This window comes from Rhinopithecus roxellana, chromosome 18 (genome assembly GCF_007565055.1).
Source record: "Rhinopithecus roxellana isolate Shanxi Qingling chromosome 18, ASM756505v1, whole genome shotgun sequence".
In the NCBI taxonomy this organism is placed as follows: domain Eukaryota; kingdom Metazoa; phylum Chordata; class Mammalia; order Primates; family Cercopithecidae; genus Rhinopithecus; species Rhinopithecus roxellana.
Genome location: NC_044566.1, coordinates 47343981 through 47603222, shown reverse-complemented (window position 1 = coordinate 47603222; position 259242 = coordinate 47343981). Strand labels below are relative to the sequence as shown.

The following is a 259242-nucleotide window of genomic DNA, read 5'->3' as shown; positions in this document are numbered from 1 at the left end:
AGATATATACTTTGTCTGTATATAGCCCAGTTCATATACATTATCTGTCCTAGCAGCTTTAATGCTCAGGCAAATCCTGAATAAAAGGGTCCATTTATCACAAGTCTTCTTTACCAGAATCTGTCAGAATTTGGGTTTGTGGTTTCAGTAAGTGAGATGAGAACTAGTCTTCTTTCATTCTGAAGGAAATGTTCGTTATTCCAATGTCATAGAAGTCCTTCACAAAGTCTGACCATTCTCTCTGTCCCACTTATTTTCTTCTTTCCCTGTGTGCATTACAACCCCATCACTCCTCCAGCAACCACAGGTTCAAAGGCCTTGATGACAGTTTGTCGGGGGAACTGCTTTGTTGTGTGTTTTGAACACCAGTGTGGTGAAAAGGTAGAGTGCAGTGTCAAATCACCTGTGCCTGCCACTGAACCGTGTGTTACCCTAAACAAGCTATTAAACCTTCCTAAGCCTCAAGTTTCCTCATCTATAAAGGAGAAATAAAACCAATCTCTTTAGGTTATTCAGTGACAACTTCACACAACTGTGAAACTTTAGACTGCTACAGAGTTTTATCTTCTGGTTTTATCTTTGCTTCCCAATATCACTCAGCAGTCTTCCGTGTTCTTAGCCCTTTCTCCTAGTTTACTCAACAGGTGGTCTAAATGTGTACAGCTTCCAACAATGCATTCAAAACCAGCTGAGCATGGCGGCTCATGGGTGTAATCCCAGCACTTTGGGCGGCCAAGGTGGGAGGATCACTCAAGCCTAGGAATTTGAGAATGGCCTGGGTGAGACCTACTGAGAACCCATCTCTACAAAACAAATTTTAAAATTAGCTGAGTGTGCCTGTAATCCCAGCTACTCAGGAGGCTGAGGTGGGAGGAGCACTTGAGCCTGGGAGGTGGAGGTTGCAGTGAGCCAGGATTGCACCTCTGCACTCCAGCCTGGGTGACAGAGCAAGATCCTATCTCAAAAAGACAACAAAACAAACAACCATCTGTCTCAGCAGAAAATGATGGAGACAATGATGACAACCACAGTTGTTATATGAGGCCTATTTTATACTAGACACTGTTCTAAGCACTTCACATATTTTAACTCACTTAATTCTTACAACAGTCCATTGAGGATTATTGTCATCTCCATTTTACAGATGAGGAAACTGAGGCACATGGTGTTTAGGGAAATTTCCCAAGGTCATAAGCTACCGAATGGCAGAAAAAGTATTTGAACCGTAGTAATGCCTCCAAAGTCTGCCCTTTCAGCCACTGTTCAATAGTCAGGCTTTCTCCAGTGATATTGTTCATTGTGAATAAAGAGTCCAATGGGTATGAAAGAACTCCGTCAGATGTCTCCTGTTCAACGTCAACATCTGCCTGCACTGACCAGCATCTTCATCAGCCCCTAGTCCACGTTTCAGAAGAGAAAAACAGCCTTCCTCTAATCCTCCCACGTCAACTTCAAGTTCCTTGCTCCCTCAGTTACCCCTTTGTTTCTGATCCCTAATCCTTCCTCTCACTTGACACCTTCCTCTCAGTATGTCAGCAGGTGCAAGCCCATCCTGCCTTGTATATTTTTTCCCCATTCTTGAACTTGGCTGAAATGTCCTGTCTTACTTTTTAAATTGTATTTTATTTATGTATTTTATTTATTCATTTATTTATTTTGAGACAGAGTCTCACTCTGTCGCTCAGGCTAGAGTGCAGCTCACTGCAACTTCTGCTTCCCGGGTTCAAGCGATTCTCGTGCCTCAGCCTCTCCCAAGTAGCTAGGATTACAGACACCTGCCACCATGACGGCTAATTTTTGTATTTTTAGAAGAGACGGAGTTTCACCATGTGAAACCTGGTCTTGAACACCTGACCTCAAGTGATCTGCCCACCTCGGCCTCCCAAAGTTCTGGGATTACAGGTGTGAGCCACCACACCCAGCGCCTACCTTACTTTTTTCAACACCACTTGAATCTCTCTGCTTGTTATCCTCTCTCCTCTCCCCAGCCAAGCTCCTGGCTCAAGTTGTCTATGCTTGTCTCCACCCATTCATCTCCCATGGGTGCTGCACCCTCTGAGGTCTGGCTTCCTCACTTCACTGCAGTTGCTCTCCCGGTGGCCCCCAAAGTTGCTAAAATAAACGGCTTTTTAAAAGTCTCAGTCCCACTACTTTCTGTAGCATTTAACTCTATTAATCACTTTCTCCCCTTTAAAACTTTCACCTCCCTTGGCCTGACCTTCTTCTGTGCTTCCACTCTGGATTTTCCTTCTCTGTCTCCTTTACTGGCTCCTCCCTCATGGCCTATCATTACCTTGGGGTAACCTTCTGGACCCTTAACCTGCTCTTCCTCTCTCTGGGCACTGTCAGTATCATGTCTGTATCTTCAGCTAAACCTCCATTCTGAATTCACATCAATAGATAAAAATGGCAATTGACTTATCTCAGCTGGATGATCTGTGAGCTCCCCATTCTCAGCTCAACACTGCATCTACCCAGAAGCCCAAGTCACAATACCTGAAGTCAAGTCATTCTCCAGCCCTTCATCCCTCTGACAGGCATCTCCACGACCCCTTATGTGTAGCTTTCTGTTCCTTGTCCTGACCCCTCCACCACTGCCTTAGTCACCCTTTCTCTCCTAAAATATTAAAATCACCTTCTTACCAGTCTCCCTTCTCCTTAAGCCTCAACCATAAGGATACCAGTGAGGTCTTTCTAATATACATCTCAATCCATTCCACAAAATTGCCAGAGATCCCTAATGCCAATATAATGGAAACCAATTCCTTTGCATATGACCTGACTCCCACCTCTCTCTCCAGCCTCACCAGTTGTCTGGCCACCTCCCTAACCCCTGCCTTTCTAGCACTGTGGCTACAGTACTGGGCCAGATGGAATGGCCCCAAGCATGTCTCTCACACCTCCCCACTTGGCACATCCATTCCTTCTCTCTGGAACTATTTCCTAGGGTGTTCATCCAGCAGACTCCTCCCCCATATTCTCTACTTCCTCTTTGCCACTGCCCATTCCCTCACAGGCCTGGCTTTCCTTGTGCCTTTTACAAACTCTCACCCAACAATTCTCTGCTTGTACTATAATTGTTGGACTCATCTATTTTCCTTCTTAGACTTACTAGTTCTTCAAGGACAAGTACTACTTATTTGTTGTCCTTGTATTTTTTGTCCCATCAGTACTCCACAAAATTTCTTGACAACAGTAGACGTTTAATAAATATTATATATTAATATTGTTATCAAGGAGACAAGAGTGAAACTGCCTTGGCAGCTAACACCTTCCATCATCATCACCACCATCAACATCAGAAAGCACACACCAAATGCCTGTGTAACTGAACAGAGACCTGACCATGTCGTAACTTAGACCAAGTTAGTAGAGATAGTATCCCCAGGTGTGTGATGTACACTCATTGGTACAGCCTCCCGAGTCGCTGGGATTACAGGTGCATACCACCATGCCCAGGTGATTTTTGTATTTTTAGGAGAGATGGGGTTTCACATGGTGGCCAGGCTGGTCTTGAACTCCTGACCTCAGGTGAACCACCCGCCTCGGCCTCCCAAAGTGCTGGGATTACAGGCATGAGCCACAGTGCCCGGCTAGTACTAGATGACTTCTAAGGTGTCTTCAAAGCCACATCCTGTGAATGAAGGCATTAAACCAAGACATCCAATTAAATCAACCACCATGTGCACACTTATGACGCACAAGCTATTGCGCTAAATGCTGTAATAAATGGATAGGAACGAACACTTACCAATATTTAGATCAAAGACAAATACAATTAAAGGCCATTTCAATATGAGACTGTGTAGGTAAATAGGAGAAGACAAAGGAGAGTACTCATTCAATTAGTTCAGCTGACATTTGTCAGGGACCAGCTCTTTGCTGTCTATGTCGGAAGCTGGGTGGAACAATGAAAACCATGTGGTCTCTGCCCTCCATATGCTCCTGGCCCAGCAAGGCAGACAGCCACGCAGCCTTCAAATGCAAAGGGCAAGGAAAGAGGGCTGCAATGAATTCTGTCTAGAAAGGGAACGCAGGTCTTAAGAAATTTCTCAGTCGTGACATTCGGTCTGGCTCTTGAGGGACTAATGGGTTTTTTCAAGTGTAGAAGAGAGAGTTCCACAGCGAGGCAACAGAATGAAAAGGAGGACATAGGCTCCGATGCTGAGGCACCTTGGAAACCATTGATTTTCCCAGGTCACAAGCAGCAGCAGCTGAGCCACTACCCCAAATTCCACATGAGAACATCGGCTTCGTGAGCCCTACAGGCGACATGTTCAGGGTCTGGAGAATGATGGCTGGGGCAAAAGATATGGGTTCGCAAGTGGAGAAAGCAGGGTTACCAAGGTTAATACATGTCATTATTCAGGTGTGCAAAAAGAAAACTTTTTTTTTTCTTTTCTTTTTTTGAGACAGGGTCTTGCTCTGTCACCTGGGCTGGAGTGTAGTGTTTTGATCATAGCTCACTGCAGCCTCAAACTGCTGGGCTTAATGAATCCTCCCACTTCAGCGTCCCAAACAGCTGCACCACAAGCATGTGCCACCACACCCAGCTAATTAGTTTTGAAATTTTGTAGAGACAGAGGTCTCATTATGTGACCTAGGCTGGTCTTGAACTCCTAGCCTCCAGAAATCCTCCCACTTCACCCTCCCAAAGTATTGAGATTACAGGCATGGGCCACAGAAGTGACTAAATATCTAATACAATAATTTGGCCATCCATGTAGGTCACCTACGTCCATGTATGTGTCTTACACCCACCTTGCCCTCTGCTTCTCTCCCTAAGGGATCATGGAAGATTATGGTTTTTAAAACTTCATGATGGCCAAAAAGAATTGGGGACTTCAGGAACATAGGCAGCATCTCTTTCCTCCAGAGTAATGCTGGCCGTGCTGGCATTTGAGGCTGAAAGTCCATGGCTATCCTAGTCTAACTTAGCTTGACCCGGCCCAGGGGCGCTGCCTGGACTATGAACCCTTACAGGGCCCCCTACCACAGTGAAGTCTGTCTGTGTTCCCCATTCAAGCCTGGCTTGAGTGCTGTTCACTGCACCGTTCTTTGCTGTGGAACTACCTCTCCTCCACCATGTCAAACTCCTCAAGCTAAACTCTAGATTTTATCTGTAACATACTGGCATCAAGGGAGGCTTTAGACAACTAACTCTCAGAGACTCTCCAAGATGAAATGTGTGCACCCAGGAGTCATTAGAAATACTTAAAATCCAGTAAAGTACAAGCACCATACAACCAGCATGGAAACTGGTCCTTATGAATCAAAAGTGGCTGCAACCTCCCCAAGTGGCTCTGTGAGTGAAGAATGGTACAGGGGCATCCTATAAGAAGGCCCCTATCCTCCCCTGATTTACTGTATACCACCTGCTCTCCAGGCACTTTTCTGCCCACTCTGTGCTCCCATCTCACTCCTCTTGTTATCTCCACAGTTCCTCACTCCTCAAAAGGCTTTTATTTCATTTATCACTCAGTTTTTAGGTGCAAGGAACAGAACCAACACTGCTGGACTTAAGGAGCAAAGGAATTTATCCAAAGGATATTGGATGGTTTGCAGAGAACCTGAGACACCCAGAGCCAGGCACTGAGGCTCTGCAGCCAGGAACAATTGCCCACGAGAAGGATTTAGAAACACTTCTGTTGCTACGGGTGCTGGACCCCACAGGTTCCACCACTGACAACGCGTGACGAATAATGCAGCTACGGTCACTGCCGTCTTCTGCTCTGCACTGCACCTGCTTCTTCAAACCCCTGATTTCTTATCAATCAGGGTTAGGGAAGATGTCCCTGACTGACATGTACCTTCAGTTGTGCTCAAGGAGCTGGAAAAGCAAGATCTGGTACTTTCTGATTCTCTAGTGGGAATGGGTTCTGCTCAAATAGAGAAAGGGGCTTTCAAGGCTGGCCTGCCAGTGTGACTAGCACACTCTACTCTTCCCTCCTGGTTTATTTTCCCACTATAGATAGAGTGGTACCTATCTAGCTGTCCTACACCTTAGGGGTGGGATTGCCAGGTTTACAAATAAAAATACAGGTCAGGCACAGTGGCTCATGTCTGTAATCCCAGCACTTTGGGAGGCCAAGGCAGGCAGGTTCCTCGAGCTCAGGAGTTCAAGACAAACCTAGCCAATGTGGTGAAACCCCGTCTCTACTAAAAATACAAAAAATTAGCCAGGCGTGGTGGCACACACCTGTGGTCCCAGCTACTCGGGAGGCTAAGGCATGAGAATTGCTTGAACCCAGGAGGTGGAAGTTGCAGTGAGCTGAGATCACGCCACCGCACTCCAGCCTCAGTGACAGAGTGAGACTCTCTATCAAAAAAAAAAGTACAAGATGCCCAGTTATATTTAAATAAACAGCAAATTTTTTAGTGTAATTATGTTCCATGCAATATTTGGAACATATTTATTCTAACAAATTATTCATTGTTTATCTAAAATTCACATATAACTGGGCATTCTGCATCTTCTCTGGCAGCTCGCCTTAGGAGTATCTTCTCTACGCTGCACTGCCCTTTCCTAAACTGAGCCAGGCCCTGGTTTCTGGGTGTGATAAAGATGCTGAAGTGAAAAATCCACCTTCAAGATGAAAGCCAGCTGCCTGATCCTGGTTTTGAGTGCCAAAAATTCGAAATTACCCAGTCTTTCTCTCGGCTTTCCTCCCATAACAGATGTTCATCTTCTCCAATCAGACAGATGCCTGGAGCCAGCTAAAGTAGAGGTTGTATCCTTGGGAAAGCGAAGGAGAAGCACATTAAAATTAAAAAAAACAATTACCCAGTTGCAATAAGTAAAGGTAGAGTAAGTGTTGCAGAAAGATTTCATGAATTTTTATACTGGGCTCTCTCAAATTCTAGTACCTCAAGTTTCCTGTGACTCACACTTTACAGGGTTTTAATAGGAGGTGAAGCTATAAAGTAATGAAACTGATTTTCATGTGTTACCACACATACATGGAGATGAGTCAACAACTACTTTTGCTCTCACCTCCCACGTCCCAGGGTGGATCCATTACTCAATTGCCGATCTGTTCCTTTAATTCAAAAAGGCAAATGATTTTCAAAGCCGCTGCATTTCAATATATTATAGACAAGATGCTAAGACTGTTTCCTAAGCTTTCTTAAAATTATAAATAACACAAACGAGGCACACAACTTTGCCAACTTCTTCTAAAGCAACCCACACAAAGACTTTACTCATTTACCCAAGTCTTACACGAGGAATAATTAGACCTTCTCAAACCAATGTCAGCTTTCTCTGGGCTGCCAGACAAACCACCGTGGGATGTTTCCAAGCCACAGAAAACAAATGGTATCTGTGAGAGCTGGTGCTCACGCTGGAATATCTTTCACTAGCCATTCCTTGGGAAGAAACCCCATCTATGCTTCTTCTTAAATTAAACCTTTTTTCAATTCCTCAAACACGCCCTGTCTTTCCCATTTTGGGGTCTTTGTGCAGTGTTCCTCCTTCTGGAACCCTCGTCTTTGCTTCATTCAGTGACCTCCATCAGATCTCCGCTCAAAATCATTTCCTCTGGAAAAAGTCAGTTCCCTAAACCTCCTCACCCCCACCCCTATGGCTGAATCAGCGCTCCCTGTTACATGCTTTCAGAGTTCATGCTGCCACTCCTTCTTAGGCTTATAAGGCTATTGTGGTGTGATTTTGGGATTAAGTCCTATCTCCTGTCTTACTCAGTCATGGAAGTTTTGGCTGGGTGGCTGCTTGTCCGAAACCCCATCCCCCAGCCTTCTTTGCAGCTAGGTGTGGCCTTGTGACTGGTATCTGGCCAATGACATGCATTCGACTTCTGAGTGTAGCAGTTAGGAGGAAAGGAGGGGAGCCTCCTCTTTTCTGTTTCTCCCTTCAACAGCCTGAAGGCAAATGTAATGGTGAACTGCTAAGGGACAGGAGAGCAGAGGGAAAAAGGGAGCCTGGGTGTCCATCACCATCAAGCCACCAGAACAGCTCCACTCACTGTCTGGATTGTGAACCTGAGAACTGCACGACTTTCCTGGTTTGGTGGTGGTGGTTGTTGTTGTTTGAAGATGGAGTCTCTGTCGCCCAGGCTGCAGTGCAGTGGTGTGATCTCAGCTCACTGCAACCTCTGCCTCCCGGATTCAAGTGATTCTCCTGCCTCAGCCTCCCAAGTAGCTGGGATTACAGGCGCGTGCCACCATGCCAGACTGTTTTGTTTTTTGAAATGGAGTTTCTCATCACCCAGGCTGGAGTGCAATGGCGTGATCTCGATTCACTGCAACCTCCACCTCCTGGGTTCAAATGATTCTCCTGCCTCAGCCTCCTGAGTAGCTGGGATTACAGGCACCTGCCACCACACAGGCTAATTTTTCATATTTTTAGTAGAGACGGGGTTTTACCATGTTGGCCAAGCTGGTCTTGAACTCCTGACCTCAGGCAATCCACCCACCTCGGCCTCCCAAAGTTCTGGGATTACAGGCGTGAGCCACTGCACCCGGCCTAAGTTTTGTATTTCTAGTAGAGACAGGGTTTTGCCATGTTGGCCAGACTGCTCTCAAACTCCTGGTCTCAAGTGATCCACCTGCCTCAGCATCCCAAAATGCTGGGATTACAGGCGTGAGCCACCATGCCTGGCCATGACTTTCCCGTTTAAGCCACCATACTGAGTCTCATGAAAGTAGCCTATATCTAGAAATGCAGATTGGAACCCAGAGCCACTTGATCTCAGAATCCAAGCTCGGAATGACCACCACAGGATGTTTTCCACACCATGGGCCTCTTCTCTATTATACATGTTACATAAACATCTTACATTTCGCAGATCATGTCGCAGACCCCTTTGATGAAGGTGGGCTCACTTCCTGCATCTGTCCTAGATTCCAGAGTGAATATGGCACCCTCCAAAAGTTGTTTGCTGTACTTTTTCCTTCTCACTCAATTTCCATCTATGTTTTTAGCCCTGAGAGCCTCTGATAAGGTCCTCAGGACCACCTTTGTTTCTATTATTATTAATAAGTAACTTGGTTCCCAGTACGCCCTCACCCCTACCCCATCACACCCAGGAGAAAGGAAAGCTGACCATGATAGAGAGTCCTGGTCTCTCTTGGAGGCCAGCATCACTCAAGGCTGTTCCACCCCGCTGCTATAAGTTCTACAAATGGTGGAACCAAAGCTAAAGAGAAGCCTCCTGATATCAGGAAGCAAGTAGTTAGCTTTTTCTGCATAATTTTTTCTTTTTCTGTTTCACATATAATTTTATTTGTTTTTTGTTTTGTTTTGTTTTTTTGAGACGGAATCTCGCTCTATCACCCAGGCTGGAGTGCAGTGGCATAATCCCGGTTCACTGCAACCTCCACCTCCCGGGTTCAAGCAATTCTCCTGCCTCAGCCTCCCGAGTAGCTGGGAATACAAGCATGCACCACCATGCCCGGCTAATTCTTGTATTTTTAATGGAGATGGGGTTTTGCCATGTTGGCCAGGCTGGTATCAAACTCCTGATCTTAAGTGATCCACCTGCTTCGGCCTCCCAAAGTGCTGGGATTACATGTGTGAACCACCACGCCTGGCCACATATAATTTTACGTAGATGCACATCATTGGCTATTTGGGCTCAATGCTTTCTCTCTCTCTTTTTTTTTTTTTTTCCTGCTTGATTTCCCCCTTCTCTTCTACTTCTCCTTTCTCACCTCCAGCACCAGCCATTGCTCCACTAACACACACAACAAGCCAGATCACCAACCAAGTATGCACACTCCTGTATTTTTCTCCATGCTTACAAAATCTTGTGTAGAAATTGGGAGTTTGGACATTTTCTTCTTTATAAAAGTGAGAACGTGGCTGGGTACGGTGGCTCACACCCGTAATCTCAGCACTTTGGAAGGCCAAGATGGGTGGATCACTTGAGGTTAGGAGTTCAAGACCAGCCTGGCCGACATGGTGAAACCCTGTCTCTACTAAAAGTACAAAAAATTAGCCAGATGTGGTGGTGCATGCCTGTAATCCCAGCTACTTGGAAGGCTGAGGCAGAAGAATTGCATGAACCCAGAAGGCGGATGTTGCAGTGAGCAAAGTTTGTGCCACTGCACTCCATCCTGGGCATCAGAGTGAACTCCATTTAAAAAAAAAAAAAGTGAGAACATAATATATACAGTTTTCTGCATCTTCCTTTTCTCATTCAACTGTACCTCATGAACATCTGTTTAAATCCATTGGTTTAGATTTATTTCGTTATTTTTAATGGCTGAATAATAATTCATTATATTGATATGCCATAAATTATTCAGCCATGGGCTTTGTTTTGTGCTTTTTGTCACAACAAATAATGCTGCAATAGCATCCATGTCCATATGTCTTTATGAACTAGTGGTTTTATCTCTGTGGGATAGATTCCCAAGCACGAGCTTGCTGAGTCAAAAGCAATATGAATGTTTAATTTTAATCAATGTTATCTTCAATTGCAATGGCTTGATTCCCTCACATCATCCTTTTTTTCTCCCTAGCTTCCTACAATTCTCCATTTCCCCCTCTTCCTTGCTACATCCTTTCTTGCTTCTATTTTCCATAATTAAATTAAAAGGCTGAAATGTTTTATTTTACGTCAACTTACAGGCTAAAATGTAAGACATTTGTGCTACTATATAAAAATACAATAAATGTTATATAATAAAGAAATCCCCATTGTTTTAAAAGGCTTAAAGAAAGAAGCCCTTTTCTGCATGAGACCAAGTAATTACCAATGTGACTACAGGTTTGTAATATGATACCTATTTTTCCTCTCTTTCTGTAGTTAATCAAAATATGTGTTCACAAATTCTCAAACTATGGTAACTGAATATTATCAGTAGCAAATTATTCCCCTGCCAAAGTTTCCAAGGTAATTAATTATGTGAGATATTGCTTTTCTGGAGCATCCTCTGCCCCCAAATCCCACTCCTAGGATGATTTATTCATTTGGCAAATATCTATTGAGCTATTGCTATGTGCTAGGCACTGTACTAGATGTGGGGCACATACCAGGGAATAAGGTGGACAAGATCCCATTCTCACAGAACGCCTAGTAGAAGGAAAAAATAGTGAACAACGAACTACGCATGCTTTTGGATAATATTATTATTATTATTTTATTTATTTATTTTTTTTGAGATAGAGTCTCGCTCTGCTGCCCGGGCTGGAGTGCAGTGGCCGGATCTCAGCTCACTTCAGCTCACTGCAAGCTCCGCCTCCCGGGTTCACGCCATTCTCCTGCCTCAGCCTCCCGAGTAGCTGGGACTACAGGCGCCCGCCACCACGCCCGGCTAGTTTTTTGTATTTTTTAGTAGAGACGGGGTTTCATCGTGTTAGCCAGGATAGTCTCGATCTCCTGACCTCGTGATCCACCCGTCTCGGCCTCCCAAAGTGCTGGGATTACAGGCTTGAGCCACCGCGCCCGGCCGGATAATATTATTTAGTTGGGGTAAAATACACATAAAATATACCATCTTTTTTTTTTTTTTTTTTTTTTTTTGAGACGGAGTCTCGCTCTGTCGCCCAGGCTGGAGTGCAGTGGCCGGATCTCAGCTCACTGCAAGCTCCGCCTCCCGGGTTTACGCCATTTTCCTGCCTCAGCCTCCCGAGTAGCTGGGACTACAGGCGCCACCACCTCGCCCGGCTAGTTTTTGTATTTTTTAGTAGAGACGGGGTTTCACCGTGTTCGCCAGGATGGTCTCGAACTCCTGACCTCGTGATCTGCCCGTCTCGGCCTCCCAAAGTGCTGGGATTACAGGCTTGAGCCACCGCGCCCGGCCAAAAATATACCACCTTAATCATTTGTAGGTGTACAGTTCAGAGGTATTAAGCACATTCACACTGTTGTACAGCTGTCACCACCATCCATCTGCAGAGCTCTTTTCATCTAGCAAAACTGAAACTCTGTACCCATTAAATGATAACTTACTGCCCTCTCCCTCCACCTGCTAGTAATCACCAGTCTTTCCCATCCCTATGAACCTGACTACTCTAGGTACCTCATACAAGTGGAGTCACAGTATTTGCCTTCTTGTGTTATGTCACCTAGCATAATGTCCTCAAGGTTCGTTCATGTGTGTCACAATAACTTTCCTCTAGAAGGCTGAATAAAATCCCATTGTAGGTATACACCATATTTTGTCTATCCATTCAACTGTCAATGGACACTTGGGTCGCCTCTACTTTTTGGATAATATCTTAAAGCTATTTTTGGCAGGGCACGGTGGCTCACAGCTGTAATCCCAGTATGTTGAGAGGCTGAGGTGGGCGGATCTCTTGAGTGCAGGAGTTTGAGACGAGCTTGGCAACATATGGAGACCCCGTCTCTACAAAAAATACCAAAAATAAATTAGCTGGCCCAGTCTCTACAAAAAATACAAAAAAAAAAGGATGTAAGGGCTATCTGGCTGCAACATCTGTCACCCCACTGATCGCCAGGGTTGGCTAGGAGGGTGTCCCCTTCCTCCCTCACCGCTCCATGTGCGTCCCTCCCGAAGCTGTGCGCTTGGTCAAAGAGGACGACCATTCCCGACAGAGGAGGACTGGTCTTCGGTCAAGTGTATACAAGTAACTGCACTCCCCTGCTAGAACCTCCATTCAAGCTCTCAAAAAATAGGAAAAAAAAATTAGCGGCTTGGGAGGCTGAGGTGGGAGCCTGAGCCCAGAGAGGTCGAGTGAGCCATGATTGTGTCACTGCACTCCAGCCTGGGAAACAGAGTGAGACCTTGTCTCACAAGAGAAAGAGGTATTTAAAAAATTTTTAAAAAGAGGTTTGAGTTTCCACACTAGATTTATAGAACCAGTAAACACTGGGAAATTATTCCTCTCACGTAACTTTAACTACACATTCCCAGACAAAGTAAATATATATTTGAACTACTATTTTTAAAATATTAACCACTGTTTTTTCTCTCTAGCTATTTCCTTCCTCTCCCTGTGTTCTCCCTATTTAAATAGCGAGGCTGGCCAGGCACAGTGGCTCACACCTGTAATTGCATCAATTTGGGAGGCCGAGGCAGGAAGCTCACTTGAGCCCAGGAGTTTGAGACCAGCCTGGGCCACATAGTGAGACTCTTATCTCTTACCAAAAAACAGCTTGGGCAACATGCAAAACCCTGTCTCTACAAAAAATATGAAAAATTAGCTAGGCATGGTGGCATACACCTGTGGTCCTGGCTAGAAGGGAGACTGAGATGGGAGGATCACTGGAACCTGGGAGGTGGAGGTCACAGTGAGCCAACATCATGCCACTGCACTCCAGCCTATGCCACAGAGCGAGTCTGTCTCAAAAAAAAAAAAAAAAAAAAAAAAGTGAGGCCGTGTTTACTGCTCAGAGGAGGTGTTAGCAGCAAAAAGCCTTTTCCAATGGTCTCTCTGGCTGTGGCGTCCAATAGCCAGGTACTTAAGTAGAACCATATAGGACTTTAAATTATCTTAACAGACAGCTTCATAGACAAGTAACACTGAAGATAAGGGGGGCACCCCCAACACCTTCCTTTCTTCTCTTCACTCCAACTATAGAGGCTTAGTCCTATGTAGCTATAGAACCTTTTGGGGCTAGGCAGGGTGGCTCATGCCTGTCATCCCAGCACTTTGAGAGGCTGAGGTAGGCATATCCCTTGAGGTCAGGAGTTCAAAACCAGCCTGACCAACATGGTGAAACCCCATCTCTACTAAAAATACAAAAGTTATCCGTGTGTGGTGGCACGCACCTGTATTCCCAGCTACTCGGGAGGCTGAGGTGAGAATCGCTTGAACCCGGGAGGTGGAGGTTGCAGTGAGCAGAGATCATGCCACTGAACTCTAGCCTGGGTGACAGAGTGAGACTCTGTCTCAAAAAAAAAAAAAAAAAAAAAAAACTTTTGGGACGCCCAGATTGACTGAAATTCTCTTTCTATCACCATGGTTGAATGGGATCTCAAAGTATAAATTAAGTTTTATTTCTTGCTCACCTGAGGTGAACTGAAATCCCTACTCCTACACGCAGTTAATGAGTCTATTACAATGGTATTATGCTCTGTGAAAGGACTGGGGTTCATGAGAGCCTATAATGGGTGTCTGATCTTGTTGGGAGAAAAGGGGGCAGCAGGCGATTGGGTTAGGCTTCCTTGAATTTGAGCTCAGATCTCAAAAATGAATATGAAGTAACTTGACGAAGGATGTTGTCCAAGCAGTTATGTCTCATCTCCACTGCTTTCAGCTCCAACATTCTCATATCCTTTTCCCCCACCAAAAATATTCCCACCGTTACTTTGTTACCAGGAAAACTTGTCCAGCCACATCTCCTTTCAATAGCCTTAGTTTCTCGATTCTTAGATGCCAAAGCATCTTATGGATGTTATCATTTTCTAAGAGTTTTAAATGGAAAATTTTCTTTCTTCTTTATTATTTATTTATTTTATTCTTTTATTTATTTATTTTGAGTCAGGATCTCGCTCTGTCACCTAGGCTGGAGTGCAGCTCACTGCAGCCTTGACATCCCAAGTCTCAAATGATCCTCTCACCTCAGCCCCTCAAGTAGCTGGGACCTCAGGTGCTCACAACCACACCTGGATATGTTTTTGTATTTTTTGCAGAGACAAGGTCTCACATTGCTGCCTAGGCTGGTCTCGAACTCCTGGACTCAAGTGATTCTCCAGCCTCAGCCTCCATAAGTGCTGGGATTACAGGCATGAGTCACCACGCCTAGCCTATATTGAGAATTCTCTAGATGTTTTAAGATGCCATCTTGATTTTTGCAGCATATCTGTGACACATCTAAACATTTTCATGCAACTCAGGCATATCAACTCACATATTTTCCCCTCATAGTATTCATATGGAACCGTAATACTCCATCTTTTGCCATACAAATCTACCATGTTGAGTAGCAAATGAAGGAAAAATATTTTCCCACATCATTAATTACTCCACTTTTAAGCAAATACTTTTCCTCTTTGGCTTTAGAACAGCTATTATGGCTGCCAGCTGGGATTCCCAGGAGGTGTAAGAGCATTAATCACTAGAATATGCTTTGTTCTTTTTCAGGGAAAATAAGACTAAATTAAGCTGGGCATGACGGCTCATGCCTGTAATCTGAGAGACTCAGGAGGCTGATGTGAGAGGATCGCTTGAGGCCAGGAGTTCAATACCAGCCTGGGCAGCATAGTGAGACCCCCATCTAAAAGACTAAATTAAAGACACTCAGATATTTTTCCCCTGGTTAGAAGAGGCACAAAATTTGGTTATTAACTTCTTAATACCCACTAGTGATTTTTTTCAGTTACTATAATTTTAGTAATTCTTTTTTTTTTTTTTGAGACGGAGTCTCACTCTGTCGCCTGGGCTGGAGTGCAGTGGCCGGATCTCAGCTCACTGCAAGCTCCGCCTCCCGGGTTCACGCCATTCTCCTGCCTCAGCCTCCCGAGTAGCTGGGACTACAGGCACCTGCCACCTCGCCCGGCTAGTTTTTTGTATTTTTTTTTAGTAGAGACAGGGTTTCACCGGGTTAGCCAGGATGGTCTCGATCTCCTGACCTCGTGATCCACCTGTCTCGGCCTCCCAACAACGAAATAGCAAGAACAGGCAAGGTGTGGTGACACATGCCTATAATCCCAGCACTTTGGGAGACCAAGGCACGTGGATCACTTGAGGTCAGGTGTTCGAGACCAGCCTGGCCAACATGGTGAAACCCCATCTCTACTAAAAATACAAACATTAGCTGAGAGTGGTGGTGGGTGCCTTTAGTCCCAGCTACTCAGGAGGCTGAGGCAGGAGAATCACTTGAACCCGAGAGGCAGAGGTTGCAGTGAGCCGAGATCACACTCCTGCACTCCAACCTGGGTGATAGAGTGAGACTCAGTCTTAAAAATAAATAAATAAAATTAGCAAGAACCAACTCAAGCCAGCTATCTTAGTTCAGGCTGCTATAACACAAATACCACAGGCTGGATGGCTTAAACAGCATTTAATTCTCATAGGTCTGGAGGCAGAGAAGCCAAAGATGAAGGTTGTGGCAGGTCCAGTATCTGGTGAGGGCTTGCCTCCTGATCTGCAGATGGCTGTCCTCTTGCTGTGTCCTTACATAGTGGAGAGCAGAGAAAGACAAGCAAGCTCTTTTGTGTCTTTTTTTTTTTTTTTCCTGAGACAGAGTTTTGCTCTTATTGCCCAGGCTGGAGCGCAATGGCGCCATCTCAGCTCACTGCAACCTCTGCCTCCTGGGTTCAAGCGATTCTCCTGCCTCAGTTGCCAGAGTAGCTGGGATTACACGTGGCCGCCATCATGCCTGGCTAACTTTTTGTATTTTGAGTAGAGATGGGGTTTTGCCCTGTTGGCCAGGCTGGTCTTGAATTCCTGAACTCAGGTGATCCACCTGCCTAGGCCTCCCAAAGTGCTGGGATCACAGGCATGAGCCACTGTGCCCAGCCTCTTCATCATCATTATTATTTGTTTGTTTGTTTGTTTTTTATATTCCTGGATGTGAGTATAACATCTAAATTTTTTTTTTTTTTTTTTTTTTTGAGACTGGTTCTCACTCTGTCACCCAGCCTGGAGTGCAATGGTGACATCATGGCTCCCTGCAGCCTCAACTTCTCGGGCTCAATCTCCCGAGGAACTGAGACCACAGGCACTTGGCACCATAACTGGCTTTTTTTTTTTTTTTTTTTTTTTTTTTTTTTCAGTAGAGATGAGCTACCGCTACATTGCCCAGGCTGTTCTCAAACTCCTGGACTTAAGCAATTCTCTCACCTTGGCCTCTGAAAGTGCTGTGATTATAGGAGAATATAGGAGCGAGCCACCATTTCAGCCTCGTATATCTCTTCTTTTAAGGGCACTGATCCTATCACAAGGGCTCCACCCTCATGACCTAATCACCTCCCACAGGCTCCATCTCCAAATACCATTGTATTAGGGATTAGAGTTTTGAAGTATGAATTTGGGGGAAACGTAAACATGCAGACCATAACAATAGCCCAAGCAGAAAGATGGAACTTTAGAAGTTGGCAAACTAGCAACGGCTGCTGGCTCCCCTCTCCCAGCCCAGCCCTGCCCCGGGAAAACTGGATTATGATTGAACAATTCTATATATTTTTAACACCTATGTTCTAGTAGGGAAATACAGATAATAAATAAATAAAATATATAAGATGGCTGATGGTAATAAATGCTACAGAGGAAAAGTGTATGGACCTAGGAGACTACAAAGGCTGCAAGAATTCTTCTCCCCTTCCTCCAAGGGAGAAAGAGAGAGTGGTTGGGATTTGGTGCTGGGGACAGGCTGGGGGAGGGTGCTGTTCTGTCTCCAGATGATTACAATTCAGAACTAAAGTTAGATGGTACCAGCATGTTGGGGAAGGGAAGCAGGGTTGGTTGGAGACAGAGGGAATGCTATTAGATTTGTCATATATGCAGAGAAGATAAATATTTTAATCCATTTAAGAAAGTGATAGGGAAAAATAAACAAAATTAAAGGTCCTAATTCAATCTATCCAGGGAAAGCTGGAAGGAAGAGATAAATCCAAAAAATTCGAGTATAAAAAACATAAAATAAGGCAAGGCCAGTGGCTCACACCTGTAATCCCAGCACTTTGAGAGGCCAAGGCGGGTGGATCACCTGAGGTCAGGAGTTCAAGGCCAGCCTGGCCAACAAGGCGAAACCCCATCTCTACTAAAATTACAAAAATTTGCCAGGTGTGGTGGCATGCGCCTGTAGTCCCAGCTATTCAGGAGGCTGAGACAGGAGAATCACTTGAACCTGGGAGGCGGAGGTTGAAGTGAGCCAACATCACGCCACTGCACTCCAGCCTATACAACACAGCCAGACTTCACCTCAAAAAAAAAAAAAAAAAAAAAATATATATATATATATATATATATGTATATATACACACACACACAAATATATAAGATAAGTGGCAAAAATGAATGGCAAAACAGAGAAATAAAAGTTGAATTCATCAATCTGAAGATAAAGACTTTCATAGTTTTTTAAAATGAATAAGATCTAGTAACGTGTAAACTACATAACAATAGACACACTTAAAACAAAAAGGATATAGACAGGTGAAACATAAAAAGGTAGAAAAAGATGAAGGCATAGAAACGCCAAGATAACACAGACCACAACTTCAATATTGGAAAAAATAGGATTCAAAGTTCAAGTATCATAAAGAGGACATTAAATATTGAAAAACGGAACAATACATCAGGAAGATTTCAAGATCATGAATATATTACATATAGCAACTGTATTAGTTCTTGCACTGCTATAAATACCTAAGACTGAGTAATTTATAAAGAAAAGAGGTTCTGCAGGCTGTACAGGAAGCATGGCTGGGGAGGCCTCAGGAAACTTACAATCATGATGGAAGGTGAAAGGGAAGCAGGCACGTCTTACATGGCTTGAGCAGGAGGAAATGGGGGGCGGGGAGGTGCCACACACTTTTAAACAACCAGATCTTGTGAGAACTCTGTCACAAGTCAGCACTAGGGGAATGGGGGTAAACCATTAGAAACCACCCCCATGATCCAATCACCTCCCAGCAGGCCCCACTTCCAACACTGGGGATTACAATTCAACATGAAATTTAGGCAGGGGCACCAATCCAAACCATATCAGCAACAACAGCTCCAAAATATATAAAGCATCCATGTGCAGAATCACAAAGATAAACAGATGGGTAATTTTTTTTTTTTTTTCCTGAGACAGAGTTTTGCTCTTGTTGCCCAGGCTGGAGTGCAATGGCGTGATCTTGGCTCACTGCAACCTCTGCCTCCCAGGTTCAAGCAATTCTCCTGCCTCAGCCTCCTGAGTAGCTGGGATTACAGGCGCCTGCCACCATGCCCAGCTAATTTTTTGTATTTTTACTAGAGATGGAGTTTCACTACGTTAGCCCAGCTGAACTTGCCTTATGATCCACCCCCGCAGGCCTCCCAAAGTGCTGGGATTACAGGCATGAGCCATGGAGCCTGGCAGGTAAAGAAATACGTTTAACACATCTTTAGAAACCAATAGATCACACAGGCAAAAAAAGAAAAAAAAAAAAGATTATTTGAAGTAATCACTTAAATATTTATTGATTACATATTATGTGCCAGATACATTCTAGATATTGGGCGTACAGAAGTGAACAAAGCCGTCAAAATTCCTATCTCCCAAATTTATAGAGACAGATGCAGATCTGTGGTTGCCTAGGACTGGAGTAGAACAGAAATTAATGGTAAAGGGACACAGGAAAGTGTTTGGGGTGATGAAAATGTTCTAGACACGATCATGATTGAACAATTCCATAAATTTACTGAAATTAAAAGAACTTGCATTCTACTGGGAGGAAATAGACAATAAATAGTAAGTAAAATGCACACACAAATGCTATAGAGAAAATAACCCAGGGAAGGGGCATGGAGAGGGAGGAGGAGGGGCAAGTTTAAATAGAGCGGGCAGGGAAGGCAGGGCTGAGAGGGTGTCATTCAAATGGCATCTGGAAGGAGGGAAAGAACATTTGTGAAGCTGCCTGGAGGACAGTGATTCCAAGCAGAAAAATAAGAACACAAAGAAACAAGCAAAAACCAAATCCTGAAAACAAATGAACATAAGAAATCAGAAAACAAGGCCAGGCGCGGTGGCTCACGCCTGTAATCCCAACACTTTGGGAGGCTGAGGTGGGCAGATCACGAGGTTAGGGGGTTGAGACCAGCCTGGCCAACATGATGAAACTCATCTCTACCAAAAATACAAAAATTAGCTTAGCATGGTGGTGCGCGCCTGTAATCCCAGCTACTCAGGAGGCTGAGGCAGGAGAATTGCTTGAACCTGAGAGGCAGAGATTGCAGTGAGCCGAGATCACACCATTGCACTCCAGCCAGACAATAGAGTGAGACTCCATGTCAAAAAAAAAAAAAAAAAAAAAAAGGAAAAAGTAAATAAATCGGAAAGAACAAGTCACACCCAAATAAACAGAAGAAAAAAAATCCATAAAAATAAAGGCAGAAATTAAAGGGACCCAAAACAATTACACAATAGAGAACATCAACAAAATTAAAGCTGTTTTATAAAAAAAAACTGACAAAACTAATAAAGAAAACAGCAGACCGGAAGTCACCAAATCACAAAATGGAAAAATAAATACTACACAAACACAACAGAGTTTAACATCACAATGAAAAAATAAAATGAGGCCAGGCACAGTGGCTCACGCCTGTAATCACAGCACTTTGGAAGGCGGAGGCGGACGGATCACGAGGTCAAGAGATCAAGACCATCCTGGCCAACATGGTGAAACCCGTCTCTACTACAACTACAAAAAAATTAGCCGGGCATGGTGCCGGGCATCTGTAATCCCAGATACTCGAGAGGCTGAGGCACGAGACTCGCTTGAACCCAGGAGGTGGAGGTTGCAGTGAGCTGTGATTGCACCATTGCACTCCAGCCTGGGCAACAGAGCAAAAACACTGTCTCAAAAAAAAAAAAAAAAGAAAAGGTAAAAGATGAAAGTGAAAAATTTGTTAAAACCAAGAGAAGTGATTTGCATGTCAAATGAGATAGTATACTATACTCTGCAAGTGAGAAGGAAAATTCAAAGACAAGATTTATCATAAGGATATATTGTTATTTCATAGACTCCAAAGACAGTGATGTAGCCAAGGAACTAAAGTTAACACCTAGGAAGCTTCTAGGTCTCTTTCTCCATCTCTCATCTCTACTTCTCCATATGAATTTGTTACACTTTTCTCTCTCCATAAACTTATTTCCTCTGTATCTTCTGCAGGTTCACAGTCAGGACAACTGCTTCACACTTGTTAAATGTGTTAAGTGTGGTTCTAACCATGTAATGAGTATGACCTAATTCTTCCTAGGCCCCAGTTTAAAATTTCCAGAAAAAAGAATTCTACAGAGTGTCAAGCAGTTGCCCCCCAAACTGTGGATCATACGGAACAAATGCAGCTGCCAGAGGTCTACTCCTGTAACCTATGGATCCAGGTGGCAACTCTCAAAAGAGGGAATCCTGATAGCTGGTCAGGTACCTATTTGCAAATGACCCATGCAAGTATCAAACTGACACTCATGTACAGATCAAAGGACAAGGATCTCGACTCACGCCCTAAATCTGGGATTCCAAGTGCAGTCATTTTGTCTACACCCCCAACCTACTTGTCATTTGGAATGATTCTTAAAAGGCTCAGGAGAGTGATCCACGTGAAGTGGCAGGGCAGTCTAGACAGAGGAAGCACCACAGTTAGAAACAAGGAAGAAAAAAATGTGCATCAAAACAGGAGTGGCTGGACCGAGCACAGTGGCTCACGCCTGTAATCCCCAGCACTTTGGGAGGCCGAGGTGGGCCTCCCACTTGAGGTCAGGAGTTCGAGGCCAGCTTGCCCAACATGGTGAAACCCTATCTCTACTAAAAATACAAAAAAAGTAGCTGGGCATGGTGGTGCACCCCTCTAGTCCCAGCTACTCAGGAGGCTGAGGCAGGAGAATCACTTGAATCCAGGAGGCTGAGATTGCAGTGAGCTGACCACTGCACTCCAGCCTGGGGGAAAAAAAATAAAATAAAAACACAAACAGGAATGGCTGGACCCCTGTTGTGACTACTGCACAGATTCCATATTGGGATCCCAAATGGAGGAAAGAAATGCAGATTTGATAGAGTCAGATTGTGAAAGGGTTTGTATGTCAGCCATTTTGAACTTCAGTTTGAAAAATAGGAAAGGTTTGAAAAGCGAAGCTTCTGGAGCATAGATATGTCATGATATCATGTACAGTTTACAGAAATAAATCCAACAGCAATGTGGAGGACAAAGCATTAGTGTAACCACCAATGTTAAATGACTAAAACCTATAATCGCCACTGATGAAAATTATTTCTTGGATTTAATCTAGTCTGCAACTTAGTTTGTATTTATTGGCAAATATCTCCCACACAAATCAGAGAAGTTGTTAAGCAGTCATTGCCCTTGGCCAGTAAATATGTAGTTTATTCACAGAATCCTCCTCTTCACCACCTGCAGAACAGAAGGAGAACATGCACCTTCACCCCAGCTTAGTTGGAGGACACTATAAACAAAGAGTCCACGAAGAAGCTTCATCACACCCCGTGGGAAAAGTTAGCACATTGCCAATACCATGCAGTCTGTTTATGGACCTTGAGTAGGAGACGCTCTGAAAGTAAGTGATACGAACAAGCCATCCTTTAAGCAAGATGCTCTCAATGTGCTGTACTTCTATATGAATACCGGCATTTCATTCTCATCCACTTATGAAGGTACCATGTTCTCTGTATGTGCTCATTTTTCCAAACTTAGGTAATTTACCAACATCTGGTTTCAATTAAGTTTCACAGCCCATTACTTTTGACTAGCCAGTAATATCCCTATGGTGATAATAGCACCTATGCATTTGTGAACTCTTCTTATAGTCCATCTTTGTTTAAACTAATGCCACAGCAGTTCATGTGCAGACAGTTGCTGGAGGAGAATTTTATTTCATTATGCAGTTCTAAGTAGCTGAGGCATAATCAAGGTTCATAAAAGGGAAAATGGCAGAGCAAGAGCGATACATCGGTGGTGGGCAGGAGCACAAGGCAGTTGAGATCCTTCACGCACAGCTTTGGCCCTTCTGCACATAGAAGGCCAGAAAGCATCTCTTCATTTCTTTTTCCGCTGGGATTTCCTCCTGGCAGAAGGGCAGTTTTTGTCCCCTTACGTAATGAGGAAAGTCAAGAAATACAAAATGTATTTTTATTTTCTTTATTTATTTTTACGTTTTTGTGACAGAGCTGTGCTCTTGTTGCCCAGGCTGGAGTGCAATCGTGTGATCTCGGCTCACTGCAACCTCTGCCTCCTGGGTTCAAGCGATTCTCCTGCCTCAGCCTCCCGAGTAGCTAGGATTACAGGCACCCGCCACCACACACAGCTAATTTTTCGTATTTTTAGTAGAGACGCGGGTTCACCATGTTGGCCAGGCTGGTCTCGAACGCCTGACCTCAGGTGATCCACCTGCCTCAGCCTCCCAAAGTGCTAGGATTACAGGTGTGAGCCACCACACCTGGTTGAGAATGTATTTTTAGAATGGAAATAATAACAGCCTTCCTTCCTTCCTATTATGAAGATCTGATGAGAAGCATTTGAGATTCCTTTGCAAGCTGTAAAGGGAAAACGTGCTGCTGTCACAGCCTTGCCTAAAGCCCGCCGATGTCTCCCATAGGACCTGGGAATGAAGTCCAGAGTCCATGCCTTAAAGATTCTTCCTACCTGGACTTGCCTCTGCAGACATCTTTCTCTCAGGCACATCCCACCCTAGGCTGCACCCATCCAGTGCCCTTCACAGGCCCTGGGTACCCCCATGGGCTCAGGTCCATTCCCTCTGTCTACACCCTTTCTTCCCTGTTCCTCCCATTCACCCGCCTCTAGCTGGATGTTCCTCCGAAATGCCTCCTGGGTAACTTGTGTTTTGCTCTAAGGCAGAATCTCTCAACAGCAGCACCACTAACATGTTGGGCATGACAGTTTTTTGTTTGTTTTTTGTGGAGGGTTGTCCTGTGCACTGTAGGGTGTTCAGCAGTATCAATGACTTCTACCCACTAGGTGCCAACAGCACACCGCTCCAGTTGTGACAAACAAATATGTCTCCAGACATTGCCAGCGTCCTCTGGGAAGCAAAATTGTGTCCGCTGAGAATCACTACACTCAAGTACTGCTTATATTAGGGTCAACTGTAATTCAGCTATGTTCAGATGTTTAAAAAATGAATAAATAAAAATGCATGGCCGGGCACGGTGGTTCATGCCTGTAATCCCAGAACTTTGGGGTGCTGAGGCAGGCGGATCACGTGAGGTCAGGAGTTTGAGACCAGCCAGGCTAACAAGGTGAATCCCTGTCTCTACTAAAAATACAAAAATTAGCCAGTGTGGTGGCAGGCGCCTGTAGTCCCAGCTACTCGAGAGGCTGAGTCGGGAGAATTGCTTGAACCTGGGAGGTGGAGGTTGTGGTGAGCCGAGATCATGCCACTGCACTCCAGCCTGGGCGACAGAGCGAGACTCTGTCTCAAAAAATAAAAATTGAAAATAAAAATAAAATTTAAAATGCAGTGTTCTTCGTTTGTTTGTAGTAGTCATCTGATCTTGCTTTCAAGCCACAAAGCTGCCATCCTACTGGTGAGAAAAAATACTTTGTCTTGCTAATTAGAGGTACCATGTTCTTTTCTGCTTTAAATTTTGTGTGTGTGTGAAATGTGAAAAGCTCCTCTCTGAAATTTGATTTCATATGTACTCATGAATAGTAGCTGCTCTCAAAACTTATGCATTCCAGAGTAAGTAATAAGTTTGCCTCTGAGTACATAAATATCCTAAAGGTTTGTTTTGTTTTGTGTCTCTGAAGTGGGACAGAATGAGCTGGACATGCATAGGGTTCTTGATTAAAGGTCTGGGCAGTTAGGGCGGGGGCATCAAGGGGACTTTCATTCTGGCCTTCTCTCTGTCTAGATCCATTTGTAGCTTACTACCCAAGCAGGGGCGTATTGGATTCAGCTCCTCTCTAAAGATTCTTGGGATTTTCCTAGTATTTACCCAAAGAAGAGAAGACAAATATCCCCTATTCTGAGATCTCCCCAAAACTTTTCTGGTTATTAAAACATCCCCACTCCCCCAAATTTGAGGAGGAAGAAGGTAGAAGACATGTCCAAGTGGGTTACCTCCTCTGTCCTCTTCCGCCTCTGCCTCTCTTCTTAGAACCAGATGGGCTCTGTTTCTCCTTCTCTGCCTGCCTAGAAGGGATTTCTCCTAATGCCACATCCTCATCCTTTTCTAGAAATGGCATTCTCTGTTCCCCTTAGGTGCAGCCATTATGGCAGAAGGGCTGCAGTGAAAGGCTCATTGAAGAACAGTTAATTCAAAGGTACTATTTCTTGACACATTGATCAGACAATATTTAGTCATCTACTTCCTTGTCTGTGGACCTAGTGGGGCAGGATTGTGCTTGCCATGAGAACCATTGTACCCCCAGCTCTTAGCATAATGCTATGTAACAAATTACCAGGAGGGTAGTGGCTTAGAACATGTTTATTATCTCACAGTTTCCATGGATCAGGAGTCCAAGCATGGTGTAACTGAGTCCTTGGCTCAGTCTCACAAAGTTGATGTCACAATCAGATATCAGCCACTATAAGATAGTGTCTCATCTGAGACTCAAGGTCCCCTTTTAAGGTTGTTGGCCAACTTCACTTCCTTGCAGTTACAGAACTCATGATCTGTCCAGAACTCAAGGCCAGCAGGAGACTCCTTCTGATACTTCTAAGACTTTCATCTGATTTAGACCCACCCAGGATAATTTCCTTTTTGATCAACTCAAAATTGACTGATTTGCAAAATCCCTTAACCTGGATGCAGTGGCTCACACCTGTAATCCCAGCACTTTGGGAGGCTGAGGCGGGTGGATCACTTGAGGTCAGGAGTTCCAGACCAGCCTGGCCAACATGCTGAAACCCTATCTCTGCTAAAAATACAAAAATTAGTCAGGCATGGTGACAGGCACCTGTAGTTCCAGCTACTTGGGAGGCTGAGGCAGGAGAATCCCTTGAACCCAGGAGGAAGAGGTTGCAGTGAGCCGAGATTGCACCATTGCACCCTAGGCTGGGCAACAGAGAGACTCCATCTCAAAAAAAAAAAAAAAAAAAAAAAAAAAGCCCTTAACCTTTTCCATAATACAAACCCTAACCACAGGAATGGCACCCATCATATTGGTAGGTCCTGCTTGTCTTCAAAGGAAGGAAACCATACAAGGGCCTGGGTCACTGGGAGGTCATCTTAGAGATCTGCCTGGCACAGGACCCCAAAACATGTGTTGGCTGAAAGAAGGAGTGAAGGCACGTGTCCTATTTGTCTTCACACTCTGTAAGTAGTATTATCTTAACTTATAGAAAAACATATTCGATTTGAGAGAGCAGAAAATGATTTGTCTTTGTTCAAAGAGGTAGAAATTATAGGACAAGCCTCCAGACTGAAGTCTGTCTGAGTCCTTAGCCCTTTATCCAGTGAAATGTTCCCTCTGGAACCTCATGCCTGCCAGGCTGTCTCAGGCCAGAGCCCCGACACAAGCTGGTTCAGCCTCTTTCCTCCCACTCACCAGGCTAGAGCTACAGGGTCGGATCACTTTTCGTCCTCCCACAGATGAAACCCCAGGCACCAGGCTGCCCCACAAACCCCAGAGGCCAGTTCAGGGCATACCAGGGCTTCTGGACACTGAGGGAGGACAAGGATCAGCTTGTCCCTGCCCCGAGGTTTCGCCTGACAGCCCATCTCGAGACCAGTTGGCACCTGTCGGTTCTCTCTCCGGGTGGAGAAGAGAAAGCTGGTGAGCCATTTCTTCTCTCTGCTCTTCCTGCCCTTCAGATGCTTCATAAGTGGGGCCCTCGCTAGTGGGAATGAGGGTGGACAATGGTCCCTAGACTACAGAAAGGCAGGCATCCTGGGAAGCCCTTGGAGAAGGTCTGGAGCCAGGTTGGACAGCAATGAGAGAGTTTTACACACGTAAAAATAGAACTTGTGAGAGAAGAGTGACAGACTAGGGTCCTCCTTTGATCTGCTTCCCAGTCACTCCTTCACCACGTCCCTTTGATTATGCACTGGATATTCTACATCTTCTATGTGTCTGGCACATGATGGCTTCTATTTCTTTTCTACCCCTTAATTTCTCCTAGTCTATTAGTGTTTTGTTTTTTTGCAGAGATGGGGTCTTGCTGTGTTTCCCAAGATGCTTTCCAACTCCTGGGCTCAAGCAATCTTCCCACCTCTGCCTCCCAAAGCGCTGGGATTTTATAGGTGTGAGCCACCACACCCAGATTTGCTTAAGATCTTTAATAAACAATAATCTTTATGTCTGCCTTTGTGTTGACAGACTTACATTTTTATCACGTGGAAACTCCATTACATATTACAGTCCCTCCATTATAGTAAAATCTATATAATGTTAACCATATCCCACCACAACTTCATAGCATGCCAGGAGGAAATCCACAGTGGAAGATACTTGTTTGTATATTTTCATAATCTACTTTAGGCTTTAATTGCAATGAGGCAATAACAGAGGGATATGAATACATTAATCTGTGGCTGACTCTTTGTCATTCACTTCATGTTGACTACTCCCATTGAAATTCAAGCATCTCTCTTCATCAACTGCTGCTCCTCAGTCTACTGAGAGCATCCAAAACAAGTTATCCGCAACCTCATGAATATCCAGCTCATTTTGTTCCTCTTCCTTCTCTTGAGACACAAAATGAAATAAACCTTTAGGATATTTATGTGCTCAGAGGCAAACTTATCATTTACTCAAAAAGTGAACAACTTTTGAGAGCAGCTGCTATTCATGAGTAAACAGGAAATCAAATTTCAGAGACGAACTTTTCACATGTCACACAAATAAACCCTCTAACTGCTACTTACATAAAGTCAGGCAAAATAGTGAAAGGACCTCCAGAGCTTAGATAAATTGCCCAAAAGAAGCTTTTATTGTTGAGATATGAACATTTGGAACCAGAAAGTCTGCTCCCATTCTGCAAACCTGCTCCCAACAACCCCTCCATCCTGTTGATTTCCCTGCCAGCATCTGACTGGATTAACTAAAACTGAAAGGGAAACTGCATGGAAGCATAGAGACATGAAAACAAAAACAAAAAACAAAACAAAACAAAAAAACCTTTCATTTGTAGAAAGAAAAGAATTAATCACACCTTGAAGTCAGAGAAGATGGGGATGATGGGATTTGAAAGACAGTGATCATCAAAGACCTGTTCATCAAAGGCCTTTTGTTAAGAAGAGTGGGTTCTGTCCCAAAGACCCTCAGGATGGAGCATCTTCTGTAGCAGATGGAATGGTGATCACCCAGAAGATGTGTTCACACCCCAACCCCTGCAACCTGTGAATGTGACTATTTGGAAAGCAGATCTTCCCTGGTGGAATTAATTTAAGGGTCTTGACATGAGATCGTCCTGAGTTACCTAGGCGGACCCTAAATCCAATGACAGATGTCATTAAAGAGACAGAAGAGAAGACAAGGCCAGATGCAGTGGCTCATGCCTGTAAAATCAGCACTTTGGGAGGCCGAGACGGGTGAATCACCTGAGGTCAGGAGTCAAAGACCAGCCTGGCCAACATGGTGAAGTCCAGTCTCTACTAAAAATACAAAAAATTTGCCAGGCATGGTGGCTGGCACCTGTAATCTCAGCTTTTCTGGAGGCTGAGAAAGGAGAATTGCTTGAACCCAGGAGGCGGAGATTGCAGTAAGCTGAGATAGCGCCTTCACACTCCAGCCTGGGCAACACAGCAAGACTCCATCTGAAAAAAAAAAAAAAAGAGAGAGAGAGAAAGACAGTCAGGCGCAGTGGTTCAGGCCAGGCACATGGCTCACACCTGTAATCCCAGTACTTTGGCAGGCCAAGGCGGGTGGATCACCTGAGTTCAGGAGTTCAAGACCAGCCTGGCCACCACGGTGAAACCCCGTCTCTACAAAAATACAAAAAGTAGCTAGGCGTGACGGCGGGTGCCTGTAATCCCAGCTACTTGGGAGCCTGAGGTGGGAGAATGGCTTGATCCCGGGAGGCAGAAGTTGCAGTGAGCTGAGATCGCACCATTGCACTCCAGCCTTGGCAACTGAGCAAGACTCCGTCTCAAAAAAAAAAAAAAAAAAAAAAAAAAGAAGAAGGAGAAGGAGAAAACAGACATAGAGGAGAAGAGGAGAAGGCCGTGTGAAGATGGAGGCAGAGGGGGCCACAGCCACGGAAGCCAGCAACCACTGGAAGCTGAACCAGGCAAGGAATGGAGTCTCTTCTAGAGGGACTGTGGCCCTGCCACGATTTTGACTTAAAGCCTCCAGAAGAGTAAGAGAGTAAGTTTCTGCTGCTGTGACCCACCCAGTTTGTTACTGCAGCCGTAGGAAACCAATCCACCCTCCCACACTCTGTCCTCCCAGTGATCTGCTATTCATCTTTCAGTCTTCGCTCAGGTGTTACGTTCTCCCTGAGGACCCCCTCATCACCTCAGGCAGAGTGGGGCCCTTCTTGCTCTCAACTTGCCCAGGGTCTTTCGCAGTGGTTCTTACTTGCCATGTGGTTTCTCCCATTGTTCTTGTTTCATTTTCTGGTGACACCCACCTGCCCTTGGTCTTCTCTTTGGCCCAATGCCTAAGCCCTGCAGGGACTGTCTTCAAGGATTCCCAGGTCCCTTCCCAAAGGTGTGGCTAAAAGTTGTGACTCAGCCTCACATCTAAGGGATCCTCCTCCCCCTTACACTTGCTCCCTTGAACTTTGACAGGAGGGTAAAAACAGACTTAGAGATTTGTTACCTAAAACAGTACCTAGAGCAAGTCTTCGGACACGCAGCATTATCTGTCAGCAGCAACCTCTCCTTACCTTCTTCAACACTTGCTGTCAGAAATTGGCTCTCCTGGCTTCTTCTCGCTCTGTTGAAACAACTCATGAAAGCCGTACAGCTGCCTTCCTGGGAGGAAGGCCAGAATTAATCATCTCACATAATCTCTAATAAAAGGTTAAATACATATTTGAGGCATAATTGACACAAAAAGAATGGAATTTAAAAATGAACTCTAGGAACTGGTGTGTTGGCTTCCAAAATCTCTTTCTAGGCCGGGCATGGTGACTCACACCTGTAATCCCAGCACTTTGGGAGCCTGAGGCTGGCGGATCACCTGAGGTCAGGAGTTCGAGACTAGCCTGGCCAACATAGTAAAACCCTGTCTCTACTAGAAATACAAAATTTAGCCGGTCGTGATGGTGCAAGCCTGTAATCCCAGCTACTTGGGAGGCTGAGGCAGGAGAATCACTTGAACCTGGGAGGTGGAGGTCGCAGTGAGCTGAGATCATGCCACTGCACTCCAGCCTGGGTGACAGAGCAAGACTCCATCTCAAAAGAAAAAGAAAAAGAAAAAAAAAATCCCTTTCTATTCCTCTGTGTCTAGGATTTACCTCTCGGTCCTTTCCCTTCCCAGGTTCGGTGACACAGGCTTCTGGAGCCCTCTTCTCAGAGACCTCACCCCACCTGCCAACTTCAAATTTTCCCCTCTGTAACGGGGGAGATTCGGTTGTGTCTCAGGGCTTATCCTGAAATGCAAGCTCAGCAAGGCAAGAAGCCCATTCTCCTTGGAGAGCTATTCACTGAAACATTCCCAGGTAAGAATTCTCTCTCACCACAAGCAGCTTCTCTAGGTATTTCATTCAAACTCCTACGGTGCTTTCCTTGATAGGCCAAGGGAAATAAATTTTCCCCATTTCCTGAAACATATAGCTTTTATAATCAGAAAAATAAACTTTAAAAAATTAAATAATATGTGAAATGTTATCTCATGTGTACCATACCCAGACAGAAACAAGTTTTGTTAATATACAGCCTGACTATTGATATAGTTACATATCAGAAGAATTTTTTAGGAAGTTGATTTGCCAGCATCTGTCAGTGTTTAAATATGCTTTCTCTTAGACCTGGAAATCCTCCTATTAAGACTCCATTCTGGCCAGGCGCGGTGGTTCATGCCTGTAATCCTAGCACTTTGGGAGGCCAAGGTGGGCGGATCACGAGGTCAGGAGATCAAGACCATCCTAGCTAACACGGTGAAACCCCGTCTCTACTAAAAATACAAAAGAATTAACCAGGCGTGGTGGCGGACGCCTGTAGTCCCAGCTACTCGGGAGGCTGAGGCGGGAGAATGGTGTGAACCCGGAAGGCAGCGGAGCTTGCCGTGAGCAGAGATTGCGCCACTGCACTCCAGCCTGGGCGACAGAGTGAGACTCCGTCTCAAAAAAAAAAAGAGAGACTCCATTCTGGCCAGGCACAGTGGCTCATACCTGTAATTCTGGCACTTTGGGAGGCGAAGGAAGGAGGATCGCTTGAAGCCAGGAGTTTAAAACCAGCCTGGGCAACAGAGTAAGACCCTGTCTCTACAAAAAAATAAAAAATTAGCCGGGCGTGATGGCATCCACCTGTGGTCCCAGCTACTTGGGAGGCTGAGATGGGAGGATCACTTGAGCCAAGGAGGTTGAGGCTGTAGTGAGCTGTGACCACACCACTGCACTCACTGCCTGGGCAACAGAGCAAGGCTCTGTCTCAAAAAAATTTTTTTTGAGACTCTATTCCTAAACATACATTCAGAAGTGTACATGGATATATGTGCAATGTGCTGGTGTAATCTAGCAAAATACCAGAGACAGACTGCTTACCAATTAAAAAGAAAATAGTTAAATAATAGGACATGAGTGCAAGGAGAACTGCAGCCATTTCAAAGAATGCCTTAGGTGAGTATATTCTGACCTGAAAGCATGTTTATAATACATTGTTGAGTGTTTATTATACACTCCTCACACTGTACTCAGGTGTATAAATAGAATCTTACTCCATTATATCCTATTACAGATTGCATCTTATGAACTCTCATCTTTTGAGGCGGAAGCCAGAGTAAAGTTAGTCCAATATCACAATCTTAAACCAATCCAATGATCTCAATACCATTTTAGTTACTCTTTCTCTGCTTGGCTATTTCAGGCAAATATTCAGCTCTAGTTCTCTCAAAGAAGAGGTCTGGGTCTATGGTGAGGGATGTGGCTTGGAGGACCTCCTGGCACTGGGAAAAGGGAGCTTAGCCTCCAGCTGGCTGTTGCAGGTGATAGGGGATAGCAGTGTCTCCTGGGGTGTGGTGTATTCACTCATAATCCCTGGGCCTTCGGCTGGCATCAGACTCTCCCTCTCCCTTCAATTTGTAGTCTGCATTGCAGCCAGAGCGATGCTTTCAAAACTGCATATCTAGGCCGGGTGCAGTGACTCACGCCTGTAATCCCAGCATTTTAGTAGGCCGAGGCAAGCGGATCACTTCAGGTCAGGAGTTCAAGACCAGCCTGACCAGCATGGTGAAACCCTGTCCCTACTAAAAATACAAACAATTTAGCCAGGCATGGTGGTGCACTCTTGTAGTCCCAGCGACTTGGGAGGCTGAGGCAGGAGAATCGCTTGAACCTGGGGGTTGGAGGTTGCAGTGAGCCGAGATCAAACCACTGCACTCTAGCCTGGGCAACAGAATGAGACTCTGTCTCAAAACAGTAAATAAATAAAAAGAAACAAAACTGCAAATCTAATCATGTCACTCCTTTGTAGAGTAAAATTTAAAGCCTCCTAACTGTCCTTAGGAGAAAGACACAAACCTTAATGCCATCTAGGAGGCCTTGCATGTGTTACCCTAACTTTCTCTCCTCCCTCACCTGGTACAACCTCACCCCGTTCCTTGATGCACCTGGCCCCTTCTTTCAGTTCCTTGGATGTGTATGGCTTCTGGACCTGCCGTCCGCCACCTGCTCCCACACGGTGTCCCATTCATTTTCTTAATTTCTGTTATTCTTCCAAATCCATTCCCCACAGTCCTCATCCTTTATCTCCTTGACATTCCAATTTCCCTCGATTATATGCCACAATATATCTCCCTTCAAATCTCTTATAACAGTTGTAATTTTATATGTACTTTTGACACATACGGTACTTGAAATATATCAGATGTTTGATAAATACTAGTTCCTCCTTCCTTCTCATTTATAATTTAGGCCTGTCAACCAGGTTGGTGTTCGCTGAGGGAATGCCTATTATCCTGCCAGCTATTTCCCACTATAGATTAATAAACTGAATTCAAGATTATAAAGCAGCTGGAGAGTTCTGGTTACAATGAGTCAGTTCTCCAAAGCCCAGTTGCATGTGACATTGCAATGTTTTTTCAGTTTCCGGGGCCACTGTAACAAATCATCATAAACTCGTATGGCTTAAAACAATAGAAATGTATTTCTCCACAGTTCTGGAGGCCAGAAATTCCAGTCAAGGGGTCAGCAGCAGGGCCAGGCACGGTGGCTCACACGTGTAATCCCAGAACTCTGGGAGGCCAAGGCGGGTGGATTACGAGGTCAGGAGTTTGAGACCAGCCTGGCCAATATGGTGAAACCCCGTTTCTACTAAAAATACAAAAATTAGCCAGATGTGTTGGCATGTGCCTGTAGTCCCAGCTACTCAAGAGGCTGAGGCACGAGAATTACTTGAACCTGGGAGGTGGAGGTTGCAGTGAGCTTAGATCGCGCCACTGCACTCCAGCCTGGGCAACAGAGTGAGAATCAGCCTCAAAAAAAAAAAAAAAGTGTCAACAGGGCTGTGCTTCTCCGAAGGCTCTAAGGGGGGATGTTTCGTTGCCTCTTCCTAACTTCTTGTGGTTACTGGCAACCCCTGGCATTCCTCGACTTGAAGATACCTCATTCCAGTCTCTGCCTCCATCAGCACACAGCCTTCTCCCAACGTGTCTGTGTCCAGATTTCCCTCTTCTTACAAAGACATCATTCATTGGATTAGGACCCATCCTCATCCAGTATGACCTCACTTTAACTTAACTAGTTACATTGGTAAAGATCTTATTTCCAAGTAAGGTCACATTCTGAGGTTTAGGGTAAACATGAATTTTGGAGGGATGCTATTTGACCCAGTACAAATGTTCATTAGTTACCGTTAAATACAACTTATTGATAGCCTTATTAACATACTTGTTAATAACACGCACTCACCACCTCCTGGGTTCAAGTGGTTCTCCTGCCTCAGCCTCCCAAGTAGCTGGGATTACAAACATGCACCATCACGCCCAGCTAATTTTTGTATTTTTTGTAGAGACGAGGTTTCACCATGTGGGCCAGGCTGGTCTCGAACTCCTGACCTCAACCAATCCGTCCCCGCCTCAGCCTCCCTAAGCACCAGATTACAGGCTGAGCCACCACGCCCGGCTGAACTTTTTAGAAGTAATAGCCAGGGCATTTTACTGACATGAAAGAATGCTGTGTTCATCCATTTGGGCTGCTATAACAGAATACTTTAGACTGGGTAATTTATACACAATAGAAATATATTTCTGGCCAGGCATAGTGGTTCACACCTGTAATCCCAGCACTTTGAGAGGCCAAGATGGGTGGATCAGTTGAGGACAAGAGTTCAAGACCAGCCTGGCCAACATGGTGAAATTGCGTCTCTACTAAAAATGCAAAAATTGGCCAGATTCGGTGGCTCTCACCTGTAATCCCAGCACTTTTGAAGCCCGAGGCAGGCGGATCACGACGTCAGGAATTCGAGACCAGCCTGACCAACATGGTGAAACCCTGTCTCTACTAAAAACAAAAACAAAAACAAAAATTATCCAGGTGTGGTGGCACGCGCCTGTAATCCCAGCTACTCAGGAGGCTGAGGCAGAAGAATCACTTGAACCTGGGAAGCAGAGGTTGTAGTGAGCCGAGATCGTGCCACTGCACTCCAGCCCAGGCAATAAATCAAGACTCCATCTCCAAAAAAAAAAAAAAAAAAAGTTCTGCAGGCTGGGAAGTTCAAGATCGAAGCACCAGTTTATTTGGGGTCTGGTGAGGGCTTGCCCTCTACCTCAAGGACAATGCCCGCTTCCTTCATCCTCACATGGGAGAAAAGGTGAACAAGCTCCTTCAGGCCTGTTGTATAAGTGCACTAATCTCAGTCATGAGAGCTCTGCCACCCAAAGACCCAACCTCCCAACACCACTGCACTGGGGATTAGGCTTCAAGATAGGAAGGGGCCACAAACATTCAGACCATAGCTAATGTTTATGCAATATTGTTTAGTGTTTGTTTTCCTGTATCATAGCTGGAGATTCATTCCCACTCCACTCAGATCTATAAATATAATGTTATTCCATTGCTTCCAATTAAAGTATCTAATTTAATGAATTCTCACCTTCTTACTGCCATTTATATAGAAAACATTGAAAGAAAAAAATTGAAAAACAAATCAAAACATCTTCAGACTACAGACTTATCTTTCTTTGTGTGAATAGAGCATTCATTATCCAATTCCTTGTGGCTTGAATTTTTCTTCTTGTTTGCTTTTCGACATTTTTTTGTGGCAAGTATATTTGTATTAATACATTATATATGATAAATGATGAGCATTTTCTTTTCTTTCTTTCATTTTTTCTTTTTTTGAGATAGGATCTTTCATCCAGACTGGAGTGTAGTGGCGGAACACAGCTCACTGCAGCCTCAGCCTGCTGGGCTTAAGCAATCCTCCCACCTCAGCCTCTCAAGTAGCTCAGGCCACAGGTACCCCCACATCCAGCTTTTTATTCATTTATTGAGAAAGAGTCTTGCTCTGTCACCTAGGCTGGAGTGCAATGGCATGATCTCAGCTCACTGCAACCTCCAACTCCCAGGTTCAAGCAATTCTCATACCTCCTCCCAAGTAGCTGACATTGGGTACCCACCACCATGTCCAGATAATATTTTGTATTTTTAGTAGAAATGAGGTTTCACCATGTTGGCCAGGCTGGTCTCGAACTCCTGACCTCAGGTGATCTACCTACCTCGGCCTCCCAAAGTGCTGGGATTACAGGCGTGGGCCACTGCACCCAGCCCCAGCTAAGTTTTTCAAAACATTTTTGTAGAGATGGGGGTCTTGCTATGTTGCCCAGACTGGTCTCAAACTCCTAGGCTCAAGCGATCTTCCTGCCTCAGCCTCTGAAAAGGCTGGGATTATAGGCCTGAGCCAATGTACCTGGCCATGATGAGCTTTGTCTTAGAAACTGCTGGGGCTAGGTACTTTCTTATTGGCATTGCAAAAAGAAAACCAGAGCTCAGAGAGTTGAGTCTTGGCTATAGTTCATGAGGCAGAAGCTGAGGACCTAGGGTAACTAGACAAGGCCACAGAGAATTGCTCAGAGAGCCAGGTTCTGATTCAACTGAAATCCTGTCCTGATCTACAGTGGTGAGGGCTCTCACTCCTGGCATGAGAATGACTTCTGGAACCTTGGAACCTCAGCCAAACATTTCTGTTTCTTCTTCTTCCTTCTTCCTTCCTCTTTCCTCCTCTTCTTCCTCTTCCTCCTCCTCCTCCTCCCCTCCTCCTTCTCCTTCTCCTTCTCCTTCTCCTTCTTCTTCTTCTTCTTCATTTATTTGAGATGGAGTCTCAGTCTGCTGCCCAGGCTAGAGTACAGTGGCACGATCTCGGCTTACTGCAACCTCTGCCTCTCAGGTTCACACAGTTCTCCTGCCTCAGCCTCCCAAGTAGCTGGGATTACAGATCACACCAACACGCCCGGCTAATTTTTGTATTTTTGGTAGAGATGAGGTTTCGCCATGTTGGCCAGGCTGACCTCAAGTGATCCACCCACCTTGGCCTCCCAAATTGGTGGGATTACAGGTGTGAGCCACTGCACCCGGCCACAATTCTTTAATATTATCTAATACCTCAGTCCACATTCAATTTCTTTCCATTGTTCCAGAAATGTCTTCTATGGTTCATTTGTCCAAACCAGGATTCAATCCACAGTTGGACATTTGTAACTGATTGCTATGTCCTCTAAACCTCTTCTGTCCCAGAATCTATGTTGAACAGTGAGAAACAGTAAGGAAGGAAGCAAGAGTAAGGAAGGAAGAGTTCGAGACCAGCTTGACCAACATGGAGAAACCTTGTCTCCACTTAAAAAAAAAAATACAAAATTAGCCAGGCATGGTGGCACCTGCCTGTAATCCCAGCTACTCGAGAGGCTGAGGCAAGATAATCTCCTGAACCCGGAAGGCAGAGGTTACGGTGAGCCGAGATCGCGCCATTGCACTCCAGCCTGGGCAATAAGAACGAAATTCCGTCTCAAAAAAAAAAAAAAAAAAAAAAAAAAAAAAAAAAAAAAAAAAAAAAACAAGGATTGTGATCAATTTTAAGGTGATACATTGTCTCAGCCATGTTCTTAAACTTTCAGCTATACAAACGAACAATTATTTATTTATTTTTGGGGATAAAGTCTCACTCTGTCACCCAGGCTGGAGTGCAGTGGCACAATCTCAGCTCACTGCAACCTCTGCCTCCTGGGATCAAGTGATTCTCATGCCTCAGCCCCCGGAGTAGCTGGGACTACAGGCGCTGACCACCACGCCAGGCTAATGTTTGTATTTTTAGTAGAGGCGGGGTTTTGCCATGTTGGCCAAAGTTGTCTCGAACTCCTGACCTCAAGTGATCTGCCTGCCTCAGCATCCCAAAGTGCTGGAATGTATTTATTTATTTATTTTAAAGTGAAAGCAAGTTTATTAAGAAAGTAAAGAAATAAAGAATGGCTACTCCATAGGCGGAGCAGCCCAAAAAGTGCATTTTTAAGCAACATTTTGAAATTCTAAATTTTTTTTTGTTTTGTAGAGACAGGGCCTCATTGTATTGCCCAGGCTGGTCTCAAACTCCTAACTCAAATGATCCTCCCACCTCAGCCTCCCAAAGTGCTGGGATTACAGGCGTGAGCCACTGCACCCAGGCTCTAAAATGTTCTAAAAGTAAAATTGTTACCAAACAGTGATTTATGGTGAGGGAGATGGAGAAGAGGACATTTTTACTTTCTACTTTACACACAGGTGAAAATATATGTATTTAACTATCTACTCAAGAAACACCAGACAAACCCAGATTAAGAGACATTCTATAAAATAAAATAACTGGCTTTTCTACTTCAAAATGATAAGGTCATGGAAGACTGAGACGAGAAACTGTTTCAATTAAGGGAGACTAAATTAGCTTGACAATACAATGGACAAGTCTGGATTATATCCTGGACCGAAAAAAAAAATATTCAAACATCTTGCTACAAAGGACATTATTGGCAAAATATAAAGTCTGTAGATTAGAAGATAGTATCGTATCAATGCCAAGTTAATGATTTTGATTATTATACTATAGTCATGTAAGTGAATATCCTCATTCTTAGGAAAAACATACCCTGAAATATTTAAGGGCAAAGGGCATCACGTCTACATCATGTCTGTAATGCGTATTTTGTTTACATACAAAATATATACAAAATACAATGTATATCTGGGAGATAATATGTACTCATGAGTATTATGAGAAAGAGAAAGAGAAAATGTGAGTAAAAAATGTGAAGGAAAAAAGCAATGTGGTAAAATACTTACAACGGGGGAACATAAGTGAAAAGTTCTTTCTACTATTCTTGCCATTTTCTTTTTTTTTTTTTTTTTTTTTTTTTGAGACAGGATCTCACCCTGTCACTCAGGCTGGAGTGCAGTGGCATGATCATAGCTCACTGCAGCCTCGACCTCCCAGGCTCAGGTGATCCTCCCACCTCAGTCACTTAAGTAGCTGGGACTACAGGTGTGTGCCACCACATCTGGTTAATTTTTAAAATTTTTTGTAGAAAAAGGGTCTCACTATGTTGCCCAGGCTGGTTTCAAACTCCTGAGCTCAAGCGATCCTCCTGCCTCAGCCTCCCAAAGTGCTAGGATTACTGGTGTGAGCCATCACACCTGGCCTCTGGCAAGTTTCTATAATAAAAAGTTACCCTCCAACATCCCTTCTCTATCTTTTGAAGAGAATCAAAAAGTTGTTTCCTCATCTGCAAAATAGAAATAAAGGCTGGGCATGGTGGCTCATGCCTGTAATCCCAGCACTTTGGGAGGTCAAGGCAGGCGGATCATCTGAGGTTGGGAGTTTGAGACCAGCCTGACCAACATGGAGAAACCCCGTCTCTACTAAAAATACAAAATTAGCTGGGTGTGGTGGCGCATGCCTGTAATCTCAGCTACTTGGGAGGCTGAGGCAGGAGAATCACTTGAACCTGAGAGGCGGAGGTTGCGGTGAGCCGGAGATTGTGCCATTGCACTCCAGCCTGGGCAATAAGAGCAAAACTCTATCTCAAAAAAAAAAGAAGAAGAAGAAGAAGAAAGAAACAATAGTAATTATCTCTTGGTCTTGTGGTTACTAAATTAATGTAGCGAAAGGGCTTGGCATGTCACAAAGCACGTTGAATTGGTCAAGTCACAAACAGTTGAAAAGGGAATCCTCTCTCATTAATTTAAGTATAAAGGCATTGATGGAGGGGACTGAAGAGCTCACAGAACTTTTGTGAGGGGAAAAACCTGGACTCACAGAACAAAATCACACCAATTAAAAAACTAGCCTGCCAAGAGAGCTGCTACCCCTGCCACAACTAGGAAATTAAGGACTACGGAAACCACAACCACAGCTGCTGTCTGACTATGCCGTCTTTGCCATCATCCATGCCAGCCAAGAGATGATTCATAGCCTGCCTCTTTCTCCAGAATTTTCATTGCAAATTAAAACTTCATGTGAGTTTATCTAATCAGGGAAGCCTAAAATACTTCTATCCCCTAGCTGCAGAGGATCCTGGGAATGTCGTTTTTAGTTTTCCAGGCTTTGCCATGCAGAAAGCCATGCCAGCAGGTGGTTGCAATGGACATGGAGACAGTCGGTATCTGCAAGAGTTCACAACTGTAGCTACTCAACCTGTGAGGCTTCTTCCTATATTTAAATTTCTTTTTTTGTCCGGGCATGGTGGCTCACGCCTGTAATCCCAGCAACTTTGGGAGGCTGAGGCGGGTGAATCACCTGAAGTCAGGAGGTCGAGACCAGCCCGACCAACATGCTAAAACCCCATCTCTACTAAAAACACAAAACAGCAGTTGGGCATGGTGGCACATGCCTGTAATCCCAGCTATTCGGGAGGCTGAGGCAGGAGAATCACTGAACCTGGGAGGTGGAGGTTGCAGTGAACCAAGGTTGTACCACTGCACTCCAGCCTAGGCAACAGAGTGAGACTCTGTCTCAAAAAAAAAAGAAAAAAAATTTTCCCAGCCTCCCAAAGTGCTGGGATTACAGGCATGAGCCACCGCGCCCAGCCATATACTTAAATTTTTGTACAGCAAAACACCTGCTTTGCATACAGCAACTATCTTCTGTATAATCAAAAGGTCTCTCCTTCTCTTTAAAATGGGAAGCCCAGAGTCACAGGACTTCCTGGGAGTCCTCTGGGAGCTTTTTAATTCTTCTAGATTAGTCAAATTTCATCTTGATATACTGTAACCTGTGGACTAAATTGAAAATTAACCAAACCAACACACACAAAATGGTAAAGGAAAAGGGAGTGGGGGTGGAAAGAGGAAAACTCATGTTAAAACATAAAAAATATATTACTAATAGAGTTAATAGGTACAGATATTGGCTGAATGCTTAGTGGCCAAGTGTTAATGTTAATATCAATTCTTTTTTCTTTTCCTTTTTTTTTTTTTGAAACAGTCTCGCTCTGTCACCCAGGCTGGAGTGCAGTGGTGCGATCTCAGCTCACTACAACCTCTACCTCCCGGGTTCAAGCGATTCTCCTGCTTCAGCCTTCCAAGTAGCTGGTACCACAGGTGCCCGGTACCACACCCAGCTAATTTCTGTATATTTTTAGTAAAGTTGGGGTTTCACCATATTGGTCAGGTTGGTTTTGAACTCCTGATCTCAAGTGATCCACCCGCCTGGGCCTCCCAAAGTGTTGGGATTTCAGGTTTGAGACATCGTGCTTGGCTAAAATCAATTATTTGACAAAAGCAAGATCAAGACTAATTATTACTAACATAGAGTGAATTTCTGAAATATAGGAATAAAGCTGGCATTTTTTCAAAATGTCTCAATAATTGTTACAAATTTATTATGATAGATTTTGGTGGTCTATGTTAAAAGTTGATATAGTAAAGAACAACATTGTTAGCCCCTGGATTGTGTCTGTCATCACCACACTGCACATGAATGTTATTAAATGGTCAATTTCCTATGAAGTTGGAAGAGTAGTGAGACTTTTTTCCTAGCACAGCCAATAGAGTCTTTGGCTGATGGAGATGTTACCACTGCAGTATGAAGTTTACTTCTGCTCTAATCAGAATTGACTAAAGTAAGGACTTATTTTCAATTCCTGGCCTTGGAGATAAGCAGATTGTGATAATGCAATTTCACTGAAGCGATCTCGCAAATAGAAGCTCTGTGAACCACTTGAAAATGCTTCCGCATACTTTCAGAAGCAGACTTGAGACAGTCGTGGGGATTTTTGCTCCTCCGTTTCTAATATTTTAGTATGCACATGCAACCTCAGACAATTGCTTGAGAAAACACTGTCCTTAAACTTTGGAAACAGAAATTTTTTTCAGTGAAGGGTATACTTCATTGAACTTGTAAGGATAAAATGTGTTTTGAATACTTCATTTTTTCCACCACTTTCTTCTCTTCTTTATGCTTTTTCTGTTCTTTATTATGCATGGATCATAAATGATTGTCATGCTCCATGTGACTTTGGAGGTTTTCTTGCTTGTAAAAAATTCTGAAGTGACGGAGTTGATATTGTACTTTAAAATTAAAATTTGGCCTCACAAAAATATAAAGAAATCTCTATTAGAACTTTAAAAGATAAACCCATGCCCTAAACTTAATTAAAAACAAAAAAATTATGTAAATTGTAAAAGAAACACATTTGCCTCCCATTATGCCTCAGCTCATCATAGGAGAAGAACATGAGAAAGCAGGAATAAAGACCATGAGAAGGGTGAGGCAGTGGCCCACGCCTGTAATCCCAGCTACTCGGAAGGCTGAGGCAGGAAAATCGCATATAGTGAGTTCCAGGCTGTAGTGAGCTATGATTGTGCCACAGCACTCCAGCCTGGATGACAGAGCCAGACCGTGTCTCAGGGAAAAAAAAGGCTTGGCGTGGTGGCTCATGCCGGTAATCCCAGCACTTGGGAGGCTGAGGCAGGTGGATCACTTGAGGTCAGGAGTTCGAGACCAGCCTGGACAACATGGTGAAACCCCATATCTACTAAAAACACAAAAATTAGCCGGGCGTGGTGGTGCATGCCTATAATCCTAGCTACTCGGGATGCTGAGGTACGAGCATCACTTGAACCTGGGAGGCAGAGGCCATAGTGAGTCAAGATTGTGCCATTGCCTCCAGCCTGAGCAACAGAGCAAGACTTTATCTCAAAAAAAAAAAAAAAAAAAAAAAGACAGCGAGAAGACAGAGGAATGATAGATGGTCACACACCCAGCCACTGGGGGGAAATCCTGAGGTGCCGAGCATGCACTTGAGAATGAATACCTCCCAAGCGACAAGCCTTACCAGGTGCAGTGGTGCACATCTGTAGTCTGAGCTACTTTGGAGGCTGAGGTGGGAGGATCGCTCAACCCCAGGAGTTCAAAACCAGCATGGACAGCATAGAGATCCTGTGTCTTTTTATTTTTATTTTTTTGGAGACAGGATCTCGCTCTAGCACCCAGGCTGGAGTGCAGTGGCATGATCACAGCTCACTACGGCCCCTGTCTCAAATGATCCTCCCACCTCAACCTCTTGAGTAGCTGGGACTACAGGCATCTAAGTTTTGTATTTTTTGTAGACAGGTTGTTGCCCAAGCTGGTCTTGAGCTCCTGAGCTCAAGCGATCCTCCCGCCTCAGACTTTCAAAGTGCTGGGATTACCTGCGTGAGCCACCATGGCATGAGTCACCTCAGCCAGCCTTTTTTTTTTTTTTTCTTTTGAGACATGGTTTTGCTCTGTTGCCCAGCTAGGCTGGAGTACAGTGTCATGATCACATCTCACTGTAGCTTGGATCTCCCAAGTTCAAGTGATCGTCCCACCTCAGCCTCCCTAGAGGGTAGCTGGGACCACAGGTGTGTGCCACCATGCCTAACTCTTTGATATTTTGTAGAATCAAAGTCTCACTATGTTATTTAGGTTGGTCTTGACTGGGCTGAAGTGATCCTCCCACCTCGGCCTCCCAAAGTGCTGGGATTACAGGCGTGAGCCACCATATCCAGCCTGGTCAATTTATTTTTGATAAAAGTATGAAGACAATTCAATAGCAGAATAGACAATCTTTTCAATTAATGATGCTGAAACAAAAGACTTGCCATATGCAAAAAACCAACCAACTCAACAAACAAAAAACAATGAACCTTTACCCTTACCTAACATCATAAATAAAAATTGACAAAATTTGGCTGGGCATGGCGGCTCACACCTGTAATCCCAGCACTCTGGGAGGCCGAGGTGGGTGGATCACCTGAGGTCAGGAGTTTGAGACCAGCCTGGCCAACATGGTGAAACCCTGTCTCTACTAAAAACACTCACACATGCAAAAATTAGCCAGGCGTGTTGGCACACACCTGTGATCCCAGCAACTCAGGAGGCTGAGGCAGGAGAATCACTTGAACCTGGAAGGGGGAGGTTGTGGTGAGCACAGATTGCATCATTGCACTCCAGCCTGGGTGACAGAGCAAGACTCTGTCTCAAAGAAAAAAAAATTGAGAAAATTTAATCATGTACCTAATGTAGGGGTTAAAACTATAAAGCTAAAAAAAAAAAAAAAAAAAAAAACACACACACACACACACACAAGAAAAACATTTTTAAATTTTTTTTTTTTCTTGAGACAGGGTCACACTCTATCACCCAGGCTGAAATGCAGTGGCATGATCACAGCTCACTGCAGCCTTGACCTCCCAGCCTCAAGCAATGCTCCCACCTTAGCCTACCAAGTAACAATGTAATTAGCCACAACTGGCTAATTTTTAAATTATATTTTAGTTGGAGGAGGTCTCCCTGTGTTTCCAGGCTGGTCTCGAACTCCTAGGCTCAAGCAATCCTCCTTCCTTTGCCTCACTAAGTGCTAGGATTACAGGTGTGAGACACCACACCCTGCCAGAAAATTTTAATGATACTGTGCAGACAAATATTTCTTGAAGAAGAGACAAAGCATGAATTATAAGATAAAGTTTTGATAAATTTGACTTTATGAAAATTTAAAACTTGCTCTTCAAAAGACACTGTTAAGCAAATGAAAATGCAAGGCCAGGCGCAGTGGCTTAAGCCTGTAATCCCTTGGGAGGCTGAGGTGGGCAGATCACGAGGTCAGGAGTTCGAGACCAGCCTGGCCAACATGGTGAAACTCCATCTCTACTAAAAATACAAAAAAATTAGCCAGGCATGGTGGCAGGTGCCTAGGAGGCTGAGGCAGGAGAATCGCTTGAACCCGGGAGGCAGAGGTTGCAGTGAGCCAAGATCGCAACATTGCACTCCAGCCTAGGCAACAGAGCAAGACTCTGTCTCAAAAAAAAAAAAAAGAAAAAAGAAAGAAAGAAAGAAAAGAAAATGAAAACGAAAACTACAGACTGAGAGCTAATAGTCACAAAACACATACCTGATGAAGGATTTGTAACTAAAATATACCAGGAACTCTTACAACTCATTAATGCAAGACAAACAATCCAATAAAAAATTGGCAAAATATTTGAACAAGCACTTCACAAGAGATATATGGATGGCAAATAAGTACACACAAAAAAATGTTCAACATCATTAGTCATTAGGAAAATGCAAATTAAAACCACAATGAAATAGAATTAAACACCCACTAGAATAATTTGCAGGAAACAGACTGATTATACCAAGTGTTGCAAGGCTATAGAGCAATTGAAACTCTTTTACTATGTTGGTAGGAATGTAAAATGAAACAACCACTTAGAAAACAGCTTGACACTTTCTTTTTTTTTTTTTCTGAGACGGACTCTCCCTCTGTCGCCCGGGCTGGAGTGCAGTGGCCGGATCTTAGCTCACTGCAAGCTCTGCCTCCCGGGTTTATGCCATTCTCCTGCCTCAGCCTCCCGAGTAGCTGGGACTACAGGCGCCCACCACCTCGCCCGGCTAGATTTTTGTATTTTTTAGTAGAGACGAGGTTTCACCGTGTTAGCCAGGATGGTCTCGATCTCCTGACCTCGTGATCCGCCCGTCTCGGCCTCCCAAAGTGCTGGGATTACAGGCTTGAGCCACCGCGCCCGGCCGACACTTTCTTAAAAGTTATACGTATACATACCCTATGACACAGCCATTCCAATCCTTAAGTATTCAAGAGAAATGAATGCATATGTTCACCCAAAGACTTGTACATAAATGTTATTAGCACTTTATATCTAATATCCCAAGTGTCCATCAACTGGTGAATGGTTAAACAAATTGTGGCACATCCATATAATGGAACACTACCCAGCAATAGAAAAGAATGGGCCAACTGCGGCAGCTTTTATCTGTAATCCCAGACTTTGGGAGGCCAAGGCAGGCAGACAGCTTGAGCCCAGGAATTCCAGCCCAGGAGTTCCAGACCATGGGCAATGTGACGAAACCCATCTCTACAAAAAAAGAAAAAAAAAAAATTAGTTACTTGGGAGGCTGAGGAGGAAGGAGGATCACCTGAGCCCGGGGAGGTCAAGGCTGCAGTGAGCCGTGATCGCACCACTGCACTCCAGCTTTGGCAACAGAGGGAAATCCTGACTCCTCAAAAAAAAAAAAAAAAAAAAAAAAAAAGAATTGTATATGCAGCAACATGGATGAATCTCAGAATAATTATAGTAGTTAAAAGAAGCAAGACAAAAAGAGTACGCACTGTGTGATTCCATTCATGCAAAATCCTAGAAAATACAATTAATGTATAGGGACAGAAGCAGGCCAATTTTGTCTGGGCCCTGGGGTGGGGTGTTAGGGAGGAAGTATTGGATCACAAAGGAGCAAGGGGAATCATTTGAGCCTAAGCCAAAACGTTCATTATCTTGATAGCTGGTTTTACAAGTATTTAAATATGCAAAAACTAATTAAATTATACAATTTAAGGCAGGGCGCGGTGGCTCAAGCCTGTAATCCCAGCACTTTGGGAGGCCGAGACGGGTGGATCACGAGGTCAGGAGATCGAGACCATCCTGGCGAACACGGTGAAACCCCGTCTCTACCAAAAAAAAAAAAAATACAAAAAACTAGCCGGGCGAGGTGGCGGGCGCCTGTAGTCCCAGCTACTCGGGAGGCTGAGGCAGCAGAATGACGTAAACCCGGGAGACGGAGCTTGCAGTGAGCTGAGATCCGGCCACTGCACTTCAGCCTGGGCGACAGAGCAAGACTCCGTCTCAAAAAAAAAAAAAAAATTATACAATTTAAATGTGTACAACTTATTGTACGTTACTTATACCTCAGTAAAGCTGTAAAAAAAAAAAAAAAAAAAAAAAAGTTGATTGGGGCCAGGCACGGTGGCTTACGCCTGTAATCCTAGCACTTTGGGAGGCCGAGGTGGGCAGATCACCTGAGGCCAGGAGTTCAAGACCAGCCTGGCCAATATAGTGAGACCCCTGTCTCTACTAAAAATGCAAAACTTAGCCAGATGCAGGGGCGCGCGCCTGTAGTCACAGCTACTCGGGAGGTTGAGGCAGGAGAATCACTTGAACCTGGGAGGTGGAGGTTGCAGTGGGCTGAGATTGTGCCACTGCACTCCAGCCTGGGTGACATAGCGAGACTCTGTTTCAAAAAAAAAAAAAAGGTTGATTGGGTACTCTGTGTGTACAAATTTATTCAAAGCCTTACTTTGTTGGACTGTCTGGGGATCTTCCTTTTAGAAAGGAATATTCACTGCTACTTGTACTTTGTCTAATCCTGAATTTATTAACATTTAAACAATTAGTGTTCCTCTATTTACAAACTACTTAGGCACTAATTAGTCAGTCATAATTTTACAAATGAGTCTCCAAGCAAACACTAATTGCAAATTGTCAATTAAATTTTTTTGCAAGTCTAATATCTTAGATTTCTTTAAATGTTCTTTAAATGTAGTAATTACTTTGAAAGTAAGCGAAACATTTAGATATTTCAACGATTATAAAACTGATCAGAGGCCAGGCATGGTGACTCATGCCTGTACTCCCAGAACTATGGGAGGTCAAGGCGGATGGATCACCTGAGGTCAGGAGTTTGAGACCAGTCTGGCCAACATGGTGAAACCCCGTCTACACCAAAAATACAAAACTATCAGGGCATGATGGCAGGCACCTGTAATCCTAGCTAGTTGGGAGGCTGAGGCAGGAGAATTGCTTGAACCCAGTAGGCAGAGGTTGTAGTGAGCCAAGATTGCTCTGTTGCCCAGGCTGGAGTGCAGTGGCACGATCTCGGCTCACTGCAACCTCCACCTCCCGGGTTCAAGCGAGTCTCCTGTCTCAGCCTCCCGAGTGGCTGGGATTACATGTACATACCACCACGCCCAGCTAATTTTTGTATTTTTAGCAGAGACGGGGTTTCACCATATTGGTCAGGCTGGTCTCGAACTCCTGACCACAGGTGATCCCCCTGCCTTAGCCTCCCAAAGTGCTGGGATTATGGGGGTGAGCCACTGTACCCAGCCTGACTTAACTATTTTTAAAATTCTATCTATGTTTATTTATCTATGTTTTTATTTTATTTAATTATGTTATTTTTGTCACATAGGCTGGAGTGCAATGGCTTGATCACAGCTCACTGCAGCCTCAACTTCCCAGGCTCAGGTGATTCTCCCATCTCAGCCTCCAGAGTAGCTGGACGACAGGCCCGTGTCACCATGCCCAGCTAATTTTCTATATTTTTTTGTAGAGATGGGGTTTCGCCATGTTGCCTAGGCTACTCTTGAACTCCTGGGCTCAAGTGATCTGCCCACCTTGGCCTCCCAAAGTGCTGGGATTACAGATGTGAGCCACTGTGCCTGGCCTTCATCTACATTTATTTATCCTTCTCCATATCTACAGCGTAATTTTAGTTTTTATTTCTCCCTAAGGATACAGTTTTAATTATTTAACCCAGAGAAGGAGTGTTTATTTTTAGACAGGCCAAGGTTGTGGATTCAGGTTGACCATTGACATCTCAGGACTGAGGACAGGGTGCCTGAGGGGCCCTTGCAGGGTGATTCTCTAATCTATCGGCCAATCAGTTAGGTCCCTTATTATAGGCTGTTACATCAGGAAATTTACAATGATTGGCCCTGACCAAACAGAAAGGGTATAATTTCTTCAACTCTAGTCTTTTTTCCTCAGAGTATTTGTCCCGAACACCTTCTCTTCAGCACATCCTAAACAGCCTATTTTGCAACTGGGACCTGATTTGGTTTGCTCAAATCTTAGTCAAGTTGTTTCACTAAAATGACAACCTTTCTTTTTCATCAACTCTTAAGACTTATAAAAATGACAGTGCAACCAGTATCAGGAAGTCTGTTCTCTGGGGATGTTCTCTGTTTTCGGGAAGGGAACCTTGGGGCTCCTGCCTGGATGTTATACGTGGCTGCTGGCATGAGAGAAGCTGGGCAGTCTCCCTAGTGTGCCACTGCTCCACATGCAAACGCCTTCCTTTCAGTCTGGATCTTTACTCCTGCCCTCTGAAGAGCCCTTGTAGCCCCTGATTCAGAGCCTCTCCCCTTTCGATTTTTCTGGAAAATAATTTCTACCTCCAAAAAGCAAGGGAAGGTACAAAGTTAACCTGGCAAGACAGGTGTTGGAGATAATCTGCACAGGTGTGCACTGGCTTGGCCACAGGTTTTTAACAAATTGCAAGTCCAAGATCAGGGTGCCAGGATGGTTGGGGTCCTGGTGTGCAGACAGCTGCCTTCTCACTGTGACTTCACATGGTGGAAATAGAGGGCTCTTGTCTCTTCCTCTTCTATAAGGACACCAATCCTATCATGGAGGTTCCACCGTCACCACCTCATCTAAACCTAATTACCTCCCAAAGACCCCATCTTCAAATACTATTAGAGTGGGGATTAGGACTTCAACATATGAATGGGGGTAGGGTTGCAGGGAGGAAAAAAGGTTTGTTCTATTCAAGAAAATGCTGCCGGGCGCGGTGGCTCAAGCCTGTAATCCCAGCACTTTGGGAGGCCGAGACGGGCGGATCACGAGGTCAGCAGATCGAGACCATCCTGGCTAACATGGTGAAACCCCGTCTCTACTAAAAAATACAAAAAACCAGCCGGGCAAGGTGGCGGGCGCCTGTAGTCCCAGCCACTCGGGAGGCTGAGGCAGGAGAATGGCATGAACCCGGGAGGCGGAGCTTGCAGTGAGCTGAGATCCAGCCACTGCACTCCAGCCTGGGCGACAGAGTGAGACTCCGTCTCAAAAAAAAAAAAAAAAAAAAGAAAATGCTGAAGGGCATTCTATCGTCAGAGCTCACCAGTAGGGTTAGAGGAGTCTCTTGTTAGGCCTGCATTTATTCACCTTTCGGCTTCTCCCTCTACCTATCCTGCTTCCATCTTTTTCCTTCCAGGAGCGCTGATCCTAGGACTCCCTAATAAATATGCTGGAGGGTAAATTCCTGAAAGTCTGTGCCCTAGGGGAACCACATTTAGGACCATAACTGACAGCTGTTTGTAATTTATGAGTAGCTTTTGACATGTTCTCACTATTATCTTTAATCCTCACAAACAACACTGTGAGGCATTAACTATTTTTCTGCTTTTAGGATAAGAAAACTGAGTATCAGGAGGATATTTGCCCAGGGCCATATAGCTTGTGAGAAAAAAAGCTGGGGCCCTGTGCAGTGGCTCACGCCTGTAATCTCAGCTCTTTGGTAGGCTGAGGTGAGTAGATCACTTGAGCCAGGAGTTCAAGACCAATCTGGCCAGCATGGTGAAACCCCATCTCTACCAAAAATTAGCTGGGTGTGGTGGTGCGTGCCTGTAATCCCAGCTACTCAGGAGGCTGAGGCAAGAGAATCGCTTGAACTCAGGAGGCGGAGGTCGCAGTGAGCTGAGATTGCTCCACCACATTCCAGCCTGGGCAACAGAGTAGGACTCTGTCTCAAAAAAAAAAAAAAAAAAAAAAAAAAAAAAAAAAAAAAAAGCTGGGATTTAATCTTGATCTCCTGACTCTGACAAAACAAAACAAAGAAACAAATACAGGTCTGTGCCACAAGCTGGGCCATAGAATTTGATATGAAGATGCTGACTACTTAAGCCTCTTTTCTATAACAAAGCTGCACTGTCATTTCTGAAAGCATACACATTTAGATGCCAACATGTTCACCAGTTACGCTTCAAGGCCAGAAACACTCAAAACATTAAAGAGACCAACAAAATCTTAAAATGTTGACTGCCCTAATGAGTTTTCAGGTTTTCTCTCTGGGAAAATAACAGGCAAAAGCTGCTGTAATTCTCTCCAAGCAATGGGGCACCTAGGACACAGAGATGCCAATAGTCTCCTTAGCAACCATCCAAAATCAAGTTGCTAGAAGATGAAATCCTGATCTATTCATGCAACAGATCACAGGGGGTCAGGTACTGTTTATCTGTCTAGCAGAAACCACCAGTCACTGGGATTTTAATTGCATCCTTATGATTTCTTTAAAAAAAAAAAGTAAACAGCAGAAATGAGACCAGTTACTAATGAGCATGCAGTGAACATAAAACCTTCAGCTGACTTCTTCAGAGCACATACTTTTGTAAAGTGTGCTTCAGAAGCTATTGCTTACATACATGGACACACACACACACACACACACACACACACACACACACATACATGCTTTTTAGGGCCTCAGATGCTGCCTGTTCTTCATTATAGTTCAAAACTCACAAACTGAGCTCATTAGGTGAATGTTTGGTTCAGGGGGATTTTGCAGTCACATAGCCATTTGACTGTGATGTGTTTGCCTCACCCCGCATTGCTTTTTAATGAGCTTGCCTCCTAAAAGACCATAATACTGAGCAGTCCTGGGGTCAACCTGGAACTAAAGGATATAAATCAATGGCTTTTTTTTTTTTTTTTTTTTCATTAAAACAGCCTTGCTGAAGAAGCAGGTGGTGACGGGTCATATAACTAACTGCTGAGTCCTTGACAGTTGTGGGTCTGAATTATATTTTCTGTCGCCTTTCAGAACACGATTTTATTTATTGATTTAACAAATATTTATTGATACATTTTTGACATTAATATGTGTCGGGCACTCATTAAGACTTAAAAGTACAGATACACAGTGGTATAATTAACAAAATTTCTCTACCAACAAATACTCTGAACCACGTTGTTTCATCCGGTTTCCGCAAATATCAAGGACTAGAGATGTTACTGGCAGAATAGCGCCCTATTTCTCATATGCATAAAGAAGAGTCACACTATTTTCAAGGGCTAACAAAGGAGCAATTTTGTAAAATCAAGTGTCTTGTCTTACAAATCAATTTTTCCTTAAGCTTTTGAAAAGAGTCACTTTGAACATCTAACCTCTGAAGGGAAAGGAGTGACATTTTAAAATGATAACTGTGGTTTTTCCTTTACAGCCCTAAATGAGCTGTAAAGAGCTGGTGCTGCTAAATGAAGGCAACAGACCAAAGGCCCAAGGTACCTGACGACACTGAATAGGAATGGAGCTTAGCCCTGATGGTATCACAGTTCTTTCTTTTTGCTTTATCTTCCATTTTCTTTTTCTTTCTTTCTTTCTTTCTTTTTTTTTTTTTTTTTTTGAGATGGAGTCTAGCTCTGTCACCCAGGCTGGGGTGCAGTGGCGAAATCTTGGCTCACTGCAACCTCCACCCCCTGGGTTCAAGCGATTCTTCTGCCTCAGCCTCCGGAGTAACTGGGACTACAGGCATGCGCCACCACACCCAGCTAATTTTTGTATTTTCAGTAGAGGCGGGGTTTCACTATGTCGGCCAGGCTGGCCATTTTCTTTTTATTCTCCTCCCCGTTTTCTTTTGTTCTGCCTAATCGCCTATTAATAGAACTTAAACAGGTTTCAAGACCCTTGGCTGGTGGCAAATACCAGCAAGTTTGGGCTTTATAATTATAGCTGACCCTCCTCTGCCACTTTTTCTAGCACGCCCTGTGGGTTTGTTGTTAGAGATACAACTAGGAAGACACAACAGTAGATGCCTGACATGATGTCAGAATCACACTGTTTGTAAAATACTGTGAAATTTCCCGTGATTTGTGGAGCAATTTTGAAAGTCAAGTCAGGGAACTTCAGACTCCTTATGGAGGGAATTTGTAGCAAGCTGGCAGCAGCGGTGGGCGTTTAATGTATGTGTTCATTCTCTTACTCCAATTTTAAGTGGGTTTCTGATCTTGAGGGAGTTGTTTTCTCCCATTTTCTCTGGCACCTGCCTTCTTACGCAAAATTGCGTGATGCTGTAAGTACTCTTATGAGATCGGGAGGTGGGGCAGGGAGTGAAAGGCTAGGGAAAAATAATTCTATCAAGGAATCAGATTAAAGAGCTGTACAACTTTAGAGCTGGAAGAGGACTGAAAAATTACTTGTCTTGTTCACAGTTCTATCCCCAGAGCAATGAATATTCAGTCAGTAATTACCGAATGTGTACATGAGTGAAGCAGCAGTCTTTCCCATTTTACAGACAGGAAATCTGGAGTCACAATGATGAATGATGTGCCTACAGTTTCACAGGAAATTGGGGGAGCCAGAATTCCAAATCAGGCTTCTCAGACTTTCACACGCACAGCAATCACCTGGGGATATTGTTAAAATGTAGATTCTGCTTCAGTAGGTTGGAGATGGGCCTCTAAATTCTACATTTCTAATAAAACGCTGAGATAATTTAATATTGTTAGTCTTGGGACTACACTTTGTTTTGGGGTTGGTTTGTTTGTTTTGAGACAGGGTCTTGCTGTATTGTCCAGGCTGGGGTGCAGTGGTGCCATCATGGCTCACTATAGCCTTGACTTCCTGGGCTCAAGGATCTTCCCACCTCAGCCTCCCAAGAAGCTGGGACCACAGGTATGTGCCACTACGCCTGGCTAATTTTTAAGTTTTTTGTAGAGACAGGCTCTAGCCATGTTGCCAAGGCTGGTGTTGAACCCCTGGACTCAAGTGATCCTCCTGCCTCAGCCTTCCAAAGTTCTTAGATTACAGACGTGAGCCACCATGCTCGGCCACAGGCACCACACTTTGAATAGCAAGGTTCTAATCACACATTTCAAACTTCTTTTTATTACTATTTTTATTTATTTAATTTTTTGAGATGGAGTCTCACTTTGTCGTTCAGGCTGGAGTGCAATGGTGCTATCTCAGCTCACTGCAACCTCCATCTCCCAGGTTCAAGTGATTCTTCTGCCTCAGCCTTCCAAGCAGCTGGGACTACAGGCATGTGCCACCATGCCCAGCTAATTTTTATATTTTTAGTAGAGATGGAGTTTCACCACATTGGCCAGGCTGGTCTTGAACTCCTGACCTCAAATGATCCACCCGCCTCAGCCTCCCAAAGTGCTGGAATTACCGGCATGAACCACCGTCCCTAGCTCAAACTTCTCATAAGTATTCCCATGTTTAAAAAAAAATACAACTGGCTTTACCAGTTGTATATTTTGTTTTACTCATTAAACTTGAGATTTTAAAACTGGATTATGTTACAATCAGCCCTTGTTGCATCACAAATGAGTATGTGGAGATTGTAAACTAAATGAACTGACTTATCCAGTTGCCAAAGTGATGCAGGATTTTTTTCAACCCCTTTGTCAGACTTGTGATGGGGGTACCCCATTTACTCAGCCTGCCACACTCAACCCCTTGCAGGAGGGAGCACATGAGTGAGCAAGTGTGGGATCTGATGGCTGCTCTGGGTGCTGCCAGGAGCAGGCTGTGTACAGACCCGGGAGCAGTGCCCAGGTTGGGATGCCCACAACCCCTGAAGCCCCAGAGGGCATGTTACAGTGCTCTTTTAGCTCTGCCGTCTATGGACAGCAGTGTGTTATCAGCTCCGTGAGCCCCTTGCCTCATCATGTGGGGTGGCTGCGCTCTGCCAGTGTGACCGAAGGACCAGTGTGACAGCCTTTTTTGGGTACCCACCTTCAGTGGCTCCCGAGCTCTTGTCTGGCATCCAAGATGAATGAGACACTTGAAGGATGGCATCCCAGACACTTGAAGGATGGTAAAGGTGGAGAATTGTATTAGGCAATGGGAAATGGCTCTCAGCAGAGAGGGGAACCAGAGAGGGGACAGGACAGGCAGGTAATCTTCCCATGAAATCCGGCTGTCTCCAGCCAGCTCTTCCTTGTCGTCAAGCTGTCTCTCTAAAATTAAGCCATCTCCCCTCTGAAGCCCATCTGTCTCTCTGAAGTCAAGTTGCCTCCCTCCAGTCAAGCCACTTCTCTCCCTCCACTGACCGAGTCTGGGGTCTTTATAGGCACAGGATAGGGGCATGGGGTGGGCCATAGGTAGTTTCAGAAAAGGCAACATTCGATCAGTAAAAAGACATTATTCAGAAAGAACCCACCGGAAGAGAGCCAGCAAACGGGGATAGGCGTTCTCACTTTGGATGCAGGTTTCAGGCTTTTTGCCTCAAAGGTAGGGTTTTGCCAGGGACCCACCTGTCTGCCTAGAATTTCTCTGCCTCCTGCCTCTATTCCAAGGGATATGGTTAAAAGGAGAATTTTTTTTTTTTTGAAACAGAATCTTGTTTTGTTGCCCAGGCTGGAGTGCAGTGGCAAGATCTTAGCTCACTACAACCTCTGCCTCCTGGGTTCAAGAGATTCTCATGTCTCAGTCACCCAAGTACATGGGATTACAGGCACGCACCAACACACCCAGCTAATTTTCATATTTTTATTAGAGATGAGGTTTCACCATTTTGGCTAGGCTGGTCTTGAACTCCTGACCTCAAATGATCCGCCCACCTCAGTGTCCCAAAGTGCTGGGATTACAGGCATGAGCCACCTCATCCAGCCCTAGACCAAGGACCAAGGTTTTATCATGCAGATTAAGCCTCCCTGTAGCAAGCTTCAGAGTTATTATCAGACCTGAAAAGGTGCCAACCTCTTAGTGAATTCTCTCCTAGATCAAGGAAAAGACTTGGAAAGGAACAGGGACTTTTTTTTTTTTTTTAAACAAAAGGTAGATTTTCCCCGCAAGAGGCAGCTTTGCAGGGTCATTTCAAAACGTGTCAAAGAAATACATTTTGGAGTAAAATATTTTTATTTCTTTCAGGGCCTGCTATCTGTCATGTGATGTTATACCAAAGTCAGCCTGGAATTTGGTGTCTTATTGCTGCCAAAAGTCTGTTTCTTCAATCTTAAGATTTCTACTGTAATGTTCAAACTGCCCAGCTATGCCTGAATTTCAAAGGGAGGAAAGTAAAATGAGGGATGTCAGACAATCCCCTTCCAATCATGACCTGAACTAAATTTTCAGGTTTGCTTTGGAATGCCTTTGGCTGAGGCAGGGGGCGGGCATCAGTAGATTGAGGTGCATAGAATTTTATTTTTGGTTTACACTATCATGAGACAAAAAAACCGGAAGTTGGAGGACCATGTTGGAGCATGTGTTCAGTGGGTTCAAGCAAAAAGGAAAGGGTCTGTGTTTGTCCATGTCTCCTCACTGATTCTGGAGGAGTGATTCTTCTGAACACCATATGACACTCAAGCAGCCCAGCTACTCAGGAGACTGAGGCAGGAGAATTGCTTGAACCTGGGAGGCGGAGGTTGCAGTGAACTGAGATTGGGCCACTATATTCCAGCCAGGGTGACAAAGCAAGACTCCATCCCAAAAAAAGAGAAAATCTTGGTCTCCATAACCTCTTATCTTTTTTTGTTGTTGTTCTTTTCTTTTTCTTTTTTCTTTTTTTTTTTGAGATGGTAGCAGCAAGATCATGGCTCATGGCGGCCTCAGCCTCCTGGGCTCAAGTGATCCTCTCACTTCAGCTTCCCAAGTAGCTAATAATTTTTTTATTTGTAGAGACTAGGTCTTGCTTATGTTGCCCAGGCTGGTCTAGAACTTCTGGCTGAAGCAATCTTCTTGCCTCAGCCTCCCAAAATGCTGGGATTACAGGCATGAGCCACCACACCTGGCCCCAGATATTCCTTTCTACTGATTCCAGCTATTTAGATAATAACTCTTTCAACCAATTGCCAATCAGAAAATCTTTGAGTCCGCCTATGACCCAGAAGCCCCCACTTCTAGTTATCCCACCTTTCTAGACCAAACCAATGTATATCTTACACCGATTTGTTGCGGGACCTTTCCTTGGTTCAGCTAAAGACGGGGTTCCTTGTCCCACAGCCGCGAAAGTTTAGGCTTGTAGATGGTTTGAAGAGTGAGTAAAACAGGGTATTATTGGGTGAAAAGGAATAAAAGGGGGAACAGGGACTCTCCACAAGGCCAGAGTTACTCTAGTGTGCTTCCTGCCTCGTAGTTTGAATCCTAGGTTTCACACAGGAAGAGGAGGGGCCAGGCTCCTCCCCACTGCCAACGGTGTGAACTTCTGTAGCTCCACCCCAGTGCCCAGGCAGGTTGGAGTTTTGCCAGGGACCCCTCCCATGCGGCTGTCTCATATTGACTGATGTCTATGTCTCTCTAAAATGTATAAAACCAAGCTGTAGCCTGATCACTTTGGGTACATGTTGTTAGGAGCTCCTGAGGCTGTGCAATAGGCATGTCCTTAACCTTGGCAAAATAAACTTCTAAATTGATTGAAACTCATCTCAATACTTTCTAGTTTACAGTTGATTAGTTAAGCTTAGAACTGTTTGTCCCCCTGAAACCAGCTAACCACAGAGAATACCCTCTCCTCTTCAGATTACTGAGACTTTCCCTGCTTGCAAAAGAACCCAAACCATAAAAGTCACCCCATCTGTAACTTGTTGCCCCACTGGGAAAAAAAAAAAAAAAAAAATCTAAGGTAAAACCACCGTGACACTCTGGAGTGCAATAGCCAGAAAAAAAAGATCATCTCCTTAGAGAGAGAGAGAGAGAAAGAGAGAGAGAGAGAGAGCGCACGAGCGAGCACAAGCTATCCTTATGACCTAGCTGTGGAAATCCTGTAACATCACTTTCACCACATTCTATTTCTTTGAAGTGAATCACCAGGAGTCTGGCCCACATCATGAGGGAGTGTACTAGGCTTCACGTTTTCAAGAAAGGAGTGTCAGATGTATTGGGACATATTTTAAAACCACCTGATGGTCATATCCAACGGCAGTAGAAGGAGTTGCCCAGGAAGATAGGCAGTAACTCAGGTCCAATAGCAGCTTGTTCTAGCATTCTCTCAGCATAAGTATTATTGTCCTCATTTTTCTTGCTTGGAGGAATTAAAATAATATAGAGTTCATCTAAATTCAAATAGTACTATAGCAGGTGCAACATATTTACTCTAGTCTGCCGCCTCACACAAGAAGATATTGGTTAAATCTGTCTGGATATAGAGAGGAATTTTTATCCTAGTATTTGTCTCTCTGCCATTTGGCAATCCCACTGCCACAACCAATACAGAAAATCAGGGATGTTAGGTGCACACATTGGAAAATCATCAGAGACACAGACTTTATGCAAAAGAAAAAAAAAAATAGAAGAGTGAGAGATGTTTTCATCACAGAAGGAAGAGATTCTTGGAAGGAAGCCTCATAGCGTTAACTAAAATAATGAATAAGCTGAGTCTAAAGAGTCACAGTAATTATTTCATGTTCAAGATGCTAGAAGAAAAAAAATACTGAAAAAAATTTTGCATTAGAATTAAATTTAAAAGGCTCAATTATAATTCTTATAAGACAAATGGTCAATTTTTTTGTCTGGGTTCTTTGTGGCTATTGGATTTGTGATTTACAAAGAGGATGTCTGACCCCAGGGAAGCAATTAACATCCCTTTCATAAAATAGTATTTATTGCTCAAGGTCTCTGAAAGCTGAAGGAACTGTAAAAGATCAATAATCAGTTTTAAAAAGTGATTCACATAATGCTGTCTGGATTCAGGAAATGGGCAAATTCTGATTTTTTTTTTTTTTTTTTTTTTTTGAAACAGAGTCTCACTGCACTTGCCCAGGCTGGAGTGCAGTGGCGCAATCTCGGCTCACTGCAACTGTGAATTTCGGGGCTTCCATTTTAATGGGCTATAAAGGATTTTCTTGATGGGTGATCAAAAGATGTTGTGGAAAAAAATAAAACAAAAAACACAATGGCTTTGAATTAGCTGGGTGTGGTAGCACATGCCTGTAATCCCAGTTACTCAAGAGGCTGAGGCAGGAGAATCACTGGAATCCGGGAGGCAGAGGTTGCAGCGAGCCAAGATCGCACCACTGCACTCCAGCCTGGGTGACAGAGTGAGACTCCATCTCAAAAGGCAATGGCTTTGGAGTGGAGGTTGATAAACAGGATTGTGAGCATGGAAATCAGTATTGTAGAGGATTGAGCGCTGATGTGTCGGGGTACTCTTACACTGCTCAGGGTACATTTTTTTTTTCCTTTTTTTCTCCTTAACATAAAATGAGAAAGGATGCATTTTTGAATCCAAGTACTTGTTGACCAACTATTTCACATTCACAGTATGAAAACTTCACACCACCTTTGCTCAGGTCTGTGCCAGAATCAACTTTTAATGCTATATTTAATAGAGAAAATGATGAGGAAGTTTCTACAAAGAAGGAATGACAGAATTAGAATATAACAATTTTGCAATCCCTAATGAATTACTGGGTCTAGACAACATTCATCAATGGCTGCTAACATCATAGAAAGAAAGAAAACCAGACATTATATATCTCATGCTAGAAGTGCACAAGATCACTTAAATAGTCTTCCCCGCCACCAAAATTCAACCTGAGTCTGATCATACCTTGAAATCTAACTACCATGTTTAGAAAATACCCAAGGGAAGTCCAGGTGCAGAGACTCACGCCTATAATCCCAGCACTTTGGGAGGCCAAGGTGGGTGGATGGATTACTTGAGGTCAGGAGTTCAAGACCAGTCTGGCCAACATCGCAAAACCCCAATCTCTAAAAAAATACAAAAATTAGCTGGGCTTGTGGTGCGCGCCTGTAGTCCCAGCTACTTGGGAGGCTGAGGCATGAGAAACACTTGAATCTAGGAGGCAAAGATTGCAGTGAGTTGAGATCGCACTACTGCACTTCAGCCTGGGCGACAGAGTGAGAGACTCTGTTTTTCAAAAAAAGAAAAAAAAAGTCCAGGCTCGGGGCTCACACCTGTAATTCCAGCACTTTGGGAGGCCACGGCAGGCAGATCACCTGAGGTCAGGAGTTTGAGACCAGCCTGGCCAACATGGTGAAACTCCATCTCTACTAAAAATACAAAAATTAGCTGGGTGTGGTGGCGCGTGCCTACAGTCCCAGCTTCTCAGGAGGCTGAGGCAGGAGAAGTGCTTGAAGCTGGGAGGCGGAGGTTGCAGTGAGCTGAGATCATGCCCCTGCACTCCAGCCTGGTGACAGAGTGAGACTCTGTCTCAAAAAAAAAAAAAAAAAAAAAAAAAAGGGAAGAAGTAACGTCATATGTGAGACCTTGGAGATGCAATCAGAAAACTCTAGAATGTAGAGAACTGTATAGGAGGGCCGGGTGTGGTGGCTCACGCCTGTAATCCCAGCACTTTGGGAGGCTGAGGCAGGCAGATCATGAGGTCAAGGGATCAAGAGCATCCTGGCCAACATGGTGAAACCCCGTCTCTATTAAAAATATAAAAATTAGCTGGGCGTGGTGGCACGTGCCTGTAGTCCCAGCTACTGGGGAGGCTGAGGCAGGAGAATTGCTTGAATCCAGGAGATGGAAGTTGCCAAGATCGTGCCACTGCACTCCATCCTGGTGACAGAGTGAGACTCTGTCTCAAACAGCAACAACAACAACAACGACAAAAAACTGTATGGGACAAGTGAATTAATTATTCATCCACAACAATGACAGAGAGTGGTGTATGAAACAGAGAGAGGAGGAGAGAGAAGGGGAACAGAGGGAAGGCAAGGAGAAAGGAGAGGTGAGGACTAAGAGACATCAAAACCAACCACAATGTATGGACCTTATTTGGTTTCTAGTCTAAACACACTGTTAAAAACAAAAAACAAAAAAAACACACACACACAGAAAAAAAGAAAAGGAAAAAAAGGCCAAAGTCATGTACACTCTTTTTTTTTTTTTTTTTTTTTTTTTTTTTTTTTGAGACAGAGTCTCGCTCTGTCGCCCAGGCTGGAGTGCAGTGGCTGGATCTTGGCTCACTGCAAGCTCCGCCTCCCGGGTTCACGTCATTCTCCTGCCTCAGCCTCCCCAGTAGCTGGAACTACAGGCGCCCGCCACCTCGCCCGGCTAGTTTTTCTGTATTTTTTAGTAGAGACGGGGTTTCACCTTGTTAGCCAGGATGGTCTCGATCTCCTGACCTCGCGATCCGCCCGTCTCGGCCTCCCAAAGTGCTGGGATTACAGGCTTGAGCCACCGCGCCTGGCATGTACACTCTTTTTACCCTTTCCCTTTTCCTTTTGGCTGAAAAATGCAGACATTATGGTCCCCTATGCAGAAAAGGACACTACACAGGGATGGTAAAATTATGAGATGGAAGGACCCTAGTCCCCAACAGCTTTATATGCAGCAGAGCCACCATGTCGCCTCAGTTGTTTACATACTAGAGAAGTGAATTATGTTGACAAAACTACGGCAAGAGCTTGACCTATAGAAAGGGTCCTTAAACTGAACATTCCTTGACTCCACCCATTGATATTTATCTAATATTTTCACCTACCCCTGGATGTGAAAACTGTCTCCCCCTGATACTTGTGTATTTGGGGAGGAAATCCATCAAAAAGGAAGCCCCAAGATTTGCTCTTAGCGGAATGTGGACACAATTGCTCATTGATATTGAGCACACATGGTTTCTCTGGCTTTGAAATCTGAACACTAGTGAGAATCTGTCTGTTTAATATGGTATTTTAGGGCTTATTCTTATTTGTGGTTTTTATTTGGGTACTTTGATCAAGTATTTCAGTGCTGTTTCCTACACTATAATTTTATTTAATGTATAAAATATGATATAAATGTTTGGTAAATTACATATTTTCATACTGTAATTGGATTTCATGACAGTAATGATAAATTAAATTTTCTCATGCTTTAACACTTTATTCCCACAGCAATACCTAATGAGCAATTAAAGTGACTTACTGAGAGTGAAGGCTTCTTGCAGGCCACAGCAGCCATATGTCACATCAGACATAAGGCACTGAACAGACGCAATTCAACGGAATCCTGTCATCCATCAGGCAAAATACATGCAGAGTCTTGTCTGATCTCCCAGAAGGAGCAATGCTGTGTGTGTATGTTTTGTTTTCTTTTTCTGAGTTATCCCTTGGTAGATGGTCCTGTTCCTATTTTGCTATACAGCAAAGAATTACAAAGCCTTGTCAATTCTGCCTCCTAAACCTATCTCTGATGTGTTTCAAATTGATCCACTTCCTTTATCTTCACTACCACTTTCCTAATCAAAACCACTATCCTTTTCCATTTGGATTAGTACAATAGTGTCTCAACTGGTCTCTTGGTTTTTCATTCTGGTCTCCTCCAATCCATTTTTTCCACAGCAACTACAGGGATCTTTCGAAAAAGTAAATATAATTATTTTATATTCAAGCTTAAATTAACCTTCCAGTTGGCCAGGCATGGTGGCTCATGCCTGTAATCCCAGCACTTTGGGAGGCTGAGGCGGGTGAAGCACAAGGTCAAAAGTTCGAGACCAGCCTGACCAACATGGTAAAATTCTGTCTCTACTGAAAATACAAAAAATTAGCCAGGTGTGGTGGCACGCACCTGTAATCCAGGCAGGAGAATTGCTTGAACCTGGGAGGTGGAGGTTGCAGTGAGCCAAGATTGTGCCACTGCACTCCAGCCTGGGCCACAGTGACACTCCGTCTCAAAAAAAAAAAAAAAAAAAAAAGGCCGGGCGCGGTGGCTCAAGCCTGTAATCCCAGCACTTTGGGAGGCCGAGACGGGCGGATCACGAGGTCAGGAGATCGAGACCATCCTGGCTAACACGGTGAAACCCCGTCTCTACTAAAAAAATACAAAAAACTAGCCGGGCGAGGTGGCGGGCGCCTGTAGTCCCAGCTACTCGGGAGGCTGAGGCAGGAGAATGGCGTGAACCCAGGAGGCGGAGCTTGCAGTGAGCGGAGATCTGGCCACTGCACTCCAGACTGGGCGACAGAGCGAGACTCCGTCTCAAAAAAAAAAAAAAAAAAAAAAAATTTTCCTTCCAGTTTACATTTGCTTTGTACAAGGTCTCCAAGGCCTTGCATGGTCTAGCCACTCCCTCCCTCTTCAGCCAATGGCACTGCTACAGTTTCACTATATCCTGCCCACTGGCATCCTCTCTCTCCCACAGATACCAACATACCACAGGCTTCCCTCCTCAGGGTTTGCAGATGCTACTTCTTTTTCCTAAAACACTGCTGAAGAAATAAATAATATTAAACATAAAGGTAATAAAAACTTAATACTCATCACTTCCTAATTATTTTTCTGTATTTTATTATTATCCATGCTCTTAAAGTTATATTTAAGTATCTATCTACTGAAAATACTACACAATGTATTACAATACTATACAGTATATTTATTTATTTATTGAAACTTAGTCTCGCCCTGTCACCCAGGCTGGAGTGCAGTGACACAATCTTGGCTCATTGCAACCTCTACCTCCTGGGTTCAAGCGATTCTTGTGTCTCAGCCTCCTGAGTAGCTGGTATTACAGGGGTGTACTACCATGCCCAGCCAATTTTTGTATTTTTAGTAGAGACGGGGGTTCTTCATTTTGGCAGGGCTAGTCTCAAACTCCTGGACTTAAGTGATCCACCTGCCTTGGTCTCCCAAAGTGCTGGAATTATAGGCCTCAGCCACTGTGCCCGGCCTATAGAGGTTATATACTATACAATGTACAGTGCATCTCTTCCAACTTTGCCTTCAGTGATCTCTTCTTGGCAGCTTGAAATCAGCTATTGTAGAAGTACTGGCACCATGGAAATTGGTAAACACTACAAATCAGGGCTTTCCTGGGGGTAGGGGCGTTTAGGGAGCCCAGCTGTTAAACATTTGCCAGTATACTGCTGCCTATAATAAAACTTTTGTGTTTCCTTTCAATTATTTATATTTATTGCAGTATATAATTGCAATATAATTAATGCAGTTACAAAATAATTTCCACATCATAATGTTAAATTCTTTTTTTTTTTTTTTTTGAGACGGAGTCTCGCTCTGTCACCCAGGCTGGAGTGCTGTGGCTGGATCTCAGCTCACTGCAAGCTCCGCCTCCCGGGTTCACGCCATTCTCCTGCCTCAGCCTCCCAGGTAACTGGGACTACAGGCGCCGCCACCTCGCCCGGCTATTTTTTTGTAGTTTTTAGTGGAGACGGGGTTTCACCGTGTTAGCCAAGATGGTCTCGATCTCCTGACCTCGTGATCCGCCCGTCTCGGCCTCTCAAAGTGCTGGGATTACAGGCTTGAGCCACCGCGCCCGGCTGTTAAATTCTTTTAATATGTTTTCTCGTTTAGTCACATCATAACTCTACAGAGTGAGTATGATAATTCCATTATATAAGCAAGGAAACAGGTGCAGAGAGATAAACATAATTAGGCTGGTACACAGCAGAGGTATCACTTGAAATATGTTTGACTGGCCAGGCACAGTGGCTAACGCCTGTAATCCCAGCACTTTGGGAGGCAGAGGTGGGCAGATCACCTGAGGTCAGGAGTTCAAGACCAGCCTGGCCAACATTGTAAAATTCCATCTCTACTAAAAATACAAAAGTTAGCCGGGCGTGGTGGTATGTGCCTGTAGTTCCAGCTACTTCAGAGGCTGAGGCACGAGAATCACTGGAACCCGGGAGGCGGAGGTTGCAGTGAGCCAAGATAGTGCCACTACACTCCAGCCTGGGTGACAAAGCAAAAAAAGAAAAAAAAAAGTAAAAAGTTTGACTCCAAAGCTCCTGCTCTCTTTCTATACTAAACAATATGGAAACTATTTTAGGAAGTATTTCTTTTTGCTTGTGTATAACTAGAGAGACAAGGGATCTCCCAGGAATTTAGGCGGGGAGAATTCAGAGAAGGAGTTTTATAGCCTTGGTGTCATATTGAAGCAAAATTATCAACCTACTACATCACTAATGTCAGGGAAATTGAATGAATTACCACAATGCCATATTCATTTGTAATTTTTGAATGACAATGTTTATGTTAGTAACCAATAGGTAATGAGTCTGGTTTATTAAGAAAGTCTTGGTCGTAGCATTTTTTCCTATATGAACTCCCCTGGAGATAATACTTTCTCTTGCTAGAATGTTTCTGAGTGAATGTGAACAAAGAAAATCTCTGGCCTGGAGAAACTAGGCTTGTGCGTGATAGACAAGGACAAAATCTGAAAGTGAGCTCAGCTATCTGTTAAAGTCATTCTAATTCCCTCAACTCACTTGTAACATCTCACCTAATGGTTTTGCTGCTTAATAGCTACCTGATAGAATTGTGGTGTTCTGAATTAACAAGGCATGAGGGAATTCTAGCTAGAATTTCTGGTAACCTTTTTCACACGTCTCAGACTTTGGAAACTGGCCCAGTTCTAATGACCTATATTGATCAGAAAAATATCAATTAGAATTCTATCTGTTAGAACTCTATCATTTAGAACAACGATTCTCAGATTTTGGTGTGCCTAGGAAACACTCTGGGAGCTTGCTAAAAATGTCAATTTCTAGACTCACCTCCAGAAAGTCTAATTTTGTTTGCCTGGATTGGGGCTCAGGTGTCTTCATTTTAAAACACATTTCCCCCAGGGAATTCTAATGCAACTTGTACAGGAACCAGAGGCTGAGAACACTCATCTAGATTGAAGCATGTTTGGTGGTGGGTGTGGTGTTAGGGGTTTTTCCTGCTGCACCTAATCTAGAAGACCCACAAAAAAGAATGTAGTTCTGCCTATTAAGCAGGTTGGGGCTGGGCACGGTGGCTCATGCCTGTAATCCCAGCATTTTGGGAGGCTGAGGTGGGTGGATTGCTTGAGCCCAGGAGTTCAAGACCAGCCTGGGCAACACAGTGAAACCCCGTCTCTACAAAAAAGACAAAAATTAGCTAGGTGTGATGGCGGGTGCACCTGTATTCCCAGCTACTTGGAAGGCTGAGGTGGGAGGACAGCTTGAGCTTGAAAGGTCGAGGCTGTAGTGGGCTGTGATTATGCCATTGCACATTCCAGCCTGGGTGACAGAGCAAGACTCTGTCTAAAAACAAAAACAAAAACAAAGCAGCAAAGAAGGTTTGGTGGCCTTGAGGTCTGAACTAGAATCTAAACCCTAGATAAGGATGGAGCTTCAAGTTGGCCTAAGCACTACTAGACTTTTTGGAAAAATTGTAGCCAGCAATGAGTTCTTGGGCCCTCCTTCCTAGAATTGCATTTGTGCCTTAAAAATTTTGATAACAACTTGACTAATCATCTGAGGGAGTAAAAATTTCTGGTGTTACCTTTTTTGGGGCACTAGCCTCTGCATCCTATGCTCTGTGAGCCCCATCCTGGGATGTGGTCTCAGCTCTTGGATGTTGATATGTTTAATGACATATAGGGCTATATTGAGGAAAAATAATATCTACTCTGGCAAATTGTTATAAGGATTAAATGGGATAATACAAAAAATAACCAAGTATCTGGCATATAATGAGTGCTTAGGAAGGTGAGGGATCTGACTGTAATATCTATCACCCTAAGGGCCTCCACAGTAAATCTGTGAATTTAGTTCACAGAGGCCATGCCCTCCTTTTCTCTCACGGTTCTGTAAACATCCCTCTTCAAGCTGTTTGAAAAGGACAGTAGGGGAAGCTTGCTCTTTGTTCAACAGTATATGAGGAAGAGGTGCTCAATAAGTTGTTTTTCTCTTTCTTCTATATAATCATTTTTAAATCTCCACTTTTCCTTTCTTCTCTAGCCTTTTCATTAACCATTTTTTCTCTCCCAATCTCTGTGCACACACACATACACACACCACATACACATTTTAAGGCCTCCCATGACCCAGAGACCAAGGCCAAGGCTCCAATCTTTAAAGTTTATTCCTGGGGTGCTCTAGACTTTGCTTCTCTTCTCCCATGGTCTCGTATTTCATTTTATTCCTTCTATTTGAGTAAAGTTTAGAGCAGTTCCCTTCATCTGCTTACCCTTTATATGTTTTAGGCCCTTTTCCAAGTTGTTGCACAAGAAGAAACCTTCATTTTCTGCTTAAAAAAGATTTTTTTTTTCTTTTTCTTCTTTTTAGAAATGGGAGTCTCGCTATGTTAACCAGGCTGGTCTCGAACTCCTACCCTCAAGTGATCTTCCCATCTCGGTCTCCCAAAGTGTTGGGATTACAGGCGTGAGCCACTGCGCCTGGCCAAAAAAATTTTGTTCTTAGGATTTATTTTTTAGAGACAGGGCCTTGCTCTGTCACCCAGGCTGGAGTGCATGGCATGATCATAACTCACTGTAGCCTTGAACTCCTGGGCACACACAATCCTCCCACCTCAGCCTCCCAAAGGTGGGGTTACAGGGTTGAGCCACTGAAACTTTCATTTTCAACACACTCCGGGTCTCTTCCCATCTTTCCTGTTAGTTTTGCTAGCTAATCGCAGAGTTCTGACAGCCTTTCGTAGCCCTGTGCTGAACACACATAAAATTTCCTCAATTTTGTACAAGGCTCTGATGTGTGATTCAATACATTACTTGCCCTTCTTAACAATACCTTACTGTTTGTTTCTCTTCAGCGAATATTCTTTCACCCAAAGCCTGCTGAAACCTGACAATGTGTCAAACACTGTGCTATACATTGTGGATATAAAATGAATAAAGCACTATTTTTTATTTGTAAATTATACCTCAATAAAGCTCTTTCTGCCTATGAGGAGTTCATTGTCTGGAAAGCAAAGGCAGATATGTAAACATATGTATTATAGTGCAGAGTGCTAAGTATCACACTGTGATGTGAAGAAAAACTAATTTCTTCTGGGGAAGTTGATAAAAGATCTCATAGGAAGTGACATTTCCATTGGTCTTGAACCATAAGTAGGAGTTTGCCAACCAGGGGAAGGAGTGGGAGTGAGGGCAGGGGTAAAATAGGGCTTCCGAGGAAGGGAATCCAGTGTGCAGAGGCTCTGAAATGACCGAGGAAGATTCTGACGTGTTCCGGGAACTCTCCTGGGTTTGGTGTGGTTCGGTGCATGGTGGAGTGATGGTGGGAGGTGCAAACGGATGAAATTGAGAGGGCCCAGTTGAAGCAGGAGGATTGAATTTTATTCTAGAGGCAAGAAGAGAAAGAGAGAACTGTTTAAGCAGGGGAGGAAACGATCAGGTTTGTCTCTTACTTGTTCGTTTCGTCACAGACCTCCGGGTTTTGGAATCTGAGGTGCTCTGCTTGCTTAATCAGAGGAGCTCGGGCAGCCACTGAGCTGAAACACGGCTTTCTTTTCATGTCTAGAAACGGCATGTTTTCAATATACCCAGGGCTACCAAGTCTGATCCCAGTGCCCACTTGTGCTAATGACGTTGGCCGGGGGGGTGCCAATTTACTAACCTAAGCCTGTCCTTCAAATATTCTCTCTCTCTCTTTGGCTAGGGTTGGACACGTTCTGACAACTTTTGTCTCTTTGAACCCCGTTTTTCCGTTCTGATAATCTTTTTCTTCAATTATGCTGGCCATGTCTTTAAATACGTTGCTAACGTTTTGGCTCATCTCACCCTACGTTTTAATCCTTCAGATACACACTACACTGACAGCCACGCCCACCCAAGGAATTTCCGAAACAGAAAGTTTGTCTGCAACGGCGCGCCGTACGGACGTACAGTGCGCAGGCGCAGTCTTGGCTCCTGGCGGCGTGTTCCTCTTACTCTGCGGTTTCCAGTGTCCTGGCAGGTAAGGAACGCTGCCTCTTCACCTCTCAGCGCGGCTTGCGGTTTGCTCCGGACCCCCGCTTCTCAGCCCTCCGGCTCCTGGTGTCGTTGCTGTAGCCCGAACGCGTCCACCGGCGACAGACCCATGGCCGAGCGCGGGGAACTCGACCTGACCGGCGCCAAACAGAACACAGGAGTATGGCTAGTCAAGGTAATGTTCACGAGTCTCCCACTTGCGCTCCTCCTAACACAAGTCTAATTTAAGTAACTTGAGCCCATCCCGCTCCGTGCGTCTCTTAACGTTCTTTTACGGCTATCTCGTTAGAGCTTCACATATTTTGAGAGACAGGAGTCATTGTTGTATCTGTTTGCAGATGAGGAGATTAGTTTAGGGACGCAAAGTGTCTTTCAGCCAGTTACTGGTCTGAATCAGCCTGGACTAGATCTCTTTCTCACGGCTTTCCTGGAGCCCTGTCTTGGTGTTCCCAGACTTGGGCGGTGCATTTTATCCCAGACCGAAGAATTCCTTGTATCCTCCCTTGGTGAAACTGGTTTTAGCCGTGAGCCTGTGTGAGGTAGTGGAATGTCTGCTTTCTGTACAGTTTTTTCGGCGAGAAACTAGAACTGGTCCCTGCGTACTCTTAAAGTGTTCTCTTAGGTTGATGGTCCTTAATGAAGCTCTCAAAAGAGGCGAGAGAGCCCTGAACTCACAGAGGGAGAGGTCAGGAGAGGTCATTGGACTGGAGTGTTCTTTCAGAGCACATTTGGGTCTCGTGAAACTGGCCGTCAATAAATGTTTTATGTAAAGACAGCAATTTTGGTTAGCTCACAGCGGGCACTATTTGTGCTTTACTGTTTCATGTTGGAGAGTGTTTTCTCCCAGGGGAGTTTCATAATACTTAAGCAAATTCAAAATGTGATCCTGAAAGTCGTTGAGACTTAAAATGTAAGGACTTTCGGTTTCTTTTTTTTTTTTTGAGACGGAGTCTCGCTCTGTCACCCAGGCTGGAGTGCAGTGGCCGGATCTCAGCTCACTGCAAGCTCCGCCTCCTGGGTTCACGCCATTCTCCTGCCTCAGCCTCCCGAGTAGCTGGGACTACAGGCGCCGCCACCTCGCCCGGCTAGTTTTTTGTAATGCTTTAACTGATTTATCACATGGCTGAGTTCTCGTCAATTAAATCCAAGAGGTCTTTCTTGTCGGCCTTCTTAAAAATAGCTCCCTTATGATCATTTGCTAACACGACAGATCTGTATTATATTCTTTCTTTTCTTTTCTTTTCTTTTTAGAATCAGAGTCTTGCTCCGTCGCCCAGTCTGGAGTGCAGTGGTGCGATCTCGGCTCACTGCAAGCTCCGCCTCCCGGGTTCACGCCATTCTCCTCTCTCAGCCTCCCGAGTAACTAGGACTACAGGCACTCGCCCCCACGCCCGGCTAATTTTTTGTATTTTTAGTAGAGATAGGGTTTCACCGTGTTAGCCAGGATGGTCTCGATCTCCTGACCTCGTGATCCGCCTGCCTTGGCCTCCCAAAGTGCTGGGATTACAGGTGTGAGCCACCGCACCCGGCGTTACATTCTTCAAAGCAGTTTTCACAGTGTAGAGTGATTTTGTGTTCATATGTTCAAAGTTGGTTACCTCCGTCTTTCCAACACACAAAATCACATTCCATGAGACAGGATTTTTGCCTGTCATACCCAGAATAGTGTTTGGCACATGGTAATTACTCAACAGAAAGGTGATGAATAAATGCATGACCTCTCATTCTTTAACCTTCGCCTTAATCTGTGGCACTCATTTGACTTCTTTGCAAGCTCAGTGTGACTTAAAAGGATGGATTAAGTAGGCATTTCTCTCTCCAGCAGCGTGTTAATTGGAGGAGAGTCACTAAGGAGGAGATGGCCCTTGCAGACTGAAGGAAAAAGCTTGAAAAAATGGTATGACTTGAGATGGTGCCATTGTTCTAGGAGCATGGTAAATGCTCAGTGTTTATGCCTTACAGGATTTGGATGGGTGGACATGGTGTATACCATGGGGAATGGAACAGAAGTGCAAGACTCAAAATACATAATCAGCATGGCGTGTCGTGGAAAACAGAGAGAACCTAGAGCAGAAGGTCTGTGTAGATAAAGGTTGGGACCATATACTCAGATTGTGATATCATGAAACGGAGATGTTCTAACTTTAGTTTACAAGGAAGTAACAAACTTTTTGGAGGATTTGAGTGAGGTAGAGATGCCAGATATTTATTCAGAAAAAAAAAAATGTTTGGCAGTGTGCGGTACGAATTAGAGGGGAGAGTAAGTAACCAGAGTCACATTTAGAAAATTATCACAGGATTGGGCAGGGCATGGTGGCTCACGCCTGTAATCCCAACACTTTGAGAGGCCGAGGCGGGTGGATCACGAGGTCAATAGTTTGAGACTAGCCTGGCCAATATGGTGAAACCCCATCTCTACTAAAAATACAAAAATTAGCTGGTTGTGGTGGCATGCTCCTGTATTCTCAGCTACTCAGGAGACTAAGGTGGAAGAATTGCTTGAAACTGGGAGGCGGAGGTTGCAGTGAGCTGAGATTGCTCCATTGCACTTCAGCCTGGGCAACAGAGCAAAAACTCCATCTCCAAAAAAAAAAAAAAAAAGAAATAGTAACTTGTTGCTTAGTAAGTGTATCTTCATTCTCATCTAATCAGAATTTTAATTGAACTGCATATTGATTTCAAGTGTTTTCTCCTTACATTAATATTTCCTATTAAAAATAATACCTTGAGTTCTGATCTTTGTTGCTAAATAATGTTTCTTCCTAGAATATATCGAGGTCATCTTGTACATATTTAATTCTATCACCAGACAGTTACAGAACTCTGTAAATGCAGTAAGGACTATACATACTTACTGCAAGTATCCTGCTCAAAGATCTCTTAGAGTTTTGAGCAGGAAAAAAATTAATGCTTCACCAGAACTGGAAAGACATCATAGAGAAGGTGATGTTTAAGAAGAGCCTATTTGGAGGTTGCAGTGAGTCAAGATTGTGCCACTGCACTCCTGCCTGGGCAACTAGAGTGACACCCTGTCTCAAAAAAAAAAAAAAAATTGGATGTGAGTGTGATCTGGCTGGGACATCTGTCTCCCCATTGATCACCAGGGTTGATTTGGCTAATCTGGCTGGCTAGGTGGGTGTCCCCTTCCTCCCACTCCACTCCATGTATGTCCCTCCTGAAGCTGCACCCTTGATCAAAGAGGATGACCATCCCGATAGAGGAGGACTGGTCTTCAGTCAAGGGTATATGTGTGGCTGTACTCCCCTGCTGGAACCTCCAAACAAGCTTTCAAGAAGAGCTTGTGGAAGGCTGGGTGCAGTGGCTCATGCCTGTAATCCCAGCACTTTGGGAGGACGAGGCGGGTGAATTGTCTAAGCCCAGGCATTTGAGACCAGCCTGGGCAATATAGCAAAACCTTTTATCTACAAAAACTACAAAAAGTTAGCTGGGCATGGTGGCATACGCTTGTAGTCCCAGCTACTTGGGAGACTGAGGTGGGAGGATCACTTGAGCCCAGGAGGTTGAGGCTGCAGTGAGCTGAGATCACACCCTTTGTACTCTAGGCTGGGCGACAGAGTGAAACCCTATCTGAAAAGGAAAAAAAAAAAATCTTACCACCAGGACTGGGGATAAATAGTGTGTTTAGGGAAAAACAAATATAGTAGTAGATTGTTTACTAAAATAACAAAATATCCGGGACCTGTACTGTTCTGGCCTAATGAAGTGCTATTTCTGGAATTTTGAGAATCTTTGTTTTGGCTGAGCACAGGGGACTTTATTGATGGCACACGACAAGGCAGAGCTCCCTAGGCCCCTCCCTCTTCAGGGGGTCTGCATGGAAACTGAGGAGGGGAGATTCTCAGTGTGGTTGGGGACTGAGTATGGCAGGGACTCCCCAGCATTGAGGGCCTCTCTCTTCCTCTTGTTCTCTCACTGGGGCTGGTGGTCCGGGGTCTTACTCCTTAGAGGCCATGTGGGCCATGAAGTCCATCACCCTGTTGCTGTAGCCAGATTCATTGTCATACCAGGAAATGAGCTTGAAAAAGTGGTCATTGAGGGCAGTGCCAGCCCCAGCATTGAAGGTGGAAGAGTGAGTGTTGCTGTTGAAGTCAGAGGAAACCACCTGGTGCTCAGAGTAGCCCAGGATGCCCTTGAGGGGGCCCCCTCCAATGCCTGCTTCACACCTTCTTGATGTCATCATATCTGGCAGGTTTTTCCAGACGGCAGGTCAGGTCCACAACTGACACGTTGGCAGTGGGGACATGGAAGGCCATGCCAGTGAGCTTCCCATTCAGCTCAGGGATGACCTTGCTCACAGCCTTGGCAGCACCAGTAGAGCCAGGGATGAAGTTCTGGAGAGCCCTGCAGCTGTCACGCCACAGTTTCTGGAGGGGCCATGCACAGTCTTCTGGGTGACAGTGATGGCGTGTACTGTGGTCATGAGTCCTTCCACGATACCGAAGTTGTCATGGATGACCTTGACCAGGGGCGCTAAGCAGTTAGTGCAGGAGGCATTGCTGACGATCTTGAGGCTGTTGTCGTACTTCTGATGGTTCACGCCCGTCACAAACATGGGGGCGTCAGCAGAGGGGGCAGAGATGATAACCCTTTTGACTCCTTCCTGCAAGTGAGCCCCAGCCTTCTCCATGGGGGTGAAGACACCAGTGGACTCCACAGTGTACTCAGCGCCAGCATCGCCCCACTTGATTTTGGAAGGATCTTGCTCCTGGAAGATGGTGATGGGATTTCCATTGATGACAGGCTTCCTGTTCTCAGCCTTGATGGTGCCATGGGATTTGCTATGGGTGGAATCATACGGCAACATGTAGACCATGTAGTTGAGGTCAATGAAGGGATCATTGATGGCGACAATATCCACTTTACCAAAGTTAAAAGCAGCCCTCATGACCAGGCGCCCAATGTGACCCAATCCGTAGACTCCTACCTTCACCTTCACCATGGTGCCTCAGGGATGCGACTGGTGATGTGAGAGAAGATGCGACTGTCTGTCAAACGGGAGGAGCAGATAGCTAATTTTGAATGTCTTAAATCTACAAAAGAAGGATGATCCAAACACATTTTGATAGGCATTAGACATGATTGAATTTAACACTTTACAATAGCTGTCACCTGCCAAAACATGTAATTAGCTATAATTTTTACCTTGTCATACAGCTAGTCTTTTGTAGTTTGTACTACCCTGTTTATATTGCTCAATTTATGCTATTGTTAGGTTACCTACTGGGCACACCACTGCTGTGCCCCCTATACCAAATAATGATTTAAAAATTGGATGATGTGCTGGGCACAGTGGCTCACGCCTGTAATCCCAGCATTTTCGGAGGCTGAGGCAGGTGGATCACTTGAGGTCAGGAGTTCAAGACCAGTCTGGCCAATATAGTGAAACCCCATCTCTACTGAAAATACAAAAATTAGCTGGGTGTGGTGGCGGGCACTGTGTAATCCCAGCTACTCTGGAGGCTGAGGCAGGAGAATTGCTTGGACCTGGGAGGCGGAGGTTGCTGTGAGTTGAGATCGCACCATTGCCCGCTAGCCTGGGCAATAGAGTGAGACTCTGATGTTTAAAAATATTTTAGCAGAGTTCTTCTTTCTTAAATTTTTTTTTTTTTTTTTTTTTTTTTTTTGAGATGGAGTCTCGCTCTGTCGCCCAGGCTGGAGTGCAGTGGCCGGATCTCAGCTCACTGCAAGCTCCGCCTCCCGGGTTTACACCATTCTGCCGCCTCAGCCTCCCGAGTAGCTGGGACTACAGGCGCCCGCCACCTCGCCCAGCTAGTTTTTTTTGTATTTTTTAGTAGAGACGGGGTTTCACCGTGTTCGCCAGGATGGTCTCGATCTCTTGACCTCGTGATCCGCCCGTCTCGGCCTCCCAAAGTACTGGGATTACAGGCTTGAGCCACCGTGCCCGGCCTTCTTTCTTAAATTTTTAAATACTGTTTTAAAGAATACAGATGGGGTCTCGCCATGTTGATCAGGCTGGTCTCAAACTCCTTTTCTCAAGCAGTCCTCCCATCTCGGCCTCCCAAAGTGCTGGGATTACAGGCATGAGCCACTGCGCCTGGCTGATTTTAGCATGGTTGTTTTTTGGCCTCTAATATTTAGATTTCTGGAAAACCGTTTTCTCTAGTTATGGTTCCCTGGAGGGTGAGGTATATGATGGGGAAGAGGAGATACAGTTGGCAAGGTTGTTAGGAGTGGGATTTTTAAAGTTGCGAATATCATTGGGGCTTGAATGATGAGAAGTACAGTCTTTTTTTGGAGAGAGAAGTGGAGAGGCGCACCAGGTCTAACCAACGGCTTTCTAGGCAACAGAAAGATGTTTTTCTAGCCCAGTAAACTTTCTTCTTGTAAGCACTGTGGCTAATGTTTGTTGGAGGAGAGGATCAGGATTGGAAGGATGGACATCGTGCCCTATGAATGTTGTGTTCTTCTTTTATTTTTTTATTTTTTGAGATGGAGTCTTGCTCTGTCACCCAGGCTGGAGTGCACGTGGCGCAGTCTTGGCTCACTGCAACCTCCGCCTCCTGGATTTAAGCAGTTCTCCTGCCTCAGCCTAAGTAGCTGGGATTACAGGCATCCACCACCATGCCTGGCTAATTTTTGTGTGTTTAGTAGAGATGGGGTTTCTTTTTCTTTTCTTTTTTTTTTTTTTTTTTTTTTTTTTGAGACGGAGTCACACTGTCACCCAGGCTGGAGTGCAGTGGCGCAATCTCGGCTCACTGCAACCTTTGCCTCCCAGGTTCAAGCTATTCTCCTGCCTCAGCCTCCATAATAGCTGGGATTACAGGCGTGCACCACCACGCTTGGCTAATTTTTTGTATCTTTAGTAGAGATGGGGTTTCACCATGTTGGTCTCGAACACCTGACCTTGTGATCCACCTGCCTCAGCTTCCCAAAGTGCTGGAATTACGGGCGTGAGCCACCGTTCCTGGCTAACTTATATTTTTTCACAGACAGGCAAGCACTTGGACATTGTTGGCCAAAGAGAGTTATATACGAGGGAGAGATGAAACTGGAGTGGGTAATACCCTAAAGCCTTGCAGCTAGTAGGAGAAAAAGGAACTTAACATTTCTTGTGTAGCAGGTATTTTGCAAAGCAAACCTATGAAGCAGGTACTAATTATATATTTCAGATGATAACATTTAAGGTTAGGGAGGTTAATTATCTTGCCTAAGTATGGAAATAGTGATTCAGATTTGTTAGGCTAGAAGCTTTGCAATAGAAACAATTTTTTTTTCCTTCTTGTGTCTCCCTTTTTTTTTTTTTGAGACGGAGTCGAGTCTCGTTCTGTTGCCAGGCTGGAGTGCAGTGGTGCAATTTTGGCTCACTGCGACCAACTTAGTAGGCTGGGACTTCTGGGAAGCCAATTTCTGTAAGTTCTTGGTGTAGAGAGCTATATATAATTAATATGCTCTTACTATTTTTGTTTTTACTGCAAGGGTATAGTATTTTAGGAACCTTTGAATTAAGTAAGCTGGTGAGCTTACCTGGGAACCTACAGTTTTATTATAATAATGAAGACAGTGCAATATGAGCTGCAAACTTGTTTTTGTCCTTTAACTTCTGGAACACAATCTACTTTTTTTATTTTCTTTCTTTTTGAGACAGGGTCTCACTCTGTCTCCCAGGCTGGAGTGAAGTGCTGTGAATGGCTCACTGCAACCTCTGCCTCCTGGGCTGCAGTGATCCTCCTGCATCAGCCTTCTGAGTAGCTGGGACTATAGGCATGTGTCACTATGCCTAGCTAATTTTTTTTTTTTTTTTTTGTAGAGACAGGGTTTCAGCATGTTTCCCAGGCTGATCTCAAATTCCTGGAGACAAGCAGTCCACCTGCCTTGGCCTTCTGAAGTGCTAGAGTATTGGGATTATGGCGTGAGCCGCCATCCCTGGCCTTTTTCTGGGGGGAGGGCAGAGTCTTGCTCTTGTCGCCCAGGCTGGAGTGCAATGGCACGATCTCGGCTCACTACAACCTCCGCCTCCCGGGTTCAAGTGATTCTCTTTTCTCAGTCTACCGAGTAGCTGGGATTACAGGCGCCCACCACCACGCCCAGCTAAGTTTTGTATTTTTGGTAGAGACGGGGTTTTGCCATGTTGGCCAGGCTGGACTCGAACTCCTGACCTTGTGATCCACCTGCCTCAGCCTCCCAAAGTGCTGGGATTACAGGTGTGAGCCACCGCGCCTGGCATCCCTGGCCTTTTAAAAAAATTATTTTTGTGGCCGGGCATTGTGGTAATTGCAGCACTTTGGGAGGCTGAGGCGGGTGGATTACCTGAGGTCAGGAGTTCGAGACCAGCCTGACCAACATGGTGAAACCCCATCTCTACTGAAAATATAAAAATTAGCCAGGTGTAGTGGTGGGCACCTGTAATCCTAGCTACTTGGGAGGCTGAGGCAGGAGAATCACTTGCACCTGGGGCCGAGGTTGCAGTGAGCTGATATTGCGCCAGTGCACTCCAGCCTGGGTGATAGAGCGAGACTCCGTCTCAAAAGAAAAAAAATTTTATTTTATTTTATTTTATTTTTTGAGAAAGAGCCTCACTCTGTCGCCCAGGCTGGAGTGCAGTGGCATGTGATCATGGCTCACTGTAGCCTCAAACTCCTGGGCTTAAATGATCCTTCTGCCTCAACCTCCTGAATACCTTGAATCACAAGTGTGCACTACCATGCCTAGCTAATTTTTAGATTTTTTGTAGAGATGGGGTCTCTGTATGTTGCCCATGGTGGTCTCTAACTCCTGGGCTCAAGTGATCCTCCCACTTCAGCCTCCCAAAGTGCTGGGTTTATAGGTATGAGCCACCATGCCCAACACACTGTTTTTAAGTTGGTAATTGCTTGTATTAGGTACAGTTTGTTGTACTGAATTTGATTCTTAAATTTGCTTTAATGTATAATAGTTATTTTCCCCTGAACTGTTTTCTTGTTTGAAGGCCTGAATTATAGTCTCCGGTAATTTGATCACAGAATAATCCTGATCTGGTTAATATGTTGAAGAAGTATGATCTCATTTAAGAGTTCCAAAGCTCCCAAACATTCTTGTGTTCTCTTTGAGAGCATTTCAGGGGATGGCAGTGAGGGCAAAGTAGTAGGTTAGAAAATGCCCTACTCCACTATTCGCATTTTGTCCTCTTCCTAGTTATTTATTTATTTGAGACAGAGTCTTACACTGTCACCCAGGCTGGAGTGCAGTGGCACAATCATGGTTCACTGCAGCCTCCATCTCCCCGGACTGAGGTGATCCTCCCATCTCAGCCTCCTGAGTAGCTGGGACTACAGGCACACACCACCACGCCTGGCTAATTTTTGTATTTTTTGTAGAGATGGGGTTTTGCAACGTTGCCCAGGCTGGTCTTGAACTCCTGTGCTCAAATGATCCACCCACCTCAGCCTCCCAAAGTGCTGGGATTACAGGCATGAGCCACCATGCCCAGCCCTTCCCCTTATTTTAAGGTGGATCTCTGAACTGAGACTTCCCTCTGAGAATGAAATGAAGTGTGGTAAATTATATATCCTAGGTATATTACAGTATTAATTATCATTGCCATTGCATTAGTGTTTCTTCAACAATATCCAGTCATTAAAATGATAACTATTCTTCTGTTATTCTAGGTGCTAGATATATGACAGTAAACAAAAGTTACAAAATAAAACAAGGTCAAGGATCTGGAACGTAACGTGATGTAACGTGATACTATTTTAAATAGGGCGGGAAAGGACCTCACTGATAAGATGGTCTTTGAGCAGAGATGTAAAGGAATTTATGGGCTTGCCCTTGCAGATACCGATGGGAAGAGTGTTCCGGACAGAAATAACAGCAAATGGGTCTTTAGATGGGATGTCACTGCAAATGTTGACAGGTCTGTGTGGTTTGAGTAAGATGAGAGGGAGAGTAGGAGATGAAGATACGGGATAGGATCATCCAGGGGACTGGGTCACCTAAGACATTATAGGATTTTTCTTCTGAGTGAGATGGAAAGCCAGCAGCCATGGAGAGGCAGCATGGTATGGTGACTAAAATCGTGGACTATGGAGTCGACATGCTTAGGTTAGAATCCTAGCTTCATCACTAGTAATTGTGAGACTTTGAACAAATAATAGCTTTTTGGTGCTTCAGTTTCTGCAGTTGCAAAATAGAATGATGATGGGACTGTTATAAGGATTAAATGAAATAATATTTGTAAACTGTTTAGAAAAGTATCTGGTAAACATAGTAAGCACTATGTAGATGTCTGTTAAATACATGGAAAGGTTTTGAGCAGAACAGTATCATCTGACTTGGGTTTTAAGATGACAATTCTGGCTGCTTTATTGAGAATAACTACATGGACAGAAGTGGAAGCAAGGAATTCAGGAGTCTGTTAACAATAATTATTCAAGAGATGATGGTAAGTTGGGCTAGGGTAGTAACTTGCGTTGGTGAGAAAAGGCTGGAGTCTGGATATAATCTGCAGATGTTTACAGGATGTATCAGTTGATTGGATTTGGGGTATAAGAAAAAGGATATTCAGGATGACTCCAAGGTTTCAGCCTGAGTGCTTGGAAGAATGGAGTTCCCTTTTACTAAGATACGGAAAATTGCAGCGGGAGCAAGTTTTATGAGGGAGAAATGAGTTCTGGTATGGAGATTTTAACTTTGAAATGCTTACTGAATATTAAGATGGAGAGTTTGAGTAGGCAGTTAGATATATAAATTGAGACTTTGGGGGAGAACCTGAGCTTGTTGTAAGTTTGAGAGTTGTCATTATACAAATGGTATTTAAAGCCATGAGACTTGATGAAGTTACATAAGATTGAGAGTATACAGGGCCGGGCGTGGTGGCTCACGCCTGTAATCTCAGCACTTCAGAAGGCCAAGGCAGGTGGATCGCCTGAGGTCAGGAGTTCAAGACCAGCCTGACCAACACGGAGAAACCCCATCTCTCCTAAAAAATACAAAATTAGCTGCGGCAGGAGAATTGCTTGAACCCAGGAGGTGGAAGTTGTGGTGAGCCAAGATCGCGCCATTGCACTCCAGCCTGGGCAACAAGAGCAAAACTCCGTCTCAAAAAAAAAAAAAAAAAAAAAAAAAGAAAGTATACAGAGAAGAGCGGGGATCCAAGGACTGAATCCAGTGCCCATTGAAGTTAAGAGGCCAGAAAGATGATCATCTAGATGTGGAGACCAAAAAGGAAGAGTCCAGAGAAGTAGAGGGAGAAATCGAAAGAATGTGATTACGCAGATGCCAAGTGAATAAAATGTTTGAAGGAATAGGAAATGATTAGTTCTCAAATATTGTTGATAAGTATGAGAGATGAGGACTAAACTTTGACTTGGCAATTTGGAGATCTTAATAACCCTGTATCAGGTTCAGTGGAGGGGTAGGGAGGAAAGCCTATCTGGAGTAAGTTCAAAACAAAGCGGCAGAGGAGTCCGTGTAGACAGCTGACATAGAGAACTCTCTCAAGGAGTTCTGCCATAAAGAGAGGCAGAGGACCAGGCATGATGGCTCATGCCTGTAATCCCAGCACCTTGGGAGGCTTAGGTGAGATGATCCCTTGAGCCCAGAAGTTCGAGACCAGCCTGGGCAATGTGATGAGACCTCGTCTCCACCAAAAAGACAAAACTTAGCTGGGCATTGTAGTGCAAACCTGTAGTTCAGCTATTTGGGAGGCTGAAGTGGGAGGATCATTGGAGCCCAGGAGGTGGAGGCTGCAGTGAGCCAAAATTGTGAATCCAGCCTGGGTGACAGAATGAGACCCTGTTTCAAAAAAAAGAAAAGAAAAGGCAGAGAAATCAAACACTGGGTGGAAAGGATTATTAAGTTTGCCCTTACCAAGGTGCATGATCTTGAACAAATTTGTAAGCCTCCCTGTGCCTTAGTTTCCTCATCTATAAAATGAAGACAGTGTGAGAAGTAGATGGTTAATATATTTACAGCATTTAGAAGAGTGCTTGTTGCTTAATGTATTCATTATCTGTTGGTATATAACCTATTACTGCGGACTTAGTAGTTTAAAACAACACACATTTATAATTTCACAGTTTCTATGGGCTGTACTCTGGCATGGCTTAGTTGGCTCCTTTGCCTCAGAGTCTCTCACTGGCGATAGTCAAGGTATCAGCCAGGGTTGGATTCTCATCTGAAGTCTTGACTGGGGAATTATTGTTTCCAAGCTCATGTGGTTGGTAGAATTCAGTTCCTCCAGGGTTGTTGGACTTAAGAGTCCAAGTTCCTAGCTGACTCTTGGCTAAAGCCGGTCATTAGTGTTTTTTTGTTTGTTTGTTTTTTGTTTTGCCACGTGGGCCTCTTCAATATGGCAGATTTCTAAATCAGAGTGTGCAGACTGAGAAAGCAATGAGAGAAGACAGAAGTCATAATCTTATGTAACCCAGTAACAGAAGTGAAGTCCTGTCACTTTTGCCCTGAGTCACAGATACTGCTCACACTGAGGGAGAGGAGATTATACCAGTAAGTGGACGGGGTTGATAGCAGGTGGGGATCATTGGGAACCATCTTAGAAATCTCCCTGCTACATTTAGTAAGCACTTTGTCTTAGCTGCTATTATTACCATTATTGTGCTGATGGGAATGATTAAGCAAAGAAGGCAATAGAGGAGAGAAAGGATATACTTGAAGGAAAGATGTCCTTGGTTAGTTACATAACAGGGAAAGAAATTCAGTGCACAAGTGGAGGGATTGGCCATAGTTTATCCATTGTTTAAAGAGGGTAAAGCGAGTAAAAGGATCCAACTGTGGCTAGGTGGTAGATATAGAAGCTTAGATTTGATGGTTTGCTTTTTCTCAGTGGAAGAGGAAGTCAGGTCAGCACAGAGGGAGGAGGAAGGAAGAGGTGTAGGTTCGAGAAGTGAAAAGAGAACATTTGAATAATCAGGAGTGAGGAACTGAATTGACTAGGGAGATGCAGTTAACTTGCCAGGTGTCACTAAGGGCTTACTTGATGTTTGTAGTCATGTATTTAATGTGAGACCAGCTAGCATGATCGTGAGCTTCCCTTCAGCTGCTCAGGTGCAAGTGTGGCAGAGAAGTGGAATAACACAATAAAATAAAACCTTGGATAAATTATAAATTAATAAAGAAAAGTAGAGAGTGGCTTTAATCAGGATTAGGGTTCTGCCAGGCCAGTATGATGGAGGAAGATAGAGGCAAGGGAATGATTATAGTGATGGACCATGGAATCTAGTTTCATTAAAGAGAGAAATGAGGACATAGCAGATGGGGGACAGTGAGAAGATGTTAATTAGAGTCAGCGAATTGAAGGGTTAGAAGAATTGTTGGGAGTCAAAGTGAGGCGGGAAACACAAAGAAAGAAAAATAAAAAGAGAAATAAGCTTTCCTGTATTAGGCTGACTTGTCCCAGAGGGAGCAGCAGGCACAGCCCAGACCCAGGAAAAGTCTTGATAATACTATCTAAGAAGCCAGGACACAAAAGAATGTGCTCTGGAGACTCTCCCAGCACTCCCTCAACATAGGGAGAAGAAAAACAAATTTTCCTTTGTTTTATGGTATCAGTTTGTAAATTTCTGTTCTCTGTAACTGGTGACTTCAAGTCTTCTGTTTTATCTAATCAGTGGGGTGAAGTTCATAAACCATCTGAGCAGGCCACCTGGGTGCCATAGTGAAAGCCATGGAATAAGCTGTGCTAGGCACTAGGCAAACCTAGATAGTGGACATCTGGGCTGCATAGCGGCGGTCATGTGTAATCCTGAGGTATGAACCTGTTACAATTTGATTAACTGTCTTTGTCCTGCCTCTGTATCCCTGCATTCGTGCCGCTGTAAGCCTGCTTCAAGCCAGCCCACACCTTTTTAAGGTGTGCATAGAAGTCAAGTGCTGTCTTTGTTCTGGGCCCGGTCTTTGGATGTTAAGTCCATTGGGTCTGAGTGCACTCAATAAAGATATCCTCCTGTATTCACCCCAAGGTCTCTCCCTGGTTCTCCTGATTCACAACAAAAGTACTAAGGAGAGAGCTAGGAATTTAGGAGATGGTGCCCAGAATGGTTGCTTGAAATACAGATTGTGAAAGGGATACTGTTGTTGATAATGAGAAATTCGTAGGCTGTCCAACAGATAATGTTGTGGACATTTGCCTCTTTAGCCAGTATCCATTTACTTTGACATCGTTGCGGAATCTTGACTGTGCTTGTGGAAACCAGTGCTTCCCCTTTTCAGTCTGTGTGATTTTAGTGGTGGTGACTACCCTTCCCCAAAGATGTCATTGACTCAGCCTGACCAGTGAAGTATCTCATCTCTGGGAACAGTGATAGGTCGAAGGAAGGGCACACACCCTTGTCAGCTTCATGAAAGACAAATTTTCGCTAGGGACTTCTGGGAAGGAGACTTGTGCTCTTCAGGAGCTGCCTCTGCCATCTTGCTACCTGAGGTGATAGATAAGAAATAGTGAAAGAGTCCTGGGGACATTGTTTGAGCCCTTAATGAAGCCACCGTAAAGCTACCTCTGGAATTTTTTGTTATTTGTCACATTAAATCTTCTTTCAAGTGGGTTTTCTGTCACCTGTAATCAAAGGAGACGGAGTGGGTAGATACAGTTATCGTAAGGAGTTTGCCAAATCCTCTTAGCTTGTTTGGATGAATGGAGTACAGTGTAGCGGAAGTTCTGTTGAGATATGGAATCTTCAAAATCCTCTTTCCCTTAGATCTATTACATACTCTTCTTTAGCACATATACCCTCCTGAGAGGTAGTATGGTCTAGTGAAGAAAGCAAAAGACCTGTCTGGAGTTGAGTCTTGAATCTGATCCTGGCTACCTGAGTTATTTCAACCCTCTGAACCTCAGTTTTCTCATCTGTAGGGTGAGGAGAATGTGATTTTGCAGGGTGATTGGAAGGATGAAACGGGATAATGGATGTTTAGCATGGTACCTGACTGACTCAGGTATATTGTCTAACTCTTTTTTTTTTTTTTTGAGACAGAGTCTCTCTCTGTCACCCAGGCTTGAGTGCAGTGGAGTAGTCTCAGCTCATTGCCACCACCACCTCCTGGGTTCAAGCGGTTCTTGTGCCTCAGTCTTCCACGTAGCTGGGACCACAGGCATGTGCCACTGCGTCTTGCTAATTTTTGTATTTTTAGTAGAGACAGGGTTTTGCCACGATGGCCAGACTGGTCTCGAACTCCTGACCTCAAGTAATCTGCTCTCCTTGGTCTCCCAAAGTGCTGGGATTACAGGAGTGAGCCACCACGCCCGGTGAACCCATAATATTTAATAGTTGTTCAGTAACTTTGTTTATTTATTTGTTTTTTCTAGATGGAGTCTTGCTCTGGCATGATCTAATTTTTGTATTCTTATTAGAGGTGAGGTTTCACCATGTTGGCCAGGCTGGCCTCAAACTCTTGACCTCGTGATCTGCCCGTCTCGGCCTCCCAAAGTGCTGGGATTACAGGCATGAACCACCGCGCCCAGCCCTGTTCAGTAACTTTTAGTGTGAGGAGTGCCTACGTAAGTGAACAAATACCACTGGGGGCTTCTTTTCACCCTTCAATTCCTGAATTTTTGCTCTTCCAAGGTACTGCAATTTATTTGACTAGTGGTCAAGTGGTGTTTTTTTGTCTTGCTAGGTAGAATTTCTTTCCTTCTCAGCTTTGGCAGCTGGACTGTCATTCCAAATTTATCATGAAAAAATAATGACACCTGACACTGAGTACTTGCTTTGTGTAAGGCATTATGCTTCATACTTGGTGTATCTCATTTACTCCTAATAATAGGATAGCTTTCAAGGTATGCACTGATTCGAGTCCAAATTACTTTTTAGAAGAAATGAGATAGATAAGTTATATGATAGGGATTCGGCATATATCATCCACTTCTCCTTTTTGAGAATTAAAGTCCTTTTGATTGCATGTATCCAGTTACAGACACAATATGGTGTATTGGTTAAAAACACAGTCCCTGGAGGCAGACTGCCTGGGTTAGAATCCTGGCTCCATCTTTACTAATTATATAACCTTGAGTAAATTGTATAGTCCCTCAGTGCCTCAGATTCATCATCTGTAAAATGGGGGTAATAGAACTGTTCCATAGAGATGTGAGGATTAAATGTGTCAATCTGTATAAAGTGCTTACAATAGTGTCAGGAAGGCAGGATTATATAAATGTTAGCTATGCTGTTTGATAACCCTTTTATATTAGCAGCTTCTTCACAGTAGTCAAAGTTACAATTTTCTACATAATAAAACTTGACTTTTGAAATAATCTTAAGCCCAGTGGTGTTTCTAAATCATGCTATTACTGTAGTCAGTGCTGTTCTCTTCTGAGAAGCCTTTTCTGGTAACCTTTCTCTTCTGTGACCTTTAACTGGACTGACTTGGGAAGATAAGTTAGTGCTTTATTATTATTAGATTATTTGACCTATGTTAGTTTTGTGTTGCCACCTCGATCGATTAAGCTCTTTTGAGAGCTAAAATCTTTTTTTTTTTTTTTTTTTTTGAGACAAAGTCTCGCTCAGTCGCCCAGGCTGGAGTGCAGTGGCCAGATCTCGGCTCACTGCAAGCTCCGCCTCCCGGGTTCACGCCATTCTCCTGCCTCAGCCTCCTGAGTAGCTGGGACCACAGGTGCCCGCCACTGCGCCCAGCTAGTTTTTTGTGTTTTTAGTAGAGACGGGGTTTCACCGTGTTAGCCAGGATGGTCTCGATCTCCTGACCTTGTGATCCGCCCGCCTCGGCCTCCCAAAGTGCTGGGATTACAGGCGTGAGCCACCGCGCCCGGCACTAAAATCATTTTTTACGTGTCTTCGTATTTCATGTAGTATAAAACATACAGTGGTAACTTGATAATGATCCCTTATTAGAGGCAGAAAATAAAAATAGAAGCAGTATATTGTTTTATGTTTGAAAAGATCTGTTATCATCTAAAATAGTCTTATTAGTGTTTTACTTTGTTTTAGGTTCCCAAATATTTGTCACAGCAATGGGCTAAAGCCCCTGGAAGAGGTGAAGTTGGAAAACTGCGGATTGCCAAGTAAGTTATTTAGATATTCTTGACATTTTGAAAAGCTATTTTTGAAATTTTTATAAATGCTTTTAAATGTGATTATAATTTCTGATCAGAGAATTTACTTGGAAAATGACAAGTAATGAACATGTCAAGGCTTGTCAGGAGATGGTTAGGTACCCTGTAAGGAGACATCCGTGCAATACACACATCCCCACACCCACACTCCTAGTGACAGGTGGTATAAATATAATATCAAGTTTATTGGTTTACTTTAATGGCGGTGAAGCAGCAGAGTATGTAGTTCTTTCACCCCTCCAACCTGTCTGCCTCCATGAGCAGGTGTGCTTGGGTTGGGTATAACTGGATGCACCAGGGAAAGTGCTTGCAGTAGGACTTTGCCACTGTACCACTGGGCCTACTTATAGGTGCTTTGGAAGTGGGTAGGGAGTATGTAGAAAACAGTGTAATGACATAGTTTTCTGGTTGAGGAAATAGCCCTGTTAGAAAGGAAAGCCTCTAAAGCTCAGCTAGTGTCAGCTGGAGGCCTTGTGTTCTATTCTTTCCATCCATTCATTCTTAACCAACTCCGGTCAGATTCCTATGCCCATGATTCCATTGAAACAGCTCTTGTCTGTTACTGGTATCTTCCTCTTTATCAATTAGTTTTTGCTTCATAACAAACCATCCCAAAACTTAGTGGTTTAGAACAAAAGCCTTTTTATTTACTCATAATTCTGTGGATCAATTCTGGTTGGGGCTGGCCTGGGTGGCCTTCCTGGCGAGAGTGACCTCACTTGTGTGTGGTGGTTGATTTGACATCAGCAGGGGCACCGACTGTTCATTTCACCTCTAGCAAGCTCATTCACATGATGGTGAAAGAGTTCTAGTAGCAAAAGAGAAACGAAGCCCCAGTGCACAAGCACTTTGAAAGCCTGTGCTTGTGTCACGTTTGCTTAAAGTCCTTTTGACCAAAGCAACTCACACGGCCAAGCCAGATTCAGTTGTGGGAAAACAAGACTCCACCTGTTGATGGAAGCTGCTGCAAGAAAAATTTGTGTTCCTTATATATTTATTTCAAAATATGGAATACTTCTGAATTCGCATGTCATCCTTGTGTAGGGGCCATGCTCATCCTCTCTGTATTGTTCCAATTTTAGTATATGCTGCTGAGGCGAGCACATGTTCCTTTTCTGTAGTCTGCCACATCCACATTCCTAAATCCAAGAGTCAACTAGCAGCTCTCTTACTTGAACTTCAGTGGAATTTGACATAGTTGATCACTTTTTTCCTGAAACTTTTTTTTCCCACTTTACTCTAGGACACATCTCTTCTCCTCTCCCCTCATTGGCTGTTCCTTCTTAGTTTCTTGCTAAAGCCCCTTCTCATCTTCTGTCTCTAAATGTTGTGTGACCCCAGGACTCAGTCCTTAGTTCTTTCCTTTTCTCTCTTTTCACTTCCTGGGTGGTCTCATTTGGTCTCATGGCTTTAAGTACCAGGTGATATTTAAATATATAGTTCAAGATGCTTCTGCCCTCCCTGGAGGCACCATGCTCAGGAAGGTCCTGATTTTCTTTGTGTTCCGTGCCCTGGCTGTGACTTTCTCCACACTACTCCCAGAATCAACCACTGACCTACTAGAATTGACCACTGATCTATTGTTAACCGCAGACCAAGATTTAACCGTTAACCTAGACTTGACCATGGACCTAGAGCCAACCACAGAACACACAGGCTTTGGAATTCTCTACTGTCAGCCAACTCTAGCTTTGTGGAAGAAGCTGCTGAGGCCATAGCCGATTATAATCCATTTCAGAGAGCTTGTGAGTGACAATTATGACATGAGTGAAGATTAGTATTATTATTATTTCGAGACAGTGTCTCACTCTGTCGCCCAGGCTGGAGTGCAGTGGCATGATCTCGGCTCACTGCATCCTCCACCTCCTGGGTTCAGGTGTTTCTCCTGCCTCAGTCTCCTGAGTAGCTGGGATTACAGATGTACACCACCATACCTGGCTAATTTTTGCATTTTTAGTAGAGACGGGGTTTCACCGTGTTGGCCAGGCTCGTCTCGAACTCCTGACCTCAAGTGAGCCGCCCACTTTGGCCTCTTAAAGTGCTGGGATTACAGGGGGGAGCCACTGCGCCCGGCCACGAGTGAAGATTATTATGAATGCTGTTTATTCCAAAGAGCCCATGATTAGAGTGACAGACAAGCTTAGCAGATTCACAGGAAGCAATGAGTCCATCTCAGCACATGTTTAAATAAAGCAAATTTTTCGTTAGCTGTGACTATCACTCTGTTATCCACTACTTTCTAAGAAGATTCTGAGCTTTAAGACAAGCCTGTCACTCCACAATAGGAGATTGCATAATGGTAGGAAAGCTAGTGAAATGTAGGATGTACCTAGCTAAGGAGAACCAGCAAGACGTCGATCCTGGGTTGGGTGATGTGAATTGTGCATGGATGGGGCAGGGGCATTTCTTAGCTCTGTGTTATTTAATATGGACTCAATAAATGTTCATTTCAACTGAAAATAAGTAAAATTCAAAAAATATATTTACACACCTCTCTGTCGCTCCACATTCATGATTTTGACTATATCATTGATGTTTGGACTCTGTCCTTGGATGTTGCAGAAGCATCTCAAACTTAATAATTGCTGTTCTTCTGTTTTTTCTCTCTGGAACACTCTCCCTTTAGGTAATCCCCATGGCTTACTCCCACATTTCTTTTTGGTCTCTGTTCACAATTTTAGCTCATTGAAATTTTCTGGCCCCCATATGTAAAATAGCATCCTGTAGGCTCTACCTCCATTACCCTCTTATTATTCACCATTCTTTTGTGGTGTTGTTATTTATTCTCCTTCTGTACCCATCTGACATACCGTATATATTTGTTTGTGTGTTGTTTGTATCACCTACTAAAGTATAAACTCTACCAGGTCAGGATTTTTGTCTTGATGATTACTATATCTCCATTGTCTAGAACAGTGCTTAGCATAGTAGACACTGTGTTCTAAAGTTAGGTGGGGACAAGTACAGTTGTCCCTTAGTACCTGCAGGAGATTGGTATCTGGCATGCCCCATCCCCTATACCAAAATCTACCATGCTCAAGTCCTTTATATAAAATGGCACAGTATTTACGTATAACCTACACACATCCTTCTGTGTACTTTAAAGCATCTCTAGACTACTTATAACTAATACAGTGTAAAAACTGTGTAAATAGTTGTTACTATTTTGTTTTCTCTCTTTTTTTGAAACAGGGTCTCACTCTGTTGCCCAGGAATACAGGCAAGCACTGCAACGCCCAGCTAATATTTTTTTCCCCCCCTTAGAGACAGGGTATCCCTGTGTTGCCTAGGTTGGTCTCAAACTCCTGGGCTTAAGGGATCCTCCCTCCTCAGCCCCCAGAGTGTGGGCATTGCAGGTGTGAACCACCATGCCCAGCCGATTTTTAAATATTTTCAGTTTGCAGTTGGTTGACTCCACAAATATTGAACACTCAGATATAGGGGGCCAACTGTAATATCTCATTTTCTCAAGGAATGATTGAGTATACATTCATAGTGGAGTCAGGCTTGTATTCTGGCCTTTTTTGGTCAGAAAACTCCAGCAGGTCCTAGTTGTAGCTCAATCATTTACTGTAAGTGAGACTTTGACTTTGAGTCACTGAATCTTCTGACTTTAGATTTCTTATCCTAAAAGTTGCCTTTTTGCAGGGCTTTTATATTAATAATCCATTGAGATAATATGGAAATAGTTATTATTTATTTGTATATTTAAGTTTATAAGATGAATGTATTCCTGGAAAGTTGTAGATGTATCACTTTTTTTGAGTTGTTATACTTTTATTGAAAGAGAAAAATAATATTGAAATCTACGGGTTTTTTTTTTCCTCAGTGTGAAGTTCTTTTTAATGTGCAAACTGTTAGCTACTGTTCTGTAATGAACTTCAGAGTTTTTCATGTTAGGTTTTACTGAAATGGGAGCCACAACCAAGATAAAATCTCAAGAATGTATGTCACTGAAGAAAGGTAGGCTAAAGGAGAAAGTACTTAGATGATGAACCTCATGGTATTGTGGAATGCCTTCACTATAGAGCTCAAGACCTGGCTTCTAGTCCTAAATGGCTGTTGATAGTTGTTTGGCTTTGAGTCTTACACTTCTTGTTTGTAAAATGTGGATAATAATGCCTTCCCAACCCATAGGATGTTTATAAAACAAACTAAATAGCTTAGCATTTGTTAAAATATTTGTAAACTCAGATGTTCTTCTTCCATGTAATATTCATGTCCCACCATGAATATTATATTCCTGAAAACCTCTATGTAAAGAAAATACTGGGTTGAGAAATATAATACCTCTTTTTGGGAGGAGGGGGAAAAGATTACAGGAAAAAGAGTACAAGGAAACAAGGCTGAGAGAAACCCATGTAAATCTCAAGTACCACTTTGATCACTAAAGTAAAATATTAAAGATAGCATGCTAAATAAGCAATAATGGGCATGCTGCAATTTTTCCTTATCAATCCTTGCTTGGTAGAAAATCTCAAGGTCTTTTTCTTTCTTAGTTTAAAGCAGATGGTCCGCATAGTTGCATCTAATTCACATAGGGTGGCTAAACCTCCGGGTTTGCCTGGAACCCTCCCAGTTTATGTGTTTCCCTATGCAATTATTAATAATGCCCCCCTTTCCACTCTCCAGGATGTCCTGGTTTTGATAATATAGTTGTCCTAAATGTTAGCAGATGTGTGTATAGGGGTAGGGGTGAGGACGGTGGGTGGTTGTTCTATGCATTACCAGGCTGATTTATGAGCTGGCATTGTTTGATTTCTCTAGGGATCCAACCAAAGTTCCTTAGAAATACTATGTGTGTGTTTTAGTGTATAAGTAATACTTCCTTGTTTTTTTCCTTTTAAATTTTTACAAAATGAAAAGGTCTCTGTTTTCCCCATTCACATGCGTCAGAGGTGGCCATGGGTAACTGCTTGGTATGTAACCCTCCAGATTACTCTCCATACAAATCATTTTGGGTGTTTAATACAGACAAAGTTTTAAAACATTGTTATGTTTTAAATCCACTAACCAGAGCGAAGTATTTTTCTAACCCCTTTAGGCTTAGTTTTGCTAACTTCAGAACATAGCGCAGAAGTCTGATTTTGCTTTCTTTGTTGTTCTCTCTTCTATGTAGTTCTAAGGCTTTGGTTTACTTTGTTGCATCTTGATCTCTTCCCTAGGGTACATGGCCGGTACTTATATTCCTTGTTTTTCTCATTTTAGTCTCTGAATCCTTTTGAAAGTAAAACCTCAGTAGAAGTGAGTTGAAATTCTTTTATTCAAATCAGTTTCCTCAACCACAATGGAAGAAAAAGTAAGCCCACCGTATTTTCTTTTTTGAGATGGTCTCACTCTGTCGCCCAGGCTGGAGTACAGTGGCATGATCTCGGCTCACTGCAACCTCTACCTCCTGAGTTCAAGCAGTTCTTGTGCCTCAGCCTCCTGAGTAGCTGGGATTACAGGCACCTGCCACCATGCCTGGCTAAATTTTTTTTTTTTTTTTTTAGTAGAGATGGGGTTTCACCGTGTTGGCCAGGCTGGTCTTGAACTCCTGACCTCAAGTGATCCACCTGCCTCAGCCTCCCAGAGTGCTAGGATTACAGGCGTGAGCCACCATGCCTGGCCCTCAGAATTTCTTAAAAGGGAATTTAGTGGTTTCTATCTATACCAATATCAGAGACAAGGAGCAGATTGTGTGTGTGTGTGTGTTTTATATGTAGGCAACAGGTCTAGCAGATTTTCTACCTAACGTAACACAGTCTTATAGAAGATCTAGATGCTTTTAGTGATGAGAACAGACTTATAGTAATTAGAACACTAAGACTGCCATGAAAATGCTTGAAAACAGCTTGTTCCCTAGTTGGTCTCCTGGCTGTATTCTCCAGGCTGTCTTGTTTACTTTCCTAATTTATTTAGTTTTCATTGCTGTTACTGAATTAACTAAATTCCCTATTAAACAAGTGTAGGATGGGTGAGGAATGGCCTGCAGTGCATGTGACCAGGTTATCAGGACTTTAGTTGATTTTGAGCTTAATATGAGTCATCAAATTTATGAGCCTATAAACAAAAGGCTCCATTAATAGATGTTTGTTGTTTAGAATGAAGTGGAATGATAATCCTACTCCTTTCTTTGCCAGTCAGCTCACAGTGAAAACATTATGTTCAGTTCTTAGTGCTGCACTTAAAGAGAGACATGGATGAATAAGATCATTCAGTGGAGTGAGACTAGGATAATCAGAAAGTTGAAAAAAAAATTAATGTCTTATAAGGAACATTTGAAAGTCTAGGGCTGTTAAGAGAAGATATAGGGCAAACCAGGTAAACTGTACTCACATATTTTAAATGTAGAATCAACTACTGATTCCTAGAGACAGATTAACCTCTAAGTTTGCAGGTTTATAGGTAATAGATTACCTGTGGTTAAAAAAATACGTATATTTGAAGGCTGGGCATGGTGGCTCATGCCTGTAATCCCAGCACTTTGGGAGGCTGAGGCGGGTGGATCACGAGGTCGAGAGATCGAGACCTTCCTGGCTAACAGTGGTGAAACCCCGTCTCTAAAAAAAAAAAATACAAAACTTAGCCAGGCGTGGTGGCGGGCGCCTATAGTCCCAGCTACTCAGGAGGCTGAGGCAGGAGAATGGCGTGAACCCAGGAGGCAGAGCTTGCAGTGAGCCGGGATCGCACCACTGCACTCCAGCCTGGGCGACAGGGCAAGACTGTCTCAAAAAAACAAAAACAAAACAACAACAACAACAAACGTATATTTGGGTAAAACGAAAACAACTAAGATTTTAGAAAGGCAGCATAACATACTGGTTATGAGTATGGACCTGTGAATTAGCCTGAGATTTAGTCCTTACCCTGTCACTTACTAGCTGTGTGACTTTGGGTAAATTGTTTACTCTGTTTCCTCATCTGAGGAGATGGTATTAATACCTCATAGGTTCAAATGCATGTAGAATATGTAGTTAATAAGAGTTCTCTTGCTGTCGTAACCACGCATAGTACACGGTCCAGATAGTAGATACTGCATTGTGTGTAATGTGGTGTGGGAGGACCTCCCCTCCCTACCACATCTTCTGAAGCTCAGCAGCAGCTTGCTGTGTGGCGCAGGCCAGAAACTGGGAGATCTGTAGAGCGTGGCTGCTCATTCCAGAAGACAGGGCTGTGGGTGGAGAGATTGGGAGAGGCAGAGAGGAGGGAAAAGACCTGCAGCTTGGAATGCAGCTCTTCCTGAGTTTGGTTCTGTCTTAATAATCAAAAAAAGGAGAGTCCAGTTGTGAATAAGATGAGAGTAACAGCTTGTTCTGACAGTTGGTAACATTTGGACCATTTTTATCAAGCAATTTATATGACATTTCTAAATCAATGTACCTGGATTATTTTTGTATTTTTGGACATTTGATGTGTGCTACATTTTAATATAGTTTATAGTTTTGCTGGGCTGGGCACGGTGGCTCACACCGGTAATCCTAACACTTTGGGAGGCCGAAGCAGGTGGATCACCTGAGGTCAGGAGTTCGAGAGCAGCCTGGCCAACATGGTGAAGCCCCATCTCTACTAAAAACACAAAAATTAGCCAGATGTGTTGGTGAGTACCTATAATCCCAGCTCCTCAGGAGGCTGAGGCAGGAGAGTCACTTGAACCAGTGGTAGGGGGCAGGGTGTGGGCAGAAGTTGCAGTGAGCAGAGATCGCACCATTGCACTTCAGCTTGGGCAAGAAGCGCAAAATTCCGTCTCAAAAAAAAAAATTATAGTTTTGCTTTAGCTTGTTTAATTTTAAAGGCAGCCTTCTTTCTACATCACCATCCTGCCTCAGAATACTTCAGTTTTCCAAATGTTTGATATACGTTGTATCTTACTGATAATCACGTAGCCTGTACTGATGATATGGCTTCTCCCAGAGACTTAATTTGTAGCTTTATTTCTAAACACGTTTAACATTCTGGGTCATGTGGGGACCCACTAATAATAAAAAGTATGGAAACGAAAAATTAATGAGACACATTTTTTTCTGTTATAAAATTGACTAAGTTTAGAGCAGTGTTACACTGTTATATGATGACGGGAGTTCAATTTGTTACAAACTTTCTGAAAGGCAGTCTGGCAACATATATATGTGTGGGTATAACTTGTACAACATACATATATATTCCTGCTCTAAACAACATAGACTAATAATCCCACTATTTTCTCTGCCAGTTAGCTCACAGCTCAAGCATTTTGTTCAGTTCTTGATGCTGCCATTATCTAGAGAGACAGACAAATAAGCTCATCTATTAGAGTGGGACTGGGATAATGAGAAAACTAGAAAAATTAATAACAAAATATTCATGCCTTTCACCCAGCAATTCCATGAATTTCTCTTTGTTTCTTTAATTCCATCAACTGCTAGGAACTTATCCCATGGAAGTAATAAGTGAGTGATGGAAAGATTAATATGTGAGGATAAATTAATGATAAAATATTTGTGCCCTTTTGACATGTCTTCATCATTCTTTGAGCACTTGTTATTTTTTGACATAGAGAGATGTTTTAGACTCATCTTGTACATTTCTGCCTAAGCCCTGGAGTTAGCCATTTCTCCAAGGAGTTGGCCATGGTTCCTTTTAGGGGAGAATGATATTTAGAAACTAAGATCTGGATACCCCAAATGCTTATTGCTGCTTTCAAGGCCTTCTCAATGAACCGAGCTAGGGAGCATATGTACATACACACACACCCCACACACATCCCTCTTTACATCTATATTTCTATATTTACATTTATTGAAATGAGTTTGCACTAATATCTCCAGTTCCAGTAAAATACCACATGCTTTGTTCCAGTTTTCTTCCTTTTCTTACTGGTACTTCTTTTCCAAAAGTGAGAAACCTGGTTCCTGTTGTCCTTAATATATTTACTTATTTGTTTGGGCCTCTGTTCTTACTTGTTCAATCTGTTCCCCACTCCTTGTGCAAACGCCCTACTCACTCTGCTTGGGCTGTAGCTCCCCTCAGTGTACTGCCACTTTCGCTGTCCTGCACTGGGACACCCTTCTCACCCTGTTCAGGCTTCCATTCTGGTTCTGAGGCTTCTCCCCTCCTCCATAGGAATGCCTCCTTACCCCACTAAGGGTCTAGCATCCTGTTTCAGGTTGTCCTCCTATATGTGGATGCTCTCACCTGTTAGGCTCTGACACACTTCTTACTGAGCCACTCCTTTATAGCGATGCCCTCCTTACCTGATTGGGCGCTGATACCTTGCCCCTGCTTGCCTGCTTCACTCCAGTGACATCCTCTTCACCCCATTTGGACATGACCATCCTATCCAACCCACTCTGAAGAAGATACCTATGTTTTCTGGCTTCATCTAATGGTTTTTGAGCTCAGTTTTTCAGTTAGGGGAAGTATGAATAGGAATTAAAAGAAGGCCTGGTGCGGTGCCTTATATCTGTAATCTGAGCACTTTGCAAGGCCAAGGGAGGAAGATCACTTGAGTCTAGGTGTTGGAAACCAACTGGGACAACATAGTGAGACCCTGTCTCTACAAAAATAAAAATAAATGTTAGCTAGATATGGTAATGGGCACCTGTGGTCCCAGCTACTCCAGAGGCTGAGGTGGGAGGATCACTTCAGCCCAGGAGGTCAAGGCTGCAGTGAGCCATCATCATGCCACTGCACTCTAGCCTGGGTCAAGACCCTGTCACAAAAAGAAAACAAAATAAAACCAACAAGAGCCAACAGTTGAATATTGATATTATTTTATTGGTTTTCTTAACCTGGAAAAGGGGTTGCTTATTGGCTGTTAGTGATAGTGAAAAGCCAGGCCCCATTGGTACCAAATCTAAGAAGTATTTTAAAAGTGTAAGAAAAAGGAAAGATATGGTTAATACAAATTAAGAAAGGCAAAAGGAATGAGACCGGAATCTAAAAAAAAAAAGTAGCTGTGGGGTATTGAGAAATAGAATCAGAGTAGTAAAGGAGAAAATGCCTAGCATTCTGAGAAATTTAGTGAAAGGGTGGCCAGATGTTTACTTCATTAATTTCTGAAGATAGCACTGTATTGTACAATAATTAGCATTTAAAATTTTGTGCATAGGTCATCATACAAAGGGTATATTACAGTTGTAATGCAGAATAGCAAAAGGTTGTGTGTACTTCATACATTCACACAGCAAGACAAGGGAATGTCATTCTTTTTAAATAAGTTTTAAGTCTTCAAGGATTAGCTTTTTTTCTAGAGAATATTAACTCATCTAGAGCTCATCAATCTATCATTCCAATTAAGATGCTGTTATAATTATATATGTGTGAAAATGAAGTTGTCGTCTCCTCCTGTGTTCCCTAATTGCCTCTAGTTACCAAGACTGAAAATGTCAACATGATCTTTAATTCATCTTTTTTCCTATGCTGCCCACTTCCAGTCATTTCCTCTTCTCTCGGTTTTAACAATTTAATGACCTGCTGTGTATCTCTTCCTTACATTCTACCACTAGCTGCTTCAAGCTTTCTTTACTTTCTATGTGGGTGTTTGCCTTAGCCTCAGTATAATTGTGTAAATGTTATGGAAGTGTCTTCTGCATCTTTTTCTTTGCTTGTCTACAGCACCTCTGCTTTACACAGGTAGTTAAATAAATGGTAGTTACGTTACATTGAGCTCTAGAAGCTAAATTCAGGAGTGCTAGAGAAGGGACTGTGGTGAATTTAGTGCCTGCCTCAAAATGCATGTTGAGGATATTGTTGTCGTGCTGAATTGGGGGTCAATCTTTGCCATATCTCTAATTCTTGTAAGAGAAGCTGGAAAATCATATTTTTATGTGAAATCTTAAAATTTTCTCACCTCATTTTAAGATACTTCCTCAACAAAAAAAGAGATTGACATTGCATTTTAATATATAAAAGACTGAGAAGTTCTACAGCAAACAAATCTGTGGAAAAATCTGGAATCCTTAGTCTGTCCTAAGTGATTCTTTACCATTTGACTCCAGGCTGCCATTCACTAATGTCAGAAAGAATGTGCTAGATATTTTATTTTTTCATTTGGGCTATTCCCTTAGCCTGGAATTCCCCCATGTTTTTTGTTTGTTTGTTTGTTTGTTTGTTTGTTTGTTTGTTTGTTTTTTGAGATGGAGTCTCGCTCTGTTGCCTAGGCTGGCGTGCAGTGGCACAATCTCAGCTCACTGCAGCCTCCGCCTCCCAGGTTCAAGCAGCAGTTCTCTCTGCCTCAGCTTCCTGAGTAGCTGGAATTACAGGCGTCTGCCATTATGCCCAGCTAAATTTTGTATTTTTAGTAGAGACGGCATTTCGCCATGTTGGCCAGGCTGTTCTTGAACTCCTGACTGCAGATGATCTACCCGCCTAGGCCTCCCAAAGTGCAGAGATTACAGGCGTGAGCCACTGCACCCGGCACCCCCATGTTTTCGACTTCCTCCCTCACTCACTTCTTTTCCTGGCTTTCTAGTTTGCATTTCCCTGACAGGTACATTTATGGTATATACCTTTGCCATAAAGTTTTTGTTGTTATGGCAAGATATAACTGTCTTATTTATAGTTGTTTATGGATTAGACATGTCTATTTTCATTAAACTGGGACTTTCTTGAGGTCAAGGATCCACACTTAATACTGTACCATATACCTAGCACAGTGCATAGTGGATGTAGAGTAGACCCTTCATAATGAGTGATTAACTGAGCTAGTGAATGAAGGCAGGTAGGAACTAAACTGAATGTTATGGAGAAACAGTGGTTTTCTAATTGATCTTCCTATCTCTAGTCACCTTTAGTCTATTCTGTATATATATTTGCTAGTGCAAGTTTCCTGTAGGAAATGTTTGTACTTGTTATTCTTTTGGTCAAACAGTATCTACTGATTTCCATTGCCCAAAGAATAAAGTCTGTACTTTGTACTGTGATATTCAAGAGCTTCTATGGTTGAGCCCCACTTCTGCTTTAGAGTTGATCTCCTACCCTTTCTTATTTTGCCTTTCCCTTCTAGCCAATTCTGATCACCCATTTGTGATCAGACCCTTTCGTGACTTTTGTTCAACTCTCACTTCTGATACTGTGTTTCCCCGCTTGAACTTACTGCAATCTTAGTATGCTTTAAGGCTCAGCTCAGAATTCCCTCTTTTTTGGACCATTCCTTAACTCTTCAAATGGAAGAAATGGCTTCTTGCTGTATGATCCTGGTGCATTGCGGCTCCCTTAATTGAACATTAAAATTTATCTCATTGTATAGTTTATGGATGTACCTTTTATACCTTCTGCTGGCTGGGACAGGGCTAACTCAGTACTTTGCATGTAGGAGGTATTTAATACATGTTTTTTTAAAAATTAAGTTCTTATATAGGATGTACATTGATTTTGCTTTGTAAAAAAAATTAAAATTTAAAAACATAATTCAAATACAATATATAGAAAATAGTGTGGAAAGATACTGTACCAGGAAGTTAACAATGGAATTGTGGCTATTTTAAAACTTATTTTTTGCTTGTCTGTATTAAAAATATTTATATAATGGGCATATATTGTTTTATAATAGAGAAAAATTGTTCATAATTTAAATTATTACATTTAATAACTTGATCTTTAAGATTTTGTTAGGTAAATGAAACCTCTTCAGCTAGATAAAATAGTAAAATTTGATGAAGTACTATATAGATCTGGTATTATATATGTATTAACATCCTGCTCAATGCCAAAAATGCTCAGAAATAAAGATAAAAATTGTAATAAGGCTGGGCACAGTGTCCCACACCTGTAATCCCAGCACTTTGGGAGGCTGAGGCAGGTGGATTGTTTGGGACCAGGAGTTCAAGAACAGCCTGGACAACATGGTGAGACCTTGTCTCTGCAAAAGAAAATACAGAAGTTAGCTGGGTGTGATGGCATGCACCTGTAGACCCAGCTACTTGGGAGGCTGAGGTGGGAGGATCGGTTGAGCCTAGGGGGTCAAGACTGCCGTGAGTCATGATTGGGCCTCTGTGGTTGATAGAGGGAGACCCTGTCTCAAAAACAAAAAGAAAAAAAAAAAAAAAAGAAGAAGGAGACCCTGTCTCAAAAAAAAAAAAAAAAATCTAAAAAAGAATTGTAATAAGATCATTATTTAGACAAAATAGAACTAGCAGAGGTTATAATAGAGTTAAGTGACATAAACTCATAATATCCAAAATAATGATGTGTGATTAATGTGAGTTTGTTTTTCCCATAAGATTGTAAATAGGATAGTTGTGGGGGAGTCCATGGTAAATATTGGTTAATCTCTGTAAATGTAATATTTTATGTAAATATGAAGGGTTTTTTTTTAAGCTCTTGACTCACATTTGAAAACAACATGAAATCTAAATAATTTAAAATATTTCTTTTCCTCTCCTTTAGGAATCAAGGAAGGACTGAGGTAAGATTATTTATATGGAAATTTTAGTTAAAACATGAGACTATCTTGCTTTTCGTTAATAATAGGGAAGAGTGTTTGAATTTTGGAAAACTCCACATCAAGTGCATGGCTGATGGTTAGGAACACATAAAGGTATAAATGCCACCCTCGTGTGAATGAATGGACTCTTTTCTAGTTGTTCATTCTCAGCATTTTTCTTCTTTGACCTACATTTCCCCTCTTTTGGTACCATGAAACCGAGTAAAACTTCTGTAATACTGTACTGTTAGTATTACTTCAGTGCGACAAAGGCATTTGATATGGAGTTTTTGAGAACTTTAGATTCTGACCCATTGAGTCCAGTTTGTGATTTACAGTACTTATCACGTAGTAGAGAGATATTTAATAAATACTTTATGATCTTCCTACATGCTTGGGAGATGAATAATTTTGTTTATAAGTCTGTTTGGTGTAAAATGTGGTGTTCTTTTGGGGAGATCTGATATCTGATAAAAAGCATTTTGAAAGAACACCTAGTATGTATTTTTATTCTAAACCTTATTATTGAGCTATCCTTGTAACTGTTGAGTTGTATTTGTTAAAACATTCAAAAATAATACCATGTACTCATATAGTTGTCATTAAGACCTACAAAATAGGCTGGGTGCGGTGGCTCAAGCCTGTAATCCCAGCACTTTGGGAGGTCGAGACGGGTGGATCACGAGGTCAGGAGATCGAGACCATCCTGGCTAACAGGGTGAAACCCCGTCTCTACTAAAACATACAAAAAACTAGATGGGCGAGGTGGCGGGTGCCTGTAGTCCCAGCTACTCGGGAGCCTGAGGCAGGAGAATGGCGTAAACCCGGGAAGCAGAGCTTGCAGTGAGCTGAGATCCGGCCACTGCACTCCAGCCCGGGCGACAGAGCGAGACTCCATCTCAAAAAAAAAAAAAAAAAAAAAAAAAAAAGAAAAAGACCTACAAAATAAATACATCCTCTGTTTATGGGAGTGTTTAAACTTTTCAGAGTAAATAGTTTACACCCCCACATCCTAAGTACAATTGCTTTCTTAGTATTCTTAAAATATTCACTTATTGAGCAATATTATTTTCCTTCTATATGCCAGGCACTCTGCTAGATCTTAAGGATATAAAATATAGTAAGACATGATCCCTTGACCTCAGACCTCAGAGATTTTTAGGAAAAAAAAACATCTTTTTTTTTTTTTTTTGAGATGGAGTCTCATTCTGTCATGCCTGGCTAATTTTTGTATTTTTAGTAGAGACAGGGTTTTGCCATGTTGGCCAGGCTGGTCTCAATCTCTTGACCTCAAGTGATCCGCCCACCTCAGCCTCTCAGGGTGCTGGGATTACCAGCACCACTGTGCCCAACCAGAAAAAAATAATCTTACTCCTGTTTTGGAAAGAGTTCTTTAGCCACAGACTAGAAAAAACATGAAAACTGTCTTTTTTTTTTATGATTGTAGATTAGCCCCATTATTCTTTTTGTTTTTGTTTTTTATTTTCTTACTAGTTTTAGTAATTTTTATTTTATTTCGGGGGTACATGTGTAGGTTTGTTACATAGGTATATTGCATGATGCTGAGATTTGGGCTGATATTTATCCTGTCACGCAGATAGTGAACAGGGTTACCAATAGGTAGTTTTTAACTCTTGGTCTCCTCTCTCTTTTTGGAGTCCCTAATGTCTATTGTTCCCATCTTTAGGTCCATGTCTACCCAATGTTTAGCTCCCACTTGTAAGTGAGAACATGTGGTATTTGGCTTTCTGTTCCAGCACTAATTCACATAGGATAATGGCTTCCAGCTGCATCATTGCTGCAAAGGATGTGATTTTGTTATTTTTTTTATTAGCCCCATTATTCTGACAAACGGGAATAGATTGTCTTTCTCTCTTTTGATTTTTTTTTTTAAGAGACAGGGTCTTGCTGTGTTGCCAAGGTTGGAGTGCAATGGCTGTTCATAGTGAACTACAACCTGGAACTCCTGGCCCAAGGAATCCTCTTACCTCAGCTTCCCAAGTAGCGGGGATTATAGGTGTGCACCAATGTGTCCAGTTTACATTCTTTTTTTATGAGCAAGTATTAAGGAGTTTTTAATAAAGTGTTTAACGAAATGACTGGAAAACACATTTAAAAACAATTTGATTTATAACTAACATTTTTTTATATGTAGTTTGAATACAAAAATCTGTTATGATCTCTGGTTAATGTGTCTGTTAGGTGTCATTTACTTTGAATGAGGATCTTGCAAATATTCATGATATTGGTGGAAAACCGGCTTCAGTCAGTGCTCCTAGAGAACATCCATTTGTCTTGCAAAGTGTTGGAGGACAGACATTAACAGTGTTTACTGAGAGCTCATCAGGTAAGTGGGAATGGAATTATTTAATGTGATTCCTGTACTTGTTGTATAGATTTTCTGTCTCAACATACACTCCTGTTTGCTTTTTTTTTTTTTTTTTTTTTTTTTTTGCGATGGAGTTTCGCTCTTGTTGCCCAGGCTGGAGTGCAATGGCACAATCTCAGCTCACTGCAACCTCCACCTCCCGGGTTCTAGCGATTCTCCTGCCTCAGCCCCCCGAGTAGCTGGGATTGCAGGCATGCACCACCATGCCCGACTAATTTTGTATTTTTGGTAGAGACGAGGTTTCTCCATGTTGGTCAGGCTGGTCTCGAACTCCTGACCTCAGGTGATCCACCTGCCTCTGCCTCCCAAAGTGCTGGGATTACAGGCGTGGGCCACTGCACCCGGCCTCCTGTTTGCTTTTTTAAGGTCATTACCAAGACTATTCCATCTCTCATTTTGTCTACCTCTGTTATTCATACTATGCTACTTCTCTGCTCTGCGTACTTTCTTGTGATTAATGAAATTTTGGCCATTACTTGAGAAGGGCTTAATTTCCATTTGGGATATGAAGATATAGAACAAAGCAGATGGAAGAATGTGGTTCATCAAGCTGCCTTCTCAGATGTTGAAGAAACAGTATTCTGAATTTTGCCAAGATAAGGTCATTGTTTTAGTAAATTGATATTCAGCAAGTATAAGTTGTACTTAAAAAATACAGCTTGATATTAGGGAATATTTTAGTCTGAATTTTTCATCTTGTATGCTTTGTATTCCAAGAGGGCCTTTTTATTGCATAGAGATAACTTTTAATTGATATTGGCTTCCAAGAAGTTTCCGTGTAGAGTTTTAAGATTGTATGTGTTTGCAATGAGATATTTTAACAGTTCAATAAATCAGAAGCAAATGTTTCCATTTGTGAATTAAATACAGAGGGAACTTTCTTGTGGCACACACTCAGCATGAGTATATTTTCCATGTTTGGGGGTTTTTATCTTTCACTGAGTTTAGAATACTATTAAAGCAACAGGCCACCTTAGTTTAATGGAGCTAATTTTCTCCTATCTGGTTCAAAAAGCTTATTGATAAAAGAAAACATTTGTGATTTTGTTGTATTTCATCAAACATTTCAAAGGAAGCCATAAGAAATTATAGTATGTTAAGAATACCATTGTTTAAAAAAAGGAACATCCTCATAAAATTTTTTGTGGTGTCTTGGATTACCAATAGTTACATAAAATGATCTAAAAATTATTCTTTTTTTCTTGGATGTACAGTATAACAAAATGGTAAATTATAATTCTTCAGTTATGTAGTTGAAGGTAGAAGGTTGGTTTCACTGCAGTTTTCTGATGCTCTAATAATTAATAGTGTAGTGGTATGGGAGGCAGAAAAGTAACAGTTTCTTCAGTACATCCATTATACTGGAGAAGATTCAACCCTTCAACAAATATTTATTGCATGCTGCATAGTTCAGGGCATAGTATAGGCCTATCTAAAAATCTGAAATTTGTCTGAAATTAAAAGTGCATTTGAATTCAGTATGTTAAGAGTTTTAGTTTTGGCCGGGCGCGGTGGCTCATGCCTGTAATCTCAGCACTTCGGGAGGCCAAAGTGGGCAGATCACCTAAGGCCAGGAGTCCAAGACCAGCCGGTCCAACATGGTGAAACCCTATCTCTATTAAAAATAAAAAATTGGCCAGGTGTGGTGGCGGGTGCCTGTAATCCCAGCTACTCAGGAAGCTGAGGCAGGAGAATCGCTTGAACCCAGGAGGTGGAAGTAGAAGTGAGCCGAGATTGCACCACTGTACTCCAGCCTGGGTGATAGAGGGAGACTCAGTCTCAAAAAAAAAAAAAGAGTTAAAGAGTTTTAGTTTCAACAACTCTATTCCTTTTGATTGATGAGATTTAATAAGATCCATTGAACCTGTGAGGTTTTCTCTACTTTTGTGATTGTCCCTAGAGTGGAAGAGGCATGGCACCAAGAGAGTAAAAAGGAGACATCACCTTGTTAAAAGTTTGAGGTAGGGAAACTTGAACTTTTTTTGTAGAAAAAAGTACCCTATTTCAGATTTTTTACACCTTATTAAGTGACTAATTTTTTGAAAGCATGATTTATTTCTGGTACTTCTACAAAGACAGTGATTTAGAAAGCTAACATTTGTTAGCCTCAAAATTAGTCTTCCATTTTACATTTTAAAAATACTTTAGTGTTGTGCTCTTTTTGAACATTTCGTGTTCACATTTCTGGCTACAGTGTACTCTAAAGGGAATGTGATTTTATGAGGATTATCTTGGCAGGGATATGGAAGAGAATTAAGGTTGTCATCCTTATTCTGGGGCTTGGACAGTATGTTCTTGCTTTGTAGAACTGTGATAATACAAATGCAGTTCTAAGTTGCTATTAGTTATAATACACTATAACAATATTTTACTTCTTAACCTCTTTATTTCTGTTTCAAGTCATTGTTCCTTGATTCTCTTTGCACCTTTCTGTGCCTTAATTTTCTCATTTATGAAATGAGGATAATTTATTGACATATGTAAATATGAATACATTTAAACACTTAGAACAATGCTCAGTATATAATGAATGCTCAAATATTAGCTTTTGTTGTTAATATTACACCTTGTTTTTAAATACTTTAGGTTTCAAGTTTATTTTAAGGCAAGTGCATGCATTTTAGCTCAATCTGGATGTATATCACTTGATAAAATTCAGCCAGTAGGGATTTTTATATTAAATGTTTCTCAATTGCCTGCATGACCAAGAAAAAAGCTCTAGAATTGTTAGTAGTTTATCTCCTCTGAGGAGTCTTATGTATTCGCTGTTTCTAGTCATTAAAGCAGCAGTTATACAAGTGGGTTCCTTGTATCTCTTGGAAGTCATAAATAGTAGAAGGGGCTCTGTGACTGCTGCGACATATTTAAAATGTTAGATGTATGTTGTATATGTGCATTCTTTTCTATAGGATGGTACCAGAGCTTTCACTGGCATCTCAGAGGAATCAGTGGCTCAGAAAAGCTACAGAACCACTATCCTAGTTTTAACCTTGGTTGGTCATGAACCTGCCAAAGTATAAGTGACTAAGCCATTTTATAGGAAGTAAGCTGTTGATTTTACATTGAAATATAAATGAGGTAGGCATTATCTGGAATATTTCTACATTTTCTATCAAGCATAGAACTGTACTTGCTTTTCTAGGCTCTTCATTTCTTTTTATTGGTGCACAGGTCTATAAAATGTAGAGTTTGTAAGGAAGCTTGAAATCACATTTTAGTTCACTATGTTAGGAGTTTTAGTTTTAATAACTTTATTCCTGTTAATGTGATTTTGCTGGTTTTTGAGAGGCCTCCTTTGAGTCCATTTTCCTAATGATTGAATTTGGCACGTTTGGGTATCTTTTAGGGAGAGGGAATTAGAGGGGACTAATGATACATTTTACAGTGTTTTCTCTTTAATTAAAATAATCTGCATGTCATCAACATTTTATGAACTCAATGTATTTCTAATTCAGTGTTCCTGTCTGAAAGAATATATTTTATTTTTATAGGCTATTTTGGGTTACCCCTTCTTCCACTTCCACTTTCCTCTATGAAAGTCAAAATGATCTATTAATAGTTCTCTGTTATTTTCATGGAGCGCTCTTATCCATTACCCTTATCTCTGTGGAAATACCTCATGTGTTTGGCCTTACATTTCCCCGCCTTGGGTCTTCAGTTTAGTATTATCATCTACTATTTATTGGTAACTATAGATAATTTCTGTTTTTTCTGCCTTTGGCATCCTCTTTGGCATTCCTACTTTTATTCAAAGTTAGATTTTCTTCTTTTTTTTTTTTTAGAGGCAGTGTCTCACTCTGTTGCCCAGGCTGAACTTCTGGGCCCAAGTGATCCTCCCACCTCAGCCTCCTGAGTAGCTGAGACTACAGGCGTGCACCACCATGTCTGGCTCTTAGATATTATTATTTATAACTGCCAATTCTAGACAAAAATGTTCATTCATCTGTTCAATAGATATTTTTGGTGCTAAGCCCTGTGCTAGAATAAGATTAGCCTCCTGTGCACTGAGGCAACTGGTATGTGAATACAAGTGCTCCAATGGAGTTATGCACAAAGAGGAAAAAAAGCATGTGTACTTTGCGTGAGGGAACTGGCTTCAGAAGTGGAGATAATATTTGAGCTGGACCTTGAAGTATATGAATAGGATGAAAGATAGTAAGGATAAATTCATTTTTCTAGCCTTCAAGGATCCAGTTCTTCACTTGGCATTCTTTTACCTGTCATCCTCTGTCATAGCTATCTAAAAAATCATTAAATAAAATTTCTTTAAAGCAAAAAACTTAGTTGTGGATGTCATAGTCTAGGTTAGAGACGAAAAAAGTTTGAATTGGTGCAATGGGAGTGGAAAAGATGGATCATATTCAGGGATAATAGAGGTAATTTTTTAAAAATCTTTTTTGCCATCAGATAAGTCGATCAGAATTAGAGGTTATTTTGACAGCTTTTGGTGATGAATCAGCTATGAGGGGATTAGAAGATTGAGAAGCCTAGAATGGTTTCTAGACTTTTTTGGCTCTAGGCTTTTTTTGGCTTGAGCATTTGGAGTGAATGTAATAGTGAAACCATTACTGAGTTAGAAGATATTGAAAGAAATGGGCAGGGTTAGAGCTGATAATGCAGTGACTTTTTTGCTTTCATTTTTCATTGTCTTTGACACCTTTGTAGGAGTTATTTAATTCAATAAGTTAATATATGTGCCTGCTTTTTTCGGGCCCCCTTTTAGGCTTGGGATACTTTAACCAGCAAAGGCTCAGCCCTTGTGGTTCTTACATTTTACTAAGCGGAGACAACAATAAACATAAGTAAATTATGTTGCTGGCTAGAAGTTGATAAATTTTCTGGAAATAAAGTGGGAAGTAGGCTCAGGCGTATCAGATTGAGGGTAGGACTTACAATTTAAAATAGTGTGACCAGGGTGGGACCTCATTGAGAAATTTGAACAATCTTGAAGGAGGCGAAAGGGGTAGCCATGTGGAGTGAGTTAGCCAGCTAGGAGTTTTTAAGGCAGACAGAGAACAGTAATGACTAATGCTCCAAGTTGGGAACAAGCCTGGCATGTTCATGGAGTGGCCAAGAGGTCAGTATGGATAAAGTAGATGAGCAAGGGGGAAGAGTAGTGGGCTGTTAGGCTAGAGAAGAAGGGTGGGTGTTGGCATTGGCAGATGATGAAAAGATGTGTAAACTATGAGAAGTATTTTGGATTTTACTTTTAGTGAAGTGGGAAGTCACTGGAGAGTTTTAAGCAGCATAGTGATATAATTTGATTTACATCTTAAAAACTTTCTCTGACTGGTAGGTTCAGAAGAGACCATGGAGTGGGGGCAGGGCTGGAACCAGGAGGCTGTTATAGTAATCCAGGGGAGACATGACAGAAGCTTGGATTAGAGTGGTAGCAGTGACAGAGGTCTACTCACTCACCTGATATCCAGCTTTATATCTTTAGTTGTCTTAACAGACAGTCCACTTGGATATCCTTTTTTGGTGGGGGGAGATGGGTCTCATCCTGTCACCCAGGCTGGAGTGCAGTGGCGCAATCTCAGCTCACTACAACCTCTGCCTCCTGGGCTCAGGCAGCCCTCCTACCTCAGCCATCCGAGTAGCTGGAACTACAGGTGCATGCAACCATGCCTGGCTAGTTTTTTTTTTTTTTTTTTTTTTTTTTTTTTTTTTTTTTTTTTTTTTTTTGTAGAGACAGGGTTTCGTTGCCCAGGCTGGTCTCAAACTCCTGAGTGCAAAGCTGTCCACCTGCCTCGGCCTCCCAAAGTGCTGGGATTATAGGCAGGAGCCACTGTGCCCAGCCTGCTACTTGGATTTATTACCTGAAACCAGGAGATAGAAAATCAAGTTCATTTATCCATTTCCTTATTCTCCGTATATCCATGTTTCTGCCAGTAATACATTATTCTTCTATTGTCTTGGCCATAATAATTCTTAGCCTCCTCTTACTCTCATATTTGGTCATTTTGTCGTTTCTGTAGTAGGAATCACATATACACATTTCTGGATACCACTTGATATGGTTTGGCTCTGTCCCCACCCAAATATCATCTTGAATTTTAGCTCCCATAGTTCCCACATGTTGAGAGGGACCTGGTGGGAGATAATTGAATCATGGAGGCAGCCTCCCCCATACTGTTCTTGTGGTAGTGAATAAGTCTCATGAGATCTGGTGAGTTGATAAGGGGTTTCCCCTTTCACTTGGCTCTCATTCTGTCTTGTCTGCCACCATGTAAGACATGCCTTTTGCCTTCCGCCACGATCGTGAGGCCTCCCCAGCCATGTGGAACTGAGTCTGTTAAACCTCTTTTTCTTTATAAATTACCCAGTCTTGGGTATTTCATTATCAGCAGTCTGAAAACAGACTAATACACCACTGAATCCAAAGCAACCCTCTGAAAACTCCACCCATCATCCCCAGCCCTTTTCCAGCCCCATCTGTGGAAATCTCTTACCTGTACCATACCTTCCTGCACAGTGGCCTCTGCTTTTCCCCTTCTTTTTCCTCTGTCAGGGATTTGTCTTTTATAGTCATAATCAGCCTTCCCTTACTGATCCAGCCTTTGTTGACTCTTCCTTCATTTAGACTTGTATGGCAGTAGGTTAACTTGTTTTCTCCCAAGGACCGTATCTCATGCTTATCTTCATGGTGCCTGGTATAGCATTGAGCACATCTGTGGCTTGGGATTGAGCACAGAGTGATAGGTTCATTAAAGCAAACATGTTGAAATCATTTATTTCCTCCTAAGAATTAGTAGTACTCTAATGGTACTTTTTAGAATGGTTCGCCAGTGAGATAGCTTGTTTTAGTTACTCACGGGATGGCTAGTCTCCCTTCAGATGTTCTTGATTCAAAGTGTTTTTCTTAAGACACTTGAGGTTCAGAGTCGAATATTAAATCCCTTTGTTCCTCACTTTATCTTTTGCTCATTATATTTTGGCACAGATGATTTTTTAAGCTTTCTCTTGGCTAATCAGATTAGCTCAGTACCATATTCTGTGACCCTTGGTTAGCCACTCTGCATATTGTCATGAGACATATTCCCCAGGTAAAGTAGCAACTGAGTTCACTGATGGTAGGTATTTACTTTCAAGCTTAAATTTGGTAACATGTACCAATTACACATATGACTAAGAACATACTAGTTTGTATTTGAGAACAATGTATAGAAATGGTAATGCTCTTTGAAGATGCTGAATTACCAGTCCTTTTGAAAACTTAACTGAAACTGTACACTTTGTAATCTGTCCTGTATGGTACTGTCCTGCAAGTATAGTAAATGAAAAATAAAGGTGTTTTCTTTCTTTCTTTCTTTGTTTTTTGAGACTGAGTCTCACTGTGTTGCCAAGGCTGAAGTGCAGTGGTGCAATCTCAGCTCACTGCAACCTCTGCCTCCCAGGTTCAGGTGATTCTCCTGCCTCAGCCTTCCGAGTAGCAGAATACTCCAAGTAGCAGAATACACCTGAGGTCGGGAGTTCAAGATCAGCCTAGCCAACATGGTAAAACTCAGTCTCTACTAAAAATACAAAAAATTAGAGACTCCAGACGTGTGCCACCACGCCTGCCTAATTTTTTGTATTTTTAGTAGAGATGGAGTTTTACCATGTTGGCTAGGCTGTTCTCAAACTCCTGACTTCAGGTAATCTGTGTGCCTCAGCCTCCCAAGTTCTGGGATTACAGGCGTGAGCCACCATGCCTGGCCATGTTTTCATTTTTAAGTTGGATTGTTGAGTGCTTATGGGAAACATTAATTTGCTGCATTTCCCTTATTTTTGGGGGAATATCTCATCAGGTATATGATTTTAAGAGGTTTGAATTAAACCTTCTTTGTATGTATGCTTATAAACATTCAAAGTACTTTTTCATTGAACTTTTTTTCTTGTCACTGATTTAAGACACGAATTACACTCTTGTTTCCTGAATTGTCACCAGATGCATATGCAGTGGGACTTTCTGAGGCTTTATTTACCTTATCTATCATAATTTAATTATTGTTATCATTTTAATGGAGCATTTCTTAAACTTTTCGGTCTCACAGCTCTTTCATACATTATATGCTAACAATTTTTTTTTAAATCTGTTTTCCAAAAAAATAGTGGGAAAAGTGCCATTTTGCAGGTATCATTAATGTCTGGCTTAAGACAAGCTGGATTTTCATCTCTTCTTCGGTATTCAGTCTAGAACCATCTGCTGTTTTGGTTGAAGTAAATCTACCTGAAGTAAATCTACCTGAAGAAAATCTACCTCTTAAAAATACATAGATGGAAAGGGAGGAGTAGCTAGTAGCATTTTCAGATAGTTGTAGATATTCTTCTTTTGCTGCTACACTAAAACTCTGCAAGTGGTAGTTTCTTAAAGGTCACTTGCAGTATAGAATCTGAAACTCTATTAGCAAATCTTTTCTACTCTCTTAATTAAATTCACTGGTCTGTCTTGTATTTGGAATGAATCTGTTACCCAGACATGGTTCTGTAGCATCATACATCCATCATCTGGAGACTGTTGGTTCCCTGAATTATGTAGTTCTTTTGAACGCTGACACATATCATTACAGAATATCAAAAATTTACATCATTAGCATCACTACTGATTTTATCAGAAAAGTCTTTAAGTATAGGAGAGCTGTTAAGTTTATGGTGGTAGGTACAAGTTCTTCCGACTTTAATTTTCACTTAAAAAGTTGAATTTTATTAATGACAAATGCTGTCAGCCTTTTTTTTTTTTTTAAAGGATGGGCTTTTTTCATTGATTTTTGAAAAAATATCTTTCAGATACCCAAGTCTGAATAATTATGCTTTGTCTGTCATTCATTCTTGGAAGTAACAATGATCTTCCACAAGAAAAGTAGCAGCTCAGTACTCAACTCAAACAGTTGCAACTGTGCTTTTCTTTGAGGCAATCATCTTATATTAGTGTCCAGCAGAAGCATTTCCTGTGTATTTGCCGTTTGGTGTCACAGGATGTTAAGGGATGCATACTCAAGGGTTGAAATTTAATAAAAACAGTTTTTACTGTTCATCAAGGACATTCTGAAGTGAAACAGACTTTTTAAAAAGTTGCAAGTGCTAGGTGGTGAAGAATACAGTGGTACAGTTTTGGTACCATTTGGCCTCAAAGGTGAGTAGCCTTACCCACCGTTACTTTTGCATTATTGGCAAATATCAATGCAATGAAAAAGGTAATTAAATATTTTAAGAAAATATTTTGACCTTGTGGACACCCAAATGATCTTGAGGACCCCTAGGGATTTATAGACCATACTTTGAAGAATGCTAATTTAGTGTGTTATAGTGTGAAAAGATTGCAAGCTCCATTTTAAAATACCTGGTGAAGTGTTGATCCCTTTTTATTGGGATGGCCTGCCGAATAGAGACATTCCCCCCAGTGCTTCTTAGGGGAACCTCATCCATAACACTGAATTGCATGCCTGTTTCAGTGTTTATTGTTGGTTTTAAGAATACAGGGGCCAGTCACTGTGGCTCAGGCCTGTAATCCCAGCACTTTGGGAGGCTGAGGTGGGCGGATCACCTGAGGTCAGGAGTTCAAGACCAGCCTGGCCAACATGGTGAAACCCCATGTCTACTAAAAATACAAAAAATTAGCCGGGTGTAGTGGCAGATGCCTGTAATCCCAGCTATTTGGGAGGCTGAGGCAGGAGAATCACTTGAACCCAGGAGGCAGAGGTTGCAGTGAGCCGAGATCGCGCCATCACACTCCAGCCTGGGCAACAAGAGCAAAACTCTGTCTCAAAAAGGAAAAAAAAGAAAAAATGAATACAGTACATATTTTTAAACCAGATTTGAACCACTTTTAAACTATTTCTTTTAGGTGTGTATTTATTACACTTCCGTTGGTGGATAACCTGTCTTTGTATTTCCTGTCTTATTTAATTCTCCTCACAACTCCATGAGGGAGGGACTTTTAAAAAATCTTCATTTTGCAGATGATATGACAGAAGCTCTAAGAGATTGTGTGACTAGCCCCTATTTCCTGATATTTAGAAATATATTGTTAAAACAGTCTCTTTAAGTAGGTAATAGAAATCCTGCTAGGTCTGCCTGGATAGATGCTCTGTGGTGACTCCAGCTTGTCTTTCCTCACTGCATTTCACAGGGCAGCCATCTTCAAGTCCCGTTCACCTTGGCAGCTAGTGGTTCTTTCTCACTCTCCTACTAAAGGCCCTACAGAAGGAGTAAGGAAGCTCTGTTTTTTGCTTACTCCTTTGAGTAACAGCCTTGCCACTGAACATTTGGAATCATACCAGCTTCTGACAATCTTATACTTGTGAGGGGGAACAAACAGGAACAAAAATATATGAGTTTAGTGTTTATTTCCTGAACTGCCACCAAGGTTGTGGCTGACTACAGTTTTGTATTTTACTGCCGGCTGCCTGAGCCAGGTCTACTCTCAGAAAAGTTAAATCTAATAGCAGAAGATGTTCCTTTATTTAGTGGCTAGAGACTTCTAAAAACAATGTTTGTACTATTCATATTCAGGTATTCATACATAAATATGTGGTAGCTTTAATAGTCTGAGGATGGGATGAGGAGGATTAAAAGAAAAAACCGCAATGTAGGATAATATTAAGGTTTGGAATCAAAAACATATTAAAACTTACAGTTTACTCTTCAGTTTCTTAATTATGAAATGTTTCAAATGTACAGAAAAGTGTAGTGAATAGTATAACCTATGCCTAACAGCTATATTTCATAAGTGTTGACATTTGCCATATTTCTTTAAAGCTAGAAAACGTTTTAGATTTCTTCCCCCTGCCCAGACCCCCCAACTCTTACCTCACTTGCTGGAGTTAACTATTGTCCTGGAGTTGGCGTGTATTATTGTGACTCATTGTGACTAGTCTGCAATTCTCAAAACAAAATCTGTATAGTTTAACTGGTGGAAACCAACCAAATTTCTTGGAGATGTGTTAGGCAATGTATTCCAAATTGCTAGCAGTTGTGGAAGTCCAGTGTTGAGCTTGAGTAGAGATTTTTTAGTGTAGGTTATATCTTGACAAGCCGTTTTTTCTTCTATTTTTATAGTACATTAATTAAATTTTTTTTCTGGAATTTTAACATAAATTAGATGATCAAAAGTAATTATCAGTGAAACTTAAAAATTCAGTCCCATGGTTTCTAGTGAAATACTGAATGATCAGTAGAGTATAAGGATAAAAGATGTTTAAATTGTTTTGACCTTGACACCTATGTGTTATTTTGGTAATGTAGTTTCTCTTCTTCTTCATCTGTATTGTAATAATCACACTGACAGTGTTTTTGTTGTTGTTTTTGAGACAAGGTATCTCTCTGTTACCCAGGTTGGAGTGTGGTGGCACCATCTTGGCTTACTGTAACCTCTGCCTCCTGGGTTCAAGTGATTCTCATTCCTCAGCCTCCCAAGTAGCTGTAGCTAGGATTACAGGCATGTGCCACCACGCCTGGCTAATTTTCGTATTTTTAGTAGAGGTTTTACCATGTTATCCAGGCTGGTCTCAAACTCCTGGCCTTAAGTGGTCTGCCTGCCTGGGCCCCCCAAAGTGTTGGCATTACAGAAGTCAAACACTGCGCCTGGCCACTGACAATGTTTTGAATATGGAATAGTATTTAGAGTATTCTTTCTCAGAAGACTTGATCTCTAATTTATGCAAACAATATTGGCACATTATTTTTTTCTTCAGTTTTATTTATTGCTATGAATGTATTAGTGTGACCTCAACTTTTAGTTCCAGTGTTCATGAATTCCACCTAAATTTTATGGTCTCGAATTTATTGAAGTTTGGATTGTGATTCTACTAAATATCTTTATTTAGGATCTCTGTTTTCTGTATATCTTTGTTATGATTTTTATGGAGAATGCCAGAAAGCGTCATCAAGTTTTTACTTTTATTGTATGCTGTATTTGCCTGTTTCTAAAATTTTGTGATAGTCAGCTTTGATCACACCTGTCCATTTCATATTTGATAAAACAGTTAGGAAGAACTTAGGAAATTCTTGTCATATCTGGAGAAAATGACAGGCTGTACCAACATATTTCTCTTTCTTCCTTTTGATTTTCTGTAGCTTCCAGTTTATAAAGTTGGTTCTTTGCTTTGATTCATTGTATACTTAAAATCTTAGGAAGAACTTGTTTCTTTGTATAACTAAACCTAACTTAGTAAAATCAATTAAAATGTAAATTACTTCAGTGTGGGCAATATGGTGATTCTCCGTCTCTGCTAAAAATACAAAAAAAATTAGCCAGGCATGGTGGCATGCACTTGTAGCCCCAGCTCTTCTGGAGGCTGAGGCAGGAGAATCGCTTGAACCCGGGAGGTGGAGGCTGCAGTGAGCTGAGATAGTGTCACTGCACTCCAGCCTGGGCAACAGAGTGAGACTCGGTCTCAAAAAAAAAAAAAGAAAAAAAATTAAATTACTTAGTTGAGGTATTAAAACTAAGTAATTGAAACAATTTTAATTTTAAAATATTTTAATTTTAAAAATTTCATTTTCTTTGGCTTTTTCAAATAACGTTATTGCCACTGTTTTTAAAAACCTCATCCAAGATTATAGTAGCATGATTTTTTCTCTAGTTCTTTGAGCATAAGGGTACCATTATCAAAATTTAAAATGTAAAAAATGCCATGTAACTGATTTTTCTCTCTGCAGTATAGCATTGCATTATAAAAACAGAGACAGGTTATTTGGTTGCCTTTGTATTTTTATCACTTAGAAATGTAGTCTGTTGAGGGTCCGGTGCAGTGGCTCACACCTGTAATCTCAGCACTTTGGGAGGCCAAGGTGGGCAGATCACTTAAGGCCAGGAGTTTGAGACCAGCCTGGCCAACTTGGAGAAACCCCATCACTACTAAAAATACAAAAATTAACCAAGCATGGTGGTGCGCGTCTGTAATCCCAGCTACTTAGTGCACGTCTATAATTCCAGCCAGGAGTTCAAGACCAGCCCGGCCAACTTGGCGAAACCCCGTCCCTACTAAAAATACAAAAATCAGTCCAGCGTGGTGGCAGACACCTGTAATCTCAGCTGCTCAGGAGGCTGAGGCACGAGAATCATTTGAACCCGGGAAGCAGAGGTTGCAGCGAGCTGGGATTGTGCTACTGCACTCTAGCCTGGGCAACAGAGTGAGACAGTCTCAAAAAAAAAAAAAAAGAAAAAAGAGAGAAAGGTAGTCTGTTGATATGGTGATAGCACTAGTACAGTAATTCCTTTGGAAAAAAGAAGAAAAGAAGATAAGACTTTAAAACTGACCTATTTCTTTAAAAAGCAATAAAACATGTCGATTTAATGAAGGTTTTCAAGTAAAAAAGTAGCAGCCCTAGTGGCCAGGTAGAGGCTCATGCCTGTAACCCCAGCACTTTGGGAGGCCAGATGGAGTGGACTGCTTGAGCCCAGAAGTTAGAGAGAGACCAGCCTGGACAAAAGAGTGAAACCCTATCTCTACAAAAAATAACTGGGTGTGGTGGCGTGCAACTGTAGTCTCAGCTGTTTTGGAGGCTCAGGTGGGAGGATCACCTGAGCCTGAGATGTTGAGGCTACTGTGAGCTGTGATTGTGCCACTGCACTCCAGTGTCAGTGACAGAGTGAGACCCTGTTTAAAAAAAACAAACAAACTGTAGCTCCTTCTGCCCCAGCATTACTAGTGCCACTTTTGGGGTACCCAGTGCTGGTAAAAAGGCTATACAACAAAAAGTTGGATCACAGCAGAATAGGAAGGGTTACCAAAAAATGAATTAGAGACCTACACTTGAACTATGTTCTTGATTACATTGGTTCTGATACAAAGTGCCTAGTACCATTTTACATTCTCATAACTATTTGTTTTGGAAGAATCGAAGGAAGTTTTAATTACAGCATATAGATACACAGTGTTTACATCTTTATTAAGCAATGATTTTATTAAGCTCTAGCTGCTTTATTAAGCTTTATTAAGTGGACAGAAATAGGTAACCTGTTGAGCGCTTATTTTGTTTGCTATGGTGAGCACTTATACAGTGTGGATGCAGAATCAATTTGTGAGGTACTAGGCAACATTAAGAAATAAAGAGAAACAGAACGGAAAAATGGAAAAAATCTATATAGATATCTATATATTCATATATATGTGGAATAGAATGGGAAAATGGAGAAATAGAATGAAAAAAGATATATATATATAATATATATTATCCATTAGATATATATCTAAAATATATATATATGTAATATATATATATATATATATATTTTTTTTTTTTTTTTTTTTTCTTTGAGACAAAATCTTGCTCTGTTTCCCAGGCTGGAGTACAGTAGCATGATCTCAGCTCACTGCAACCCCTGCCTCCTGAGTTCAAGCGATTCTCATGCCTCAGCCTCCTGAGTAACTGGAATTACAGGCATGCATCACCATGGCTGGCTAATTTTTGTATTTTTAGTAGAGACAGGGTTTTGCTGTGTTGACCAGGCTGGTCTGGAACTCCTGGCTTCAGCCTCCTGAAGTGCTGGGATTACAAGTGTGAACCACCACGCCTGGCCAATATTTGTTTTTATTTGGAACATTTCAAACATACACTGAAGTAGAATAATATAACAAATTCTATGTACTCCCACCCAACTTTAGGAATTTATAGTAGTTTTTTTTTTTTTTTTTTTTGAGTCAGAGTTTCAGTCTGTCACCAGGCTGGAGTGCAATGGCGCGATCTCGGCTCACTACAACCTCTGCTTCCCGGGTTCAAGTGATTCTCCTGCCTCAGCCTCCCAAGTAACTGGGACTATAGTCGCACACCACCACACCCAGCTAATTTTTTGTATTTTTAGTAGAGACAGGGTTTCACCATGTTGGCCAGGATGGTCGCGATCTCTTGACCTAGTGATCCTTCTGCCTTGGCCTCCCAAAGTGCTGGGATTACAGGCGTGAGCAGCCACCGCGCCCTGCTATAGTAGATTTTTAAATTTGCTATCAATGATTAGCAGCAAATTACTTTTGTAAAAAGATATAATTTCACTTATATATGTTTGTATTTCTCTGCCATCAGTCTTGGTAAAAAAAAATTTTTTTTTTTTGTGACAGAGTCCTGCTCTGTCACCTAGGCTGGAGTGCAGTGGCACAATCTCGGCTCACTGCAACCTCCGCCTCCCGGGTTCAAGCGATCGTGCTGCCTCGGCCTCCCAAGTAGCTAGGATTACAGGTGTGTGCCGCCACGCCTGGCTAATTTTTTGTATTTTTAGTAGAGATGGGGTTTCATCATGTTGGCCAGGCTGGTCTCAAAACTCCTGACCTCAAGTGATCCACCTACCTCGGCCTCCCCAAGTGCTGGAATTACAGGCGTGAGCCACCACGCCTGGCCATAGTCTTGGTAAATTTTATCTCCTAAGGCTCTATTAGGCTATATATCACTTGATAAAGTCAAAATATATCAAAGTGATATATCAAAGTGACATGTAGTTTCTTCACTTATTATGGAACTCAGTTCCTTTGTAAATTATCTGTTTGGTTTGCCCTGAAGAAACAAATTCCTTTTTAGAAAAATGCATAACCATAGTATCATTATGACACCTAAAAAAATTAACAATTCCAAAATATCATGGTTGATGTAGTCACTGGGAACTATGTGATGCTTAAATTCCAATGTTTTCTGATACTTTTTCCCTTTAAATACATTCTGTTTTCTGGTTTATGGTCCAACTCTATCAGAAGTCACCATGGATTGCAGTTGTATAGGTTATAGCATCCCCTGGAGAAGATACACTTATCAAGTCATTCAAATTACTATGAAGACATGATTCAGTCTTTCTGCAGAACTGTTTGAGGGATTTGGCTGATAAGGAAATGACGAATAGAAAATTATTTCTAGAACAGTACTGAGGTACTGATGTCAAACTGGAGACAGTGTTAGGGAAAGTACGAAAGCTGTGTTCACTGAGCATCATACGGATTGTTTTCAGATTGCATCAAGTTGAAGTTAATAAGCAGATAAGTTTAGAAGGAAAATCTTGTCAATCCACTATGACCAGACTTTAGGGAATAGGGGGCTTTAAAATAAAAGTTAAAGTAAGATAGAAGTAGGTGGTATGAGAATTCATATGATGAATGGAATAAAAAATGTTATTTAACGTAATGGAGTGAATATGAATAGGAACTGTGTTGGTATATCCCAATATAAATATTAGGGACATTATATACAACTTGTATACAAACCTCAGTTTAGAGTATGACTTTCTTACCTGGAATATTGATCAATAATTGAGAAACCAATTTTGTCTTGAGTTTAAAATCTCTTGAAAGTTAGGTCCGTTTATATATCTTTAATGCAAAAATGACTAACTAAACATGTTTCAAGTTCTGAAAGAAAACCTTAGTCTTACATGTTCCTACCAGCTGTTAGATAGACAGCCGTGGCCTGCCCAGAGGGGAAACTCTGGTAGTGGCCAGCACACTTTGAAAGACTGCTCTGTTTAGAAAGAAATCCAGCTAAAGTCTTTTTTTTTTTTTTTTTTTTTTAAAGAACTTCATGTATGTGTATCAGCCCACAAATTCTTGCTTATACAGACTGTATCATTAGCTATTTCAAAATAAGAAAGAGTAAAAAGCCCTACAGAGACATACTATACACACTATTTTTACTTTTTTTTTTTTTTTTTTAAAGATGGAATCTCGCTCTGTTGCTCAGGCTGGAGTGCAATGTCGCAATCTCGGCTCACTGCGACCTCCGCCTCCCGGGTTCAAGGAATTCTCCTGCCTCAGCCTTCCAAGTAACTATTACTACAGGCGCCTGCCACCACACCCAGCTAATTTTTTTTTTTGAGGCAGAGTCTTGCTCTGTCACCAGGCTAGAGTGCAGTGGCACGATCTCAGCTCACTGCAACCTCCGCCTCCCAGATTCAAGCGATTCTTCTGCCTTAAGCCTCCCAAATAGCTGGGACTATAGGCACGCACCACCACACCCAGCTAATTTTTGTATTTTTAGTAGAGATGGGGTTCTACCATGTTGGCCAGGATGGTCTTGATCTCTTGACGTCATGATCTGCCCACGTGAGCCTCCCAAAAGTGCTGGGATTACAGGCGTGAGCCACTGTGCCTGGCCCCCTAGCTGACTTTTGTATTTTAAGTAGCGATGGGCTTTCACCATGTTGGCCAGGCTGGCTTCAAACTCCTGACCTCAAGTGATCCTCCCACCTCAGGCCTCCCAAACCTCTCAAAGTGCTGGAATTACAGGCATGAGCCACCGCGCCCAGCCTCACTTTTTTTTCCCCCGCTCTAAAAGAACCTTTCTTGAGAATATGTTATGGTTGAAAGTTGTGGCATTTTCTGTTAATAGAGGGGGAAGAAAGTACACCACCCAGTGTGGTTCACAGCCTCAGTTTCTTTCATATAACCATGCAGAACTTAATGACTATGATGATTTGACACATTTTTTTCCTTACTGTATACTGTGTTATGTGCCAGACTTTTCTTGAAACACCTGTACCATTTAGCAAAGAAAAAGGTCTGATTTAGAGCACTTCTCAACCCTTTTTCTGCTGCTTCTAGGTGAAAGCTGATGTGTCTTACATTTACAAGTACAGGACAGACTCCTATAGATGAGGGGCTGTGGCATAGATGCCCCAGGTGCTGTCAGTGTTTACCCATAGCCTCTCAAGGCCTTGCCATTACTGTGCACACTAGCCAAATTCTACCTCTCGGCACCTTTGCCTCTGCCTGAGAGCTTTTCTTGCTGCCGCTACTCTGCCTGCCTGGAGGGCAGGCCAGAAATGCCAGGATATTAACACTCACTTTGGGAGTGGTGTTCAGCCAGTGTCTGCCAGGAGTTGGTGGATAAACACCCAGCTCTTTTAATCCTCAGATAGGGTGATTAAGGCACATACTAAGCAATAGTTGTCCTTAGTAGTATCTGGCTGGTACTGGTTTTCTACACTAATCACTTCACAGGCTTGTTTCTTCTTCCTCTCTCTCTTTTCCAACCCTCAGTGTCTTCTGACAAATAAACTACCTTAACTTTATTTATTTATTTATTTATTTATTTATTTATTTATTTATTTATTTGAGACAGGGTGTCAGTCTGTCGCCCAGGCTGGAGTGCAGTGGCCCGATTTCAGCTCATGGCACCCCTGACCTCTTAGGCTCTAGTGATTTCCCCACCTCAGCCTCCTGAGTAACTGGGGCTGCAAGTGTGTGCCACCACACATGGCTGCCTGCCTGCCTGCCTGCCTGCCTGCCTGCCTTCCTTCCTTCCTTCCTTCCTTCCTTCCTTCCTTCCTTCCTTCCTTCCTTCCTTCCTTCCTTCCTTCCTTCCTTCCTTCCTTCCTTCCTTCCTTCCTTCCTCCCTCCCTCCCTCCCTCCCTCCCTCCCCCCCCTTCCCTCCTTCCCTCCTTCCCTCCTTCCCTCCTTCCCTCCTTCCCTCCTTCCTTCTTTAGTTTCGCCATGTTGCCCAGGCTGGGATTTCTCCATGTTGGCCAGGTTGGTGTCGAACTCCTGACCTCAAGTGATCAATCGCCTCGGCCTCCCAAAGTGCTGGGATTATAGGCGTGAACCACTGCGCCCGCCCCCCTCCAAATTCATATGTTGAAGTCCTAACCCCAGGTACCTCAGAATGTGACTGTATTTGGAGATCAGACCTTTAAAGAGGCGATGAAGCTAAAAAGAGGCAGTGGCAATTGACTGGTGTCCTTATAAGAGAAGGAAATTTGGATACCCAGGAGAGACCGGGGGTACACATGAACAGAGGAATGGCAGTGTGAGGAGGCAGCAAGTGAGTGGCCATCTGCAAGCCCAGGAGCTGAGCCTTAGAAGAAACCAAAGTTATAGGCCCCTCAATCTTGGACTTCAGCCCCCAGAACTGTGAGAAAATACCTTCCTGTAGCTTAAGCCACCCAGTCTGTGGAAATTTGTTATGGCAGCCCTAGCAAGCTAATGCAGTGTGATTCAATACTTGTGGTTTAATTTTTTGAACTAAGAAGTCTAGTTGATGGATTTTTAGAAAAATTGATTTTCTTCTTGTGTTTTGCTTTTTTTGTTACTAAAATTTTAATTGAAACATAACCTACATTTAAGAAAACAGCACAAATCATAAGTTTATACTGTTGATTTCTCGCAAAGTGAACACATCCCTGTAACCACCACCCAGGTAACAAAAGAACATTGTCAGCTATGCTTTGATTTCTGAATTCATAGATCCAGTATCAAATTTTCTAGACTAATTTTTTTTTACGTATCTTCAGTAACTTACTCCCTTTCAAATGTAGATTACTGTTTTTTAACCTTCAAGCACAAGTTTTACATGGATACAACCAGTATTGTTTAGAAATGTTGCAATATTAGGAATATTAAGCTTCTTAAGAACTAGGTTTTTAACACGAACCAACCAGAAAGTTATAGTTCCAACATTTATCTTTCTTTCTTTCTTTTCTTTTTTTTTTTAATAAGAGACTGGTTATTTATTTATTTAGAGACAGGGTCTTGCTCTGTCACCCAGGCTATACTGCAGTGCTGTGATCTCGGTTCACTGCAGTCTCTAACTTCTGGGCTCAAGCCATCTTCCCACCCCAGCCTCCCAAATAGCTGGGACTACAGACATACACCACCACACCCAGCTAATTTTTAAAAAAGTTTTTTTGCAGAGACAGGGTCTCGTTTTCTTGCTCAGGCTGGTATCAAACTCCCCTGCCTTGGCCTCCCAAAGTGTTGGGATTATAGGTGTGTGCCACTGTGCCCAGCTGAGACTGGTTATCTTTGTAAGACACATAGCCTGGTAAATTTATCATTACATAGGCTCCAATTAGTTTTTCTTTCTCCCACTTAACATCTTTTAAAAATTTTTTCTCACAAGGCTTAGAAGCAAATAAAAACTTTTGTGGAAAGTGAATGTCAGTTGAATCAGTGATGCAGGTAATTTATTTGAATTATTTTTCATGAGTTTTACAGTCTTGAAATCATCTCCAACAAATGACTTTTTTTTTTTATCTAGTGAGGTACTCTGTACACAGAATATTTTCCCCTTGAAACTGTCTTTCTGAGTAAATTATATTCTAATGGAAATGTTATGTGGATTTGAAGTAGTTATTCCTGAAAGCTGGAAAATATAGAGAATCTGCGTACAAGAAAGACTAGGGGCTGCAGTCAGAGAAAGGATCAGAGGTGGTATCTGAGAGAAGCATCATGAGATCAGAAGAATGGCTCCTGGAGGAATTGGAGAAATCCAGCTGCAAGAGAAGGGTAGGAATGAAAAGGATGTGGCTTCCAGCTGACTGGGGGGAGATTGTAATGAAAGCCCAGTGAAGGTAGTAGCAGTGTGATCTGTTATACTGGGAGGGTAGCAGAGAGAGTAGAGGAAGATCATGGTGGTCAGTCAGAATGGTAACAGACAGTTGGCTCTGGCAGCAGCAGAAATTAAATAGGCAGCAATTTGGAAGAGAGAAAGCAATGTTGCTTACGTGCGGTGACATAGCTGTGAAAATGCTAGTGTCTAAAACCCTGTCTTTTTTTTTGTTTTTGAGACACAGTCTTGCTCTGTCACCCCGGCTACAGTGCAGTAACTTGATCTTAGCTCACTGCAACCTCCGCCTCCCAGGTTCGAGCGATTCTCCTGTCTCAACCTCCTGAGTAGCCGGGACTACAGGTGCATGCCACCAGGCCCGGCTAACTTTTCTATTTTTTAGTAGAGATGGAGTTTCACCATGTCAGCCAGGTTGGTCTTGAACTCATGACCTCAGGTGGTCCACCCACCTTGGCCTCCCAAAGTGCTGGGATTACAGTCATGAGCTGCAGCACCTGGCCTAAAACCATATCTTGACTTTAATTCAACTTTAAAGGAAACAGGTTTAACTAATTTGAGGGTTCTACATGATGTTGCCACACATTCTGATATCCATTTTGTACCTTTGCAATGAGTAAGAAGGATCCCTATTGGAACACTATAGAGTTTCCTTTCTATCTTAAGTTTGGAGGGAAGTAAACCTAATATTATTTAGTGGTATTTTAAATGAAAAGGAGTATTTACATTATATTGGCTTTAAAAAAATTACAGCTTTATCGAGATGAAAATTCCCGTACCATACAATTCACCCATTTAAAGTGTACAAGTGAATGGTTTTAGTACATCCATCACCACAAGTTTAGATTTTCATCACCTCAAAAGAAACCCACACCTATTCGTAGTCACCTGTTCTCACCCCAACCTCCCACACCATAGGCAACTCCCATACCATAGTCTACTTTCTGGTTCTATAGATTTATCTCTTCTGGACAGTTTATATAAATGGAATCCTAAAGTACTTGGTCTTTTGTGATCTTTTTTTTTTTTTCTTTTTTAAACTTAGCATGATGTTTCCAGGGCTCATTCATGTTGTAGCATGTATTAGTACTTAATTCTGCTTTATTGCTAGATACTATCCCATCGTCTGAATATTTCATGGTTTTATCCATTCATCAGTTCATGGACATTTAGACTGTTTCCTTTTTTTTGGCTATTGTGAATGATGCTGCTATGAATATATGTGTACAAGTTTTTGTGGGAACTTAAGTTTTTATTTCTCTTGTATATATACCTAGGAGTGAAATGTAGAGTGTGAGAGTTCCAGTTTCACCACATCACCACCAACACTTGTTACTGTCTGTCCGTTTGATTATAGCCAACCTAGTGGGTGTGCAGTGGCATTTCATTGTGATTTTCATTTGCATTTTCGCATGGTTTTGACTTGTATTTCTATGACAGCTGATGATTAATGTTGAATATCTTTTCATGTGCTTGTTAGCCATTTGTATATCTCATTTGGACAAATATCTATTCCAGACCCTTTGCCTATCATTAAACTAGGTTGTTTATCTTTTTATGATTGAGTTGTAAGAGTTCGATATATATACACAAATCCCTTAATCAGATATATGATTTGCAAATATTTTCTCCCACTCTGTAGGTTGTCTTTTTCACTTTTCTGATGGTATTCATTGTAGTACAAAACTTATATAATCTAATGTTTCTATTTTTAATTTTTATTGTCTTAGCTCTTTGATTTAGGTTGTGATCCATTTTGAGTTAATTTTGTATATGATATGAAATAGGAAGCGAACTTTGTTCTTTTCCATGCAGCTATCCAGTTTTCCCAGCACTGTTTGTTGAAAAGGCTATTTTTTCCCCATTGAATTCTCTTGGCACCTTTGTTGAAAATTAGTTGATCAGGACTTATTTATGGACTCTCAGTTCTATTCCATTGCTCCATGTATCTATCCTCATGCCAGTACCACACAGTCTTCGTGACTATAGCTTTGTAGTAAGTTTTGAAATTGGGAAGCATGAATCCTCCAATCCTCCACCTTTCTTTTTTTTTTTTCATGATTGTTGACCTATTTTGAGTCCCTCAAGTTTGCATGTGAATTTTAAGATCAGTTTGTTAATTTTTGCAAAAAGTAAAAAGTCCAACTGGGATTTTGGTAGTGATCGTATTGAATCTATACATCAGTTTGAAGAATATTGCCATCTTAACAGTATTATGTGGTGGACAGCATTACGAAATACACAGTATAGAGATACATAGATATAGAAAAAAGTATGAAGAGAGAAAAAAGGTGTGTTCTAATTTTCTAATTAAGTTTTTTATTTTGAGGTAATTGTAGATTCATATGTAGTTGTAAAAAATAATGCAGAGATATTGGATGTACCCTTTACTCAGTTTTCCTCAGTGGTAATATTGCAATTCATGGTACTATACAAACCACTGACATTGATATTGACATTGATGTAGTCCACTGATCCCTTTCAGATTTCCCTAGTTGTACTTGTACTTACTTGTGTGTGTGTATGTATTGTTTAGTTTCATGCAGTTTTATCACATGTGGTTTCATATACCCATCACCACGCTAAAGATGCAGAACAATTCCATCGCCACAAGAATCCCTCAGATTACCTTTGTAACCATGCCACCTTCCTCCTAACCACCCCCACTTCCCGCCCCTTTCCCCAACCCTGTCTTAACCCCTGGAAACGACTGATCTCTTCTGCATTTCTATAACTTTGTCGTTTTTTAAAAGTGTCGTATAACTGTTAGGTAAGTAAGTACTATATACATGCTTTTTTCACGCAGCATAAATTCTCTAGAGATTCATCCAAGGTTTTATGTGAATCAGTCGTTGACTCCTTTCTATTGCTGGGTATTCTGTGATATGGATGTACCACAGTACATCTAACTAGTCTCTCATTGAAGAATATCTGGGTTGTTCCCAGATTTTGGCTATACAAATAAAGCTGTTGTGAACATTTGTGTATAGATCTTTGTGTGAGCGCAAGTTTTCATTTCTTTGGGATTAATACCCAAGAGTGCATTTACTGGGTAATGTGGTAATTGCAAGTTAAATTTAATACATAACCACCAAACTGTTTTCCAGAGAAGCTATTTTTAAAAGTAAAAGTATAGATAATTTTTTTAAACTTGAAAATGTGACCACTGCCACATACAGAAAAGATGTATTAACATGAAACAGCTGAAATAGAACATGTTAAGCCCCTCAAAAGCTGCCAGGTATCCCTCCTTGATCACAGCTCACTCCATCCAAAAAAGAAAACTGTCATTGACATTTATGATAGTAACTTTTTCTTCTATAATTTGAGCGTTTAAGCCTTTATTCCTCTGTAATATATTTTACTTTACCTGTTTTTTAGTGTTATATAAATAGAATCAATATGCACCATTTTTTTGGTATGAGTTTTTCATGGAGCACTTTTTTTTTTTTTTTTAAATAAGAAATAATGGTTTTTTTACTTACAGGTCCTGGATATATGACATACCTGGAGGCCATACACAGAGGTCAGGGAGCATGTCAGAGGGAAGGAGAGGGAGAAATATCCACGGGTTAATGCCTTCATTGAGGTCTAGGGCCTTATCCAAACAGGTTTCTCACTGGGAGGTTTTTCTTTAACACTTAATAATTGTATGCATTTATGGTACAGTGTGATTTTGATACATATGTACAGTATATAATCAAATCACAGTAATTAACATATCTATCACTTCAAACCTTTATCATTTCTCTGTGTTGGGAATATTAAAAATCTTACAGCTCTTGGAATATTGTTAACTATAGTCACCCTGCAGTGCAGAACAGTAGAACTTATTTCTCCTATATAGCTGTAATTTTGCATCTATTAGCCAATCCCTCCTTACCATGCCTCACACTTTCCAGCCTCTAGTAATCACTGTTCTATCTCCTTCTGTGAAGTCAACTTTTTTAGCTTTCATGTATGAGTGAGAACATATGATATTTGTCTTTCTATGCCTGGCTTATTTCACTAATATAATTATCCTCCAGGGTCATACATGTTGCCTTGTTTGACAGGATTTCATTGGTTTTTGTGGCTGAATAGTATTCCGTTGTGTGTATATTCCACATTTTCTTTATTCATTCATCTGTTGGACATGTAAGTTGATTCCATATCTTGGCTATTGTGAATAGTGCTACAATAAACATAGGAGTGCAGACATCTCTTCAACATACTGATTTCCTTTCTCTTGGATATACACGCAGTAGTGCAATTGCTGGATCATATGGTCATTCTATTTTTTAGTGTTCTTTTTTATATATGTTTTATGTCCTGTAAAACATTTTTGTTATTGTCTTAAACAGCATCGGTATCTTTATCCAAATATGTATGTACTCTTTAGTTCTCTTCCTTACTTCCTGGATTTGCCTGATTCTTTTTTTTTTGAGATGGAGTTTCGCTCTTTTTGCCCAGGCTGGAGTACAATGGCGCTATCTCGGTTCACCGCAACCTCTGCCTCTCGGGTTCAAGTGATTCTCCTGCCTCAGCCCCCGGAGTAGCTGGGGTTACAGGCATGTGCCGCCACACCTGGCTAATTGTGTATTTTTAGTAGAGATGGGGTTTCTCCATGTTGGTCAGGCTGGTCTCGAACTCCCGACATCAGGTGATCCGCCTGCCTCGGCCTCCCAAAGTGTTGGATTACAGGCATGAGCCACCGCACCCGGCCCATTTGCCAAATTTTATCTGGTAGCATTTTGTTTTGGCCTGAATTATTCCTGTTAGTATATATTTTATTATAGTTGTCATGAAGCACTGTTTTCTAAGACTGATCCGTGTTGTACGTAACAGTAGTTAATTCCATTTCTTTGCTACATTCCAGAGTATTTGTTTACTGCAGTTTACTCATTTTTACTGTTAGTGAATATTTATGTCATTTATAATTTTTAGCTTGTTAACAATACTGGTATTGTTTGGTCATAGGATACATATATCTTCAATGCTATTTGATAAGGCCCAACTGTTTCCCATCAGTAGTGTATGTAAGTTCTTTTTGTTTCAACTCCTCTCTAATGATATTATATTTATAAAAAAATGTTAATTGTTATGGTGAATTTGTAGTGATTTCTCACTGTGGTTTGATTTGATGCGCCCCCCTTTTTTAAATGAAGTTAAGCCTTTGTGTTTATTTTACATTTGGGTTTCTTATTTTGAGAGATGCTTGTTTAGATTTCTTGTCCATTTTTTTATTGGTTGTCTTTTTTTTTTTTTTTTTTGAGTTGTAGTTCTTTATATATTCTGGGTATAGCCCTTAGTTATGTGGTTTTAAAATACGTTTTATTCAGTGACTTGCCTTTTTACTCTCTTAAAGGTGTTTTTTGATGAACAGAAGTTATCTTTAATAGTCCAGTTTGTCAGTCTTGTCTTTGTGGCTTGTGCTTTTTGTGTCTCTTTAAGAAATCGAGATCATAAAGTTATTTTCCTCTGTCATCTTCCATAAACTTTTTTGTATTGTCTTTCTTCACATTTGGATCTGTGGTTTACCTGGAATTGTTTTTTCTCTTTTCTTTTCTTTTTTTTTTTTTTTTTGAGACAATCTCACTCTGTCGCCCAGGCTGGAGTGCAGTGGCGCAATCTTGGCTCACTGCAACCTCTGTCTCCCAGGTTCAAGCGATTCTCCTGCCTCAGCCTCCCGAGTAGCCGGGATTGTAGGTGCCCGCCACCATGCCTAGCTAATTTTTTTTTTGTATTTTTAGTAGAGATGGGGTTTCACCATGTTGGTCAGGCTGGTTTTGAACTCCTGGCCTGAAGTGATTCACCCACCTCAGCCTCTCAAGGTGCTAGGATTATAGGCGTGAGTCACTGCGCCCAGCCTGGAATTGTTTTTTCTGTAGGTGTGAGATAGGAGTCAAATTGTGGTTTTCTTCCATATGAATGAGAATGATGTATTTTTTAAAATAAAAACCATCTTTTTCTCACTGTTCTACAGTGCCAGCTTTGCCATAAATCAACTATTTACTGAAGTACAGGTCTGCTTTTAGGCTCACTCTCTTCTCTAGTGGTCGATATCATTTAGCCTTATTTTGGTATCAAAGTTACACAGTTGTGTCCCCCTACCACCTCCCATCTGCAGTTTCAGTTACCCATGGTCCACTGAGGTCCAAAAAAAATTAAATGGAAAATTCCAGAAATAATACAAAAGTTTTAAACTGTACGTTGTTCTGGGTAGAATGATGAACTCTCGGGCCGTCTGAGTTCATCCTGCCCGGGATTGAGTCCTCCCTTTGTCCAGCATACCCATGCTGTATGTGCTACCTGCCCATGAGTCACTAAGTAACTGTCTTAGTTATCAGACAGACTGTCTTAATATCACTGTGTGTGTTCAAATGACCCTTATTTTACTTAAAAATGGCCCCAAAGTATAAGAGTAGTGATGCTGGTAACTCAGATATGCCAAAGAGAAACCTTAAAGTGCCTTCTCTAAGTGAGAAAGAGTTCCTAACTTAATAAGGAAAGGAACAAAAATATGTTGAGGTTGCTAATATCTACAGTAAAAACAAATCTTTCATTCGTAAAATTGTGAAGAAGGGAAAAAGAGTCCACAGTCTTGCTGTGCTGTGGAGTATTCTACTGTTAGTTTTATTGCTGAAAGAGTCCGCGGTCTTGTTTTTTCTGTGGAGAAATCTTAGTTTTATTGCTGATGCTTTAAGGGTAATGTCTTTTTATTTCCTGTGAGTATATAAAATTTTTTTGATTATCTTTGATATCAATGTTATATGTCTACATGTGGGTTTCTCTTTATTTAAGCAGCCTGGGATTCATTGAACTTCTTGTGTCTGTTGATTGCTGTCTTCCTTCATTTGTAGAAAACTTTCAGACACCTGCCCTTTAAATGTTACCTTTATTTTTTTCTCTCCTCCTGAGATTCTGATGAAACAAATATTTTAAACATATGCCCAACCGTTTCTTTATATCTTCTGTGTCTCTCTAATGATATTTCTGCCCCTTTTCTGCTTGTGCTGCACTCTGGGAAATTTATTTTTCCTATATACCAACTCACTAATAGTTTCTTCACTTGTGTCTAGTCTGATATGAAACTTGTCCAGTGAGGTTTAAATTATGCTTATTATTATTATTTTATTTCTAGATGTCTTATGTGGTTCTTTTTTGAATCTGTGACAATTTTCCCGGTAGGTATTTCTGAGTTTGTCTTTTTTTTTTTTTTTTTAATCACAGTCCAGTTGTTTTATAGTGTGTATCTGAGAAGTCCAATCTCTGAAGTCTTTTAGAGTCCCTTTACGTTGATGCTTTCACTGGTACTTGGTCAAGTTTCAAAGCTTCGTGTTTGGCATTATATTTATTTATAGGAATAACACGACTTTCTTTAAATTTTTTTTCTTTTTCTCCTCAAATTCTGTTTACCAAACATGTGACTTTAAATGAAAGTTATGTACCTACTCTCACCCAAGCACTACAGACCACTACCAGTACAGACCACTACCAGCTCTGATCCACTGTTTCAGTAATTTATAACAAATCACCACCAAACTGGGGGCTTAAAACAATAATGATGTATTTCCATGAATCTCTGAGTTGGCAGGATTAAGCTGGGGGCTCCACTGTTCCACCTGATGTTGACAGGAGTTACTCATGCATCTGCATTCAGCTGGGAGGTTGGCTAGGGTGCAATGTCGAGGACTGCTTCACTTATTGCCTGAGACTTGGTGCATGTGGGTTGGGGTACCTTTGCTCTGTCCTTTGTGGCCTCTCTTTAGTGCTCCCATCATTTAGTAGGTCTAGCCCATGCTTCTTTACATGGTGGCTGTTTTCCAAGAAAGCAAAAGCAAAAGCTGCTAGGTCTCTTACGGGCTGGGCTTGGAACTGGTGCAACATCACTTCAGCTGCAGTCTGTTGGTCACAGCAAGTCACAGGACCCGCTCAGATTCAAAGGGAGGGAAAATAAAAGAGACCCCACCTCTTGATGAAACTAGCTGTGTGCAAGTACAGGGAAGGGTTTGTTTTCAGTCATCTTCAGAGACAGTCTACCATGATCACGTTAACCATGCTCAAGGCTTGAGATGTCTTTGATGGGATAGTCCAGGGATTGAAACTAGGTGATCATTACAGTGACCGTGTAGCTTACCTGGTTAGAAGACGGAATCTTTTTGAGAGTAAAAAGGAGCACTGTTTTTAAGCATGCCAGTACTTCGGGTGTAACTAGACTGTCTCTGGCAAACTAGGACTCTTGGTCACCCTAGTTAGTTTATCAGGAGCTTTTAAAATTTCCTTCTTATCACCGCCCTGAAGGTATGTAGTCCTTTGGGGTTTAATTTTTTGTGGTAATGAACTCCTGTTAGACTTTCTACCTTGTATAGGCACTGGACTTTGATTTATGCCCCCCATGCCTTGGGAGGTTGTCTTAAACAAAGGAGCTCATTTTCCTTGCATTGGCTCATGACCACAGGGAATCTCGTTTTCCCTGTATTTGGGGCTTGTAATTCCTTATTATCCTGTGGTCTTTTTGATACTTTTAAGATTTTATTAAGCTTTTTAATTATTTTCAGTGGAAGATTTGATCTAAATAAGCCCACCATTATAGACAATATAGACCAGCATAGTTAATGTACTCCAAAGAACAGATGAAAAAGAACTGAAGGAATTTCTTAACATCAAATAAATGCCTCTTTTTCACAAGAAATACAAGTTCCTAAGAGTTTCTTTTAAGTTGGGAGGTGGAGGTGTAGACGTGGGTGAGGAATTAAAGAATCGGAGTCATTATATTATCTTTTTAAAAAACTCCATGTTTTTCACTTTTTGACAATCTATTGATTCTCTGTTACGAAATTTTTGAAAATTATAATCCTCTTAACAACTTCTCATTTTTACTTGGTTGTATTATCACTTCGTCAAGGCTGTAAAGACTAGCGTTCCACAACTAATTTCCCTGCTGTTTAACCCTAGTATACATTATAAATACATTTGTACTTTTTTCTAGGCTTTTGATCATGTCATCTTATTCTTGAATTATTTATTTTTATTCTATATTGTCTAGATTTCACTGTTACATCTCTTTTCTTAAAAAACACTCAATAGGTGAGCTTTACAAAATATACGTAGTTTTTTTTCAGGTCCATTGTAGAATTTTAGTGTATACTGTAGACTCATGCGTATTTTGTGTCTGTTTTAGTTAGACATTTATAATTTTCTGTTTTTTTCAGTATGTGCATGTGTATATATATCTTCCCCAATGCAGAGTTTTGACTGGTCAGCAGATGTTTAAATGAGTATTTTTGTCATAATTATAAACTCTGATCTAATTTGGTCCATACTGCTTGTATAAAGAAAAGATTGCTCATTTTGTTTTTCTCAAGTTTTGTGTGTTTGTAGCCAAATAAATTGTACTTTTATTTCTACATGTTTATTATACTTCATGTCAGTCATCTAAGTGACCTTACTTTGTTGCTTTAATACATTTTTATCCAATAAAAATTTATTTAATTAATTTTTTATGGTGTCCTAATGTTTTCTTTAGAAGGGTATAGTGACTTGAAGAAAGCATGGATTTTCCTTTAAAAGAAGTATATTTTTATATTGGTAAATTGCTAGTCTCTGATGTGGTCTTTGTCATATGTAGTTATCAGACAACAAAAGTGATCTGGGCGTGGTGGGTCATGCCTGTCATCCCAGCACTTTGGGAGAGGGAGGATAACTTGAGGCCAGGAGTTTGAGACCAGCCTGGACAGCACAGTGAAACCCTGTCTCTACCAAAAAATACAAAAATTAGCTGGGCATGGTGGTGCATGCCTGTAGTGTAGTTCCAGCTACACAGGAGGCTGAGACAGGAGAATTGCCTGAACCCAGGAGGTGGAGGTTGCAGTGAGCCGAAATCACACCACTGCACTCCAGCCTGGGCAACAGAGGGAGACCCTGTCTCAAAAGAGAAAAAAAAAAAAAAAAAAAAAAAAACAGAAAAACCAAAAGTGATATCTAGATATCATGGCATCAATTTCCTTCATATACCTCCCTCTCTTCTTCTTGCTGGCTACCTTAAGAAAAAGAAAGGGTCATATATTTCAACTAGTGGAACCTTAAAATATATTTTATTTTTCACAGTAGTTTTAAGGAATCTTTGCTTTTGCTGTAAAATAATGAGTTAGAGTAAAAAACTTAGTCAATAGAGATCCTTTAGGGAATCCTTAAATGAATAATCAAGAACATTTTAAGCATGCCAATTACTTGTATATGAACATTTCTCTCTGATGTTCTTAAAGATAATTTTTAGGTTTTAAACAACAGCAACTTTACATTTTTTTATAAAGCTTACAAAAACAATTAGTATGTATTTAGAAGTAAATGTAAAATAAATCTATTAGCCTGTGGATGAGTGAGTATTGCTTTTAAGTGATCTTCATATTTCGACTATATAAGCCAGAAAAACTTACTTAGCATTGTCTTTTGGGTCACTTTTGAAAGCTAGAGGGAGAGTTTAGGTTGAGAAAATGTCTTATCCAAAAGCATTGTCTTTTGGGTTACTTTACATCTGTTTTTTTTTTTTGGAAAACAGTTTGTGAACTTGAGCTCATTATGTTAGCTTAAGCGTACAAAAAGCTAGCGGTAGCTTTTCTTGATGCTTCTGTTGATGTGGTATTGGGGAAAATGACTAATTGTTTGAATAGTCTACCACAAGCTTATTAATTTAGAAAACTAGAGATAATAGTGCTAGCTCCTTAGGTAACAAATGGCTGCCCTGCTGGCTGAAGCTTTAGACTTCTCCCTCTCTCTGGAGGTAGCTCCTTATGTAGCCCCTTCTTCCTTCATACCCTGCCATTTCTAAGAATTTGACCATGTCTTTCTTCCAGCTTCCAACAGTTTAGTTTTTTAGACTACATTTCACTTTCCTAGTGTTTTTCGTTTGTTTGTTTTTTGAGACAGTCTCACTCTGTCGCCCAGGCTGGAGTGCAGTGGTGCAATCTCGGCTCACTGCAGTCTCTTCCTCCCAGGCTCAAGTGATTCTCCTGCCCCAGCCTCCTGAGTAGCTGGGATTACAGACGCCCGCTGCTGCGCCCGGCAGCTTTTGTGGCCTCAGGTGATCCACCTGCCCCAGCCTCCCAGAGTGCTGGGATTACAGGTATGAATCCCTGCGCCCGGCCACTTTCCCGGTGTTCTTACTTCACTCCTTCCCAGATGACTCTAAAATAGCATGCAAGATGCTTTGTGATCTTAAGTGTTTTTTAAAATTGCTTGGTACTGTGGGGAAACAGAATTATGCCTTTCTGTCTCTACGTTTATACTCTTCCTCCGTCTCCAGAGCAGGGCAGCACAAGAGTTTACTGTATCTCAGAAGTCTGTGAAGTTGTTCCTTTGCTTACTTGATGTAAAAAGAGTCTCCCTCCTCCCATTTGCTTAAAGTTAGTCTACTTTTTTCTTAGATGGTCCCGTGGAAGAATTTTTAGTTCATTTTTAGAAATCATTTTGCTGGTTATTCCCCATTGGTGGCTATTCTTCAAATTTAATTTGTTAATAATTCTGTATATGAGTGAAGAAAATATGCCTAGCTCACAGAGGCTTCTTTCTTGGTTATCCCTCACATGCCAGTCCCCTCTTTTCTTTCTGTGGTTGAGGCCCCACAAGTCTCAGAAATGGATTCTCTATACTAGTTTTTTCTTACAGCATACTCATCAGGCAGGCTGGGTTCCCTTCTTAACTGGTTAACTGTGGCTTCTTCCATTAATTTAACTAGGTCTCGGCCTAGACTAATGAATGAGTAGAGACACCCCCTTCCTTTAATATTATTTTGCCCATTTTCAAGGTTCATGTCCTCTGTCAAGTAAGTCTCTTACTGAGTTCCAGGATCTGGTCTGAAGGCATTATCACACAGTGGTTAAGAGCTTGGCACTTCGAAGATTGCTTGGTGTGTGACTGCAGGCAAATTGCTTAACTCTGGGGATCCCTGTTTCTTCATCTATAAAATAATAGTTTTAATACCACCTACCTCTATCTGTTAGAATTAACTCCGCTAAGAAAATATCAGTGACTTAAGCTCATTGTTTTCCCTTGTAAGGGAAGTCACTATGTAAGGAGTCCTTGTCTGCTGTGACATTTCCAAGGTCATCAGCCGGCCTCTGCCATTGTTTAACTGTGGCTTCCATCCTCAGGGGGATCCAGAATGACGCTGGAGTTATTACTGTCATATCTACCTCTCAGGCATCGAAAGGGAGGCAAGATGGGGAAGGTAAAGGGACTTTTTAATTCTTTGCAGGAACATATCCAAAAGTCACACTTTGCTTACATTCCAGTAGTCAGAACTTGATAACTTGGCCACACCTTGCAGCCATAGAACACTGGGAAATGCAGGTTTAATTTGGGTGTAGTTGCCACTCTTAATTAGGGATCCATTTCTGACAAAGAAGAGAATGGATACAGGAGAAGTAACTAGCAATCTCTACCCCATCACCTCATGAGATCATTATGTGTTGTGTGCTTTAAAGCAGATAATGCTTGTCAATACTTAGTGCCGTGCCTGATGCAAAGTAATACCTCAGCAAATGCCAGACATTTTTATGATCTCCTCTGTTAAGGATTCAGATTATCTACATTTACCACTTCTTTTTTCTTATTTATTTATTTATTTATTTATTTATTTATTTATTTATTTATTTATTTATTTATTTATTGAGACGGAGTCTCTCTTGGTCACCCAGGCTAGAGTACAGTGGCACGATCTTGGCTCACTGCAACCTCTTCCTCCCAGGCTCAAGCAGTTATCCTGCCTCAGCCTCCTGAGTAACTGGGATTACAAGTGTGCACCACCACCCCTGGCTAATTTTTTTTTTTTTTTTTTTTAGTAGAGGCAGGGTTTTACCATGTTGGCCAGGCTGGTCTTGAACTCCCAACAAGTGATCTGCCTGCCTCGACTTAAAAAAGCGAGCCACCGCACCTGGCCTCTTACTCTTTTTGACTCATTCATATACTTTCCCAGAAGAGTGATTTCTTATAATATTGTAATACCTGAAACTTGTTTCTGTATAGAAACAACCATAGATGGTTTCTTTGCAGGAAAGAGGTAGCTGGGGGTGGCTGTTCCCTTATTGCGAAACCGTTAGTTTCTGTAGAAGAGGTTTTAGCCTTTTACTTAATTAGTAATTCTTAACATGGTTGGAGTTGATTGGTGAAGTCTTTTTTAACTTTATTTTCCCTCTTTTTTTTTGAGACAGAATCTTGCTCTGTCACCCAGGCTGGAGTACAGTGGCATGATCCTACCTCACTGCAGCCTCAAACTCTTGGGCTCAAGCAGTCTTCCCACCTCGACCTCCCCAAGTGCTGGGATTACCATGTGAGCCACTGTAGCCAGCCTTTTTTCCCTAATTGTAAAATCCTCACCTGCTTTTCTTTTCCACTGCCTGGAACCAAAACACCACTGTTTGATGCATATTCAAAGATAAAGTGAATTAAGATTCTACCTAAATTTTTTTCTTTTATTACATCCTTTATTAAATGGAAAGTCTTCGGAAAGTTAGGAAAGATTTTACTTAAGGTGCCTTTTGCTTCACTAAACACCTCAGTGTTAACTGCGAAATTTGTATATGTTTTATACAAGCACAAGGTTGTTATTTTCTTTGTTTTTGACAGGGTCTCGCTGTGTCGCCCAGACAGGAAGTGCAGTGGCATAGTCACAGCTCACTGCAGCCAATCTCCTGTGCTCAAGCTATCTTCCCACCTCTGCCTCTTAAGTAGCTGGAACTACAGGTGTGGGCCACCACGCCCGACTTTTTTTTTTTTTTTTTTTGTATGTTTTGTGGAGACAGAGTTTTGCCATGTTGCCTAGGCTGGTCTTGAACTCCTGGGCTCAAGTGATCCTCCAGCCTTGGCCTTTGAAAGTGCCCAGAAAGTGCCCAGATTATAGGTGCACCACCCCGCTTAGCCCATTATTTTCTATATACCTATCACCTAGTGAATTTTATAATATACCTAACTATGTTGTATTCTATAACAGCAAGAGATATATTTGAAGCTCCTTTTTCTTGTCTCTTATTAAGAACAATCTGTATGATACCCCAATAATCCAAATTTTCCTTGAGACACAAAGAAGAGCAGAGGGAAATATAACTGAGAACCAAAATGTATTTTAATATAGCCTTCTTCCACTTTTCAAGGTAGCTGAATTTTATGTTCTAAATCTCAATGTGTTAGTTTTTGGCTGTGGTGTAACAACACCAACTTATAATTATGTTGTAAACTTGTATATATTGTAAACATGTGTAGACTTACACATGTTTTTGGTTTTAGTTTTGGTTTTGTTGTTTTGTAAATCCATCACCCACGACTTTTAGCTATTGTACAACATGGTGAATATACCCAATAACAATGTATTATATACTTTTTTTTTTTTTTTTTTTTTTGAGACAGAGTCTCGCTCTGTCGCCCAGGCTGGAGTACAGTGGCCGGATCTCAGCTCACTGCAAGCTCCGCCTCCTGGGTTTACGCCATTCTCCTGCCTCAGCCTCCCGAGTAGCTGGGACTACAGGCGCCCGCCACCTCGCCCGGCTAGTTTTTTTGTATTTTTCAGTAGAGACGGGGTTTCACCGTGTTAGCCAGGATGGTCTCGGTCTCCTGACCTCGTGATCCGCCCGTCTCGGCCTCCCAAAGTGCTGGGATTACAGGCTTGAGCCACCGCGCCCGGCCGCGTATTATATACTTTTAAGTGTTCTTACCACAAAACTAAGTATATAAGGTAATACATATGTTAATTAGTTTGATTAGCCATTCCATAATATATACATATTTCAAAACATGTTGTTTACCATAAATGTATACAAATTTTATCAATTAAAAATAGTTTTTTAAGAAAGAAAGTGCACTAAAAAATCATTTATGACTTTTGATTCTTCTGTTTGGTGTTTCCCTCCAGTTATCTCACCTTTATTAGTAATTATTTCCATGCACAGCTATGCACAGTCTTTCTTTTTTCTTTCTAGATGGATTTCTCTTAAAATATCTTTGCATAGAAAAAAATGTGCAAAAATCAAAATAGTTTTGTTAGGATATAGGATTATGGTATCTGCATTCATACTTATTTTTAACGTGGTTTTTTTTTCCCCCCTGAGACGGAGTCTTATTCTGTAGCCCAGGCTGGAGTGCAGTGGCGCGATCTCGGCTTACTGCAGCCTCCGCCTCCTGGGTTCAAATGATTCTTGTGCCTCAGCCTCCTGAGTAGCTGGGATTACAGGCATGGGCCACCATGCCAAGCTAAGTTTTGTATTTTTTAGTAGAGATGGGGTTTCACCGTGTTGGCCAGGCTGGTCTTGGACTCCTGACCTCAAGTGATCTGCCCACCTTGGCCTCCCAAGGTGCTAGGATTACAGGCGTGAGCCCTGGCACCTGACCTATTCTTTTTTCTTTTAATTTTAATTTTTTTTTTGAGATGGAGTCTGGCCCTGTTGCCCAGACTGGAGTGCAGTAACTCGATCTCAGCTCACTGCAACCTCCACCTCCCAGGTTCAAATTATTCTCCTGCCTCAGCCTCCCGAGTAGCTGGGATTACAGGCGTCCACCACCATGCCCAGCTAATTTTTTGTATTTTTAGTAGAGACGGGGTTTCACCATGTTGACCAGGCTGGTCTCGAACTCCTGACCTCGTGATTCACCCACCTCGGAGTGCTGGGATTACAGGTGTGAGCCGCTGTGCCCGGCCACCTGGCCGCCCAGCCTATTTTTAGTGTTTTAAAAACTAAATAAAAATTTATCAAATGTTGTGATACGTAATGTGAATGCTAAATGGTCTAGTTCTTTGTAAAATAACATTAAGTGATAGAAGATAAATCAAGTCAAAATTAGTATCATTCAACATTTTTTAAGAACCTTAAAAATAGTTAATAAATACCTGTTTTAACGAGGCAAAAATCAGTGGGCTGCAAATTAAGAATTAGTAGGCTTCCTCGATTTTATACTTTAATAATGTCAAAACATATGTGCTAAACATCCTAAAGGACAATAATCAAAATTACTTTTGAAAAGTTGAGCCTGTTTTTAAAAACGAATTTTCAAAAATTAACTGGTTTTTAAAATAAAATTACTATTAAAACTTGCTTTTAAATGTAACTGAATATTCTGGAATCACGGTTTTGGAAAAACCTGTCATGGTTTTAGGTTAAATGTGTTATATTTTATAATATGGAGTAGGTTTTTAAAACATTTACAAAGGGGTATGTTGGTGAGGCGTGGTGACTCACGCTTGTAATCCCAGCACTTTGGGAGACCAAGGCAGGAGGATTGCTTGAGCCCAGGAGTTTGAGACCAGCCTGCTGGGGCAATGAAGTGAGACTCCATCTCTATGAAAATATATATTTTTTTTAATTTATATTTTAAAACTTTGAAAGGGGTATGTTGTAATGGTCTCATTTTTAAATATCCAATTCAGTATCTTTTCTAAAATAACTAGTGGTTGAAATAAAGCTAGACTTTCTATATTTTATTATACAATGCTTAATGTACATTTTTGCATTGTTAGAAAAGTTTTATTACATATAAGTCATTTATAACAACTTGTATGTGTTCATGATTGTTTGCTAGAAAATATTAAACCATTATGTATTTTTGTTAAGAAAAGAAGTAGAGGCTGGGCGCGGTGGCTCACGCCTGTAATCCCAACACTTTGGGAGGCCAAGGCAGGCGGATCACGAGGTCAGGAGATCGAGACCATCCTGACTAACACGATGAAACCCCATCTCTGCTAAAAATACAAAAAATTAGCCAGGCGTGGTGGCAGGCGCCTGTAGTTCCAGCTACTGGGGAGGCTGAGGCAGGAGAATGGCATAAACCCGGGAGGCAGAGCTTGCAGTGAGCCGTTCCAGCCTGGGCGACAGAGCAAGATTCCGTCTCAAAAAAAAAGAAAAGAAGTAGAAATACAGTCCACCTCTTCATAAATTTTTTTAGCCATATTTTAGATTCATCTTAAATATTTCTCTCTGTCCAGCCTATTTTCCTTTACCGGCACTCCCTTGGTGTTTGTTGATAGAAACAAATTAATTTTAATATTATCTTAAGCAAAATATGATTAGGACAATAAGTCAGCTACAGAAGAAGCCATTGTATATTTTAAAGTTAAATACAAATGATTTCTGAGTTGCATACTGTTTTGGATAGTCCTCCATATTACATATTTGCTTTATTAGCAAGGATAATTATGATTCAGATGCTGTAATTTTAACCTTGACTAACATGCATTGCTGTTTAAAATATTCATAATTTATTAGATAGGTGTGTGTTTAAAATAGCATTATCACATATATTACTCCTTACTGATTTTATTTATTTGAGATGAGAGTCTCACTCTGTTGCCCAGGCTAGAGTGCAGTAGCACAATCTCAACTCGCTATAACCTCCACCTCCTGGGTTCTAGCGATTCTCATGCCTCAGCCTCCCAAGTAACTCAGATTACAGGCGAGCACCACCATGCCCAGCTAATGTTTATAGTTTTAGTAGAGACAGCGTTTCACCTTGTTGGTCATGCTGGTCTTGAACTCCTGACCTCAAGTGATCTGCCCGCCTTGGCCTCCCAAAGTGGTGGGATTACAGGTGTGAGCCACTGCACCTGGCCCTGACTGATTTTACATTGCTAACAAAACAGCTGCTATGATTATTTTGTTATTGTAGATTTTGACATGAAGCTAGAAAACAAAAGTCCCAAAAAACCTATTATATCTATTTTAAATGAATAGAATGAAAACCATGTTTGCCTATAGCAGTTTAAAGTACAATCTTGTGTTTTGTAGTATTTCAGCACATATTAAACATGTGCTTGTTAAAAGTTCCCTATTCTGTTCATGTCTAAGTAGAAAGCCTAATTAATGTAAATGTGCATTTTCGGGAGACCTGTTCATGGTTATGCCATGAAAATACTTTTTACTGGACAAGATAATAATTAGTGCTTTATCAAAAGTTCATGAAGGTGAAGTACTTTACACACAATTTAGAATTAATTTTTTTTTTTTTTTTTTTGAGATGGAGTCTCGTTCTGTCACCCAGGCTGGGGTGCAGTGGCCAGATCTCAGCTCACTGCAAGCTCTGCCTCCCGGATTTACACCATTCTCCTGCCTCAGCCTCCCGTGTAGCTGGGACTACAGGCGCCCGCCACCTCGCCGGCTAGTTTTTTGTATTTTTTAGTAGAGACGGGGTTTCACTGTGTTAGCCAGGATGATCTCTATCTCCTGACCTCGTGATCCGCCCGTCTCGGCCTCCCAAAGTGCTGGGATTACAGGCTTGAGCCACCGTGCCCGGCCAGGCCATGGTGGTTTTGATTTGCAATACCATTCAGGACATAGGCATGGGCAAAGGCCATGGTGGTTTTGATTTGCAATCAAAAATCAATGGGTTGCAAATTAAGAATTAATAGACTTCCTCAATTTTATACTTTAAAATTATGCCATAGGCAATGCCATTCAGGACATAGGCATGGGCAAAGACTTCAATGACTAAAACACCAAAAGCAATGGCAACAAAAGCCAAAATAGACAAATGGGATCTAATTAAAGAGCTTCTGCACAGCAAAAGAAACTACCATCAGAGTGAACAGGCAACCTACAGAATGGGAGAACATTTTTGCAATCTATCCCTCTGACAAAGGGCTAATATCCAGAATCTAGAAAGAACTTAAATCTACAAGAAAATCCCCATAAAAAAGTGGGCAAAGGATGTGAACACACTTCTCAAAAGAAGACATTTATGCAGCCAATAGACATACGATTCACCTGTTTTTTAAATGACATGATGTTAAAAATATTACTTTTCTAAAATTCAGTTTTTCACTCAACGTTTTAGGAATATTTGCATTGTAAGATTGTATCAAGTGAGACAAACCTATATTTTGGTGTTCTGTATTCAACACCTACCTTGTGAATGCCTGTTTTCTGCCATGTTCTAGGTGTTAGGGATATAAATGGCTTGCAAAATCAGACACGGTTTCTGTTGGCTCTGGTACTGGTATACCTGGGCTTCAAATCTTGGTTCCACCTCTTTATAACTATGTAATCTTGGGCAGATTACTTAACTCTCTAAGTCTCCATTTCTTCATCAATAAAAAGGGAAGAATAATCAATACCTTTCTTAGAATTGTTTAAGGTTTAATTGAGAGAATGTATGTTTATAACATGGTATCTGGCATGTAGTAAAATGCTCAATAAATGTTAGCTTTTATCACCCTAAAAGTAAGTAGCGTTTGAAGTATAAGTTTTGTGGATTTTTTTGTTGGTTTTGTTTTTGGTTTTGTTTTTTGAGACGGAATCTCGCTCTGTCACCTAGGCTGGAGTGCAGTGGTGTGATCTCGGCTCACCACAACCTCCACCTCTCAGTTTAAGCAATCCTTTTGCCTCAGCCTCCCAAGTAGCTGGGATTACAAGTGTATGCCACCATTTGTGGCTAATTGAAATACAAGTAATTTTCTTAAAAAAAAAAAAAAAAAAAAACTGAATAACCTGATTCAGTAACATCATCTTCAGTCTGGCATGGTAGTCATCTTCTTTGAATTATTTGAAAAGTCTCATGTTTCATTTGTTGTGTATACCACCATATATACATTTTGAAAGTATAGTAAAAACCATAATCTTTTCACATTTTAAGGATGGTACTAGAGTCACTCACTGCATGGGGTAATTCCAAATATAAGGGAATATATGTTTGGCTCATGACAACTATAGTAACCTACTTTTTTATTACCTTTCTTTTGAGAAAGATAGTCACTTTGTGATTTGTTTTTTGGAACAGCATTTATGAGAAAAAATTTGAGAAATAAATTTTTCAGTGACTGGGAAAAGAAATACTCTGAGAGCTTCACTCTGACTTATAATTGACATTTTGTGTGATTTCTTGAGTTTCTTGAATGGAAAGTATTTCTAAATATATTTAGAAAATACTAACATTAAAATATAGATATTTTCTATATACTTAGAGCACAATATTTAGGCACTTGAATATGTAAATCCAAGTACAAGTAATTTGGAATTTTAAAAGGTACATTTATAAAAAGTTATAAGGGTGGTCAGTCTAGTCAGATTTCCTTCTAGATTACTAAATTGTTTTAGAACATTGTGATTTATTAGAAGTGTGAGGAGGAATTAAATGTGTCCAGATACAAGTTCTAAAAGATGCTACTTAAAAATGAATCTGATATTTTTAATAGTTTCTATCAATAATAACTTTGTTAAAATAGTTACATTTTCCTCTTTTGATTTGATGAAAAACCTTACTTGTAATGCTTCTCAGGAGATCTCTTCAGCTATATCTCCTGTGAAAAGATATGTCAGGGTTATTTTTATTATCTGGAATGAAATCTTGTTAGAGAAAATCTTGCTCTGACAGTAAATCACTACCTTTTTTTCATTACCAAAGTCCAAATGCCAAGGAAAAGTCAACTCTTAAGTTGGAGAAGCATATAAATAGTTCAATTATAGTCGCTATTCAAATAAATTTTACAATTCTTTTCCTGTTTTTATAGTTTGTTCAGTCTTGATTAAGCTGTTTTAAACTACGTAAAAGAATGTTTTACTAGAAATCTGTTTTTCTTAGTGTACATAAAAACATTGTGTAGCTGATGTGGAATTTGGTTTTTAAATGTGATTTTTGAAGAATTTTTTTGTAGAACAGATTTTAAAAGGTTTCTTTTAGTATACACAGCCAGGTTTTACATTACGTTAGACGTTTTAACTAGAAGTCAGTTGTAGTTCTGGAAATGAATATTAGCTTTACTTATTCTAAGTTTTTATGAGTAATCAAACTTTTGGCATATATGCTAGTTTATGTAACCTCAGTCAAGATTTTCAGACGTCTTCTTGAGATTTATTAAAATTAAGATTTAGTTACCAGATTTAATGGTTTAATTTTAAAGGAGCAAATTTAAGTATATTTTGTTCTTAGAAGTTAAAGAACAGTTGAAATGATTTAGCTGTCTTTTGCAGGGGGAAAATACAGTCATTTAGAGTTAAGTTTGTAGATTACTTCATTGAAACGGCCATACATAAAACGTAATTTTTAAAATAACTTTTTGTTTGGCATGAGGTAATGTTAACTCATTGAGTCTGAGATTTAGCATCCAAAAAGGTATTGAAAACAATCAAAGTTCTTTCATAAGAATAATGTTTAGTGATGTTCATTTAATATTTTTGAGCTTGAAAAATGAACACTTAGGGTGATTCTGAAAATGAACTCCTTTATTATTCTAATAACACATACTCTATTGAGACCAAGTTATCCATGCTTTGTGGGAACTCAGCCTGCAAAGAATTGAATTTGCTGGGTTTTGTCACTTCCAGGACCAGCCAGGGTTACTGTATTCTGCCGGTTGACTACATCAATGCATAATTTTGTGCAAAATCATCAAGTGGTACTGTTTGCTTTTAAAGTGACATGTAACTTTTTATTATAATCATTAATACAATCAAAGAAGGTAGCAGTGCTTTTATTTACTTTTTATTGTCATCAAGCAGTTTTCTAGGAATTTTCAGCAAAATACCAATTCAGCTATAAGTCTAGTATGAAACACAGGAACTGTGAATATAAGCTTTTGGTGCCTGCTATGGAAAAATCAAATCAATAGCTTTAATGTCTTCTTACAATCTCATTTGGCTTCACTATAGCTCTGTTTTAGTTAGATCTGCACATCTGTTTTGCTCCAGGTGGTTAATTTTACCAGTTCAGTTTCTCTGTAGATTTTTGCCATAGTAGAAAGGATTTTAAATCTTAATAGCCCCTTAAAATATTTTATTACCAGTTACTGAAATGAACGATAGATAATGTACATGCTTTGTTTTTTGTGCAAATACCCAAGACAATCTGATTGAAAGACAGCTTAAGGACAAATAAATAGCAAAAGCATTCAGTCTTTATTTACAGTATATAGAAGGTTACTATTTTCATTTTAGGTGGAAGAGTCTGATCAGCAGGAACACCCCAGAGGAAGGACATCTTTAGCGATAGAATTTACATACCGTTAGCTCACAGTAATTGATTAGTAGCAGGGCTCTGTAGTACAGAGCTAGCTGGGCATGTTATTTGGGATGCCTTTGATGCTGTGGTTTTCCGAAGCTTGCTGGCTGCATGCTTGTTGCCTTTGTTCGTGACACAGGTAATTACTTGATAAAATGAAGTGCATCGCTGTGAACAATTGACCCTTTGGAACAATCCAGGCTGGTCAGCAGTCTGAAGCCACACTTTAAAGCCATCATGATAGCCTCAAACTTAAGAGTTTCCAAGGTACAGACAAAGGTGTTGTCTTCCTTTAGTACAAGTCGAGTGCCATTTTCAGACTTTATGAAGTATTTAAATTGGATGATATTTGACGATATTGAAAACTCCTCTGGAAATCCATCCAGCCTGCTTTTGGACACCAGAACAATGCGAGACTTTATTTTTGATATGAAATCAGGAGCATTACAGAAGATTCTCAGTCCTTGTGAACGATCGTGGTTATCTGTTATTTCCAAGAAAGTAGTCTCTCTGGGTGTTAGCTGTTCTTTCTCCCACCTGGATTTCACTTCCTCTGCCAGTCCCTTGAGCTGAAAGAATTCTGCTTCTTGTGCAAGAAGTTGATTTTCTCGAAACCCTTCTGGCAATAGAAGTTCTCCATTTCGTAGGAAGTTTAGGACATGCCTGAAGAGGAGCCCATCCCTGTCTATGAAATAATGACCATCAGCATCAAATGGGCAGAGGATTTTTCCATTTACTATACCTTCAAGGAAAGTGTCTGGGTACTTGGTCAGCGTTTGTTTTTGAGTAATGTATAAATATCCACCAACGTTGAGGGTCATCAGTGTAGATTTGCAGTTCTTTCCTTGATCAGTATCTTCCAGGCTGTTGTGTTTCCCTTCGTACTCTTTTTCTTTTTCTCTTCTGTTTATTTTACGCTCCATGTTTTGAAGATGCTATTTCAGCTTGTTCTTCTTGGCTTTGAGATTTTTTAAAAAGAAACACTACCACACAAGCACGCCTTTATTCAGCCCCAGCCTGGTGATGGAATGGAAACGCTGGCAGCATCGCCTGCGCTGTCAGCTCGGTTTTGCAGTAGGTGGCGTATCAGCCTATGTATGCAGGAGCTTTCTGGAGTAAGACGGAAAAGAGAATTTGCATTTAACTGTATCAGGGAAGGGATTTGTTGTGAAAGGATTTTCATGTCTATCCTTTGAAGTAATAAGAGTTACTCAGAATAAATTGAATTTCCTCTTGTCAGTTAAGCAGATCCAAATATTTAATTCTTCATCCAAATGTGAATGTTTGGCTATTTCTAAATGCCTGAGTTATTTTTTAATCAGGTAGGCTTAATATTGAATAATATTGTCATCTTTTGGAAAATAATGTATATTGATTTAGTGTCACCTTTTTAAAGTAAACATAAGGTGAAAATTCTAGGTGTATACAATTTTCTTTCCCGGAAAAAGTCACACATTTCACAGTGGTGTAGTCATTTTTGAGACACAAATAAGAATACTTAACCTGCTACTTGTGACACTGTACTTGATTTTAATTGGATTTGCATGTGATTCTGATTTGGAGATCTTTGTTAAAGGATGTTAAGAAATTTTTTTATTTTTTATTATTATTTTATTTACCCTAAAAGTAAAAAAATCAAATAGACAGGCTTTACAGTAATCTCTTACTTTTTTTGGTTAAGATTTTCTGTGGAAAATTCATGAACTTGTTTCACTTGGAGCCTGCTTTTGTGCTGAACAAAGACTTGGACAATTATAGAAAATACTGTAACTGTGTATGTGCATGCATATATATGCCGTAGGAAGATAGGAGAAAGATAGAGATTCAGAATACCTACTACAAAATAGTGTCATGGGTAAGTTAGTTTGTTTGTTTGTTTCACAGTGGGCAAAAGAAACCACCAAAGCCTAACCTTGTTTTTCAACTTGGGAGCTGGAACAGTGTGAATGATGTCACCCTCCACTTCCCAGATCTTTTTCCTCTTTCCCCTATAACTTCCCTTCCAAAGCAATTTAGGGTTCTGAACTGTCACTTCTAGCATTTAAAGGCTCAGTGATAAGGAATGTGAACATTGTCCCCAGTACACTATTATTTGGCCTATCTGCTAAATTATTCTGGGAAACTACATTGTTTTTTGTTTTTGTGTCAGTTTTTTATTTTTATTTTTGTAGAGACAAGTTTTTGCCATGTTGCCCAGACTGGTCTCAAACTCCTGGATTCAGGTCATCTGCCCATCTCAGCCTCTCTGAGTGCTGGGATTACAGGCATGAGCCACTGCCCTGGGCCACACTGTTAAAAGTTAGACTTTGGTTTATATTTCTCTTGCATTAAAAGTATTTTAAAATTACTTAACTGTATGTTGACATAGAAATATTGGAAGAGATTCTTCTAAAATGCTTGCTTATTTTCTTTAAACAATATTAGATTTTCACGTATAAAAATTATATTCTTATAGTGATCTTGAAGTTAACTTTCATGCATTATTGAGATCAAAAGTTCATTGAAATTGAACTAGAAAACTAAGGCATAATGTTTTTAGAGCTGTGTTTTTGCTTAGAGACTATGAAATTCAACTTCCTCATTTCACCAAAGATAAAATTGCATTTCAGAGAATTGTTAGTATTTTATCTAGGACTTTACAGCAAAGCCAACATTTTGACTAAAACTTCCTTTCAGTCCCGCAGCACTTAATAAGACTTACCCTTATATTCTGACAATCTCATGTTTGTCTTGATTTTGCTTTTTTAGATTAAGTCGTTTCTGTCAATACAAGTTTTTAAGAAATACTGAATAGATTTTGAGGGAGAAGGGATACAACTTTGGAAGTTTATTTTCTTGTCTTACCATTACAAATAGTCACTGCACATGAGTAGCATTATATAATAGCAAAATCAAAAAGGCATAACAATTTCATTTATAGATTTAGTCCTCTTTTTTTGAACTTTATAGGGTACCAGAATTAGTACAACGTAACTGTAGTATAGTAATGGGAGACTGTGCTAGCATGTTCTTGCTTGTTTAAGTAAAGTGATGTGGATAGATACTATGTACTCTGGGCCTGCTTCCTTACACCCTGTTTGGCCTGTCTATAGATGCCTTCCTGGGAAGCCCCAGTGCTGTTCCTGTTGGAGGATGGGCTTCCATGGGGGTGATGAGAGGGCAGGAGTGAGGCAGGACAGCTGGAAATGGGACTGCTGACCTTCAGTCATCACTCCAGGGCCACCTTACACTTCCTAACTCACTCACTTCTGATTTCTGCTGCCAGGTTTTCAAAACCACTGATGAGTGCTCATTTCTGCAGGCTTGCCTGAACAGACACTAAACCATTCCATCTTGTGCCTCTTCTCCTTGATTGCTTTTTCTCACTCTAGACTTCACTCTTTGGTGTTCTCGGCTTCTGCAAAGTTGACGTGTGATTACTTTGCCACCCATGGCCTGGCAACAGCATTGTAACTGAAGCCTTGTCTTAGTGCCTGGCTGATACAAATCCATAGGACTTTTGTATCCTCTTTGGCCCAACTTGCAGACTTAAGGAAGAAAAATGTAGGCCGGGCATGTTGGCTCACGCCTCTAATCCCAGCACTTTGGGAGGCTGAGGGGGTGGATCACTTGAGGCCAGGAGTTTGAGACCAGCCTGGCCAATATAGGGAAATCCCTTGTCTACCAAAAATTAAAAAAAAAAAAAATTAACTGGGGTGTGTTCGTGTATGTCTGTAGTCCCAGCTACTTGGGAGGCTGAGGCAGGAGACTTGCCTGAGCCCGGGAGGTGTAGGTTGCAGTGAGTCGAGATAGTGCCACTGCACTCCAGTCTGGGCAACACAGTAAGACCCTGTCTCAAAAAATAAAAATAAAAAATAAAAATGGCACCCAGTAGGCCCCACTGTATCCCTGTTACTCCATATTACCTCCAACAAAGCAAGATGACTGCAATTCATGAAAATTATAGGAGTTCATTGATCATTGCTGCCTGTGGTGGTACACATGCCCCTTAGGAGAAAGCCAGATTATCTCTTTTTAGGCTATTCTAAATTTATATTTACTTGCTAGAGGGTGGGGAGTGGGTGTTGCTTATCCGAGGTAGTGTCAGTAAGGTCTCCACAGCCCTAAAACTATAAAAATGGTGTTTCAGTACCTGTACCAAGGGAGACATCCCTGGATCATGGGACTATGTTTCTCTGCCTCATTGCAGATACAAACTGGAACTGCTCAATTTAGTGGTTTCAGCAGAAGGGTTTAAATGTCACAGATTAGCTTACCTGGATCCACTTGGCCACTAGATTTGAAGATTTTATCTGCCTTTGCAGGCAAAAACATATAACATTTTGAAAGATTGGGGTCCTGTTTCCTACTCCGTACCTTAACTCTTTATTAGAGTTAGATCACCTCTGTCTTAGACATCTTTAATCATACATAACCAACTTTGAGAATTTAAACTGGTCCTTAGTATGAGTATATCCTATAGTTAATTGGGTCCAGTGCCTGACTAAATTCTGGCAGAACCTTCCCCTATGAGGTAATGCTAATGTCCTACCGTCTGCATAAGGCAGAACTCATTCCAGCAGGAATTCCCATCTTTTCTACCAATTCCTTTTGGGAAATGAGGTCTTTGTCATCCCGCGATTGATGCAGGACATCATTGTAATATATACACTTGCTCCATTTATATGCCAGAGATATTCCCATGCCATGGAAGGAAGTGGAACCTTACCAGGAGGTTCTCTCTCCCAATTGGAAGATACAAAAAGTACGATAATTCTGCTAGACTTAACAGGTCACTCCTCTATAAAATTCAAACACTCTTCAAGGAAAAGGGAAGGTCTTAGAAGCTGCCTTTGAGAAGAACAGGAAGCTTCTGTCTCCACATTCTCCCCTTCTATCAAATCTTGGTTGTTGTCAGCTGCATGCTTCTCTGCTTGTCTTTTAAAAGGATTTCTTTCCCATTACCTTAGAAAGTAAAAGCTAGAGAAACTGCTGTCAATTTTTAACTTAAACCTGACACTATCTCTGCCTTGGACTTGCCCACATTTTTTGTTTGTTTGTTTATTGATCTGTGTTTTGACCTTTCTCTGCCTTTCACAAGCTGAGTTTCTTTTTTTTTTTTTTTAACATGTACTTGCTTCATCTCCTCTTGTCAATAGCATTGAATATAAGAAACATTCGAGGTATGAATATTTTATGTTGGCTTCTTTTGTGTGTTAAAAATAAAAATTACACTGTCTAATGATTGATGTATTTTAAGAATCAAGGACTTTCCCATGTTAATGTAATTATTTTTGAATGTCCAAATTTTAGTTCTGTTTTGAAATATAAAATTTATCTGCTCTAAGTGTTGTCTAGTACTGGTATTATACTAACAAAAGTACTATGGCAGCCACTTTATGTAACTAATTGACCACAGCATCTCACAAACTGTACAGAGTCCTTGAACCTTCCTAGGACTAACAGGACATAACCTCTGGCCAGAAAGTCATGTGAACATGTCATTGCAGTCCAAAGAATACAGCTGTAAATATTTTGCAGTGTTGAACTGTGTCTTCAAGGAAGCCCAGGAAAATTGCCTACATTGGCAAATGTTTTAGCCTCATTTGAGGAGTATAGAAAAAAATAAGGCACTGTGTGTCAAAAGGAGCGCAAATAAAGACAACAGACTACCTCAGAAGTTCAGGTGAAATTCCCTTCCACATTTCTTTGATTTTCACTACAGAGGTAATCTTGACAATTTATAAATTATATTAATTCATGTTTTACATGTACTTTGGAAAATGAATATTTCAGGGAAACCTGTGTTTTGTAATTTTGTAAGCAGAAGTCATACCTTAAGGTTTTTAAAATGAAGTTGTTTTTTTTTTTTAAAATAACCTGTGCATTATTCATTACTGGAAAATTCTGTTGTAACCAGATGAGCATAGCACTTATATAAGCCATCAAATGAACATTAAAATTATAATATTGTACAGAACTCATTTTTATAGTGCTATTTGGCAAAGTGCAATTTTACTTTCTCTTTGGGAAGAAGATATTTTAAGCTAATAACCATTACCTACAATCTCAAAATGAGGGGCATAAGTTTGAAAACTCTTTTAAAGGTACTACAGTTAGGAAGTAAGTGACTGAAGAGGGTCTCTGTTCCCATATGCTAGTGCCTGCCACTGTTCCTTCTGTTTTTCTCATCACTTAACGTCCCCTCGTGTCTTCTGTGATGAGGTGGTGTGGAGGAGAGAGAAGAGGACCTGAACAGGAGAAGAGAATGTGATGGCTCAAGGGAGATGATAGCTCAAGGGAGCAAATGTGGTTTCTTACAGAGTAGGGAGGAATTGTAAATTAGGGATGGAGAACGCTATCATATCACACATTTTTTCGTATTTACCCTTTCTATAACTGAGGTACATCTTAGTATCGTTAGCTTGTCAAAATTTAGTGGCAGTATTTTGTCTTGGTGGCACGTAAAATAATGGTTGATATTACAAATGATAGCATCTTATAGTTGATGAAGTATCTGAGCAGCTCTATGAGCTCTTCCCTCTGTATCACAAGAAAGTAAAATTAACAGACAGGGAGGAGGAAAAGAATTTTGCAGGGAGATAGGAGAGACAGGGAAGACAAAACAGTGTGGCTGCTTGATGTTAAAATTATCTAAACAAATTATTTTATAACTTCTATAAAATTAAATTTTACTTTTTGATACAGGGTCTTGCTCTGTCACCCAGGCTGGAGTATACTGCAGCCTCAACCCCCTGGGCTCAGGTGATCCTCCTGCCTTAGCCTCCCATGTAGCTGAGGCCACAGGCATGCCCCACTATACCTGGCTAACTTTTTGATTTTTTTTTTTTTTTTTTTGGTGGAGACTGGGTCTTACTGTTTCCCAGTCTGGGCTCAAGCTGTCCTCCTGCCTCAGCCTCCCAGAGTGTTGGGATTACAGACGTGAGCCACTGTGCACAGCAGAATTCCTGAAGATCAAATAGAGATCAGAATATCACTTCACAAGTTTGAATAAAGACCAGCTTTTTAATAATTCAGGGATAGAAAGTTTGCCTAACTGGTTTGTTAAGATGCTAGTACCTTTTATTAGTAGACCTCACCTGAGAACCACAGGCAAAAAAACTTCTAGGAACATATTTTAAATGAGAAGAAAGGAGACCACTAGGAATATTAAAAATGGTTTACCTTTTAAATGTACGTGCTTCTTGAAAAGATTATTTCTTCAGTCTTTTCCCAGAGAGTGTCGACACAGATGTGATGTAATTACGAGTCAGGAGAGTAACTTCGCAGTCTGGGGGATCAGCCTGAAATGCTGATCCATAGTCCTCTGGTCTGGGTTTTTACAGGAGCTGGAAGTCCTCTTAAATGCCTCCACATTCAGCTGGATCCAGAAGGTCTTGTGGAAATGAATGAGTGTAACTTCCTGATGCCTAAGACTTCATAACATACCTAATTTCATTACTTACATGCCAATGCAAATAAGCAGTGTTGCTGCTTGCTTATTACTTTAACTTGTTTAAACTAGGGATGCCCTTAACTTAAAAAAAAAAAAAAAAGTGCCAGTGTCATTTCTCCTCAGTTCTTTGACATAGAGTATATCCGAGTTCATCTATAGGGTAGGACAATCCAGGGTAGAGCACAAGTTTAAATATTTTCAAGCCTTGGGCAGCTTCTTAACATTTTGTGATTGTTCTCTTTCTACTCAGACAAAATTTAGTTATATCTAGGTATTTTGGAAAGTACTAGAGCAAGCAAAATGAACACTAATGAAATAATAAAACATCCCCAGTTGGAGAGGAAGGCTAGCATTTTTATTTAGTGAAAGAGACCTAGAAGAGATCTCAGACATTCTAGTAATGTCATTATTGTAGATGCTGAGGCCCAGAGATGTAAAATAACTTCTCCGAAGTAACAGTGCTGTTTAGTGACAGAATCATAACTAGAAGCCTTCACTTCTTTTTATAGGATGTGCTTTATATACATAACCTTTAAAATTTTCTCTCGAGTTTTTTCTGATTTTAGGTGGTGGGATATACATAAATAAATTACTGTCATCAAAGATATGTGTTCATACTCAATAAGATTCCTTCAGTTGCAAGTAGTAGAAACCAGTCAACAAACCGATCTAGCCAAAAAAGGAGTGCAGGGGAGAATTTAGAAAGAATCCCATACTATTTCCCAGAATCCAAAGAAGAGCAAATGGCCAAGGAAAAGATATGAATTGAGCCATTCCAAAGCCTTTGGTAGGATGAGTTTGTGTGGCTTCTCTGCAGAGTGCTGGCAAGACCATGTCCTAGTAATTTGTGGTATGAGCCCCTTTGTTGAACATTTCAAGCAAAGAGCGAGCAACCACAGGCACACATAGAGGCCATTCCCACCACCTTCAGTGCTCTTCCTTCTTACCCCCACCCACCCCAGTCTAAATCCTACCCATTTTTCAAGGTCCAGCACAGTCATTGCTTTTTCTTCAAAACTCTTCTTAGCCTGGCACAGTGGCTCACACCTGTAATCCTAGCACTTTGGGAGGCCGAGGTGAGTGGATCACCGGAGGTCAGGAGTTCAAGATCAGCTTGGCCAACATGGCAAAACCCCATCTCCACTAAAAATACAAAAATTAGCCTGGCACAGTGGTGCGTACCTATAATCCGAGCTACTTAGGAGGCAGAGGCAGGAGAATCGCTTGAACCCAGGAGGTGGAGGTCGCGGTGAGCCAAGATCGCACCACTGCACTCCAGCCTGGGTGACAGAGCGAGACTCTGTCTCAAAAGAAAAAAAAAACAAAACTCTTTTTGATCTCTAGCTACACATAAGCTGAGCGTGTGTGCGCGCGCGCATGCGTGTGTGTTTAATCCCAGTACTCTTGTATGTTTCTGTTTTATGACCTTTAACCTATTCGACTTGACAGAAGAATCCTACAGCACATGTAGAATAACCAGTAATTGGTCAGTTACATTAAAAGATGGGAAATCATAAAAATTATGTCAATATGCAGTTCCTGTCTGCCTTAAACATTTTATCTTAAAACTCATAAATGTATGTTTAGTTGGCTGGGCATGGTGGCTTACACCTGTAATCCCAGCACTTTGGGAGGCCGAGGTGGGCAGATCACGTGAGGTCAGGAGTTCAAGACCTGCCTGGTCACCATGGTGAAACCCCGGCTGTACTAAAAAATACAAAAATTAGCCGGGCATGGTGGTGCACACCTGTAATCCCAGCACCTCAGGTGACTGAGGCATGAGAATTGCTTGAACCTGGGAGGCAGAGGTTTCAGTGAGGCAAGAATGCACCACTGCACTCCAGCCTGGGTGACAGAGTGAGACATCATCTCAGAAAATAAATAAAATAAATGTACATTTAGTTGCTGATGTATATGTAAAACAAGGCCTTTGCTTTGAATATAGGATACTGACTGATCATCTGCTTTATTTGTTTTTCAGAAATTAAATCTATCATTTAGTTTTTCAGTCTCACTCTGTTGCCCAGGCTGGAGTGCAGTGTTGTGATCTCAGCTCATTGCAACCTCTACCTACCAGGTTCAAAAAATTCTCATGCCTTAGCCTCCCAGATAGCTAGGACTACAGGCACGCACCACCATGCCCAGCTTTTCTTTTTCTTTTTTTTTTTTTGGGGGGGGGGAGCGGTATTTTTAGTAGAGACAGGGTTTCCCCGTGTTGCCTGGGCTGGTCTCAAACTCCTGGCCTCAAGTGATCTGCCCTCCTCTGCTTCCCAAATTTCTAGGATTACAGGCATGAGCCACCACACCCGGCCCCATAATTTAGTTTAGATTTTCCATTTTGGTTTCTTTGAAAAGGAGCAAGAACTCAAACACTGTGAAACTGTCTAAATGCAGACTCTTTGTAGACTTCTGTGCTTCCCTTCCAGTCTCTAGTTGTCTCACCGGTACCTAATTTGACAGTATTGTACTACAACTTACCTTTATATCATCTTACCAAAATATTCTACATAGTTTTCATAGAAACGCCCCCTAAACTCCCCCCATACTCATAATTTAATGGGCTTCTGTAACATGTAATCAGATTACATAATTATTAAAACTAATATAAACCAGTTCTAGCATAGTTTGAGCAGAAGTGTGTGGGAGTACTAGAGATTAACCTATTACCCACTAGTGTATAGTGAGCTGTGGGCATCTGTCGCTATATTTAATAGCAGGGAATTGAGAGCCTTTGTTCATCTAGAGGTAAGTTAAGTAGAGGTGTATCAAAAGTGCCTCTGGTGTATTAAGATGGTTTATATACCTGTCTTACCCTGTGAGACCAGCAGCTCTTGAAATGTGGTCTGGGAACCACTGGGCAGAGGTGTCCCCGAGAACCTTTCAAGGGATCAATGATGTCAAGATCATTTTTATAATAATGCTAACAGCTTTTTTTTATTTTTTCCCTCTCATTCTCTAGAAATGTCTTAATGTTAGTTTCTAATATGGTAGATATCAGCAGTTAAAACTTACAAACAGAAGTTTTTTGGGGGTCTGTACATTTTTCCTTTTAAAAACATTTAAATTTAGTTTTTTTTAAATTTATTTTTTAATTGACAAAATTTGTGTGTATTTATGGTATATAGCATGATGTTTTGATATATGTGTATGTGTGGAATGGTTAAATCAAGCTATTCACATCTGTACTTTTTAACTAATACATGTCACAGAACGTTTGAGAAAGTCTACGCTCCTTGAGGATAGGAGCCGTGTTTCATTTGTTATTCCCAATGTGCTCTTGCATCGTCTTTTACATAGTGGGCACTCAGTAAATAGTTAAGAAATGTATGAGAATAAAATGAATTATTTTTCAAGTATTTATGGTCTTTTAAACTGGGTCAACAAACTAGTTTTAAGTAAAGGTTTCTGTATTAATGAATAGGATCTATAATTAACAGCAGTAATATGCAAGTGGGTGCTTTTAAGTACTTTTAGAATAAAATTTAATACCTTTCCTTTGAAATCTTAAGCGGTATTTTGAAAAAGACGAGACGTGTGGTTTAGTGGAAAGAATATGAGAATGTGTTCCTATGAGGCTTTAAAAAGAGAGCAGGCAAATCATGCCTAGGGGGCTGCATCAGGAGTAAATTGGCCTTTTAAAAACTTATTTAAGAAGAGAAGAAGAGAACGGAAGTGAACAGAGATGTCAGGTTACTTAGGAACATCTAGTGGATGGGAAAATTCATTGCTGATGAAGACTTTTCTGTTCACTTTGAGTAGCATTTGAAAGCTATTTTAGGTTTGAAAAGAAGGTATGATAGACAGAAAATTATGGTTTGAGGAAGTAAATGTTACTGCTCTATATGAGTGACTTTGACTGAAGAATAGTGAGGAGAGTAGTGGCCAAGTTGAAATGGGCAGTTGCTGTGGACCTGATGTCTACCCTTGAGCTGTCATATGGAGAAGGTTGATAGCACAAACCTTTAACTGAAAATTAAATTCAGCCTGTCCACCTGGAGTAGGTTCTGCTAAATAAGTGGGGAGCATTCACTTATTAAAAGGTAGCTATATTAGTCCATTTTCACACTGCTATAAAGAAATGCCTAGACTGGGTAGTTTATAAAGGAAAGAGGTTTAATTGACTCATGGTTCTGCATACCTGAGGAGGCCTCAGGAAACTTACATTCATGGTGGAAAGCAAAGGGGAAGCAGGCACCAAGGTGGCAGGAGGGAGAAGTGAGAGCGCAGAAAAAAGCTACCAGTGAAAAATCACGCATTATCACCAGAGCAGCATAGGGGAAACTGCGCATGATCCAGTCACTTCCCTCCCTTGACACATGGGGATTGTAATTCAAGATGAGATTTGGCTGGGGACACAGAGCCAGACCATATCAGTAGCTCTTTTAGTTGCAACGTTAATGAACATATGGATATGTGACTAAATTATTTGCAGAGATAGTAGTCTAGATTTATTTATTTTTTATTTTATTTATTATTTAGTTTTTTGAGACAGAGTCTTGCTCTGTTGACAGGCTGGAGTGCGGCGGCACTATCTTGGCTCACTGCAACCTTTGCCTCCCAGGTTCAAGCGATTCCCTTGCCTCAGCCTTCTGAGTAGCTGGGACCACAGATGCCTGCCACCATGCCTGGCTAATTTTTTATATTTTAGTAGAGACAGAGTTTCACCATGTTGGCCAAGATGGTCTTGATCTCCTGACCTTGTGATCCGTCTGCCTCGGCCTTCCAAAATGCTGGGATTACAGCTATGAGCCACCACGGCTGGCCTAGATTTATTTTTTTAAAGGATTAGTTGTCTTCCTTTACTGGACTTTCGTCATGCATATAAGACATTTGATATATCAGATTTCCCCAAATCTTGCTATTGTTGTGACGACTAAAGAATTTTTCTTGATAGAACTTTCAGCTTCAGTAAGAGCCAAACTTGAATATAACCTTTTTGCTTTAAGAAAATTCAAATATTAATTTTATTAAATACATTAATGCGAGGAAATTATTTGTAGAATTTAAACTTTAGTATAAAACAATTATGGCTTTTAAACTATTTTCTTCCTGCCATATTTTGGTGTAAGGCAGTCATGCTTCTTATCATTGCTCTTTCTGCATCTTCTTGAGATTCGTTGCATATGTTGCATTAAGGGACCCTGGATACATTGATTATATACAGTGTGCTCGTAATTAGTTTGTACAGCGTCCCCTAGATTTTGGAGACATCCAAAGATCACTAGAAAAATATTTTTTAGTGTAAATCACGTAGGCATGGTTCTATACACATTCTACATTTTGATCGGTTTGTCTCCCCCAGTGAACTGTATGCTTCTTGAAAACAGTACTGTGTCTTAATCATCTTGATTCCTCAATGCCTAGATGGGGCCTTTTGCATAGCAGACATTTTGCTAATGTTAGTGGAATGAAGTAATTCTCTCTGAAAAGATGAATCATAAATGCACTACTCATGAGCCAGGGAATTTCCTGAGTCTCTTCTTAAAACCCAGGTGAATTCTTGTGGAAATATGACTGAACCTTAGCTGTTTCTAACCACAGTCATACATTTCCAGGGTATGATAAAGCTGGTACCATTATGAGACATTTATATGTGTATTATATAATAAGGTAAGGTCTGTCAAGTGACCACACCACAATGCTTGTTGGCCAGTAGGCACACGACAGATGCTAGCCTTTCTTTCCTTTTTCTGATTTCTCCTAGGTTTTATGTCAGGGTCACTATAAGAATTACTAAGGATAGGGGAAATTGCCTTTCTGTTTGGACAAATATTCATAGCAGTTAAAGATTCTGTTTTGACAGATTTATAATTCTGCAGGAAAACAGAAGTCAGAGCAGCTGGTAGGCCGAACTGGTACACAGTATAACCCAGACAGTAGACTTGCCCAGTGTCACAGTATTTTCTGGGCTGACTGTTCTAGTCACAAGGTACTCGAGAATTTTATTCGTGCACATACACACACAAGCACACACACACACACACAAGCACACACACACACACACACACACGGTCTTTGATTTAGTGGTTTAGACTAGCTGTGTTTTCAGAAGTTACTTTGTCAAAGACGATAACCTTTATACTCTTTAATTTGATTTTATGCCCTTTTAAGCCACCTTATTTAGAAGGAGCTAAGTGTATAAAAGCTGTTGCTGGCAAAGCGCTGCAGCAGCCTAATAAACAAATCTGACAGGAGCCCAGTTTGTTACAAAGCCAAGAAAAAGGTTTCTCTCTATTCTGACCAGTGAGATTCCTAAAACTTAACTATTTTTTCTTGATTTTTATTATTATATTTGATTGTCATATTACTGTGTTTAGTGTATTAGAAATACAGTCTTGAAAATGATAAGTGTTGTCTCTGAATACTTTTTTTTTCCCATTCAAGATAAGCTGTCGTTGGAAGGAATAGTGGTACAAAGAGCTGAATGCCGACCAGCTGCCAGTGAAAACTACATGCGACTAAAAAGGTTGGTGTTTTGTAACTCCAGAATGATACCTGATATTTCCCTTTGGGGACTGAGATACGTGTGTTATATCGCCTATTGACTGCATTAAAACTGTGGTTATTGTTGAGCGTTTGCTTCAAAAGCTGTTTGGCTTTAAAAGCAAGTAAGTTTCTTTGGCACTAGAGAAATTTCAGTATCTGGGCTGTTTGTTTGAGGTATTTTAAGCTACTTTGGTAATACATCCTGGAATCAAAGTTTTAAAACTACATCTTCTAGTTGTCTTTATAAATTTTGATTCTTTAAAGACATGTAATAAGATCTTTGTACTCTTTTATTTTCCAGGGCTGTAATTTTTCTTTTTTTTTTTTTTTTTTTTTTTTTTTTGTTTTTTGTTTTGAGACGGAGTCTCGCTCTGTCACCCAGACTGGAGTGCAGTGGCCAGATCTCAGCTCACTGCAAGCTCCTCCTCCCGGGTTCACGCCATTCTCCTGCCTCAGCCTCCCGAGTAGCTGGGACTACAGGCGCCGCCACCTCGCCCGGCTAGTTTTTTGTATTTTTAGTAGAGACGGGGTTTCACCGTGTTAGCCAGGATGGTCTCGATCTCCTGACCTCGTGATCCGCCAGTCTCGGCCTCCCAAAGTGCTGGGATTACAGGCTTGAGCCACCGCGCCCGGCCAATTTTTCAATAATAAATATGTATACAAAATACTGTAACTGGGCCGGGCATGGTGGCACATGCCTGTAATCCCAGCACTTTGGGAGGCTGAGGTAGGTGGATCGTTAAAGCCCAGGAATTTGAGACCAACCTGGACAACATGGTGATATCCAATCTCTACAAAAAGATAGAAAGATTAGCCGGGCATGGCTGGGGTGTGAGGATTGCTTGGGCCTGGGAAGTGAAGGCTGCAGTGAGCTGGGATCATGCCACTGCACTCCAGCCTGGGTGACCTAGTAAGACCTTGTCTCAAAAAAAAAAAAAAAAAAGTTGTACTCTATAAAGCAAGTGTAGTTGCCAGAATATCATCCTGTTGTCTTGATCTATAGAGAAATTTTTATAAACATATACACTTTGTTAGAGAGTTCGTTTCAGGATCTTCCCCTGCCCCTGACATTTTTTATGTGGTTAACATTTTGTAATTAGTATTTAAAGATGCTGATTGCAAATTCTTGATACCCCAAATTTTATGACATTCAAAGAGTCAGCAATTTTTTAAGTCCTGAGGAAATATATTATACCTGTTTCATAGTTTATTTTTAATGCATTTTAGCCCCATGTGATTTAGAATTATACTTTTTTGTTCATTCATTCAGTACTTACTATCTGCCAGGTGCTTTCTTAGGAGTGAGAGAAATGGCAGTAAACAAAGCAGACAAAAATCTCTGCCTTCATGGACCTTCCATTGTCACAGATTGTAGGTACACTGAATTGGTAGTGGAGAAGACTCTGCTGAAGCAGTGGTAGTGGTCTCTTAGATATCAGCATTCTCATCTATGTAAGAGGCCAGTTGAGCTGGATCATCTCGAAATTTTGCATCATCTTTAAAAATTTCCCTCTTATGTCAATTAGATTAGACTCTATCTCCTGAGAATGACATAGACTTGTTCTCTTGTCAAATAATTCCTCTAATTTAAATGCCTCCTTGGGGCAAATAAAAGAATGACAATCAAAATGAAAAATATTTGTAACAGAAAATAGCTTTGGAAAACAGGCAGAAGATGTTTCTTTCATTGTTTTTAGCTTATAAAATTTATTGTATAGTAATAAATTTTTGAAGTCTTTTTGAAAATTTATCTCTTCATGTAACTACTGAAATTGAAAAATGCAAAATCTGGTTACCAAGCTGCTTACCAAGATCTTTTTCTGTGGCCCTATTTTTTTTTTAAAGGGTTCTACAGATTTCTGATGATGAGATCAGGCAGGTCACCTGCTGTGTTTATAAAACGGCTGCTTTTTTCGTACCAAAAAAGAAGTGAAAATTGTTTAGCCTTTCAAGTGTGCTGAAAGATCAGCTGTTACAAAGTCATGCACTATATAAAGGACATTTGGTAGTCTCATAAGATTACAGTAATGTATTTTTTCTGTTCCTTTTCTGTGTTTAGATACACAAATACTTAAAATTGTGTTACAGTTGCCTACAGTGTTCATTACAGGAATGTGTAGCGGGGTATACCGTCTAGGTTTGTATAAGTACACTCTATAATGCTTGCACAACAGTGAAATTGCCTAACAATGCATTTCTCATGAGATATCCCGATTGTTAAGCCATGCGTGACTGTATTTTAATCTTTACTTAAGTGACTTAGAAAAAGAAACAAGTGGTTCAGGAGGATCATGTGAGTTTCATGAAGTAGGTGATAGATGACATAAGTCTTGAAGACAGCTTTTTTTGACCAAGTGGAGAAAGAGATTGGGTAAGAACATTAAAAACAGACATGCACAAAGACATGGGGAAGACTTTAGGGACCTGTGTGTGGTTCTGTAAGCCTGGAATGGAGGAATTGTTTGAGAGGATGGCAGAAGCTCCAGCCCAGATCTCTTTCTTCAACATCATACATACGTACAAAAGCCGGATTGAATGTCTAATAGACATTTCAAATATGTAAAAAACTGAACTCCAGATCTTTCTGGCAAAACCTGCTCTACTAGCATTTTTCTTGTCTCAGTTAATACCAACTCTGTCCTCTCATTTTTTCAGTCCAAAAACATTGGTTTTTAGTTAAACCTTGGTTTAGTCTTAGTTCTTGACTCCTCTCACATCCCACATCCAGTGTGTCAGAAGAATCTTGTTGACTGTCTCTTCAAAATATTACACATCCATAGTCTGATCACCCCCATGAACTGCCATTATTTCTCACCTGGATTGCTGCAGTAGCCTCCTACCAGAGTTCCTGCTTCCACCCTTGCCCCACTATGTAGTCTCTTCTCTGCACAGTAGCCAGGGAAGTTCTTTTAAAATCTAAGTCAGATCATGCCATTTCTCTGTTCAAGTGTCACTTGCAGTGCTTTCTGTATTACTCAGAATAAAATCTAAGTCCTTACTTATAATGGTCTACAGGGTCCCATGTGATCACCTTCTCGCCATCCTCATCTTTTTCTTCCCTCCCCTTCACTCATTCTGCTCCAACCACACCTGTCTCCTAACAATCCATGAGCACTCCAGGCACACATCTACACCGCAGCCTTTGCACAGACATTCTTTTCTGCCTGAAACATCCTTTCTCCAGATAACTGCATGGCTTGCCGCCTCACCTCTTTCATGTCGCTTCTCAAAATACCACTTTTTCATGAGGCCTACCTTGACTACCCTACCTCTTTCTATACTTGTATTTTCTTCATAGCACACATCACCTCCTATAATTTACTTATATTTATTGCCGCATTTTCCTTCTTGCAATTTAAGTTCCCATGAAAACAAAGTTGGTTTTTTTCTTTTTGACTTTATTTTTTGTGCATGTCTATTTGGTTCACTCATTTACATACACAAACTTGTCTACAGTAGTTCATTCCTCATAGTGGGTAGTCAATAAATATTTGATGAATGAATGAATGGCACAAGATGAGGTTTAAAATGTTAAAGAGTCTTAGATACTATGGTAAGAAATTTGGATGGTGTGTGCTATGACTATTAAGGAGGTATGGAAAAATTTTAAGCTGGGTGGAATCTAATGGGATTTGTATTTTAAATAGATCATTCTGGCCATAGTATAAAGATTAGAAGCAGGGAGATAAGCTTGAAGCAGATATAATTTCCAGGTTCAAAATGTCTGAATGACTTATCAAGGTGGTTCTAGTCAGAAGGGAGATGAGAATCTCTTCTGAGGATAGCTGGAGGTAGAGCCATTAGGACTTAATGAACTTACTTCAGACTTCTTTGGTTGTGGAATGGGAGATTCTTCTGGTTGGTGGTGGCTCTTGTGGCCTAGCTGTGAATATCCCAGATTGACTCCCTGCTGTCCTGTGCATTGCAAGGGAAGTTTACACTGATGAGAGGAGAGGGATAGGGAAGTTTTTGTAGTCCCCATGTCCATTAGAATTTAATCCCGTTTGGCAGTTTACATAAAAGACTTGAAGCAGAAAATACATAAAATTGTAAGAACGGTACCAAGGAATAAATTATCAAAATAGCAAACTAATTTATGTCATGAATTATTTTATTTACAATTACCCAACATTATCACTAAGGTGAGGCTCAAAAAATTTTTTCTGTTATTTTTAAAAACTGAGCAACATGAATTTGAAATTATATATATATATATATATATATTTTTTTTTTTAAGAGACAGGATCTCACTATGTTGCCCAGGCTGATCTCAAACTCTAGGCTCAAGTGATTCTCCTCCTACCTCAGCCTCCCTAAGTGCTGGGATTATAGGCATGAGCCACCATACCTGGCCAGGCTCAAAAAAATATATATATATATTTTTTGAGAGACAGAGTTTTGCTCTTGTTGCCCAGGCTGGAGTGCAATGGTGCAATCTCGGCTCACTTCAACTTCCGCCTCCCGGGTTCAAGCGATGCTCCTGCCTCAGCCTCCCAAGTAGCTGGTATTACAGGCATGTGCCACCACGCCTGGCTAATTCTGTATTTTTAGGAGAGATGGGTTTCTCCATGTTGGTCAGGCTGGTCTCGAACTAGTCTTTGAACCTGAAGAAACACACACACCACAGACCCCCACACGTACACATGCACACACACAATTACCTTATTACCTAAAGGATCTGTTTACAGACAATGTTGTGGAGGAAAGGAATAGCAACGTGGTAGTGCTATTGAATGTAAAAATGGAAAGGCAGATTTCAGATGTAGGTAACATTAAAGTAGAAGTGTTTGAGAACAGAATTGGTAAGTCTGAGATATTCTATACCTAGATTTCTCATAAACATGCTCACAATTTTTCAGGGCCTCCTTCCAACTGCATAGATTTTAGTCATAATCAAGTTTTTTGATGATCTGGCTCTTGTCTTACTTGTCTTTGTTTTCAGCTATTCTCTTTTACATAGACATTATATAGTTATAGCACTCTACAACTTCTTATCCCAGATATGCTTGGCACTTTCCCATCTTATGCCTTTGCTGCTTAAATGCTGCATCTTCTACCTAGGATTTCTTTCTTTCTTTCTTTCTTTCTTTTTGAGACGAGTCTTGCTCTGTTTCCCAGGCTGAAGTACAATGGAGCGATCTCCGCTCACTCCAGTCTCTGCGTCCCAGGTTCAAGCGATTCTCCTGCCTCAGCCTCCCAAGTAACTGGGACTACAGGCATCCTCCAGCATGCCTGGCTAATTTTTGTAGTTTCTTTTTTTGTTATTGAGACAGGGGCTCACTCTGTCTTCCAGGCTGGAGTGCAGTGGCGAGATCTCGGCTCACTGCAAGCTCCGCCTCCTGGGTTCACACCATTCTCCTGTCTCAGCCTCCCGAGTAGCTGGGACTACAGGCACCCACCACCACGCCCGGCTAATTTTTTGTATTTTTAGTAGAGACGGGGTTTCACCATTGTTAGCCATGATGGTCTTGATCTTCTGATCTTATGATCTGCCCACCTCAGCCCCTCAAAGTGCTGGGATTACAGGTATGAGCCACGAGGCCCCAGCTTCTACCTAGGATTTCTTATCTACCTCCTACCGAGATCTTTCTGAGCCTTTAAAACCAACCCAGCATCACTCACTCAGCAAAACCTCCTTATAGTTTCTGTTCCCCACTTTAATGTTTTGGGAATTCGTAATTGTATCCTCTACAACATTATGAACTTCATGAGAACAGAGACTATGAGTTTTATTGTTCTTCTTTCCCTCTTATTCTCCCTGTCTCCTTGTCTTCCTTTCTTTTTTTGGTATAAATATCCAAAAGTATTTATTGGATTGAAATAGAAATGGCAAAGGTAGGTACAGAAATACGGGAATCATCAGCATTCAGCTTCTTTATTATTTTTTTATTTGGGCCTACTTGAAACCTGGACTTTATTTTTCAGTTTTGTATATATGTATATTGTTGTGCACACATGTGCACATGTCCCTTGCTTTGAGAAGGAGAAAGTGATTTCAAAATAAATATAAAACATTTCATCAACAGTAAATCTGTTTTTCAAAATATAAAGAAATGAATCTTCTATTTATAGAGGACTAGAAGAGAAAGCCTTTTCATCAAAAAAGACCTGTTCTTAAGTCAATGCATCGCTTTTCTTTAATCAGTGAGTTTTTACTGTATTATATTTTAGTAACTAGCAGCTGAACTACATTCTTGGAAACAAATGACTACATGTATCACAAAATTTATTTAACATTTATAAATAATAATCTTTAAGAATGATTAGTCTTATTTTAGTGGGAATTTAATTTTAGTAATTCTTATAGCTCTCTGCTGTTAAATTTTGGCTGATAAATTAGCCAGATGTTATGAGAATTATAATCATATTCATCAAATGTAAGTTAGTAAGATTCTGTCATTCAGATGAAGGTGGCAATTAAATACATACTTACATTCTAGTAAATACATACACTAAACCAAAGAAATATGTAAACCCTTCAGTCGATGAAATTCAGGCCAAGAAAGAAATTTCTTTCATCAGATCCCCTCGCACAATAAAAAATCCTACAAGAATCCAGTTAGCCACCAAGAAAATGTAAAACTGACTAAATAAAAACCTAGTAATTTTGTTTGCTAGTCTTAAAATTGTAACAGCCTAACTTTTCATATTGAGAAGAAAAAAGTATTCTGCTACTTATCTTACTTTTTCTTTATCTGACATTAGTTTGGATTAATCTGAATATTAGGAGAAAAATTATTTTGAATTGGTAAATAGAAATATACTTAATATCACATCATATCTGATGTATTAAACTGATTTAATTTGGATTATTTTAAGTGTAACTTTTATTTCAGCCTCTTCAGCTTTTCCCTGGTCTTTGAATGGTGGCTTATGTGCCCACTCTATTTATAATTCAAATTGTACTTTGTTAAGTATAAAGGGACATAAATATAAGGCAATCATCCTAACATATTTTCTTATAGGAAAATCATAGAAATAGGAAATTATATGGCTTTTTAACTTCTGTATGTTTATGTCACTAACTCATTTGAAAATACTAGTCTTAAACGTTTTTATTTTTATTCCAATGTTTGTGGATTTTTTCCAAAAACCTAGGAAAATCCTTCTATAGGAACACAGGTTCCTATATGATTATAAAACATTCAAATACTAGCTCAACTATTGAATGGGATACAGGTTGAGTATCCCAAGTCCAAAAAGCTGAAATCATTTCAAAATCCAAAACTACTTGAGCACTGATATAATGTTCAGAGGAAATGCTTTGAGAAGTGCTCATTTCAGATTTCAGATGTTAAGGATGCTAAGTTTAATGCAAATATCCCCAAATCAGAAACATTGCTGTTCCAAGAAGTATAATTATAAATAGGATGTATATCCTATTTAACTGCTAAGTTTAATAGTTATCCATTAACTGCTAAGTTTAATGCAAATATCCCCAAATCAGAAACGTTGCTGTTCCAAGAAGTATAATTATAAATAGGATGATCATATAATTTATCATTCAAAACAGGATACTTTTGAGAATGAAAGCAGACACTAACCAGGGAGGATACTACACTGAGACAGCAGTTCCAGATGAACTGGGACATATGGTCACCCGCTATATAAGTAGCTCAGGTACATGAAAATACTAACCTAAAACAAGAAATAAAAGATAAGAGTCAAATAGTGAAAGTGCTGGCAGTTAGAAAATTCATACTAGAAATTCTAGATTAAAGCAAACCACTCTGGGTGAATTTTTTTTAATTTTTTTGTTTTTTTCTTTTTCTTTATTGTTTACACTCTGGGTGAGTATTAACTGTTGTGTGCTTCCCAGTACCCCCACAAAATTGGATATGTGATAATGCTGTGTTAATTTTTCATGTGAATTTTTATATATTTATTAAATGGTAAAAATGAATAAAAATGGTTGTAAAGAAAAACATTTTAAAAATCCTTAATAAAAGTTGAAGTCGTAGCAGTAAGTTAGAATTCTAAAGATAGTTTTTAGTGAATGTTGTGGTTAATAGTTAATTTTCTTGAATCAGTTGGCATGCTTCCATTTGCAAGTTTCAGAAAACCCAATGTAAACTAGTTTAAAAATACAAGAAATGTATTGACTCAGTATGAAATCCAGTATTGTTGTGTGCTTTAGCCATGCCTTTATCTAGAAATTGACAGTGCCGTCAGTGCTGTAGCTCTAATTTCCTCGAGTCTTTCTCCAGCTTGCTTGTCTTCAGGCTGACTTTTCCCTAGTAGTAATATAGTTACCTGTTGTTCCTGCCTCTTTTTTTTTTTTTTTTTTGAGACGGAGTCTCGCTCTGTCGCCCGGGCTGGGGTGCAGTGGCCAGATCTCAGCTCACTGCAAGCTCCGCCTCCCAGGTTTACGCCATTCTCCTGCCTCAGCCTCCCTGAGGCTGGGACTACAGACGCCTGCCACCTCACCTGGCTAGTTTTTTGTATTTTTTAGTAGAGACAGGGTTTCACCGTGTTAGCCAGGATGGTCTCGATCTCCTGACCTCGTGATCCGCCAGTCTCGGCCTCCCAAAGTGCTGGGATTACAGGCTTGAGCCACCGCGCCCGGCCTCCTGCCTATTTATTCATATGGGGCTCCCCAAAGTTAAATGACCTTTGTCTGTAATCAGCCATTAAACAGAACTCTTCACTTCCTTCAGTGGGTCAGCATGAGTTCTGAGTCTGTACCTAAACCAATAAGCCAATAAATTGTCAATGAAGATAAATAAATAAAATGTCAGTGAAGATAGTATTACATGGACTGCTTAGAGCCCACCTGTGGAAATGTGTAGGCAGGAGAGTCAGTCCCATCCAGTGCAGATGGCTGCAACTCGGTAGGACAGAGGTGGAGTGCATGCTAGGGAGGCACTCATAAGACCCGCAGCAAAACCCATTCTACCAGAAAGCATCCTAGGGATAGGAAGCATTCGGCCAGGCGCAGTGGCTCATTCCTGTAATCCCAGTACTTTGGGAGGCTGAGGCAGGCGGATCACTTGAGGCCATGAGTTTGAGACCAGCCTGGCCAACATAGCAAAACCCCATCTCTACTAAAAAAATACAAAAATTAGCCAGGTGTGGTGGCACGCGCCTGTAGTCCCAGCTACTCGGGAGGCTGAGGCAGGAGAATCGCTTGAACCCTGTAGGCGGAGGTTGTGGTGAGCTGAGATAATGCCACTGCACTCCAGCCCGGGCGACAGTGAGACTGCATCTCAAAAAAAAAAGGAAGCATTCATTTCATCTGGGTCTGACACAGAGAGTATATACTCAAGAAATGTTAACTAATTAGTCTTATGAGAATAACCTGAGTAAGAAATGCTGTCCTGAAAATAACCTGAGAGAAACCTGGCTAAGAAAATCCTGTCCTGAAATGCACTGGGGATATTCCCACCGCTATCCCATTTGTTTTAGTTCTCGTGATAGAAGAGACTTACATACCAGAAGGATTCTTTTTTAAATCCCTGACCTGAGGTAGGTAAATTAGTTTAATCAAGTTTGAGTTAGAAATATAGCTAAAAGAAAACTAGAGCTGACGGAAAGAATCTAAAGATTTTGTTAGAGAGTCCATGATAATCTTCTTTTCAGAGCCAGACACAGTGGCTTACATTTGTAGTCCCAGCCACCTGGGAGGGTAAGGCAGGAGCATTGCTTGAGCCCAGGAGTTTGAGGCCATAATGCACTGTGACCATGCCTGTGAATAGCCACTGCACTCCAGCCTGGGCAGTATGAGACCCTGTCCTTTAAAAAAGAAAAAAAAAGGCCGGACGTGGTGGCTCACGCCTGTAATCCCAGCACTTTGGGAGGCTGAGACGGGCGGATCACGAGGTCAGGAGATCGAGACCATCTTGGCTAACACAGTGAAACCCCGTCTCTACTAAAAATACAAAAAATTAGCCGGGCGTGGTGGCGGGCGCCTGTAGTTCCAGCTACTCGGGAGGCTGAGGCAGGAGAATGGCGTGAACCCAGGAGGCAGAGCTTGCAGTGAGCAGAGATGGTGCCACTGCACTCCAGCCTGGGTGATAGAGCAAGACTCTGTCTCAAAAAAAAAAAAAAAAAAAAAAAAAGTCTCTCTTCAAAACAAAATTCCTAAGGGATAATTTAGAACGACCTGGATATTTTCCACATTTGCACCCAAGGAAGAGTTAACTCACTCTTCATAGTCTTCTCATCTACTCTGTTCTCTATATTCAAGGAGTCCTTGATGTGCTACCATCGATGTATGTCTATATCAGAAATTCGTGTGTTTTACTTAAAATCTCCCGTTGAATGTTCAGAATCTTTCTGGAAAGTGTAAAGGATGATAATCCTGAAATTTTCCCAAGTTGTCTTTGGAAATAGTCTTATCATCCTTTCTTGCAGTAATACTTTGGCTCTCCTGAGGTACCCAAATGTGTAATTTGTTAAATGTGGGACTGTAAGTTTTTGTTGTTGTTTTTTGAGACAGGGTCTTGCTCTGTAACCCAGGCTGGAGTGTAGTGGCACAATTCCAGCTCACTGCAGCCTCAACCTGCTAGCTTAAGCAGTCTTGCTTACCACAGCCTCCTGAGTAGCTGGGACTACAGGTGTGCACCTAATTTTTTTTTTTTTTTTTTTTTAATTTTTTGTAGAGACGAGATCTCACTATATTACCCAGGCTGGTCTCTAACTCTTGAACTCAAGCAATCCTTTTGCCTTGACTTCCCAAAGTATGGGGATTACTGGCGTGAGCCATTGTGGCTGGCCAAGTTTTTTTGTTTATTTGTTTGTTTGGTTTTTTTTAGATGGAGTTTTGCTCTCGTCGCCCAGGCTGGAGTGCAGTGGCACGATCTCGGCTCACTGCAACCTCCATCTCCCAGGTTCAAGTGATTCTCCTGCCTCAGCCTCCTGAGTAGCTGGGATTACAGGCGACTGCCACTATGCCTGGCTAATGTTTGTATTTTTAGAGATAGGGTTTCGCCATGTTGGCCAGGCTGGTCTGGAACTCCTGACCTCAGGTGATCCACCCAACTCAGCCTCCCAAAGTGTTGGGATTACAGGTGTGAGACATCACAGCCAGCTGTTTTGTTTTCTTTTTTTTTTTTAAATAAAAAAATTTGGCTGGGCGCGGTGGCTCATGCCTGTAATCCCAGCACTTTGGGAGGCCGAGGCGGGCGGATCACAAGGTCAGGAGATCGAGACCACGGTGAAACCCCGTCTCTACTAAAAATACAAAAAAATTAGCCGGGCACGGTGGCAGGTGCCTGTAGTCCCAGCTACTCAGGAGCCTGAGGCAGGAGAACGGCATGAACCCGGGAAGCGGAGCTTGCAGTGAGCCAAGATCGCGCCACTGTACTCCAGCCTGGGTGACAGAGCGAGACTCCATCTCGAAAAAAAAAAAAAAAAAAAAATTTAAAGTTCAGAGAACAAGAAGTCCTTCTGAAGAACTAAACCAAGTAAAGAAGGCAACTGTCTCTGCCATAAGTCCATCCTTGTTCTCACATTCTTTCCCCTTGAAATACTTTTTCTTTTCTTTTCTTTTTTTAAATTGAGACAGGGTCTTACTTTGTCACCTAGGCAGGAGTGCATGATACAATCACAGCTTACTGCAGCGTTGACCTCCTGGGTTCACGTGATCCTTCCACCTCAGCCTCCCAAGTAGCCGAGGCTGCAGGCACTCACCACCATGCCCAGCTAATTCTTGTATTTTTTGTAGAGCTGGAGTTTCACTATATTGCCCAAGCTGGTCTGTAATTCCTGAGCTCAAGGGATCCGCCCACCCATGGCCTCCCAAAGTGCTGGGATTATAGGCGTGAGGCACCATGCTTGGTCGAAATGCTCCTTTTTAATTACCTATTTGAAAGTGAAGGATTGTGTCGAAGAAGCTGGATGACTGCATTAAAATGCACTAATTTATAATGTAAAACATTTTATAAGTAGTTGTAATAAAAGTATAAAAATACCTTTGGGATAAAACTATAACAGAAAACTAGGCAAGGTGTTTTGCCCAGAATTTTTTAAAAGACTAAAACTGAGTCGGGCATGGTGGCTCACGCCAGTAATCCCAGGAATTTGGGAGGCTGAGGCGGGCGGATCACCTAAGGTCAGGAGTTCGTGACCAGCCTGGCCAACATGGTGAAACCCCGTCCCTAACTAAAAATACAATACAATTAGCCAGATGTGGTGGCGGGTGCCTGTAATCCCAGCTACTCAGGAAGCTGAGGCACGAGAATCGCTAGAACCCAGGAGGCAGAGGTTGCAGTGAGCCAAGATTGCACCACTGCACTCCAACCTGGGTAACAGAGTGAGACTCTGTCTCAGAAAAAAAAAAAAAAAAAACTAAAACTGTTTGTTTCAAGAAAGACTCCTTAGGGAGACGCAGTGGTAGAGCTCGCCCTCTTTCCTCTGAAGAGCGATAGCAGCTGTCTCTTTCACAGCCCTGAGCTGTAGACTGCCCCTGAAGATTTACTGTTGTGATGAAACAAGGACTTCCAAATGGTAGTAAAAACTCTTGGTAATATGTATAAAGAATGAGGCCTGGTGCAGTGGCTCACGTTTATAATCCCGGCACTTTGGGAGGCCAAGGCTTGAGCCCAGGAGTTTGAGACCAGCCTGGGCCACGTGGAGAAACCCCATCCCTACAACAACAACAACAACAAAAATTAGCCAAGCATGGTGGTGCATGCTGAGGTGGGAGGATAGCTTAAGCCTGGAGGTCAAGGTTGCAGTGAGCTGAGGTTGCACCACTGCACTCCCACCTGAGTGACAGAGCGAGACCCTGTCACGAGAGAAAAAAAAAAGAAAGCACTGGAATAATTTTTAAAACTCAAAGGTTATACATATATATGTGTATTTCCTTCTTGTGATGTCTGATATTTTCACTTTAAGATGGGGGAGCGGAGGAGTTTTTTCAGTAGCTAAGTGTTGTCTCACCCTGAACATCTCTTGTTTTTTTTTTTGAATTCCCCATCTCTTCTGCATGCTCTCTTGTGTTCATTGGTTAGTGACTCTCCTGACATACCCAAATGTGTGCTTTTTAATATGTGGGGCTGTAAGTCTTTTTTAATCAAAGTCTTGAGATAGAGTCTTGCTCTGTCACCCAGGCTGGAGCGCAACAGTGTGATCTCAGCCCACTGCAACCTCCGTGCCCCTGGATTCAAGCAATTCTCCTGCCTCAGCCTCCAGAGTAGCTGGGATTATAAGCATGCACCACCACACCTGGCTACTTTTTTTTTTGCATTTTTAGTGGAGACGGGATTGCTCCAAGTTGGCCAGGCTGGTCTTGAACTCCTGACCTCAAGTGATCCACCCACTTCGGCCTCCCCAAGTACTGGGATTATAGGCATGAACCACCATGCCAGCCCAAAGTTTGTTTTTGTTTTTAAGGCTATAGAACAGGAAATTACTTGTGGGGGGGTCTGGCCTCATCTTATTCTGCTGCCATTCTAACTCAAGTGTGCACCATATCAAAGCCAGCCATTTTCATTCTTCCCGAAGTGCATCAGGTACTTTAATGTCCCTAAATGTCTTCAATGCTCTTGGTTGCTTTAAGATTCAGCTCAAATGGGCCGGACGTGGTGGCTCACACCTGTAATCCCAGCACTTTGGGAGGTGAAGGCAGTTGAATAATGAGGTCTGGAGTTCAAGAGCAGCCTGGCCAAGAGAGTGAAAACCCGTCTCTACTAAAAATAGAAAAATTAGCTGGGCGTGGTCGTGGGCACCTGTAATCCCAGCTACTCAAGAGGCTGAGGCAGAGAATTGCTTGAACCTGAGAGGCGGAGGTTACAGTGAGCTGAGAACACGCCACTGCACTCCAGCCTAGGCGACAGAGCGATACTCCATCTCAAAAAAAAAAAAAAAAAAAAAAAAAACGAAAAGATTCAGCTCAAATGGGAAATCTTCCTGACCGTTCATCTTCACACAGAACAAGTGCCATGTCCACCAAACTCCTGCTACACTTTTTAAAATAAACCATTAATCACATTTTGCTTTTTATTTTACTTTTATTACTTTTGTTTCTGTCTGTGCTAGATTGTGAGCTTCTTGAAGTCAGGGACTATATCTTGTTCATCTTCATTCTAACAGCTTTATGTTCAGTTAACACTAGTAGAGTAACCAAAGATCAGCATTTTTAAGTTAGGGATTTATCATTATACCTTGGTTAATGAATCTCCAGAATTGATACTCTTTTTTAGCTATGTTTAAAATTCAATTGTAAGTCCTGAGAAGCAGTATTGGCATGTAGTGGTGTTTCTACAAGGCCTTACAGCTTTGCAGGATAAAAATACCTCAGCACACAGTTTCTCTTTGTTCACTCACAGTTGAAAATCAATAGGGCTAACCTTAGGCAAAACTGTGAAGTATGGAAAGTTTGTCTTTATTATCCAGGCATCTCCTGTTTTCACTTTTTCCCCTTAGCAATGTCTGTCTTTAGGCATCTACTTTTTATCTTGTTCTGATCTTTTCTAGCCTGTCAATTCTGGATATATTTTAAGAATGAATGGACAGAAGTCAAACTGGGTATTTGGTTTTAAACCTTTTATTACTAAGTGTGAAATAAAGCCATTAGATTACCTGTTCAAGGAATTTGAGTAGGCAGATTTTTTTCCCCCATGGGAAAGAAAGAAACTCACTGAAATTAAAACATTTATAGATTGGCCCCAAACACAAAATTAAGGAATCGTTTTAGTTTGCTGGAGGGTTTGTCACCAGGACAACCATCTCTACTTCGTGGGCCAAATGGGCAGATCTGACCTAGCTGCATTTGTTAGAGATCTGTTCTGAGGATTAGAAAGAGTGCTGAAGGTGACCCCAGAAGTGGCCAGATTCCCTTAGGCAGGAGCAGGACAGTCACTGACTAGTCCATATGGCATCTTTGTACATATTAGAAAAAGGTGCTCCTTCCTCAAGTGCGTTTATTTTTATCTGTCAGAAAATCGTTGTAATTTACAGATTTTGTTAAGAAATTACTGCCATCTGTCAGAAAATTGACACAATAATTGCCGTCTCTCATGTGAATGTGCCCCTTTAACACAGCATCATTGTGCACTATAAAACAGGCCAATCTAGGAAGGGACTGCACCCTCCGGTTTGCTGCAGGCCAGTGTGTCCTATTTTCTTACCAATTTACTTAAACTTTAAGTAATTTTAAATAAACTTGCCTGTCCTTGCAGGTACTGGAATTTTCAACTCTTGGTCTTTGATTTTTCTGAAACATTTGGAGATGCAGGAAAGATACCACATATTCTTTGTTCAAGAAAAAGGGTCTCATTTAGGGAATTGAATTGGTGGGGTGCCAAATGGTCTGGGATTGTTAAATGCTGTTAATCAAGTCTTTAGCTTACTATTAGGAAGAACTAATTTAGACTTTAGGATGATCAGGATTTAAATATTCCTAGTAGTTTGTCACTGACAGTATAGGACAGAACACCTGACTCCTAAGTGTGTTACGTGCTATCTGTCTTGCTTGAGACTCTAATGCAGTTGCCATGAGATGTATTGTAAAGAAAACTTGAATTATTTAAGGAATCTTTGAGTTTATAAGTAGAGAAAGAGAAGATGTCGGGTGTTTTTGTTTGTTTGTTTTTAAAGCTGCTTAAAGAAAATGACTTTCAGGCAGAATGGTTCAGCCTGCATAGTGGGTCCCTCACTTTTATATGGCTTCATATTATATGAATTAGAAGTTCTTTTTAGTGACTATCCTAAAAACAAAACAAAACAAAAAAAAACCTCATTTCCTTTCTCACAAAAAAGAAAATTGAATCACAGAAAAGTTGTGATTTGCCCAAGGTCATGATTTGTAAATGGCAAAGCTGGAATTTGAACCTACATCTGATTGATTCCAAGGGAATCAGATGACAAGCTGCCTCTTTCAGCTTTCAGTTTCAAAAGGTTGCCTGGCTTATTCGTAGGAAAAGAGAAGGGAGCAGCTGGTACTCTGTCTCTTCTCCCTCTTATTGAATGACCTTCAAAACCCCACAGCTTAAACCAACATTGTTAGTACCATGGTTCTGTTACATTATAAAATAAATATAAGATTCATATAAGATGTAAAGTGGTCTCATTGTTTTAGTTTGGAATTTTTATCTAATTTCTGATTTTATAATTTAAAAGTGAACTTCGATAGCATGATTGAATTGAATTTCAAAGCTCTGTATTTCTGCAGAAGAGGTAGAACATTAAATGATTTTATGAGTCTGTGAAGTTTACTTTTCTGAAGTTTATGTGAAATCTCTAATGCTGTGGGTAGTTTTAATGAACTAGTTGTTGTGCTGTTTTGAAGATCTACTAATCTTTAATGTACCCCAGATATCTCAATTGTCATATATTGTACACTTTTGTTTTTATGACTTGAAAGCCTCGAAATGTCTAAAACCTTTTAATGTGTTATATATTTGAGACAATCCCAAAGGAAGGAATTAATAATGTTCAGGCAGAAACTTTTCAAACTGAAAAATAGTACATGTCAGAAAAACGGGAAAGGATGACATATATGGGCTTAGTGAGGTTATATAAAACAAAATATGCCAATAAACAGTATTCCCAGTAGAACGCAGCTGCATGAGGGCAAAGACCTTTTTTGTCTGATTCATTTATGGGTGTGTGTCTCATGAATAGAAGAGTACCTGGCACCTAGTAGGTGCGTAATAAATACTTGTTAAGTAAAGGAAGGAATGAAAAGTATGTGATTTGGCTTTATGCATTTGTGGCCTGCAGGCTGCCCAGGATTTGATCACAATGAGTCAGTCTTTTTTAAGGTATTGCATGCCAAGTTGATTTATCTGCTTTTGCTACTTCCCTATGTTTCATAGCTTCAGAGTACCATTTATTACTCATTTGTTTAACAGATGTTTACTGAGCATCTAGTGTGTACTAAGCAATGTAACCTTAAAAAGCAACCAGATCTATGTTTCTTGGAAAATTGATCATACTAATTTAATGTAACTGATAATTTAGGGTATTATTTTATGCTGTGTGAGAAGTTGGCACAGGCAGTAAATACTAGATTTCAGAAGTCAAACTTCATCATGTAAGTATTTTCCATACTTATACTACCATATACGTATCAGTAGACTTTGACTACATAAAGAGTGGAGGGAGGGCTCCCAGGCAGGACTGGCACAATCTAACCAGGAAAGGGATAAAACAATAGCAGTGACCTTAGTAGAGGTCATTCTGGTAAAGCAGAGATGGACAGAAAAAGGAATACATAAAATTGGCTGGTCGGTTGAGCTGATGGTAGTGTATTTTGTGCCAGACTGAACAGGCTATATTTGATCTAGTAAGAGTCACTGATTGAGTGTATTTTACTCTGAGGGGAGTTCCTAGGTCTCCTTCAGGGCTCTATCCTTGGTACATTCTCCTCTTTTGGTTACTGACCTTAGTCATCCTTGTAGGCTCCTACTTATTGTCTGAAGTTTTTGCCTCCTACATTATCTTATTAAGTGATCCCATCCACTTAAAATGTGTGTGTATGTGTTTGTGTCTGTGTGTATATATAGAGAGAGAGAAACTCCAGAATTTGTATCTCTGGCCTAGACCCCTCTAGACCTCTCTCCTGAGCTTTATGCTCATATACACCATTCCCCTTGAGAGCTCCACTTGGATGTCTCCTACGTGTTTTAACTTCACATGCATAAAATTGAATCCTTGGTTGTTAGCCCACCTCTAATACAGTGTCCTCCCCCGCCCCCAGTCTTACCCATTTTTTACGCAGTTTCTCAGGTAAAAAACCTGGGAATTATCCATGATTCTTCTTTTCTTGACAAGACACACCTAGTCAATGACCAAGTCCTGTTAGTTGTACCAACACAATACACCCTGAATCCTACTACACTAGTCTAAGCTGCCATTTTTGCTCCAGAATATAAGTTCAGGACTGACTATATAATCTGCAGGACCTAGTGCAAAATGAAAATATAAGGCCTCTTGTTCATACATTATTAAAAATTTCAAAAAGACCACTGAAGAACTTATCCACGTAACCAAAAACCACATGTACCCCCAAAACTATTAAAATTTTAATAAAAATCAAAACAGTGACAGTGGAGCATTAAATCAAGCTCAGGGCCCCCTTCCAAGTGGGGGCCCTTTATGACTGCACAGGCTCCCTGTCCATGAAGCTGGCCCTGCCTCCGCTACTGCAGTAACCTCCTAAGTAGTAGCTCCTTCCTTCCCACTATGAACCATCCCTCACAGGTCAGACTCATTAGTGTAGATCTAGTCATACCACTTCCCTGCTTATTGCAGTTAAAATGAAATGTGCAAATCCTGCATCATCTGGATCAAAGTTCTGCATTCAGAACTTTGATCTGATCCTGAAGCTTTTTCAACCTCTTCTTCCACTACACACCTCATGCATTAGACAGCAGCCATAGTTGCCACCTTTTGTCCGTCAAAAAGAACAAGAATAGTCCCATCTCAGGGCCCTTCTTTCTGCCTAAACACAAATCTTTCACCAGATCTTCAGTTGGTAGCCTCCTTCCCACCATGCAGTTCTCTCAGTTTATATGGAACCTCCTCAGATGGACCTTTCCCGACCACTGCTAGGTGAAATAGTAAGACTTCTCCCTGCCGCCGCCACCACCACCACCACCACCACCTAATTATGTGCTATGACAATACTCAGGTTTATTGTATTCTTAACACTTAAGAATACCTGTATGACTACCTTAATTAATTAATTATGACGTATCGACTGTATCTCCACCACCTAGCATAGTGCCTCATACATGATAGTGCTCAGTAAGTATTCGTTGCATGAATGAATGTTTATCATAACCTTTTTAGCCTGTTGCATTTTTGGAGATTTATCTGAAGTTAATAGAGTGTTTTTCTGTTAACAAAATCCCAAAGGAATTTCAAAATTCCTTTAGGATTTTGTTAAATTTATTTGAGAATTTAACAGGGCCCTGCCCTTGTTAAGTTTTTTATTTGTTGAGTCCTTATAAAATTGAATTGACTTTTATTTCATGTATTCCAAGTTAATTTTAGAATCTCAATGAAAGAAGCCCCCTTCTCTTTAAAATGGCATGTCGTTGGCGTAACATATCATGATACATAAATGTACTTTAGCTTGGATAAGGAATTAAAGATGTCACTTCCTGTTAGAACTAAGGTTAATACTATAGGATGAGCACACTTTTTTCCCCTCAGAATCAATATTGTATCCTGTAATACCAAGGGTTTTACAGCCCAAGCTTCACAAATGCATGTAAACCCATTCAGTAAACCTAGAACATCTATTACATACCAGACACTCAGGAATGAAAGATGAATAAGACATTTTTCCTGCTATTGAGTTGTTCACTGTAGATAATTTGTTCTTTGACATGCAACATCCTGTGTAGTTTCAAAAAGATAAATGCTAAACCTGCTTCATGAACTATGGCTAGATCTTTTAGCTTTTAAGACTTGATTTTGGCTGGGTACGGTGGCTCATACCTATAATTCCAGCCTTTTGGAAGACCAAAGTGAGAGGATTGCCTGAGCTGAGGTGTTCGAGACCATCCTGGGCAGTATAATGAGACTTCATCTCTATAAAAACCTTAAAAAAAATCAGCTGAGGGTAGTGTGTGCCTGTAGTCCCAGCTACGCCTGTAGTCTCAGCTACTCCTATAGTCTCACGCGCTCCTGAGGCTGAGGTGGGCCGATCACTTGAGTCCAGGAGGCAGGTGCAGGAGGTTGCAGTGAGCCAAGATGGTGCCACTGCACTCCAGCCTAGGCAACAGAGGGAAACCTTGTCTCAATAAAAAAAAAAAAAAAAAAAAGTTGATTTTTGTAATCCAAAATGATGCAGTTGTATAGGTGAAACAAACACGCGCACATGCACGCACCCCTTATGAGGCTAATATGAACAAGAAATATATAAAATGAATTTATAAATCTGTTGTTTACCAATGCTGTAGGGTGTGCACACCAATTTTGGAGGGAGTGGGTGTGGTGACAGCCAAATGCTATTGTTCACAGAATTTTCAATTCTTATTGCATAATTATATTGAATGCCATATGGCGTTTTATTGTAGTTCATTAAATTACTGGCAGTTTCTACTTCTATTTGTGTTATCATTAACACATTTCAGTAGCACATTTTTTAATACAGAACTTTAGATATTCCTTTTTCATAAAAAAATTACTCTTCAAGATGAAAACAACTGATAGAATACTGCACTATGACTTTTCTAGAAGTAATCCCCCATGTCAGCTCTACATGTTGAATAAATGACTATACAGTCCTTCAAATATATAAAATAAGAACTTGCTAAGCGTGTTAAGAAGTAACTAAAAATCTTAAAGGACGTTTTGTCTTGAAAATTATCTCCGTTGGTTTGGTACATTAATACCATTTTCCCTTCCTAAAACTCTAGAGGAGTAAGTTATTTCTAGTAGTTGAGTTTTCAAAATAGTTATTAAACTCCATTGAAAGTTTGTAACTTAAAAATTTTAATTCACTTTAATGAATGAAAATCTTTCTAAGCTATATTGTATATTAAACGATATCCATACTTCATAAGCAGAGTTTGTTGAGAACATAATTTAACCTTCTTTATAACTTAGCTTTCCATATGAACACCCATGTTTTGATTATGGGGCCGATGCCCTCATACACCATCAAGAAGAGTAGGATTATTTGCCCCTTTACAAGATGGCCCCGGAGTATTATGCTTTGCAAATTCTTTGAGAGTTACATGTAGTTCTTCAGTCTCCCCTTATCAGCTTTCATTTTGTCATGTTGATTGTGTTACTGTCTGTTGCAGCCTCTCTCTTCCTTCTGATTTAGTGTTTTTAATTTCCTGTGAGCAAAGAATCCAGTTTTAAAATTCCATTAGAGTGAATAGTGTGTGTAAAAGAAGACTGAATAGACTCTGAGTGAAGGTCTGATGGGCTTGCCTATGAGTCAAGTGCTCAGAGCTGTCATGTTTGGCCTTGTGACATCTGTTTTCGTTGCTGAGATGCCCCTTTTTTCCAATTCTAGTTAGGGCAGATGTCATTGCATTTAATAAATCACAAAATAGCCGGGCGCGGTGGCTCAAGCCTGTAATCCCAGCACTTTGGGAGGCCGAGACGGGCGGATCATGAGGTCAGGAGATCGAGACCATCCTGGCTAACACGGTGAAACAAAAAATACAAAAAACTAGCCGGGCGAGGTGGCGGGCGCCTGTAGTCCCAGCTGCTCGGGAGGCTGAGGCAGGAGAATGGCGTGAACCCGGGAGGTGGAGCTTGCAGTGAGCTGAGATCCGGCCACTGCACTCCAGCCTGGGCGACAGAGCGAGACTCTGTCTCAAAAAAAAAATAAAAATAAAAAAAAAATAAATCACAAAATAGAAAATATGTAGAATATCTCATTTTAGTTGGAAGAACACTCCCTTTGGGTCACTTGGTCTTTGTTGTTAATGTGATACACTTGTATCATCCATCTGAAACTCAGATATATAATAAAGTGTTGCTAATTAAATTTCCTGACATCTTTCCAAGTGTTTTGCTGTGAAAGTGAATCATGCAAGTAAATGAACTCTATTAAGCTGTTGATTGCCAAAGCTTGTTTTTCTGATTTTTATTCAAATCTCTATCATGGATGAAGCATGCAGTTTCAAAATCTGTTGAGTGTTGACAACATATCAAGATATTCTGCAGTCAATCCCATTGTATGTTTATGAAGACAAAGAAGGTATCCCACAAGATATCTTCTTTGTCAGGCATTGTGCTAGGCACTGTCCCTGCAGTGAATAAGAAAAACAGGATTTCTGGCCGGGCGCGGTGGCTCAAGCCTGTAATCCCAGCACTTTGGGAGGCCGAGACGGGCGGATCACGAGGTCAGGAGATCAAGACCATCCTGGCTAACACGGTGAAACCCCGTCTCTACTAAAAATACAGAAACTAGCCGGGCGAGGTGGCGGGCGCCTGTAGTCCCAGCTACTCGGGAGGCTGAGGCAGGAGAATGGCGTAAACCCGGGAGGTGGAGCTTGCAGTGAGCTGAGATCTGGCCACTGCACTCCAGCCTGGGCGACAGAGCGAGACTCCGCCTCAAAAAAAAAAAAAAAAGAAAAACAGGATTTCTGTATTTATGGGGCTGACATAGTACCCAGTTGTTCTCAAACTTTCATGTTTGTGTATACAAATCAGCTGAGGCCTTCACTAACTGCAGATTCCATGACCTGGCCCTCAGAGGTTTTGATTCAACAGGTCTGAGTTGGGACTAGAAATAAGCATTGCTAGTAGGCAACCTGACAATTCCGACGTAGGTGGTCCTTAGAACATAGTTTGAGACATATATTCTATAGTCTGGCAGATAAAGAATTCTTAACAAGGAGGTACACCTTTCGGATAGTATGTGGCACAAGAACAGTATAATGTCATATTCGACCTGATTGCCATGTCATCTGTAATTTAAATTATCTCAAAAGCCTGTTTTTGAAATCAGTCACTTAATGTTTTCTCTTATGACCTTCATGTTGAGATAAAATGACTAAATACTTTGGTTGACTTTAAATATCATTTCTTATTTCTTAAATACCCTACCAATAATTCATCTTTCCTATAAGAATAATGTTGGCCTGTTGGCCGGGCATCATGGTAGCACGTACCTGTAGTCCCAGCTACTCAGAGGCTCAGGCAGGAGAATCACTTGAGCTGGAGATTGTAATGAACCCATATAGCACCATTGCACTCCAGCCTGTGCAATAGGAGTGAAACTGTCTCAAAAAAAAAAAAAAAAAAAAAAAAAAAGATAACATTGGCCTATGACAAGCTGTCTCCCAAAGACAACCGTGATTAGAGAGCCAGAGCAAAGGCAAAATATTTCCACCCAAGTACTTGCTTAAAAATGAAATGTCATAGACCATCTCTTCAAATGGATTTAAGAAGTTTCCCTGCTATATCTGGATGTTTTGCTACAGTGGTTTTTTGTCATATAACCGTTAATGTTGAGACAGTGATGCCGGTTGTACTTATTTGTTTCAAGAAATTTTATTTCCTCATTGTTTGTTATAGGAAGTTCAATTTGAATTTCTTCATCAGCATTATAACCAATCTTATTGTAATTAACTCAACAAGTATGAAGGAATTGGCAGATTCTGTTGGAATTAGGAAAAATGCATCTATTTTCTTCCTTTTATGGGCTGTGATAGTAAAATAAATGGTGATTATATCAGGAAAAGAAAGAAATGTCATGGAATATATCTTGAAGTATGCACCAGAAATTGGGTCAGTGGTTGCCCCCAAAGAGAAGGTCTGGGTGGCTAGGGGAGACTTATTTATAATCATGTATCCTTTTGTACGATATGAATTCAGTACCATGTGACTGTATTACCTAACCAAAAGGAAATTTGAGGTGATATATCATGTTGTAACTATAGCTTTAAACTTATGCTCTCGGTTGTAATTTGTATAGCTATCTCTTAACTTTCCTTTCTTTTTGGTAACTTTCCCCATCAGCATATCTTAGAGGGTGGACCTTTTCCTCTTGTAAGCACTTTATTTGAATAATCCTTTCCTTTAGAAGTTTGAGATGGCACTTTAAAAATTTCATTCTTACACATCATAGGGTCTGTTTCTAAGCAGTTTTTTTCATTCTATCATTCCAATCTTATATCAGAGACATACTATTTTGATTATTGTAGCTTAATGTATTTTAATGCCTTAGAATATTATGGTTCCCACTATTGTTCTTCTATTTAAATGTTTTTCTTGATTCTTCTTACCTGTTTGGTCTTCCTTGTCCAAATTTTAGAACACTTTTCCCAGGTTCAAAAATCTCCAGTAAAAATTTTTTGTTCTAAATCTATAAAGTTAATTGGGAAGAATTCACTTAGAATATTTAATCATCACATTCAGAAATACAGCTGTCTATTCATGCCTTCTTTTATATCTTTCAGTTACAGTATATAGTTTTCTTCTAAGAGGATTGAACCTTTTTCTGGCAAAAGTTGTGTATTTATAGTATTGTTGCTATTGTAAATATGTTTCTTTAAAAAATATAAGCCTGGGAAACATGGTAAGACCCTGTCTCTACAAAAAATTTAAAAATAAGCTGGTCATGGTGGTGTACACCTATAGTCCCAGCTACTGGGGAGAAACAGGAGGCCGAGGTGGGAGATCTCTTGAACCTGGAAGGTCAAGGCTGCAGTGAGCTGTGATGATGCCACTACACTCCAGCCTGGGCAACAGAGTGAGACCTTGTCTCAAAAATTAAAAATATTATATAGCTGGATTATAGGAAAATTATTTTGTATATTTGCATTATTTCATTTTTCAATTTTTTCTTTTTCTTTAAGGTATATAATTATATTGCCTGCAAAAGTATGTTGACATTTTAAAGATATTTATTAGCATATGAAATTTAGAAGAGCATGTTGTTGGGTTTTAGATGATATATATTTTCATATTCAATTAAAAATGTAAGATTAAATTTCCAGGTTATTGATCAGAGATAGATAGTAACATATATATTCTGGTTCAGTTTATCCACAGGGAGAACAAAATTCAGCATTGAAGAACCTAGGTTATAAGCTGGACAATTTTTCTAAAAACAGCAAATGATTTCACAGGCATGTACATATGTGAAAACATTAAATTGTACACTTTACAGCTTATATGTGACTTATACCTCAAAACTTTTTTAAAAAACAAATATCACAAAACTTTTGCTTGAGTTAGGCTTTCTCTCTGATAGTCTTGCCTTTATTTGCTTTCATTGAAGATTTCTTTTAAAGCTTTTGCTAATGTATTTTAAAAGGAATATAGATCAGTAGTTAACATAGTCCCTGACAGATGACAGACACTCTGAAAGTATTAAATGGAATGTAATCAAATGACATACTGGGTTATTTTTCCTTCTTTAACACCATGCTGGTGCTCACTTTTTAGGAGGCTGTGGGAATCCTGAGTCCTCTGCAGTAGAGAGATGAGTAAAGTGCATGGGGGAAATGGTGCAAATGCCCCGGGAGTAAGGGAAAATTTTTCTGGGCAGGTGATGGCCCAAGGGATGAGTTTGCCATGCAAAGAAGGGGGACTGAAGGCTAGAAAACAAGGTAACAAATCCTAGGAATTACCAATGAAGAATCCTTTGATGTTCCAGAAGCTCTTTGATTTGGTTGCTAGTCTGTCTTGCCCACCCCTCCAGTAGGTTGTAGCTTTTTCCTTTTCATTTCTGGAGCAGTACCTGACACTGGGCCAGACTTACATTAGGCCTCCGGAAACCTTGATATCAGTGGCATCTGTCCGCTTACCATGCTCACACACCGTTCTTCCCTTTAACCCACGGGCACTGAACAGCTTCTTCTCATCTCTTGGGTATTGTTCTCCCTAAACACCAGTCTATGCTTATCCTGCCTCATTCTCCTTATTGCTGCCAGAGTTTAATCTTTTTTTTTTTTTTTGAGACGGAGTTTCGCTCTTGTTACCCAGGCTGGAGTGCAATGGCGTGATCTCGTCTCACCGCAGCCTCCACCTCCTGAGTTCAAGCAATTCTCCTGCCTCATCCTCCCGAGTAGCTCGGATTACAGGCATGCACCACCACACCCAGCTAATTTTGTATTTTTGGTAGAGACAGGGTTTCTCCATGTTGGTCAGGCTGGCCTTGAACTTCCAGCCTTAGTTGATCTGCCCACCATGGCCTCCCAAAGTGTTGGGATTACAGGCATGATTGAGCCACCATACCTGACCAATCCTCACTTTTAAATGAACCCTGCCTCAGCCTCCTGAATAGCTGGGATTACAGGTGCCTTCCACCACGCCCTGGCTAATTTTGTAGTTTTTAGTAGAGACAGGGTTTCATGATGTTGCCCAGGCTGGTCTTAAACTCCTGACCTCAGGTGGTCCGCCCACCTCAGCCTCCTGAAGTGCTGGGATTACAGGCGTGAGCCACCGCACCCGGCTCTTCCCCTCCTCTCCCTTCTCCTCATCTCCCTTCTTCCCCACTCCCTTCCCCTCCCCTCCCCTCGCTTCCTCTTTTTCTCTCTCTCTCTCTTTTCTTGAGCTTCTGTGGATTGCACACCCTTCCTGAAATTTACCACCCTTTTTTTCTGCCCCTTACTTCCCACCACCGCCTTCTTTGTACAGCAAATTCCTAGCAAGGCCATCACCTCCAGAAAAACCTCCCTATCCTCCTCCAGGCAGCTGCCCCCTCTTCCCATGTGCTTCACTCATCTCTCCATGGCAGCTCTTCCTACACACTGTGATTATACTTATCTCTTTAAGCTGTTGGGAGATGGTAGAGATGTGATACTAGTTTGAAATTACAGGCTTTTGTTGGGGATAGAAGGAGGCTTATGAGAAGATAGTATAAATATGTATTAATATTTAATAGAAATTAGGTTGTGTAGAATCCAGTGTGAAGAAAAAAAAGTTGAGGTAGGAAAGATGGTGAAGGCCAGATGTTAGCGAACTGTCGACAGAAAGGAAACCTGGCCAGAAGAAAACATGTAGTGATGTAAGGATGCATTTTTTCATCTCTTACATTTTATTTGAGAAATATTCAGAACACTTAGAAGGACTGATAGACACAGGTCACACCCTCCTCTTTTCTCCTGTCCCCCCGCCCCTGTACTTTCAGTTTAACACAGAAAGTAGAATACATAGAAAATTAGGGTAAAAAGTTTAATAATGGCAACCTATGTGTGGTTAGGGTGCTTAAGTATGGTAGGAGAGGCCTCGCGTGGTGACTCACGCCTGTAATCCCAGCACTTTGGGAGGCCGAGGTGGGTGGATCACTTGAGGTCAGGAGTTTGAGACCAGCCTGGCCAACAATGGTGAAACCTTATCTCTACTAAAAATACAAAAATTAACCAGACATGGTGGCACACACCTGTAATCCCAACTACTCCAGAGGCTGAGGAAGGAGAATCGCTTAAACCCATGAGGCGGAGGTTGCAGTGAGCCGAGATCACGCCACTGCACTCCAGCCAGGGCAACAGAGCAAGACTCCATCTCAAAATAGAAAAAAAAAAAAGAAAAAAGGGATGATAGGAGAGGTACCTCCGGTACTAATTGGTATGTCTCAAGCAGTGCTGATGAGAAGGCCATTCAGATAGATAGTACTGGGAAGGCAGAGGATGTACTGGAAAGTACTAGAAAGGGTGGTTGGAAGGAGACTCTTTTGTGTGGTGGTGTGCACAGGTTACTGAGGTAAAGAGGACAGGATTACAAGGACTTTAATAGGAGAAGTAGGGGAGGATACATTGAGGTACTTGGTAAGCATGGCTTTTCCTCTCAAGGTTTACACATATAAAAGCAAGGACAAAAGCCACCATAGCATTGTCTTGTATTTACTACAAGTCAGAAAGTTGAGTATATTGCCAGTCTTTTTTTAAAATAGTCTGGTAGTTTTGTGAAAAGTCTAACTAAAACTAGTACTGCTTATATATTGTCCATTTTGAGATATAATTGTTTACAGTGATATGTTATACATAACTAGCTGCATGTCATGTAATTATAAGTTGACTTTGAACTAGGGTTTTTATTTATGTGGCATTGTAACATCAAAAGGTCACAATACCACTACCTACCATCTACTAATATGTAAGAATATCTTTTGTTCCTACATGGTGTCAGTGAAAAGTTCTTAGTGACGATGTAAATTCATAAGGATAAGACAGAAGTGTTTAGGTTTGGGTTTTTTTTAGTTTGCAGCTTTTGTTTTTTGGAGTAGAAGTATGCAGAATGATAGATAATTTATCTTCAGGATAAGTTCAATTCTAGTATTAATTGTTTGTCATTGTATCACAGAAGTTCATATCCAGCTTTTATTTTTTCATTTTCATTCTTATTCTTTTATTTATTTTATTTTATTTTTATTTTATTTTATTTTTGAGACGGAGTCTCACTCTGTTGCCCATGCTGGAGTGCAGTGGCACAATCTTGGCTCACTGCAGCCTCTGCCTCCTGGGTTCAAGCGATTCTTCTCCCTCAGCCTCCCGAGTAGTTGGGACTACAGGTGTGTGCCACCACGCCCAGCTAGTTTTTGTATTTTTAATAGAGATGGAGTTTCACCATATTGGCCAGGCTGATCTTGAACTCCTGACCTCATGATCCGCCCGCCTCGGCCTCCCAAAGTGCTGTGATTACAGGCAGGAGCCTCTGCGCCCGGCCTATTTTCATTCTTGAATTCAAAGTTGAAATATGTACAGAAATTCTCTCACTCCTATTCATCCTCTCAATGGAGAGAGGGAGACTATATGGCCTGAAACCACATCCACAGAGCAGTGAATCAATAGGGAGTCCTCCTTTCCTGTTTTGCAGTCCTAAATGATACTCCCGATGGCTTTCACTCTTCAATATCAGTATCAGTACCACAGCTGGTCCTAAATGAAGGTCTTTTCCTTGAAAGGTTGACCACTCTTTCTCTCTTTTTTTCTGGCTTGATTTGGCTCTAGTTAGCACAAGAATCCCTCTTCTTAATTTTCAAACAGCATGTTAAAAACTACCTTCTCTTTTAAGAATTTTTCTCTGAATCCCAGCTCACATTGGTAGCCACATACTGCCAGATATTTCACATCTATTTTTCTAGCATTTAAAGTTTTATGGAGTCACTAATGAAGTAGCCATTTGCTATATTTACTTAGTCACCATAGCAACAGTGTCTTGGTTAGTGTACGCCTGGGTAGCTTCCTGCAGTTTGACATGATATGCAGCTAATAATTCTGATTTCTACTCAGAGGCAACACGAATTTTGCAGAATAGTATTTTTAAATTTGCTGAATAGAATTTATTTGATCTCACTGTTGTATTCCATTGGCACTTATCACATAGTCATAGGATCACAGAAATTTTAATTTGAAAAAGATGATTCATACTTGTATATATCAAAGTAGCTGGCTGGAGAAACATGGCCTCCATCATCATAAGCAGCTTACTGAATTTCTAACCTAAACATTTTTAGGAGTTAAGTTGATGATCAAAGGGTTAGAAATTGAGATTGCTTAATAATCTTGGGTGCTTAGCTTTAAATAAATAACTCTGGTTATAAGACTTCAGTTTTTAGTATAATGTGAAAATTGAAAAGACTTCTTGGCTGGGCATGGTTGCTCATGCCTATAATCTCAGCGCTTTGGGAGGCTGCGGCAGGAGGATCACTTGAGCCCAGGAATTCATGACCAGCCTGGGTAACACAGTGAGATCTTGTCTCTACTAAAAATAAAAAAAAATTTTAATTAGATGAGTGTGGTGGCATGTGCCTGTAGTTCCAGTTACTCAGGAGGCTGAGGCAGGAGGATTGCTTGAATCCAGGAGGTTGAGGCTGCGGTGAGCTATGATCATGCCACTGCACTCCAGCCTGGGTGATGAGCAGGACCCTGTCTCAGAAAAAAGAAAGAAAAAGAAAAATATTTCTCATTACAGTAATTTTTCCAGTCTTCATTCTATAATTTCTGTTAGGTCAGGCTTCTTGAACTACATTACCTCATTCCCTTCTACCCACCCATAAGTTCCTTTAGTCGTTACTGAAACATAACAGTTACATAAATATATTTTTGCTTTTTAAATGTATCTCCTTCAGATTTCACATAGTGTAAGTGTGTACTTTGCAGAAAATACATTTTCTTTGATAGATATTATTTGGAGAAGATAGTGTAGCCTGTTCCCGGTTATAGTGTTTACAATTTCAAGAATCTGATCTAATCTTAAATGATGTAAAGATAATCACTTGACCATCTCTTACAAAATTTGTAAAGGCTCACTTTAAACTACCAAGTTCATTTTATATCTAAATTGCTTTTATGAAACATACTCCATATTTGAAGCTCTACCTTGTGTATGCATTAAATCCACAAAGCTGAGTACAGTGGTACATGCCTGTATTCCCAGCTACTGGGGATGCCGAGGCTTGAGCCCAGAAGTTTGAGGCAGTAATATGCTATGATTGTGCCTGCAAAAAGCCACTGCATTCTAGTCTGGGCAGCATCGTGAGACCCCATCTCTGCAATATAAAAAAAAAAAAATTTAAGAATGAATTAAATCCATAGAAGTCCACTTCCATTTAGTCATCTATATTCTCATTTTGATCTATATAAAACCACAGCAGGCTCAAATCCTTATTAATTTTCATAATGAACCAGAAGAAACATGGGCACACGTTCATTCAGTTATGTATGTTTCATTTGTTCCTACCTAACTCAGTTGTTGAATGGATATTACTAGGAAACCAAGGCTGTAGGTTTGGTTACCACTTGAGCATATCACTGTAGACTGTTGCATGGACACAGATTTTGCCCTTGCCTCAGCTCGCAACACTGTGAACGAATCTTTAGTCAGTCATAGAGGAAACGGGAGAATACAACTTAGTATAAAACAATTACTGGCTGGACATGGTGGCACACACCTATAATCCCAGCACTTTGGGAGGCCAAGGCAGGAAGATCCCTTGAGTCTGGGAGTTTGAGGCCAGCCTGGGCAACATGGCAAACCCCATCTCTACAAAGTATAGAAAAGTCAGCTGGGTGTGGTGGTGTGCACCTGTAGTCCTAGCTACTCAAGAGGCTGAGGTGGGAGGATCACTTGAGCCCAGGAGGCCGAGGTTGCAGTGAACTGAGGTCATGCCCCTGCACTCCAGCCTGGGCAACAGAGCGAGTCTCTGTCTCAGAAACACAAATGAAAAACAAAACCATTGCCACAGTTGGAAAAATGTAATATAGGAGTTTATACTTTCCTACTGGTGAATCAACCTCATCATCTCCCACTATAAAGATGTCTACCGAAGCAACATTTGCAAAGATGGCCATAAGCAACCCAGATCATCTTAGTAACAGCTTAGAAAAATAAAACAGAATCTTGTCCATCACTTATTGAACATGCATTATGGTTTTAATAGCCTGTATTATAATTTTTACCATCCATGCATGTTGAGGATGCAGAAAACATTTTTATACATTTGTTTTGGTCCTATAATAGTCATTCTGTGACTAACCAGAGCTACGTGAAGAATAGCCTGATATCCCTTACATTTTGTAGTTGTTATAGGATATAAAATAAGTGACTGAAATATAAAGCTGTTTGTAAATAGAGCTAGCAGTGCACATACAATAATATACAGGGTCTAGATTTATAAATCAACTATTTTCACAAGCATCTTGTTCACAAATCTTTTTCCTGTATGCTAAGTTTAATTGCTTTTGTATTTTGTACTAAGACTAGTTTTTTAACAAAATCTGTTGGAATGGAATCAGATATTTTGTATATTTAGGGAAAAAACTGGCTTAAACATTTTTATAATGCTTTTTTTCCTACTAATAACAAAAATATTTATTTTATTAAAGTTATAAAATAATGTATTAAGTTCTTAATAAATCTATCCATGGGTTCAATATAAAAGAAAAATTTGATGTCAGAGTTGCATAATTCCTCATCAGACTTTACCAGACCAGAAACCTATGTGTATCAGTTAGTGAATATGCACTTTGGACAGCTTACAAAAAGGTAGTCATGCTGGGTGCGGTGGCTCATGCCTGTAATTCCAGCACTTTAGGAGGCCGAGGCAGGTGGGTCACCTGAGGTTGGGAGTTTGAGACCAGCCTGACCAACATGGAGCAACCCCGTCTCTACTAAAGATACAAAATTAGCCGGGTGTGGTGGTGCATGCCCTTACGTAATCCCAGCTATTCGGGAGGCTGAGGCAGGAGAATTGCTTGAACCCGGGAGGTAGAGCTTGCGGGTGAGCCAAGATTGCACCATTGTACTCCAGCCTGGGCAACAAGAGTGAGACACTGTCTCAAAAAAAAAAAAAAAAAAAAAAACTGATCATAGTTGAATGTTTGTATCAGACTATACCAGACCACAAGCCTATATGTTAGTAAATACACACTTTGGGCAACTTACAAAAAAGTGGTCATTGTTGAATGTTTATTGAGAAGGCTAATAACATGAACTGACAACATTGTGAAAATAGAAAATCTTACAGTAATAATTATTATCAGCACTTTGTCAATATGGCAAACTTATAAACATTAGTGTTTCTGGTATGAAACTGAATTAATTTTATTATATCACCGGTAATTTCCAGCAGTTTCTCTTTTAATTTTTAAACAATTTTATTTAAAAATTAATGTTTGTGAGACTAAATTCTCAAAACCAAACTTCGTCCTTAATGAATACATTTCAGTTCTTAATGGAAAGGAAAAGCGTTACGTTATCTAACAAGTAATGCGTTATGGTGCATCATTTTGGCACAGGATAGGCTTAACTTGAGTTTTCTTCTTGACTTCTTATGGACAAATGTAGGGGGAGGCACTTACCTTTGTTTTTGTTTCTAATGTTTGATTAGCAGTTTGAAGTGCTAATGAAATTAGCAAATTAAATGGAGATTTGATGAAGTAAAAATTGAAATTATGTCCATATACTTTCTTTCCTTTTTTTTTTTCTGCGATAGAGTCCCTCTCTGTTGCCCAGGCTGCAGTGCAGTGGCATGATCTTGGCTCATTGCAACCTCCACCTCCCGGGTTCAAGTGATTCTCCTGCCTCAGCCTCCCGAGTAGCTGGGACTACAGGCACCCACCACCACATCTGGCTTATTTTATTTTATTTTATTTATTTATTTATTTATTTATTTATTTATTTATTTATTTATTTATTTATTTATTGTATTTTTAGTAGAGATGGGGTTTCACCATGTTGACCATGCTGGTCTCAAACTCCTGACCTCAGGTGATCTCCACCCCCAGCTTCCCAAAGTGCTGGGATTATAGGTGTGAACCACCGTGCCTGGCTGTATATTTTATTTTCTATATTAGCTTTTGCTGTAGGATTTTACTGTTTAGCAGAAAAAGTACAAAAACCAATTACAAAAATAGAAAAGAGGGATGGAAAGGAGATCTTTTTGTGGTAGTCTTGTGCCTGATGCCACTATCTAGATTGCATTTAATTGTTTTCTAGAGAAAGAATTCATTTCCCAAGTTTTTTTTTTTTTTTTTTTTTTTGAGATGGAGTCTTGCTCTGTCGTCCAGGCTGGAGTGCAGTGGCGCGATCTCGGCTCACTGCAAGCTCTGCCTCCCGGGTTCACGCCATTCTCCTGCCTCAGCCTCACAAGTAGCTGGGACTACAGGCGTCCACCACCATGCCCGGCTAATTTTTTGTGTTTTTAATGGAGACGGGGTTTCACCATGTTAGCCAGGATGGTCTCCATCTCCTGACCTCGTGATTCGCCCGCCTCAGCCTCCCAAAGTGCGGGGATTACAGGCGTGAGCTACTGCGCCCGGCTCATTTCCCAAGTATTTCTAATCAAAATGTGTATGATGTGACTTGAGAATGTTCAAGGGCTTGGTAGTTCCACATGCATCACACTGAACTGGCCCACTGTCTATGGCCTGCAGTTCCCCTATACTGTTCATTCCCCTGAGTCATACATACCATCATGGGACTCTGTGGACTCTTGTAGATGGGGAGTTGGCAAGGAATCGAACGGTGGAAGTGAATTACTTACTTATCTAAATGGGAGAGTTTAATCAGTAGGAGGTCCTAGAATTAGTACTTAGGCATAACTCACTTTATATTTATGAAAATAATCTGGGAGAAGAAATGGATAGTGAAGTCTCCTGAGTTGTGTATATTGAAATGATAGTGTCAAGAAGATTGCTAAGTGCTTTCTAAATTGGTTCCTCACTGCCCACCCCCCGCCACACACACACACACACACACACACGTTTATGAGGCTCAGTGTAGATTAGTGTGGAGTATAAAAATCTAATCTTTTGGGATTATGGGAGGAAAGGTGCCTAAGTGTTATTGTTTAGTGTTCCCTAAAAGCATTAGCCCTTCTGACTGTTGAGGTAAAATAGTGCATATGAAATAATCTAGAGCTGTATAGAAAAATCAACCAAAAGGGTCAAGGAAGTGAAAAATAGGGACACTAGTCTAAGTGAAATAGATAATTATGATATGATAAAGAGCAGAAGAGGAATAAAACAGTTGCTTTTTATTCATTTGCACCCACTATGCAGTTTGTCTGAAAGTGACCCTGTCTCCTGTGAAGAAAATTATATAACCTTGAGTCATATTTTAATATGACAAGGAATATTGAGAAATAATTTTGAGACTAGTTTAAATAAATGGTTATCATGAGTAATCTGTATAATTTCAGGAGATGTTCCAATGAAATTATTTTTTCTACTTCTGTTAAACTCAGACATTCTATTCACTACTGGTTGAAAGTCATATGAGAAATTGATTTGAGTACCCTAAAAGATTAAATCTAAAAAATATACCTAAAGATTAGTGAATTATTTAAATCAGATGTATAAGGAATTACCCAAAACTGTAAGCTGCCATATTTTCATGTTTTTGGGTGTTGTGGTTAAATTATCATTGGTTATAATTAGCACTTCCATGAACATTACATGTTTTACCTGCAGCTGAATGACATGTAGGAAGAAATTTTTTTAATCTTTGAAACATCAGAAGAGATAAAATACTTTTTGATCTAATATAGCTAAATATCCCCTATCAGAATACATAAAGGATGAACACATATTTTACAAGTTTTGATTCTAAAATCCGATGTGTAAACTAAATAAATATTAAAAGTTATGCTTATTCAAATAACTCCCATACATTTCTGTTCAATATGGGTACTGGAATGATAATAAGATGTACAATAATAGTTAAAATATACTGAATACATACTATGGGACAGGCTATTTACTGAGAGTTTTATAAAGATTATCTCACTTATTTCTGTTACAATTTTCATTGTTTTCCATGAGAGCACCAAAGGACTAAAGAAGTTGAATAACTTGACCAAGATCACACCTAGGGATGGAACTGGAACTTAAAACCAGAGCTTGGTTTCAGACCTGCCATACCATGGTACATCTTTTACTCCAAGTATTATTTAAGGCTATTTTGTATGCCATAAATTTGCTTTAGTCTCTAATTTTTAATGCAAAATTACTGGCATGGATCTGAAAACAAAAGATACTTCATTTTTACTCTCTTTAATATTGAGTTATAAATATTACTGGTTCTTCTAATAGAAAAGCTTTCATCCCCACTCCTGGGAACCATATCAAATTATTTAGGCACTTTATTTGGAGTTAGAGTTTGAAAAGGTTTTTGTTTGTTTGTTTTTGAGTTGAAGTCTCACTCTGTAGCCCAGGCTGGAGTGCAGTGGCGTGATCTCAGCTCACCGCAGCCTCCGCTTCCCAGGTACAAGCCATTCTCCTGCCTCAGCCTCCAGAGTAGCTGGGATTACAGGTGCGTGCCACTGCACTTGACTTGACTAATTTTTTGTGTATTTAGTAGAGACAAGGTTTCACCATGTTGGCCAGCCTGGTCTTAAACTCCCAACCTCAGGTAATCCTCCCACCTCGGCCTCCCAAACCGCACCTGGCCTGAAAAGTTTTTAAAGAATAAAACTCAAGTATTTTCTCATTTATCATCCGTTGGAGTTTAAGGTGATTTTATTTCTTTCATGGAAAGAGTAGCCACTTGGTCATGTATTGAGGAGTAATAAATGGTCCCTGATCAGCTCAATGTTTTTTCCCCTCATATATTTCTACTTTATGCCTGTACTAAAATAGTGTCTAGAGTGCCTGCTTAACAGGAAAAGCATTAGCAGTAAAGAGTTTCTTCCATCACGTGCTGTCCCTTCTGCCTCCCCTCCCTCTTCCCAGTCCCTCATTCCTCTTCCCTGTCACACACACATTTATTTTGGAATCTGAACTTTCCAAGATGAAAAGCAGTTTGCTTTCATTAAGTAGCATGATAATTCATGCCTGACTTGAAGTAAAGAAAAAAAAATAGGCGCAGTGGCTTACGCCTGTAATCCCAGCACTTTGGGAGGCCGAGGCGGGCAGATCACCTGAGGTTGGGAGTTTGAGACTAGCCTGATCAACATGGAGAAACCCCGTCTCTACTAAAAAGACAAAATTAGCCGGGCATGGTGGTGCATGCCTCTAGTCCCAGCTACTTGGAAGGCTGAGGCGGGAGAATCGCTTGAATCTGGGAGGCACAGGTTGCGGTGAGCCGAGATCACACCATTGTATTCCAGTCTGGGCAACAAGAGTGAAATTCTCAAAAAAAAAAAAAAAAAAAAAAAAGTGGGGGGAGGGGGAGAAAAAAAAATATTGCAGTGAATAAATTGAAAGTAACCAAAATGTATAATTATTTGGACAAAATCTCCGGGCAGTGCAGTCTTAGTTATCTTGTTGCTCACAGATTCATGAGAAGCAGTTGTTAGGTGAGCTGCCTGCCTCCCCGGGCCCTCCCCAGTTTGGGCATCTGTGTGCTTGTTTGCAACCAGAGTGCTGGTGACTTAGAAGTAATGCCACTGCTTAAGGTAAAAGCATCCCCTGAACATATCTTCAAGTTCCAGATACAGATATTTCAAAAGGAAAGAATCTAAGAGATAAGGAAGCTAGGTAAGATAGTCGAAATGTTCTGATCATAAGGTAAGATGCTTATATTTTGGACTGTTTAGTGGAGATCTTGTGTTGTCTAGCTAACAGAGGTAATATAGTGACTCTGGGATGCTGGTGATGTACTCTTCCTAGAAAAGTGAAAGTTAGGCAGTGGATTGACAGTCTTACAGTGTTTCTTTGAAAAACAGAAGTTAGGCAGTAATTTAAAAAAATAAAAACAAGACACGAACAAAAAGACTCCATTAGTCTGTCATCTATTTGACCTTACTCAACACATACCAAAAACTTGTGGATGCTTGTTGTTTCTAACAGAAATCTTGGAGAAAACAAAGTCCAATGTGACTCATCATTCCCTCACTGGGCATAGGCCCCTTCGGAACACATTTGAATCAGATGTGTAAGAAATTACCCAAAACTGTAAGCTGCCATATTTTTATGGCATGTGATGGACATAGTGTGGACATTATATATTTTCTTAAATAGCTATAAATATTTTAAATTGGGATAGTATATAGTTAATAAGCTTAAAAAGATGCCTGCATTGCTTCATTATATCTAAGATGCAATTATGATACAGGTGATGAACACAGAACAAGGAATTTGAATTTTTCCCCCCGCTCTGCCCCTTACAAGCTTTGTGGTCATGGGCATGTCACAGTTCTGCTGGGACTTAGTTAGGGATTTGAATTATATTCTCATGTAGAAGAATTCAAGTCAGTATTAAGTCTTTCACTAAGAGGAAGCTATTAGGTTGAATCCTGTGAAGATGCTGGTTTTATGTGCCAAAAATGATCCAATTTCTGTATTACGTAGAGGGTTTGTTTTTGTTTTTGTTTTTTGTTTTTAATTCTTAGCCTGAACACCAACTGCCATGCACTGTCCTAAGAACAATCTAGGAGAGCCCATCAGCCAACTCATGGATTCACCTTAGGATGGGAGCACGGGGATGGAGGGAAAGGGAATTGCTGTTCCTTTCAAAGACTGTAGTCTTGATACCAGTGGTTATTTCCCACTTGTGTCATGACTTTGCTGCTTCTAGTAATAACTCTTTGCTGCTGCTTTGTTTAAAGTGAAAAACCCCTGGAATATAGATATATATAGATCAGAACAGCCAACTAGTGACCTGTATAGCTGGTGTATGTGTTTTGGTTTTGAAAGGGTTTTCTGTTGGTTTGGTTTGGTATGGGAGAATTGCTCATTTAAAAAATTGAATTAGTTAGCAATGTTTGTTAAATGATTTCACAGAAAATTATAATTACCGACTGGGCAGAGTGGCTCACACCTGTATTCCCAGCACTTTGGGAGGCAAAGGTGGTTGGATCGTCTGAGGTCAGGAGTTCAAGACCAGCCTGGCCAACATGGCAAAACCCTGTCTCTACCAAAAATACAAAAATTAGTCGGACATGGTGGTGGGTGCCTGTAATCCCAGCTACTCGGGAGGCTGAGGCAGGAGAATCACTTGAACCTGGGATGAAGAGGTTGCAGGCAGCTGAGATCACACCATTGCACTCCAGCCTGGGTGACAAGAGGGAAACTCCCTCTCAAAAAAAGGAAAGAAAATTGTAAATTCTTGGCTGAGTATGGCGACTCATGCCGGTAATCCCAGCACTTTGGGAGACCCAGGTGGGCGGATCACTTGAGCTCAGGAGTTTGAGACCAGCCTGGGCAACATGGCAAAACCCTGTTATTACGAAAAAAAAAAAAAATTACAAAAATTAGTCAGGCGTGGTGGCATGTACGTTTTTTCCCAGCCACTAGGGCAGCTGGGGCAGGAGGATCGAATGAGCCCAGGAGGTTGAGGCTGCAGTGTGCCGTGATCATACCACAGACCACTGCACTCTCCAACCTGGGCAACAGAACAAGACCCTGCCTAAAAAAGAGTAAATAAATATAATATATATATATATATCTGCATTCTTAAATAATTAGCAGATCTGATAAATACTGTGCCTACATTCCTACAGAGCTGAGGACTTGCTACCCACCTGGGGTGGAGCATATTCTCTATTTTCTGGTTTGCTCTAGCCCCAACCTCTCTCTCTTATGTCCTACTGCACTGGACAGGCCCCTGTAGACATTTGAGTTTGTGATTCTCTTACACCATCCAATAGACTTTCTGCAGTGGTAGAAGTGTGTTGTATTTTTGTTGTCCGATATGATAGCCACTAGCTACATGTGACGGTTAAGCACTTGAAAGGTGGCTAGTGTCCTTGAGGAGGTGAATTCTTAATTTTATGTATTTTTAATTAATTTAAATAGACACATACGGCTAGTGGCTACCATATTGGACAGTTCAAGTCAACAGTGGAGCATTTTCCTTTACTGGCTATTTCCTACAGAGTGAAAAGCAAGCCTTAATGCATTTTATATCTATTCTCTTAAATGCTGAATCTAAATGTTAACCTATATTACTGTAAGCCTTATGATTTGAAAACAAAATAACCCTCTCTGATGAAATGGAGCCTGAGACTTTTCTTTTTTCCCCCTTATTTGTTTATTCAACACACTGGGTTTTACATGCCTGTTTTGGGCCCTAGGCATATGATCATGGTCCCTGTTTTCATGAAGCTTACAGATAATTAATCAATATTTCCAGAGATACTTGCCCACGTCATTTAATATTTACTATCTGCAATCCCTTCAGTACCCCTGCCAGATAAGGATATAATACATTTACTTGTTAATTCAAAGCCCTAAAATGTCCTCATTGCCACTTAGATTCACATTCTAATAGATTGATATATACTTACTATTTCAGTCCTCTGAAAAACATCTTACTCCCAAAATACTGAAACTTCCTATAAAGGTGCTGTTTTAAAACTAGGCTTCTTCATAACTTTTTCATATTCGTATATCAGCTCAGCCCTCACCCTATTACTTCACCTGGACTTTCTCCCAGCCTTCTGTCTGCCTTCTTCCAAGCTGCGCCTTCTGCTGGAACCTCTTTTTTTTTTTTTTAAACTGACTTTGGGCCAAGTGTGTTTGCTCCCACTCACGGGCAGTCTCAGCACTCTACTGCTCTTCCTGCTTCTTGCCATGAAAACTTTTTTCCTTCTTTCACCCTGCAAATATCAGCCTCCATCTCCCCCTTTCAAAAATGAAATACATATACATATGTTTAGAAAATACATTTTCTTTTGTAGAACTTACCCTTTAAAAAATAACAAATTGCAATCAGATGCACAAAAGATAGATGAATGCTGAAGTGATATATTTATGTTTTTAAATGACTTTTACATTGACAGTTGCTGGTGGAAACATTTGTTGTTTAGGGTTTTTGTAGTTGTTTAATTCCGTTGATAATGGAATTAGCAAGGCAGTATCAGGGTTTTACTTAGACATGAAAATAGTCCACATGTATAAAATTAGGCAGAATTATGGTATTTGTTAATATGGGACTCGGCCTTTTTCTTTGTGATCTAATTGTCTAACAAAGGTGTCATTTATCCATTTGCTTAAAGAATATTTATGGAGTTGCTATTATATGAGAAATGCTATACTTTCAAATGAGATAAATGGAGGATTTATTGGCTAAAACTTACAGATTTCTCTTCCAAATCTGCCAGCAGTTTAGGTTGAGAGTTTGGCATTTTTTCATTTAGTTAGGTCTTACCAGTGTTCATTCTATAAAATATTTGGAGGATGTATGTGCTACTATCATTTTTATTACATGGATTTTATGTTTTCAGAATATACAAAGTAATTTGCAAATTAAATTCTCAGTATAGTACATAACTTTTCACAAAATGTAAGAATGAAGTACAGTTATTTCTTGGTATCCCCAGGGGACTGATTCCAGGACGCCCTCAGATACCAAAATTCTCGGATGCTCAAGTCCCTTATATAAAATCGTGTTGTATTTGCATATAACCTACCTGCATCCTTCTGTGTACTTTAAATCGGGGTCCCCAACGCCTGGGCCGCATACTGGTCCATGCCTGTTAGGAACCAGGCCACACAGGAGGAGTGAGCAGGGGCAAGCGAGCATTACTGCCTGAGCTCCGCCTCTGTTCTGATCAGCAGTGGCATTAGATTCTCAAAGGAGCATGAGCCCTTCTGTAAACTGCACATGCGAGAGATCTAGGTTGCATGCTCCTTATGGGAATCTAACTAATGTCTGATGATCTGGAATGGAACAGTTTCATCCAAAAACCATCTGCCACACCCTCCACACTGTCGGTGGAAAAATTGTCTTCCACAAAACCAGTCCCTGGTGCCATAAAGGTTGGGGACCGATATGTTATTAAATCTCTTGATTACTTACAATACCTAACAATGTAAATGCTGTGTAAGTAGTGGTTATACTGTTTTTTTTTTTAATTCATTTTGTTTTATTGTTGTTTTTTGGGGTTTTTGTTTATTTTTTGAGACGGAGTCTTGCTTTGTCACTCCGACTGGAGTGCAGTTGCACAGCCTCCACCTCCTGGGTTCAAACGGTTCTCCTGCCTCAGCCTCCTGAGTAGCTGGGATTACAGGCAGCTGCCACCACACCTGGCTAATTTTTGTATTTTTAATAGAGACACAGTTTCACCATGTTGGCCAGGCTGGTCTTAGACTCCTGACCTCAAGTGATCCACCAGCCTTGTTGGCCTCCCAAAGTGCTGGGATTATAGGCGTGAGCCACTGTGCCCAGCCAGTTTTTTGGGTTTTTTAAACAAATATTTTCTATCCACAGTTTGTTGAATCTGCATGTGCCCAATATGCAGATACAGTGGCCCAACTGTAATTTTGACAAGGGTAATTATAACCATGGTTATGTCCCAATGACTTAGTGACATTGACTTACTAGGAATCTTTTTTTCAGTGTTGTAAAGGAGAATGTGCTCTTTCTGTGTGTGTATAGAATTGTGTTAGTTGTAGGGAGGCTGATAACTGTCAAGGAGAAATTACTTTGAACTAAGTTCCATGAGATTTTTTTTTTTTTTTTTTTTTTTTTTTTTTTTTTTTTTTTTTTTTTGAGACGGAGTCTCGCTCTGTCGCCCAGGCTGGAGTGCAGTGGCCGGATCTCAGCTCACTGCAAGCTCTGCCTCCAGAGTTTACGCCATTCTCCTGCCTCCGCCTTCCGAGTAACTGGGACTATAGGCGCCCGCCACATCGCCCGGCTAGTTTTTTTGTATTTTTTTTAGTAGAGACGGGGTTTCACCGTGTTAGCCAGGATAGTCTCGATCTCCTGACCTCGTGATCCACCCGTCTCGGCCTCCCATAGTGCTGGGATTACAGGCTTGAGCCACCGCGCCCAGCCCCTCATGAGATTTTAATTAGAGATTTTACTCTGTTACACGGCCTTTTTGGGACCATATAGAGTTAGGATTAATCGCATGAACCCTAGATTGAAAAGAGAAAAATCCGATTTTGTTTTGTTTTTGCTTACTATGAGGAAAAAATGATATTGAGATGATATAGGAAAAGTTCTTACCACAGTTTCCAGCACACAGTAAGTGTTCTTTAAATGTCTTATTTTTGTTACAGTTGTCATTTTATTCGTGTTGTATTTCTATGCTAGGTAGCCCTTGAGCTTTGTTTTTTTGATGGGAAAAAATATGAGCTAAAACTTCTTCTTTAGATAATAATAATAGAGAGACTAGTAATTCCAGAAGTTGATCTTGACTATTTCCTTATAGTAGTAACAAAGCTATTTAATTTTATATAACCAAGGTTATACAATGATAGTCATTGTTAGTCATTATTTCTGTCTCTTTTTTTGAGACAGAGTCTCACTCTGTTGCCCAGGCTAGAGTGCAGTGGCACAATCTTGTCTCACTGCAACCTCTGCCTCCTGGGTTCAAGCGATTCTCCTGCCTCAGCCTCCCGAGTAGCTGGGATTACAGATGTGAGCCACCATGCCTGGCTAATTTTTTGTATTTTTAGTAGAGATGGAGTTTCATCATGTTGGCCAGGCTGGTCTTGAGCTCCTGACCTCAAGTGATTTGGCCTCCCAAAATGCTGGGATTACAGGCATGAGCCGCTCTGCCCAGCTGGTCCTTATTTCTTGTCCGGAGGAAAGAGTTACTCTTGAAGCTTACTACATCAGATGTTTGTATCTATTTTAATGTAAGTGTGAGGCGGAAAGAGAAACTGGTATCTTTATGTAAAACATTAAGAATTCAAAATAGAAGGTGGTAATTTTTCTTCTCTTATTTTCAACTGGAATAGTTTTTCTACATCTGAAAATGGAGCATGTAATTTACAAATTTTCTAGTAAAATATGGTGAGTCCCATAGGAAACAGTTTTACAGTGATGTAGTCTGTCTACCCTGCTTAGGTTATAGTTGCTGAAGCCAGAAAGCTGAGCCCAATTATTCTTTTAAAAAAAAAAAAAAATTTGTTTTTAATTTTTAGTAGGTTTTTGAGGAACAGGTGGTGTTTGGTTACATGAGTAATTTCCTTAGTGGTGCTTTGTGAGATTCTGATGCACCCATCACCCAAATAGTGTACACTGTACCCAATGTATAAGCTTTTATGCCTCATCCCCCCTTTCCTTCTTGGCTGGGCACGGTGACTCACGCCTGTAGTCCCAGCTCTTTGGGAGGCTAAGGCGGGCAGATCACTTGAGGACAGGAGTTCGAGACCAGCCTGACGAACATGGCGAAACCCTGTCTCTACTAAAAATACAAAACAAACAAACAAACAAAAAAAACAGGCGTGGTAGTGCATGCCTGTAATCCCAAGAATCGCTTTAACCTGGGAAGCAGAGGCTGTGGTGAGCTGGTATCACGCCACTGCACTCCAGTCTGGGCAACAGAGAGAGACGCTATCTCAAATTAAATTAAATTAAGCTTCCTGAATATAAGCTATTCTGTTAGACAGATACCTGGCTTTTTTGTTGGTTTGTTTTGTTTTTGAGATGGAGTCTCTGTCACCCAGGCTGAAGTGCAGTGGTGTGATCTCAGCTCACTGCAATCTCCGCCTCCTGGCTTCAAGCATTTCTCCTGCCTAAGCCTCCCAAGTAGCTGGGACTACAGGCACCCACCACCACGCCGAGCTAATTTTTTGTATTTTTAGTGGAGATGGGGTTTCAGCATGTTAGCCAGGATGGTCTTGATCTCCTGACCTCGTGATCCACCTGCCTCAGCTTCCCAAAGTGCTGGGATTACAGGCATGAGCCACCACGCCTGGCCACCTGTATCCTGTATTTTATTTTTTCCCAAGTATTTTAGTGTTTTTGATGTTATAACTCAGGCAAATAATTTAGGGACTACTTTCATACTTCACCAACTTGAATTTCCAAGAATACCATTCTAAAGTTCCCTAAAATTAAAATTGCAGTTTTTGTTGTTGTTGTTTGTCTGTTTTTGAGATGGAGTCTCGCTCCATTGCTCAGGCATGAGTGCATTGGCGAGATCTCAGCTCACCACAACCTCCTCCTCCTGGGCTCAAGCGATTCTCCTGCCTCAGCCTCCCGAGTAGCTGTGATTACAGGCACACACCACCATACCCAGCTAATTTTTGTATTTGTAATGGAGACGGGGTTTCATCATGTTGGCCAGGCTGGTCTCCAACTCCTGACCTCATGATCCACCCACCTCAGCCTCCCAAAGTGCTGGGATTACAGGCGTGAGCCACTGTGCCAGGCCTGATTTTTTAAAATAAATGGAGTTTTATTTCATTAGAATGAATTCTAGTTCAAGCTTGACTAAATTTGTTACTTGATACTTAATAGTCTTGCATTGTGACAAATAGATATGCATGATTTATGACTAGCATAGCAATTATTTTATAAATGTACTATATGTTTCCAAGCACTTTCTCTATGCCTGTGGGGAATACCAGAAGACATGGTTAGTCCTGGCATTTGAAGAATATGTATTTATATTCTGAATTTGCACCAAGTTTTTTTTGTTTTTTGGTTTTTGGTTTTTTTTTGAGATGAAATTTTGCTGTTGTCGCCCAGGCTGGAGTGCAGTGGCACAATAGCTCACTGCAACCTCTGCCTCCTGGATTCAAGTGATTCTCTTGCCTCAGTCTCCTGAGTAGCTGGAATTACAGGCACCTGCCACACGCCCAGCTCATTTTTTTGTATCTTTGGGAAAGACTGGGTTTCACCATGTTGACCAGGCTGGTCTTGAACTCCTGACCTCAGGCGATCTGCCTGTCTCTGCCTCCTAAAGTGCTAGGATTACAGGCGTGAACCATCACTCCCAGCTAGCACCAAGTATTTTTTTTATGGTTTACAAAATAAAGTAAAACGTAGCCTGGCAGTATCTAAGTGATCGGCCATTATTTTTCTATTTCTGTTTCTTGAAAACAACACTGTATTTTTAAATTTTCTGAAAAAGTGGAGACTCATTTTTTAAAATGGTCAGGGTAGCGTTTTAGCTCACTCCCAGGTCAGACTAATACCTCTCTATGTAGTTTGTTGTTCTGCTTTACAAACCACGTATTTCCAAATTATATTATTTTGTACAAACCTAGATAAACCTTACCTTGACTTTGAAAGCATATTGAGGTTGGTAATGTTTAATTTAGTACACTGTTCAGTGATGAAATGGAGTTACCAATTGTTCTTGACGATTCATGAGATAGTGTTAAGTGAATTATTTAGTGTTAAGTAAAGAACCCTGCTAAATTATTTTAAATGATTCAAAGTGAGTTAAAGTACTTTAAGATTTAGTTCTTTATTATATTTTCAGTTCATGCATTAACCTTTTTAGTTTTGAATCATAAGATGTCCTCTTTTAATTAAAACCCTTGTGGTTTCCTTTTAAATGTATAGTAGAACAGTTAAATTTTTTAAATGAGGTTTTTTTTTTAATATCAGTGTTTTCCTTTATGTAAAAGGTTAAATGCTTTGAGGATAAAAACTACATGACACTGTATGAGTGATGAAATTGGCTTTTAGAATTGTTGAATTAAAATTGAAAGTATGCTACATAAACCTGAGTCTGGATGCAGTGGCTACAAATAAATTCAAGTGTGAGAGTGTGACCAGAATAAGCTACCGTTTATAAAGAAGCACTTCACTAAACAAACTGAAACCCTGAGGAAATTTCAAATTGTGAAGTAATGGGAACAATCATTTAATATGGAAGGAAGGAGCTAGTGCATGCCTCCTTCCTTGAATGTCTCGTAAGATCAAATCGTGGAGATGACTGAAACAGGGAAGATAATTTAGTGGCAACATAACAGATTACCATTTAGAGAGGCCAGACCCCTGAGAGCTGATTGCATTAGAGGGAGATGGGGCTAAGATTAGGACACAGGTATGTTCAGAAACAGACTGACACTTAGCTGTATTTCCCACCACTTCCACACCCCACCAAGTTAACACATTTAGCTGTCCTGACACTTTGTAAACATTCCTGTATCTGTCTTCAATCATTTTTCTCTCTCTGAAGGGTTATCTCTTAGAAGCTTTGACATAACTTTCCTCGGAGGAATCATTTCCACCTAATCTTTTTGTCTTATCTCTTCTTTTTTGTTTTTCTTTTTTTGAGACAGGGTCTCACTCTGTCACCCAGGCTGGAGTGCAGTGGCACGATGTTGGCTCACTGCCACCTCTGCCTTCTGGGTTCAAGCGATTCTAATGCCTCAGCCTCCTGACTAGCTGAGATTACCAGCATGCACCACCATGTCCAGCTCATTTTTGTATTGTTAATAGAGACGGGGTTTCACCGTGTTGCCCAGGCTGGTCTTGAACTCCTGACCTCAAGTAATCTGCCTGCCTCCACCTCCCAAATTACAGGTATGAGCCACCACGCCCAGCCCGCCTTATCTCTTATAAGCATGAGCAGCTCTGCTCCAGTTTACCCTCAAAATGAACATGTTGGGATTAGTATTTTCTTTTTATCAGTATGCATTCAGTTGTCCTGCCATCCCTCCATCACCCTTGGTCATCTTCAGTACTGCAGTTAATTATAGTATTAAATGCTTGTCTTCCACTAGAGCAAGTCTTTACTGCTGTGTCTCCAACCTCTAACCCAGTGCCTGGCAGAAGTGGGTACCCAGTAAACACTTGCTGGATGATTGACAGCAAGAGGCTCCTTCCAGAGTCTGGCTGTGGCACAGCTGCAGCCAGAGGCAGATACAGGATAACCGGAGAGATATGCAGGAACTAGATCCCAGAGAGTCTTAAAGTCCTATGAAGGAACTTGTGCTTGCACCCTGAGAATAGTAAGAGGCCATCGAAGAATCATAAATCTAAATCCATCCTTGGGTCGCACATCTCCCTTCTAGACTCTAGCTAGTTGACTTCTCAGTCTTAGCAAGAAAATTTAATCCATGTTCATAGAAACTCGATGTGGCACATGAAAAGCAAAGTATAATTGTAAGTATTATTTATGGTTACATATCCAGTAAGTTTCTAAAGACACTTCCAGAGAATTTTTTGTACTTTATAAAGTAAGTCAATCTTATGTATTTAAAGGATAAGTACGGATTTATAAATAACTGGAATAATTTAAATATTTACATTTCCATACAGAAGTGAGTACACTGAATTTGGGGATCATGGTAAAAACAAAACCTGTGACATTTTTAGATTTCAAATTGAAAAGGCAGCTGGTAGATATCTTATATCTTCTCAGCAGTTTGATAGTATATACCTGAAAATAAACAGAAGTAAATATAGAATTATCTTCATCCAAGGAATTAAATAATAGGAACATTATACAACCAAGCACCTTTTATACTTAATTCTGCTCTTGAAGGAATTTAAAATGGAAATTGTTTTTAGTTTCTGTTTTATTGATCCAAATAATTTAAAGCCCCATTCAAATAAAATAATACATAGTGTTAAACTCGTATTATTTTTTAATAGCCAGCATTTTTGTGGTTTTCAAATGAACCATCCAAGAAATTATAGTATTTCTTCTCTTTTTAAGAAAGTGTACTTCTTCGGGTTATAAAAGTAATAGATGCTTATTGCAGAACATTTAGAAAACAAACAAACTTAAAATGCATCCAGTCTGATCTCTTCCTTCTCATCTTTCATGTTAGTTTCACCATAAAAAAAAAATAAAAATAAAAATAAACTGCCTTTTTTTTTTAATTAAAGCCAATTTTCTAACATGGTTTTCAATTTTTTTGCTGTAACCATTGCGTCTCACTGGTTCCTGTTGGATTCATTTTCCTTCTTACTGAAATAAATTCTTGAGTAGTTTCTCAATGAGGATCTATAAATAATAAACATAAGCTTTTGTCCAATAATGCTTGTTTTACACTTATTCTTCAATTATAATTTAACTAGATATGTTATGCAGTTTTCTTAAATATATTAAAATCTTGTATTTTGGTATCTTGCTGATGAGTTTAAAAGGTACAGTGATAACTTTTGCATCATTAAAAATAGTTGGCTTAGAAAGCTGTACTTTTCCTTCCTTAAAACAGTTTTTTAAATTTACTGTGCTGATACACGAAGTGAATTAATTTTCTAAATAAGTAAATGATTATGAGTCTTTCTATACTTAATATAAAACAAAATATCCTAAGATTGCTACTTAAATATACATGTACTAGTCAACTATTATGTTTTATAATATACTATAAATGGTGGCATATATTTTCAAAAGCAGTGTTTTGAGTTATATTTTATTTTCTGAGACATGGTCTCACTCTGTTGCCCAGGCTGGAGTGCAGTGGCACAATCACAGCTCACTGTGGCCTCGACCTCCCAGGCTCTAGTGATCCTACCACCTCAGCCTCCTGAGCAGCTAGGACTACAGACACTGTGCCTGGCTAATTGTTTTTTCTTAATTTTTTGTAGAGACAGGATCCATTTAGATGGTGTCCTGCAGCAGTTCTAGAGCAGTGCTGTCTAGTAGAGATTTCTGTGATGATAGACGTGTTCTCTATCTGTGCTGTTCAGTAAACCTTGAGTGTTGATATATTCTCTTTTTATTTGCCTTTATCTTTTATCAGCTGAGTAGACATTTTGAATTAATAACTTGATTGATTTTACACCATGTAATTTAAGATGATTTATTTTTACATGAAGATTTTTTTTCCCCCAGAAATTTAAGGCTGATTAGCTTCTTGGTTTTAGTGGTTTAAGATTTACCTATATAATAAGCGGGTGAAAAGTACATTGTGGCATTGTAATAGTTTGTATGTTTAGCTTAGGTACTGGTTTCTACATTATAGTCACCTATGTTCAGTGCATTTTTAAAGTATTAATGCTAGTATATCTTCTGAGGTTACCTTTTTATATATTATTGAATAAGAAGAATTATAGAAATAATAACTCTTCATATTTCACTCTGCTAAACAAGAGTGTTAATAATGCCTTATATTATTTTTCAGATTGCAAATAGAAGAGTCTTCCAAACCTGTGAGGCTATCACAACAGCTGGAAAAAGTTGTAACAACCAATTACAAACCTGTTGCTAATCATCAATACAATGTAAGTCTTCTGCTTGTCTCTTTTCATTCTTCTATATCTTCATTCTTTTCTGTATCATAGAGTCTTAGGTTTTGAAATAACCTGAGCATTTACGCATCTTGCCATCAGGTGCTCGAAATACAGTATCTGATCTGGACTTAGTAAGGAATGTAACTGCTAAAAGTATAGAAAAGATATTCACTCTACATTGCAAATTATATAATGGCAAAAAGAAGGCAACCACTGTTCAAACTACCCTTGATAAGTTTTTACAAAGAAATAAAACACTTCAATTCTCAATGTTACTAATGTTTTAAATTACAATGTACTAAATAAATATTAGTTTTACTATTTTTAAAAATTATTCTATACCTTTGTGATGAACCATAGGAAAGTTTTTAATGTGTTAACAAAAATTTTTAAAGGTCATGGAACAGTGGTAATTTTTCTCATCGATTATTAAGATCACTTTGCCTAGTTTCAGCTTTCACAGGCATTTTAATGGTCTCATACCACCATGTGAAGTGAGGACTATCTGTACAGTAGTACTCCCTTATCCACAGTTTCACTTAATGCAGATTCAGTGACCCACAGTCAACTACAGTCAAAAATTTTGAATGGAAAATTCCAGATATAAGCAATTCATAAGTTGTAAATTGTGCAACCTTCTGAGTAGTATGATGAAACCTAGCACCATCTTGCTCCATCCCATCCATGATGTGAGTCATTCCTTTGTCCAGTATATCCACATTGTATATACTACCCAGCCATTAGTCACTTAGTAACCCTCTTGGTTAACAGATCGATCGACACATGATAAAAAGAAAGAAGGAGAGTGAGTACAGAACACCAAGATATTTTGAGAGAGTGAGAGAGAGAAACCACATTCACAGACTGTTACTACAGTATATGGTTATTGCTATTCTATTTTATTATGGATTATTTTTGTTAATCTCTTCCTGTGCCTAATTTATAAATTAAACTTTATCATAGATATGTATGTATAGAAAAAAACATAATATATAGAGTTTGGTACTATCTGCAATTTCAGGCATGAAGTGGGGAAGGGAGGTGTCTTGTAACGTATCTCCTGCCAATAAGGGGAAAGTATTGTATATTTATATTTCAAGACATTTTTTATTGTGTATCTTATATATACTATATGTATTATACAATATACACATTTATTGCATACATATTATGTATACTTTGTGCCAGGTATTGGTCTGAGTGCTTCATAAGTGATCACATTTAATTTCATTCCAACCCTATGAAGAAACTACAACAGATAAGGTAACAGGCAGAGAGATTGATTTACTTGAGGTGGCGCAGCCAGTAATTGATCAGTCCAGGTGCTGAACTCAGGCAGTCTAGCTTAGGAGCCATACTGTTAACCACTGTGTATGTTGCTGCTGGTGATTAGCAGTTGCTAAAAGGGCTAAGGGTTTTGGGTTTTGAAATATCTGTAATGTAGTAAGTGTGATGGTTTCCTGAAAATAAAATACCCCAGTTAAGTCAAATAGCAATTAACAGTTGGAATTTTGTGTCCCACTTTGTTAAGATTACCTTTGATACTGAGTTTAGGAAGAAAATTTTCTTTAAGACTAGCCTTGGCAGGATATGGTGGCTCACACCTGTAATCCCAGCACTTGGGGAGGCCAAGGCAGGCGAATCACCTGAGGATCAGGAGTTCAAGACCAGCCTGGCCAACATAGTGAAACCCCGTCTCTACTACAAAGACAAAAATTAGCCGGGAGTGATGGCAGGCACCTGTAATTCCAGCCACTCGGGAGGCTGAGGCAGGAGAATCGCCTGAACCCAGGAGGCAGAGGTTGCAGTGAGCCGAGATCACACCACTGTACTCCAGCCTGGGGGAGAAGAGTGAGACTTCGTCTCCAAAAAAAAAAAAGACTAGCCTTTAGTATCAACATTTATTAAGTGACACAGGATAGTATCTACCAAACTACTACTTTATGAAATTTGAGTGATTGTTTTATATGAAAGTAGCAAATGCAGATGCCACTAGGGCTAAGTAGATATCTTAAATGAGTGAAACAATGACATTTAAGAAAGTTAATAATAGAGACTATGTGAACTGGAGTGCACATGACCTGTATAAATACATTCACATTTTGAAATTGCTGCACTATGTGAGTTAAACGAATCAGATAAAAGTTCAACTGCATCCAGCCAAGCTTCCATTTTACAGCCTCTGGTTATGCTTTAGGAGGAAAGTAAACTAAAGAAAAGGACAGGTAAGGTATCAGATGATCCAGAAGAGGTATTTTTCTGTTGTTTTCTGACTTAGACAAATAGATAAAAGTCCACATCTTTGTCCTCTTCCATTCTAGTCTTTTCCACTCTTGGATGGGAATACATACAGTTTTCTGGAGCTACGTGTAAATAGAGATTCTGTTCTATTTTGTGAAACAGTATAGATCTTAGTTGTTTTTGCCTTTCTTCCTCATTGGTGTGCTGCTTCTGTAGCTCCTGACTCAGCTTTGTTGTCCTTTTATGGGCCAGGCTTCTCTGTGGTTTCTCCTCTTGTGTATGTTTTTATTACAGTGAATACAAGAAAGACCACACTTTCATAGGCTGTAAAGAGTTATTACCTTTCTACAGGGAAGTTTGGTAGTTTATGTCAAATGCACTATAAAAGGATATATCCTTTGACCTAGCAGTTTTGTCTAGGAATTTATTATAGTGACACCAGTGCCCAAATATATATATACAATAATGTTTCTCTCTATTGTTTAAGATAGGAAAAGATTGGAAACAAATATCCCAAACTGGGGAATGATTAAATATTTTAAGTCATTATTTTTGGATGGTAGGATCTACAGTGATTTTATCCTAATTTTCTTTTTTATAAAATCTTTTCCAATTGTTGGAATTGTCACAGTGAGCACATATTGCCTGAATTGTTGGTAAGCAATAAAGTTATATTGGGAAGGGGAAGATTGGAAAGGAAAGAAAGCCAGGGAAGAATAGCTAGCCATGATAGTACCCTACCGATTGTCTAAGACTTACCTTCTTTAAACAACAAGTGCTTTTTAAATATCTGCTTCGTGCCTGAGATACATACCCCCGGTGAATAAAGTAAGTAGAAACATGTTACATTGTGAACTCCTTATTGTATAAAGCTATAGCACCCTCTATGAAGATAATTAACATTAAGTGACATTTTAGTTCAAGATATGAACCTTTGTTAAGGTTGTCATAGTGAAAATAAGCCATTATAGTAATGAGTCTTTAAGATTTTTACATACAAAGATTGACTATAATCTACCACATTGCATTTGAATGTTTAATCATTATTTTTTTGGGAGTAAACCAGGATGGGCACCTGCATAGCTTTAAAAAACATATTCAGTATTGTAGTGTAATACCAACTATAGAAAGAATATAACATTTTTGTTATTTATTAGAAGAGGACATTGACTTTTAAAGATTGAGAAACATAAGTGAACACAGCAAGAATGATTTAGAGGAAACATAATAAAGACTTTTAATAAAAAATTTTAACTCAATATAATGTTGAAATGTTTTGAAAGTCTTGCCAGATAAAGCTATATAAACATGAAGCTCAGTGTTTCATTTTAACAGTTGAGCTTCTTTGAATGCAACTTTCAGAATAAAAATATTTTTAAAAATTGTACAAAAAAGTGAAAGAGGGACTGGGAAATTGCATGTGTATTTGCAAAACGATGTTCCTACGTTTGGTCAGAAAGAAACCTTGCATTTATCCACAGTTTTTCACCCACCTATAGCACATAGGTGAATTTACTTGTATATATGTAGAGAAAATATCCAATTTTGTTCTTGGAGCTATTCTAAGAATTAAATTCAGATTTATCTTTTTAGTTCACAAACTATCTGGGTATAATATCTGTCATACTTGTCATTCAGAAACCATCTACGGAGCCAAAAAGAATTATATGATTATTTTTATCTCTTAGAATACTCCATTGAAATCGCACCCCTGAAAACCATCTTCATACTAGGATATGACATGTCAGTTTTTTTCCCTAAGTGGTATTTCCTGTGCCTTAAGTCTTCATTAAGTGTCTGAAATTTGAATCAGTTCATGTAGGTCAGCATTTTCCACAGTAAATTTTTTGTAACATTAACTAGATGATAAGGTCATGTAAAAAGGATTCTGTGTTTAAAGAACTTGTAGTTTCTGATTATATCCTCCTCTTAAATTGACACTTCACTTTAATATACTCAAGATTGGGAGGCTTTAGGAATTTGTTTAATCCTGCATTTATAAACATTTGAACATCAAATTTCCCCCATTCTTTGAAGTAGTGAAAACAGACAGTGGGAAAAAATTTAGATGTCAAAGAATGGTTTACTAGAGGGCCCACTGGGTGAGGGGGAAACTATTTATATTATTATAAAACATTTATTATATTATAACTTATATTTATCTTGTTTGGCACCTTATAAAATAAAGAAATTGAGCTTTAGAAATACTATGTAGATTGACCCTGGCATCTTTTTGCAGCCCATGTGCTAATCGGTCATTTTTCAGCAGAAGAGTGGAAATGGGACAGGACAGAGGGGTTGAGCATTGTGCCTTCATGTTTTCATTTGCTTTTAGCTTTTTAGCATTGGTGCTCAATTCAGAGATTTACAGATTATAGTATCTATTATTAACTAAACTCAGTCTGAATAAATGAACAAATGGCTTTAAAAGATTTCTGCAGAGAAACTGTCAATTAGAGATAATACTAATAAACCAAACATGTGAACAAGAAAGTGAAAAAACTGAACTTCTCTTGCTTCTAAAAATGGTTTATCAGCCAATCTTTGAGGTGACAAACAGTGATGACGTAATCAGATCTGAGAAGAACTTGGCCCTTCCAAAAAGGAAATTATCAGTATCATTTTAAATATGGCTTGTCATGCCCTGTCTTTAATGATGACTCAGTTAGTGTCTATGGTGGAATCAAAAACAACTCTAGATATTCCAAGCAGAAAAGAATGTAATGTAGGGAGCTGGTTACAAATGATTTATGAATACCAAGTGGATGGGCTGAAGTTGCAAAAGGGAGAAGAGATCAGGAAGCTGCTGTGGAGGTGCTCCTGCAATACAAAAAAAAAAAGAAGAAAAATCTCCCTCCCTCCCAATTTCATTCTCCTATTGGCAGAACCCCAGCTGGAAACCCTCTAGCAAGGGAATCTTGGAAATGTAGCCTGCAGATCTCCTGCCGCCCTGCCCTTAACACCAAGGCTAGAGCTGAAGACTTGTTGCAAAATAACTGGCAAAGTGACCCTTGACCTTTGTGGGTGTTGTACCTTGTTATATTAGCTACTGCTGATACAAAGCTATCACAGTGTGCAATGCATTTAAAAACTAAGCACACAGAACATGAAGACAAATCATGGTAGTTTGAGAGCAAAACGTAAAGGTATTTTGTAGTTTTGACAAAACTTACTCTTAAAATTATGTACATTCTTTCTTCCCCTTAAAATATTTTATCTTGTGTACGCTTATAGTATCTATCTATAAATACAGTAGGTACATTTGTCCAGTTTATAAAGAGATATATGCATAGTTCATGCTTTAAGTTTTTTGCTCACAGAGGTGTATAATCAAAAGTATAGAGTCAGCTGATGCGTAAGGTTCTTTGCAACTCCCTCCAACTTTGAATCCAAGTAAGGTTGACACTGTATGTGTGTTCTGGTTGACTTAGTGAACATCATATATAGCCTATATAAATTTCATAGCATTCTTTTATGTATTCCATGGCCTCTTATAACCTTTCTCATAAGGAATTCCTTTTCTTCTCATAAGGAATCATGTCCTCTGTTGTCTAGACATTTATTTTCAATGTTGCTATATACTAGAATCACCTGGGAAGCTTTTAAAGCAGAAAAATAGGCCAGGTGCAGTGGCTCATGCCTGTAATCCCAGCACTTTGGGAGGCCGAGGCAGGTGGATTACCTGAGGGCATAAGTTTGAAACCAGCCTGACCAACCTGGTAAAACCCCATCTCTACTAAAACTACAAAATTAGCCGGGTGTGGTGGCACATGCCTGTAATCCCAGCTACTTGGGAGGCTGAGGCAGGAGAATTGCTTGAACCCAGGAGGCGGAGGCTGCAGTGAGCCAAGGTCACGCCTCTGCACTCCAGCCTGGACAAGAGCGAAACTCCATCTCAAAAAAAGGAAAAAAAAAAATACCCTCAGAAATTGATTTGGTTAATCTAATGGGGAGGCCAGCCATCTTAAGTTTTTAAACTTCTTGGGTAATTCTAATATACAGCCACTGATCCAAAGAGATGAGAACTTTTTATAGTTCTGCCATCTCCTGTTTAGGGTGGGGTGTTTAATAATGGTACTTGGGAGGAAACCTCTTTCTAGCAAACCTAGAACTTTTAAAAGGAATTAATATTTTCTTATTTTTGTTAGAATTTCTGCCCCACAGTTTGAAAAAATAAGTTTTCTCTCTCTCTTCTTTTTTTTTTTTAATTTCTGGTAAAAGCTCTTGGCCAGAAAGAACTTGAAAACCTTAACTATGCTCAGATGGGTAAGAGACAAAAAAGAAAAGCTTACCTAGTAAACTGGTAAGTTGAGGTCAATCCCCAGGAACTAGAAAGGAAATTCATTTGTATGCACGTATACTCTATTTCCTTCAGTGTGGCAACCGACTGTTAGTCTGCAGAACTAAGATTTGGGGTTTGAGTGGTTAATCTTTTAAAGTTCTATGCATAAATTTGAATTTTCCTGAATAAAAAGGATGTTTGTAGGACTGTATCATTAGGGCTTTTCAGTAATATTTGCCTGTTATAATATATAGTATAAGTATACTACATGCTTTGTCCATTTGAATTTGCACACAAAGGACTGACCAATTCTAAAGAAATAATTTCCTCCCAAGAGATAATGACACACTAGGCAGAAATAGAAGCATTAGTTGAGGGGAGGGGGAATAATCTCTCATAGGGATTTAACATGCAGAACCATGATATTCAAAGCTGTCATGCTCACTTCAAAAGTTAAAAGCCTTTACAAGACTGCCTTGATAAAACAAAGTATTTCTGCAAACAATAATCTAGAAATTTATAGATATCTGTATTATAAATTTTAATTGATAGTGGGTGGCATTTGTAATTTTAGTCAGTGATTACAGTTTCAGTAATGACGGTTGAACATCTATATACCACATCCACAAAGGATTTTCAACATTTGGTTACATTTTAGTCAAGAATAGACTGGGTGTGGTGGCTCATGCCTGTAATCCCAGCGCTTTCCGAGGCTGAGGCGGGTGGATCACTTGAGTTTGAGACCAGCCTTGAGTCTGAGACCAGCCTGGGCAGTATAGCCAGACCTATCTCTTCAAAAAAATTTTTTTAATTGGCTGGGTATGTTGGCATGTCCCTGTTGAAACCAACCTGGCAAACATGGTGAAACCCCGTCTCAAATAAAAATACAAAAATTAGCCAGGTATGGTTACACACACCTGTAATCTCAGCTATTCAAGAGGCTGAGGTAGGAGGATCACTTGAACACGGGAGGTGGAGGCTGCGGTGAGGTTAGATTGCACCACTGCACTCCAGCCTGGGCAGTAGAGTTGAGACCCCATCTCAAAAAATAAAAAAAAAGGTTTGGGGGCCAGGCGCGGTGGCTCAAGCCAATAATCCCAGCACTTTGGGAAGCCGTGGTGGGCAGATCATGAGGTCAGGAGATCAAGACCATCCTGGCTAACATGGTGAAACCCTTTCTCTACTAAAAATACAAAAAATTAGACAGGTGTGGTGGCATGCGTCTGTAAGTCCCAGCTACTTGGGAGGCTGAGACAGGAGAATCACTTGAACCCGGGAGGCTGAGGTTGCAGAGAGCCAAGATTGCACCACTGCACTCCAGCCTGGGCGACAGAGCAAGACTCCATCTCAAAAAAAAAAAAAAACTAATAATTTGTGTTCTGTTGTGAAAATTAATTGTATATGGATTTTTTGGTAAAAATTTGTAACTGAAGACTAAAGTGCTTTCTGAATTGACATTTATTTCTGTACAGTCAGTTGCACAGTGGTCTGTGATCATTGGATAGAAGATTGGTAGTTAAAATTCACACAATATAAAAGCTGTTTCTACTCCAGTCTTAGTAAGATTTTTGGTGGCTACCAACAAGTTAGATATCTGACTGGTTTAATATCATTTCCTTACAGTGCCTGAGCTCCACTGAGAAGCAAAATGCCCAAAAGCCAAAGAGCTAAAAAGAGAAGAAATAACATTATCTCAAAACTGCAGTCTTCTCCTAAAGAGAATAGTTCATATCATTGGTAGTTTATTTGTACAGTTAGTTTTATTTGTAGTGTCAAGTTGTGAATATAGTATTAAGATTATCATTTCTGCACTGTTTAGTTTTTAAAAATTACCTCAGTGACCTTGGTTTTGTCCTAACTATAAGTTTATTAATAACTTAATGGCCATGGAAATCATTTAAATCCCCTTTGATAATTACACATACACTGAAATGACTTATCTGATACCACAGAGCAGAATTTGGATTATGAGCCTATCTTAGACATTATCAAAAAAAAATTTAACTGGCTGGGTGCAGTGGGTCATGCCTGTAATTCTAGCACTTTAGGATGTCAAGGTTAGAAGATCACTTGAGGCCAGGAGTTTGAGACCAGCCTGGGCAGGATAGCCAGACCCTATCTCTTCAAAAAAATTTTTTAAATTGGCTGGGTTTGGTGTCATGCCCCTGTAGTTCCAGCTACTTGGGAGGCTGAGGCAGGAGAATAATTTGATCCCAGGAGGTTGAGGCTGCAATGAGCTATGGTCACACCACTGCACTCTAGCCTGGGCGACAGAGTGAGATCCTATCTCTAAAATTAATTAGTTAACTAATTAAATTAAAACAATAATATTTTTGTAGTACAGTATTAGTTAAATCTTTATTTTATTTTTGAGACGGGGTCTCACTCCATTGCCCAGACTGGAGTGCATTAGTGCATTCTGAGATCACTGCAGCTCCTGTCTCCTGGGCTCAAGTGATCCTCCCACCTCAGCCTCCCAAAGAGCTGGGACTACAGGTGAGTGCCACCACACCTGGCTAATTTTTGTAATTTTTGTAGAGGGTGGGTTTTGTCATGTTGCCCAGGCTGGTCTTGAACTCCTGAGCTCAAGCGATCCACCCACCCTGGCCTCCCAAAGTGCTGGGATTACAGGTGTGAGCCACTGCGCCTGGCCTTATCTTTATTTTGTTATTTATTTATTTTCTTAGAGACAGAATCTTACTCTGTCGCCTAGACTGGAGTGCATGAGTGGCATGATCATAGCTCACTGCAACCTCAACTTCGTGGGCTCAAGTGATCCTCCTGCCTTAGCCTCCTGAGTAGCTGGAACTACAGGCTTGTTCATGGCTAATTTTGTAGAGATGGGTCTCACTTTATTGCCCAGGCTAGTCTCAAACTCTTGGTCTCAAGTGATCCTCCCATCTTGGCCTGGCAGAGCACTGGGATTACATAGGTGTGAGCCACCATGTGTGGCCATAAATTTTGTTTTAAAACAATCTTCTATAAATTATCCCATAGTTAAACAGGCCCTGAGGACATTAAAGAGATGTTCCATTTTTTTTTATTTATTTATTTTTATTTATTTATTTTTGAGACAGAGTCTTGCTCTGTTGCCCAGGCTGGAGTGCAGTGGAGCGATCTCAGCTCACTGCAAGCCCCGCCTCCCAGGTTCACGCCATTCTCCTGCCTCAGCCTCCTGAGTAGCTAGGACTACAGGCACCCGCCACCAAGCCCAGCTAATTTTTTTTGTATTTTTGGTTTCACCATGTTAGCCAGGATGGTCTTGATCTCCCTACCTCGTGATCCGCCTGCCTCGGCCTCCCAAAGTGCTGGGATTACAGGCTTGAGCCACCGCGCCCGGCCCGGCCCTGTTTTTATTTTTAAATAAATTTAAATAAATGTGGGATTAATTTTAAAGTACTTAAATTTCTCTAGTGAGAATGTTTCTGTTTTGTTATTGCTATCACTGTTTTGTATGTCTGAGTTTTCAGACTACTTTTTTTTTTTTTTTTTTTTTTTTTTGAGACTGAGTCTTGCTCTGTCACCAAGACTGGAGTGCAGTGGTGCTATCTCAGCTCACTGCAAGCTCCGCCTCCCGGGTTCACGCCATTCTCCTGCCTTAGCCTCCCAAGTAGCTAGGACTACAGGTGCCCGCCACCATGCCCGGCTAATTTTTTGTATTTTTAGTAGAGACAGGGTTTTACTGTGTTAGCCAGGATGGTCTCGATCTCCTGACCTCGTGATCCACCCACCTCGGCCTCCCCAATTGCTGGGATTACAAGCCTGAGCCACTGCGTCCAGCCTTCAGACTACATTTTTAAGAGTTTTTGTTTACTACAGATTGTATCATCAGGGTACCTTGAAACTGTGCTTCCACGTGACTATCCTCAAGCTTTGGGCTCGAATAAACTGTATAGTTATTTTCTGAATCTCATTACTTAAGATTGACGTATACCTGTCAAGGACAGTAGCTACCATGGTTTCCAGTGCTTTGCTGACACCAAACACCTTGCATCTGAGGTTTTATGTTGGAGCATTCATTGTATCCCTGGGGATTGCAGCTCTCTCTAAGTTTGCTGTGGTGAACCAAGAAATAAGGCATATGCAGATTTCTGCAGAAATTAGGATTCCATGAAAGATATTGAGGCGATGAGGAAAGCTGGTATCTTTCAGAGTGCAAAGTGGTTTAGGAATATAAAAAATTTGCTTGGATTGAATCACATGGAAGTTTGTCACTGACTTGTGTTCGGGAACTATGAAACATGAATATGTAGGCTGAGAAAGAGTTTATCTTGATAAGTAAACAATTAAGAAATATTTTGGAGTGTAAAAAAAAAAAAGTTTTTGTAATAGGCAAGTGTAGAGGTAGGCTGCAGTACCCCCAGGAATTAAACCAGTGATGTACATGGTTAGCACAGAAAGATAAGCCTATATTTTTAGTCTGTTTTTCTAATTTTAACGTTAACTTCAATTTGAGATTGAAGCATGTAAACCAATATTTTTTTTCTTTTTTTTTTTGAGACAGAGTCACTCTGTTGCTGAGACTGGAGTGTAGTGGCACAATCTTGGCTTACTGCAACCTCCATCTCCTGGGTTCAAGTGATTCTGCTGCCTCAGCCTCCCTAGTAGCTGAGAATACAGGCGTGTGCCACCACGCCCAGCTAATTTTTTTTGTATTTTTAGCAGAGACTTGGCCATGCTGGTCTTGAGCTCTTGACCTCAAACAATCCGCCTGCTTTGTCCTCCCAAAGTGCTGGAATTACAGGAGTGAGCCACCGTGCCTGGCCCCATGATTTTTTGAAAAATCTGGGTAGAATTCAGTAATTTTCTTACTACTCATTAACGTTACTAATTACAACTTAATCTGACCCTTACTCTTATCCCTGGTATTGATTTTAAAGTTATTTTCTAATTTATTCTTAATTTTTACCTTTGATTCAGGTCCTCTTGCATCTGACACGTGACTCTGGGTTGGGACAATTTGACAACAACACTTAAAAAGTTTTCTCTCCACAGCCAACTAGAATGTGTGTGTAAAGTAGGTCATCTTACTTTACCAGTGGGCTTATTTGAAAACATTTTTCTTGTTAAACTTCCTAGCTTCTCCAGTGATTTTACACAACAGCCTACTGAAGGTAGAAACTGAGCATATCATCACTTCTCTTTGCTATTTCCTGAATTTAACTTGAGACTAAGGCCAGGCATGGTGGGTCGTGCCTGTAATCCCAGTACTTTGGGAGGCTGAGGCAGGCGGATCACGAGGTTAGGAGTTCAAAACCAGCCTGGCCAACATAGTGAAACCCCGTCTTTACTAAAAATGCAAAAATTAGCCAGGCATGGTGGGGCGCACCTGTAATCCCAGCTACTCCGGAGGCTGCAGCAGGAGAATGGCTTGAACTGAGGAGGTGGAGGTTGTGGTGAGCCGAGATTGCACCACTGCATTCCAGTCTGGGCAACAGAGCGAGACTCCATCTCAAAAAAAAAAAAAAAAACACATTTGAAACTGGCTGGATTTCAGTCTTCCCCAACAATACAATCTATGTCATTCATTTGCGTTTTTGTTTCAGCATGATGATCTTGTCCTAGGTAGCTCTTTGTCCATTACTGCATTTAAAACGTTCAAGGCCCTCCCCTCTCTAATTATTTTAATCCATTTAAAGCCATTTTAGAAAGAGAAGGCTGTCTTACTGTCTCCATATCTTAGCACACCCATATCTCAGCACAATGCCTAGCATATCGTCATGCTTAGTCTGCTGAAGCTCAGTGGAGTTTGAGTTTTATTCCCAGTTCGTACATGTCAAGAAATGGAGATCGAGTCCTTTCCCTTTGTCTCAATCCTAACTTTATTTAACTAAAAAGTAGATACTCAAGGTTGTCAGAGTCACCTTTTACCACTAATTTGACAGTCTCTCATAAGATGTGTTTTTAGTTTTAATATCAATAAATCAATAGAAACTAAATTTTATCCTTTATAACAAATCCTTATTGTCAAAATAGAGTAAGCCTAACTACCTGAGGCTGAAATTTATGGAATAATTTATTTGTAAGTTTTGAAATGTATTTCATTGTTTTTGAAGCTAGTCCCCAGATTATAATTATTCCAGCTGACACGCAGGACATTATTCTCTGGCACTTTCCACCCAGCCTATTGATGCTTTCTTCACCAGGTTGGCCCCTTCAACAAGTTTCTGATGGTTTATACAAGTGAAGTGTTCCTAAAAACAAACAAACAAATGTCTCAGTTAACTAAGTAATTGAACAGAACTTGCATATTTTCAGTAAAAAGAGTAATGTTTTACAAATGAACAGTCCCAGGATGGTAACAGTAGGAGGGAACTTCTTCATTGTGTTAGTGCCACTGCTTTTTAAGCTGGCATGCATGGAGGTACACAAAACTGCAGGGTAAACATAACACATGGTCCTGACGTGTCATTTTTATTTGGACAGGAGATACTCTGTTTTTTATTTCCATGTTAAAAATAAAGATGTATTATACAGGTGAATTTAGAGGTCACATGAAGTTTTAAATGGGAATTTCAGAAACATGGTTTACTTGTGCCTGAGGTGATAAGTATATACTTACTCCTTTCTCTTGTTAAACTAACTTTATTGTATGGGAAGAGAAACAGGTTCAAGGAGGTTGCACAGGGTTAGGATGAGAAAAGGTCCATGTCCTTTCCTTTTTACCAATGCTTCCCGAACTTTTCACTCTGTAAAGAACCTGTTCTATGATCTGCCTGCCTCCAAGAAACCCACGTTTGAAAGATGTGACCTACGAAACTGCATCTGTTCAATAAACTGTTTTACTGTTAATCAAAAACAAAAGAACTACAAGTTAGAGTTTTCGATCAACACAAGCTAACCAGTTAACCACACTGAATTGATATAATTTTGGCAAAAGGCCTTTTTAGGGGGAAATGGGCACATTACGCATTACATAAAATTTGAGGGGATAATGAAAGTGACTGGAATTATTACTAATTTAGAGCCTTAAAGATATGGGGACCCCTAGGAGTAACAGGTCCCAGGTTCTGAACTACTGTTCAGAGGCCTGCTGCCTCGAAACTTAAAATCTAGTTGTTAATGAATGACTAAAAAGAGAATGCCTGGGCAAGTGCGGTGGCTCACGCCTAATATCCCGACACTTTGGGAGGCTGAGGTGGGTGGATCACCTGAGGTCAGGAGTTCCAGGCCACTCTGGCCAACATGATGAAACCCTGTGTCTACCAAAAATAAAAAAAATTAACTGGGCATGGTGGCGGGCGCCTGTAGTCCCAGCTACTCAGGAGGCTGAGGCAGGAGAATGGCGTGAACCTGAGAGGCGGAGCTTGCAGTGAGCCGAGATCGTGCCACTGCCCTCCAGCCTGGGGGACAGAGCGAGACTCTGTCTCAAAAAATAAAAAATTAAAAAAATCAGCCAGGCGTGGTGGCAGGCACCTGTAATCCCGGCTACTTGGGAGGCTGAGGCAAGAGAATCGCTTGAACCCAGGAGTTGGAGGTTGCAGTGAGCTGAGATCGTGCCACTGCACTCCAGCCTGGGCAACAAGAGCAAAACTCTGTCTCAAAAAAAAAAAAAGAGAGAATGCCCTGTGTTTCAGAGTGAGCATGTTGAATTGATGCTTTTATTTCCTTTGCTGTTTGCATATAGATTGAATATGAAAGGAAAAAGAAAGAAGACGGGAAGCGAGCTCGAGCTGATAAACAACATGTTTTAGACATGCTATTTTCAGCCTTTGAGAAACATCAGTACTATAATCTTAAGGACTTGGTGGACATCACAAAACAACCTGTGGTATGTATATGTTCGTACTAATCCTTTGAATATGCCCTCCTTCGTTAACATGACATTACTGAAAGTGTGTCATACATGGTTTCGTTCATATTTACCTATGCTAATGACAAATTTTATGACAACACTCAGAAAACATGTCTTAATGCAGCCATTTTTTGGTAACGTCAGTTTTTATTTTAGATTTTAGTACACTTAATATCAACAATTCTTTATGAAGAAAAGAAATTGTCCTCGTGTTCATTTATTCTTGACATTAAGCCTGAAATCTGTTGATAGCATTTCTGGTCTTTATTTTGTTTCCCTATCTTCCTCTGAAAAAGCTTAACTCCTTCCCTTTTTTTTGGAAAACGTGCCTCATAGAAGAATCGCATTCTTGAAAGAATTATACTGTTTTGTCATTGTGGGAGGGTTTATCCCTGTCTTGTGGATTGTTCTCTGTGGATTTTTTTTTTTTTTTTTTTAATTAGAATCTAAGTAGGTCCTTTTAAACCTGAGCTGAACTGCACTTTCAAATTATGCTTGCAGAGATTGTGATTAGGTTGGCCTGTTCCCCGTTTTTAAGGACAAATTTAACAAATTGGTATTTTAGAAAGTTTATCTTTGTTTTATAAATAGTCATTTTTATCTCTTCTCTAGGCTTTTGTGCATTTACTAGTAATTTGCATTAATAATCCATTTAAAATGATAGTAACAATAAGAAATCCAAATTCTTTCTCTAGTCTTTGAGTCATATTGTTTTGCATTTAACTTTCTCCACCGTATGTTACCACAGTATCAGATTGAGTATTTACTTATAGATTTAAGAAAATTGAATGGAAACTCTTTTATCTCATTTCCTTTACCATTTTGTCCACTCTGCCAGTATACTCAAGAATATGTTGATTCTTGCTGCTCCATTTATTTGATTCAGAATATGTAACAAAATAACCAATTTTAAAAAACATCTTAACATAACCAAATAACCTATTTGTGAAACAACTTGATTTTTTTTTATTTATACAAAGCTTTAGGAAATTATTTATGAAATTTTAGTGTTCATTATGCAGTTTCTTCTGCAGAGATTTCTTTACTATTTACATCAACCTTTCACTTTTTGTTAATAAATTTAAATTCCAAAAGATTTACTTTTTAATCAGAAGAAAGTGTTCATGGTGCAGTATTATCAATTCATCCCAATGACTTCACTCCCTTTGGCATCAAAGCCTTAGAAACAGCATTCTAAGCTAGATTAAAAAATTTTTTTTGAAATAGACTAATTCATTAGCTAAGCTGTGTTTCTTCTGGTTTTAATGAAGTTTATCTTTGTGTGTGTGTATGTATATATATATCTGTATGTAAAGACCATTCCAGAAACTCTGCAAAGAGACAAGAGATTCTCATGGAATTAAACACAAAAAGTTAGATATGGAAAATAATCCCTTGTAGAGGGGCATTCAGATAATACTAGGGAAAACAGTTGCTTTGCCTTCACATGGGATATAAGGTTTATTCGTTTTGCATCAAAGAAAAAGGATTACTAGTATGTCTTTTGGTTTTGGTTAAGATATTTTTTATATGGTAGTACTCAGTGAGTCTCTTACAACAGAACTTCTTAATTCCTAACCAGTGGATGGACTTTAGGGGATCCATTAACTTCCTGAATATCCTGAATATGTGCAAAAATACATGGATTTTTCTGGGGAACATATCATCCATAGTTTGTATCAAATTCTCATAGAAGCCACTGATATTGAAACTAAGTTTTTTTTTTTTTTTTTTTTTTTGAGACGGAGTCTCGCTCTGTCACCCAGGCTGGAGTGCAGTGGCCGGATCTCAGCTCACTGCAAGCTCCACCTCCCAGGTTTACGCCATTCTCCTGCCTCAGCCTCCCGAGTAGCTGGGACTACAGGCGCCCGCCACCTCACCCGGCTAGTGTTTTGTATTTTTTAGTAGAGACGGGGTTTCACCATGTTAGCTAGGATGGTCTCGATCTGCTGACCTCGTGATCTGCCCGTCTCGGCCTCCCAAAGTGCTGGGATTACAGACTTGAGCCACCGCGCCCGGCCGAATCTAAGTTTTTTAATAATAGTTTTATTATTTAGAGACTAAATTGCCTCAATAAGCATAAGATTCTTGAAGGCAGAGTTGTATGCTATTCCTGTCCCTAAATATTCGTATACCCCATAGTGTAAAATATGGTAAAAATTCAGCAAATATCTCATGAATTGATATGAAAAAAGAAAATCCTCAGTCTCTAAGGGCCCACCATATTTTCTTCAGATGGATTTTGGCAGGCCTCTCACGTCATTTATAGTGACGTTAAGGGAAAGAGTGCCAAGAAAATGTGGAATGCCTTCCCTAGGCTGGATGTAGGCCAGAGGTAGGGTTACCTCCACCTAGAGGAGAGGGCAGGAAGTGGTCAGCATGGATTCTAGTCCATTGACTGGGAAAGAAAATTGCCAAAACCTAGCTCTCCCCCAAGTAGGCAACTATCCCCCTTTAAAAGGATCCCAGGACATGAGTGAATCTGTACTAATGGTCATCAGTACCCAAGAGACTTGAGGAATCTATTCTAGCATGAAGATCAGTGGTCCAGGAAAGGGAGTGTCCTGGTATAATAGAAAGAACCCTGGATTTGGAGTATGAGATCTCAATTCAAGTCCCGGCTCTACCATTTAGCCAAATAGTCCTGGACAAAGTACTTAAATATATTTAATACATTACTTATATATTTAATATTTAGTTCACTTAACATATGTAATAATACAAAATTTGCCAGTACATTCAAATTACAATTTTTTTTTTTTGCAGGGGAGGGGGTTGTTTGTTTGTTTTTGAGATGGAATTTTGCTCTTGTTGCCCAGGCTGGAGTACAATGGCACAATCTCTGCTCACTGCAACCGCCACCTGCCAGGTTCAAGCGATTCTCCTGCCTCAGCCTCCTGAGTAGCTGGCATTATAGGCGCCCACCACCACACCTGGCTAATTTTTGTATTTTTAGTAGAGATGAGGTTTCACCATGTCAGCCAGGCTGGTCTTGAACTCCTGACCTCAGGTGATCTACATGCCTTAGCCTCCCAAAGTGCTGAGATTATCCGTGAGCTACTGTTCCTGGCCAACACCTTCATTTCTATAAGCAAAATTATTGGCTAGAGAAACTGTGCTTAGGGCCCGTCTTTTTCTCTCATTTGCCAGTATGTGACTTACTTACATAAGCAACTAGAAAGAGTGAAAGTTACTCATCGAGGGCCGGGCACGGTGATTCACGCCTGTAATCCCAGCAATTTGGGAGGCCAAGGTGGGCGGATCACGAGGTCAGGAGATCGAGACCATCCTGGCTAACAAGGTGAAACCCCGTATCTACTAAAAATACAAAAAATTAGCTGGGCATGCTGGCGGGTGCCTGTAGTCCCAGCTACTCAGGAGGCTGAGGCAGGAGAATGGCGGGAACCCGGGAGGTGGAACTTGCAGTGAACCAAGATCACACCACTGCACTCCAGCCTGGGTGGCAGAGGTGAGACTCAGTCTCAAAAAAAAAAGGAAGTTACTCATCAAGGAGGCCAAGCTGTGGTAACTGATATAAAGTCAGGGACATAGTATCCATTTAAAGAGATACTATCTTAGTCTGTTTTTTGTTACTTATGACAGAATACCTGAAGCTGGGCAATTTTAAAGCAAAAGAATTTGTTTCTTAAAATTTTGGAGGTTGAGAAGTCCGGGGTCAAAGGACTACATCTGGTAAGAGGCTTTTGCTGGTGGGGACTCTCTGCAGAGTCCTGAGGCAGCACAGGACATCACATAGTGAGGAGGCTGAGTGTGCCAGCTCAGGTCTCTCTTCCTCTTCCTCTTTTTATAAAGCCACCAATCCCACTCCCATGATAACCCATTGATCTATGAAGGAGCAGAACCCCCATGACCTAGTCACCTCTCAAAAGCCCAATTCTTACTACTGCCACATTGGGAGTTAAGTTTAACATGAGTATTAGAAGGGACAGATATACAAACCATACCAGATATTTTTATATGGTTTAACTTCTGGATTTTTCCCCCTCAAAAATAGAAGATTTCAGGAGGCCTATTATTTCTCCTGGTACTCTGGTTTTTAACCTTGAATAAGTTATGTCTAGCTTTTTTCACGTTTTGTTTTATCTGTCAAATAGAAGCATATACAGCATTTCCTTTGAAGATAGAAACCATGAAAAACTTTATCTAACTGCTCCCTTTGAAGCACCAAACTGCCAATACCACTTTGAGCTTCAACACTCTGTTTTCTGTCTAACAGTATTCATTTACCAGTGTTCCTCTACAGCATACTTGTATTAAAAAGTGTCATTGAAAACTAGCCCTGATTATAACTGAACCTCTTAATTTCTTTTTGCACCACCTACCCAATTTCAGGTCAGGATTCAGAAAAGTGTATTTTTATTTTTGTTCTTATTTTTATTTTATTTTATATTATTTTATTTATTATTTATTTATTTTTATTTTAGAGACAGTCTTGCTCTGTCACCCAGGCTAGAGTGCAGTGGTACAATCTCGGATCACTGCAACCTCCACCTCCCCCAGTTCAAGTGATTCTTCTGCCTCAGCCTTCCGAGTAGCTGGGATTACAGGTGCCCACCACCACACCCAGCTAATTTTTTTTCTTTCTTTCTTTTTTTTTTTTTTTTTGAGACGGAGTCTCGTTCTGTCGCCCAGGCTAGAGTGCAGTGGCCGGATCTCAGCTCACTGCAAGCTCCGCCTCCCGGGTTCACGCCATTTTCCTGCCTCAGCCTCCCGAGTAGCTGGGACTACAGACATGCGCCACCATGCCTGACTAATATTTGTATTTTTAGTAGAGACGGGGTTTCACCGTGTTAGCCAGGCTGGTCTCAAACTCCTGACCTCAGGTGATCTGCCCATCAGGCAGTCTGCTTTCTAATTTCTATATTATTAAGAATCATCATCATTAATCCTAAGCCAGGTATGTGGAATATGTAGAGAGTAGAATTTAAGCTTTATCTTAGTCCAGTTTCTACTCCAAAAGGAAAAATAGGTGTTTTTAATGTTTGAAGCTTATTCTCAAATTTACTACTACTTAATAAGTGCTGTTTTTATTATAATGCTTTGCACTGACATATATTCACTTTGTTCCTTTTTTCTTTTCATTTTTCCTATAACTGGAAATTTTTATTTTTAAATTTTTATATTTTAAATATATATTTTTTATATTTTAAAAAAAGACAATCAATTTCCCAACAGAGCATATTAATTAATGACAGCCCTCTTTAAGACTGCTTTGAAGAAATAATTATTTGCTAATTTATGAAGTAGAGCCTTAATTAAAAGTTTTAGACTATGAAATGTGATATAAAATAAACTATCAACTATGTTGACTATAAGTGGGCGAAATTTAATCACATTTATAAAATTTTATACTTCCTTTTGGAATAGTGATTTTAATAGAAGGTTCAATGATCTACTACCTTTGTTAAAAGGGAAAATGGAACAGTAACATTTTCCCTTTTAACTTCTTACATGGTTTTGTTTTGGCTTTTTTTTTTTTTTTTTTTTTTAGAAACAGGGTCTGGACAGGTGAGGTGGTTCATGTGAGTAATCCCAGCACTTTGAGAGGCCGAAGTGAGAGGATTGCTTGAGCTCAGGAGTTCAAGACCAGCCTGGACAACGTAGTGAAACCCCAACTCTATAAAAAATACAAAAATTAGCTGGGAGCGGTGGTGCACATCTGTAGTCCCAACTACTCCGGAGGCTGAGGTTGGGAGAATTGCTTGAACCCAGGAGGCAGAGGTTGCAGTACGCCAAGATTGTGTCACTCTACTCCAGCCTGGGTGACAGAGCGAGACCCTGTCTCAAAATAAATAAATAATAGAGAGACAGGGTCTCGCTCTGTGACCCAGGCTGAAGTGCTCATAGCTCCATAGCTCATAGCATGATCATAGCTCACTGTCACTTCAACTTTTGGGCCCAAGCAGTTCTCCCACCTCAGCCTCTTGAGTAGTTAGGACTACAGGCATGCCCCACCGCACCCGGCTAATTTTTTTTTTTTTTTTTTTTTTTTTTTTTTTTTTTGAGACAGAGTGTCGCTCTGTTGCCCGGGCTGGAGTGCAGTGGCGCAATCTCAGCTCACTGCAGCCTCCGCCTCCCGGGTTCAAGCAGTTCTCTGCCTCAGCCTCCCGAGTAGCTGGAATTACAGGCACCTGCCACCACGCCTAGCTAATTTTCTTATTTTTTAAGTAGAGATGGGGTTTCACCATCTTGGCCAGGCTGGTCCTGAACTCCTGACCTCGTGATCTACCTACCTCTGCCTCCCAAAGTGCCAGGATTACAGACATGAGCCACCATGCCCGGCCCACACCTGGCTAAGTTTTTAAAATTTTTTTGTGGAGACAGGGTCTTACTATGTTGCTTGCTGTGGTCTTGAACTCCTGGCCTCAAGCAGTCCTCCTGCCTCAGCCTCCAGAAGTGCTGGGATTGCAAGCATGAGCCGCAGCATTTGGCCCTTGTTCGCTTTTTACCTCATCCTGAATGAGGTGAAATTTGGGGTGAATTTAGTAATACAAACAAATGAGTCAGAATTTTATGTAAGGTATTACATGGATAAGAGCAGTATCTGGGATAGGTACGCAGTAAACAAAATTTGGTATTTATTTATATATAGAATTTACATTGAATTTTCAATTAAGCAGTAGGCCACAAAAATTATATTTTCTGAAAAATGCTCTTACCAATAAAATCGCCATACCATCCTTCCAGTCCCACTTGATTTTAAAGAGAGGTAAAATATATATATATAAATGCTTTTTTTTTTTTTTTTTTTTGAGACAGCGTCTTGCTCTGTGGCCCAGGCTGGAGTGCAATGGCACAATCTCGGCTCACTGCAGCCTCCACTTCCCAGGTTCAAGTGATTCTCCTGCCTCAGCCTCCTGAGTAGCTGGGATTATAGGCGACCGCCACCATGCCCGGCTAAAATTTTTAAGCTTATTAACTGTCTGCTACTGGTTTCTTTATTTAGTTCCTGAATACACTATAAAGACTTGGTTTTAGGCTTGCCATCTCTGTGGAAATAATTTCCCTCAGGAAAGAAATAATTTTCTTTGTGTTAGGCTCTGCATTTAAGAAAACATTATTCTGTGGTTTTGAATTGGTGTTCAAAGCCTCCCATTTCTCTGTCTGAGCAGGTGGATTCAAATACCAGAGGATAAACCAACTGGCAGAGGACCTTGTAGTGTCAGCACTGGCCTTCTTCAATTCTGTATTGCGGCATTACAGAACCATTTCTTCTTTTTGGAATGTCCCAAGACAGCTAATTCAATTATAGATTAACATACAGAGCCAGCCACTGTTTATTGGATATATTACTTTACCCAGATAATTGGATAATAAAAATAGTCATCTTAATTTGTTGTTATAAGCTGAAGCAGCCTCCCTTTTTCCTCTCAATTTAAAACCTTTTATTTTTAGTACAAATTATATATATATATATATATATATTTTTTTTTTTTTTTGAGATGGAGTCTCACTCAGTCACCCAGGCTGGAGTACAGCGGCGCTCTCGACTCACTGCAACCTCCGCCTCCCAGGTTCAGGTGATTCTCCTGTCTCAGCCTCCTGAGTACCTGGGATTACAGGCGCATGCCACCACACCTAGCCAATTTTTTTGTATTTTTAGTAGAGATGGGGTTTCACCGTATTAGCCAGGATGATCTCAATCTCCTGACCACATGATCTGCCTGCCTTGATCACCTGAAGTGTTGAGATTACAGGCGTGAGCCACCGCGCCCGGCCAATTTATACTTTCTTAAAAGTGTGTTAAGTTCAGGCCAAATGCGTTGGCTCATACCTATAATCCCCAGCACTTTGGGAAGCTAAAGCAGGCAGATCACTTGAGTCCAGGAGTTCGAGACCAGCCCTGGACAACATGGCAAAATCCCGTCTCCACAAAAAAAACAAAAAATTAGCCAGGCATGGTGGCGCATGCCTGTAGTCCCCGGCTACTTGGGAGGCAGAGGTTGCAGTGAGCCCAGATCATGCCAGTGTACCCTAGCCTGAATGACTGGGAGAGGGAGACCCTGTCTCAAAAAAAAAAAAAAAAAAAGTATAGTTCAGTGGACTTTAGTATATTCATGAAGTTGTGCAACCAACACCATAATCAGTTTTAGAACAGTTCCATCACCCTAAAAAGAAACTTCATACCCATTACTAGTCACTCCTGTCTTTTCTCCATTTCCTTTCTCCATTTCCTTTCTCTCCCCCACAGGAAACCACTAATGTTACTTTCTGTGTCTATAGATTTTTCTCTGGACATTAATGTGTATGGATATGTGATCTCTTACACCTGGCTTCTTTAACTTAGACATAATATTTTTATGTTTTATCCATGTTGTGGCACATACCAGTACAGCTGTCCTCAGTATTCATGAGAGATTAGCTCTGAGACCTTCTGCAAATACTAAAATCCAAGGATGATCAAGTTCTGGATATAAAATGGTGTTTTTTCTTTTTATTATTATTATACTTTAAGTTCTAGGGTACATGTACGCAATGTGCAGGTTTGTTACATATGTACACATGTGCCATGTTGGTGTGCTGCACCCATTAATTCATCATTTACATTAGGTATTTCTCCCAATGCTATCCCTCCCCTCTCCCCCAACCCCATGACAGGCCCCAGTGTGTGATGTTCTCCACCCTGTGTCCAAGTGTTCTCATTGTTCAGTTTCCACCTATGAGTGAGAACATGCAGTGTTCGGTTTTCTGTCCTTTTGATAGTTTGCTCAGAATGATGGTTTCCAGCTTTATCCATGGCCCTGCAAAGGACATGAACTCATCCTTTTTTATGGCTGCATAGTATTCCATGGTGTGTATGTGCCACATTTTTTAATCCAGTCTGTCACTGATGGACATTTGGGTTGGTTCCAAGTCTTTGCTATTGTGAATAGTGCCGCAGTAAACATATGTGTGCATGTGTCTTTATAGCAGCATGATTTATAATCCTTTGGGTATATACCCAGTAATGGGATGGCTGGGTCAAATGGTATTTCTAGTTCTAGATCCTTGAGGAATCGCCACACTGTCTTCCACAATCGTTGAACTAGTTTACAGTCCCACCAACAGTGTAAAAGTGTTCCTATTTCTCCACATCCTCTCCAGCATCTTTTTTTATAGGATGTACATGCATCCTCCAGTATACTTTAAATCTTTAGATTACTTGTAATATATAATACAATGTGAATGCTATGTAAATAATTGTTACACTATATTGCTTAGGGAATAGTGACCCAAAAATGTCTGTATGTGTTCAGTACAGATACATTAAGAAAAGAATCAGAATATTTTTGATCTGCCATTGGTTGAATCCATGGATGTGTAACCCAAGAATATGGAAGGCTGACTGTACTTCATTTCTTTTTGTTTGCAAATATGTATTATAGTGTGTATATACCATATTTTGTTTATTCATTGGTGGTACATTTGGGTTGGACGTTTGGGTTGTTTCTACTTTGGGGCTGTTGTGAATAAGGGTGCTATGAACATTTGTGTACAAATTTTCATGTGAATATATGTTTTCATATCTCTTGGGAGTGGAATTGCTCGGTCACATGGTAGCTTTGTTTAGCCTTCCGAGGAACTGCTAGACTTTTTTTTTTTTTTTTTTTTTGAGACGGAGTCTCGCTCTTATCCCCCATCCTGGGGTGCAATGGCATGATCTTGGCCCACTGCAACCTCTGCCTCCCGAGTTCAAGCGATTCTTCTGCCTCATCTTCCCAAGCAGCTTGAATTACAGGTGCCCGCCACCACACCCGGCAAATTTTTTTGTATTTTTTTTAATAGAGGCGGGACTTTGCCATGTTGGCCAGGCTGGTCTCAAACTCCTGACCTCAGGTGATCCACCCACCTTGGCCTCCCAAAGTGCTGGGATTACAGGCATGAGCCACCACGCCCAGCCTAATACAATTTAGAAGCATGTCTTTAAACAAAATTAAAAGTTTTGGCCTAAAGAAAGTAAATTTTGTTTACCTGCAATATTCAAACGTGAAACATTTCGTCAGTGCCAGACAGAGGAGATGTTACGAACGTGAGATAATTTACCAGCATACAAATATTAATGCAACAATTGCTTTTTCAAGATTTGGATTAAGCAGTAAAGTACAGCTGGGGGGAAGTGGAGTAGGGTTTGCATTATGACCATTTCGTCACCCGTCTGTGTGCTGCTTAGAGTTTTTATAGGGAGGAATGGAGACAGTGGGACCCTGAGTGGAAGATAGGAGGCAGGATCTAGTGGGGAAGAGAAAGTGAAACCAGGAGAAAAGGAGAAGAAAAATGCAGAAATGGTCTGTGTTTCAGAGAAGTCTCCTAGCATCACCTTCCCTGTAAGTGAGTGAAATGCCTATTGCATTTTCTGTATTAGGCCATTCTTGCATTGCTGTAACAAAATACCCAAGACTGGATAATTTATAAAGAAAAGAGATTTAATTGGCTCATGGTTCTGCAGGCTGTACGGGAAGTATGATACTGGCATCTGCTCAGCTTCTGGAGAGGCCACAGGAAACTCAGTCATGGTGGAAGCACGTCACATGGCAAAAGCAGGAGTGAGAGTGCGAGGCAGGACATGCTACACACTTTTAAACGACTAGATGGCAGGAGAACTCACTCACTATCGTGAGGACAGTATCCAGAGGGATGGTGCTAATTCATGAGAGTTCCAACCTGTGTTCCAATCACCTCTCACCAGGCCTCACCTCCAACACTGGGGATTACGTTTCAATATGAGATTTTGGTGAGGACACACATCCAAACCATATCACATTTGATCATAGTTTCTTCCTAATGTGTAGTTTATATTTTAACAGAAGAATTTTGAAGTCACTAACATCTTCATCAGTAAGTTTTCGTTCTGTTGATATCTCTTAAAGGAGTTGTAGTCGTTCACAAAAAAAAAAATCATGTAAAGATGAAATGATACTTTGTTTGTTTGTTTGTTTGTTTGAGACGGAGTCTCACTGTGTCGCCCAGGCTGGAGTGCAGTGGCCGGATCTCAGCTCACTGCAAGCTCCACCTCCCGGGTTTATGCCATTCTCCTGCCTCAGCCTCCCGAGTAGCTGGGACTACAGGCGCCTGCCACCTCGCCCGGGTAGTTTTTTGTATTTTTTAGTAGAGACAGGGTTTCACCGTGTTAGCCAGGATGGTCTCGATCTCCTGACCTCGTAATCCGCCCGTCTCGGCCTCCCAAAGTGCTGGGATTACAGGCTTGAGCCACCACGCCCGGCCTGAAATGATACTTTGAAATTATCACAGAATCAATAATGCCCTTATTGGGGTTGGATCACTTTATAAAAAGCATATAGTGCATTTCCGCTTGTCGACTGCATTAATCAGTGCCATCATCAGTTTAAGTTTGCATGTTGCATATTCAGTCTCACCGTTTTGGGAAGCTTTTGTGACTAGAACCCTAACAGGGTCATATTGTTAACTTACTTAAAGCATTAATAGTTGGTAATCATCTCCCTGTCAAAGGTGTATGTTTTTAATGAACATCTACAAATTTAGATATAATTGATTTATTATTATGCTTATCACTGAAATGCCTGATAAGATGAAATGCAGATTAAGTCCTCCATTTGTTTGACAGAGCAGGAGAGGAAAAGAAGATATGAGAAATGGTAGGGGGTGGAGGGTGGGAAGGAAGGAGCAAAAGGCTAAAATAATAGGCTACTGTGCCTTATGACTCTGCATAGGTTTGTCTCAGTCTTGGGGGCCAGTTAGGAAGTGGATCCATGGACTTCTGGCTTTTTGCCCACTGCAGTTTTAACTTGACCCACAAATGCAAACAAACATCCTAATCACTTGACCTCTTCGGTCAAGTATGTGCCTTGCCATTTCCTTCCAAGAAAGCTGTGATGTTCTATCCCTTATTTCTCTGCATTCAGACTTGCTGTAAATTCTCTCCCACACATCCTTTTGAAGGAGAATTGCTGGACCAGAGCCAGTTTTTTCAGATCTTGTGCTGCAGCTCAGTGCATAGTCTATAATGAGACATATCCCCAATCCTATGTGACATAAAGGCGATCTGCTCACTTCTAGAATCCTTTGTTTCAAATACAGGTGGTTAGACAGAAGATTTAATTGGAAAGTCATTCAATGTTTAGAATAATTAGGAGGAGGAGAACTCCTTTCTGTAGATCTCTACACACAATTGCTGTTCAAGTCAGATAATCAAATATATATCCTCAAAGAATGTAACATCTCTGTGTGGGCTGTGTTAGGTGCTCCTTCTCAGTGGTCTCACAATACCCTGTACACATGCCTCTATTGTATTTTCTCATTACCTGCCAATATGCCTTTTTCTTTTCTTTTTCTTTTTTTTTTTTTTCTTTTGAGATGGAACCTTGCTGTGTTGCCCATGCTGGAGTACAGTGGTGCGATCTCAGCTCACTGCAACCTCCACCTCCCGGGTTTATTTTATTTATTTATTTTTTTTGAGACGGAGTCTCGCTCTGTCGCCCAGGCTGGAGTGCAGTGGCCAGATCTCAGCTCACTGCAAACTCCGCCTCTGGGGTTTACGCCATTCTCCTGCCTCAGCCTCCCAAGTAGCCGGGACTACAGGCGCCCGCCACCTCGCCCGGCTAGGTTTTTTTTTTTTTTTTTTGTATTTTTTTAGTAGAGATGGGGTTTCACCGCGTTAGCCAGGATGGTCTCGATCTCCTGACCTTGTGATCCACCCGTCTCGGCCTCCCAAAGTGCGGGGATTACAGGCTTGAGCCACCGCGCCCGGCCCACCTCCCGGGTTTAAATGATTCTCCTGCCTCAGCCTCCTGAATAGCTGGGACTACAGGTGCCTGCTACCACACCCAGCTAATTTTTGTATTTTTAGTAGAGACAAGGTTTCTCCATGTTGGCCGGCTGGTCTTGAACTCCTGACCTCAGGTCATCCACCCGCCTCAGCCTCCCAAGGTGCTGGGATTACAGGCGTGAGCCACCACGCCCAGCCTAATGTGCCTTTTTCTTTTCCCGCATCCTCTATGCTAAACTTAAGCTGTGAACTCTGAGAAGGAGGCTGAGTGTCTACCATTCTATTTGGCACATTGTAGATGCTGGAATAAATATTTGAGTGAATATATGAATGTTAAAAAGAGAAATAAGATTACCAAGTAATTTTCAATCCTGGTAGAACCTTTAAAACCTCTTCTTCAGTTGGCTTTGTCACCAACAATATTTTAGCACTAAAATGCAGATTTTAGTAATAAATTACATTCAAATTCACATAGTACAGTTTAGTCAGTAAACTTTTGTTTCTCAAACTAGATCACGGCTTGAGTTCTGAAAATGAACTAGAATTTGAATAGTCTATTTTTGTAGATGTTCTTAGTGATATCCCCCACCACCACCCAGCGATCCTCTTAGCTGCTTTGTCAGTCTTAAGCACACCCTATTCACTTTGCATAAGTATGCTGAGTCTCTGTGATGTGCACGCAGGCACTGTAACAGGAGCATGTGGCCAGACGTGGTGGCTCATGCCTGTAATCCTAGCACTTTGGGAGGCCAAGGAGAGTGGATCACAAGGTCAGGAGTTCAAGACCAGCCTGGCCAACATGGAGAAGCCCCATCTCTACTAAAAACTCAAAATTAGCCAGGTGTGGTGGCACATGTCTGTAATCCCAGCTACTCGGGAGGCTGAGGCAGGAGAATTGCTTAAACCCAGTAGGCGGAGGTTGCGGTGAGCCAAGATCGTACCATTGCACTCCAGCCTGGGCAACAAGAGTGAAACTCCGTCCCCATCCCCTACCCTCCCACCAAAAAGAGGAGCATGTGATTTAAGAGGAGAGCATGGCGTATAAATGATTATGATATAATAAGAGCTACCATTGAAGATTGTGCAGTGTGAAATGTAAATCTAAGGTAAGGCTGTTAGAGAAAGTTTCTCTGAGAAAGTAACGTTTGGGCCTAGTCTTAAAGAGTGAGGGGTTCAGATTTGAGGAAAGGAGACAAACATAACAAGGAAGGGAAACAACATGGAAAAAACACGGAAGCATGCAGATACAGAAATGGGAAGTATGTGTAACAGGGAGTGTTGGAAGATGAGGCTAAAGGGAGAAGGCAGACCTGAGTGGATGCCTCAAAGGCGTTTGGAATTTAATGTGTAGCCCCAAGGCGGGAAGTCATTGGAATATTTTAGACAGAGGAAGGACATGTGCTCTCTCTCTTCTCTGTCCGTGTCTTCCCTTTAGAGATTTTCCCTTTAGAGACCTTATTTTTCCCTATTGTCACGACTACTTTCTCTGCTAATGTTTTGTACCTACTTCCCTGCAAAGCTAATTTATTTGATTAGAGTAAAATGGTCTTAGGTTGCAGTTTAGAACATCCTAAAAATCAGGAAGTTTGTGTCTGCTACCCCCTGATCACAGTACATTGTGACCCTGGTTGCATTTTGTTGCTTGAGAAATTGACAACAGACCATGATCATCTTATTCCACTCTTATTGTTGAAAAGAAAAAAGAATGACACCTTCGTATATAAAAAGAATTCCATATATTCTGCTAGATTGCCAAAATGAGGGTGGACATGAAAGCAACTTAATCTGTACACTTAAGACTTTCTTAATATTTTTTGTTTAACCCTTTTTCGGCTTTTCATTTTCTGGGCCTAGATTATAAATGGGCACACTAGTCTTGAAGTCAGGAGAGCCTCTTTTCTATGGAGCTGCTAAAATGCTCCTGGCAATTGTTCTTTTCATTTTTGACCCATTGCAGTGCATCCACAATTGTATGGTTGTTTGTGCAACATCGTCTTAGCCAGTCTCATAATAAACCATTCTTTGGAATTTTACAAAGATGTCATTCTTGGCACCTAAACAGAGAATCATTTGTGCCTAACCAATCATTTTCCATTTATAAATCCTGTTCAATTAGAAAGTAGTGTATGAACAGCATCCTGTTTTTGTAAATGTAATTTGAAATAGCAGGTGGCAAACTTGCATTTTATATTACCTGGATATCTCAAGCCTTTATGCTTACTCATTCACACAGGTCTGCTAGTGAAGCCAACTGTAGAAGGTGTGGGAGGCAAGCAAGCCAGCCTCGGGGGAACCCAGGGCTCATTTGGTTCATTGCTGCCACCTGCTGGGGCTTAGCTGCTGGAATGGAAAGGCTGTCCGAGAGAGCCATAAGCCATCCTGAAGGAACCTCTGTGTAGTTCCAGTACTAATCAGCTATTATGTTTCTAGGTGACAACCTACCCGTAACTGAAAGGACTTTATGAACTCTAGAGCATTGTATCAGTCAGTGTAAAGTGGCATTAGATTATGTTGGTAACACGTAATCTCCAGCAATGATGAGACTCAGAGAACAAAGCAACACACTAAAGACTCAAAGATCTTAGAGTATCAGAACTGGAAGAACCTTAAGCTAGATGTGGTGGAACTTTAGTATATAGTTACATGAGTCACCTAGGCACTTGTTAAAATGCAGATTCCTGGGCCTAACCCAAGAGCCTTTGACTCAGTAGGCCCAAGCTCGGTCATATTTAACAAGCTCCCCACAAGGTTCTGATGCAGGTAGTCTAGCACCATGCTAGAGAAGAGTGCTACCTTAAATATACGGACAAGAACTTCTCAGCCATTTTTCTTACTAATGCCTCATTTCAGTCAGTAAGAAAAACTACATCTTCCATCAATGGGATGAGTCATCATCATACCGTAACTGGTTCTTTGAAGCACACGCACACAAATTATTGTTGGATTGTTTTGTTCTGCAACAACAACAAAAGAGTCACTTTTAAATAATTATCTTGGCCGGGCGCGGTAGCTCAGGCCTGTAATCCCAGCACTTTGGGAGGGCGAAGTGGTTGGATCACCTGAGGACAGGAGTTCGAGACCAGCCTGGCCAACATGGTGAAACCCCATCTCTACTAAAAATACAAAAAATTAGCTGGGTGTGGTGGCATGCACCTGTAATCTCAGCTGCTCAGGTGGCTGAGGCAGGAGAATTGCTTGAACCCGGAAGCAAAGGTTGCATTGAGCCGAGATCATGCCACTGCACTCCAGCCTGGGCAATAAGAGCAAAAGTCCGTCTCAAAATAATAATTATTATTATTATCTTTCTTCTCTGAGAAGGAAATTTTGTAATTTATATTGGTCAGCTTGTTGTGTAATGCTTTTTGGCCTTCAGCATTGGCAAGCAAAGGTGGAGTTTCATATTACACTTAAATAGCCATCATTTCCATGACCATAGTAATCGCTTAGTAAATGTTTATTGAATTGTTAGGGACCTAAAACACCATACTACAGACTCTTTTCTTTGGAGAAGCCAAACACAAAGCTGCATCCCTGATAGTTTTGGGGGATGTCTTATCACTTTTTTTTTAGACAGAGTTTCGTTCTTATTGCCCAGGCTGGAGTGCAATGGCACAATCTCGGCTCACTGCAATTTCTGGGTTCAAGTGATTCTCCTGCCTCAGCCTCTCTAGTAGCTGGGATTACAGGTCCCCACCACCATGCCTGGCTAATTTTTGTATTTTTAGTAGAGATGAGATTTCACCATGGTGGCCAGGCTGGTCCCAAACTCCTGACCTTAGGTGATCCGCCCACCTCGGCCTCCCAAAGTGTTGGGATTACAGGCGTGAGCCACCAAGCCCAGCCTTATTATCACTTCTTATTTCCTTATCTGTGTTGGCAAGCTTGGATAAAGTACAAATAGTAGTAAATACAAATAACAGTTCTCCTTCTTACAGAGGGAAAATAAGTAACGGTTCTCCTTCTTACAGAGGGAAAATAAGTAACGGTTCTCCTTCTTACATAGGAAAATAAGTGGGTGGCCTAATAACAAATTTGAGAACTCATCTGAGAACTGAGAATTCTGAATACCTGTCATGTGCTTGCTTGATAGAATATTCTCAAAAATGTTACTCATTTTTTATATATGTTACTGCTCCTGAAACTGTGAACTGAGTTCATTTCAATCTGTGAACTGAGTCCATTGAACTCAAGGGCAGATTACACTTGGTGTACTGTGTCACATTGAGTGAGGACCAGTAATTTTTTCGTGTATTTCATCTAGTGTTTTTTGTGGGGTTTTTTGTTGTCGTTGTTGTTTATTTTAGCTTTTAAGTTGTTGGCATTCAGGACTTTCAACCCCTTTAATGCACATGATCATATATTTAGTGCAGTTATTTAGTGCATTTAGTGCAGTTATCATCGCACATGTAGAATCAAAAGGCAGTTTATTGAACCTCCTTATAGAGAAATCTTGCTGAGCTTTTAGGATCATACTTTTTATGACTTGCATATGTGTTTCGGCATATCACCTTATTTTAGGTTTTGTTCCCTGCCTTTATAATCTCATTTGTTGGGGGTTTTGTTTTTGTTTTAGGTGTACCTGAAGGAAATCTTAAAAGAAATTGGTGTTCAGAATGTAAAAGGGATCCACAAAAACACATGGGAGCTGAAGCCAGAGTACAGACACTATCAAGGAGAAGAAAAGAGTGACTGAGAAGCCTCCTAGTCAGCATGCTAGTGAAACAGCTAGCGGCGATGCTGTGCAAAAGGCGCTGATACTGGAAGGCTTGAACACTGTATGTTAATAGGGGTTAAGTGACAATACTTTCATTTCTCTCTGTAAATTTTTTAAACCTGTAATTCTTGTAAAGTTTCTTAACTGTTTTTTTGAGGAGAAAGAACAAATTTATTTAAAGACTTAACTTGTATTAAACCAGATTACTCACAATAGGAATAGGGGTTGGAGGATTAAGAGGGTTTTTCTTTTTTTTTTTTTTTTTTTTTTTTTTTTTTTTTTTTTTTTTTTTGAGACGGAGTCTTGCTCTGTCACCCAGGCTGGAGTGCAGTGGCTGGATCTCCGCTCACTGCAAGCTCCGCCTCCCGGGTTTACGCCATTCTCCTGCCTCAGCCTCCCGAGTAGCTGGGACTACAGGCGCCCACCACCTCGCCCGGCTAGTTTTTTGTATTTTTTAGTAGAGACGGGGTTTCACCGGGTTAGCCAGGATGGTCTCGATCTCCTGACCTTGTGATCCGCCCGTCTCGGCCTCCCAAAGTGCTGGTATTACAGGCTTGAGCCACCGCGCCCGGCCAAGAGGGTTTTTCTTAAATGTTAGCTTTTAATGTGTACAATTAGGAAATGTTTTTTAAATGAGGACTCTCTACCCTTGCTGTATCTGAGGAGCTGAGGTAATACAGATCCAAGGAGAATTGTATAGCAAGAAAAGAACAGTCAGCTACAGAAACTCTTAAAAGGAATAAAAAGCCAAAGTTCCTTATTTTGAAATTGTCAAAGAACAAAGTGGTGTTTTTCTTTTAAACAGGTGATCATGTTTCATGTTCATACTCAACGTTAATAAAAGGAGAGCATTTAAGTTTGTAGTGAAATGACAGTGTTCATGATTAGCTTATTTTACCATAGTGATACTGAGATGAGAAATGTGCAGAATCATGGTCAATTAATGTTTCTTTTGTTTGCTTTTAAGATAATTAGAAGTAAAATATCTTTCCAAAATTTCAAGATATGTCTCCCCCAGTCAGATTATAAACTTCTCAAAACTGGCTTGCCCCCAGAATTTTATTGCTCATCCAGCAGACATGTATTGACCAATACATGGCAAATGATACCAGCAAGTCAAAAGAGGGATGTAGGGGTCCAATCGAGACAGAAAAGGTTAGTTTCAATTCCTGGGGCATTAAAATGTTGCTTTTCTCTTTCTCTTCAATTAATTTTTTAATGAAAACCATGCATGTATATGTTAGTTTTTTCTAGCACAAATTATTATATATTAAGCAATCCAAAATCATACCATCAAGACCATCAAACAAAACAAAGAAGCTTAAGTAAACTAAGCACAGGGAAAAATTGGTTTTTCACTCATTCATTTTGTCAGCTGCTTCTGGATGCTGCAACCAAGAAGTAGCAAATGCTTAAGTTGCCATAGCGTTTGCAGGAAAAAAAGAGAAAAAATAATAAAAATAAGCAAGGAGCAAATGCCAGAAATTGAAGAAAATGTTATATAATGAAAGCAAGGAGATATCTATCCATTGAGAAAAACAATTTTTATATTATTTGCTTTTAGCAGCAAAGCTTTAGAATTCTGAGATTGTTACAGCACTAAGAAGATTTTTATTCTTGTGTATACACTGGAAAATAAAATTCTGATTAAGGAGGGTGTTCCCATTCCCCACTCCACCTCATATTGTCTTATGTACAGGAACCAAATGTGGTATGCCCATTCCTGATGACTGGAAGCTCGGTGTCAGGAAGCCCATGGATAATGGTCTGATAAATCTATATGGAACTGAGAATTCTGGATACCTGCCGTGTGCTTGGTTCATAGCATGGATCTTCCCCAAAACCTTTTATATATGTGGTACTGCCCTGAAACAGACGTGTGTCTCCTCTGCTGATGTCTTTTGTTTTGTGACAGTGCCTACCATATTGAACGAGGTGGCTGTGCCAGAAGTTTCCAGGGCAGAACTGTGTCTTATTTGAAGCTGTGCTTTGGTTTTTTTTGTAAACTGGTTTCTTCTGCTTCTTTTACCCTGTTACCTCAGCATACCTGATTGCATGAGCTTGAGTCTCTTGAACACTTATCTCTTCAGTAGGATATGTAATTTAGGGCCTAGACTGATGCTGTTTCTGATTAAGTTTTTTAAATTGCTTTTTGTTGAGATGGAGTCTCTCTCTGTTGCCCAGGCTGGAATGCGGTGGTGTGATCTTGGCTCACTGCCACCTCCGTCTCCCAGGTTCAAGCGATTCTTCTGCCTCAGCCTTCCAAGCAGCTGGGATTACAGGCGCCCGCCACCACGCCCGGCTAAATTTTCTATTTTTAGTAGAGACGAGGTTTCACCGTGTTGGCCAGGCTGGTCTTGAACTTCTGATCTCAAGTGATCTACCCACCTCAGCCTCCCAGAGTGCTGGGATTACAGGTGTGAGCCACCACGCCTGGCTTAAATTGCTTTCGTATTTAACATTAAAATATGGCTGCTGGCCATGGAGGAGATTTTCCCTTCTACCCAGGTTCCCTTATTCTTTTATTTCAGGACTCTCTTACTCTGACAGACTTTTGACAAAAATCAAAAAGTAGGAATCCTAAGCCCTTATAAACTGTGAGAGTGAGAGGAAAACAGATAAAGGAGATGCACACCTCTGGTAAGATGTCATATCATAAGACAGGAAAGCCATATTTTTTTTTTTTTTTTTTTTTTTTTTGAGAGGGAGTCTCACTCTGTCGCCCAGGCTAGAGTGCAGTGGCGCGATCTCGGCTCACTGCAAGCTCTGCCTCCTGGGTTCACACCATTCTTCTGCCTCAGCCTCCAGAGTATGGGATTACAGGCGCCCGCCACCATGCCTGGCTAATTTTTTGTATTTTTAGTAAAGACGGGGTTTCACTGTGTTAGCGAGGATGGTCTTGATCTCCTGACCTCATGATCCACCCGCCTCAGCCTCCCAAAGTGCTGGGATTACAGGTGTGAGCCCCCGCACCTGGCCAGGAAGGTCATATTTAATAAATGATATTGTTAAACTCAACTAATACACACACTGAGGGGATGCTTTAACTGACAAAATATAATAAGATTATAGTTGTGGCTGGCTGTGGTGGCTCATGCCTGTAATCCCAGCACTTTGGGAGGCCGAGGCACGTGGATCACAAGGTTAGGAGTTTGAGACCAGCCTGGCCAACATGATGAAACCCGTCTCTACTAAAAATACAAAAATAAGCCAGGTGCGGTGGCAGGCACCTGTAATCCCAGCTACTCGGGAGGCTGAGGCAGGAGAATTGCTTGAACCCAGGAGGCGGAGGTTGCAGTGAGCTGAGATCTCACCACTACACTCCAACCTGGGTGACAGCAAGACTCCATCTTGGGTAGGCGAGAGGGGAGATTATAGTTGCTGGGCATTGGAAAGATTTGAAATTACATGTTACCACAGTAACTTCTAAAGTGATCTGCTAGGTGCAATGGCTCATGCCTGTAATCCCAACACTTTGCGAGGCTGAGGCGAGCAGATCACCTGAGGTCAGGAGGTCAAGACCAGCCTGGCCAACATGGTGAAACCGCGTCTCTACTAAAAATACAAAATTCAGCTGGGCGTAGTGGTGCACACCTGTAATCCCAGTTACTTGGGAGACTGAGGCAGGAGAATCACCTGAACCTGGGAGGTTTCAGTGAGCTGAGATGGCACCACTGCACTCCAGCCTGGGTGACAGAGCAAGACTCCATCTTCAAAAAAAAAATAAAAAATAAAAAAAGTGATGGATCTTTAAAAAGGGAAAAGATTGCACTCTTTTGTGTCATGAGCAGTTCTTAGGGATTTCAGCACAAGTGCAACTGTTTTTAATGGTCTCTGAGCAAATTTCTTTGGAAGCTTATTTTCATCATTGTTAGTACATATCAGTGAGATAATAATAAACACTTATCAGGCCATATGTGCCTCATAGTATGTTAAGTCATCTAAAATATTATCTCATTTGATCCTCACAATGCTGAGTGGTAAGTAATGTCCATTTTATGGAACCATTTCCTGCCTAGCATACCATCGTGAGTACTGGTTCCTATTTGGAGGAATTCTACCCATGGCCAAAATCAGAGTCTGCTTTCCCAGAATTCTTCTCTCTCCCCACCCCACCTCACCTCCAAACCAAGAAAGTGGAGGTGATCCCAGCAAAATTGTGAAGGAATGGGAGTTTGTCTTTGGCACCCCTCCTTGAATCCTGACACCCGAACCCCTCCTATCCATAGGATGAAGACTAAACTTCCACCCTCCTTAAATCCTGACACCCAAACTGCTCCTATCCGCAGGATGAAGAATCAACTTCCGCCTTTAGAGTCAAGATCCTTTCGCTGACAATGTAATCTCTGTGACACTTAAGTACCTTGTAGAGGCCGGGCACGGTGGCTCACACCAGTAATCCCAACATTTTGGGAGGCCGAGATGGGTGGATCACGAGGTCAAGAGATTGAGACCATCCTGGCCAACATGGTGAAACCCTGTCTCTAGTAAAAATACAAAAATTAGGCCGGGCGCGGTGGCTCAAGCCTGTAATCCCAGCACTTTGGGAGGCCGAGACGGGCAGATCATGAGGTCAGGAGATCAAGACCATCCTGGCTAACATGGTGAAACCCCGTCTCTACTAAAAATACAAAAAACTAGCCGGGCGACCTGGCGGGCGCCTGTAGTCCCAGCTACTAGGGAGGCTGAGGCAGGAGAATGGCATGAACCCGGGAGGCGGAGCTTGCAGTGAGCTGAGATCCGGCCACTGCACTCCAGCCTGGGCGACAGAGCGAGACTCCATCTCAAAAAAAAAAAAAACAAAAAAAACAAAAATTAGCTGGGTGTGGTGGTGCGTGCCTGTAGTCCCAGCTCCTTGGGAGGCTGAGGCAGGAGAATCACTTGAACCCGGGAAGCGGAGGTTGCAGTGAGCCGAGATCTGTGCCACTGCACTCCAGCCTGGCAACAGAGCAAGTCTCCATCCCCACCTCCCACCTCCCCCCCAAAAAAAAGTACCTTGTAGAGAGTGCAGCTTTAGAGTGGACTCTGTGATTTAGACCTCTGCATGTTTGAGGCTCCCAGTGCAGTGTGTTGTGGGGAGGGATGCTGAACTGAGAGGGGAGCTGCAGACATCACCTGCTGCAGATCGCCTTCACCACATTGGCCATTTTCCCTAGCATTTGTGTGAGAAAGTCCAGGAGATGATAAAGTGGTTCTTTTTTTGTTTGCTCTTTTTTCTTTTTTTCTTTTTTTTCTTCCTGAGACAGGATTTCACTCATCACCTAGGCTGGAGTACAGTGGTGCAATCTCGGCTCACTGCAACCTCCACCTCCTGGGTTCAAGCGATTCTCCTGCCTCAGCCTCCTGAGTAGCTGGGATTACAGGCGCCCAGCACCACACCTGGCTAATTTTTGTATTTTTAGAAGAGACGGGGTTTCATCATGTTGGCCAGGCTGGACTCCTAACCTCCAGTGATCTGCCTGCCTCAGTCTCCCAAAGTGCTTGGATTCGTTTCTCTGACATGAGTCCAGAGAAAGTTCCTGAGCCTAATATCATTTTCTTTTTTATTTTTAAAGAGATGGTGTCTCGCTTTGTCACACAGACTGGAGTGCAGTGGCACAATCATGGCTCACTGCAGTGTCAAACTTCTGGGCTCAAACAATCCTCTCATCTCAGCCTCCCAAGTAGTTGGGACTACAGGCACGCACTACCATACCTGGCTACTTTTTTAAAACGTTTTTTGTAGAGATGGGGTCTCACTGTGTTGTCCATACTAGTCTTGAACTCCTGGGCTCAATTGATTCTCACACCTCAGCCTCCCAGAGTGCTAGGATTACAGACATGAGCCACTGTGCCTGACCTAATGTCAATTTTTTTTTTTTTTTTTTTTTTGAGACGGAGTCTCACTCTGTCACCCAGGCTGGGGCACAGTGGTGCAATCTTGGCTTCAAGCAGTTCCCTGCCTCAGCCTCCCAAGAAGCTGGGATTACAGGCACACACCACCACACCCAGCTAATTTTTATCTGATTGTGTTAGAAATTGTTTAAGTTTAAAAGGACTTTTCAGATGCATTAGCTTTCAGTTTAACTGGGTTCTATTAAGTCATTTAGTCTAACATGTTAGGGCTTTCCAGAATGATTTTCTTGACCGGGCATGGTGGTTCAAGCCTGTAATCCCAGCACTTTGGGAGGCCGAGGTGGGCGAATCACGAGGTCAGGAGATTGATACCATCCTGGCTAACACGGTGAAACCCCGTTTCTACTAAAAAATACGAAAAGCTAGCTGGGTGAGGTGGCGGGCGCCTGTAGTCCCGGCTACACGGGAGGCTGAGGCAGGAGAATGGCGTAAACCCGGGAGGCAGAGCTTGCAGTGAGCTGAGATCTAGCCACTGCACTCCAGCCTGGGTGACAGAGCAAGACTCCGTCTCAAAAAAAAAAAAGAATGATTTTCTTGTGTACCATATTTTTAAATGTTGAAACTTATATTTAAGTGGTCTCAAGGGTATAAGTTTTTTTATTGTGTTGTAGAAATGTAAGTTCACCAAAAGAATATATTTCTGACTAAGAACTATAATCTGGTTTGATCATGAAACACAATGGCTGTTTGGTATCTACTAAGCATGACTGTATCTCGGGCACTGGAGATACAAAAGCACTAGACATAAGCATTCACAATCTCGTGGGAAATGCAGCTGTGGATGGGTAACAATACCATGTAGGTACAGAGGTTGCTTTCCATGAGAAGACTCCAGTTAATTCGTTGTTGCCACTTGTGCTCTTCATGGATTTCCAGTGTGTCAAGCATTTGAATGCAATAACGTATACTTAATTTTAAAACTTCATTGAATATAATTTAATCATCGACAGTTCTTAAGACACAAAAGGATTTATGCAGTGCCTCAGACTGACTATTATGAACACATAGTGGATGTCTGTAATACAATGATCTCAATAGAATGTTGAATTAAGAGCTTACTGGGCTAGTCCTCTTGACATTTAAGCTTTACTTCTGATTACCATTCCAGTGTGTTTCGTTGAACAAAAGCCTGTCAACCACTTTGCCATTTATGTATTCAGTGAAAAATCACTGCTGCTAGGCACGGTGGCCAGCACTTTGGGAGGCCAAGGTGGGCGGATTGCCTGAGGTCGGGAGTTCGAGATCAGCCTGACCAATGTTGAGAAACCCCATGTCTACTAAAAATACAAAATTAGCCAGGCGTGGTGACACATGACTGTAATCCCAGTTACTCAGGAGGCTGAGGCAAGAGAATCGCTTGAACCCCGGAGGCAGAGGTTGCAGTGAGCCAAGATCGCACCATTGCACTCCAGCCTGGGCATCAAGAACAAAACTCCGTCTCAAACAAAAAAGCATTGCTGCCCACTGTGTGCCAGGCACCAGGGGTAGAGGTGTTATGTACTTGTGATAATGGACCTTACATACCACCAGTTCTCTGCCTGTCTTACTAAATAAGCAAGAAGAAAAATAGCTCATGTTTCTTGGACCCTTACTGTGTGTCCAGCACCATGCTAAGCATTTAACTCATATAACTCATTTAACCCTCCCAGCCACCCTGTAATCTGGGTTCTCTTATTATCTGTGTTCTGTCGATGTGAGTCCGGAGGCACTGAAAGGTTAAAGAACCTGCCCTGGGTCATGCAGTAGAATATACAGTAGAACCTGCCCAGGTCTAGCCAAGGGCAGGAGCCAGATCAAATCCCAGAATGGCACTGTGGAACACAGGCTCCTGGCCACCGTGTGTTAGACAATGGGTGCGCCACTGCTTGGTGCCCACAGCTGTCATTCACCTGCCTTGGGTTCAATGACTCCTCACTCAATGCTGGGGGCAAAGTCTCAAGAGTTACCTTTCCGGAACCAAAAATAATTGCTTCAGGATTTTGCCCCAGTTGCTTTGTCTTTAGAGATTGGGTTTCCAGTGCTTATTTCTTTTGTAGAGTTTCTTATTATGGAATGATGTTCCTTTTTTGCTGTAGATTCAAATGAGGAGATACTTCCCATTAATGACTGCAGATGGCCAGTGTATTTGATTTCTTTCCATCCGAGACCACTCAATGACTCTCCAATGCCAGGCTCATGAGAAAATTGCTGGCTTGGGTGGTCACAGCCAGGGGTCTTTGCCATGTCCCAGTGATCACAAAGAAGTCCGTCAGCTTGAGACCCCCAGGTAATGGGGATACAGTGAGGAACAAATAAGACAGGTCCTTGCATTTAGGGGGCCATGGTATTGAAGAAGACTGGGAAGCAAATCAATGGCAGCATCGTGTCTTAAGTGCAGCAGTAGAAATACGTGGGAGAATGTTTTAAGAGCTACCTAGATTCAAAGCTTGGGACTTTGAACAAGTTGCCTACCATCAGTGCCTGTTTACCTGTCTGTGAAATAGAAATGTTAAGAGTATCTATCTCATAGAATTGTGATGAAAATTAAATGTCAGTTTAATGGTCATATATGGAACACTGCATGGCACATAAAAAGTACTTTATCAGGGTTGGCTATTATATAAAATGTGGGGTAGCACAGAGAATGAAACGACTAGTTACATTTTTGGAGAATCAGGAGAGCTTCTTAGGAGTTGGTATCTGAGTTGTGTTTTAAAGGAATGTAGGAGTTCATAAAAGTCAAAGAGCAGGAAGTACAGAAAGAGCAAGTGCAAGAGAATTTGAATAGCCTTACTTCCCTAGGTGGTTTGAATGAGAACCTTCACACACCTTCAGTGTACTTGCAGATACAGCAGATTGTAAAAGACTGTGACTTGGCAAGTTGAGTACATTCTCAGTCTGATAGAGCAACTTGGAATCAGGTAATCTCACCCTGGGCCCAAGTGGAATGGATGAGGAGTTAGGCAGGGCTGACCTCCATCGGCTGTGCACACAGGTGCAGACTGATGCCAACAACTCAATGACTCTTTTATTTGCAGCAGGCGTTTTCCTTTTGATTCATCCCTGAACACATTTATTTAATATGGTCTAATTAGAGTAGCTGTCCAAAACAACCTGATATAATTGTATGTGTTAGAAGTTTGAGGTCCCAATCACTTACTCTCCATCACTGGAAGCTCTGATAAAGATAAATAAGGAGCAGGGGCTAAATGGGGTCAAATGATTCACCTTCTTGGTGGAGGCCCAGTAACTCCTAGCTGGACTAGAGAACCTAGCTAAGAACTGAGGCCAAAGTGGAGAATCTCCTTATCTTTTTCCTCAGGTAGAGGTGACTGGTCACCAACAGAAGTTGGCCTGACTACCACTTGCAGGTGAAAAATCTGGAGTAGTTGGTCTTCCCAGAGGTATCACAGCCTAGTGTCCTCACCCTGTGGGAGTGGACATAGGACTTCAAGAACACAGCAAACACAGAATGGGAAAGGGATGAACCTAACCATGTCAAAATTCCCTGATACATTGTTAAGGAATGTTTGTTAACTTAGTGGAATAGAAAAGATGGACTTTTGAAAAGGCACAAATGATTGAATGGTAGCAGGCTACCCAGTGAACTCATCCAAGTCCCTTCAAGCCTGCCTACTCCCCCAGATTCCCCTCTGGACTACCAGTTACCTCCACCCCTACCCCAAGGACACAGCTGAGACATTTGTGAGCACTCACTCAGCCATATGTTCAGACAGCATTTGTCACATGTTGACCTGCAAGAGACACGACTGGCATGAAACTGCCAATTAGCACTTCAGAAATAATCTTCTCTCACCAGTGATGCTAAAAGGGAAACTTCATATAAAGGAGAATATATTTGTGAAGCACATACAAAGGATTTGTATCCAGACTGTATAAAAGTCTCTTAAAATTTTAATAAAATAATAAAACAATTCAGTTTTAAAACAGGCAATATCCAGGCGAGGTAGAAAAAAATAAATAAAAATTTTAAAAACGAGCAATAAATGTGAATATACCTTTCATCAAGAAGGTGTAGATGAACAAGCACATGAAAAGCTGCTCAGCATAATTGGTCATTAGAGAAATGCAAATTAAAACTACAAAAGAATGCTGCATACCTGTCAGAAGAGCTAGAACTTTTTTTTTTTTTTTTTTTTTTTTTTTGGTGGGGAAGGGGGGTGGGTGTTTTGTTTTGCTTTTGAGACGGAGTATATCGCTCTGTCACCCAGGCTGGAGTACAGTGGCACAATCTTGGCTTACTGTAACCTCTGCCTCCCTGGTTCAAGCAATTCTCCTGCCCCAGCCTCCCAAGTAGCTGGGATTACAGGTGTGCACCACCACACCCAGCTGACTTTTGTATTTTTAGTTGAGATGGGTTTTTCTTCCGTTGTGGCCAGGCTGGTCTCGAACTCCTGACCTCAGGTGATCCGCCCACCTCGGCCTCCCAAAGTGTTGGGATTACAGGCGTGAGCCAGTGCGCTTGGCCAGAATAGCTAAAACTTTAGAAACCTGACAGTGTCAAGTGCTAATGAGCATGCAGAGCAACCGGAACACATGGTTCATGGAATGCAAAAGGATACAGGTTCTTTGGAAAACAGTTTGGCAGTTTGTTGTAAAGTTAAACACACTGCCGTACACAACCCAGCAATCCCACTCCTATAGTTTACCCAGGAGAAATGAAGACATATGTGCACACAGAAGCCTGTATAGAAGGGTTTATAGCAACTTTATTATTATTATTATTATTTTTTGATGCGGAGTTTTGCTCCTGTCACCCAGGCTGGCGTGCAGTGACACAATCTCAGCTCACTGCAACCTCCACGTCCCAGGTTCAAGTGATTTTCCAGATTTGCCCCCTGAATAGCTGGGATTACAGGCGTGCACCACCACACCCAGCTAATTTTTTTTTTATTTTTTTTTTTTATTTTTTTTTTTTTGAGATGGAGTCTTGCTCTGCCACCCAGGCTGGAGTGCAGTGGCGTGATCTCGGCTTACCGCAACCTCTGCCTCCCAGGTTCAAGCAGGTCTCTGCCTCAGCCTCCCAAGTAGCTGGGATTACAGGCGCCTGCTACCACACCTGGCTAATTTTTTGTTTTGTTTTGTTTTGTTTTGTTTGAGACAGTTTTGCTCTTGTTGCCCAGGCTGGAGTGCAATGATGCGATCTCGGCTCACCGCAACCTCTGTCTCCCGGGCTCAAGTGATTCTCCTGCCTCAGCCTCCTGAGTAGCTGAGATTACAGGCATGCACCACCACACCTGGCTAGTTTTGCATTTTTAGTAGAGACAGGGTTTCTCCATGTTGGTCAGGCTGGTCTTGAACTCCTGACCTCAGGTGATCCACCCACCTCAGCCTCCCAAAGTGCTAGGATTACAGGCGGGAGCCACCGCGCCTGGCCATTTTTTTGTGTTTTTAGTAGAGATGGGGTTTCACCAAGTTGGCCAGGCTGGTCTTGAACTCCTGACCTCGTGATCCACCTGCCTTGGCCTCCCAAAGTGCTGGGATTGCAGGCATGAGCCTCCACGCCTGGCTTATAGCAACTTTAATTCTAATCACCAAAAACTGGAAACTCCCCAAATGTCCACCAGCTTGTAACTAGATAAAGCAAACTGTGATATAGTCATACAATGGAATACTACTAAGCAATGAAAATGAAGGACCTAGTGATACAATAACAGTTCAATCTCCAATGCATTCTACTAGGTTTAAAGAAACCAGACTCAGTGGTATGTACTGAATGCTTCTGTGTATGTGGCATTCTGGAAAAGGCGAAACCAGAGGGATAAAAACACAGGACAGTATTTGCCTGAGGTTGACTACAAAAAGGGAACTTTGCAGGCAATGGAAATCCTGATTGTGGTGGCAGCTATATGACACTGTGTATGTTAAAACTTGCACATTGTTTTACTGCATAAAAGTGTTAACTAAAAGAGTGTCTGGGTACAATGGCTCAGGCCTATAATACCAGCACTTTGGGAGGCCAAGTCAGGAGGATCACCAGAGGTCAGGAGTTCGAGACCAGCCTGGCCAACATGGCAGAACCCCATCTCTACTAAAAATACAAAAATTAGCCAGGTGTGGTGACATGCACATGTAATCCCGGCTACTTGGGAGGTTGAGGCAGAAGAATCACTTGAACACGGGAGGCAGAGGCTGCAGTGAGTCAAGATGGTGCCACTGCACTCCAGCCTGCATGACAGAGTGAGACTCCGTCTCATCATCATCATAAAAGCAGAGAAAACCAAGGTAAGTTCTTGACCATGCAACTATGAAAAAAATTGAGGCTAGAATTCAAGTCCACTTGAGCCAAAGCTTTTGCTAAATTACTAGCCCCACAACGTCTCCTTTCTTATTTCTGATGGAGTTATGGATCTGAAAGGAGGGTGGGTGCCTGCTTCCCTTCCCATGCTACACTCTTGGCATAGCTCAGCCACCTGGGCCCAGGCCCTTATGCATGGAAAGCAGCAGCACCAGCAGCTGCTAGAGGCTTTTCTGTTCAAACACAGCTTATGGAGGTAGTGAATCCTTCTTACTCACCAAGCTTCCTATCCACTTCGAAAATAAAACTCTTAATCACCTTCAGACAGCATCAGCAAGTGAAACCTTAACAATGTGAAACACTCAGCTTTGAGATCACATTCTGTTACCCACCTACACAAAGATTCATCCCAAGCTCCATAAACCTAGCCTGCAAGCTAAATAAATTGAACCTCGACATGTTGATTTCTCAAGCTGTATTTAACTGATGTTGCACGTGGATACCAAGTAATCAACTGGGAAAGGACAGAAAAGAAAAAACAGGATTATTTTAATTAACAGAAAAAAAAAAAATACTTTCTGTTGGACTCAATTGGTTGATTGCCACATGGAAAAAAAAAAAGAAAAACTGAGTGTGTCAATCAAGAGTAGGGCATCACATGCGCTAGAAAAGAAGCCAGGAAGTTAGAGCCGGTTTGCATGCTCTCCATCACGTGATATTTTTGCTGGGTGTTTTTAGACAGCTGTTGTCATCAGTAACTGGGGATGGAGAAACTTGTCCTGGTTTGGGGAAAGTGGTTGAGGTGAGGCTGGTATCTTTGTACTGGATATAAAGAAAAGGGTATCTTTGTACTGGGCGGGAGAGCGGTGAAAATGATCTTTAATGTTGCTGTGGTTTGAAGATCCGATCAGCCTTGCCCAGCGCAAGACTGCAGAGGGGTCTACTGTATTGTTCTTTTCACCCAGAGGCTCTGGACATGGCAGAGGCCCAGCTACAACACCCACACTGAGTTTTACACATGGACATCCCACTGTGGACAGGAGGCAGGCACCAGACAGGCATGCATGTTCTCAGAAAAGACCATTCCCTGCATGGCTTCACAGCAGTCTCACCTCCCCCCTGCTGCAGGCCCACCTGCTTCTACACACACTCTTGCACGCACCCAGAAATGCTTGTCTTTATCACTTAATCCTTACTCAGTTCCCTCCTACTCAAGGCCCTTTCAGTTGTACGAAAGAAAAGTTTATTCATGGCTGGGCACAGTGCCTCATGCCTATAATCCCAGCATTTTGGGAGGCTGAAGCAGGAGGATCAGTTGAGCCCAGGAGGTCAAGACCAGCCTGGGCAATATAGTGAAACCCCATCTCTACAAAAAAATAAAACATTGGCTGGGCATGGTGGCGCACGCCTGTAGTCCCAGCTACTCCAGAGGCTGAGGTGGGAGGATCACTTGAGCCCAGGAGTTGGAGATTTCAGTGAGCTATGATTGCATCTCTGTACTCCAGCCTGGCTGACAGATCAAGACCATGACTAAAAAGTCCAGCCAGGCACCATGGATCACTTGAGGCCAGGGGTTCGAGAACAGTCTGGCCAACATGGGGAAACCCTATCTCTACTAAAATACAAGAAATTAGCCAGGTGTGGTGTTGGGCGCCTGTAATTGCAGCTACTCATGAGGCTGAGGCACGAGAATCACTTGAACCCAGGAGGTGGAGGTTGCAGGGAGCTGAGATTACCCCACTGCACTCTAGCCTGGGTGACTGAGACCCTGTCTGAAAAAACACAAGTTTAAAAAGTCCATTCAAGGTGGCTCAAAGGTAGGAGGCACAGTCCTCATGGAGACCGGCCCTCCCTTTCTTGGGCCGCAGGGTCTTTGCTGGTGGCCTGCCTCTGTGTATCTGCAGCATCCTGCTCTCTACAGATTGGCTTCCCTGGGTCCATGCAGTTCGAGTTCCGCCATAACTTGGCATGCACTGTGATTTGTCTTGATATGGTGCCAGCTCTGGCTTCACTTTTACATGATTTCTCACCTTAGCTCCCCATAGCTGGCTGACTCACTCTAGGTCCCATTTCCAGGTTTTCCAGATCAATCTGATGGTTGCTCACCTTGGGTCAGGTCAGTGGGGCTAGAGGGGCTAGAGAGGAAAGCAGGAGAGTGCATGTGTGTTCACAGCCAGTAGGAGCTGTAATTGTGGGGCCGGCGTGATTCTCAAGGAAGGGTTCGTGTCTAGCTGGGTACTCCAGAAAAAGACCACGGTATCCTCGGACTGTGGTAGCTACTCGGGAATGCTTTTCTGAGAATGTGAGCTCTACCTAAGGTTCCATCGTACTCCACTCTGGTGAGAACCTGTGCCTAGGTCTGAGTTCCACAACTAAAGAGAGTACTGAAAAAAAGGTTTACCAGTGAATTTCAACATAACAGTGACAGTTATGAGGGAAAGGTCCTCATAATTGCAGTGGTGCAATCGTGGCTCACTGCTGCCTCAACCTCCCAAGCTCAAGCGATCTTCCCACCTCAGCCTCCTGAGTAGCCAGGACTACAGGCATGGATCACCACATCCAGCTAATTTTTGTTTGTTTGTTTGTTTGTTTTTGTAGAGACAAGGTCTCCCTGTGTTGCCCAGACTGGTCTCCAATTCCTGGGCTCAAGGGATCCTCTCGCCTCGGCTTCCCAAAGTGCTGGGATTACAGGCTTTAGCCACCATGCCACGCCTCCACAGTTATTTCTGATGATCAAGCAGGTCTGAAAACTATTGCATTCATAAAACATTTTCAACCAGAAAATTAATAAAAAGGGCTGTTTGGTGGTGGGGTTTTCCTGGCCATGAACAAACAGCTTGTGGGAAAGTTCACGACTTTCCTGAAAAAGCACAGTGACATTCCACCTACACATCACACCACACACCCTGCCCTGAGAACTTGAGAATGAATCGACTGACAGTGTGAGCCTTAGGAGGCCTCCCTGCTCTCACCTGAAAGCCAAGGATGAGAATAGCGGTGGGAGGGATGAATGAGAAGAGTATAAAGTGGCTTTGCTCAGTGCCTGCTACATAGTAGATGTTCAGTAAGCATTTATTATTGACTGTTTTCAGAGCTACTGCCACTCAGTAGTAAAGGTAACTGCATTTCACACATTTCTAGCCACCTCACAGGAAATGACCATAGAGCCATTAAAGGGTATGAAAAGCCAGGGACAAAGGAAATCTCATACTGAGTAAAGACGGTTGTCTTTATCAAACACACCAAATAATAACTCCAGTGTAGAATAAAACGTAAATATTGATTGGCCCTAGGGCCCTTGCTAACTAGTTTAGAGTCCTGTGGGTTCAAATGTCTCCTCTGTACCCCTACTCAAAGCCATCAGAGCCAGCAAACCAGTTGCATCAGCCCCTACACAGCCAGATGTGGACCTCCCACTGCTTGACTATAGGTTTTCCTGATTGTGTCCCTCCCTCCTTGGGGTGAATGTCCCAATAGGAAAAATGGAAAGGAGGAAGTATTTTTGGCCCCTGTGTGCATAACTTACCCTTCAAAATATCAGTTCAGGCCAGGTGCAGTGGCTTACGCCTGTAATCCCAGCACTTTGGGAGGCCAAAGTGGGTGGATCACTGGAAGTCAGGAGTTCAAGACCAGCCTGGCCAACATGGTGAAACCCCATCTCTACTAAAACTACAAAAAATCAGCCGGATGTGGTGGCGGGGGCCTGTAATCCCAGCTTCTCGGGAGGCTGAGGCACAAGAATTGCTTGAACTGAAGGCAGAGGTTGCAATGAGCCGAGATCACGCCACTGTACTCCAGCCTTGGCTACAGGAGTGAAACTCTGTCTAAAAAAAAAAAAACCGGCTGAGGCAGGAGAATCCCTTGAACTCGGGAGATGGAGGTTGCAATGAGCCGAGATTGCGCCACTGCACTGCACTCCAGCCTGGGCGACACAGTGAGACTGCATCTCAAAATTTAAAAAAGTAAAAAACAGTCTAGTTGGTTGACATTGTAGGTCCCTGGTTCCTTCTCTGCTCCGATTTCCTTGCCCTTCAGGGTATGACTTCTGCAGGCGATAACAGCACTGGGAGTAGCTGGAGCAAGTGCCTCTTCATGATCGCTTGCGGGTTCTGGCAGGCACTTCAGTCACACTGTTAGGTATGCTTTAGAGTGCATATTGGCAACAAAATAAAGGTGGATCACGCTCAGAGTTCTTACTGGTTTTGTACCTTAGCATTTGTGACAAAAAGGAGAAGTCTCTGAGCTGGCAGCGCCTCACTTTGTAGGATAATGAGAAATCCAGGCACATTTTTGTTTTGGTGCAGCAGCTGGTATCTCAGCCCATTTAAGTTGCTTTCACAAGATGCCATAGACCGAGCAGCTTATAAACAGAATGTTTTTCTCCCAGTTCCAGAGGCTGGAAGTCAGTTCTGGTGAGGATCCTCTTCTGGGTTACAGACTGCCTTTTCTTTGTGACTTCACATGGTAGAAAGAGGGAAAGAGAGCTGTCTGGGGTCTTTTCTATAAGGGCACTAATCCCATTCATGAGGGCTCCACCCTCATGATGTAATCACCTCCCCAATCTCCTCCTCCTAATGCCATCACCTTGGGTATGAGGATTTCAATATGAATTTTAGAAGGGACACAGTTGACCGGCGTGGTGGCTGACACCTGTAATCCCAGCATTTTGGGAGGCCGAGACGGACGGATCATGAGGTCAGGAGTTCAAGACCAGCCTGACCAACATGGCAAAACCCCGTCTCTGCTAAAAATACAAAAATTAGCCGGGCATGGTGGTTCGTGCCTGTAATCTCACCTACTCAGGAGGTTGAGGCCGGAGAATTGCTTGAAACCGGGAGGCAGAGGTTGCAGTGAGCCAAGATCGTGCCACTGCACTCCAGCCTGAGCGACAGAGCAAGACTCTGTCTCAAAAAAAAAAAAAAAAAAAAGAAGGGACATATACATTCACCCCGTAACAGTTGGTTAGTCATACCTTGAATGAGCTTGATATGAGAATATGTTCTCTTTTTTTTTTTTTTTTTTGAGTCAGGGTCTTGCCCTGTACCTTTTTTTTTTTTTTTTTAATGATGAATAAACCTTATTTTGAAAACAACTATTTGCTGCCTTCCTTCCTCAGCTGAAATGAATGCACAACTCTGTTATTTTTCCAAGTGGAGGCTACACCTACACAGGATCTACTTTTGGGCTTGGAGAGGGTGGTTAGTGCCACAGCGCACTTGCCAAATTAATTTAAATTGGGCTGAATACAATCCCTGCGGGTGAGTTGAAATCACTCTGACCTCGAGCTTGGGTGGTGACAATGAGCATTACATACAGTTGAGAGCAAGCAGCGGGGTCAGCCTGGGGGGTGTCTTTCTAAGCATGTTTCTCTGGGATCTGGCAAAAGGAATTCAGAAACAGCGTCAGTCAGATCTGCAGGAGCTTCGGTTACTTTTTCTGATAGCTGACACTGTCCCCTCACTTGGCTTCCAGGAGACTGGATAACGGGTGAAGAAACAGCTCCTTCCTCTAGGTTTGGGGGACAGGGAAGGATGGGTGGCTGGGCTGATAATTAGTGTTTACCGTAAGGTTTTTGACTGTGTAAAGGGAAGTCAGGGGTCTCACAAAATTACTGTTGAGTTCAGGCCCCAATATCAATGATTTGAAAGAAATTAAAAGGATCTAAAGAAAAAGAGAATAGAAATAATTTAATGAAAACGTAACTTCGGCCGGGCGCGGTGGCTCAAGCCTGTAATCCCAGCACTTTGGGAGGCCGAGACGGGCGGATCACAAGGTCAGGAGATCGAGACCATCCTGGCTAACACGGTGAAACCCCGTCTCTACTAAAAGATACAAAAAACTAGCCGGGCGAGGTGGCGGGCGCCTGTAGTCCCAGCTACTCCGGAGGCGGAGGCAGGAGAATGGCGTAAACCCGCGAGGCGGAGCTTGCAGTGAGCTGAGATCCGGCCACTGCACTCCAGCCTGGGAGACAGAGCCAGACTCCGTCTCAAAAAAAAAAAAAAAAAAAAGAAAAGAAAAGAAAACGTAACTTCTAATCACTCTACTTCGGTTTATCATGTATAAGCAATGTCAACCACACCTATTCTCAGAAAAAAATTTTGAGATTACTTAAAACTTCCTATACAGATGAAGGGACTTCTAGTGAAAAGGGCATAGGCTCTGGGGCAGGATTTCAGCTGCTCAAATTTCAGCTGCTTGGAAACAGCTTCTGTCTCTGAGTTTGTGTTTCTTCTTCCTTATAAAGGCTACAACCAAAGTACCAACCTTCCATAGATATTGTAAGGGTAAACCTATTAGCTGTTACTTATTTTTATTAGCGTGGGTCCCTTGAGTTGTAAATGATAGAAACTCAGACTGGCCTAAGCAAAAAAATAGAATGAATCTGCACCGTGGACCTTAATATTAGGGATAAATAATGCAAAGACGTAGTATATAGGCCCATTGGTTGATTACTGATTCCATTACAATATAACTTAATGAAGGCTTGTCAGTAAGGAACTCAGCTTGTACTTCCAGAACAGCACATCTTGAGACTGATGTGTTTGTTTGTTTGTTTGTTTGTTTGTTTGGGACAAAGTCTCCCTTTGTTGCCCAGGCTGGAGTGCAGTGGCATAATCTCGGCTCCGTGCAACCTCTGCCTCCCTGGTTCAAACAATTCTCCTGGCCGGGCGCGGTGGCTCAAGCCTGTAATCCCAGCACTTTGGGAGGCCGAGACGGGCGGATCACGAGGTCAGGAGATTGAGACCATCCTGGCTAACACGGTGAAACCCCGTCTCTACTAAAAAAAAAATACAAAAAAAAAAAAACAAAAAACAATTCTCCTGTCTCAGCCTCCCAAATAGCTGGGATTATAGGCACCTACTGCCACGCCTGGCTAATTTTCATATTTTTAGTAGAGACAGGGTTTCACCATGTTAGCCAGGCTGCTCTTGAACTCCTGACCTCAAGTGATCTGCCCACCGCAGCCTCCCAAAGTGCTGGGATTGCAGGTGTGAGCCACTGCGCCCAGCCATTGAGACTGACTGGATGCAAGTACTGAGCTTAGAGAACCTGCAGGCCTGGTGACAGCTTGTCTCCTACATGGTCTTTCTCCAGTCTCAGCATCCTCCATGCTTTTAGAACCCTGCCTCCTCCGTGGTGTCGCTCTGCTAGCAAACATGCTCTGTAGGAAGAGACTCGTGAGCATTCTTGTGGATATTTTAAATTTTCTTCTTTAGGAAATGGCACTAGAGTAACAGGTTATAGGAAAATGTGAGAATTATGAAATAGTAGCACTGCTGAAATTCACAGGTCCTTGGGAATTGTGTGATTGGAACTGCCTAGAGGTGCAGGCCTAGCCTGGCAGGTCAGCAGGGGTACAGGAGCGGCAAGATGGAGGGGAGACACCGTGCTACCACGTCGGGAGGCCCATTAAACTGTGAGCTCCTCCTACCGAGGTAGAGCTTGGAATGAGTGTTTTTGTCCCCTTTAGGTAGCACAGCACTTGGCACATAAGAAACACTTAATAAATACTTGCTAAATGAATATACCGATAAATAAAAATGTTGTCAACTCAGGTAGAAATAGACAAGAAGGGTAGAACAAAGATGTTCTGAAGGAAGAAATGACCAGAGTTAATAATGCATATGTGAGACAGAGAACAAAGATCCCAAATGAAATGGATTTTTATTTATTTCCAATGGACCGATACAGGGAAGCACTGAGCGTTTCCATTTGGACATAATGAGTTTAAACTGCAGTCCAGTCACTGAAGTTGAAGACGTGGGACTAGAGTCTAGAGGTCTGGACTTAGCGATGGAGATGACAAAGTTCTTGGAACTGGGGGAGAGGGACCAGAGGAGTGAGACTGGTAGTAAACAGAAACCATCAAATAGATGTTGATTGTTGGTGATGATGATTTTATTATTATTATTTTTGGAGAAAGGGTCTCCTCACTCTGGCCCAGGCTGGAGTGCAGTGATACAATCTCAGCTCACTGCAACCTCCACCTCCTGGGCTCAGGCGATCCTCCCACCTCAGCCTCCCCGGTAGCTGGGACCACAGGCACGTGCCACCATGCCCTGCTAATATTTTTTTGTATTTTTAATACAAATGGGGTTTTGCCGTGTTGGCCAGGCTGGTCTCAAACTCCTGACCTCAAACGATCCACCCACCTCGGCCTCCCAAAGTGCTAGATTAAAAGAGTGAGCCACTGCACCCGGCCAGCCTCATCCTTTTTAACAGCCATCATAGGATTTATGATATGAACAAACCATAATTTATTTAAATGTTCCCCTAATACACATTTAGGCTGTTTCCAGACTTGAGTTTTGTTCTGTTCTGCTTCACTTTGTAACAATGCTGCAAGAACACCTCTGCCTATAGATCCCTGTGCTCTGTGTGGCCACACCCATTTTAGGAGGCCCTGTCCCTGAGGGAGAGGCCAGCATCATCAGGCAGTATCAGTCATGGTGTTTCAGGCCTGAGTTCTATCCTGATTCTACTCAAGCTTTAGGAGCTGAGGCATTTGCAAATCGGCTGTGACAATTCCTGAGGAACCAAGTTTCTGTAAATACTAGGGATTACTAACCTCTTCAACTTCTGTTTAACCAATTTTCACCTCCAATATCTATGCCGTAAACTTTCTCTATCCTTAAAGAAAATTTTCTGACACCAAACAGGTTTATTTCTCCCTACTCAAGGTCAGACTTTTACTTTTATTTTATTTTTTTGAGACAGAGTCTCGCTCTGTTGCCCAGACTGGAGTGCAGTGGCGCGATCTCGGCTCACTGCAAGCTCCACCTCCCGGGTTCATGCCATTCTCCTACCTCGGCCTCCCAAGTAGCTGGGACTACAGGCACCCGCCCCGTGCCTGGCTAATTTTTTGTATTTTTAGTAGAGACGGGGTTTCACTGTGTTAGCCAGGATGGTCTCGATCTCCTGACCTCGTGATCCACCCGCCTTGGCCCCCAAAGTGCTGGGATTACAGGTGTGAGCCACCACGCCCGGCTCAGACTTTTACTTTTAAACAATTATTTTATGCCAGTCGCGGTGGCTTACGCCTGTAATCCCAGCACTTTGGGAGGCCGAGGTGGGTGGATCACTTGAAGTCAGGAGTTCGAGACCAGCCTGGGTAACATGGTGAAACACCACCCACCCCCACCCCCACTGTCTCTACAAAAAATACAAGAATTAGCTGCATGTGGTGGTGCGTGCCTGTAGTCCCAGCTACTCTGGAGGCTGAAGCATAAGAATCGCCTGAACCTGGGAGATGGAGGCTGCAGCGAGCCGAGATTGTACCACTGCACTCCAGCCTGGGTGACAGAGTGAGACTCTGTCTCAATAATAATAATAATAATAATAATAATAATAATAATAATTTTTATTTTCTATTTTTATAGGTGGAGTCTTGCTATGTTGCTTAGGCTGGTCATGAACTTCTGGGCTCAAACGATCCTCCCACCTCAGCCTCCCAAAGTGCTGGGACTACAGGCAAGAGCCAGCATGCCCAAAACAGATTTTTACTTTTTAAATAAGTTTTCTTCTCTCTCAGAGTTTAAATGTGCTCAAAGTCTCTCTGTTTCTATTTTTTATATATTTTTTTAACAATTTTGCTCTGAAACCAACTCCTTCATGAAGGAATCAGCTGCTTCTTATTTTTCTTTTCTTTTCTTTTCTTTTTTTTCTTTTTTGAGACAGGATCTTGCTCTATCGCCCAGGTTGGAGTACAGTGGCGTGATCATAGCTCACTGCAACTTCTACCTCCCAAGCTCAAGTAATTCTCCCACCTCAGTCTCACACATAGGTGGAGACTACAGGTGCATGTCACCATGCCCAGCAATTTTTTTTAAATTTTGGTAGAGACAAGGTCTTTGTTTTTGTTTTTGTTGTTTGTTTGTTTGTTGTTTATTTTTTTGAGATGGAGTCTTGCTCTCTTGCCCAGGCTGGAGTGCAGTGGCATGATCTCGGCTCACTGCAACCTCAGCCTCCCAAATTCAATCAATTCTCCTGCCTCAGCCTCCTGGGTAGCTGGGATTACAGGCGTGTACCACCACACCCAGCTAATTTTTATATTTTTAGTAGAGACAGGGTTTTGCTATGTTGGCCATGCTGGTCTTGAACTCCTGACCTCAAGTGATCTGCCCGCCTTGGCCTCCCAAAGTGCTGGGGTTACAGGTGTGAGCCACCATGCCCGGTTAAGGTCTTGATATGTTGCCCAGGTTGGTCTCGAACTCCTAAGCTCAAGCGATCCTCCCACCTTGGCCTCTCAAAAGTGCTGGGATTACAGGTGTTAGCCACCTGCCTGATTTTTCTTATTTTATGGCATCATGTTTGTTCTTCTTTTACAGATGCTCTGTTGTAGATTTCTCTAGAATACTAATTAGCAGTCTTGTGCTCTTCTGTACCCTGCATTATATCTGTTTTCTATGTGTTCATCTTGGTCTTTCTCTTTCGTGCTGAAGTCTCTGTTGGTGATTCTTGCCAATTTGTTCACATTTTTTAAATGAGG

The 259242-nt window shown here is 41.3% G+C and overlaps 2 protein-coding genes, 1 non-coding gene and 1 pseudogene across 3 annotated transcripts; 1 reads left to right on the top strand and 3 right to left on the bottom strand.

Annotated features, from left to right (window-relative positions):
• The first annotated feature begins 67201 nt into the window (after positions 1 to 67201).
• On the top strand, positions 67202 to 236619 carry GTF2F2 (general transcription factor IIF subunit 2). Its single transcript, XM_010368053.2, has 8 exons — positions 67202 to 67455; positions 84197 to 84270; positions 97669 to 97687; positions 99908 to 100052; positions 156106 to 156187; positions 204735 to 204834; positions 218994 to 219137; positions 236480 to 236619. The coding sequence occupies exons 1-8, from the start codon at positions 67390 to 67392 to the stop codon at positions 236597 to 236599; spliced, it is 750 nt and encodes a 249-aa protein (XP_010366355.1). The 5' UTR covers positions 67202 to 67389; the 3' UTR covers positions 236600 to 236619.
• Positions 71236 to 72240, bottom strand: LOC104666057 (annotated as a pseudogene).
• On the bottom strand, positions 85322 to 85423 carry LOC115894688. Its single transcript, XR_004054819.1, has one exon. It is a non-coding gene; the product is annotated as a U6 spliceosomal RNA (small nuclear RNA).
• KCTD4 (potassium channel tetramerization domain containing 4) lies at positions 141494 to 149676 on the bottom strand. Its single transcript, XM_010368052.2, has 2 exons — positions 149464 to 149676; positions 141494 to 143396 (listed from the first exon to the last, which is right to left on the bottom strand). The coding sequence occupies exon 2, from the start codon at positions 143207 to 143209 to the stop codon at positions 142430 to 142432; it is 780 nt and encodes a 259-aa protein (XP_010366354.1). The 5' UTR covers positions 143210 to 143396; positions 149464 to 149676; the 3' UTR covers positions 141494 to 142429.
• Positions 236620 to 259242: the final 22623 nt, after the last annotated feature.

Coding starts and splice junctions, on each gene's coding strand:
- GTF2F2 (XM_010368053.2), top strand. CDS start 67,390: ATGGCCGAGCGCGGGGAACTCGACCTGACCGGCGCCAAACAGAACACA. Junction 67,456..84,196: donor CAGGAGTATGGCTAGTCAAG/GTAATGTTCACG, acceptor ACTTTGTTTTAG/GTTCCCAAATATTTGTCACA. Junction 156,188..204,734: donor AACTACATGCGACTAAAAAG/GTTGGTGTTTTG, acceptor ATTATTTTTCAG/ATTGCAAATAGAAGAGTCTT.
- KCTD4 (XM_010368052.2), bottom strand. CDS start 143,209: ATGGAGCGTAAAATAAACAGAAGAGAAAAAGAAAAAGAGTACGAAGGG.